This window comes from Notolabrus celidotus, chromosome 10, assembly GCF_009762535.1.
Source record: "Notolabrus celidotus isolate fNotCel1 chromosome 10, fNotCel1.pri, whole genome shotgun sequence".
Classification (NCBI taxonomy): domain Eukaryota; kingdom Metazoa; phylum Chordata; class Actinopteri; order Labriformes; family Labridae; genus Notolabrus; species Notolabrus celidotus.
In genome coordinates, this window is record NC_048281.1 from 22,523,129 (window position 1) to 22,768,950 (window position 245,822).

A 245,822-nucleotide genomic window follows, 5' to 3' on the forward strand; every position below is an offset into this window, starting at 1 on the left:
GGCTGCCATAACCAGAAGAAAAATAATCACAGTTCTGTCATTATGCACAGCCATGGCTGTTAACCAGAGCTGCAAACAACATGCATCACTCCAAGTCGGCCACATACGGCCTCCATCAGACAATATGAAAGTGAACATAAATGGCTGTAACAGGATATGTGTAAACTGAAGTTAAGTTACAATGGAAATTGATAAATACAGAATTAAAAAAAAATGTTTTCAGTTTTTCATTTATACTCTAATAATGGATTATTTAGCTGAAACATATGAGAGGTTCCATTTAACACTGAATTGGATCATAAAAGAATAACCCTGCAATGAACCAGGACGCCAGTTTAAGTTCAAGCAGTATAAAAGTGTTTTTTCTTTCGTACTCTGTACAAGAGGTGGCAAACATGGGATTTATTTGGGTTGAACAGTGTCAAATTGAATTGCAAAGAGATGTGAGAGATGTGCTAGTCAAAATAGAATAAGACTGTTCAAGGATTAAACACATACATTGCAATTGGAGGAGTTATATTTGAAGAAATCTTCATACTTCTTTCTCCACTGATAATACCTAGATATCTTTTATTCAGATAACTTTAACAAACTACACAATTATTAACCCACCATGGGAGGATAGAGGTGTTCGAAAGCTTCAAGATATTATAGGGAATCAAGGCCTCCATGAATTCAGAGATTTACAGAGTTCCTATAACTTACCAGGCACTTCCTTCTTCTTTTACTTACAGCTGCGTGCAGCTATGCGGGCTAATGATTTACCATGGGGCACAGATCTGGAAAATCACCCCCTTAATTTGCTATATAGGCTCCAAAGACAAACAAAATGGTGTTGTCACAGACCCCTACAAATATATAACCAAGGCCTCATATAAACCTCTGCTGCTTGACAACTTGTGGAAGAAGGACATTAATATGTCTTCAGACCTAGATTGGCCGACTATTTAGCTACATATGTCCCTGTCGTCTAGAAATTCAAACCATCAAATGATTTATTATAAATGTATTCACAGATCCTAACTCATTCCTCGAAGACTCCATCAAATGAAATTCAGAAATAATCCTCATTGTGACTTCTGCCCAAAACAATACAACTGGGACTTTCATTCACATGGTTTGGCAGTGCCCGGAGGTTTATAGGTTTTGGGAAACTATTTCTCGTATCTTATCCACTATACTTGAGAGAACAGTCCCTCACTCACAGTGTCTGCTGTTGCTTAATGACACCTCATCCTTGGAGCTAACCATTAATGAAAAATGGCATTTGTTCGCTGGTCTCATAGCTGCTAAAAAAATGGTAGCTTGCTGCTGGAAACAGCCGCATACACTTTCAGTGAGGGAATGGCTTTCCACTTACAGAGATATTACACAGCAATGACATGGCTGAACCATCACTTATGCTATGTTTTGCAATGGTAAAGCCACTGTTAAAAAAACAATAAACAATTGATCACAAAAAAACAAACAAAAAAAAACAAACAAAAATAAACTATACATTTGATTTTCTGGGCTTGGAAATGTTTGTTACTTTTGAAGTGGTTGAATTATATGCATTTTTGTGCCATAGAGAAAATGAAACTGGTGCTTCTCCAACTGGAAAAACAAACTACCATTAGAGCCAATTTAGACCTGAGCCAATTTAGACCTGGTCATTTCATTACTGACTTTCTTGAAGGAAATGTGAAAGCATTTCAGTTTCCCTGTGCTACCTATTTGCATTGCAGAATGGTGCAGGTGGGAAGGGTCTGGAACCATGCTAATGAACAACCTTGTTTTAATTAACTTCAAGTTAAAGTGGCGTGAAATTGAAAATGATTATTGCCAAAGTAAACATGCCTAATTAGGAAATAAGGAGTGTAGGTGAATTATTTGATAACTATTGTATATTTGGGGCTGTGCGTCACATGGTTGGAGTTAGAAATTAATCTCCAGATCCCAAATGGAATGCACAATGGCAGACAATGTTTTTTTTTGTCGGTGATAAAGAAAAGATCAGTAAGACTCTTCAGAAATTAGAAGCTGGTTAACTATTAAACTCCATTTTCTTTCCTTTTTTTTTTGCTCCTTATGGTGTAAGCATGGGGTGTTGTTCGACTCTTTGCTGAAGCACCAGCACCCCTAAAAAGATATCATGCAAGGGTATAAGTATAAATACCCCCCCCCCCCCTTCTCTCTCTACAGTTGGTCTCATCCAAAAGTCACAATTGCACAGACACAGATATGAGATAAACAGGGAGCAGTGGAGCAGAAGTGTTCAGCAGGGCAGTAATGTGAATAAAAATATATCAGAAGTTACACATACTTCTGCACCAACTAAAGTTATTAGCCTTCCCATATCTGGTCTGGTTCAGTCCTCTAGCTCGCTAGCTTACATTAGTTATGACCAAGCAGCAACCTCCGGTCTCAAACTGTGAAACTGCAATTCATCGATAATCCGCTTGAGTCTGTCTGCAGAAACATCGGAAACCACATAGACACTAATTAATAAAAAAGGATCTTTGCAGCATTAATAAACATGTTTACAGCCTGGTTCAAAAAACGACTTGGCTCTACGTAGCTAATTTCTCTATTAAGATTACGAGTCTTTGCCCAAATATGGACATGACTGACTTGACTCCCGGGCAGGAACACATAGCTGTTGGCTAGGAGGCTCAAACTCCGCCCCTTTACGTCACACTCTGCCTGGTTGAGTTCCGCATTTCCAATATGGCTGCTGCCATTGATTGGCTTCAAAACAGCGCTCAGGAACAGATGGGTAACGTCACAGACACTATGTCCATTATTTATACAGTCTGTGCGGTTATGAACTGTGATAATGCAGCCTCCTGTTTAATGTTGACAGATAGAGCTCAGACCTATATGTATCTTGTGAAAGTAAGTGAGAAGGCTGACAATTTTACAACCAAAGTATCAAAGATAACAGGAGCTAAACATTAAAGTCTGAATCACTTGTCATGATGTAGAGGAAAATCTTTTCAAATTCACATATGAAAAAGTAGCATTTTTAATTAGGATCAAATGCAGAATTATTATAATATGGTTAGTTACTGTATTACAATAAATGGCGCACTGTGTTTTTTTAGTCCAGTGTTGATTCTCCCCAACCTCGTCTTATCTGTAAAAATAATAATAAAATGTGATGATAATAATAGTACTTCTGCAAATTCAGTACCAAGAATAACATAATCCTTCTTTCATTTTATATATATATATTTTGTGGTGCAAAAAACAACTTAATTAGTATTACTATTGTTAATAGAAATCACCTATGTAGGAAAATAAATCTTCTTCAGTGAATGTGTGGTTTTGCGGTTCCTGCACCTCCAAGGAATTCTCCATATCACAATCTCTCGAGGGGCTGAGCACCCCTAAAAGTCTGATTCTAAAATCACCCCTGTGTGTAAGTTTCTGAAGACAAGACCCAGAAGACCATGGGCTCTATTTTCTCAAAAAAAAACCTTTATATTTGATGATAAAAGACAATCAAATTGTGTTGTGTACGACATCTGTAATGTTTCCTTCAGTGCTGCCTCTGTCACGATAAATAACAAACATGTTTTAGACTTTCTTAATCAAAGTTTATCCTGAAGTTCCGGACAGTGTTCTCACTTGCTCTTAACACCTGCACGATACTTAACAACACTTTCATATTTTAATCAGTGCAGCCTAGCAGACTCACTTGAGTGGCTTGCACTGACAAAAAGGAATCTGCCATTGGATGATGAATGAGCCTGTCAGATTAGGAAAAATTTGATGACTGCAAGTGTAATTGCACTGATTGCATCATGAGCAGTGACAAATGCTCATATCTTGATAACATGGACTGGCATGTCCTTTCTTTCCTATATCATTTCAATGTTTACCTCCAGCTTGTACTGACAATTCAGCAGGGGTGAAAAGTAACTATGTTTATTTATAGTAATAGTTTATTCCTTTTCAAAGGAAGTCCCCTTCAATAGTAAATGTGTATCACTGATTATTTGAGGGATGATGTGGTGATGATATAGCATCCTCAGTGTTTGAATGTGAATAGCTTAATGTTTAGATGTAGTGTAAAGAGCTTTGAGTGATTTAATTACTTGAGAACTGTCAATTTTTCAAGAAAGCATGTGAGACCTCAGAACAAGTATTTTTACAAACATTTTAGCATTTAAAATTTGAAAAAACGTCTGCTTTTCCCGAAACACCTCAGCTGACTCCTTTTGATTTGACCTCTAAGGTGAGCCCAGCCACCCTTTGGAGGAAACTAATTTCAGCAGCTTGTATCCGCGATCTAATTCTTTTGGTCATGACCCACAGCTCATGACCATAGGTGAGGGTTGGAACATAGACTGACTGGTAAATTGAAAGCTTTGCCTTCCTGCTCAGCTCCCTTTTCACCACAATGGTCCGATACAACGCTTGCATAACTGCTGACGCAGCACCAATCCGCCTGTCGATCTCACGCTCCATTTTACCCCCACTAGTGAACAAGACCCCAAGACACTTACACTCCCTCACCTGGGGCAAAGACTGAGGTGGTTCGGGCATTTGGTAAGGATGCTCCACGACGCCTCCCTTTGGAGGTGTTCTGCCACACGTTGCCAAAAAAGCTACTTTGAGTTAAGTCAAAGATCCATATTCACCTTTCTCCAAAACAGGACAGCTCATTTTGGCAACTATATTTCATATATTGAAGTTTAAGATTGGATGTTGTTCTCCGGGTGGTGTCTGGTATTTTTAATACAACATGCAATGGTCAGTGATTCTGCAAGACTGACCCATGCAAATGTGTTGCTTCTGCATAACAATATTTCACAAGCATTCATAGTTAATCTATATGTGTTGTGGTGGAAATTTACTGAATAAACAGTTGTTCTTCGTGTTTCTCTGTGCTTGTGTAAGAATGATAGGAACTGTTGCAGGTGCAGTTTCTCCAAAGATCGCAGATGGGAGGTTTCATGGAAACTGGTGTTGGTGTGGACCTCTCCAGATACGGGAGGTTTCCTGTATTCCCATCTTAGCTTTCTCACGTTGCTTGCTTACATATCCTGTTATGCACTCTCATGTGTCCTGTTTTCTACTAAGCCAATGATCTCTGTTAGACCAGAGGACTTTACCTTTTTTGGAAGAGCTTCCTGTCATATGCCACACGTGTTTTCACTGGTTCATGTTTTCGTGCACTTTTGGGGAAGGAAGCTTGACTTCGACTGAGAGAAGTTCACTCGTTGTCACTGCTTTCTCCCTCTTTGCAAAGAGTGTTGATAATAAAACTTGACAAAAGACAACCATTTGTTTCTCCATAAGTTAATTTCATCCATCACGCTGACATCATAACCTGAACAAGAAATTGCCATTACAGTGTAAAACTAATTTCATGAAAAGGTATAACCTAAATTATCTACATAAGTGGAAAGTGTACATAGTGTGTATATATTTGTTTTATTTTATATTTTATTTTTACATTTAATATAATTCTATTTTAACATTCCTGTCAATTGTTGTAAGCTGCTGTAACAGAAGAATTCCCCCCAATGGGGGAATCAATAAAAGTATCTTATCTTATCTTATTTGTCAATTAAAATCAACTACATCTAGCCAATTACCAGCTGATTCTGGCAGCAGAAAGCTTTTAGAGGGTGATGATTGTTCATTGTAGGGAACCCATGCATAAGAATAGAGACACCCGTAATATTAAACAAAGACATTGGACATGAACCGCAACTGAAAACAAGAACAATGACAACAATAACAACAACAAACATGTGGCATCATTAGTTAGACACTTGTTAGGAGTGCTCACTCACTGTACTCTTTCCTGTTTTTTATTTACAACTTGCCGTAGCTCACTGTAATTGTCATTCTTTAGGATTCAGGCTTGTTGGATGAACTTCTCAACCACATCACTAAATCAACTGTTGTTAAAAACCACACTGCTATCTGAAGGCTCACTCCTCTACACATGGTGCTAACTCCTATTTCCTGTGTTATAAGCTGTGCTCATCACCTGGTCACATCTATCTAATTGTGCTGCAACACGCATTCATTGTTAGCCTTGCATTTTGCTCATTTTAAATATGTCTCTCTCTTCCTTCAGTTCATTCATTCATTTGATGCGTGCCGTGAGACCCTCCACCTCCCCATCACCGCCAAGTTTCACAGCTTCATCAGCCCTGGACAACTTCATCAATCATCCGCCGATCACTGCCTAGTCTTTGCGGTTTTGATCAGCTCCCTTATGTAATTTGCCTCAGACATCTTCATTGGCAACACCTCCACCACCATTGTCTGAACTCCATGGGAGGGCTAAGTTTTGCTGCCGCTCAGGTCAGACACCCTTCAATCACCAATCTCCCTGTAGAGTTCAAACGCCAAAGAAACTCTGACATATATATCTGCCTTCCTTGTCCTCTTTCTCACATCTTGTTACAAACTTCTCTTTTTTTCTGCTGTGTTCTCGTGGTGGGGGCACTATGGGGGCATGTGGAAGGTAAATGGCAAATTAACTGTGATCATATATATTTCTATTGCCTTCTGACCACTCAAAGTGCTTCACCTTATAAGTCACATTCATTCACAACACATTCATACACTGATGGCAGAGGCTGCTATGTCAGGAGCCCATCAGTATTAACTAATCCCACTCACACACAGATGGCACAGCAATTTGAGAGAAGACTGGTTCTACCATTGAGCCACAGCTGCCCCACAGGTAGTTTCAGTGTTGTCACTACCTGGAGCGTGCACGTACGGAGCCTGAGTCCATTGATCGTGGCAATACTGTATGGGCTGTGTTGTCATATACAAAGCAAAGGCTGGGCAAAGTAAACAAAGCCACACCTGACAGTGCAAAAGCCTGGGTATGATCAGTAGTGGAGGTAAAAAGTTAATAAACTTAGCACACAGTCAGTGCGAGGGGAATCATTTGATTATCTGAGTAGCAGTTATGCATTTTCTTTTCTTTTGTTTAGCTTTCAGTAGTCAGTAAAATGAAACCCTCACCTCTTAAATCTGTTTGTGAAGTCAGTCATACAACAGGTGGGTTTACAGTATATGCAGGGAGTTCAGCATGACAAGTCTTTCTTTGAGTATGCTATGCCTAATAAATGATAAAACTGTGACAAACTTTCCAGGGTCTACCTGAAGTGCTAGTTTAAAAAAGTATAACATTGAAATTATTTTTCCTCTGTGGTTGAAATAGTATTTTGATGAACTGTTTGTCAGAGGGAAGGCCAAATACGTCGCACCTCTGTAGGCACTCAAGCATTTTAGTGTAATTCCCTTGTATCAGAATGTATTAGAATAACCAAAGTACTATGACCATGTGAAAAGCACAAAAATAGGCTTTTATCAGTGAAAAATAAGTGAGCAGTTCAAAAACAGCACTTTGAAGATAACTAGAGGAAAAAATGTTGATAGATTAAAAACTGGGTTGGATGCCTATTTCTATGAAGTACATACTAAATGTATTTGTTATATTTGTGCTCTCTGTTCAAATCTTTGACAATCCTGTTGATGTGTTTTGTCAGAACAATTTTGATTGTCTCCGCGAGTAATCAAAGTTCACAGCAATTGGTGAATTATAAAAGCAGCCGATAACTGAAAATTGGCTACAATTGTCCAATTATCTTAATCAAGGAAACAAGCAGCAAATGGATAAATAATGCAAATTCAACACAAAAATAAAGCGCAGAATAAATGCAATGACAGAAACCTGCAAATGAAATTACAACTGCTCCTTAAGTACATAACGTTTATACATATATTTAGATTTAATCTCATACCTGAGAATAACACAAGTCACTGTTATTTCACAGGTTGCATTATAAATGAAAATTATAAATACATTTTTCATGATAAGGCAACTGGTCCGTGGCAACCATAGGGTCAAAGTGCATGGGATTGTTTGAGTTGCTTGCCAAAAGACTAGTAGCAGTTTCACTAATTAATGAAGCATAATAATAATAATAATAATAATAATAATAATAATAATAATAATAATAATAATAATAATAATAATAATAATAATAAGTGGTAGTAGTAGTAGTAGTTGTAGTGGTATTATAATTATTATTATATTAATTAATATACTTATGATTATCATCTATTATGTTTTGATTCTAGTCAATGTGTTAACTTCCTCTGGATCCACTCCATTGGGCTCTGTCAAAGTGGCAACCTCCAGTCTTAAAATATGAAGCCCATGCAGAAATGCTAAAAACCTGTCATCAAGCGTCTGCTTGAGGCTGCAGAAACACCAGTTCAGTCAGACAACTCACGTTTACTTAATAAGTTTATTGCAGCATACAATTGTGTTTGGCGTGTGGGCTCCGACTTCATTACTCCTCGTAGATTATTTAAGCAGACATTTAGGAGCAATGAGATAGGACTAACCCCCCTCGGAGCCCGCAGGTGGAAGCCGGGGAGGAGGTGGGGACAACTTCACGCAGCACTGAGCAGAACAGCAGAGCACTGCAAGCAGAGGCAGAGACGGGGAGGCTTGACATTTAAATAGACCGCTGAATGAGGATGTTGAGATCAGCTGATGAGAGGTGGTGACGTGTCAGTATGATGAGCGCGGCTCGAGTTGTCTGCCTGAACTAGCTTGCAGGCGGCGCTCCATTTCAGTCAGACAACTCACGTTTACTTAATAAGTTTATTGCAGCATACAATTGTGTTTGGCGTGTGGGCTCCGACTTCATTACTCCTCGTAGATTATTTAAGCAGACATTTAGGAGCAATGAGATAGGACTAACCCCCCAAAACTGCAGTGGAGCCCGACGCCGATTTGGCAGGGATCTAATATGTGTAGACCTGGGTATGCCTCACCTTCAGGCCATTTCCATGGAGCACCGCGGCTCCATGAGAAACATACTACCTAGTGACTATTATGTGTAGACCTGGGTATGCCTCACCTTCAGGCCATTTCCATGGAGCACCGCGGTTCCATGAGAAACATACTACCTAGTGACTATTATGTGTAGACCTGGGTATGCCTCACCTTCAGGCCATTTCCATGGAGCACCGCGGCTCCATGAGAAACACACTACCTAGTGACTATTATGTGTAGACCTGGGTATGCCTCACCTTCAGGCCATTTCCATGGAGCACCGCGGCTCCATGAGAAACATACTACCTAGTGACTATTATGTGTAGACCTGGGTATGCCTCACCTTCAGGCCATTTCCATGGAGCACCGCGGCTCCATGAGAAACATACTACCTAGTGACTATTATGTGTAGACCTGGGTATGCCTCACCTTCAGGCCATTTCCATGGAGCACCGCGGCTCCATGAGAAACACACTACCTAGTGACTATTATGTGTAGACCTGGGTATGCCTCACCTTCAGGCCATTTCCATAGAGCGCCGCGGTTCTATGAGAAACATACTACCTAGTGACTATTATGTGTAAACCTGGGTATGCATCACCTTCAGGCTATTTCCATAGAGCACCTTGGTTCTATGAGAAACATACTACCTAGTGACTATTACGTTTAAACCCGGGTAGCATCACTCCCGGTCATTAACGAACACCGAGGTCCTGCTAGACAACTAATAAGGTTACTGCAGTAACTTGCAGTTATTTTAAACCCCCAGCAACCACCCGATATGCAACGATAACTCAGCAAGGCAATTCGTAGATTTATTTTGATTTAAGGGCTGCTAGAGCTCATAAGCTTTTGTGCTGCCAGAATCTCTCTCTTATGAAGTCTGACGTATCTTTGGTAAGCGGATGATGACCATCGCCCAAGGGATTTCAGGGTTGATGCAGGGAGGAGAAGAGCTGCAGTTGTGGCGGCGCCGATTCTCAGGGAGTGAGGAGAATAGAGATCCTGAAGCAGACCACAGCTCCGGCAAAGATCGCGCAGCTTGGAGGAGAACCAGGATCTTGACATAGGTTTGAAACCCTCGAGGACAAACAATGGGGCTGGCCCAGTAGTTGGGGGCCGACGATGCAGGAATTTCGTCATAGAAGAAAAGGGACAAAACACAGAGTTAGTCTTGGCAATAAAGATCTGAGTACCTTGTCTAGTTCTGTCAGTCTTAGAGTGTTTAAGAAACAAAGAATACATGTGCTCTTCCATGGTTAAATCATCAGTTGTGAGATCCTGCTGAGGATTAAATAACAGGGATCTTGTAGTATATTCACCACACCTTAGAAACCCGTAAAAAGCCATTAGGAGAACTGCTTCCAGCATGGTATCGATGTACGGTGAAAAGAAACCTTGCCTTAACCTAGACACCAACTGATGCACCTTAGTGAGTGTGAGAGGTAACCTTTTATCATTGCCTGATGGACGTGCCTTTTTTAAGCCGTTGAGCAGTAGCTTGACAGCAGGATTCCCAAGAAGGCTTTGGGAAGCTGGATCAGCACAACGCATGTGAAATTGAATTCCTGCCAACATCGCTTTGATGCTCTGCATTTGCAGATGCCGAGATTCAAAAGAGAATACGATGAAGCCACAAACTACGGAGATGTCAACCGGAAGAGGATTGAGGAAAAGGCTGGCGCAGAAAGAAGTGAAGAAAAACCAGGAAGAATCATAGGCTTTAATGGTACTTTTCGCTAGGCCAACTCTCATGTATTTTGAGGCTGAGTGCAAAAGATCTTGCAGGGTCTTAGAAGCGCTCAATCCAGGATCATCTGATTGAACGGCGGGCAGGAAATGCTGTGTGGCCTGGCCTGGGGACACAGGTCTCTGAACTCCTGGAATTTAAAACGAGACAGGGCATCAGCTACGCGGTTCTCGTGACCTGGAATAAAGGCTGCCCGCAGAATAAAATTATTCAGAACACACAGCCAGGTGAGACGACGCATGAGGCTGTTTATTATCGGTATTTTGGAGCGGCCTTTATTGATGATTTCTACCGTCGCAGAATTGTCGCAAAACACCACGATTTGTTTTCTTGTCCAACTGGGGCCCCACAGCTGGCAAGCAACGACGACGGGGTAAAGCTCAAAGAGAGCTGTTGATTTGGACTCCGTGAGAGCCTGAATCTCTAAGGGCCATTTTTCCGCGAACCACTCATTGTTGTAAAACCCCCCAAAACCAACAGAAGGGGCTGCATCAGTGAAAAAACGGAGGGAATCGGAGGACTCAACAAAATCATTATAGAAAAAGGAAATGCCATTCCACTCGTTACACAACACGGACCAAAAGCGAAGATCCGAACGGCAGCCCTCATCCAATACGACCAGATCAGACAAATCCACAACAGAATTAGCCAGAGTCAGCAAGCGAGACACAAAAGACCTACCATGAGGTATAATACGCATAGCAAAATTCAGGTGACCTAGCAGGGACAACAAACCACGTTTCGTAACACCAGCAGCAGAGGAATAGGAGCTAAGAGCCTCTCTAATGCGAGACAACTTGTCAAGAGGCAGGGAAGCCTGCATGAGCACGCTATCAAGAGTGATGCCGAGAAACTCCAAGCGAGTGGAAGGGCCTACGGTCTTTTCCTGAGAGAGGGACACCCAACTCCCGGAAAAGGTCTTTCAACAAAGAGATGCTACGAGCCGGAGGAGAAGAAGGAAAATCCACCACCAGAAAATCATCCAAGAGATGCAACACGAAAGGCAACCTGCAGCCGTTATAGAGAATCCAGCACAACGCCTCCGACAGGGTGTCGAATATATGAGGACTACTACGGCAGCCGAAAGTCAGCTTAACCGAAAAATAGAACCGAGACCGCCATTTGACTCCAAAGAGGTGCCACTGGGACGGGTGAAGTGGCAGCACTTTGAAAGCATCAGTAATGTCTGCCTTGCCCAGCCAAGCGCCCACACCCGCCATCCGAATCATCGTCACTGCATTATCGACGGTAGCGTAGGATAAGGAAAAGGGCTCCGGAGGAATCAAACTGTTTATGCTCGGGACAGACGAATTGCGAGGGGCGGACAGATCTACAATAAGGCGTTTCTTACGAGAATACTTCCTGGTAGCTACGCCGATGGGACTTATCCGGAAGACAGAAAAGGGGGAGTTCGAAAAAGGACCAAGCATGTAGCCCTTCTCGACTTCCCTAGCCAAGAGCGCGTCAACGACCTCCGGCTCTCGGAGAGCCGATTGCAGATTCCTAAACACATGCGTCACTTTTGGGAGCCAGCACAGACCCGCTAGAAAACCCTGGACCAAACCGGTAATCAGGTAGTTTACAAAGCATCTATTAGGATGATTAGACAAGGCTTCGGAGAGAGCAGGCACGTTCACAGGAGTAGAGGGATGCTTCATGTTTATTTCCCTGAGTGAGCAGGTCGAGGTCTCCTGGGGCACACCGAGCGTGGATGGCTGTCCCCGCACCAACTACATGCATGCAAAAACCTACAGTTAGGATAGGTACAAACACTCTCATTGAAGTTCATACAGAGATGGGGCGTAGACCCCCTGAAAGTTTGTACCTGACGTCTCGGACGGAACCCTGAACTCGAGGCCGGAGCGTCGGGACGGGACAAAGGTCGGGAAGTGGACAGACGTTGCAGAGCAGTCCTCGGACAGAGTGAGGTCGTGTGAGAGAAAGACCCACAAACGGTGCATGCCAGGGTTTTATGGCCCGTAAAGTGGCGACTTATCAAGCCTAGATCCACAACAGACCAATCTACCCTCTGGTTGAATTTCTGAATGGACAGCGCAGCTTTAGCAGAGAAGGATTTATGATATTCATAGAAGAGAGAACCCCCATAGGAAAGGGCCAGGTCAGAAATGATCGCCAAATAGGTATCCAATTCCGCCCGACGAAGCGGGTAAACCTCGCACAGAGTGTCCCTAAAAACGCCAAAAGCCACATTAAATTCCGCCAAAGTCAGAGTTTTAGACAGCCTCGGGTCGCTATCCTTCAGGATAACGGAAAACTCCCCACAGTCCACAAATCGCTTATCAGCAGTCTCAGTACTGCACAACAGAATCTTCACCAGATTAATGTCAGGGCCTGCCAAGATCTGATTCCGAAGCGCATCCGGGATTGCAGCAGCAGGAGGCAGAAACGAAGAGCCAGCAGACGGAGCCGGAACAGCAGTTCCCAGGGTCCTCAGGGGCGTGACGTCGTACGGCAGAGGGGCAGGCACCGGAGCAAACACGGAAGAGGATGGCACCGGCATGCTGGGAGGGAGGACGCGGGACATCGCGCTGCCCTCCATGGAATCCAACCTGGCATTCACGGCAGCGAGCGCCGACCTCATCTCGAGAAGAGCGGACGACAAGGAGGAGTCCGCGGAAGGACCGGGACCGGGGGGCCCGGCGCGTTTCGCAGGCGCGCCCGGAGCAACCGGCTGAGAGTGACGCTTCTTCGCCTGGCGCTTACCCCCGGACGGAGCGACACAGGGAACGGACTGAGGGACAACAGAGGAGCTGTTCTGGAACGACAAGTAGTCATACAGTTCCCCATGCGAAAGCCCAGACGGAACAGAGACGCCCCGCGAGTAGAGCTCGCCCAGAATCCGATGCACGGGCCAGTCGGCAAGCAGCTGGACGGACACACGAGCACTACTGCGTGTGCGCCGGCGAGCCGGTCCACGGCCAGAGGCAGCCGCAACAGCCGGAGCCTGGGTTTCAGGAACAAAACCCCCGTCCTCAGCCGAGGACAGAGACCCCAACTCAGAATCGGAGACGGCGAAAGACATGGCGACGTACACGAAAACAAAGTAAGGCGCAATTCGCATCTCAAGAACACACAGACAACTTCACGCAGCACTGAGCAGAACAGCAGAGCACTGCAAGCAGAGGCAGAGACGGGGAGGCTTGACATTTAAATAGACCGCTGAATGAGGATGTTGAGATCAGCTGATGAGAGGTGGTGACGTGTCAGTATGATGAGCGCGGCTCGAGTTGTCTGCCTGAACTAGCTTGCAGGCGGCGCTCCATAAATCACATACGCACATCCCATTCAAAAAAGACGATCTTTGCAGCAATAATAAACATGTTTATAGCCTGGTTCAAAAAACAGTTTAAGTCTGAGTAGCTAATTTGTGTATCAGCACACATTGTACGGGGGTTGAACTTTTTATAACTCGATATTAAACTTAGGATTTTTGCACAAATAAGGACATGGCTGACTTCATTGACAGGCGGGCACCCTGTAGCTGTTAGCGAAAAGGCTAAAGGCCCGCCTCTTTACCTCACACTAACTCAGACGAAGTTTGGTTGTGTTCAGCATTTCCAATATGGCCCCCGGCAACAACTGGCTTCAAAACAGTGCTCCAGAACAGCAGTACATTTATGATACAGTCTATGGTTCCGTCACCATCTCTGACCCGGCAGGTTGGAGTCCTCTGGATCAGATAAGCAAGACTTCTATTTTTTGCCAAATGCTGGTGCAAGATGCATAAATGTCAACAGAGCAGGACGGGAAGTCAGGCACCAAAACATAATAAAAACAGACATTTATTAATATTATACACATTTAAAGATGCAAAAAACAAAACTTTGTGGTTATGCAGCATAGTCGGAAAAGGCCTAACGGAATACTATCAAAATGAGTAGCAATTCAACCACAGAAAGGCACTGTAACCTGTTATTTGTATGTTGTTCTCCATACTAGACCTAGCTGCTCCTGGCTGTTCTCGGCTGTGCAACACTTCAAACATGCTTCCTGTGTAGCAGGGAGAGCACCGTTGGACGGAGCAAACATGTGGCGCTAATGGAACACAGCGCATATGCTCCCTGTATAAATTAGGCATTGCCCTAGTAAAGTTCCATTCAGCAGGATGTACTCTGTCAGGTATAAAACTAACATAAACATGCAGGAAAACATTTAGAAATCATTATATTGGCATAGTTAGCTTTAATTTTACATAAATTATTTAAGAGCTGTTGTTGAAGTTATTGTTTCTTAAGATAACATGTATTGTAACTTCTCTACTTTGCTTCAGACAAAGCAAACTGACACTACCGAACAAGGTATTTATGTTGTTCGACTTTCAAATGAAACAAGCATCCCAAACTGTAAGAAAGCCAAAGATAATTTTGTGATACTGAGTTGCACTGACATTACTACTCCTTTAAGTTATTAGTATTTCCTCTGTGTTTCTATCAAACAGCCCAGAATTACAATACAATCAGAATTTAGACTTTCACTGTTTTGATTGTATCCTGAATTGTGAATGTAAAAACACAGCCTGATGAGTTGCTTTTATGCAATCATTACTGCGCACACTGTCACTCAAATATGTTGTGCTAGAGTTATCCATGATTGCATTAGAAATGCAAAACAAGTATTTTAAGACATAAGTGGCTGTGGAGTTCCCAGCAGTTTGCAAGGTTATGCAAACTAAACCAGAATGGTGTAATTATATATTCCTAAATGTACATCAGTATTATTAAGTAGCACACAACTATCAGTCATTTCTTGCATGCAGTTTCTCCTATAAGGCCACATCAGGAATCTACTAATTATCTTCTAAAGTGTTTTCATTTTACGACAACAGCCAGGATGTGTTTGGGGATATTTATCACAAGCCAACTACCTGATGTCTAGTTTCTAGTGACAGCAGGTGATGGAGTTGACACCATAGAAACTCAGGTGAATCATGCAAGGAGCAGCTGCCCTTCAGCAATTACCGTTATGAAGTCATAAATCAAAACTTAATAAGAGACAGAGCGGAGTGGGACTGAAAGATGTGCTTCCTCTGTGGAATTGTATTCTTCTGTGTTTGCCAGTTACTCCATGTGGACATATATTCAAAACACATTTTCATCTGACCTATGTATGTATCAGAACAGCAACTGTCATAAATGGGTTTTTATATTTGCAACAGCTAAACTGCTCCTTACCGTGTGCTCAAACAAAGAGGGGCCTGCTTGGGAATTTAAAGGCTATGAAGAAAGTTAAACCATACTGAATACAGAATGTTGCAGCAATATCCCATCAAGCATTGCTGATCTTACCTTGGTATAAAATCAAGCTTAAAATTAATCTCTCCTTTCATTCAAAGAGGCCTGTGGGAACCCAGGGAGTACCTAAGATGTAGCGATGACAGCTGTTTATTGAATTAAATAGCTCCAAATCAAATAGTAAGTAGTTCAGTTGCATTCACACAAGCTACATTTTCTCATACATAATGCATTTTAGCACAGGACAGCAGAGCAAAATACACTTAAGCACTGCAAACATTCTGTTGTAGTCTTAAATCAATTGCTAAGAATCAGGACTGAATACTTCTATATGACGATGACACCACTCTCTTGTCCTTTAGTGAATGCCTACAAAGTCTCTGCTGCTGGTGAATGTGCAGGCACATTAGTATGATATCACTTTACAGGGGACAGACATGCCCCCAATAAAGTAAACATAACCAGCCCCATTTATGCCAATTATTAACCAATTGCCAGTACTGTCTGCAAACACCAGCTAGCACCTTATAAACAGCTAACGGGACATTAATGAGAGAGTGGGACAAGTTGAGCCAGTTAGATGACCCAACTCCTGTTTTTTGTCTGTTAATCATATTTACAGGATTCCAAAACATTGTTTTGGCTTTCACATAAACATTTTAGTGTATCAAAATTCAGCAACTTTATGGTATGTTGCAAACTTCTTTTCTCCACTTACTTCCTTGCATAAAACCCAGCCTTAATCGGAAAATTTTGATATAAGATGGAACTTTATTGATTGCCAGCCTCCCAAAAGTACAGTACAAATATTTACAAAAAAAAAGCAAACCACGGCACAAGTCCACAAATGTCAAAAATCACGATAGTAATGCCCTGTGGCTCCTCCCACTGGTCGTCACTAATTACATACATTTTACCAAAAACATTTATTTTTAACATTTAAAGCATATCAACATTTCTAAATGATATCACCTTTAATAACATTATTATTGAATGTTTTAGAAGTTAATTTATTTAAGCCTAAACCCCATTTTTAGGCAATAAATTACCCAAACACAAAAACATTAAATTCTGGAAACCATGTGGCACCTTTCGCCCTCCATAACCACCTATTTATTGTGCGGAAATGAAACGCTTTGTTTCCTCGTTTCAAATAGGAGCGGGCCATGGCGGAGTGCAGAAAGCAGGTCAGTGAACCCTGTATAAATGTGCTTAAGACAATAGTAGAGCTCCCATGTGTGCACACCTGTTAACGCTACAGAACGGAGAGGGACAGCAGAATACTGGAGCTGTTTACCGGCTGGAATGAGTAAGTATAAATCAGCCTTCACTGACGGAGAGGGAAAGATTGGAGTGTGTAAACATGTATGTGTGTGTGCGTGCGTGTGTGTGTGTGCGCGTGCGCGTCGCCATGTGTACAGTCATGGCCAAAAGTTTTGAGAATGACACAACTATTAATTTTCACAAAGTCTGCTGTTTCAGTTTTTATAATGGCAATTTGCATATACTCCAGAATGTTATGAGGAGTGATCAGCTCAACTGCAATTAATTGCAAAGTCCCTCTTTGCCTTGAAAATGAACTTTATCACCAAAAACACATTTCCACTGCATTTCAGCCCTGCCACAAAAGGACCAGCTAACATCATTTCAATGACACACAGGTGTCACACACATTAACACAGGTGTGGGTGTTGATGAGGACAAGGCTGGCGATCAATCTGTCATGATTGAGTGACTGGACACTTTAAAAGGAAGATGGTGCATGACACCATTGTTCCTCATCTGTTAGCCATGGTTACCTGCAAGGAAACACGTGCAGCCATCATTGCATTGCACAAAAAGGGCGTAACAGGGAAGTTTATAGCAGCGAGTAAGATTGCACCTCAGTCAACCGTCTATCCAATTATCAAGAACTTCAAGGAGAGAGGTTCAATTGTTGCCAAACAGGCTCCAGGGCGCCCAAGAAAGTCCAGCAAGCGCCAGGACCGTCTCCTGAAGGTGTTACAGCTGCGGGATCGGGCCGCCACCAGTGCAGAGCTTGCTCAGGAATGGCAGCAGGCAGGTGTGAGTGCATCTGCACGCACAGTGAGGCGAAGACTTTTGGAGGAAGGCCTGGTGTCAAGGAGGGCAGCAAAGAAGCCACTTCTCTCCAGTAAAAACATCAGGGACAGACTGATATTCTGCAGAAGGTACAGGGACTGGACTGCTGAGGACTGGGGTAAAGTCATTTTCTCTGATGAATCCCCTTTCCGATTGTTTGGGGCATCTGGAGGAAGGCTTGTTCGGAGAAGACGAGGTGAGCATCAGTCCTGTCTCTTGCCAACAGTGAAGCATCCTGAGACCATTCATGTGTGGGGTTGCTTTTCGGTCAAGGGAGTGGGCTCTCTCACAATCTTGCCTAAAAACACAGCCATGAATAAAGAATGGTACCAGAACGTCCTCCGAGAGCAACTTCTCCCAACCATCCAAGGGCAGTTTGGTGATGAAGAATGCCTTTTCCAGCATGATGGAGCACCTTGCCATAAAGCAAAAGTCATAACAAAATGGCTCGGGAAACAAAACATTAAGATTTTGGGCCCTTGGCCAGGAAACTCCCCAGATCTTAATCCCATTGAGAACTTGTGGTCAATCCTCAAGAGGCGGGTGGACAATCAAAAACCCACAAATTCTGACAAACTCCAAGCATTGATTATGCAAGAATGGACTGCCATCAGTCAGGATTTGGTCCAGAAGTTGATTGACAGCATGCCAGGGAGAATTGCAGAGGTCTTGAAAAAGAAGGGTCAACACTGCAAATATTGACTTATTGCATGAATTCTGTGTAATTCTCAATAAAAGCTTTTGATACTTATGAAATGCTTCTAATTGTATTTCATTATACCATAGAAACATCTGACAAAAACACCTAAAAACCCTGAAGCAGCAGACTTTGGGAAAATGTAATATTTGTATCATTCTCAAAACTTTTGGCCATGACTGTATATGTTAGTGCTGGGCGATACCAGTTTTATGATTCGATATGATACCGAATACTTTTTTGCCAATTTATTCGATACCTAATACCGATACAGATACTTTCAGTGATTTAAAAAAAGATAAATAAAATGCCACGCTTGAAAGACAACTCCCATGACAAATACTGTTCATTTAGCATTTAACAACTCTAATATGCAAACCCTTTAGTGGCCTTTTTTTTAAACAATGAAATAAATTTAGAAAGAAACATAAATAATTAACACCCTTTACTTAAATTCTCTGAGTGGAAAGCTTAAAACATTCTCTTCGCTACAAAACTTAGGAGTAAGTTACCCTAAAAGAATCAGAACCGACACATGTGCTTTTGTTTTGCATTTATTAATTAGAATTCTATTAGTTATCGATACTGAAATGTGTAGTGTGTGAGAATCGATATATTGATACCACATAATCGATATGCCCACCACTACTATGTGTGCCCCTGTGTGCACTGCCCGCAGTCAGTGACGGTGCAGCTCCGTCACACCTTGCATGAGGCAACCTAATTTTCTGTATTTGGCCAAAAATGTTTTCTCTTTAAAATATGAATTAAAAAAGCCCTAAAATTATAGTAGCTACAGAGCAAACAAATAAACTTACAAACACATGATAGCACTGACTTTGACTTTAACAGTCAGTTATTTTGTGCTGCCGTCTTGGCCAGGTCACTCTTGATACAGAGGTTTTAAATCTCAATGAGTCTCTTACTTGGTGAAATAAATAAAGAATAAGTTAATACGATTTAAAATAAGCTTTGATGTTGCAAGCAATATTTCCTTATTGCTGAACAAGATTAAATTGCTCTTTTTCTCTGGAAGCTACAGCAGCTCAGCTTACTACACTTTACAAGTAGCTTGCTCAACCCCTCTCCAGACACATGTCTGAAACTTAAATGTAGTCAGTGTTTTACTTTACTAAAAGGTTACCCTGTTGTGATTATAAAAGAAAGAAAAAAATGGTTAAATGAAACAGTGGTTCAGACCGTGATCCATAAGGCAACTGGACTGGTAGAAATTCTTAAAGACGTTTCACCTCTCCTCTGAAAGGCTTCTTCAGTTCTGACCAGACTGGGGAAGAGCTCGAAGATATAAGCCACTAACAGTCGTGGGTGTGTCCAGGTAGTCACAAAGGGTCCTAAGTAGGGTCGTTAGTCTAGTTCTTGGCAGTTGTTCTCCTATCACCTGAAAAGTCGTTAGCCTAGTTCCTGACAGTCATTAGGATGATGGGTCAGCTGTGAGTCGTTAGAGTCACATGATGTCTGGTGTGAGCGTGGTCTTACTTGTTTTGACAGAGAATTCAAAACAGCATTGTATGTAGGAGACAAAAGGTGTTTTTGTCCACCACCTCTGTTAAGAGAAGGGTGCTCAAGCTTAACATAGATGGCTTCTTTGACCCCTCTTTCATACCAACACTCTTCTCTGTCTAGAATCTGAACCTTGCTGTTCTCAAAGGAGTGTTCCTTGTCCTTGAGGTGCAGATGTACGGCTGAGTCCTGGCCTTGAGAGGTTGTTTTGTTTCACCAATGTACAGTTCCCTGCAATCTTCGTTAGCTAGCTACTAAATCAAAATATAAAGAAACTTTAAAACTGAACACTCACAAGACGAAGCTTTTGGTTAACTGAGATGATCCACCAGAGCCTGCTCTTTCATTCCAGCAGGGTAGCAAGGGTAGGTCAAGGGCTTTGTTTGTCACTGTTTATTCATTGGCCTTGCAGAGAGAAGTAACAGAAAATTGATCTCAGTGATGATGATGATGATAATGATGATAATGCAGCTTCCAGTGAGCACCATACATATTTATGTTGCACTGCTACCTTGATACCGGCAACAATATCTGTTATTCAACAACCAGCAAAGTCGAATGCTACAAGACAACAACCAATTTCTGCGCGACACTAACCATGGTAAACTACAGAGTGAGCATTTTCTGTCATTTACATAATTGAAAGGTCTCTTAAAAATAAAAAGACGATTTGACATTGTACAAAGTGAGGACAAAAAAAACTGCAATCTTGTTTCAGAAGACTGAAACTATAAATCTCTGGAGTAAGGATGTCAGCACTTCACGTTAATCAGATGGCTTTTTGACCGTCAATTGAATTAATTTGAACTCATCTGCATGACTGATTGATTTGTGACTCTACACATGTATGCATTAGATATTAACACTTCCCCAGGGACAGCTTGGATTTTAAAGGGCAACTCGTACACAGTCATTTGGTTGATTAATATGGAACACTCGCAGATCTGTTGTACTTACTTGTTCATGCCTTCAAAGAACACAGCCCTCCTTTATCATATTACATTTTTTCTGGGTTTAAATCTTCAAATGTATGCTAAGAAACTGGGCTGTATCATACTGAATACAATTGCGTTTACAATCCAGTCTGTGAGACTTGTTTCTTAAGGATACTTATACCAGCACAATTAGGACAGACATATTTATAACATTTTGAGCTGTTTATTTTTATTTAGTACAAAGAATGAATCAATGTTTGTAATGGTTTTAAAAAATGATTACACCATCAGAATATTGTTTTTATTTGGCGTCTAAATTCTGACCACAACATTCTCTTCAGATTTGTTGACCTGCTAAAATCTGAGGGGTGGGGTGATAATATCTTAAACCCTGTCGCTGAATCCTGAAGGTGGATGCAGGAGCTTAAATATGAGTGCAGTACTGCACTTGGTTGCATTAGCTGTGTGTAAATTCAAACATAGCCTAGTTTGACTGTAATTTCTAATTTAGGAGGGTTTACACTCTACTAACATTTTGGGCGCTGCATCAGCTGAGATAGTTCCAACGTAAGCATAAGTTACACCTAGCTCTGAGTTGGTGTAAAGTCCTCTGTAGAAGACCGGTTCTCATGGCGCACTGTTTTCAAAGATGGGATAATTTGAAGGATTAGGAGAAGCAGAGTTCAACCATCTGTGATGTGTGGACAACACGCTCTCCGTGTTAGATTAAATAAATAGTAAACATATGATGACTCTGATCTTTACTGGCACTCTTGTTTCCCACGAGTGGAGATAATTACCGTACATCTGCACAACATTAGAGTGCCGTTATATTAATATACAGTATATTGTTGTTGACGATTTCACCACTCGATGTCACTGTTGTTATTTAACACTAATTCATTATCAACATATCAACATGATTTGTCATATTTTACCCCCATGTTGCTGTTTGTCGATTCACGGGAGTTACGGAAGTTATGATTAGCAGTTAGCTTCTTTAGAGGTAATGAGGCCAACGGGAGTTAGAACTTAAACACCCCATCATGAAAAAAGCACTTTGAGCACTCTAGCTGTTGGCTAGGAGGCTCAAAGCCCGCCTCTTTACACCACAATCGCTCGACAGCAGCAATATGACCTCAAAACAGCGCTTCAGAAACAGATGGGTGACGTCACGGACACTACGTCCATATTTTATACAGTCTATGCTTAGAACACAACTTATGCAAAGCTGGTGCAACAGGCCACTGGTGCATGGCATGGGCGGCAAAAACAGAGCAGGGGAGTTTCGCAGCTGTAATAGCCAACCAAATTGGGAGGAGATGTTTGTCAGGTGATAGCGAAGAACGACGCAGTTGGAGTTGCATGCCTTAGTCTAGAAATCAAAGCCTTAAAACACAATTAAATAATTAGTTGATGCTGCTCTGTATGACTTCATCTATCATCAAAGGCAACTTTCATTAGAAAACAAGGGATATTTGTCATTAAGGATGCAATTTTTCTGGCTTCTACAATGTTAAGTATGTAGTATGAATGCATCAGTAATCCATGTTGCTAAATCATAGGTCCTAAAGGTTTTGAAGCAAACTCAATGTTATTGCCTTGATAGCGTACATACAGCAGGAGATTTGATTTGGGCATTTATATCAAATTGCTTTTATATTTCCAACCCTTTCTTTTCAACCAACAGAAAATGTCTATCCCCTGCAAATAAGTTGCACGGATCCACTGCACGGTACACTATGATTTATGATGACAGGGGTTGAATATTACACTTATACTGTATGGCACTGTAAATCCACTGTCTCATCTCAAGCTCCCGCTGTCAAATGTGTTCTGAAGTTCTATTTCAGCCGTGTCCCCTGGGCACTGAGCTGACTGAATAGAGAAATAATGAGTGTTGTCTATAGACATAGACAATGTCACTATTTTACACCCCCCCACCCCTTCATCTAGATGTTCATTTTCTGGGAAGTTTCTCTTTCACTTTATGTATTACCCATATCTTTTTACCCACAATCTCAGACTGTATTCCCTGAACCACCCTCTCTTAGAGCTTATTGCTTTTCCCTCAACTATTTCGTAAGCGCTGTTAAGATTCTGTCATAAGTAAATACGTGCAAAATGTGCAGAGGTATCTTGAAGGAAGGGTTGTGGTCGGTCCAAGTGGTGCTTTCTTTAGAGAAATTAGGAGGCTTAACTGCAAAGCCAAGGGCATGCTTACAGGTTAGATGCACCATGCCAAGTATTTCTGTGGTAGCCACTCATCTTTGCTGCTCCCATACAGTATGTTGAACATTGGTACTTAAATAAATCACAGTAGCAGTACACTCATATATTGTTTCTGTGCCAGCTCCATGCCCTGACCCACACAGAGAAATAACAAGACCTGCTTCCTAGACTCAATCATCTTTACAATCATTGGCTTTGAGATTTTCTTGCCTTCATACTCAAGTTTTGTGAGTCAAGATGCATATTGTTTTATGAATAATTAAATACTTTGGGCAACCTAATTCCATGTAGTTGAGGACTCAAAAGTGAAAACAAAATTAGAAAGCATAGCCAAAATCAGTCCAGCAGAAGCCAAGATAATTATGTCTGTTTGTCCAATCCCAAAACATTGCACCCTGTAGATGTTTGGGTACACACAACAATGGCACAACAGAAAGTCAGCAGTATATATCTCTATATGTTTTAACTGTTTGACTCAGAATTAGAGCATGGATCAAAAATAGATCTCATGCTTATACTATTGATTTCAATAAGTCATTAAAGTATGATGCTTTGATATTCTCCTGTGTAATTGCTGACAAATAACATGTGCAACATTAGCTATTGATGCAATGACTGTGTGGCATATAGCTAATGTTGACAATGAGTTTTGAAGCCAGCACATGCTCTCAAGGCTTTAACAATAAAATTATTAAATTCAAAATTCCAAAGTCCAAAACATTTTTCCTAGATTTTAAAAGCTAGAGAAATTTTGCAGAGTTGCACCAAAAGTAACACAAATGCAGAACAAAATAAACAGTTCTGCTGCCATGCCTTTCCTAAATTATTTCTGTTTCAATCATAGACTGTATAAACAATGGATGTAGTATCTGTGACGTCACCCATCTGTTCCTGAGCACTGTTTTGAAGCCAATCGACGGCGGCAGCCATATTGGAAATGCTGGACTTAACCAGGCATAGTGTGACGTAAAGGGGCGGAGTTTAAACCTCCCGTTTGGGAGTCAAGTCAGTCATGTCCTTATTTGGGCAAAAACTTGTAATCTTAATATCTTCTGGACCTTCTGAAAATTCACCCCCGATACAGTGTGTGCCGATAAAGAAATTAGCTACGTAGAGCCAAGCCGTTTTTTGAACCAGGCTGTAAACATGTTTATTAATGCTGCAAAGATCGTCTTTTTTGAATTGGTGTCTTTGTGGTTTCCGGTGTTTCTGCAGCCAGCCTCAAGCGGATTCTCGATGAATTGCAGTTTATAACACTTCCGCATGGGCTCCATAATTTTAGACCGGAGGTTGCCGGTTGGTTTCAATATATAATACAAAGTTTTAGGTAATGGATAATGTATAGTGGTTATGTAAAATAATAACAAATAAATCAATAATAACTCAGACTGTATATGTATAATGGTTATGTAAAACAGAATCCAGACAGGGTGAGACCCTAACATCAAGCGTTGTCAAATAAAGAAAGTTGGTCTAAATTTTGTCTCACTATTCACTCCCTTAAAGGTGCAGTGTGTAGAAACGGGTATATCAGCGACATCTAGCAGTCAGATTCTAGAATGAACCCCTCTGTTCCTAACCCTTCACATCACCTAAGTGGCCGTGGCTGTGGAGGACCAGAAGCTCTCCCGAAAATGGCAATTAGTTATCTTATAATGTGTCATGGTACCGTCAGATAAAAGACTAAAAGACGCTATTAAAAGTTATATGTCGTTGATGTAATCGTTTGCTCTGTAAGCAGGCGGCACAAACTGAAACAACATTTCTTTCCAATGAGAATACAATTTCAAACAAATACATACGTCCGTTCTGAGCTGCTGTAGAAATACGATGGCAGTTCATGATGGCAGCCTCCATGAGGAGACCCGCTCCTTATGTAAACATACATACTTATTATTTTTTTTAAACTTAAACTTATATTTTTGGGCTTTTTACCTTTATGACAGGACTGCTAAAGAGAGACAGGAAACATGGGCAGTGGAGAGTGAGGGAAGACATGCAGTGAATGGTCACAGCCTGGAATCGAACTGGCGACCTCTGCGACGAGGGCTATAGCCTCTGTATGTGGGGCGCTTAGACCACTAGGCCACCTGTGCCCCCATACATACTTATTCTAAGTTAAAAAAAATAAACATAGAGTTTTATATAGGTTATTATACAGTAATTTCAACATACTTATAAATATTATATCCCATTTCCACCAAATCTGTTCTGCCAAATGCTGCTAACTTCTACACACTGCATCTATTAACTGAAGCACTGCCCAGCATTAAAGTGACTTTGAGTGATATCATTCACAAGCACTAACAAAGGGGGTTTAGTCCCTGACATATATTGCTTGTTTTGTGTTTAGTGTAACCCAAGGCTATTTAAAATGGATCTATCCAAGTCCCTTAACTTAATCTGCCATTTATTGGCTCAGTGGAGGGGGGTTAGTAAGGACATTAAGCTTTGTGAGTGGACTAAAAGTAACCAAGGAAACATATAACAGCAAGTGCTGTTAATTGGTTTACCCAGCGTAACTTGTTTACCAATAATGGGAGTCGGGGTTGGGGAGGTAAACATGATCAATCAGCTACAGTGTCACAACTCAATTTGTTTAGACACCTATCCTTATTCCTGAGGTTTCTTCATTAAGCATGTGTTTTCTGGATGTTTAAAGTGGACGGCACAAGTTCTGTATGGAAATCTGTAACATAATTAAAGGAAAGCATTTCAAAGGCAGCCTCATGAATAATGCAAATTGTGTGTTAAATGGCTCTGACAGCCAATGCTGGTGCTGCAAAACTTGAACCGCAGGAAGGGCTGAGCTGGTCTATCTGGTCATCAGGTGCCTCACTAGGAGAGCTAAATATTGACAGGATGGTGAGGCAGTGCAGAATTAATGAGATAGCTAAAATGAGAAACAACTCTTATATATACATTTCTAAAGATATTTTCACACCATTTGCTTATTTTTTCTTTACAAACATGGCATTGCTTCATGTCATTGTGTCCTCTTTTTCAGACAATTAGCAATGCAGTTTGCATGACTCACAAACTAAGGATATTAAATTAACATTTCAAGAACAAAAAGGAAATTGCTTTTGAATAGAAGATATGTAAAACAACATATTTATGGTGTTTTTTTTACTCACACATGGCATGATGCATAGTGCAAAAAGGCCACAGAGTACACAGTTGCAGACAAAAGAATGAAAAGCCATGGAAGCAGGCAGGAGGCCATAGAAAATGCATCAGCACAAGGCCCGGCTGTTTTGTTTAGATGGTTAAAAAATAGTAAATCAAAAATGTTCCTTCATTTTTGTGCACAGAATTCTGTCTCTGCATGTACAGCATGTCACAAAGACAGTGACTTCTCCGTAATTAATTTGGACTGAGATGTGGCAGGAGGAAAGCCGTGGTCCAAGCTTCCAGTATATACACAAACAAAACCAACTGTAAACACACTGCTACAGATTAAAAAACACAGTAGTGGGGTATTTTTTGTATTTTAGTATTAGCTTTTTGACTGAGCTATTCCTTTGTTCATATTACTTTCTGTATGCTAATACACAACCACTCAATTGCACTAATACACTCTCATTGCATATTGCTTGAGCCTCCTTTGATTTGGCCAATAGCCTAAGTTAGAAAGGCCTATAAAGTGTGACACTACCCACAGTATGGTTCAGCCGCTTCAAGTGTTGGTTTAGCCCAGAGGTCTGTGACGGATATGGCTGACGTCTCTGCCCCAGATCTCCAGGACTATGTTCCCTTTGATATTCCTTCTCTCCAGGCCCGCACAATCACACAGAGAAGGAAGCCAAGGTCACTCAAACTCCGTCGCTGGAGCCTCATGAATGTTATGAATAATCAGAGTCTTTTGGCTTGCATTAATAATAAAAAGTTGTGTGATGCCAATAAATTCAAGACGAGAGTTTGAGAAAGTGTTCATGTTGTCATCCCCAAATGTAAACCCATCCATTTGAACTCAGATGCCCGCCATACATTCCTGTATGTCAATAATTTGTGTGGCATTGCCCTTTTGGCTTGTAATGACATAGATGCAACAAAGCAAATAGCGAGTTCATGGTTACTTTGGTCTTGGTCTCATCAAAAAGTCAACTGTTGTGTTAAAATGCAACCTTGACATCAAACAAACAATTACACAAACAAACGATAACTCACCTTTTCCTTAAAGGTCATTCTTAAGATTTTTTTCTTGATGTATAATGCTGTGTTTTCTAAATCTTGGAGCTTCTTGGATACATGGACTCACAAAAAAACACACGAACACAAAGACAAATAAAATGTGTGTGTTTTGCACAGTATACCGGAGTTTTAATACTTTTCAATACTACAATACAGTACTACTAGTGCGTTCAGTACTTTGTGTAGATTCAGCATGACTATGATGAAACTGACTGAGAAGCCAGTGTTTTCCGGACTGAGAAGATGAAATATTGTTACCTGCATATCCACAAGGTGGCAGTATCAGCAAGGAAGGCATAGGGAAGTCAGACGGTCAATGCTCATGGAGACAGGTGTCCGCCAGTCATTCACGTTTAGACAGCTTGATCCCCAAAAACGATGCCCTTGCCTCAATATGCCCCTACCAACAACAGTGAGTCATCTTCCAAAAGAATACCTCGACACCCTATGCTGGCGAACAGAACTGACAATAACACTTATAATGACCATCATTAATAAACGGTAAATAGACAGTAAATTAACAGGACATTTATAATAATTAACTTTAGTTGATAATTATTTAACTGTTTTCAAACCAAACAAAATTTGAACTTATAACGCTTAATAAATTTTGCTCTAATTTGTTATATTGTCATTTGTCAATGTACATTTTTTTTTACATTATCGACAATGGACAATAAGGATCCGATCCTGATTATAACATTAAAATATGAAAAGTTTTTGCACACCTTGTAACATATACACTGTGATAAAGTAGTGTATTTGTTAATGATGAACAGTGTTCTGAAAGCTCTAACTTGTACGTTAGTAGCGTGGTCAGCTAATAACTCCATCTTACAAAATGTCAAACTGTCTATATTTTAATTGTGTTAATTGTTTCGGTTGTTACTCTCATTTAGCTCTGTCAGAAAGGAAGGCAATTGAAGGCCAAAGAGTGGAGCCAAGGGCTAATGGGAGGATAACATCACACAGACGTAGCACCAAGTGTAAAACGGTAGAGATAGTTATTGTGTCTGTTTGTGTACACAAAGTTTACCAACGAGTAATAGAGATTAAGAAACACACAAGGTAAATATTTTGTATGTATATTTTTGCACTACTTTGACAAGATGTGTGTAGAGTGTGATTAACAGTGATTGACACGTAAGTGTGCTAGCAGGGTTTAGCGTTTACTAGCAATATATTAGAAGCTAATGTTGTTGTGTGTTGGGATTGACTGTATACAGTCTTTGGTTATTAGAGTGTGCTAATGCTGTAAACTAGTTGAAAGCTCAAATAGACTTGGCATGAGGACTAACACCCTTACAGCATGGGAGTGTCAGATATGGCGTTGCATTGTGTACACAATAATCTGCCGGAGGAGATCAGATCGGCCGAGTCAGTGATCTCTTCTCAAAACGTAGTTTTATCATAGAGCCTTTCCTGATTTTATCAGATTTTTTTTTATTTTAACAGTTTTAACCCCCCTGTTATGTTCGTTTCTCAGGAACAGCAATAATGTTCCTGGGTCAACTTGACCCGGGGCATATTTAATTATACAAAAGTGTCAGAACCCCAAAAAATCCCAATACAATTTTTTAAAATCTCATTATTAACTCCATTACTAACCATTTAAATCACGACTTAGTGCATTGGTGTTCTTTAATATTCACAGATCATGATTCAATGAGGATAACTCACTCGTTTTCATGTGTGTGTTGTGATTGGGGTGAAATATGTCACACAGTTGCAAAGAAACAATAAGTATTTGACACACCTTTTAGCCTCCACTGTCTGTCGGGTCAAGTTGACCCATAAACATTATCTATGTAATATAAACATGTAGGGGGGTTGCAAATATGTTAAATGAACCATTTTTATTTTATATGTTGATATACGCTAATTAAGCCAAGCAGAAGAAGTTTTATACCAAAAAATACTTTAAATTGTATTGTATTCAATTGTAATTTAATGTATTCCTTTGGAGTTATTTTTGGGGAATTGAATGTCTTTTAAAATATGTTTTATTTCCTTATCTGGACTTGTGTGATTTTATGAAATGGGCAGCAACTTGTTTTGCTGCCCATGTAAAGAACTTTGTAACTTGTTTTTTGAAAAGTGCTTTATAAATACAATTATTATGATTATTACTAATATTATTATTATTGTAGCAACAGGTGCTTGCTGTCCAAACTGCATCCTTAAAAACCAAACCACTCTGTTATCCATAGGCAGAGTTGAGAGGGATACATAATAGTATCCGTCACATCAGAAAGAAGTTCCTCCTCTATGAGGTCTACAATGGCCACAGAGAGGTGTTTGTATCTTTTTATTTTTATTTACACCTGCTATATCCAATATGGTCTAGTTGATATAATCCCAGGGGACAGCTCTAATCACAGCGGTTCACTGTAGATCATGCGTCTTCAAATGCATCTTCAGTGATCTCACTCGATCAGGTCTTTCTGTCCTGGTTCATATGTATGGAATCACAATTGTGTCAGAATTATTCAAACAAAACTTTTTCAGGGGTGCATCCTCATTGGCCAATGAGTTAATGAGTGACAGTCCAGTGCTCTGGATGTTGTTCAGTGCAGCAGCCAGGACACCCTGAACAGCAGTGTTGCATTATTTTAATTTGATGATTCTGACAAGATTCATTTAGTGTGTATTGATTATATACACATGTTGTCTGCGCTGTACCAGACGTTTTTCTGCGTCTGAAGTCAGAAGTAAAGCTAAGCTTTCCTTTATAGCAAACTTAGCTTTCACCAAAGCAACATTAACGTCTCTCAACCTTTGGTAGTCGGTCAATGTTCTCTTTCTGTCCGTGTGTGTAAACAAACATGAGTGCAAACTGACCCGTGTGCCTGTATTGATAGCTTGTTAGCATGCATTGATAGCTTTTGCTTTAAATGCATGCTAATTCGCTATGGGAATCAGTGGAGGCCAGTGGAGTCTGTCCTGTTTGTATCTGATACCTAATTGTCTGTGATCCTAACTGTCATCTTTTTCTCTCTGTAGAACCATGGAACATCATGAGAAAGGCAGACCTACGATGCAGTCTGAGGTAGGCTTGTCACATCATAAAGTCTATCTTAACAAATTCAGATTACAAAAAAAAAAGGCCTGCCACTGACACAAACTTGCTTCATATAAATGTCTGGAACTTTCAGCACCTTCACCTGTTTGAGGATTTACGTTAACACTGAAGTTGTGTAGCTTGGACAAATCAACCACATAAAATACAATGGAGAGCAAGTCATACATTAATTTTGCTTGCTTTTTGTCCAGTTGCTAACTAAAATAACGGATGCACACTTAAAGCATTAGTGACATTGTTACATTAGCTGGATCATGATCTGTTATAATAGCTGGAAGTTGGACCTCTGCTTGTATCTCAGCTATTATTGGAAAATTAACCCATCTCATCAGCAAAAGTTGTTCTTCGTGTACATTTTTTACATGTTTCAAAACATAAGAGACTTTTGGAGTGTAATAATTTAACACATTTCAAATTGAAACACAAACTCCATCAGTACATGTGCTGTTGGACCTCTGTGGTTTATAGCCTTTATTGGCAAATCTTTGTGTTGTTTTCACAGTTTTCACAGTTCAAAGACTTTTAGAATTTAATATTCTTAACCACAAGGTTTTTTATCAATTCCAAATAAATTTGGATATTCTAAATTTCAAAAATAAATACTTTCAAACATATTGGTACACATTTAGGGTGCTCATTTGTGTTTCTGTCTGTTTTAATTCATTTTTAACTTCACTAGTTTTGATAATTCAATTTAAAGTAAAGTTGTTGTTCAAGATTCCTTTTTTGCAGGTTTTATTTTACTTTTGCATTGAAAAATAAACAACCAGATGTGACATAAAATCGTGAGACTTAAGTTGAGGAGCAGTGAGACCCAACAGAACTATACAGGCAATGTGGTGAATGACCAGCATTAGTTAACCATATCTAATACTGTTCACATCACGGGTTGAGAGAGTTCATAATACCGCAGTGAAGATACAGATGACTTTTAGAGGAGACGAGCATGGCATATTGTCATTGCTGTGGCTTAGTGGTAGAGTTGGTTGTCTCTCAGTCGAAAGGTTGGCAGTTCGATACCAGCTCCTGCAGTCACATGCTGAAGTGTCCTTCGGCAAGACACTGAACCCCAAATTACTCCAGTTGACATGATCAGGGACGTATGAATGTGTATGAAGGTGATCAGCTAATGGTGGTCCCTTAGCAGACACCATCAGTGTGTGAATGATGTGTGAATGGGTAAATGTGAGGATTAGGGTAAAAGCACTTTGAGTGGTCAAAAAGACTAGAAAAGTACAGGTTCACTTACCATTTACGAAGTCCATCATAATGCTTTCTATCTTACCCAGTAATGGCCTCAATCTCTCCGCATCCAGTCCAATATATGATTTACAACTTGATCCATGTCTCCATATGTTTTAATTCATACAATTGGGAGAAGAGACCCGCAAGCAGTTCACTGTAGTCTATAATAATGAATTTGGGTGAAGATGCAGACATTTTTTCACATAGACATTTTCAAAAAGACTTAAATAGAAGCAAGACGTTGCTCAAACTTTGAGCACTCTCCTGGACTGGAACTCATCTGGCTATTTTCCCTGTATCCTGTGGTGGACAAAGAGGGAACCGTGGCAATCAATGCTTCCTTCGTAATCACCCTTCTTCGCTACCTCAAGAGATCCAGCTAACCAGCTCTCTGGAGACCCAGCTGCCCAGATCCATAGAGACCCAGCTGCCAAGGTCCAGAGGACCCAGCTGCCCAGCACCCCAGCTGCAGAAGCCTAGAGATCCAGCTGCCTCCTGTTCCATCAGAATACTGTTTGCTCCCCGTTCTCTTCCCCTAGTCCACTCTCCTGCTGACTACAGTTCCTGTACCCCAGACAGCAGTTCAACCATCTCCAGGTCCCATTCCTTGGTCGGAGGCCCTGCTGACTCCAGTTCCTGTTCCTCTGTAAGTGATGTTTATAGCTTTTCATTGTAGTGAGTGGGTCACCTGGGAAATTAATCAGGTCCCCAAAACAGTTTTAGTTTTCTGAGAAATTGTATTGTTCAAATAAATATGATTAACATATACAGAATGAGGTATATTAAAAATGTACCTGAAAGTAAAACAAAAAAAAAAAATGATATTCTGTTATAAAAAATAGCACTAAGTTTTATGTTTTTCTTCTGTGGCATTTCTAAAATGTTTCCATTCACTGCTTACTCAGGAACCCACTGGTAATGGAATATGCATAAATGTCAGCTGAGCACAAGTAAAAAGCATGTGCAGGGGTACGTGCCATTTTTAAAGCCATTGTAAAATGAACTTAGATAAAGAGTGTCAAAGCACCTGTACATCAATTTGGGAAAAAATATACAGCTGCCTTTAGAATTAGACCCACTTTGTATTTGATTGTTCTCCAACTGTTCCCAGCATTCTTAAGGGGGGGCCTACATTGAGTTATCTTTATCAATAACCCAAATATTTCTGGGCTTTTACTGAACCACGCTCAGCTGATGGTTCACAATGTATTGTTCTGCATGGGAAAGACGAAGTGCACAACAGGGACACATGGGTTGTAAATTTGTGTTCTTTTAGGTTTTAATGCGTCAGAGATGCAGCAACATCACTGTCCTGTTGCTTGACAGACTCTGGTTCCTGATCTGAGTTTGGTTCCCAGGCTGGCGCCAGCTCCTGATCCATGGTCAACTCCCAGGTCGAGACTAGTTCTTAGTTCCCAGTCCTTGAAAAACCTTGTCAAATTTGAAAATCTGGTGGGGCACATGCTCACGGACATGACTCAGCTGTCTACTAGGCAATTACATTTCTGGAAGAGGTAATGGGTGCCCAACCTTTTTTGAACAAAGATCTACTTTCAAAGTTACCCGTCCAGTTTAAGCATTGCTCATACAAATTTCTGCATGTGCATGCTAGCGAATGGGCAGAATTACAATTTCCAGTTTGTGTAGGTAGCCATGGCCAAATACTGGGAGCCTGCGTCAGTATTAAATTTCAACTCCTCATACAGAGAAATAAACCAGATACTGACTGTTCTTGAAGTTGGAAAAGTGTGAATAAATGTATGTACCTCAGTAGGAGCTACTGGGACAGTAGCACTCCCCAAACACTTCACTTAAGCCTGAAGTCTACTTACGTAGCTTGATGTGCACCTCCTCCAAAATGTAACTAGGCATTGAAACTGCAAGCCCTGTGATTGGTCCACTGGACGGCATTGTATCTCCTGCATTTACAGCACCCGGAATTGCGGCACATCGGTCACACATCATCCGTACATTTAATCTCCTCTGACGTCCCCTCTCTATTCTGCTATGTAGTCTGCAACATGTATCAGTTCTATATTAACATAATATGTTCAGAATCGCTGTGAAAAAAGAAGCAGAAAAAGTAGAAGGGCCGGAAACAGGCAACCAAACTATCAGAGAGACCACACTGCCCTCAAGCATTTTAGCAGAGTATCGCGCAGCAAAGTGGACACATGGACACACCAGTATGTAGTGCTCATGTCCGCTTCCATCACTACTGTGTAGGGTCAACGCAGAAGTATAAACCAGGCTTTAGTCGATGTGCCTGTTGCCTATTAGAGCAGAGATTACTGTTCATTGTTTCATGTTTTTGAAACCTTATTTTTATATATTTGGCAATTTTTAACAGTTTAAATTTGGCTGGTGGTTAATGACACATTATTTCTCCACTTCACACGGCCTCTAAATATATAATATTGTTAATTAATAAAAATGCATTTGTGTTTGTTGGTAATCCACTCATTCTTTCTTTGAATCTTTTCTTAGAAAAGACCTTTACCTCAAAGTTAAGCGTGCCTCAGACCTTTCCCTCGGTGTGAGAAAAGAAAATGGAAAAATAGTGTAGTTTGAAAAAAACCCAACAGCTTTATCACAATTGCTGACCTTTAATTACAAAACCTTTGTATCCAGGGACCTTAGCTTTTACTTAAGTTGACATTTATAAATACCAAAATGTCCCTGTGAATTGCTTTTTGCTGAAGTCAATGTATTGTTGAGCGAGATAATATCGGTCCATTTGTCAAATACTGTAGCTCTTGATGCAGGAAGCTGGCAGCACGTGTGCAGAGGACAATGTGTAACTGGTTTGAACTGTCCATGCATGTAGAGCACAGAACTGAGAGCAAAGGGCCCCACATATCAGTCAGACGATGGAAAGTCGAGATAGAGATGGTACCCTGATACTGTGTTTGTATGCCCAAGACAAGAAATCAATACAGCTGGTTTCAGGGACTGTTTTACAGTCAGGGCAGATCTTAGCTTAAATGTTTGTCTGTTTTATTCAATGACACTTCTCTGCAAACTATTACCCACAGGGAGCGGAGAACAAATGTGAAACAAATAAACTAGCTGACAACCAGTCTCTGCATTGTTTGCGCTTACAGATGGAGACTGGATAGTGTGGAAATTTTCTTTACACAGTGTCAAAGCAAAATCTATCACAGCAAAGATCCAAGCCATTATATTACAGTGTCAGAGGAAATATTACTTCTCTGGCTGGCTGGCTGGCTGGCTTGTTTTATCCCTGATCTTTCTGTCCACCCATCATCACAGGGATATGGAGGCATCTGTGGGGACATGCGCCTTCCATTGCCTCTCCCCTGATGAAAGAGGATTTCCTGTCTGATATGCAGTAAAGGTTATCTGGATTGCAGGCATGTTTCTGAATAACATGCACTGCGAAGCAAAAACAGGAAAACATTCTCCTTTAAAACTCATTTTGGCTTTGCTTTTCATTATTACCAACATGAACATACTGCACTTAGGTGACCATGATTCTCTTTTTCAGTGAGCACAACACAACTCTGATGGCTTTCGGTCTCAAACGAAAACAAAATCTCATGGTCATTTAAAAAAAAAAAAACCATAAGGGTACTTTGAATGCCCCCCTCCTACTTATGGCATTACATTAGCTGCATACAATGCTAGTAATTGGAACATTGCAGAAACCTTCAGATTACTTCTTTCTCACAGCAGAATATCTTTAGAGATTTGCTACAGAGAGAGTGGAACTGGATGTATGAAAATTTGAATAGGATAATGTTTCACCCCATCTTCTACTTAGCTAGACATGGATGTGCTTTTTCATTTATGGAGATTATTTTTAGAAGTTATCCCATGCAATTTCTAAAGCAAAAGCTTTTTCTTTTTCTTTTGACACAAGCATCATTTGAAGTCTCAGAGTAAAATAAATAAAAAAGAGGAGAAAATGGTGCCTGTGGCTGAATACAGCAGACAAGCAACAGCTTCACATCACTCACCTGGATTCTAAAAAGACAGAAATAGCACTAAAAGCACCTACTCTCAGTTTGTTACTGTTTCTTTGTTTCGCTGTCTCTCATAGGCTAGTATCATGGCAGCCTCTAAACCATGTGTCTCATTTGTCAAGGGGCTACTCACAAATACAGTTAGAGAACATGGAAACTGTCAAGTCTCTGTGTGAAATAAAAAAAGAAACTTATCTACAACAAATACATGCTTTAAATATATGTTTATATATTTTATTTTGATGCATTTGATACATTTCTTCTAAAGTAGTCATGTATTGACAGTCAGCACCTCGAGGTGAAAATGTCTATTTTACTCTCTTCCTATTTTTGACGACTGATCTATCTATCTAGAACAATTTAAAAGGAATAATTTGCTGTAATTTTCTTGTTCACCTTTTTTTTTTTACTTTGCATGTATAAGGAGTTGCTTTGTATAAGGAGATGTTATCGCCATTTTTTTTTTTAGAATATGCAGTATGTCATCAAAACATAGTGTCAAACTTTTGAAAAGGAAAACATTTTTTTTTAAACGCAGTAAGTCACACAACAGATTATTTAAATCCCAACCCAACCTCAAAATCTTGTTCAAAAACAGACTTGTTTACTTAATTAAGTTGTATTTACCAAGAAGTGGTTTGTGTGCTGACAACATGATAAAATACAGTCACTTAGAACTAATGAATACATAAATTGTAGTCAAAAATCTGACGTTGGTGTCTTTTTCGAGTACCTCTTTCAGAATCTGCTGAGACCGTTTTTGACTGATAAGTACAATTATGAGCTTCTGAGACCTTGATGTTCTGCTAGTATTGCAGCAAACAGTAATCACTTCTTGTGACAGGAACAAGGAAACTTTAGCCCACCCCAAATGGAGTCTGATAGATTGGGCAGTCAGAAGGAGGATGAACAGTGAAGGACAGCTCGCCTCGTTTACTCTCTTTTTAAGAACTTTGCATTTTACAAAACTTCTTCTTACAGCTGACATTAAAGAGTTGCAAAGAATGAGCTATACACCAGGACTATACCAGGATGGGTGCAAGTTCTGAGTCATAAAGAAAGTATTCCCTCTGGAAACAGCTTTTTTTTCAATATTACTCAGAAACAGTCAAAATGCAAGGCCTTGGACTTTTGCCCCCCCCCCCCCCCCCCCCCCCCCCCCAAACATTCCAAATTGCCTTCTCTGGTGCCCTTTCATTGGAAAATGCATGAAAAAGGCGCCCTCTGGATTCCCCTCAAATGTTTAAAACGTAAAAATAGTGCCCTCTGGATTCCCCCTCTAATGTATAAAACGTAATATTCAGCCCTCTGGATGCACCTCAAATGTACAAAACGTAATATACAGCCCTCTGGATGTACCTCAAATGTATAAAACACAAAAATAGTGCCCTCTGGATGCCCCTCAAATTTGTAAAATGCAAAAATTGTGCCCTCTGGATTCCCATCAAATGTATAAAATCCAAAAATAGTGCCCTCTGGATTACCCTCATATTTATAAAATGCAAAAATGGTGCCCTCTGGATTCCCCTCAAATGTATAAATCAATAACATTGTGTTTTACTTTTTCATAATTCCATTTCCACCACAATTGGTCACAAAAACATGCACCAAGATACAATAATTAAGTTTCAGATGCTCAAAATTTCCTGGGGGAGGACCCCAGAGCCCCTCTTTTTTTACCACAACATCATTTTATTTAAATTCACCCTACATCTTTTCCATCTCATAATAAGTAAGCCCCTTATATCAGGTGTGTTCGTTTTTTAAAATGTCTTTTTATGCTAAAATACCATAGTAGAAGGAGAGTAACTGTGTATCGGGAGAGGAAAAAATCCAAAACCTTATCTAAAATATACATCTGACCATGGATCTGATTACTAATTATGCCCTTAGTTTAAAAGTTATATGGCAAAATAGCATAGGATACAGTTTATCAAACTGCAGGACATTGGTACGAGTTTGTTCTCCAAGCCTTGTCATCAAGAATTAAATACTCAGTACGTTTTCTGATAGGTCTTCAAATTTCTTCCAAAAAATCCTATTCTTTTCTTCTGACATATCAGTATATAGACTCCAAGCAAAGACTGATGTAGGGTTAAATCCCAAGGGCCACACAATTATTTTGCCATCTATACATTCATAAGTGAATTCATCTTCATCTATTTAAGATCTATTTAAATATTTATTGTTTTAAACATTGTTATATTTATAATGGCTGTTGTTGTTCTCTCTATCTCGAGTAATGGATAGTAGGACCAAGAAACATATCTGTGAGCAAATCAGTTTTGCAGATAGTGATCTGTGAGCAAGTCAGACTGTGCACTCTTGCCATTCGACTGTAGCTCCACTGTGACACCACCTGGCAGAAAGATCCTATTAGCCAAATTTCACAATTTCATGGCTGTTTATGTTAATTATGTGTCTATTTCTGTGTTTAGCTTGATGAGTACATACCAGTGAACTATCTGGATGTAGCTCCTGGAAATTCATTTGTAAAAGAAGAGAGTTGATACTTTCAGAGTATTAGAGTTGAGAAGGAGAGAAGTGAAAGAGGAATGTTCAGTGGGGTTGGATGCTGAGGAGAGGTTGTCTGCCTTTTAGTCAGTCTGTATCATCTTCCAGGCATCATATAACTGCCCTAAATGACTTAGCTTCAAGTCTTTTGCCTGGGGGTGATCCCCAAAGCATCACCAAGGTCAGCAGCACAGAAACTGACAGCTCTTGTGATCTCTTAGATATGGCATAGAGACAGCTTTGATTGGACATACTGCCTACCAGGTACTACAATGAAATGTTCAACACATGCATATTAATAGGATGCACCCTCAGTTGCTTTGTATCCGGGTGTAGTGTGCAAGGCAAGAATATTAAGATGCATTAGAGGAATCCACACTTTTCACTACCTGTCTTGACCATGCCGGTATACACTTTTCTTTTAAAGCTTCAATAAGTAATTAACCTTGTTGACATGTTGAGTTAGGGTAACCTGAAATGGCAAACCTGCAACATGTTACTTGTTACCTTGGAATCGTTGTATTAGGCGAAGGGGGGGGGGGGGGTCTGACCATGCTGTGTAAAACTGAATATTTAGAAGTAGCCTCAGCTCAGTGAGGGGCGAGGACAAAGTTAATTGGTTTTAAGATTCCACCACAACAAGCCAACATAAGCTTTTGCAAACACAAGGTATGGAATTAAAAATATTGAAAAAGTTTCATAACCTGAACTCGCGGAATATATGGATTGGCTCATGCAGCGGACAGGAATATGCTGCCTTAGCCCGTGTGGGCTATTTGGAGCGGGAGCTCAAGCTTGACACAATGTGCCTATACAATGGTGGGATCTGAGGTCTTGGGGATATGCGGAGGAAAGCGCAGGCATAACAGAAATCCCCACTACAAAGGAAAGAGGTGAAAAGGCAGTTATTTAACCAGATGCCCCAGTCAGCAGAGAGAGGATTAAAATGAACTCCTGCTTATGTGGCATAAAGACCTTAACTTAAAAACTGCAGGTTCCCTCAAAAACATGGTGTGAAGGTTAGCCATTCATTAGATGTCTTTTGTGGGCTAATGAGAAAGCAGGAATTATAGATCATTCCTATGTCTCTTAAAGCTTAATGTAGAACAGAAAGAATTTCAGGGCTAAGAATAACTATATTTGACATCATGGGGAATAGGGTGGGTTATGATTGCAAAGCAAGATTGTTGGAAGCCTTGGTAACTGTCCTTAGTTTCAGCTAGATTAACAGTTCAAAGTATGCAGCTTGGAGTCTATATACTAAACCCTAAATCAATGTATTACTATAAAACTGAATAATTGAAATCAGAGACTGCAGATTAGTTTTCCCTTTCCCTCCAAAGCAAATATTTGGCGAGCAGGACTCTTGATAAAACTAGAGTTCCCAGTACCATTAACTATTAATAACATTATACGTCTTAATGAAATCATAACTCTAAATAAAATTCATTATTCATTATAACCTAATTTAATTTCTGTTATCTTAATTCCATCCAGTGATGTGCCTTTGCATCTTGCAAAAAAAGGTCATCTCACCTGTTGTGTAATACAAAGACCCTGATGCTGATGACCCACGTCTCTGGGGGGCATCAGCTGTAAGCTTGAATAGTGTGTGGTATTAGCGTCGCACTCCAGTGGAAACTCAGTTCACACAATAGACTTTATAAAATATGGACGTAGTATCCGTGACATCACCTATCTGTTCCTGAACGCTGTTTTGAAGCATATCAACGGCGGCAGCCATATTGGAAATGCGGAACTCAACCAGGCATACTGTGACGTAAAGGGGCGGAGTTTGAGCCTCTTAGCCAACAGCTATGTGTTCCCGTCCGGGAGTCAAGTCAGTCATGTCCTTATTTGGGCAAAAACTCGTAATCTTAATATCTTCTACACCGTCACGTTAGAAAAAAATTCACCCCCCGTACAGTGTGTGCCGATAGAGAGATTAGCTACATAGAGCCAAGCTGTTTTTTGTACCAGGCTGTAAACATGTTTATTAATGCTGCAAAGATCGTCTTTTTTGAATTGGTGTCTATGTGGTTTCTGGTGTTTCTGCAGCCAGCCTCAAGCGGATTCTCGATGAATTGCAGTTTATAACACTTCTGCATGGGCTTCATACTTTTGAGACCAGAGGTTGCCGCTTGGTTCACATTGACAATAAATACTAAAAACTTTGGTCTTGTGGAGAGGAGAGGACCATAAGACAGGGCTTTGAAAATGTACTTTCCATTCAAAAGAGTCACTGCTCAAGGAGGTGAGTTTCTGCTAGTCATCCACAACTGCTAGCAAACTTAGCGGTTAGCCCAAGGATAGCAGATTAGCCTCTGAAAGATACAGAAAACAGCATAGGGAAACCATGACATAATCTGCATCAATTTGTCACCAACTAGAGTCTTCTGTCGGCCATATCAACAGTCAATGGTCAGAGCATAAGATTGGGGAGTCTCATATGAACAACACAAAAAGGAGGATCTACCTTGTGGCGTTATTTGGTGCTACAGTTATATCACCCGTAGACTGTGGGTCATAGTACAAACATAGACTGAATATTAAAGATCATACAACGTGCGTGCGCCAATTTCGGATTTAAAAAAATAGTGCCATTATAGAGAATTTGCATTAACTCGTTATGTAGGCGTTAACTTTGACAACCCAAATATATATTTATAAAAGTGTGTTTAGATGGATGGATGGATGGATGGATGGATAGATAGATGGATGGATAGATAGATAGATAGATAGATAGATAGATAGATAGACTGCATATTGGCATGGCTTACTGTAACATCTGAAAAAGGGGTTTTGGACATTCTGTTAATATGACACAAAGCCTGCGACTGCCTCTTTTTTTTCTTTTATTAAATCATTTGTCATGTAACATTTTTCTGATCGATCTCCCTTGTAATCCTTTTTAATCGAAGAGTACTGCCTAAAATGAGAGTTACAAAGTCTTGTTGTGTGTTTATGAGAACACAGAACATATGGCATTGCAGGCCTTCTGAGGTTGTGGACAAAATTGGCCATTTTGTCTGTCACATTCGGCCCATTCTCCCATTACCTGTACAGACCCATTACAGGCCTCAACTGTAATAACTCCTTATGATCTATGACTGTGATGTGGTTACAAATGACACACATCGACCCTGTGTATGGCTTTGTATTATGCCCATGTGTGTAATCCATATGTGGGCTTCAAAGCTGTATTTTTTTTTTGATGAAAGGTTTTTCTGGCTTGACACCCAAGTGACATATATTCTGATTTTTTTTTGCATGTCCCACTCCCTGGGATTTTAATGACAATGACATATTTAAAACCCAAGAGCTCATTTCTTCTGCTCAACAGTTTCCATCCCTTTTCAAGTCTTTCTGACAGAAGGGGAAGTCATGCAGAAAGGATTTGCCCTATCCAAGTATTGTACCTGCCCTAAATGATGGTTTAGAGAGAGGCAAGAAAACGGCAAAAGTAATAATCTCTTTGACATAAGACATGACAAGTGAATAGACATAAAAGACGGGAAGCACACAGAAAATTGGATTTTCAAGAGTGCCTTGTCTCACAAAAATGACCAGTCATAGTGTGTTAGTGAGGCAGACTGGCTTTCATTAGCCTAGTCATTTGGCATCACTGAACCATGAAGATAGTTAAGTGATATTATGTTAACTTTCTGTTTTACATCTAGAGCTGAGATTAAATGTAATTAGGTAGCTTTTGTACTTCCAATATAGTAGTCTTTTGATGTCTGACTGAGGTCATTACTAATCTCAACCCTGCTGTCTGCCATTTTTACAATGATTGACTACAAAAGACCACAGACCACAGACATCAGCTAGTTTGCTCGGGCTTTCGCTTTTACCGTGGCCGCTTCAAAAAGTAAATCTGTGTGTCCCATTTTGCAAATTATGGTATCTCTGTCCTTGTTTTCTGCCCAAGGTTGGCTGAAAAGATGTTAATTATGTTGGATGTCTTTACATTGGGACAAACCTTCATATACATACAGAGAAACGGGCATTCAAACATAGGACGTCTCTATATAAGTATCTCTGACACTAAAACTACAACAGATGGACCTGATTCAGTTCCTTGTTGCCTTATAAATCTTTGTCAAACATTTGCTGTGGCAGTTAGAATTATTCTTATACTACATTAAATTGTGAAGTAGATCTGCACCTCAGTTTGGTCACAAATGTTAAAATGACTTCACAGAATAAGGAAACAGCTGGACCTTTGTTTATCAGCAGCTACTGGCTAAAATACAGGAAGGCCAAATTGAAAGACTGAAAGTTATTCAGTATTTTAGATGGATTGTCTAAGAAGGTATTCAAAAAGAAACACTGATTTTCAACATAAACTAAACAGCATTACAAGACATATTGTTTCTGTAAATTGATATGGATCCTCAATAGGCCCACTTTTTTCTATTAATGCTACATTGCACATAACATGTATTTTAAGACATGTTTCCTGGCAGTGCTTATTGAAAACTGGTCCACAGGATGCGTGTTTGGAGCATAGCGGAGCTCAGAGCAGGCAGGATCAGCTGAGTCCAGTATGAAGACAACAACATACAAACAACAGGTCACAGAGCCTTTCTGTGGTTGAATTTCTGCTCATTTGGACAATATTCCATTACTTTTGCGCTTTAATCATCACTGAGTATTCTGCATAACTGTAAAGTTTTGTTTTTGCAGGTTTAGATTATTTAAATCAGTTGTTCTCAAAGTGGGGTCCGGGGACCCCTGGGGATCCGCGAACCATGGCGTGGGGGTCCGTGAAATAATTTGAATACATTTCTAATAAATTATAAAATTGTGCTGTGTCATTACAAAACAGCATATACACCATTGTTATGATACCATTTGGTGGCTCGAAGGAATATGTGAGTCTTGCTACTGTTCATTTTCTGAAAGCGTTTAAGATCAATTACTTGAAAAGTATTTCAGTCAGACAACTCACGTTTACTTAATAAGTTTATTGCAGCATACAGTATTGTGTTTGGCGTGTGGGCTCCGAATTTCATTACTCCTCGTAGATTATTTAAATGCAGACATTAGGAGCAATGAGAGAGGACTAACCCCCCCGGAGCCCGCAGGTGGAAGTCGGGGAGGAGGTGGGGACAAACTTCACACAGCACTGAGCAGAACAGCAGGAGCACTGCAAGCAGAGGCAGAGACAGGAGGCTTGCCGTTTAAATAGACCGCCGAATGAGGATGTTGAGATCAGCTGATGGAGAGGTGGTGACGTGTCAGTATGATGAGCGCGGCTCGAGTTGTCTGCCTGAGCTAGCTTGCAGGCGGCGCTCCATAAATCAGTCCCTCCAGGAAGTTGCGATTTCGCGATCGCAACTATCAACGCAAATTCAACCAATCAGCGCGATTTTCTCGCGGCCTTGCAATTGTATACAATCACCGCAACTTTACAGCAAATTTGACCAATTACCTTAATCTCAGCCCCTGTACGTCATCGGTTTTGTCATCAGTTTCACTTCCTTTGAACATAAACATAAGTTAGTATTGCTAAGTCTGTATCGCAGAGCAACATTCAAAATTTAGATTTAACAATAAACATTTAGATTTAACATTGAGACTTATGGGGACACTGGTTGTCTAGCGGTCTAAGCACCCCATGTATAGAGGCTGCTGTCCTTGTTGCAGAGGTCGCTGGTTTGACTCCCCACATTTCCTGTCTCTCTTCAGTTGTCCTATCAAAAAAAAACATTGAGATTTATATCTATCATTTATATTCAACATTTAGAATTAGATTAAGCATTTAGATTTAACAGTGATTCTAACTGAAATATATTTGTCATGACAAAAATAAATGTGAAAAAGATCACAAATGTTGCGCTAAATATGATAAAAAGGTGACTTTTAAAATTCACACTAAGTTTTTATGATGTTTTTGAGCTAAATGTGGAGAAATACTGCAGTTATTTTCAGTTTGCACAACTTTACAAACGGAGCCCCATAGTCGATTATAGTTAACCCATAGTTTCTCCTAAATTATTACTGTATTTGTTGATACAATTCATTTTCATATAACAAAGCCAGTATACATGCAAATGAGCAATGCAGCAAAAGAAAAAAATATGACCAAAGATGTGTTAATCTGTTAGAAGAAGAATGATCAGAGTTCAAATAGTAGATTTCTGAATTTCCTCTTTGACAAGACATTTCTTCTTGTCAAAGAGACAGAGAGACCACTAATGATTTTTTTTATGACAGTAGCAGTGGGGTTGCTATACCAGGAGTCAAATTTTCCAAGGTGTCATTTGGCTCATGTTCAAGTGTGCCTCTGTCCTATTAGTCATGGGAAATTTTAAGCTTGAAATTAACAAAACAGTTGGTATCACACCCTTCTCAGGCATATGTGAGAGATTAGCTGTAGGGAATAACAAGTGAAGTCATATGCGTTGGCGAATAACAATGTTACACTTCTAATCAGACACACAAGCAGAGGGAAAATTACACATTTCAGCCCTGAGTCTTGCGAACAGCAATGTTTGCTAAACCACTAAATTGACCCCCCACCCCAACCCACCCACCCACCTACACTCCCATATCCCAATCTGGTTTTTTAAAAAAGCCACATATGGAGGAAGCTTGTTGAAAGTGACATAGTTGTTGAAAAAACTAAAACCAATGTGATACTGAAAATCAATATAACGTCTTGTATTTTCTAGTGATATTGTGAGGTTGCATTGATGTTTATGTAGTGGAATACAAATGTAGGACAATTTACCCCAAATTTGGTAAAGACATTCTTGCTCCCTCGGGATGAATTGTAGTAACTTTAGTAATCCATTAATTTTACTCCCTGCACCACCAACAGGTAATAATTTTATCTGTTGATATATTTTAGTAGTTCTTAAGCCATATCTTTTTATATGAGAACGTCTCAATTTAGAGTGGATTGGAACTTATGGTTTAATTAGTTTTATCCTATGAATGTTTTTTACAGCTGTTGAGCCAAGTGAGGAGGAAGCGTTGTTTTAATTACATGACGTGTCAAAATGGTTAAAGTCAATGTAGGAAAATACGGCAAACAACATATTTTTTGTACAAATAGGTGGACTTAATAGACAAAGGCTCACGCTGACATTAAACAGAAAGACTCTGTAAATGTCTGTGCATTTACAAAAGGGGTGTTGTAGGACTGCTTGTCAGCTCAGTGTGTGTGTGTGTGTCAGGGAACAGGAGCAGATGAAACAGACAGCACACCAATTAATTGATCACTAGGCAAGGCAATGCAAGTCAAGGCAACTTTATTTGTATAGCGCATTTCATACACAAGGGCAACTCAACATGCTTTACATTAAAACATTAAAAGCATTGGAAACATTCAGACAGGCATAAAGGACACAATTAAAATGACAAATATAATAAAACTTAGAAAAGGAAAGGACAATTAGAAATATATTAAAAGTAAATTTAAAATGTGCATTTAAAGTGAGTAAAAGTATGCTAAGACACTAATCTGTGTCTCCAAATTAAATATATCCAATGCAAATATGGCTTGCCGAATATACTCAGGCAACCACGAGTATACCTGGATGGGATGCCCTGGTGAAGTCTATGTGTGGCAAACATTAGATATTCATTTACCTTCAAGTAATATTTCTCATCTTGCTGACACCATCTTGGTGACCCATCCTTCCATCACTGGCAAACATCAGGCCCAAAGGGCTGCATGTGTTTTGTATATATGAAGGGGCGGCACTGCTACCAATTAAATGTATGCATGCTAATAATAATAATAATAATAACTGATATTTATATAGCACCTTTCAAGAAACCCAAGGTCGCTTCACAGGGTCAGGTAGGGGGTCTGGGGGGTAGGTGGGGATATCTAACAGGGAGGGCCCTTGAGGAAAAAGTGCATTTTGATTGCTGTCTTAAATGTGTCCAGGGTTGGGGCGCTGCAGATGTCCGGAGTGAGAGAGTCCACAGAGTCGGGGCTGCCACACTGAATGCTCTGTCCCCAAAGTTCTGCAGTTTAGTCCGGGGGATGGAGAGGAATCCCAGGTCCGAAGACCTTAGGTTCCAGGATGGAGTGTGTTGGTGGAGGAGGTCAGCCAGGTATTGGGAGGCAAGGGCATGCAGGGATTTATAGGTGAGGAGGAGGAGTTTATAGGTGACGTAGTACTTTCCAGGGAGCCAGTGGAGGTGAATGAGAGTGGGGATGATGTGCTGCCAGGGCTTGATGTGCGTGAGAACCCTGGCAGCTGAGTTCTGCACGTATTGGAGCCTGTCCAGGGCATAAATGCTAAGCAAAGATAGTGAACAATGCAAACATTAAACCAGTTTTGTATCAGCATATAAACATACAAACATACAAACATAGTCATTTTGATCCTGTAAGCATCCACATCTTTTAGTTGGCTAAACACTACAGTGCCCATGCTTGCTGGCTGTAGGATACATAGTATTTTATACCGGTTTAAGTATGCTGTAGAGTTGAATGTGCCCTTGGAGTCTACAGTTTGTAGTACCACAGTATATACAGCATTTTATTAGCTGCTGCTAACCTTTCATTTAACGCATCTACCCAGCTGGATAATGATGATGATGCTGATGATGAGGATCATGAGAATGGCTTTGGAGCTAGAGAAACAGATGGGCCCTAATCCTCCCTCACGCCTGCTGCTGACCTGACTTCAACAACCCTGGAAAGCATGATAACCTTAGTACCTTAGTACCCTGATCGTGGCCAGGCTGGACTGCATAGGCCCACAACCCCTTGCTGTGCAGGTGAATGTCGAAGCAGTAGAGTGGACATGATTGACTCTCTGTGCAAACCCCATCAGAGTGCTGCGTTTCCAACAGAGAAAGAAAAAAGAGACGGAGAGAATAGGAGATGATGAAAAAAAAGAGAGCCTGCCCTGCATTTCCTGGCAAATTAAGAGTTATTATGCTGCACAACAGGAGGTACCTGAGAAATAATTGGCCACAGCGACAGCTAAGTGCTCAAATCTGGAGGTGAAGCCAAAGGCACTGTAAAAGGTCACATGCCATTATGCATTATGCGGATCTTATTAATGCTTCTCTCTGTTAGAAGAACCACATCAATTCATTGGCCTTGATTAAATAAATCCCTGTTCATTTATTTGAAGCTAATATTGTTTAGATGATGAAATTCGATTTTTTAAATGTGTGATTTCTGACCTGTTAGTGAAAGAGACAGTCTCTTCCGATTCTGGCTTTTATAACCACTTACCAGGATTATGCCTCTTTTGTTGTGCTAATGCAAAATTGAAAAATTATATGACAGACATAATATAGAAATTATTGCTGCTGCACAGCAGTGAATTGGGCTTGGCATTTAGAGGAGGAAGAAGAACAAAGAAGAAGTGAGGGAAGACAAGTGAGAAAGATAGGGGGATTAATCAGTAGAGCTGTCCAGACCAAAATGATTGTTAAACCAGAAAAACCGCTGTGTGCAGCCTCTGACTGATCATGAAAACTTATGGGGGACTTATGCTCTTTCTATTATTACATCTGGGGTTATATAAATAAATTCAGCTCTGATGTGCTGAGATAAACTGCACTAAAATATATACATGCATCCTTTCTAGTGATGTTTATGTTGACGATGACAATGTTTATTGTGATTTGGTGCTATACACATAAGGATTGATTTATGTATTGATTAAATCTTTAAGCTTAAAAAACAGACAAAAATCACAGTGACAATAGTTGATTGGACAACACACAAAAAAATTAATTAGGTTAATTACAATTTTATAACTCATAAAATTATGAAAGACAAAGATACTTTGTAATTTCAATAAATTTAGGGACCAGATAAAAAAAACACTTAAACATATATCAATCAATCAATCAATCAATCAATCAATCAATCAATCAATCAATCAATCAATCAATCAATCAATCAATCTTTATTTGTATAGCACTGAATCACAACAATATTAACTATTCATTTGCTCACTAGCTAGAAATAGATGCGGGTTCGTAAGACCACTGGGCAGAGACTGGTTACAATTCAAAAAGTCTTTTTATATTATGACAGGTCTTCTTTAAAATGCACAATATAATAAACAAGAAAACCCCAAATAAAGCAGTTCTAAAGTAACTAAACTTATTCAAATAAATACAAATAAATGAACTCAAGGCAATCAAATAAAGCAATGAAAATAAACACACATGCAAATAAAAATACTGAGCCAAATAAACTGAATGCAAAAATAATCAAATGAAAATAACCACACTTATGCAAATAAGGAAAATAGAATTAACATAATATCAATTACTAAACATATTACTACAAAATACCTGAATTAAAGTAAAAAATAAAAATAGTAACCCAGTGCTGAGATACCCGTGCAAAGATGCTGCTGTGCCAAACATAAGTCTTTGGTAGGTCGGGAAACAGCAGCGCGGACAGTATTCCTTCGTGCAGGAGGTAAAAATCCAAAACCAGGGATTGGAATCCCCTTTGTCGTTTCGCTCTTTCCTGAACCTTTCATCATCAGATTAATAGCCCTGCAGAGCCGAGGCCAAAGGAAGAGCTGAGTGAAAGGCCGCTGCTCCGATTACCTAAAGTGAAAACAAAACTACAGTAAGTTTGCAGCAGGGATCCACAGACACACCCAAAGCCAGGGAAAAGCTACTTACCTCAGGAAATGAGATGCCACACACCAGGAGAGCCAACCTGTCCACTACAGAAGCAACAGCCAGCCCCAGCTGCACTACAACAGGTGGATACAAGGTCACCAATACGCACAGAGCGCACACACAATAAACGGAGGAAAAGAAAAGGTGCGTTACCTGGATGGGAGATTATTAAGTGCTCTGACCCCAATCCTGTAAATCCAAGGATCTCCACGTGCCAAACTACACACCACAAGATGCCGAGCCACCTCAGGAAGTGGACAGGAGCGAAAGGAGAGACTGAGCGATACCCACAACTGTATAGATAGAGGTGCATTGCGCTGCCACAATCAGCGCAGTGGCAAACCTGGCACAGTGCCAACAGTCGCCAAGAGGAAAACAACCTCCAGATACATATGGTTAGTAATTTTCAATGGGACAGGGAGAGTTGAAGTAAGTAATGGGGGTTCCTGGAGAGGAGAGTCTGACTGTTGGTCGAACCTCAGATGCAGGAGGAACAATGCGGTTTTCGTCCTGGCTGTGGAACACTGGACCAGCTCTTTACCCTAGCGTGGGTGCTGGAGGGGGCATGGGAGTTTGCCCAACCAGTTCACATGAGCTTTGTGGACTTGGAGACGGGACTAGGCTTATGACTGTGCCCCCCCAGGTACCCTGTGGGGGGTGCTCTGTGAATATGGAGTGGATGCCTGTTGCTACGGGCCATTCAATCTCTGTATTATCGGAGCCAGAGTTTGGTTCGCATTGCCGGCAGTAAGTCGAATCCGTTCCCAGTTGAGTTTGGACTCCGCCAGGGCTGCCCTTTGTCATGTGTTCTGTTTATAACTTTTATGGACAGAGTATCTAGGCGCAGCCAAGTGGCGGATGGTGTCCGGTTAGGTGACCTTAGGATTCCATCTCTGCTCTTTGCAGATGATGTGGTCCTATTGGCGTCTTCGAGCTGTGACCTCCAGTTTGCGCTTGGACGCTTTGCAGCAGAGTGTGAAGCAGCGGGGGTGAGGATCAGCACCTCCAAGTATGAAGCCATGGTGCTCAGTCGGAAAAGGGTGGTTTGCCCGCTTCAGGTCGGAAGAGAGTCTTTACCCCAGGCGGAGGACTTTCAGTATCTCAGGGTCTTGTTCACGAGTGAGGGGAAGAAGGAGCACGAGATTGACAGACAGATCTGGGAAGCGTCTGCAGTGATGCGGACACTGTACCAGCCTGTCGTGGTGAAGAGAGAGCTGAGCCAGAAGGCAAAGCTCTCAATTTACGTCAATCTACGTTCCAACCCTCACCTGTAGTCACGAGCTGTGGGTTGTAACTGAATGAACAAGATCGCGAATACAAGCGGCTGAAATGAGCTTTCTCCGCAGGGTGGATGGGCTTGGACTTAGAGATAGGGTCAGGAGCTCAGACATCCGGGAGAGGCTCAAAGTAGACCCGCTGCTGCTCCGCGTTGAGAGGAGCCAGATGAGGTAGCTCGGGCATGTCCGTCTGGGAGGAGGCCATGGGGAAGACCCAGGACACGCTGGCGAGATTATATCTCTCAGCTGGCCTTGGAACGCCTGCTGAGGCTGCTGCTCCCGTGACCCGGACCCGGAGAAGTGGAGGAAAATGGATGGATGGATGAAGCCCAACCATGCCCTATCATGGTGCAACCTATGGGAATAGTCTAACTGATAATCTTAATAGCTCCATTCTAGTGAACCTCTCCGAGTGAGCCATTGCAGTGTAAGCAAGCATTCGCAATACCAGGAGACTGAAAATGGAGCAATTTCCATAGTTATACTCCTAGTTTTGACTAACGTAACAATTATATAAATAGCCATCGTGCCACCCAAAAATGTCTTTTGATAAGCAAAATATGATGAGAAATTATTGGTGTGCTTACATTCCTAACAAATATGGATTTGTTAATCTGGTTAAAAGAAACTCATAATAATAAAATGAGATGTATGTCATCACAAAGTAATGTTTTCTCCAAAAGGGACTTAGATATAGGATATAAAATCAACATGATATTCCCTAACGAGGAATTGAGTCCTGTGAGATTGCAGAGAAAGACTCTATTTGTAGTCGTCTAAGATGCATTATTTGGTGACCGTTTTGCACTATTTATGCTTTTCATCTCTCATCTCTCTGCTAAATCCCCCCCTTCCCCCACAACGTCTCTCTGTCAGCCAATCATTCACTTGATGCTAATGACCTGGCGCCAGCTCCAGTGTCTCCCAGATATCATGCCTAAAGACTGATGTATTGATGGGGCAAGATTGATCAGGGCAGGGACGATAAAGCAACATTACATGATTTATTTAGTTTCTAATATTTTGTGTCAGGAGTGCCCTCTGAGACTTGGCTGTCTCAGGCTTCTGTTCTCTCTTCATCCATCCCAGAACCAGACCCTCTATATAGATCACAAGTCCAGTTTTTCTGGAGGCCAGAACTAGTGGGAAATAGCCAGAATGTAATGTTGTGATCTTGGTTATCTTGAAAAAACTGTGAATTTATCATAGTGAGCACCTGCATTTATGATTGCTCTCCCTGAACATTATAGTGTCTTAATATTTGGTCCCAAAAATCTGTACTTTTTAAGTGTTTATAATATATCAGAATCCTAATGAACAAAAAGTATCCTGGTGGCTTACACACAATTTGTTTAAGCTTCAGCAGGACAGTGGTGCAGATTGTTCAACACAGCTGGCAGGGGTGCATGCCCTGTTGTTCTGGGGGGCTTAAGGGCAGGTGAGCTTCTGTCAGAGTAGAGGATGGGTTAGGCCCATGATGCATGTGGCATGTTGTTGGTGCAGCTGATGGGGAGGAGAAGAGGGTCAGTGGTACCTCCCAGGCTTCCCCTCCCATCCCCCAATCCCATCTGTCCTACACTGACAGGCTGTGCACAGAATAACAAGTCAGCATTCAGTGATACGATCCTTTGCTCAGCATCAAGATATCAAACACTAACAGGTATGGTGATAATAGTACAGCCTCATCAGTTCAGTCCAGACAGTCACATACTCCTCTCAGCACTCTAACCATAATTGGTAGATAATTCTGAATTGCATTGCTGTAATACATAATGCTGACAAACATTGCCTTTGCTTAAGAAATGCCACAAATAAAATAACCATTAAAGCTTGAGTTAACCGGTCAAAACTGTTTGCAGCAAACATTACCACTCATGAGATGAGAAAAAAAGAAAACAGAAAGACAATAAACAGAAAAGAAAACTGTGAGTAGTGTGTTGGTTTATCGGACAATATCCAGCAGAGAGTCACTGAAGTGGTAGCTTCAGGTTTTTGAAAGACTTATTTTCTGTTTTTCAGATGTAGGATGAGAAAGATACTATTCTGTGAAGAGTCGATCGACAGAGAGAGAGAGAGTTTGCACAGAATATGAAGCTAGGATACAGCTTAGCCGTTTGCAAAGTTTTGAAGATGGGTTAACCGGCCTGCTAAGCCCCTCACATGTTCAATAAAATCCTTTCCAAAATCTTCTCCAAATCAATAGTAAGACATTTTATCTCACCTTTGAAATGAGTGTCTGCAATTTCACAGTGTGTTGACCAGTATAGTTTGTCTTAAAACAGAACTATCTGCATCAAATCTGACAACAAATCAGAAATTAAACAACACAAGATATGAATCGTCAATCAGGGATCTTCAGTGTTGTGAAATGGCTGTGCTGTTTCCTAATCCCCACACTTTTACTAAGTTAGACTTGGAAGAAATACATTAATGTCATTGTATTAGCAGAACACATTTCATGGATCCCGATCTTTAATTCTAACAAAATCTTGCACTATAGCGAATAAACTGCAACTTAACACTTAACACTACTGAACTTCTTTAATTCTAACATAATCTTGCACTTTTTGAAAAAACAGCTACTTCACAACCAACATTATTTTATAGCCTTCCATATTTGGCTATCAAAGCTTAGGACAACTGTTTGAGGTTGTTGACAGTCAGTCTTTTTTACATTGAGAGTTTGCAACATGGAAAGTTGTTGAAGCTCTAGTGTCACTATGCCTTTGTACTTTTACAGTGTAATATTTATATTTAAGTGAGTAATTTTCAGTGGTAGACAAACTACAAAGCTTCATTACTTAAGTCAAAGTATAGATACTCCAGGTCAAATATTACTCCAATACAAGTGAAAGTTGCTTTGTCAAATTATCACTTGAGTTAAAGTACTGGAGTACTTGCTTTTAAAAATACTGAAGTATTCAAAGTACTTCTTAAAAAATCTCAAAAAAATTTATTTTCAAAATATATAAATACAGTCAAGACTACATAGGAGTACATTCTTTTACATTATGTTTATCTAAAAACCATTACTTTAAATCTCTAAAAACTATACCATGGAATAAAAACAGAAACTAATTTACTCCAAGCACAGAAAACTTAGTTTGAAATGTTCATCTGGAATGAAACAAATGTTACGTAGCTCAACACACTTTCTCAGGTTGGACAGCAAATTTTTTTATGTTTGAGCAGAGTGGTAAACAGGGAGAACATTTCAAACGCTACGTATCATTCTTCATTTCAAAAACCTGTAACACGGGATGAAGATATGGACATGGGTACTCAGGTGGAGAATTATAGCCATCATTACCACCTCTAAATGAACTGCATGATCTGAGTGAAATTTCCTCTGTTTTTGCTCCACGTTCAACCGTGGAGATAAACGATATACAGGTATGATTAAACCACTGAGACAAACAGAACTACACAAACACATTTTACTGTCTTAGGGATCAGATTTCAAGAAAGAGACGGAAATTCATGAGCTGACTTCAAAGCAAAAGTAGTGAGTAACTAGAGCATTGATGGAAATGTAGTGGAGTAAACGTAATAAGTTCTCCAAAAAAATAATACTCAAGTACAGTTCAGATTCTCAAAAAAAAATTGTTTTCTCTCTTACTGTCCACCACTGGTAATTTTACAATGTGTAACAATGTTTTGGAAGCACATCAAACAAAAAGCAAGAGATTTATACACAAACACAGTAAGGGGGTGTGTCCACTGCCGACATTTTTTGCGCTGGCAGAGCCTGCTTTCTATGCAAACTCTATGTGATTCAGCGTTTTCAGCGCTCAGCACCTTCAGCATCAGCTGATTTTAGTCGCAACACTCTCAGTTGAAAACAGTTCAACTTTTGGACCATCGCCATGCTCATCAATGTCACTTCTGGATCACAACCAATCAGAATCAAGAAGGGGCGGAACTACTGCAATCATCTTTGTCAACACAATGGCGGAGGTCTGTGTGGAGGAGAGAAGTTATTACACTCGTTTTTTGGAGATATAATTTCCTGGTTTAGAGCTGTTGCTGATGCTCTTACACGATTTCTATTAATGTTTTTTACAGTTCCATGTTAAACTGCCATTGAATTAAATCATGTATGAAGCATACAGAGCATTTTAAAACAGACCTAACGGAACGTGGAAATGTCTCGGGACGACCTTCGTTACCCAGCAAGAGTAAACGCTGGTGGGAAGCACTCTGAAATTGAAGTTAGGGGCACTCCCAGCGCAAAAAAAATGCAGCAGTGGACACGCCACCTAACAGGGCTGTCCACTCGCTGGGTCAGACGCTTATAATGATTCCGTCTTGCCCCTTTCAAGTCTCTTTCACTACCTCACTACCGCATAGCAGAGGGAGAACTTTGTCCCACCATATGTGACATTTACACTGAAGGGGCAAAAAAGACCTGCCTTGAATCAGCAATGAAACCACCACAGCTGGCTCAAAAGATGACACCATACTCCCTTAAGAGTTTTTTTTCTATAATAAGGTGTTAGGAAGTAAATTCACATGTTATTTACAATAAGCTACATGTTTTCTTGGTGTCTGTGTGCTTGTGACATTTAGGTTATCTTCCATAAATATGAGAAAATTGGATTCTTTTCATACAAGGGTCAATTTAGAGAACTCAAAAATGCTCTCTTTAGAAGGAGGAAGCAAAGGCTTGCCTCAGTTACATGCTTTGCTGCTGTGACCTTCAGCACTAAAGGCACACCCTGCTATTTTGCAAGTCAATTATAGGGTGGCCCTTTGTCCACAGCTGGTATTTTTAGATTCAGAATTCTGATCAATAATTGTACTTTAGCTCCATTGCTTTTGTTTTCAACATGGCACTCGGGTCAGTGAAGGGAAATCATTAAACTTTTGATGACAAAAAAATGAGACAATTTCATGCAAAATTTGGACCTCTTTCTTTTTTTAAACTTCTTTCAAGCCTTTGAAGAAGTTGTACATGTACTGATATGTATGCATACATCTTTTACCCCCAGTGGAAAACAAAATTGTAAGACTCAGTGATTAAATATTTACTATTTGTCAAAATTTATAGTGGCTGTGGATTGGTAATATTTGAAAGCAAAATACTGTGTCTTGACTTGAAGAGAAGTGATCCTCAGGGCTATATATATATATATATATATATATATATATAAATCACCGAACCCTGCTCTTTGCACTCATCTGCAAAGCATGGCAATTCCTCAGTCCACTGCCCAAGCTTCTCTTTCTTTTTCTCTCCCTTTTGAGCATTGTGTCCTTACATATACAGAAAAATGAGTACCCATATGGTCCCTCACAAGATAGCACAACCTTAATAATGAGAGCTCTCATTGGGCAGTGGAACCTCTGACTTTCATGTACTATTATAACACAGTAGCAGAATTTCTGTTCACAAAGGCTGAACTAAACTACTAAACCACACCATGTCCAATCTCAGCTGAAGTGTTACCTGCAAGCCAGACCAATCATTTTAGCATTTCAATAGTGATAAAAGCTACAGTACAACTCAAGAGTTTTGAATTTGCAATGAAGTGGTGAGTGAATACCTCCAATTTCCCTCCACAGTTTCACAATAAAGTCAGGCTAATGTAATATCACTGATCAATAGACATTTGGACCATGTGAGTCCTCATTAGCACAACTGTGGCGCTCTTTCCCCATTCTGTCTTACCATGGGTGTAGTCATGTAACTCCTCTACTAGGCCTTTTCATTTGACATCTTTTGAGATTAGCAATTAGTCTGTTGAGCCAAAATCCAATGTGGAATTTGTAGAAAAATCTTTTATATTTTGTGGAACGTCAAAGTTTACAAGGGTAACAGAATGACAATGAGTGCTTAAAGTTTTCAATTATATTTCTTCTTTTTTATACACAGTATTTTTTAATAAATGATATCAATTGAGATATGTTAATGCTGTCCAACTGGAGCAATCACAATTAAGTCACTTAAAGCCAGGGTTGGTCGTCACGGAAAACTAGCATGGATTTGAATGTAGTATTTCCTCAGGACTCTGTCTTTTTAACAGAAAACCAATTAAATATGCGCAAAAAAAGACAAACTACCTTGTGTCTATAGCCTCCACAAATCCACATCTTTTATATGAAACTCTGAGAAAAACAAGAATAAAACTTTTGCTGTTTTACACAAAAAGGACATTTCCCTTGCCCATAGAGCCACTTTTTTTTGTAGGCCACTGATAAATACCTGGAATGCTGCTGAGGCAGCAGCAACCTCTGTTAGCATTGAGTCTTCACTATTTGTTATCAAAACATTAATACCTGTTCAATTGAAATTACACACAAGCAAGCCCAAAAGTTGAGCTGCTTGTGAACCAAAATCTAGGGGAAATATATATCAAATCAATCTATACCCATGCACCATGTTATCCCTGATTTGCTGCTTCACATTACCAGCCGTAATTTATTTCATTCAGTTTCACAGACAAAAGAATGAAGGAAAGCTTCAGTTTGATTCTAATATACAAACACAAGGGTCATTATTGCAGAGGGACTTAACATTATGATTTAGCCAGGTTAAAAAAGAGCCAACACTTGCAAATCTGACTTCAGACCCAGCTAGTATTTTTCTTGTTCTAAAAACGTTCTGTTAATGTTTCAGAGAATGTAGGTGTTTTCAGCAGGAAGTTTTCTTTGTGTTTAAAGAATGTTCTAGGATAATGTTCTCTAAAAACCTTAATAAAATGTTAAGTGACAACAGTGATTGAATATTATGCCCTAATGTTCTTGAAACTTTCTCAGCGGGAAGTTTTCTTTATGTTCACAAAATGTTCTTAGATAACGTACTCTAAAAACATTCAATAATCTGTGACTCAAAGAATGTTATCAAAACATCATTTGAATGTTAAAGATAAAACATTCTGTCTTTGTTCTGATGAGATGTCACCAGAATATACTTCAATAAAACATTTTGTGATTTGAGGCATCAGAAACATCCTGAAAACATGTTTTAAATGTTGGTTTGAGAATACTGCTTCTTTGTTGTTCAGTAACATTATGGGGAAATTTTATAGAAAACATGAAATAATCTTTTACTTAAAGAATATTATCAAAACATCATGTGAATGTTAAAAAAAAATGTTCTTCTTCAATTAATAGTTAAGAAAAAAAGGAAAATTATTTAAATCGATAAACCTCCTTGAGATGTTCTTTGAATAATACATCTCCATCCTTCTGTTTCTTATTAATACTGACCCAACTACCACACATCCAATCCTCACGTTACACTAAGATTGTTGGACAGAACCCAAAATGAAAAATATCTGTGTTGCCAATTAAGCATGCTAACCCAAACTAACGTTTCTGCCACATTGTTTTTCCAATGTGATGCTAACAGAAACTAACAGTTTCTATGGTGTCAACAAGCAGAACCAAAATGTGCCAGAACTCTTTTCTGCAAATTGATTTGACATGACATGTGTGATTTGGTTGTCTCCACCATGGCTCATGCTAGTCAAAGTTAATAATCGTTGTCAAGGGGTTTTGACCAATCAAAACCAAGTATTTAACCCAGCCACGTGATGAGTAAGAAAGCTCGGTAATAACATAACACATGTCAAATGCTTCATGATAATGGTATCATAACTCTAAATCTGGGAGATTAAATTCCCCCTCAGCCCTTGATAGGTCTGAGGCTTTATTTCTAGGAAGTTTCTCTTCTTGCATAAAATCTATGTGAACTGAGCACTATGGTGGCCGAGGGGAGCAGACAATCGTCATCAGAAGAAATGAGCTGCAAATGCAGAAATGATGCAGCTTTAAAAACACATTCCAAAATCAAAAGCAAACGCAACTGCGGGAACACACACTGCAAATGAGGAAACATGATGCAAAAAACTGAAACAACTGCATTGACACCAAACATGCTCCAAAGCAAAAAACACACTAAATCATAAAAAGCATGCAAAAGAAAAAATCGCATCAAATTGAGGCTTGACTACAGACGTGCTCCAGGCCTGTAGAGGTGCTGGGTGACAAAGCTTTATTGTTGACTTCACAGAAAAGAAGTAGAAGAAGAAGTCACTGCTTCTGTTAATGTCCGTCAAACATAGCCTAATTTTGTGCTAAAAAATACTTACACATACAAATAAAACCTGCACAACTTTAATGGAAAAGCAATATCTGATGAACAGGCAGCTTGATACAGTAACCGCTGTAGTGTAGTTTTTTCAGCTATGAGCTTTAGTTAGCCACAAGAGGTACTATTAGCCACCTGGTGTTGGTGTTAGGAGCTTTACAATGCTGGGACACCAACCCAAAGGCTGTTTGCCTGATGCATTGATTGGGGAAGTGGCTTAGACTAAGAACATGTTGCCTTGTTGCAGTTTCAGTAGCCAAGACTTTTACAACGAGTCCGTTCTGGACACTGACACTAGGGAAGAACAATGCTCTGTTGGGACGGAAGAGGAGTTGGAGGGATTGCAGGCACAATAGTTTCCCTATTTCTGCAGATCTGTGTGGGGAGTTCAGTGAAAACAGCCCGGGATGCAATTCTTACTGGGTGCAAGTTCTTCCGTCAATGGGCTGGAAGTTAGCCGCTCAACTAGCAATGCAATAAGCCCAGTGTTAGACTCTGTAAACTGGTGTATGTGGACTATTAAACTCCAGTTAGCCAGTTATTAGCTGACTCTGCCTTGTGTGAACTCTGGCATGTTTTCTGCAAAGTCCTGTTGGCCATTAGCCTTTGGCATCCCCGGCAGCCACAGATAATTTGCTCAAGTCTCCCGAGATTAGGAAAAAACTATGCCTGTCATCCCTGATGTCAAACTATGCCACTTCCTTATCAGCAATAAATTCAGTGGCTGTTTTCGAAACGGCCTGCTACATACAACCTACTAATGTAATAGGCAGTAGGTACTGCATATAAATACTGCGTTTGAATTTAGTCTGTAGTCTGTCTGTTCTGTTCGATCTGTGTTACAGTATGCTGGACCAGACGTCACTGAATTTCTGGTTTCTGAAAGTGGAAGTAAACAATGGCACTGATAGATAAACTGCTTTTTTAGCATCACTTATGATTTAAAAAGTTAGGAAGTGGTTTATATGGAATTTAAGAATTTTCACAGCACCTAAAACCTGAGCTCCCCCCGTCAAAAAAAGAAAAGAAAAGAAGAAGCGGAATGAGCGCTGTGCATTGTGAGAAACAGTACTCGAGGCAGACTGGTCCGATGCATACTGTGAAATTTTCACGAATCAGTATGACATCTGGGGAGTTTTGGCTTACTGCAGATTTTGCTCTTGTTCACATACTACTTACTACATACTGGATTTTGGCCAAATCAGTACATACTGCTAGTATAGTAGACAGTTTCGAAAACAGCCAGTGTGTGGTCTTCTTCTCTGTCCAGTCAACAATAAAGCTATGTCACCTAGCGCCCCTACAGGCCTGGAGCACTCCCGTTGTCAAGCCTAAATTTGAAGCATGTGATTTTTGATTTTGTGTATATTTCGAGCTCATTTTGTGTCAATGCAGTTTTTTCAGCTTTTTGTAGCATGTTTTCTCATTTGCTGGGTTTTTCCAGTTCCATTTCTTGTGACTTTTGCACGTGTTTTCAAAGATGCATTGTTTCTACATTGTTTCTCCTGATGAAGATTGTGCGAGCTGTTGCAGATTGTCTACCCTTCTCAGCCACCATAGAATACACTTTTAGAAAGAATCCCTTAAGTCCGGTGATTGGTCTGTTTGAAATACCAATAAAAACTTTGGAGGCCACATCATTCTAAATAGATGAATTCTCCTTGTGAAATATGTAGAAATATTGCACTATTTGGTCAAATCAGATTTCATGTAAATGAGTAATGGAATGTTATTGTCTTTATGTTGCTTGTTATTTTTCATAAACCGTACCTCAATTAATATAAGTAAACTTGAATAATGTTCTAATGTAGGTACTATAGGTTTTGTTTTTTTCCCCCTATTTTCAGTGTGAGCCAAAAAAAACAAAAAAAACATTTGTACTGAGAAAATAATATATAAAAGATACATCATTTGTATACAATATTTCTTACATTCATGCTTCCAAGGACATAAACTTGGAGGATTCTTTGCACAGGTTTAATGATCATCATAGCATCAAGAGGCCACTATCAGGCTTTAGAGTTTAGATCATGAAAGGCTGCTGTTCGATTGATAACATTCACTTTCAGAGTAGAAAGTTACTTTTTGAGAAAGAAAATATGGAAACCGGTGAAGAACATATTGTCACGCTTTTCGCAATTTTACATCAAAGTGTAGCCGTAAGCATCATCCCTCAAACACCAATTTCTTAACTGAGACCCGTGTCACTTATTGCCATAGAAACCATACAAGCTGAATTTCTCCTCATTTCAATTAGAATCAAAACTGTCAAATTATGAATTTTTCAAATCGCAATTAATCACAGAAAGTGGATCATGTAAAATTGCACGTTTAAAATTATTTTTTGCAGTTTTCAAGTTCACAATGTAACAATCTAAAGCAACAGTTTCTTGCTTTGGTAATGAAACGGATGCAATGAAATGGACTGCATGATCTTGGCTTTTGAATTTATTATTCAAATAAATGCTGCACTGCCACTGTGTGGCAGTTCTAAAAGGCATCACTGTTCCTTAATAAGAAATATGCTGTCTGAATGTACAAATGTCCAACCAGTTTCAATATTATGGTGGTGCAGTTATTCAGAAAAGGTCTGATTACTCACTGATGTCAAATGATGACTAATTAATGCAACAGCATTTGCACTTTTCAGGGGTTCAAGTTTGGCTACTTTCCTTCCAGTGGGGTTAGTCTCTGCTTCATACTTGTGCTGTATGCATGAAACTATTGCTCCCCGCAGCATTGAGGCCAAGCAGCAACCTCTGGCCGGGAGAATTGAAGCGAATGCTGAAGTGTTAAAAACTGCAGTTTCTCGAGTGTCTGCTGGAGGCTGGCTCTGGAAGTACCGGACACCACATACACACAAATTCAAAAAAGACTATCTCTACAGCAGAAATAAACATGTTAACAGCTTGACACAAAAGACGAGTGTAGTTTGGATAGCTAATTTCTGGATGAGCACACACTGCACGGAGGTTGAATTTTTTCATAATGCAGCAATTTCCAAGATATAAAGATTACGAGCTTTCCATTATTATTGATTGACAGTCGGGCACCCTGCAGCTGTTGGCTAGGAGCTCTCAAAGCCCGCCTCTTTGCCTCACACTATCACGACAGCAGTTAGGTTAAGTTCAGCATTTCCAATATGGCACCAGCCGACGATTGGCCTTAAAACAGCGCTTCAGAAACAGATGTGTGACGTCACGGATACTACGTCCATTATTTATACAGTGTATGGTTGAAGAACATGGCTGGTCTTAATGTGCCAACCTGAGGACATCCCTGAGACTCAAGTCTTCCACATTGTAAAGTGGTCTGCAGTTAATTGCCACCTATTGAAGCAAGAGCTGTGAACTTCTGATGATTTAGTTTTATCAACAAGTTTGTGATAATTTGCACGGTCAAACCAGTGCGCTCTACCACCTCTTTCGATGTAGTTGCCTTCTGACATCTGATTAGCTGTGCCTGTAGGCTAAGCTTGTAGGTGATATAGCTGAAACTTGAAACTCAAACCAAACTCAGTGATATATTATTTATTTATTTGTATAGCGCCAAATCCCAACAAACGTTACCTCAAGACGCTTTTACAAATATAACAGGTCTAGTCTGCACTCTATATTAAATTATTAACAAAGACCAAACACCAAAACAGGATAAGATCCAGTCCCCTCTTACTGACAGGACTCGATCTTATCTCATCTTAATCAAGGAAAAACTTCCTTTTAACGGCAACCTCGAGGAGACAGCCGTCTTCCTCGACTGAGTTGGGGTTGGAAAGAAGGATAGAGGAGAATAGTTTATCCCCACTTTATTCAATGATAATTGTTGCAACAAAAACTGCAATCTGTTGAACATCCTGAACATTTTGAAGAAAATATGCTCTCTACAGATATTTTAACTAATTACAAGAAATTCAGGAATGCATTTTGGCTTATCATATCTTGAAACAAGATATATTTGGACTGGTCAGGTCAATTTGGTTTATATTATGTGATACATTTTGACTTCGTTGGACTTTTTTCCTACTACACTACTTACACAAAGATGAAATGTCTAAGCACTGTGTTTATAATTGGGTTAATTTGATGTCAGAAGTAAATTACCTAGATAACTAAATAATACATATTTCCCTTGGAATTATTGGAAGCATGTTTGCCCAACACATCCTTCTTGTATTTTGGACAATGACATGTATGAATCTAGCAACAATGGACCACCACAACATCCAATAGATGGAGCCTTTAAACAAGAGAAGAAATCTGTCAGCCAGGTTCACTCAGGCAAGACTTCCAGTCCATGGAGTACTTCTACTTTTTTAATAAATAGACCAACATAACAACTTCAAATACAATTTTTCAGGAAATGTTTTCATTCACAGCTTATTTTTTAGATGAAATGTGTGTCATGGCATTTGTCAACAGTATAAAGTTGCTTATCATCTATCTCTGTCTGGTAGAGGTGACCTGTGAAGCATGCAGTAAAATCGTTCTGCAGATTGAGACACATTTAAAAAACAACCCAAAGGTCTGCATCAAATACCTTTAAAGGGCCTCATAGATAGACGGAGAGATACGGGGTTGGGGAGTATAACTGAGTATAAAAGCAACATAATGTCATACACTCCTTGAATGGCTACCTATGCCAGATGTGTGCATGTTTTTAATTCACATTTTGCATTAAGTTATCGCATGGACTGAGCGATTTCATTTCCTCTGTGAGACTGTAAATAAACCTAGCATCCTCCTCTGGGAGTGACTACATGAAACGCACTGTGGTTAGCAGACCTCAGTGGCTGCCAGTGGCATAGCTTAACCATGGATACGTCTATCAAGTGAGAGCAATATCCTAGATATCTCTTTTTATCTAGAGGAAAAACACACCAACAGTAGACAACCCCACGTTAAAAACAGATACAAATAAATAAAAATGTTTTACAGACTGCAGAGACAAAAAAAAAATGATAGAGGGAGATGTGAGGATGGATGATTTTGGTCTCTAGTGTTTTTCCATAAAGGAGACTGTTTTTATAACAAGTTAGCATATCAGATACATTACACAGAACTTGTTTTAATTTAGCCCTGACTATTTTTAACATTAAGTGTTAGTTTATGCAAAAAAAAAAAAAGTCTTCTCCTTTTTCCTGATAACATGACATTTTTTTAACACTAATTTGTTCTGTTGAATTAAGTAATCTCTCCTGTCTAATGCTCTCCTCGACTTGACTTGGCATGTGTGTTGGAAGCGGTTGAATTCACTTTTAAATATGCCTTTTCTCTGGAGATCCCAGCCTCTTGTGATGTGACCCGCATGACTAATTCCATTTAAAGGGGAATAACATGCATTAGGACTCTCACTTTTCTGCCTTGCATTTGCATAATTTTGTTTGGCAACTTGGAAAAGGGCCATTAACAGCCCTGATACACACTGTAAAGGATAGGGACAGAGGCAGATCAATACTTCATTTCAACATCTTTAGCAGCACTGAGGTCCAGATCAGAAGATATTCACTAATTCAAATTTGTGCAGTATAGTCTTGAGACGCTAGCATTAATTCCTGATAAGAACACACTCTTGTGCTGCCTCTCTTGCTCCCTAACAGACACATTTGCTCAATCAATAGTGTTTTACCTTTTCATTGCAAAGACAAGATTGATTGTCAGGAGCTGCTTGTACTTAGTTCCACTTCTCAGACTTCTTGTTGTTGTTTCAATTAAGCATTTGCTCACGACCAGAAAAAGAGGTGACACCCTGTGATTCGCATTAAGCACCCTATGTTTAAAAAGACAACCTTTGACCCCATCTTTATTCAGAAATGAAAGCATCGTCCAAACAAGTGGATTAAGCAGGAGGGGGGGGGCTGTCTGTTGGTAGCGTAGAGATGACCGGGGGTAGTTGCGACTCGCGCCAGTGAGGAGGAAATAATCACAGTGTTACCTTCTCATGAATTATTAAGTACTCTGTGCCTATTTTAGTCCAGCTCGAAATGCTGCATTTCATCAGTGGGTCTGAGTCTGTGTGCAAGGGTGTTTTTCTTTTGACAGCTGTATTACTGCTGATAAGCGAGACTGTGTGAGCTGATCAAGTAGTGAGACAAGCGTTCGGAGCAGTAGCAGCACAGCAGCGCTCTAGTCACCAGGAGCTGTGGCGGCAGAAGCAGCAGCAGCACTATCAGTCATAGAAGAGGCAGCAGCGGCAGCAGCAGCAACAAACTCTGTCCTGTCTTTTTCTCTTCATTCTGGGTGAGTTTCCTGCTTTGAGGGAAAAAGCCAAAGAAGAAGGAAGGAAGTCATTCAGGGCTGATAGCTGCCATCAAAAACAAAAAAACCAAAACGCAGACCTGGCTGCCCCCATGCCTATCGAATTTGTTTGTAAAATCAAATTTGCAGAGGAGGATGAGAAGCAGAAAAGCAAGCAGGATGGGGACAGGGAGAGTCTGATCGAAGAGAGCTGCACACCTAAGGCTAAGGACTTGGCCGGGTTTGCTAACTCCTGCTCCCTTCATGGGATTAACCACATCTTTGTCTCTGGTCGCTTGGGCATCCGGCAGACTCTCTGGGCTCTTGCCTTTTTGACTTCACTGGCGCTGTTTCTGTACCAAGCGGCTAAATGTGCCATTTCTTACCTGGAGCACCCTCATGTCACAGCTCTGAATGAAGAGGCAACCCCAGAAATGGTTTTCCCTGCTGTGACCATCTGCAACATCAACCGTTTTCGCTTTTCCGCGCTCACTGATGCTGATATCTACCACCTGGCTAACTTGACAGGTCTGCCACCGAAAAACAAGGATGGGCATAAACCTACTGATTTAATGTATCCTGCCCCTGACATGCAGGACATCTTCAACAGGACAGGACATCAGTTAGATGAGATGCTCATGAGCTGCAATTTCAGTGGACAGAACTGTTCTGCTGAAGACTTCTCTGTGGTAAGTGGAAAAGTTTCTCAAAGTTTTGTATATGCCTGACTCAAAAGAAAACATTACGCTACTGTTACATCTTTATCTCTTATTGGCTTTATCATAACTTTTTGTCCAAAATGGTTATGTCGAAGTACAACTTTCATATTTTGAAATTTCTCAGATTTTAAATCTTAAATATTCCAAGGAATCACACACACTTTGTGAGAAGTATTTGGTCACACAAAACTACTGAAAGTCATAAAAGCAAAATGAACACTTAGAGGAAAGTGGAACTGAATTGTTTTTGTGCGTGTACCCGTCTCCAGGGGCCATGTGGTTCCCATGATACATCCCCTGCATGCAAGATCCATGGCTTTGGCTCAGTCACTGAGCTGTGTCTCTTCTCACTACATTCTAAGAAGCATCAGTGTCTCTCCCTTGCTGGGTGTTTCAGCCTATACCAAAATCTATTATATCGAAGAACAAAGGCTTCAGCTGAAGAAGAAAAACAGAGAGCTGTCATATGTGGTTGCATACTTTCCAAGGCAAACTGTGTTTTCATGCTGCCTCCAACTCCGAGCTGAAAGTGCATGGCAACAAAATTGTCATCGAAAATAGCAGTCTCTTCTTTCTCCCTTTACCATCGCTCCCTGTCGCTCTAAATCTCTCTTTCTGACATTGCAGAGCAGCTGCCTCTCTCTCTCTCTCTCTCTGAGCTCTTGTACTTTTCAGGAGGGTTGAAGTAATGCTTCTTCAACGGTGTATTTCAATCTTGCTGCTGTTAAGATTAAATATTTAAGGACAGACATACATGATTTTTGCATTAGCCAGATTGACTAAAAGGAATGAAACAATTTCCATGACACAGGGAAAGTGTGCGTGCGTGTGTGTGTGTGTGTGTGTGTGTGCGTGTGTGAGAGAGAGATAGAGAGAGAGAATAAAGAGAGGGAGAAAGAGGGATCAGGTGAAAGAGGGAGAGTTTGTGCCTGTGTTCTGTGCACTATTTATTAAAGGCACTGTCCTTGCAGGAGATGGATTTCCCCATCTCTCCTGCAGGAATAGGAATATGCAATTGCTTTAGTGATGATAAAGTATGGGTGTCAAGTCTTAATAGGGTATGTTGAACATTGATATGCTCACCTTCCTGGGACCTAGAGGTTCTGTCTTATCACAGGGATGACACTACACTACCTATGATTTGCCAAATTACATCTAAGAAATAATGACATTTCACTGGTACTCATGTGGTTTCCATCACAGTGTTATGAAGTATTTATTTTTCTTTGGTTTCTTCCTCAAATAGAAACTCAAACATTACCAGAGAGATTGCAATGAGTGTCTCCTAGAGGGAATTTTCTCAGTTCCTCAGGCAAGCCATGCTCCTTGAGGAAGCTCAAAAGTTTGACACAATTTAGAATGAAGAAGCAACGTGACTGTGAAAGTGTATCATTATTATCTGCATCTTATATGTTTGATGGCAATATCCTTTGACACGATTATCAGACTATTTTGACAACAAGGAAATGTCCATCCTGTCAATATAACATCTTAGAGCTCTTTTTGGATAAATCACCACAGATTAAGATCCAGTTGAAAGTTCTCCAAGATGCTGTTTCCTCTCTGTTGGCTATGTGATCTGCATTTTCAGGGGCTGTCAGTTGGATTTGTAACAGGCTACTTGCTGCTGCTACGCATGACAAATCACTTACTCGCAGTCCTGGTGGGGCACACAACTGGAACTGCATAGGGAGTGAGGATGAAAGGATGAAAGGACAGGGCGTTGTGGGACCAAGTGTGAGAGATGAATGTAGAAACTAGAGTGTAAAAAACGAATGTACACTCATGCAGTCCTCGGAGGTGTTCACACCGTGATGTAGTTTGTAAGTACAAATCACACATTCTTTCTAAGAGCAAGGAAGTTATCATTACAGATGATGTGCTATAAATCATTCACACACACAGACACACACACACACACACACACACACACACACACACACACACACACACACACACATTCAAACCTCCGGTGCACAAAGATCATAATTGTGTCTCTCATGGGGCCCTCATTCAGGATTGGCTTCTTCTTATGTTTTTCTTTGGACTGATCATTCATGGGGATCCAGATGTTCTATGTTGTTAACAGCTACATGGATGTGGGTCTCTGAGGAAGACTGTATTATAATATTGGACATTTTCCATAACAATACATCTTTTGTCTCAACAGGCTATTTTCTGTGCAAAAAAAAAAAAACAATTAACATTTAGTTCTATCCCTCAGGTAAGGTTAAATTAATTTGACAATTCAGTTCAACACTATGAGCTTAGTCAAAAACCAACTCTATGAAATATGTGCAATAAAAAAGGAGTCACCAGAAGAACAGGTTGTGTACATGGTTTTCTTTCAATATAAAGGTCATTACAGAAAATTTTTGATTTGGCTTCACTGCATTTACTGCTGAAGTGAGCTGAATAAATAATAGGCTGGCTGCTCTAATGTATGGAAAACACACAATCATAGCAAAGACATGTGTTTACCTCTTTCCTGCATTGTTGATTGGCACAATTATTCAGCATAGTTGATAAGGCCATTCTTCACAATTAAAGATTACATTATTGACTCGGATAATTAACGGGTGATAAAGCTGATTCAACACGCCATAAATAAACAGATTATTTTTCTTCCAGTCTAACTCTAAATAATTGTTCATCTATTGTGTGGTGCTGTCAAAGAGATGAGCAGCAAGCCCTTTGGCTTTTTTTAAACAGAGCTTGGAATTGGTTTGCTGTGACTCTTAGCTGTGTTTGCTGCTGCATTATCAGATTTTGCTCTCAGCAAGGACAGATCCCTTCTGCATATATTCACAGAGATAACTAAATAGCTATAGGATGGCATGCGAGGTGATCTATAAAAACATTGGGTTAACAGGGACAACACTGAAAAGCTCTCCACCTGCAATCTGCCATTACATCCACAAGAGCCCTTATTGTGTTGTTATGGATAAAAATGATTAATGATATGAACTACATGCTATTCTTTCGCCTCCTTCATCTTGTCTTTCCTATGAGATTAAATCTTAAACAATTTAAATACGAATCTAAACAGTAAATAAATGGTACAAAAAAATACATCAGCAGGAATTGATCCAAATAAGTGTACAACCCTTGTGTGGATCACCACAACAAAGATAAGAGTAAGGTATGAATTAATAACCTAAACAGAAATAGCATTGTGAGGTTTTGATGATAAACAAACTGAAGGTGAAGTGCATAACCCAGACAACCTTGCGCTAAGAGGAAATAGCACTTAGCATGAAAATGACAGGGTGAGGTTTGCAACCACAATGTATAATAGGCGACATTAAGGCTCTGTCTATAGGTTGGGTCACTGTTGTGGGCATGTGCTTTACTTCATAGTGTGAAACTGCTTTTATTTTCTTGCTGGAGTAAATCCATGATGGTTCAAGGTCACACCACTTATCAGTCTTGTTGGTCAGATGTGTATTTGAAGCTGATGCATCCGTAAAAAAATAGATAAATACCTGAGTTAAATGAAAACTGTCACAACAAAAAATACATGCTAGTTGTCATACACAAACTCCCATGTACAGACTTTAATTCTGGGTCTTATGTGTGTGTTTCGTGTGTTTGACTCTGTGTATGTAAGAGTAACAGCTACTCCCCTTTCGCGTCCAAAATCCACACATCCCTTTATCCATCTCCATCCCCACATGCTTGCCGAGTCAACCACCTTCCCCTGCGGTGGAGAGCAAAGAGTGTGTGAGCGTGAAAGTGACTGGCTGACAGGACTGGCTTCGTCTCCAACAGTCTGTCAATTAGCTGTCTACAGTTCCACTGTTGTGGGTGTCCCTGCAAGCTTAGCATGCTGTCTGATATCTGATCCACACACCCGGCCCTGGTGGCCAACACTGAGGATTTTTACATCCCCCACAATCCATAAACAAATAAAGAACCACAGGGTCCTCTTCTGATTTAGATTTTTCTTACCTGCCAAATGCAAAAAAATAAAACAAAAAATGTATTGTAACTGAACACCAATCCTAAATCTGTAAGGCTAAAGAGGGACTGCTGCTTTTCCATCTCAGTTCAGCCCTGCAGTTCTCATTCCCCACCTTCTCCTCCTCCTCCTCCTTCAGTATATCGGAGAAAGATGAATTACAGTGTTATTGGTCGGCTGCTTCTCCTGATATGCATCAGCACTGTCTAATCAGATGAAAACCACCTGTGACCATCCCCTGGATAACACCAATAAACAAACAGTTTATATTCAAGAGGTTTCGTCTTTTTCATCACTCCCTGTGCTGGTTTAAGACCTCTCACTGCGTTATGGTTTGAGCGCTGAGTTTGATGAGGATAGTCGGTGGCTCAAGAAAGGTTTTAGATGTGGTGGTACTGCTAAGCCCCTTCCTCAAACCCTCGGGAGTCTTTTAGTGACACAGACATTTGTCTCTCCCAGACAACTCAAACACCAAGCTGTTGGTACTATACTAATGTGGCTGCGCACACACAAGTGTATTTAGAGGGTGTACTGCATAGATGGAATACTTCTCCATACAAGCACACACAGGTTCACTCACAGACTAAGAGAGTTGGCCTGCAAGATTGATCATGACTCCTGACTGGATGCCCCTCCCTCTCGAGAAGATCAATACATCCTTCAGTCAGATTGCTTCCCTGCCCTTCCTACTCCAACCCTGGTGTGACTAATTATCCTGTGCCTGTGTTTTGGGCCAAGTCTCAGCTGCATTTGTTAATGCCGTAAGACTTGAGGAAGAATTTGATCTGGAGAACAAGACATCTGTTTGTTTTAGCGTATAGCCAACCAAAAAATCAATATACGCTGTCTATCTTTTTCCTGAAGGGCGCTGGATTTATGGGGCAATATGATGCAAGTCACAGCTTGAGATGTTTGTGGATATACTGTGTAGGGACGAGCATTTTGAAAAGGTGAATTTTTTTTTCTTCCAAAATCCAAATAAGAGGTTTTCCAAATGTTTGTCATTCAACAGTTCCATCTGGATAGTGATTCACCTGATAAAGAGCATGATAGAATATAATTTTGAAAGTTATTTCACATTTGAAAAAAAAGTTAAAGCAATTATTAGAGATAGCTTAATTTGAATTAGTTTTGAAGTTTGTTTGTAGGCCTGTTAGATTTACAGAGCCCTGAAGTCCCAAAAAATAAATATTTTTTATATTGTGAGCACAGGATATTATCTTCTGCACACAAGCTAATTATCTTGTGGGAACAAGATGATTATAACCCCTCCAACTAGTTCAAATGTCTATCGTCAACATAAAACCAAATAGAGGAAACTAATTTAATCAAGTTTTACTTTCTCGGGATGTCCAACAGAGAGATATTTGAGCTGCTCTTGTAAGTAGACATGGTACTGTTATCAGCAGAAGTCTTTTCGCTGACAGACACGCCCCATTTATCGAACATCACTCACTGATTGGACACATTAGCAGCTCGGACTTCTCTGAAACTTCTCAGCACCTGAGTTAAATAACCGCGAAAAGACAGCCCATGAAACAGTCACTAAGATCATAAATTAACATCAGTTTCTAAACAGTCGGTATGTGACAAGCTCAGATTAAAAAGTGTTTGATGTGAGTTTTAAACACAAAATACTGAACATAAAAGCAAAATCATAAAATCAATATAACAGAGGATTACTCCTGAGTTGTATAGGCCTATCAGTTTGTTTATTTCAGATTCACCATATAAAGAAATTGATTCATAAACAGTGGCGGATCAAGGGGGCTGAAAACTGATTGGCCACCCTGAAATTCTTAAACTTGATTGGCTATTTGCCATGTTAGAGGCATTACTTATATTCAAATCAGCTATTGCGTTTCAGCAAGCTGCAGAGACAGTAGTTTCTGTGGATTTGATTATTGTTTTTGTTGATGCTTTGACTTTGGACAATCATCTTCATTTTGAGTCCTTAAAGAGTTCAGTTCAGCAGCTTTAAATGTTGACAATCTGTCGAGTTACATTTTTAATGTTAACATTAGAAATCTGCAAAAATGTAACATTTGTTAATTTATTTTATAAAATAAGTTAAAGTAGATGAGATTATTGGAAGTAACCCTCCTAGGTTTGGGGTAAGCCCCTAATGTTTTCCATGCCTGGCCAACAGTTAGTGCCCCAGTTTGGCCACCCAAATCAAACCTGTGTGGCTCTGCCACTGGTCATAAAGCCCAATATCACAGATAGGATAGAAATATTCAAGCATTATAATTATCTTGTGCGCACAAGCTGAAAAATATTTATTTTTGGGACTTCAGGGTCTCAATCTTCAGGGGAGATTACTTCATTGTGCAGTCAAGGTGTCAGTCTATGTTTCAAAGTTGTTGGGAAACTGTTCGAACGTTTCTCTTGATGTCCATATTTAGCTGTTTTACACATGAATGCTGCTAATACATTGTTTTGTTAATTTGAAGGTTGGGTCCCTTTACCGGGGCCAACATGCCTCAGTAACCCATAAATAGCCTACGTCTTAAACCAGAGCTGCCAACTACTCAGCAGACAGTGTATTTAAGAAAAGCGTTCTTAAAAGATATTTGTTCAATATTATTAATAACAGATTTTAGTTGTGAATATGCATTTTCCTTGAACAAAAAAAAAACCTTGTTGACTTAAAATCCTTTTTGGTTAATGAAGCATTCATGCACTGCTGCACATCTGCCAGATTTTTTTTTGCACAGGATAAAGTGATAATGAAAAGCACTCACTGTGCAGATTATTATGATTATCAAAGTATTTGGCCAAGCACTCTTTAAATGCTCACTTTTCTTCATAGCTGCCAGTGTGGGCTTTTTATTTTGTCATGTCTCCCAGTCTCTGAATACATTAGTGGAAATTCCTCTGAAAAATTAACTTGCTTTTAGGCCACCGTCACATAATGGGTTTGTACTTCTTCATTTCCCTCACACTTACAGTTTAATTACTTTGTGAGAGATAGCACATGCAGTAGGTGGACAAAAAAAACTTACAAAGTAATTTGTTTTAATGCAATAGTGTTATTTTCATTTAGTAAAAACCAAGCTTCCTTAGAATATCTTAGCTGTAAACTGTGAATAATTTTAGTGATGAACAAGTTACTATACTGAGATTTACTGATAAATGAAATAACTTTCTTTCTCCTAAATCCAAATTTCCAATTTGCTGTATTCATGTAACAGTTGCTTGGGCATGTATTACTCTCAAAGGGAGTTTACATTTTAGATCACGGACTTCATACACCAGAGGTTGAAATGAGGGCACTGTGTGGGACCATTTGGAGAACACTCAAAGAGTATCAAGCAGAAGTTGTTTGTGTCTCCTGGCAGCCTTTTGAAAATATTGGCTAAAGCAGAGGAAAAAAAAAACTCTCAAAAGAAACCCACCTCTGTTGAGAAAAGATTTAAAGGAAATATTTCTAAACAAACTAATGATTCCCATCCTAAGCTTTTTTCATATTTCTAAAGCACAGGTTTTCAAAATAAAAGATCTTTAAATGTCACCAGGGAAATCTGCAAATCTGTGAGGTCATCTCTGTGGATATTTCTATTACTATTGTTGCATTGCAAGAACATCATGAACATCTTACAGAATACTTGTCAGTGTTCCAACTCACTGTGTTCACCTTCCATGGATTTGATATTTTAAAAAGGTTTGAAATGTAGAAATCATTGCCAGTGTTGCTTGGATGAAAATGTCAGTCGGCTACAATTCAGCCGATGGAAATAGCATAGAGCACAAATGTCACAGTGAATATTTACCCCTGGCATAGTCTGAATTCGAGGGCCTTGCCTGTCCGCTTGGCTGGACACTTGGCCCTTATTTGGAATTATGTCTAATGTCACACACTTGCCTGTGCCCCTTGCAGCTTTTTGAGTTTGTTACCACACACATAGCACACAGCCTTGTCTCAAAAACATGCTCTTTAACATCCCATTTCTGTGTCTCTTTCCCCGTTGGATTCAGTTATGCAAACAAGGTAAGAATTATAGTACAGAAACACTAAGGTGTCATGACAGGTGTGATATTTTGTCTGAATCGGTATGACTTTTTGGTGTAATCCACCTGAATATGCCTATCTGTGTGATGGTATTTGACATACCTTGTAGCTTTCTCTCAGGGAATGAATGTGATGATTTCTCAAATGGCATTGAGGTTGGGTCAGCGGCAAATGCACCAAAAGCATTTTCCCCTGCTATGTAATGTTCATACCAACTGAAAATCCCTGACATTCTTAATAATGGAAAAAAGGTTTATGAAACAATAAGTTACGCTAGAAAAAGCTGAATTATTCAAGCTACTGCATCTAGAAAGTCAGTAGTTCCTAGTGGCCATCATTGCATTGATGTTAAGGGACCCAGTATTATGTTTTTATACTGCTTTGTGAAACAGAAAGACGTTAATGGCAGATACAACGTTTCATAAAACCATTTTTTTTGCCATTTTTGCTATAGCTGTTTGAGAATAACTGCACAGCACAGATGAAGACAGTCAGTGCCACTTTAATCACAATAACTCTCAAACTTCAAAGGTTTTTTTCTGCCTGAGGAGTATTGGATGTTCAGTGTGCTCGAGTGCTTGCCAGGGCTGAAAATATCAGAAAAAATTTAATAGTGACCAGTAGTGCAATGGTATTGAAATAACAATTACTTTATATTAACGTAAGGACAAATCTCTGTTTGTGATGTATGCAGTTCTAAACATGATTCATTTCCCATTTGTTCCCATGGCCACATGCAACTTATCTTAAACAGTGTTCTAAAAACAAAAAAATGATCATTTTATATAAAAATACTGATTTTATTTCATCATGAAAATCTGACCATGTTTTATGAAGGCTAACCATCTACAGCTCTTATCAGTAACCTCCAAAGTTTAAGTTAGATTCACAAACTGAGCTGCTTCTTTATAATGTCCTTGTTAAAAACTGTTCAGATGATCACTCACAAACAATTTTGGAATATTTACAGTTTGACAGAGAGATTCATATGTCTGTATTTCTTCACTAGCCGTCTATAACACTTTATAAGGTGAACTAGCTACCGGGTATTGTTGAAGACTGACATGAGTCCCTCAATAAACTTAGGTGTAGTTATTTATGTTTGATCACCTAGTATATGAAGCTTATCTGAAGTCAGTGAAAGAGTGTGTTTTTACTGTTGAGAGTAGTTATAAGGTGTTACTGTTACAATCCCAGTTTTTTGCTAAGTTAAAGCATAAATATGAATTGCCTTGAGTGCATTTCCTGTTTACAGCTATCATTAAATATGAGTAAGCAACCTCTAGCTTTGCCTTAATTTTTGCTATGACATTAAATTTTATGTTTCAAGTCACATAGACAATTTATGATTTAACACGGCACATGACATTATGAATTCCTCTCTACTGTCTTCATATCTAAACAATAATAAATGCGTTAAAGCTTTATTTATTCACGGATTACAAAAGGACAATGGCTTGAAATACATGAAATATAACTATATATATCTAGTTATCTTACATATAACAATCAAAATGTTAAATAACTATATCTATATTTATTTTATTTATTATTTAAAAGGACCATGCATATTTATTAAAACTTGTGTTAACATGCCAGAATTAGCGAAAAGGCTAGTTTACATCCGTAGTCCCTTGCCAGATGTTAAAAAGGCTCCCTAAAAAGATCAAGATTAAACAAAGTATCAAAATAAGAAGGTAGAGGAGAAACCAAAACACAAGCAAACAAACAAACAAACAAAAAAGAGAAGACAAGGAAAGTACAAATAGCACCATACAATTAAAAATGACTAAACTATAATAATATATATGTATATATTTATATATATTTATCTATACATAGCTATTTTACATATATAATACAAATATAAAATAACTATATATGTATATACACACATCAATATTCTATCACTTTATGTATACATTTGAACAGTGCTGCTTACTTTTCCCCCTGAAACCCTATAAGCTTCAAATCATCTCATCCCCTTAGACACATCATGTCCACATCTTGTTTGAGCTACACATAAACTGTAAATCTTGTTGTTGGCAGCTTTATCATCAGGCTCTGTCCATGTTGACAAAACACTTGACCTTCGGGTGCAGCAAAATGTCATCTGATATAGCACACCGAGTTTGGATTGCCACCACTCATTTTGTCATCCATGCACTGTATTTTTTCATTTAGGAAATGTCGAGCAAATGCATTAACGTAAAAGGAGCTTGCATGAAGCGGAAAAAACCATCCATTATAAATCATAAAGTCATTATGTACATCGCTGAATCAACCTATTGGTGAAGATGAAATCAGATAAATACCTATAACATAGATAACACACGAAACACTTAGTACCGACTTGCTGGTGAAACAATTGTGAAGCATATGTTTGTGGAATGTGAATCTGACTGTAAAAATCTAAATGTAGAAATGTTAAATGGGAAGATGTAAACGTACATGTACTCTTTTTGTACTAACAGAGATACACGCTCCATGAAATTTATGAAATACAAATCTGTGAAGCGGCATTCATGCTGAAAACCTTGATTTTATCCAAAGTGACAGTGAGCAAAGCTGTGATGCACTGAGGTCTTGAAACATTTAAGATATCGTGCATTGCTTTATCATTATACATGTATTATGCAATGTTTCAGTTATATTTTCAAAAAACACATTGTTGTCTCTTCTTAAGTACTTTTTTTTTGACACATTGAGTAGTAGCTTTTAGTGCAGTGTAAATTTATAAAGCTCTATTTACCTGCATTTCTCATGTCCCTTCCAAACAGGATTCTGAGCCATTGTTAGTCGTGTCTGTTTAAACAAGCGTGTAACTGTAGTCGTGTTCCCCAATGGTGTTGTCAAGATTAATTCCTTGTTTTTCTAATGCATGCTAATGAGAAAGTTGCGTGCATTTGACGGTCAATAACGTGAAATACGGCCCTGCTCCCTAAATGCCGTCTGCGTTCAATAACCTATTAAAGTTGAATCACAGATAACTTGGCACGGATCAGGAAAGCAATCTGAATTTGTGCTGACATTGATCCAGCAGGAAGGAGACCTATTGCTCCGATTAACACTGTTGCCCCAGGGGAGGAGTCCCTTGGCCATTAATAGCCCAGTGTCCTAGATTTTACTTAGATCACATAAAATGATTTTATTTATGAGACACATCAGGAAAAAAACATGATAGTAAGCATAGAATTTTACCAAGGTATAATATATAAATATATATATGTATATAATATATGTTTATGTACTGTGTAATCTGTCCTAATAGTAGCAATGTTTTTGTGAAGCTGACATTTAAAGTCATAAAAGCTAAGGGGGTTTTTGTAATGAGTTATTGGAAAGATAAATGGCGTGTTCCTGACACAAACCAAGTCTTCAGGTTGTGCTCTAACCATCCACCCCAAACATCTCTAATTCGCTGTGCTTCCTACATTCCACACTGACAAAACCAAGACAGCTTAAATTTATGACAAAAAATGTTTCGCAAAACAAATATGTGGGGTATATATACATTTCTGGCAGAATTATGAGGTAATTACTCACTGCTTTTGTTCTACTCTTGGTACCATTTCAATAACATATTGTTTCACATTTAACAAACACACTCTTATTTGATATACATTCCATTTCTTGTTGTTATTCTTAAGCTAAATAACAAGATCTTGAAGATGTGGCATTTCAAGTGCCCTTGACAGCAGACTGAGCAATTGAAGTCAGGAGGTTTGAATTCCTATCTACTGTTTCTTGCACTTAGGATGCCATCTCAGAGCCATTTAATGGGTGTTTTGACACATTTTAAAGGTGCACAAGAACATCTGTAAAATGCCATGGACCCTTCCTAAGTGTGCCAATTATTTTAATACCAGATGTCTGCATGCCGCTGTAGTTTAATGCAACCCATGGGAGACCGCTATAATTAGACCCACTCTAGATGTGATTGTCTGATCCTACAACCAAATGAAAAGCATATAACATGTATCGTGGTTTGAAAAGATAAATAGCTCATCCAGTTAACAACCCCCCAGAAACTAAAAGGGAGAAAATGACAGCTTTTTTCAAAAGTGCAGGCTCATCCATGTGATTATAAACACTGTGATAAGGGCATCTCCTTAAAATAAATATGACCAGTAATGAGGTATGGCATCGCTATTTACGCGTGTCCTTGACATTCACTTTGAGGAAAAGCAGAAGGGGTAGCAGCATCCTTCTAAACAGAACTTGAAAGTCCACGGGAAGGGATAAATGTCAGTGGGTTTCACTCACAAATTACTGTGCTTTTTTCTTCTTCTTTGACCTTCACCATGTCTACTACGAGGAGAATTAGCTGGCTATTAATAAATAATTGGTATGTATACTATGATAAAAGTGATCCCCAGAGACAGATTAAATATGTCTTCCATAAAATCATGCCCTTAAACTTACAATTAATTAGTGTGCATAGGTAATGATAAATAATTAATTAGCATGACATTGAGTGACTTCTGGGACAGTGTTACCACTGGATAAATTACCAAGCTCTCACTGTAAGCAAAATAAGTCTGAGGCTGTAGCACACGCCAAATATAGATCTACTGTGTACTTGGAGATGGGTGTAATCTAATTGGTGTCATCATATCTCTTTTGGCAAGAGTTTTGCCTAAGGATACTATTTGGCTGCTTCAGTGGGAGTGTATTGTGAACCGATCAATAGATGTAACGGGTATGATTATGTTATGATTATACACAAGAGAGGGCCTTGTAAAGCCTGGAGATAGGTGATTTGAAGAGAGGGGCCACACCTCTTGGCACAGCTCCCTTGGCTGAAAAAGCTCAGCGGGAAACACGGCCGGTAAGATATGCTCCAGTCCTGCTTTGAGGACCAGCTGGCTAGGGAGCAGAATTAGAGTCTCCCCCTTGTTTCCTCTAGCCGTATGCTGCTCAAGTGTTCCAAATCATGCTATTATGTTTTTCATTTCCTTGGTGGCTGACTCAGCTTGCAAGAAAGTCATCTGTTTACTTTGTGTCATGACATCTCCATATAAAATAATATTTGAGAAGGGTGCACTGTATCGTATGAAATCATTCACACACAAATAACTAATATGAGAGTGACTTGACAATCAGAGAAAAGGTTAATATTTCTCTTCAAATATGACTACAAGAAAGCTTGTTTTTATTCACACACATCTTACCAAGGATGGAAAATAATCAGGGCCTAAAGCTCCTCATGTTACTCAGAAGAGGTCACCTTTAACCGTGTCTCTTTCTAATGCAGGTTATGGAGGGCTTTGGCCTGATCTCAACAGACATCACCTGTATACAGAGTGGATGCTACTGAATAAATAAAACCCTCGGCCCTCCAAACACCAGCGTAAGATGTTGGGATTAGCATCTCATTAGGCAGTATTTGGTCTTGGGAATTTTAGACAAGAGGAGTGAGAAACGGAGCAATGGGAGGATTGTTTGAGGTCCTGTCCAGAAGAGATTTACATTTGTAGAAATGTAGAAAAAGCAGCCTTACTTACCTTGGAATACACTGTTGTCTTGAGTGTGTGGATTTTTAGCAAGGATATTGCAAGTTTAATATGCCATGAACACAAAGGTTCCCTCTATCTGTATCATACAGTATATAAACATCCCTGTCAACATGTTTAAGATAAGATAAGATAAGGTATGACTTTATTGATCCCCGGCGGGGGGAAATTCAGTTGTTACAGCAACCCAAACATAAGTACAATCAAGAAGAAGTTTCAATAAATAAAATAAAATAAGATAAATAAAATAAGTAAAAAATAGAAATAGATAAATAAAAATAGAATACAATTTAGATATATACAATGTTACAAATGGAATTTAGATTAAATAACAGTAATTACAGGCATGTTATAGAGCTGGTAAGAAAAACAGTGATCCTTCCTGATAGAAACTTCAATTATCAACAAAGAGAGATTATTCAAATTTAAAGAAAACAATAATAATATAATTTTAATAATGATAAAAGGAATAATGATAACAATAACACAAATAATAATAATAATAATAATAATATAATAATAATAGCACAATATATTATTATTATTATTATTATTATTATTATTGTTATTTTTATTATTATTTGTTGTTTTTATTATTATCGTTATTGTAAAAATAATAGTAATTATTATTAATATTATTAGTAGTTGTAGTAGTAGTGGTAGTACTCTAGTAGTTGCAGTAGTAGTAGTAGTAGTAGTATATAACTATAATAATAATAATAATAATAACAATAATAATAATAATAATAATAATAATGATAATAAAAAAATAACAATAATACATTGTACTATTAGTATTATTATTATTTGTGTCATTGTTATTATTATTCCTTTTATCATTATTATATTTATATTATTATTATTTTCATCAAATTTGAATAAATCTCTCTTTGTGGATTATTGAAGTTTCTATCAGGAAGGATAGCTGGTTTTCTTACCAGCTCTATACCAAACATGTTGACAGGGATGTTTGTATATGATACAGATAGCGGCAACCTTTGTATTCATGGCATATTAAACTTGCAATATCCTTGCAAAAAATCCACTCACTCAAGACAACAGTGTATTCTAAGAATACTTTCACTGAAAATCTTGGTGTCAGTTTTCTTCTGCAATCAACAACCCAGGCCAAAGAGTCCTCGGCTGCTGCCCTATCTGTGTTATCTATGCCATGAACATGCAATTTCATGGTGCTCCCCCGAGGACACTTCAACACATTCTGCAGAGCAGTAAACTAGAAAACACAAGAACCCAAAAGACAGAAGTAATAATCTGCCTATAAAGAAAACTTCTTAATCTAACTCACAGAAATTCTGAAGATTTTGGTATTCAGGTTGTCAGGAGTACGTGTGTGCTCTTGTTGGGAGATATCCATCATTTAGATATAACCAGGATGTCAGTTTGCTCCTCCTGGATGGCTCCAAAACACAGAGCTAAAAAAAGACTGTATATGCATTGATTTCCTAAAAGACTCCGGGAGATATACTATAACTGACAGAGATTAATAAATACAAAAATGTCTACATGGCCATGACAGCATGGGTTATGATACTACACCTCATTTTACACACACACTGTACTTTGCAGCCTTGCATGACTAGGTAAATGCTACAGGCTTGCATCGGACAATGTTTAAAGATAAGGAGCAAATGTGGCATTTTCAGGTGTGCTGCATGGCAAGATAAACTAGACAGTTTTATTCCCATATGAATTTTCAAACATATATTTCCTTATTTTAGGTGAAATCATTTCCCTTTAATACTCTGCTCTAAATGCCGACTGGAGTCTGGATGTTGACTGAAATGTCATTGGTGTGTTTACTCCTGCCTTTTGACAGAACCATAATATCTTTCCAACTCTGAGGACTGTTCCATATTTGTATGAAATACTATCATAAAAATCTTCATGTCACTTCAGCCGAGCAGTAAATAACACTATGGATTTTACTGAAAGTTAGCTGCCTTGCTTTGCCTTGTCATCGTGACACTTATGCAGTGTCTGAATCTTATTTTTCCCCTCATAGTGGCAAAACCTAGGGGGGAATGTTACAAATAATACCCCTTATGAACAAAAGGCATACTTTCTATATCTCTGAAATATGTCTCAACATAATTTCAGACCCTTTTTGATTGGTGCCTGAAAAGCACTTCTCAGTGGTTTTCTGAACAGTTAGCCTTTGAATGTTTTGCTCTGCGAGAAATGTTTTATAGATTGATTGCATGGCAAGAGATATTGAACCTGCTTTCCAGCTGAAAGGTTAGGAGGGGTTTACTCCAGGCTGATAAACAGAAATGTTTTTAAACCAAACAAAAGCATAGACTTATTAGACACATGAGGATAAAGCTTAAAACGTAGCACCAATAAAAAGCATATCTATACTTCATGTATGTTTGTCACAGTGAAGTGATATGGTGAATGGAATGCATTTCCAGGAGAAGGTAAAGATGAAAAACAAATTAATCTTTGACATGCCTAACCCTGATTTAGTCACTTTTTTGACAGGAAAACTAAGGAACTTCAGCACTGTCTAGTACAGAATGAACACTCTCTATATATTATAGAAAGCTCCAGCTGGAACATGCAGTGTTACCAAGCGGCAACCTTCGGTCTCAAACTATGAAGCCCATGCGGAAGTGATATAAACTGCAATTCATCGAAAATCTGCTTGAGGCTGGCTGCAGAAACACCGGAAACCACATACACAGTACACCAATTCAAAAAAGATGATCTTTGCAGCATTAATAAACATGTTTACAGCCTGGTTCAAAAAACGGCTTGGCCCTTCATAGCTAATTTCTCTATCAGCACACACTGTACGGTGGGTGAATTTTTTTCTAATGCGATGGTTCAGAAGATATTAAAATTACGAGTTTTTGCCCAAATAAGGACATGACTGACTTGACTCCTAGACGGGAACACATAGCTGTTGGCTAGGAGGCTCAAACCCCGCCCCTTTACGTCACACTCCGCCTGGTAGAGTTCTGCATTTCCAATATGGCTGCCGCCGTCGATTGGCTTCAAAACAACGTTCAGGAACAGATGGGTGACGTTACGGATACTACGTCCATTATTTATACAGTCTATGATTGTTACACGTTTGTCCAGTCGAGAACAAACTGAAAAAAACAATGTAGTGTTCTCCTTGAGTTCTTGTCAATTTCAGGGCCACAGTGACTCATAAGAAGAAGTGAGGTAAACAGGATATCAAATGGACAGACAGATAACTCAATTATTAGCTTATTTTGATTTTCATTCAGAACCATCAGCACCACATTGACCAGCTTGGAAGAAATTCAAATATGGATCATTTTGGTGACAGATTGAAAGTTATCCTGCGCTTCACTGTGCCAGTGCTCCATGCCGTTATTCATCTTAACTGATGTAAAAGTAAATCTCACTATGACATAGTTGGTGAGAGTCCCTGTTGAAAGCAAACTAAACTTTGGGAATACAGACGGACTAAATCACAAGCGTGTATGTATCTTCATTTAAGGGGGAATTGTTTTCTGTCTGAACCCAAGATAGATTCCACCCTCTTGTCTATTGGTGTATGGACTAGAACTATGTCTTTCTGACCAGTCAAAGCACTTTTACACTACTCATTACACTCGCCCATTCACACTACATTCATACACTGCTGGCAGGGGCTGATGGGAGTGGGCCATCAGTATTAACTCTATTCATATGCATTCACACACTGCTGACTATGTCACTGGGGCTATTTGGGGTTAGGTCTCTTGCCCAACGACACTTCAGCACATGAACTGTGGAAGCTGGGATCGAACCGCCACCCATCCAAATGAAAGATGACTGACTAGTACTTTGCCGCAGTAACTCCAAAGCACAAAAATATACAATCGCATCACGGTCTTTTGAGCAACTTCAAACCAGAAAAAAAAGAGAAAATTCTCTAACAGTTATTTAAAATGGCATGTTCAGGGACAGGGGAGGAGGAGAGGCAACCCACAGCTCTGTACATCAGAGGCTGGGTAGAGGGATGTAGGGTAAAAGGCTATGGCAATTTATAATTATCTATCTTTTTATTCAGAGAGGTAATCTTTTGTACAGTATTATACTTGATCTTATTTCATGATAACAGTCTGCTTTTAACAACCAACCTCACTCTTACAAAGAAACAAGTTATTTGCTATTGCCTTTCACAAATCAGACGGTAATGTAATTAGAATAACTTGTCAATATCTCAGGCTCATTAAAGTAAGTTTATAATAATGACTATCAGGTACATAACATCAGGAAATAATGTTGCTATAGCACCACACATTTTGAGCTAGGTTAGAGCGGATGTTGTAAAAGCGCAAATGTTGTGACTTTGACACTGCTTCCTGTGTACTACACTCAGTAATATTCAACCGGTACAACAATCCGTCTTTAACCCTAACCAAACAGCGTTTGTGCCTAAACTTAACCGAACCATAAGACGCTGTGACCACCAGCAGCATAATTTTCTCCTCTGAAAACATCCAGCTCCAAGTGCTTGAGAACACTTTAGAACCCCAGAGCTTTATCAGCTGAGTAGCTTTGGCTGCGTCTGGTTGCTGAGATATGAAATATTTGCGGCAGTAAAAATGTCAGCACAAGGTAGAGTACTTGCTATGGCTCTGGCTTTTAATGAATGGAAGGCTTAAGGACACAGGAAGATGTGTTTGTATGTGTGTGTATGTGGGTGAGGGGGCAGTTTCATGTCATGTCATGTAACAAGCGACAACCTATGGGGCTACATGCCAAAACAGCTACCTTGGATGTTAAGGTGTTTTTCTTCAAATTAATAAAAGATTACAAATTATTTTTGGGCCTAGTTATTGTGTTATTAGTGTTTACTATGACCCGCTGTTTACAAACACAGAGTTAAATTTTAAGTTGAGCTTTTTCTTCCACGAACCCAACTTAGCGGTGCAGAAAAGATGCCCACCCAGCTACCAGGGAATGTTCTCACCTCATTGGCTAACATTCCCTATAAGTTCTGATGATGTTTCAAGACAAGGTTTTGAGTGTAATAATCAAAGAACATCTTAAGGATGTTTATTGATTTTAAAAATGTTCCTTTTTTGTTGATGATTTGATATTAGTCTTTAGGTAACAGACAAGGTTTTGAGTGTAATATTCAAAGAACATCTTAAGGATGTTTATCAATTTAAATAATGTTCCTTTATTGTTAACTATGAATGAAATAAGAACATTTTGTCTTCAACATTCAGATGCTATTTTGACAATATTCTTTAGGTAAAAGATTATTGAATGTTTAATATGAAATGTTCCCATTCAGCAGCATTCTCAAAGCAACATGTAAAAAATGTTTTCAGGATGTTTCTGACGCCTCAAATCACAAAATGTGTAATTTAAGAATATTCCGGTGATACATTAGAACAAAGACAGAATGTTTTATCTTTAACATTCAATGGGTGTTTTGATAACATCCTTTGGGTCACAGATTATTGAATGTTTTTAGAGTACGTTATCTGAGAACATTTTGTGAACATAAAGAAAACTTCCCGCTGAGAACGTCTTAAGAACATTAGGGCATAATATTCAATCACTGTTGTCACTTAACATTTTATTAAGGTTTTTACCAAACATTTTATTCATGTTTTTAGAAAAAAATATCCTAGAATATTCTTTGAACACAAAGAAAACCTTCTGCTGAAAATATTACAGTAACATTCTTTGTATCATTAACAGAATGTTTTTAGAATAAAAAATTGCGAGCTGGGCAGCCTCTAAAGCTTGGCTTGTATTTGCAGAATGTGGACAATTCCCTGAACTGCCAAAACAAATAGTTAGAAAAAAATGCTGGACTCATGAGCAAAAAGCTTTAGTGGACACAGGTCCTTACAATCATTTTGGAACATTAGAATAGGACCACATGAGTCATTAATGTCGCGGTCCTTTCAGTAGTAGTACTGAGAGAAGAGACCCCAAAGCCCCCCCAAGAAAAAAATCACTGGGGATTTTCGCATTTTTTTTTGACAAATAACTGGGTAATGCATGACAAAACCATTCCCATGTAATGTCAGGGGGAATTTTATAGTAATTAATTTATAGTGATGGTTGGATGGATAAAATCATGATCAGTCTGATCTGGCTTTAACAAAATGTTGCACAGAATATGAAAACTGTTGTTTTCTTGAGTTTTTTAAGCAAGAAAAAAGAAGACCTATTTGTTTTGTTTCTCAAGAGAGAACAGATCCATCATCTATAACTGTATTTATTTCAATCTCAGGTAAAAATATGAATTTACCAACATCCTATTCAAACTGTGTTGAAGCGATTATTAATATATACATAAATGAGCTGATATTTTTCTCATTTGGGATGTAGAGATGCTGATACAATTCTTTGCTTATATATGCTGTTAGCATTAGAAAGGTTAGCAGGGTATTATTGTCATAATTTAAAAGGGAAGAGAAAGGGCATGATCATTTAATGGAAGCGAGGTGGGAGGCACTCTCTTCCTCTCCCAAGGCCAGCCATGTAATTTCTTTTTTAGATTCACAGGCACAGAGAAAAATGATCAAACAGAGCAAAACTGAAACCAAAAAGCTGCAGTTGCCCACCACCGCCAGACAGTTCAAAACAGAAGTCCAAGTGCTTTGTGTAGAAGAATAATGAAACTATAGCTAAAGCAATTTTTCTGCTTTAAAGCAAGAAGAGACAGTGGGAACTCCTAAGAATTCAAATATTACCATCAGTATTCATCTTTACTAAATTGTTCCAGAATAACATACATCGTGGCTGTAATTGCTATGTGATATAGTTGCTAAAATCCATCTGTAAATGACAATTAGCACTTTATGGTTGCCTGTCTATTTCAGAAGACAGTGCAACAGCATAGTTGAAAATGTAATGTCAACAGAAATGTAACAGTGCGTTCCTACTGTGGTTGCCTTGTCTAGATAATTATTAAATATGCCCTGCATTCTGACAAATTGTTGCTAATTTGTTGTTAGGTTAGTACAAATTGTTTCAGAACATGTTCAAAAATCCAAAACCAAAGCCAAATTTTCTGTTCATCATTCAGATAATTTATATAAGGGTGTTAAAAAGTGTATGTGTCACTGTGTATGTGCGTATCAGGTTGTTGAAGGCATTGTACGAGGTGATACGAGATCTTAAAGCTGGGTACTCCTCCTGTGAAGTATTGAAAAGTGTGCCTGGGAACTACTACTCTACTATTCTCCCTGTGTTGGAAAGTTAAGATCATTTGATCACCCACCTCAGAGAAAGCTGCAGTGGTGATTTACTCCCTGTATTTTATTTTATATTTTATCCAGCTGATCATCTATCTTTTGTGGGCGCACCAAGCCTGGATTTGCCCTATGTATTCTGTCTTCCAGAATACAACAGGTTCAGCCGCCTGTCCAACACTCACCACTCAACTGAAGCCTTTTGTGGGGCCCGTGGGACGTGGCTCAATGCCGATGATCCTGAGATGTTGCTGGAAGTTTAATCCCCACACTGTGAGAAATGAGGTTCTCCTGTTCTCCTTCTTGCTCTTGCAACTTTGATCAAGCCTTAATGTGATTAGGCAGTGACCCTGACATGGCTGGTCCAGGAACTTGTAAAAGAAGCCCTGGGAGGAGGGGGGAGGGTCTGATCTGACCAGTAAACTCGGAGAAGAAAGGAATTATTCTGATGGTGTCTTTCCTCTGTTGCTTCTCTGCCTTGTGGGTAATAAAGGTTTCATGTATTCGTTTTACCCTGGCAAAAAATTGCAATCTATAATGACCTGACATTTCTTTTTTAAAACTAGCCAAGAGGCTCATGATTTGAATGTTAACCAGGGCCGCACTTGATGTAAGGTGCAGTCTACAGGGAAGAAGCTTCTTTTGAATTCTGCAGTATCTAGGCTCCTCTCACTCTTCATGGTAAATTTATGTACATCTTCCTCTGGCTGTAGTAGAGCAAAATGGTTGTGTACAGATCCTGTCAATGCAGTGCATCTACGATTATAACACTGTACAATATATTTCCGTGCTTTGGGTAAGACTGTGGCTGTACTATACTCCTCACTGAGCTTCTTTACTGTTTTTCGTATTGGAATCTTCCCATTCGTCCTGTACATTATTCTTGCCTGCAACTGACTGATGATGTGTAGGGTTGAAACCCGGAGCTTTAACTTCAGAGGCCAAATGTGTCATGTCTCAATATATATTAACTTCCTTCTAATGTACCTTATCAGCCTTTGTGCAGAAAGTCATGAAGATTAGAGCAAGGGGGAGCGGATGTTTGATTATTTTTCTGTTCTGTTTGGTTCTCTGCAGCTGCATGAGTACACTGAGAATGCCCTTCAGAATATTGAATGTTCCATTGTACATCATTTTCAGGTAACTGCATTTCCCCTACTGATATCAAGGTTGGTCACAACCTGTAATCCGCACATGCAATAAGTTAGCAGTAATTCAAGGCAATTTTTTTTCTGTATTGTGTCCCCAGATTTCAGAATGCTATATTGACAATGTTCCATCAGTGCCAAATTGTATGACATTTAGATAAAATAAATAAAATATTTCACTCAGGGCTTTAAGATCCATCCAACATATTGTGTATTCCATGCTTGCTTTGGCAACCCCAAAAGGGACGTCGTCAAAAAAGAGACAGAATGTGAAAGATGCCCTGTGCAATTGGCAGTGAGATGGGAAAATATGCTGCACCACAAGGGATCCTTTGCCATTACTCTAGAAAGGGGCAGCTTGTGTAGAATGAAAATAGGCTGATTTACTGATATAATAGAGCTTGGGATGAAGAAAAATGTGACAAATCACACAAATTCGTAATTTCCTTGAATTTCACTTTCAACCAAATCTGTAAGCAAGCAAATGCATATTTTAACTGTTGTGGACAAAATATCTGACAGCACTGTACCATTCCACTTTAGTGACCTTGGAGTTACTACATTTTTCAGCACATTTTGACTTATTCTCTCATTATCAGTCGTCGGGTTGATTGGAATCCAGCATGGGGTAGGAATTACTATATTGTCACATAACAAAAAACACTTTAAAACCACTTTAAATGTCAGAACATCTATTAGTTTAGCAAAGAAGTTTAAAAAAAAACTTTGCCTGAGCTAAAAGAAGTGTGAGAATGAAGTGCTGTTTGTTAGGTACATTGAAGAAACCACCACAGCACTCTCTTTTAATCAATTTTAGTTAAAAGGCCTTTATTGTCAGGGCACAGTCATGAAAAGGTCAAACAAACTCGGAAATCTTTCCCCAGAAGGTCAAAGCAAAAAAAAATCTCTAATGAGGGATTGATGATACAGTTTGTTTTAAGGCCTACATATACAATGTTTAACATTATAGAGATTTAATGGAGAGTGCCAGGAATTTTTCTTCTACTTCGGTGTCCATTCACTCATCTTTATTTTTGCTCTTCATTCGTGGGTGCTCCAAAAAACGTGTGTGCATATGTTTTGATGTCTTGTCACTGCATTTCTTTGGGGAGTTTCGATGTAATATGGAAAAAGGAGTCATTTTGTAACAAACTCCTTGTTGACATATTATCTTTAACAACTCTCACAATTGCTACATTTCCTTACAGGATTAAAAATGTGAAATGTAAATAGCATTGTTCAAAAACAGTGTCAAATTAATCCCCAAAGAGCAGTTTATCTTTTAGTCAAAAGATTGCAAATAGCCCTTCGATCTAATTAGTCTCACTATGCTACAACAGTGCACCAGGATTCTGTATGCTCTAATGTAGCAGCCTAAGGATACTGCCTGCCTTGCTATAACAATAGCATCATGTAAAGCCATGTGGAGTGAGAAAGGGGCATAAAATATATTACATACAGATAGGAGGTATTTAAGTGATGTCTGTTAAGGTTTGCTGATGGATGCTTACAAAAACTAAAATTTGTGATAATGAATGTGTCATCAGAACGTTTGAGCGGTTGGTCAAAAAGGATTGAATTACATACCGGAGTCGATAGTGTAGTAACAACGCAAAAAAAGGCATGAGCCTCCAATGAAGAGCTAAATCAAGACATAATCCCAAAATGTGAAAACGTCAACAGAGCCAAATTCCAGTTAGTTTTTGTGTTTTTGGTCGAAGCAGATAGATGTCTAACATGAGTCTGGTCCTGCTCGAGGTTTCTGCCTGTTAAAAGGACGTTTTTCCTTGCTGCTGTTACTAGCTAAATACTATGAGGTGCAATCCTCATGGTGGATTAAGAAGAGATAAGAGTTAGTCATGTCTGTAAGAGGGGACTGGATCTTATCCTGCCTTGATGTTGGGTCTTTGTTAATAATTAAACATAGAGTTTGATCTAGACCTGCTCTGTTTGCAAAAGCGTCTTGAGATAACATTTGTTGTGATTTGGCGTTATACAAATAAAGACTGATTAATTTATTGATTGGTTAGGGGCCTTAGACTCAAATCAATCTGAGTGAAAACAAAAGGATTTTTCAAGTTATAATAAATGTATCTGGTTCAATCAAGCTATCAGGAGAGCCAAGAGTTCAAAATGTGTTTGCATTTTTAAATGCATTTGTCAGAGCCCCCTAGTCAACTGTTTAAGGTCAGTACTGTGTGCAGAGGTCATTTTTGAAAGCATATTCTATATTGCTTACTGCTGGCTGTTAGACCCTTGATGACAGATAATGTATTACCCTCCTGTAAATGGGATGTCAAGGAGGAAATGATCATTCCAAGCTTACTTGAAGAGTAAATACTACCACTGCTCAAGCACACACCCTGAGTTTCACATCTGCCATTAAGATATGGTGACTGTAACTTGATATATTGGGTATGTGTATTTCTTAACTACATTTAATTTACTAAAATATGTAATGTTTGGACCTTGAGGGTAACAGCAATTTTAACAAGGTGTGTTAAGAAGTTTTGATAACACAGAAAAGTCACAGAAAAGTTAACCTTGGGCTGAACGCATAGACTGTATAAATAATGGACGTAGTATCTGTGGCTTCACCCATCAGTTTCTGAAGCGCTGTTCTGAAGCCAATCGTCGGTGGGAGCCATATTGGAAATGCTGAACTCAACCTAACATCTGTCAAGCTAGTGTGGTAAAGTGGTAAAGAGGCGGGCTTTGAGCCTCCTCGCCAACAACTACAATATTCCCGCCTGACAATCAAGTCAGTCATGTCCTTAAATGGGCAAAACTCTGACTCTTAATATCTTCTGAACTGTCAGGCTATAAAAAAATTCACCCCCCGTACAGTGTTGGCGATAGAGAAATTAGCTATCCAGACCGAAGCTGATTTTTTAACCAGGCTGTTAACATGTTTATTTCTGCTGTAAAGAGCTTCTGTTTTTGAATAGGTGTGTACGTGGTGTCTGCTGTTTCTGCAGCCAGCCTCAAGTGGACACTCAATGAACTGCAGTTTATATTACTTCCGCATTGGCTTCATATTTTGAGACCAAAGGTTGCTGCTTGGCTGAATGCATATCAGAATTGATTATTATATTCCTGGCCTGTGAGTTAGACTGATTAATCATAACTCAGATAGATGAAAACTAGGGCTTTTCATTTGAAGTATCTGTGGCAGTTTGTCAGCCAGATCAGATTTTCAAATGGACTTTAGTTCAAGTGCTTTGCTGCATTAAAGGAAGTCATACACTGAGTATTTAAAATTATCTATATTAAAATGGTGCAAGAAATAGCAACAACAAAAACAACAAAAAGTCAATCAGCCAGCTCCAGGATTTGAAATCAAATACAACAAAATTTGACAACAAAAAGATTTTTGGATGTTTTTCTAGGTTACAAGAGTTATGACTCCAAGAAGCACAAACACATCTGAATCTACAACTGATGCTCATATCAACTAAGCAAGCAAAGTCACGGTAACCAAACTGAGGAAACCAACGTCCTTCCTGCATTTTGTTTTTTTCGTCAACAGTCCTTTTCACCTTATGAAGTACCACAGACCTACGTCTCTCCTATAGCATTGAAGAATTAGAGACAGTAATAAGACAGCTCTGGGAAAAAATAGATACCATGGGGAAATGCTTGGTAATTTAACTGGCGATATCTTAAAATTGTATTGCATGACATTATAGGCTTGGCTCATATATTAGCCTTCTCTTCTTCACACCTCAAACTCTGTTTTAAACAATATTTTCACTTGTCGCACTCTGGAGAAATGAAACACAAAGCACCTTTTCACTCCATCTAAAATAGAAAACATATAAGTAGTACACATCCCACACAAGAGTAGGCCAGACATCCCACCTCTCCTGTGCTGGCCTTATGCTACGCATGTTCCTTAACCTACACATATACACAAACACAAACACAAACACACACACACACACACACACACACACACACACACACACACACACACACAAACACACAAACACACAAACACAGACTGACAAACACACAAACACGCACACACGCACACCTGCTGTCCTCTCAGCTGCATTGTGGACTAGTTCATCACCAGAGACAACAGATAGACCTAAGGCAGTATCCTCCCTAAGGGAAGACAATCAAAGCTTCCCAGCGGTGAGCCATTCTTCCAGGTGTAGCTGATCATTTTCTCTCTGATATCACCGTCCCAGCAGCTCAGAGCCTGATCAATGTTGTTTAAAACAGATACTGTCCATTCTGTCTGGGAGCGAATAGGAGAAGGGAAAAACATGCTGAATTGATGACTTTGTAAAGGCGAGTGGGGGCAGACTGTGTGACACCCACGATTTCCACCCTCAAAGTACTTTCCTTCTCTCCGCATCACAAACGAATTAGCAATTCAGAGCATGGCCCTGGGGTTGCTGAGTGTTTATTTAGATGCCCAGTGTGATGAAGGCTCACATTTGTTTCCTGTCACTGACCTGTCACTCACTTGGCCATTAGAGCCAAAGGCAACACTGGTTTTAACCTCAAATAGTTGCAAAGACATTAGCTTGGATAAATAAATAAATAACTATATGGGGGTTGGGGGCAGAGGAAAAGATAAGGAGACATCCTCCCTCGAATCATCTAAATCTGCTCACGCACACATAAATACATACATGTATCAAAGTGGACATTACATTATCAAATCTTCAAAGCAGAATGTTCTTCATTAAATTGTGAGTCTTACTGATCACGAGAGATGTGATTAGTATACCTAATTAGGACTCATGTAAGAGCCTGAGGATTTTTCAGATTTCCAGATTATATGTACTGATACTTGGAGGACTAAGATGTATATGTAATCTTCTTGTACAAGGGGAGTAATTCCCTCCCCTGATGAAGAATTTTCTGCAGTCCTTGGACATGGAAGTATGACACAGTCTTATTAAAGGCAAATAACAGTTAATATATACTGAGTTTCAGCTTAAAGATGCAGCTTAGCCCCACAGCACACACCTCTCATTGTGTCATGTAGATTAGTGGCAAAGCCCATTACATTTAAATGGCATTTAATGCTGCACATCATGCTGATCCAAAATACCAACAGCAGGTGTTAAATGAGATTCACTGCAAGGAATGCTAGTGGGCTGATGAAGGTAGAAATCACACTCTGTCTTGTGCAGTTGGTTATTTTATATTCAGTGCTTATAGATACTGTATGTCTTCTTTATACAATATCTACTGCAGTAAATCTACGTTGATCAGAAGCGTAGCGTGTGAATCTAAAGAAAAGGAGATTAGCTTAAATGGCAGTCCAATGTTATGTCTAAATTTTCAATTCCTTTTACTGCAACAATTAGTAGGTCCTCTGATTAAGATACATTGTTGAGGTTTAAATAAGGAAAAGATGCTATGTTTAAATGCAAAAAACAGTGTATCATCCTTGAAGCCTCAAAATAAACATATAATCTGCATACATTTAACAATCATAGAAAAATACTAAACTCATATTATTTATGTCAATATTTACATGCTGATAATCTTCCACAGTCTTCCTTTAAAGCCTTGCTATCTTACATTTATTTTCATGCAACCATTCCTGCCTGTCTTAAAGGTGGGATTTGTCATCTGATTTAGATACAATTGTTCTTCTACTGGTTAAAACTATCTTTATGTCCCGATGGCATTCAATACATGATGTGTTTTTTTAAAAAGAGCTAAAAAATCTGCTACCTTCAGTCGGAAAAAAACTGAGTAAAACAACAACCAATCACTGCCATGAGGTCCTAATAGAAGGAACCAATCAAATGCCGGTCTGCCATTCTGCCCGCCTCCTGTGTGTACATTTCCCGGTCATGCACTTGTCCTGATTCAATGCGCGTAACAGAAACCAGAGGAATTCAAGCGTACAAGAAACTAACGATACCCCGAGTACTCGTAACCGCTTCTCCCGCTAAAAAGGGCAAAGAAAATAAAAATGGAGGAAGAGAAGGCTGGACTTATTGTTTGGCCTTTCTCCTGATATCATGTCACTGGCACAACTGGATAATGCTAGCATGACAGTTGTGAATACTAACAATAGCCATTTTTATTTGTGGTTTTTGACTTTCACTATGATAATGTTTAGTTGTTTTCTTACTACTGAGAGAGACATGAGGTGGTGAAGTGCAAAACACAAACAATATGCTGAGGATAGTATATGCCGGTCTGGATCAGTCACAATCATCAGGTTGCTAAGCAACAAGCATTGGCGTCGTTTCGGAGGAGCGCCGATTTTCTGAGGAAATGCTACTTTCAAATTCATGGTAGTTTTCCGGGTTTACCATCCCTAACTTTAACTACATTCTACATTTTGTTTAGTTCCATTTTTTTTTCTTTAAATAATTGCTAACTACTCTTTTGGACACCTAGCGAAACTATTTACTTACAGTTTTGTTTTTCAGTGACAGCCAGATGATTAATAACTTCTAAATAGAGAACATTTGTTATGCTCCTTTTAGCTGCTTTTAGCATTGGAATGTAAATGTCATTTAACAGTTGGATTGAAATACAAATATAATTGCCTGCTGCATCAAACAGACCAATCAACATGTTATTTCCTGCTTAATTTCTATCCACCAGTTCCCAATACAATGGCAATGCATTGTAGCCGCACAGTTTTAGAAGAATTCATGTCAGCTCAGGTTTTTTATATGCAGTGTTTGTTCAATGCTCACCCTAATTATTTAAATGTATCATTAATCCTTATAATCTGGGGGATTGTGATGCTGAATTGAGGTCAGCTAGAGGTTAATGATGGTCAGAATTATCTGGATTCTCAACAGTCTTTCCTGAAACAAGTTTAAATGACTGCTATGTAATATTGTAAACTCTCTGTTTCCCACCTTGTGAATATCATGATGTTTTGTAAGTATGAAACCGTTTTCTTACCTCATTCTGTTGAAATGTTTTTGTTAGAGGGGCTTTATATTTGTGAAAAGCTACACATTGGCCATAGTGCAGATCTAAGTGGGTTGAGTGTCGAGGTTTGATTGCTTTTGATTTCTTTCAAAACATTGTGAGTGTATGAGTCTGCGTGCTATACTCCCTAATCAATATGAACTTGGGTGGCCACTTACATGTTCTGCATGAGAGCAAAAACTCTGCAGCTGTTCTTCCCAAACAAAGCATTACGTTAACCAAGGAAAAATGAAGAGCGAAAATTCAATATTACTTGAAAGCTTTTGTTAAGATTTTGATTCCACAGTCCACAGTTAATCTTTGCACTATAAATCAACAACTCCACATGCTAGTGGAAGGTAAGTAGTTTTGAAAAGTGCTTCTTTGATATAATTCTAAAGAGCAGACCTTAAAGGAATGCCTCAAGAGAATTTTGTAAAAGCAAAGTATTTGGTTGCCTCTTCCTCTTAAACATGTAAACCTTTATAGTGGTGATATTTGCCTGTGTGTAAGACATGTCAAAAGACAATATGGTGATGATACTGGAGGGGGGGATCCACACTGGAGTGAATTTATCTAACAAAAATAAGTCAAATATATCAATTCAATGCTATTACTTTATCAAATGAATATTCTTAATTGTGACATTAAAACCTCCAACATAATCTAATTCAAGACCACTGAAAGTCAACCTTTACAAAGCTTGAATGCTATCAACTGATGCTTGATAATGCCTTTAAAGTAGATGAGTAAGTCAGCAGCATCACATGTGTTCTAATAAGGAGATCAGGCAGCCTGACAAGAGGGCTTCAGCTTAATGAACTCTCTATGGTTATCATGTCATGATTTGGGTGTCATATCCATGTACGATAAGATACCCTCCAGCTCTTGTCAGATCTGACATGACTGCGCTGGTCGCCCGTGACTTGGCATAAGCAGTATCTAAGAGGAGTACATGAAGCCCCGGGGTGCACTTGATTTGGTCATCAACATAACGAGATAATTATAAACAGATTGCCACTGAGACGGTTAAAAGGCACATCAACAGTATGCCAGTCTGACCTTTACTAACAAAGCATAAACTGCCATGCCCGGGCTTGATCTTAATGTGCTCAGGGTCATATTGCATTAAGCCTCTTTGAGAAGGGATGACGTTTTTAAACGGATGCTATTTCATTGATCCCTTTTTTATCTTAAAGATATCTTTTTATTGATTCATACATTTGTTAATTAGAGCGAACTAATATGAATTGAAAATAAAACTCCTATTATTTGTACATTTCTGAATTAACTTTATTTCATAAGAAAATCACATCAAAATTCCTATAAGATATTTTTTTACAATCCAGAGGTCAAAGCCTGCAATCTTTTTGACGCAATAAACTGTTGAAAACCACAAAGATACCTTGCTAATGCACCAATGTTTAGTCTTTTCATTGTAGTCTCAAATCAAACTAATCAGATACTTCTTAAACTAATAATTTTGGTACTAACGCGCCCCAAACAAATTCCCACTGCTGCCTAGTGGAAGTACCAAGTTAAAGCAATACAGATGTCCCAACCATTGTCTGTCAGTATCAAGGGGCAACCTCCAATCTGAAAAATATGAAGCCAATGTGGAAGTGTTTGAAACTGCAATTCACCTAGCATCCGCTTGAGGCTGGCTGCAGAAACACTGGAAACCATATAGACACCTATTCAAAAAAGATGATCTTTGCAGCATTAATAAACATGTTTACAGCCTGGTTCAAAAAACGGCTTGGGTTTACGTAGTGTACTTATTTCTCTATCGGCACACACTGTATGGGGGGTGAATTTTTTTTTTAACACAACAGTTCAGAAGATATTAAGATTTCCAGTTTTTGCCCAAATAAGGACATGACTGACTCCACTGACAGGCGGGAACACATAGCTGTTGGCTAGGAGGCTCAAACGCCGCCTCTTTACTTCACACTATGCCTGGTTGAGTTCCACATTTCCAATATGGCTGCCTTTGACGATTGGCTTCAAAACAGCGCTCAGGAACAGATGGGTGACGTCACAGATACTACATCCATTATTTATACAGTCTATGGTCAGTACTGACTCCTATGGGTTATAGCCAGACTGCCTGCTGTGAAAATGTTGGAAAGGCACTTTTTGGAGGCCATTTAGAGATTTCACATCGCTCAGAGACAGTACTCTAAGTCTGTATTGCTTTATGAAACTTTTATTTGGTATTTCTGCTTGGCTACAGTGTGAATTTGCATATTAGCTTAATATTTAGGATCACAGAGCAACATTTAACATTTGGATTTAACAATCAAGATTCATATTTAACATTTAAAAAAATGTTTTAATATTTAACATTAATAGTGAACATATATATTTATATGTATATTGAACATTTAGATTCATATCTAACATTTAGATTTAAAATTTAGATTTCACATTGGATTTAACTTTTTGGATTGTATGCAATTCAAAAAAGGAGCGGTGGGATAACCAGTTTACTGACTTTGGATTAAACATTGACCTCTGTCAGTTTTGTACTCATGCCCTTGTGTGAGTCATGCATTTTTGGGTCCATCATTCCGATCTCCCTCTTGGGTGCGTCAGTATCGATTTGATATGACAAGTTTTCCGCATTCAGCCTGATGTTTTTTCCTTTAATTTTACTTCCAGCATATAATAACCTGCTGTCTTTTAGTTATCTATTATAAGTTACAATAATAATGATTTAAAAAAGCAATGTGTTTCTCAGAAGCATGTTTCCTCCTCCTGTCAGTCGTTGACAGTACAACAGATAACATCAAGGAGAGAGGCACAGCAGATTGAAAATGTCAATTTCAGACGTCACACTCTGCTCCATGATACACAGCCTGGGGTTGGAAATGCACACAGGAATCTGAACAAGGACTCTCCAATTGAATGTCACAGAGAAAACACCTGCTAGAGCTCCATTTATGTCCGTAGCACGAGCATACTTTGATGCACATACAGACAGACAGACAAACACACGCACACACACAGGATGTGACTGCCTTGCTTTTCCGTGACATGATTACACACTCTAATCTCTGCAAGGGTTCACCTGGTGGGCTACGTGCTTCAGTCTGAATAATGTTCTCCCTTCCTCTCCCTCCTAAGCCATGCTGGCCTTTGACTTGTTTACACAGATTAGAGATGTGATTTTGAAACATGTTGTGGATCAAACCGTGCCTCTACTGAGGTGCAACAAATGTCAGCATGATGAAGGTGAGGACTCTAATGCTGTATTATCTCCGCTACATTGTTTAGCGAATACGAGATGGGAAGCAGGTGTGATGAATGTCCAACAGCGGAAGACACACATTTCTTCCTGTCTCCACCTGTGGGTAAAGGGGGGGCAAACTATTAAGCCGGGGGGCGTTGGTGGTTGAGTCAGGCAATCTAATTCAAAGATGTTTGCTGGTTGACGGGGTGGAAATGGTGAAGAGACATAGCACAGTTTGGCCCTGGGAGATTTGTGTCTGACAATGCCAGGGAGGGTACACTGAAACAGGCTGAAGACAGAATTGGAAGGTCAACACTGGATAGACAAGTGTCATCTGATGCATTGGGGGATAACAGTCTACCAATGAGGTAGCAGTCAGCTAAGCTCGCAGAGAAACAAGGCAAAATCCCTACCTCTGTGTCGCATACCTCTGATGTTCAACAGTTTTCAGACATGTTTATTTTGCCGGTGTATGTTCAATAAAGATAATGCTATGACAAAGGTAAATAATGGAAAGTCTCATCATATGGTAGTTTATTAAAAGAAATACAAAATATCTGATAATAACCATGTTTGCTTCAAAACTTAAGATCCATAAAATAAGTTCTATAACCTAAATAAACCCAAGCTGGATGTAAGATAAAGGCTTATGTTTCCTGAAATTGGCTTGCAGAGTAAATAGCCTAATTTTTAAGAACAAATGCTTGCCATCCTGTACATCGTCCCCCAAACTATAGAGTTTGAAGAATCTTTTGAATCATAAAATATGGGAAAGAAAGGGTTGGTTGTCAAACTTTTTACTATAGTCATTCCTACATTAAATTGAAGCTTAAGGTGTTGGCTTGAAATGTGTATCCCTCTTATTTTCCAACTCATTGTAACAAAGAGGCAATTAACTATCAAAGACACTCTGACACATTGTGACAACCAACCCCATCACGGGATGGTTGTCACACACTATGGGGTTGGTTGTCACACACTATGGGGTTGGTTGTCACACACTATGGGGTTGGTTGTCACACACTATGGGGTTGGTTGTCACACACTATGGGGTTGGTTGTCACAATGGTATTTTAATGGGAAAAATCTTTCGAAAAAGGCAAGAAGGCAGAACTAAATTTGAAAGTTTAATTGCACTGACAAGTGATAGGCCTACATAACTTAAGGCATTTTAACATAAAATGAACAAGGAACATGAACAGGAAACACATCTTTAGGCCAGCCTATATAACAACATACAGAACAAAACAAACAGGCCTAACAATAACGGTCTACTCAACTAGGCTACATGCAGTCACTGTCTGAGTTACAGTGATGGCAAATGTAGGGTCTGTACACTCCAATTAATTTCACCATGCATGATTTTGCCAACATAGGTGTTGGTTGTCACATGTAACAACCAACCCCAAAGAGAATGTGATGATCAACCCCAACTGGAATTTTTTGCTAGCATCAACGCTAACAACCATCTAACAACTATTTAGCTAGCTAATAAAAATCTAAACTAAAGCTTTCCCCTCACACTTTGTAAGGGTAACACTTGTGTTGTTATAAACCCATCGTTTAAAAGACTAGAAGAAAAATACTGAGGAGCTGAATATTTACAATTTGACATGGAAAACACAAAAAGTCCTCTCACCTCAAGTTCAGCTGTCTTATTCCAGAGAAGACTATGTAGGTGAGCTCTGATCCTAACTATGGAAATGTCCAGACCCCAATTTGAGAGAAAATGCCCTCTGGTGGCGAGATATAACGAGTGTGCCAACCAACCCGTGTGACAACCAACCCCGTTCTTCCCTACATAGGTTTATGGATTTCACTTCCTATGGCGGTTGCCACCAAGGGAAAGGCAGCAGCCTCATCTCCCTTTGCTTTTAGACCTTGACCAAGTTTTTTATCATGATAAAAACCCTGACTCTAACCCACTGGGTAAACATTAGAAGAGGTATTTATTCACCTTGTTGCCTGTCAATCTATTAACTAGCAAATGACCGCTCCAAAGGAACCCCCTTGTTGTTTAATCAACATTGATAAAACACTGCCTCTGCAGCCACTGTTGGCTGCAGAGGCTCCCCTTTTTTATAAACAGACAAACTAGAAAAAGGATAATTCAGTTGTGCCAGTGTCAGATTTCTGAGAGAAACACAAGCTCTTGTTGAAACATGTAAAATAATTAAAATATAGCACATTGACCTTTTTCTCTGACCCTTTTTTAAATGCTGCTCCGCTGACAGGCTCTAATTAACATTAGCCTCCAGCAGCTGACTGGTGTCTTCTGGGAAGCAGAGAACAATCCTGGCCAGGCTGTAGTGCTGTAAAACATAGCTAAAGGCCATCGGTTCATCTGTTCACCCTACCCCCCCCATTTGTCTCATGTACCGCCCTCCTCCTCTCACTACCCGTATCCTTCTCTTACCACTCCAGTGAAAAGTAAAGCTAAAACATGTAAAGAAATGCTTCTATTAGAGCTGTTTTCCCTCTTTTTTAACTTTGAATATTAATACTCAAATTTACAGTCAAGCATGATTATTTCTACATATAACAGGCAGCGTTTGTTGCCTTTGTGTCCCTGCTGTTAGCATAGTACAAAACTAAATTGAAGTTTCAAAAGCTAGCAGTTATTTAAGAAAGATTCATTTGTGCCTTTGTTGATGGTGATGATAAGAATAACTTCTCATAAAGGCTTTGCCAAAAAGCAGCATGTACAAAGGTCTCTGTTAACCCTTATGCAGATGAGCTACTACTGTATAGATTAGGTGAATATTTGTGAGGCCGAATCTGCCAGCTGATGCCGTTTGAGTTTGCTGAATCTTTAAGCTTAAATCTATACAATCTGTGATTGATCATGCCAGTGTGATTTTAAAATGTGCAGTGTTAACCTCTGAAGAAATAAACCCAGGGTGAGTTCAATAATGTATGACTTGTTCAGTTTTTACAGTCAAGGTCAAAACACTTTTCCCTCAGCTCCAAAACTAAAAGCATAACGTAAGATTAATTCAGATGGTGCTTGAATACGCTGTGCAAACAATTCCCCATACTTTTTTTAGTGGTATGTGTAGTGCAGAAAAAAAGCACCTTTAATTTTTCAGGGTAAAAAAATCAATCAGCATCATCAGGGGGCTCATTTTCATTATCACTCCATTGACTTTCTCCCCAGCCAATGTTCAGGTGATATATAGCTTAGGTGTCTGTTTTCATATTAGTTTTTTTATTTTAGCAAAGTGACATTTAGTGAAGGTGTTGTGTAAGGCTTGCCTTTCACAGTTGACCTTACATAAGAAAATCAAAAGAGTCATAGTTTTCCATGTTTTTAATAGTGGGATACTCTTCATAAACACATTAAAATCCATTCACAAGCTGCACTTGGTCTATTGCACCACCAAATCATTGTTGTCTTGAGTTTGCTGCTATAGGTCAATAAAACTATGGTAGCATCACATCACATCACAGGGGCAGTTCTTTAGTCCTGTTGGGGTTGGTGTGGTGCTCTTAACATAAAATAGCCAAAGAGAAGTGATTTTTCAAAAATATTTTAATTTATCATGTTGAAATAAGTATATTGGTAACATGTTAGCATTTAACCACAAGGTCACATGTGATGCCCCAAACCTCATGGTGTGTTACTTCATTATATGGGGCAACAAGTTTTACTTGTCCTACCCAAGCGGCAGAGAATTGAATCCAATGCAGAAGTGTCCACTTCAGTCCGGAAGTACCGATAACCACATACACACAAATAAAAAAAAAAGGTGATCTTTACAGCAGAAATAAACATGTTTACAGCCTGGTACCTGGTAACGAGTGCAGTCTGGATAGCTCATTTCTCAATTGGAACACACTGTACGGGGGGGTATTTTCATAACGTGGCAATTTCGAAGATATTAAGATTGCAAGTTTTCCATTATGAGAGTCTGACCTGATTGACAGGCGGGAACACTGTAGTCCGCCTCTTTTTTTTTTTTTTTACATGACAGTTCAGAAGATATCAAGAGTCAGAGTTTTGCCCATTTAAGGACATGACTGACTTGATTGTCAGGCGGGAATATTGTAGCTGTTGGCGAGGAGGCTGAAACATCTAGAACCCAATATATCAAGTTACAGTCACCATATCTCTTTACCACTTTACCACACTCGCTCGACAGCAGTTAGATTGAGTTCAGCATTTCCAATATGGCTCTTTCCAACAATTGGCTTCAAAACAGTGCTTCAGAAACAGATGGGTGACGACACGGACATTACGTCCATTATTTATACAGTCTATGGTCCTACCTCTAGTATTATAACCATAATTGGAAATGCTAATTTAAGGCCTGGTGACTTTAACTGTCATTAAAATTAAGATCAGTCCTTTATCAAGCCCAACACAGTCTCAGCAGATGGCAGTTCAATGTGTTTTTTTGACTGCAGAGGGTATGTTATGGAGTCTAGTTAATCTACTTCTTTTACCAGCTATACTGTATATCACTGCTTTAAACAGTGTCTACATTCATGACTACTCCTGAAAAAAACTCTACTACGTTTATAACATAAGAGCAGCTAACTTGAAGCACACTCACAAAAATAAAACATGATATTAGTCCTCATTAGTTATTATGAAGGAATCACTTTTAACCTCGGCACATTAAGTGATGCTATGAAGCAAAGTTTCAAGAGCAGGACCACAACTCAACCACGCCTCTTCTAGCTCCCTTGTAAGTTCAAGCCTATCCCTCTCCTCCCCTTAGTTCTCAGATTCCACTTCCAATTTTTTTCTCTCTACGTAGGGCTTCATCGTGCCCGGGAGCTATGGTGGATCCCCTAATTAGCTTCCCCAAACCAGCAAGAAGTTCAACATCAAATTCCGAATCACTGTTCCAATTAAATCAATGAATCATTGTCAAATTAAATCCTGTTGATGGTGTGGTCCGTGCTAGTGAATTGGCAGAGGAAGTTATATGTGCCAGTTGACTACTTTCAGAGACAGCAGCTATCTTTGTCATTTAATACTGCACAGTGACTGATAATGGTCCCCACTTATGTTCAAGAGGCAACAATTAAACCGCACAAATGAACCACGACATTTGGAAAATGTTCACTAACTCACAGGACTGCACATTGGGTCTGCTTGTACATCAAAATCCATCCATCGATCTCTCTCTGTAAACACATCAGTGATGGCGTGAAGCTTGTCCTTACAGTTTACTTTTGTTTTCAGCAACACCCAACTCTCTGTGTGGGAAAATCATTTTTCATATGTAGCCAAAGCTGTGGACAGGTTGTGGGTATCGCAGTTGCCAGATTTTACTCCTGGTGTCAATAGTTAGTAATAGTAATAATAAAGATAATAGCAATAATAATAATAGTTATAATAGTAATAATAATAACAATACAAATAATAGTTATAATAGTAATAATAGTAATAATAATAATAATAATAATAATAATAAAATTAATAGTAATAATAATAACGATAATAATAATAGTAATAATAACACAAATGATAATAATGATAAAAGTGATGATAATAATAATAATAATAATAATATAATTGCATAAAAGTTATATTATTAAAAGATAATGATAATAATGATAATAGTAATAATAACACAAATGATAAGAATGATAAATGTGATAATAATAATATTAATAATAATATGATTTTACAATAGTTATAATAATAAAATATAATAATAATAAAATACATTATTAATAATAATAATAATAACAATAATAACAATAATAACAATAGTAATAGTAATAACAACTACAATCATAATGTTGATAAAAGTAATAATAACACAAGTGATAATAATGATAAAAGTGATAATAATAAATTAATAATTATAACAATAATAATAATACACGTAAGTATAGCCATTCTTTTTTCTGCTAAAAGTTTGCCTGAAAACAATTCACATTGTTACGTCCTTTTCATTTATGAAGACTGGTTAAGTCTGAGATTGACTCCCCTCTTGCTATAACCACCCTCCTCTTTTGAAAATCTAATTTTGCTTGATAAATAAGTTATGAGATAACTGCAGCGGTCACCATGGCACTGGTATTGACTTGTTTTACATCAGCTACAAGGCAACAGTCTCTCAAAGGTTAATGTAATGCAACTCCAAATGCAAAAAAGAAAAAAAAATAGGAATGTGATGCTTTCATGAGATGTATATATTGCTGCTTGTCAACGTTAAGTTGTAGAATACATGACTTTTTTTTTCATCCCCAACTTCTTACACAATTAATGTGCAATAAAAGCCTTGCCCGATTATTTTGAACTTGTAACTGCTTCATTTGTCCCCATAAAGTCTAACATATTAATGTTATGGCATTAAAGTTTTACAGTTTGTGATCTACAAGGGAGCCTAAGTAGGCACTGCCTGCCTTGACAGCTTGTCACTGGTAAGAGTGGGTAGAGTAATTACTGTTTTTAAAATACTATGAACCCCATCCATTCACTAGTTAAACAAAGACTTTAAACTATCTTCACTTGGAAGGCAGCTGTGCTTACCTAATAACTATACCAGCTTGACTCAGCTTTGTCCTTGTAGCCATTGAGGTCTTCTACCCCTTTCTGACCTTATTCCCAGCATGTGTGATATGATCCAACATGACATTTAAGTCTCCTGGACCACCGAATAGCTCTTGGTACTTCATGCCTTCAGAAGAGTACAGCTCTCTGGTTTTGTATCGTATCCTAGAGGGAATGAACCAATCATCTCTTGTTTTTAAAATGGGCCTTTGCTCTGAGGTGGCAAAAACACCACTACAGAGCTACCCCTAAGGTAGTCAGTCAGGTGAAAGAGAGTGAATGAGTGCCACTGAGGAGAAGCAGTACATGTTATGGACTGCAATGTTTTAAATTAAATCTGTATCGGTTGCTAATATAACTTAAAGAAGTAAAAAACTAAAGTGATGCATGGGACCGTGTAATCGCAGTGATGTCTAAAAGGCACTGAAGTATGTTAAACAATCTTAAAGTTCAAATCTCCTGACCAGTGTAACTGTGGCCTTACCCAAAGGGATGTGAACTGTGGTAACAGAAATCAATGACTCACTTGTATATCAAATCTGCCTTGATGAGATTTGCATAGAGTAAGAGAAAGGGAATAAATTGGTGCTAAGAATAAAACGATGCCAGCTGAAATGTTGGATTCCTCCTGCTGGAACTGTATTTTCTTTTATTGGAGGTCAGCCAAACATGAGCAGAGTGTCACGTAGCTTACTGTTATCCAACCACCATTATGTCTAAAAGCAAAAAGCAGAATACTAAATATTGTAGAAGGGGGGTTTTGCCATGATGTCAGAGAGGACTGATGCCTCCGGGGTAATCACTGGTACCTAACAGCAGTGGGAACAAAAGATGAAGCATCAGGGCAGCGGGCTGTAAAACGTTACACTGTGATGTTACTAGCTGAAGTACAGATCTTAAATCGAAGTAATGTGGGTGTTGTATGTGTTTTAAAAAACCCCGTGAGAATCCTGGTGAGAAATATTCTTTGCCAAAGGAAACTGAGTGAGAGAGAGAAAATACGTTTATACCTATTCTCTCTAAAATACTGTACAAAGGTAAACAACCTGCCTCCTCATCCCACCTTCCATTATTATAGAACAAATAGCATTCCTGCCGCGCCAAAGCACAAAAGACAACATTCTATTACTCACTTAGATCATGTTTTTCCAGTGTAAAACCTGTATGTACATGTAAACAGTATGTTTTATAAAGACATCCTTGTTTTTGTAATTTAATTTTCCAACTGTAATTACAAGGACGCATAGTAGGATGGCTGGAGGCATGCTGCTGTGCTTTAATCTGGTTGATCTTTTGATATTGAAATGTAAATACAAACATACATTTAATTTATTATTATTTTTCTTTTATTATTTTAATGTTCCTAATTCATCATTTGCACTTTATCTAATTTTCTCGATGTGATGTCATCCTTGTACTCTGAAAACCTCTTTTATTGCCATTTTAATGCTTTTATTTACTTATCCAATTTTTATTTATTAATTTATTTTTATCTATTTACCCTGAAAAACCTCTCAACAATGATTTACTGGTCCATTGTCACACCACTCCATACTGTTTAATTGATGTGTATTCCTTTTAACCTCTTGCATTGCATTTTGTATTGCATTGTTAAATTGTTCTCCTCTCTGTCTGTCAAATTGTTTACTTTGCTATTTGAACCATGCTTTGTTTGTCAAAGCACTTTGTAAACATTTGTTTTTAAAGGTGCTATATAAATAAAAGTTATTATTATTATTCTCATTATTCTCATTATTATGAGTGATCATATTAATAGTCACTTCTTATAGTTAACAAAGTTGTTATGAGCCACTGAATCAAATAACCTTTGATGATGAAACTTTACCCAAATACATGTTACTAACACGATTTATTTCCATACGCTTCACAGTTAAACTTGAGTTTTCCAAATAACATGTCATTATAGTATGGTCTCATAATAAAATTACCAGTTTGGTTTTAAAATCTTTACTGCATGTGTTACATAAAACTACACAGGATAACATGATCACTCAAATACTGTGTGAATGTATTATATTGTGAACTAAATCAGAAAATACAAGTGATTTATTCATTTTATTCAAATCATTAAAATAAAAAGATCCTTCTGAACAAGCATGCTTTGTAGAGTTAAATGTCTGTTTGTCATATGGATGGAAAGAACTAAGTTAAGAGAAACTGAAATGGCTGTGAGCAAAAACCTGCCGATTTTACAGACAGCTGCTGAAGCAGCTCCCAGCAGCTTTCTGCAGACTGTCTTTGACAGCTAGGGATAAGTGGCTATTATAATCCCATGATCACTTAATACACCTGTCATTAGCTTTCTTTATTGTAAGAAGGCGGTTGCCATAGAGTAAAGCACAGTATTGCCTCAAGTAAAACAAAAAAAAAAAAGAAGAAAAAGAAGAAAATAAAAGAAGTGCAGGTAGACGTCCACATTTTTTTCTAATTATTTTTTCAAAACAGTGGAAATCTACCACTCAAACTCCACATCTAGTCAGGTGAACATGTAATCTCTGGCGGTAATTGATTTTGGCAGCAAAACAGTTCAACAACACACAATAATTCATAAACATACTCCAGTGTATCGTAATATCAATAAGATTTACATAATCATGACTTGTTTGTTGGCTGATAAAACACAATCTGCATGTTAGTTCAATGCAGAGAAACAGTCTTAATTGGAAACAGTTGTCTGGCTTTTCAGTTGTTTCTAATCTCCTCTTCCACTATTTTACATTTCTTGGCCAGAGAAATATAACCAGTGTTATTGTCTGTGTTACAAAAGGTACATTTAGTCTCTTATTGCTTTCTGAGTGTTATTGGTTATTGTTATAGATAGATAGATAGATAGATAGATAGATAGATAGATAGATAGATAGATAGATAGATAGATAGATAGATAGATAGATAGATAGATAGATAGATAGATAGATAGATAGGTAGGTAGGTAGGTAGGTAGGTAGGTAGGTAGGTAGGTAGGTAGGTAGGTAGATAGATAGATAGATAGATAGATAGATAGATAGATAGATAGATAGATAGATAGATAGGTAGGTAGGTAGGTAGGTAGGTAGGTAGGTAGGTAGGTAGGTAGGTAGGTAGGTAGGTAGGTAGGTAGATAGATAGATAGATAGATAGATAGATAGATAGATAGATAGATAGATAGATAGATAGATAGATAGATAGATAGATAGATAGATAGATAGATTCAATTCAAATTCAAAACCTTTATTTATTCTCGAAAAGACATCGAGGTTTCCCTCATTTCCAATGTTGTCGAGATCACAGGCACATTAGAAACAGCAAACAAAGACACACAATCATTCACAAAATAATATATTAATTAAAACAGATACAATTTGAGGCACAGTGGTCTGAGATCAAAGTCTTAATTTCTGCACAAGAGGGAATGGATGTCAGCTTTAAAGTCTGTTGGAGGGTATTCCATGATTTAGGGGCATCAAAGGAAAATGCTGATCGATTAGATAGATAGATAGATAGATAGATAGATAGATAGATAGATAGATAGATAGATAGATAGATAGATAGATAGATAGATAGATAGATAGATAGATAGATAGATAGATAGATAGATAGATAGATAGATAGATAGATAGATAGATAGATAGATAGATAGATATAGATAGATAGATAGATGCATGGGATGGACAAAAGTGTCTGGATATTGGCCAGTCAATGGAATGTTATTATCAACAGACTCGTTAGAGGACAGGAAACAGTCCATGTATGAATGGATTTTCTGTAAATTGTTTTTGTGGCCTGAGGCTTGAGATGCAGATTTGTTTTGTTGGTCTGTTTATTTCTTTTGCTATCATAGCTAAAGGGATGACCATTTTCTGAATGCCAGGTTATTTTAATTAGGCCCAAAAGTCAGAAAAAAGAAATCCCTCTCGCCAAACGTTATCTCTTTTCTTCTTCGGTTATTGATATGCAAATAAAAAATAAAGTGTTTTAAAGCAGAATTAAGTGTCAGTAGAAACAGGATTTGAATACTTGGGTTTGACTGTGAACTGCTTAACTTTTGCTTAAATGTTGTTGTGAAAAATAAGTTACAATCACTGTTATACCCAAATGCTAAATATGAATATAAATGTTAAATATAAATATAAATGTTAAATATAAATGTTGAATATAAATCTTGATTGTTAAATTTAAAAGTTAAATGTTAGACAAAATGTTAATTATTACATTTTAATGTTTAATGTTGAATCTAAATGTTAAATGTTGATCTGTGATCCTAAATAATTAGCTAATATGCAAATTCACATTGCAGTCAAGCTTCATAAAGCAATACAGACTTAGCAATAGCAACTTAGCTTGTCCAAACCTTAGACCGGGTCAGTATAGTCTCTGAGTGTTGTGAAATCTCTTGGTGGCCTCCAAAGGTGCCTTTTGAATATTTTTTCGGCAGGCAGTCTGACTATAACCCGTAAGAGTCAGTACTGACAGACTATAGTTGGAGTATCTGTATCGCTTTGTGAAGCTTTTATTTTGGTACTTCCGCTAGGCGGCAGTGTGAATATGTATGGGGCGCTGTTAGTACCTTTTCAATAAACCTCTGTCAGAGGAATAACTTTAATTATATTCATGTGTCACATATCACACTCAAATTTGGGACAGAATGTGTTAGAGGATAGGTTTTAAGGGTCCTTTTTTATGTCACACATCCAAATTGACGAGGCATGTATAAGGACCCCAGATTTAGAATCATTCAACAAGGGGAGAGGTTTGGACTTCTGGCTTAGCTTCTTATGATCAATCTATGACAAGAGGAAATGTATTTACTGCCCTGGAAATAAAGCAATGTAATGTCTGGATAACAAAATTAATATTTCATCACGAGATAATCTGACCCAAAGGAGGCATTTTAATGGAAGAAAAAAAAGGACCAAGGTTGACCACAGGGGTAAACCATGCAAATAGCATTTTATGATTACTCCTGCTTTCGATGGGTGAATCCAGCAATAACTCTGACCAGCTCCAGTTGTTACTGGAAACACTGCATCCAAACCTGAGACATAAATGCAAGCTGTGAGGTTAAGTTGTCAATATTAACATATTTGGATATCTGGGGTCTTTCACTCCTCCTGGAGGGGATTCAGTTGTTTTGTGCTTTTAGCAGTTGGGTTTACTGCAGGCCTTCTGCAAAATATTAGCAATCCTTATGCATGTAACACTCATCTTGTAATCAAAGCTTTGAGCTAAGTTTCAATAAGGTTTGATGGATATATTTTGCCATGTTTCAGTTTTTTCAATTAGGCATGCTTGCTTAAATTTGTGCCCGCGTGGGGTTTTGCTGTTTCTTTTCCCACTGCCTGCGGGTTGTTGACAGCTTTTAGGTTTGCCAAGAGTCTTGTCAGATAGTAGGCCAATGAATTTTAGCGCTGCTCCTTTACTCATAGCAGTTTCAACGAAACAAATATGGAAATGGAGGTTGTCAGCAACCAGTTCAACAGACTATTGAACAGAACCATCTGCACCTCACTCTGTGGTTGTTGCAAAGATACACAACACATCAAGTACTCTGTGTGTTCCTGGGGTTGAACTTGCACTAAATGTTAGCCTGCCTTCCCTCTTCCCCTTCACCCCAGCCAACCCACACCTCAACACCTCCACCACCATCCAGCACTGAGTGATGTCAGACAGTTGGGGATGCTGGATAGTGAAGGAGACCGCAACGGCAGCAGGCAGCAGAGATAAGGCCCCCCCATACCTCCACAGATTAAACAGCAGGATTAACCTCTCTACTCCACCACTGCAACCATGGTTTCTCTCACCTCCTTATCAACCACCACCTCCCCCTTTTCTCCTCTTACATTTGCCACCATATATTTGTACAGTTGTCACGATGTGGGAAATTGCTTTTTAACCCTATGTGGCTTTGCTCTGTCCTTGGCAATGGAAACATAAGAAAATAGCGCAGGCACTGACAGAAAAAGACAGACCTGTTCCACAAAAGGTTTCTGGTCTTGTCCTAATCCAGACTTGCCAGAACTTCTGCATGTCTGCAGAAATAAGGGGAAAAAAGAAACCTTATTAAATATGCAACAGATTCTAGCAGCTTTGGTCAGTTAGTCTGTTTTCTCCTCCTTTCTTTGTGTTTGCCAGATTGGATGAGTTGAACATTCAGTTGCAACATTTGAGTTATTCATGTTCAAAGGAAGAAAGGGAACCAGAGGCACCAATAAATAGTCCAACAGATAATGTCTTCAGCTGTACTGCCCTGAAGCCACACGACGGAAATGATTTGCAGATATTTATTTATTTCTTGCTCCAGTGTTCAAGGCTCAAGCCACAATTAAAAAGATACAAGTCCAGTTCTCTGGTTCTGTGGGTATTGGAGCGCAATCTGAAAATACGTATGTTTAAATTGTCTGCTAAAATGCAAATGCAGCTGTATACATTTATATTAACTGCATGGCAAAGCTTTTCCTCTATTGGTAACCCTTCACATTTTAATGAATCTCAACTGTCTTTGCTTAAGGCTTTTCCCCCAGTTGTATAAAAGCTAAATTTTAATCACCAGAGGTTATTTTTATTATTTCACTTGAACACACAGTTATCTATGTTTTTGTGTGTTGCCAACTGATGTTTTTTGAACCCTCTAGAAAAAAAATGTATGCAAATACACCTCATTGTGTTAACAACACATGTAAACAACTCATCTCATGATAAGATTTTGTGGCATGAGAAGACATTTTGCTTTTGCTTAGCAGATCAAATAAAGTCAACAAATGTAATGTGTTTTTTTATGGCAGCACATCAGGCCAAGATGCAAGAAATGAAAAAAAAAAACCCTGCTCTCCAAACCAGGCAATTAGCATAGCATTCCTCTGTGTTTGGTACCACGATAAGAGGGCTAGTGACCATGTGAGCTATGACATTCCATTGATCCAGAAAATTGCTGCAGAGCCAGCCTTGAAATTAGTTTAAATTGCTGAATCAAAAAATGTTATCCAGGATTCTGGCAAGGCCAGCGTAAACCTTATGCCTCTAATCCCCAGACTGATGTGAAAAGTTGTCAGGGATAGGGTCGCCCACCGCCACGATTGATGGGGGAGTATGAATTCTGTGTGACAGAGAGATACATGCAAGCAACTGGGATTTGACTTGGATGGCACTCATGGCTACAAGGGTCGTGACTTGGTTTCAAATCTGCAGGCTTGGGGAATTTCCAGTGCGATCTACCACTGCCTTGTGCTTTTCAATTCAATTACACGCCAACTCCTTACTCTGTGACAATGTTGGATATCAACCCTCTTAGATGTAAGTTGAGTCATACATCTAAGCTTTGACACACAGTTCAAGGCTTGGACGGAATAATTTACCATCATTCATGTGCCTCATTTTATCCTCTTTGGATACTCTCAAAATAGGATGGAGCAGGCAAGAATATGTTAACTTTTAACACCCTTAATGTGGAACAAGCTCTGGTAAGAGGATCACTGTAGCAAATACAGGAGAAGGTATTAGTTTATTATGTCTGTTAAAGTATTATAATAACAGTCTATCAAAAAGCATTGTATGTCCAAGAATTTGTTGATCATTTTTTGCTATTTTGATAAAAGATGACCACTGGTTGTTCAGGATGACACAAACAACATGTCAATGTCAGAGGGAAGTTGTTATGTAAGGGATAATGTATGGTAAGCGGTTAAGGGAAATAGAATCGGATGTTTCGCGTCAGGGTTTTGTCCACCCTGAAGGAGCAGAAGCAAAATGTGCGGAACTCTTTTCACCGGATTGATTTGACATGATGTGTGATCAGTTTGCCTCTCGCGTCGCTCATATTGGTGAAAGTTAATAACCGTCGTGAAAGAGTTGTCGAGGGGTTTTGACCAATCAGAATCAAGAATCTTACACAGAAGACCCGTAAAAAAACTGGGTCATATTTGGCCGTAAGAATTCAACGACATGTCATTTGGACCATTATAGATAACTTTAAGTAATTCATAACTTAAAAGACTACTCTAATGCTAAGAGTGCTGAGGAATTAGCTTCAGTATTCTTCTTCTTTTTTTTTTTTTAAAACAAGTTTTATTGTTTTTTGTTTTTCCACAAACAGAAGAGAATTAAATCAGATCATTCATCTTGCCTTCAAACCACATTACACATTTAAAATGAAATATTAAGAGTGGATTATATAAAGACATTTACATTAGAAAGAGAAGAGAAGGAAGAGAAAAATAAAAAAGAATAAAATAAAATACATTAATGAATAAAACAAAATAACATACTGCCACCATATCATACCTTACAGGGAAAACCCAGCCGCCAGACCACTCCCCCCCACAGGTCAATTTCATGCCTATTAGCTTCAGTATGGTAATAATCAAGTGTGTACTCACTAAGGAACACTGTACACAGGATTTTTATAACATTTCTGCTACTCTCAGATCTTAAGCTGTTGCTTTAAGCTGTTAAAATTCTGTGTTAATTGAATCTGTTAATACACAAAGATGACCAACTACGTTACATTCTCATTTTTCTACTTTGGCACAATTCGACTGGATCTAGTTTCACATTAAAATCTTTTCTTCCATCTTCGCCACTGAGTTTGTTGTGTTGTGTACTTCAAAAGTTTAAGAACAAAATGGTATACAAAATGTTTACTTTATCATATACATTTGGCCAGGGGTTCCCAAACTTTTCAGCCTGGGACCCCCAAAATATAGGTGCCAAAGACTTGCGACCCCCACTGTCCTTCAAAGTGATTTAATGTGGCTTCATTTAGCTGGTCTGCAGAAAATTTGCCTACCTATATGAACATGTGGCTTTGTTTCCTGTGCTGTTATGAATTAACCTACTGCTACTGATGCTTTTGATAATCAACTGTTCACTAACCCTAAACATAGGAGTCAACTGGCAAAAAGAAAACCAGAAAACTCATTACATTTTCTATTTTCAAGGTTTTATTTTTGACTATTTTTGTCTATATTTTTTTACTATAATGGGTCAAATTTACTATTTCAAGATAACTTTAAGAAAAAAACATTCTGGAAGACATCTCACGACCCCCCACTTGTGTCTTGCGACCCCCCAGGGGGTCCCGACCCACACTTTGGGAACCCTGCATTAGGCTATATAACATCAACCCATTTAATGACTTGAGTCATAAGCCTGAACGGTGGTAAATGTTGTGTTTTGTGTAGCTCATCTGGCATCTTGCTTTTGCAATGCTAGCTCACCTGTGTCATCTCCACCTGGTGTGTTTATAACAGGCCACAAGTTTGTTTTAATAGAAGACGTATTCACTTTGGTGCTTTTGGCCGCGTCTGCTCTTTGTGTTAGACCCATCCATCACATCGACGCTTGACTTTTTTGGGGCAGAGGGATCAATTGATGTCAAGGAACAAACGTAATTACGGCACCAATGTTAAGCTTGTGTTTCCAGCCTTACCTCCTTAACCAAGCCTCCTGTTTGGCTGTCTGAAGACATTACTGTGTAAAGTGAAATGCTAAAACGTAAACCAGCCTTTGCTGTCCTACAAGCAGCCAAGAATTTTTTCAGGTTCACTACCTGGTCCAAAGAGACCCAACCATAGACTGTATACAATATGGACGTAGTATCCGTGACGTCACTCATCTGTTCCTGAGAGCTGTTTTGAAGCAAATCGACGGCAGCAGCCATATTGGTAATGCGGAACTCAACCAGGCAGAGTGTGACGTAGTGTGAGCCTCCTAGCCAATAGCTATGTGTTCCCGACCGAGAGTCACGTCAGTCGTCCTTATTTGGGCAAAACTCGTAATCTTAATATCTTCTGAACCGTCACGTTAAAAAAAAATTCACCCCCGTACAGTGTGTGCCATTGGAGAGATTAGCTTCGTAGGGCCAAGCCTTTTTTTGAACTAGGCTGTAAACATGTTTATTAATGCTGCAAAGATCGTCTTTTTCCCATTCATATCTATGTGGTTTCTGGTGTTTCTGCAGCCAGCCTCAAGCGGATTTTCGATGTATTGCAGTTTATAGCACTTCCGCATTGGCTTCATCGTTTGAGACCGGAGGTTGCCGCTTGGACCCAACCTATCTCTTGGGCAGTGATCTCACCAAAACAGGAAAACTCCCATTTCTCATCAGGTCCATGATTACTTCTGTCTGCTCCATGATTACTTCTGTCTGCTCCCCACTAAAGTTTGTTATCCCAGGATCTCAAACCTTATAGATTTGCATGCCAAAAGTACAAACACATGATTTGATCGAACACCAACAGTTACAATAAGTTCTCAAAGTCACGCAGCTTTTACATACTCTAACACTCTAACAGTGCAAAAAACATGATTAACACAATATGTTTATAAAAGTTTATAAAAACAGAAGACATTTTATCTGCCAGTTTGATGGTACAATTTTTGTGCAACCCCTGTTCTCAAGGTTTGTTTTTCTCGTCCCACAATGTCAGCAAATGTAAAATGTGTCTTTTTAGTTTCTCTTTTCCCCCCTGTGGAAAAAAGTTAAACTCTAACTGTGAGAAGCTTTAAGTATCATACATAATCCCTCTTGCTTCTGACAGGAATAAGAAACTTGCCCTGAAGACCACTGAACAGATTTTTAAGTAAGTGTGTGAAAATCCAGCAGGATAAGAGAATGCCCCGCTGGATACACCAGGATTAGTATATCTATTGATTTGTGTCATCATGAGGAACACGCAGTATATTACAAGCACATTAGAAGACAGTAACTCTCCACATTAAAATGTGAGGGAGTGGGCAAGGGCACTTCAAAAGACTCCTATGCAGCTTAGTCCTACTGGTTTGCTGAGTGTGTTTTTTCCCAACAGGTATGTAGTAATATGTTCTCATTAGAGCTCAAACATCAAAGCTGCAAACAGATAACTCCATATCCACTAGCTAGGGCTGAGACCTCAGTAAAGCTCAAGATTACTAATTTTGATTTAACTTAAAAAACTGCATGTTTGACTAAAAACTGGCATTGCAGTGGTGCTTGGATTCCCACTGCGAAGCTGAGACTGTAAACTTTGCAGGGTGTTGACATCCATCTGTATGTCACACTAGCACAAACGCAGAATGAGAACAAAGTAGCGACCATGGCACTGTCAGTGTCCTGCAGAAATAAATATTTTCTATCCTTTCCCCAACATTTTCTGCAGCTTGAAAGCCTTTTTTGGACACTTTCACAGCATACACCAGTGATTTGTTGCACTAACAGAGCTGACAGTGAGTACACATCTTGCAAACTGTGTAGCAAACACCTCGTAAACTTCGCTTTAGGCTCATACAGGTATAACTGATACAGCAATACCACTCAAATGGATTAGACTGCATCAACAAATGTAAGGAACACATGAACAAACCTTTACCTCCATTGTTAGACCTTGTCAAAAACAGTTCAGTTAAATAATTGGCATCATTCCACCCTGTGAATCACCGACTGAGTCAATGTCCTAGTCGAGATAGGGATTGACCTCACCTGTTTCCTCTGGGGCCTTTTTAACCTTATACTGAGTCATTTTCTGACTCTACACCTGACATATTCAAAGAGAAGCAACTAAACTCATCCCTACAAGGTAAAGAAAAAATAACATACAAGGTTAACAGTTTAATGAGCAAGGTTGGAGTGTGGAAGAGAAAGAGTTTTGATGGAAATCAGAGATATTTCTTATTGCTTGATCTCGGAGGACCCAGGTGGATGGAGCACCTGCAGTGAAAAATCCCATCAGCGTGAGAAAAGACAGAACTCCCATAGTGGCAATGAAGAAATTGTGTGTTTTACTGGAGTAGTTTAGGAACCTTTTCAGTAGGACTGAAAGCAGCAGGCTCCCTTGACTGCAGGATCAGCAGATGGATGTGTCCTCAAACGGTGGGGTACAGATTAAGCATACGGACAGGACACTTTCCAGACTTGGAGAAATGTGTCTTTAATGAACCCCTATCCTTTAGATCTTACATTGTGTGTGAAGTGACTTCCTAAAATGTGAACCAATCAAAACATTGTGCAGGAACACTCAGGGCATAGCACAGCTTGATTATAACTACGGTGTCAAAGAATTTAAGAACAAGCCATTTGTAGAGCCTCGTTAAAGACGGATGAAGCGCTTTTCACACTCTGTTTGTTTTGTTTTGTCTTGCTTTAGTAGTAAGCAATTTAACCTTAACCAAGGAGGTCATGTTTTCGTGGCTGATTGCTTGTGTATTTGCTAGCAGGATGACAGAAACACTGCAGGTTACATTCTTTAAAAGGCATAGTACTGGAAAGGGAAGAACCCATTACACTATTACAAAGATCAAATCTACAAGCAAGTAATTGAACTGGATCAATTTTAAGAAAACTGCAGGTACACATACACCAAAGCATGATTGAAATCACTGTAAAAACAAATGCCAAGATCTTAGTGGGGACTGTAATTCTCCGGGGGTGTGGTGCCCCTAACGGATGCTTATTCCTCCCTGCAGTGATCATGGTCCAGCTCCAACCCAATGTTTTTGCAGTATTTTGGCCAAAGCAAATGTTAAAACAAACTCAGAAGATGAGCAAGAGAGCACCATGCAAATGGGCAGAATACTTCATTTAAGGGCTGCTCTCGTCATGACACAAAGAAAAAGCATACCTTTTAGTTTCATTCAGCAAAGCTGCTCCGTCGTTAAATAGTTGCTGTGCGAGGACCTCCTGGGAAATTAAAAACATATTGTGCCACAATTTCCCTGTGACTCAGAGTATCCCTGGGGAGAGCACTTTTAAAATTTCTAATAAAGGAGACTTGAAATTACAGTGAGGGGACCTGGCATTAATTAAACTGGGGATTTCAGTGGGGTCAACTTCTCATATTTATCTGTTTATACCCATGGTTTGGTTTTCTGTAAAGACTGTTTGGTGTATTGAGGTCACAGCTCGTGGGTAAGACAAACATGTGAATGTTCTAAAGTATGATACAGGGATGATTTATGTGATACAATAAACTGAAATCACAAGGCAATAAAGAATATGACACAGTGCAGGTTGGGAAGATCTGCCAAAGTTTACTTATCTATTCTTTTCTTTGTAATGTCATCAAGGTTCTTCTACTGTGGAAAATGTGCTGTTTGGTTTTTAATTATCAGATCTGAATGTCAGCACCTCATTTGTAAGATTAACCTTTTAAGAGGGTCTAGAGCTGGAATCTGTTTAACAAGGATTTTCTTGCAATAAAAAATGACTTGCAGGTAGCATTAGTCTGCTATTATTACTGCTGTAGTAGTGTATTTGGTGAAAGTAAAAGAGTGATGTTAAAAGCATTAAGAATTGACAATACCAGCTCAGCAGTTTGCTGAGATATATTTTGTTATGAAATACTAACACTCCCCACAATGATGTTTGCAGCCTTCACTCGTGTCAAACTGCACATAATATACATATATTATTAAGGAGTTTTTTTTAATCTATTTTTGTCTGTAGTGTAACCAGGCAAGAATTTAGTGAGGTAAGACTACAAAGATAGAACCTGTTTCAAGGCATACACCTCAATCAATCAATCAATCAATCAATCAATCAATCAATCAATCAATCAATCAATCAATCAATCAATCAATCAATCAATCAATCAATCAATCAATCAATCAATCAATCAATCTTTATTTTTACAGTGCCAAATTACAACAAACATTATCTCAAGTTGCTTTTACAAACATAGCAGGTCTAGACCATACTCTATGTTAAATTATTAACAAAGACCCAACATCAAGACAGGATCCAGTCCCATCTTACTGACTGGATTCGATCCTATAGCACCTCCAAGTATTTAGCTAGTTGCAGCGGCAAGGAAGAACTTCCTTTTATCAGGCAGAAACCTCGAGCAGAACCAGACTCATGTTAGACAACCATCTGTTCGGGGTTGGAAAGTCAACACCATAGACTGTATAAAATATGGACGTAGTATTCGTGACGTCACCCATCTGTTTCTGAAGAGTTGTTTTGAGGCCAATCAGCGGCGGCAGCCATATTGCTGCTGTCGAGCGATTGTGACATAAAGAGGCGGGCTTTGAGCCTCCTAGCCAACAGCTACAGTTTTCCCGCCTGTCAATCAAGTCAGCTGTGCCTCTCATTGGAAGACTCGTAATCTCAATATCTTCGAAATTGTGTGTGCCGATCGAGAAATGAGCTATCAAGACTACACTCGTCTTTTGTACCAGGCTGTAAACATGTTTATTTTTGGTGTAAAGATCGGCTTTTTTGAATTGGTGTGTATGTGGTTTCCGGTACTTCCGGAGCCAGCCTCAAGTGGATCCTTGATGAACTGCAGTTTTTAGCACTTCCGCATTTGACTCATATTTTTAGACCAGAGGTTGCTGCTTGGTCAACACCTACATTTTTTTGGATTCAGATTTTTGTTTGAAAATAAACAACATCAATGTCGGTTTTTGTCAGTGTCAGCTTTTCTGCTGGCCCATAGTGATCAAGAACAACAACAAAAAAATAGGACGGTAAATGTCAAGGTTTTATCCGATACATTGTTTATCCTGGAAACTACACCATGTTGAAAGTTAAGTAAGGGATAATGTATGGTTTGCAGGTAGTTATGGGGAATAGAATCCAGACAGGGTGAGACAAGACCCCAACGCGACCACCCTGCTAATCCTACATTATCCTGCTTATTACCCGGCTTCCAACTAAAGATACAGACACATTGGCAAAAACCATTGATTTGAAGATTATTTTATTGATTTAGAATGATTTATGCACCCAGTTTTATTTTTAAAGTCCCACTGATTCCACAGCAGTTGGATGCTGTTGGCGATGGATTCTTATCTCCCTGTTGCATTCGTTTTAACATGAAGCTGTCTTCATTCAGCTCTCCTTCTCTTCTGAGCCCTGCAGTTGACACACCTTTAAAAAAGAAACGAAGCAAATGTCACAACTTCCAATCCATTTAATATCATCACCACTGGTAACCTTAAGTTTCACTCACCTGTTCCGCTCGTTGCTAGGATTGCTGGACAGGATCCAACACGAAAATGTCCGTAGCCTGCCGATTTAGCATGCTAACCAGAACTAAGGATTTAGCCACATTATTTCGATGTAAACAGACACTAACTGTTTTACCTCACCTTATGGTCCATGGTGTCAACAAGCAGAGACAAAATCTGCCGGAACTCTTTTTCGCAGATTGATTTCACCTGATGTGTGATCAGTTCGCCTCTGGTGTTGCTCATATTAGTGAAAGTTAACAACCGCTGTCAAGGGGTTGTCAAGGGGTTCTGACCAATCATAATCAAGCATCTTACACAATCAGAAGATCAGTAAGAGAGCGGGTTAATAAGGACAGATAACACTTCACTGCTTTGTGCGAGTGTGTGTTGTGATGTATGTCAATTTATCTGAGTTGAACACATTAGCTGTCAGTGTTTACAAGAGAAGGATTCAATCTTGCTTGTGTTTTACATAAATGAAAAAGGTGATCCCAATCAGTAATATCCTGTGTTCCTTGAAATGTGTTTAAATTGTCTGATCTATAGATAACGGCTTTGGCAATCTAAATCTGCTTGACCCTTTATTTTTTTAACAAGCTGAAGGTACAGTGTGTAGAAAGGGGAATATATGAAAAAGAAGCTCCTGTGATGCATGATAAGTATGATCCTTCCTTTATCAAGTAATCTCTAAAGGGGTCCCCCTCTTTAAGATAAGATATGACTTTAATGATCCCCCTAGGGGGAAATTCAATTGTTACAGCAACCCAGACATAAGTACAATCAAGAAGAAGTTTCAATAAGTAAAATAAAATAAGTAAAAATAAAAATAGATAAATAAAGATAGAATACAATTTAGATATATACAATGTTACAAATGGAGTTTAGATTAAATAGCAGTAATTACAGGCAGTATTAAAAATGTTTCAGCAGTGACAGGTTGACATGGTGTGATTATGGTGCGGTTATGATAGATTAAGCAATAAATAAATAAATATGGATATGTAATATGACCGGGAGTTGTAGTAAACAATAATAATATAATATAACATAATATAATATGGCAAAGATAATTATATAATATAATGCAATATGCTTTAAAAGGTCATCAGCAGTCAGTAGGGGATGAGATGATGAAGTGTGACAGACAATGCAGGGATGGTATGAATCTATTTATTGAAACGTACTTATTAATATTATATTCCATTTCTGTCTGTTCTCCAAAACACTGCTTAATTCTACGCACTGTACCTTTAATAGGCTACTGATCAAGTTACTCAGAATAGAGCTATAACTGCTGGTTAACATGTATTTAGAGGTTTGATGATAATTCCTCTGACATGCTGAGATTAAATAGATATAAATAGGTATATCCAGATGTAAAAGCCTGCCAATTTAAATAATGAATGTCTACAGTAGCAGAGAAAAAAAACAGATTTGAATGTAAGTGTAGTCGACAGACTGACCTGAGAGAAAGGCTGTGGGTACGTGTCAGTCACTGTACAGAGTATGGTTACACAACTCTAATTACAGTACATTGACAGTTTGGCAGATCAGTGGCACACAATGTCATCTCCACTGGTTTGTGTGACACCCTTCAAACCTTAAAAAAACACTCACATAAAAACAGGAGATATTTTCTGTAAATAAAGTACTCGTCTTATCATGTTAGTCTTTATTAAAGATAAGTTGTGTGTTATTTTTTAATTTGTACATTTTAATTATTGGTAAATCAAGTAGCATACGGCAGCGTAACACTGTGTTGATCCACATCTACCCTTTGCATGCTACAACTGTAGAATAATTGTTAATACAAGAGATATGAATGCAAATGTGCTTTCACAGCCATAAAGTCATTCAGTTAACATTACATCACTATAATTGATGCAGCTGTTGACTGTTATATTACCTTCATCATTGCTGAATAATATTGTTGCAATTTTCCATCAGTCAGCTTGACAGCACAGACTGTCTGTGTCCTATGCAAGCTTCTTTGATCATTTTGTTTAGAATACTGACTTGCCTTAACAATATTTGATCAAGCTTAATTGAAGACTAGGCGTTATCTCAAGCTCAACAACAAATAGCATAGAAGAACAAAGTAGGAGTGATGGATTGCCCCTCCTAGCTTCTCTGGTTGTTTGTTTCACCCTTCGCTGTGTTTAAAAATGACCCTTCAAAATGGTACCAAGGGTGGAAACTAGTGTTCTCTGCTGCGCTGAAGGAGGACATGCATGCTTGGGTAATCCTTTACCATGGCTTTTACAAGGGCCTTTCTTGGACCAAAGCAACACTTGAAACATCAATATCGGGTGTGTTCTATCCCCTTTGGGTAGGTTCAGTTGATGGCTTTCCATCTTTGTATGAAGGCTTGCTGGCAGAGATGGAGGAGGCATGGGAATGCACTGACATTGATTTCTTTATCCCAGTGCACATTCTGATGTATTGACTGCCATGCCAATCAGTTAGCAACATTCTGTTTGCCACTGTTTGTTGGACCTGAAGGACAGTAAACAGAATTTTATTAGATCAAGGGATGGAGGCCAAGGCCAGGCTTATTTTGTTTCACTGTGAGACCATATTGTTTTTCTGTTTCTTCTATAAAAAAAATACTTTGACGGTTTTTGTGTGTGAAATGTTGCCAAAGTTGCGTTTGAAAATGCTGTCTTGACTTACTGTTCAAGCAATGATGACAGCCTATGTGATACTCTTGCTGGGGGGTTTCTGTGTGCTCTTCTTTGTTGAATGTGCTATCATTCACTCGAGGCCGCTCTATGATTAAAATGAATGGAATATTTGAAGGGTATAGAAATACAATAAGCTTTGCAGTTGTTGGGCCAATCCTCTTACACCTCATCAAGGGTTTGATAATTATAACTTAACCATCATTTGCTAATGATAATTCACTCACAGCACAGAATTTCAGAGTGCTGGATGTTGAGGCAACTGGTGTCTTTGGAGGTATATTTGAAGCTTGTTTTTACAGCGGGGCTAGAATAAACAAGCTCTTTTTCTGACATCTGTCACAGTGAATTATAGATCTCGGCAAGAGTTGCAAAACTCTGTTCTTTTTTCTTTACGACTTTGTTGTGTGTAATAATAAGTCATACATTGAAAAAAACACAATGAAACACAGTACAGCTGCTTCCTACCTTCAGGTTATGGTGTTTGTGTGTGTGTGTGGGTGTGTTTGTGTGTGTGTATGTGTGTGTGTGTCAGTCAGTTTCTCTGTCTGTCTGTCTTTGTGGACTGTGTGGTGGAAGACTGCAACTAACCTTAAAATAGAGCAGGGGAAATTACATTCTTGATCAAATAACAACATGTACAAGATGAACGATCTGTCTTCACTTAAATTTCTGAATACACTTTTAATCGTCAATCATTTGAAAATGACTTTAAGCATCAAAAATGTGCTTGATGGGAATAATGGAATGCAGTTACAATCTGAACAGTGAGGGTCAAGGTCAAAGTCTACACCAACCCCTCTGAAATTGATTTGACACCGAATCATCTGCATGGAGCAAATGTGTGTTAAAAAATGCATGATGCTTGATATTTTCATTTTAGAAATGTTCCTGTTCTGTTCACATATTCACCAGTGACACCACACAGAGGGTGTGTGTTTATGTGTGTGCACAAATATCCCAGCAATCCCTGTTTATGTCAGTGCCACCCCAGACAAAAGAGTCTGGACATACCCCTGGATAAAAAAACTATATAATAAATGTAAATATCTGTGTTTTTTTTAAATATTACCTTATACCATAAAAAGGCAACATTAGAAAATCTGCCTTGTTTATGTATAGTTTATATAACAAACCTAAAATAAGACACAGAAGATTATAACACACAATTTAAAACTGAAATAAAATAAATCACACATAATTTCACATATTCTGATCTATCATCTCAAACTCCACAGAAGTGTAGCTGAGCGTACAATGGTACAGACTTATTCTGAGGCTTTGGTTGTAAACAAACAACTTCAGTGCGAGTAAACTCTGAGTAGATCAAATGCACATTGACAGGCAGGGCTGTAGCCACAGGAAGCCTTCCAAATTTTTGAGGCCCTATCACAAGCAAGTTCTTTAACTGACAGTCAGAGTCCAGGCACCAGGCCTAGGATTGTCACGAATGTGGGATATACAGAGCCCAACATCAACTCTTTCTAATCCATGCTGAGCTCTCTGGTATCTGATGTAGGATATCAAAAGTTCCCGTTATTGTCATAGAAAATTTGAATTTAAAAGTAAGGCAGCTGTGTCATCAACTCCTGCAGGTTTCAGGAGCCAAAGCAGTAACCTTTAAAAATGTTTTGCAAGCTCTCGATACTGACATTGTGCAACACACACTGTGCAATTCAGATATCAAAGGGTTGATTTGAATATTGCAGAAAATATGCGGTTTAAAAAATGTATTTTTGTTGTTTAAGTTTGAGGTCTCAGATGCATCCTGGAAGGCATTCTGTGGTCTCATGATTCCCATTTGGCAGAACTGGAGTCCACATGCCAAACATCTGGGCAGGTGGCATCCAGCCACTCGGCTAATAGCGGGCCAGATTTCAGGCCCATCTTTGATGTGCAGACAGGGATTACAGTGGTCCTCTGCTCTCACTCTTAATAACCTGGTACTGAAGGAGCATCATATCATCTATAATCTTTATCGACCTGCATGAGGAAAAAATGTAGGAGTTGCAACAACATTAATGGATGGATTCTGTTTGTAAGACTATGCGGTTGACTGAAATATGATGAGACTCACTCATTTGTACAGCAGTTTCTGCATGGATGCACCTTTGTAGGACAGGGGTTGTATGGGCATGTTAACTTGTGTTTCAAATTAAAATAAACACCTGCCCAGGGTTTATAATGCTAGAAATGTCATTACCTGAATTGTAATCACTAAAATGAATCATCAACTTTATCAGTCTCCTCCAGATACACCATGACGAAATATGATAATTCTGCTCCGAACAAAAAATTCCTATTACGACTTTGGACAGAGTCAGCCAAGGACAGGATCAGTGGTCTAAGGTTTTCAATTCGATTTGCAGGTCCTTTGTTCCATTGCTGCAATATCTCATTCTTTAACTCAGCCATTTGAGAGGAATGTGATTGGAGCCCAAATTAAACTGGGTGTGTAAAGGTGTGCAGTTTAAACCTCTGTGTCTGCCAGTCTTCCTCAGGCTTTGGCTTTAGCCCCAGCATAGTCTAATGAACTGTGAGATTTGCTTTTGACTCAAACCAAGCTCTTTCGCATGGGCACTAATCATACTTGTTTACCAGGATGATTTATGTAGCATGAGAAGCATGAATCCCAATGCTCATAAGTTGAGATGAAAATATTGTTTCACTGTTGTGCCCACCAAAAGGGGAACGTTTAGATAAGTCACCCAGTCAGTAGGTAAGTATCTGCATGTATTGCACCGTCTTCTGAATAAAGGAAGTGTTGCATGTCATTAGTACAGTGGGTGGGAATTGCAATGGAAATTTACAAAGGATGAAACACTTTTATAAGTGGTGAGACAATTTTACAAGTGATCGAACATTTTTACCAGTCCCGAAATAAATGTACAAGTGGCAGATTCTGACGGAAAAGGAATGTACCACTGATTTTCAAAATAAATAGTGTCTGTAATATGAAAATGTGCAACTGCAAGGGGATTAATATATATTTGACATTAACAACCCTGTTTCAAGCAGCGTGTCCAGAACTTTTTGACCAGGGTGGCTCAATTGAGGCTCTCACATAGGCAGGGGTGGCCAGTGCATGTATAAATAAATAACATTTACCCTTTCTGTCTTCACAACCTACTTTCAATAAAGTATTAAACAGTTGTTATATTCCTTTTGACCTAAAAAAAACCCATGACAAAGTGGCATAAATCTTCTAAGCTTAATTCCTTAAGGACTAACAAAAGATGTCTGAATCAAAATATTTTAGTGGGAACCGGGTTGTTTATGTCAAATTAATTCCTTGGCTGTTGCACACCTTTATACTAGAGACATCTTTTATTTTGAAAATTGTTGGTATTTTCTTTCTCCATTAGAATCTGTCTCATCTCTTGCAAAAGTGTTTCTGATTTTGTAAGTTAGTTTTCTTAAATATAAATTTGTTTTGACCTTGGTAAAAGTGTTTAGCTAATGTAATTCGGTTTTATGAAATGTAAAAATGTTTTCCAAAATGTTAATTTGTCTCCAACTTTGTAAAAGTGTTTCATCCTTCTTAAATTTGCATTGCCCTTCCCAGCCACCGCACATTAGGAGTCCTTGGACTTGAGACATGTTACACTGGGGGAAAGGAGAAAAACAAACGCTTGTTGTTTTATCTTGTGAACCAGCTGCATTCTATAAAATATTTGCAATCGCAAACATTTCTATAAGTTGATACATGCGCCAAGTTATGAAAACCTTGTCACAAAATGACAAGAGCTAGCAGCTGATATTTACTTGCATCGATATCTCTTTCATATCCCAGAAGGGACATCATATTTTATATTGATGATTCATGTCAAAAGATAGCAGATCCTGTCTTTCCTCTCTGGTAGTTTCATCAACCTTAACTGTGGCTCCTATCCAGCAGATATCATTTCCCCTGAGCTCCATGGAAAAGAAAAACAACCAAGATGGTGTCTTGGTTATGATGAATACTAAATAAAAGTTTGGCCAGGGAACTGTGACAGTGTTTCTTCAGCAGCAGTCGGTGAGTGTTTGTGTTTTTTGGAGCGCGTGGAAGAGGCTGAGAGGAGCAGAGAGTAGTGGAAGATCGAGAGCCTTGGAAAGCAAATCCTATGTTAATAACAGCAGTGTCTTAATTAAACATGAAAATCTAAATGATTCCAAAAAAATAACAGAATCGGATAAATATGCCTTAGGCATAACTGTTTGCTGCTGAGGGGCTCTGGGCAGATTTCTCCTTAGCTGTATCAGTAGTGAATGACTGATCAGAACTGTGGGTCGAAAGAGGTGTAGAAAGGTAAAGCACATTTTGCTCATGTACAGCAAGCAGTATACTGTGTGCTATCTTGAGAGACCCATTAGCTCATACACACAGCATGACTGTACTCCTCTTCTGAGCAATGGCCTCAAGCTCTGGAGGGGTATAAATAGCCTGAAATTCTTCCTAAACCACCACAGGTCAAAAAAGAACCATAGCCTTACTGGAGTAGCTGTTGGGGCTTGATGAGGAGGGTCCTAAATGACTTAGAAGAGCCATACTTAGATAGGTAGAACCCTGTTAAAATGCAGAGGATTATATTATTTATGTTGTCAGGTCAGTTTTTTAGCTATTATCAAGGTACTCAACGTTTGTAGAGAGTAAAAGATTCATCATCATGAAAAATCACAGAAACGGTGTACTAATAAAAATGATTGTTCCATATGGAGCACAATTAATAGGCCCTGCTCTGTATGGCTTTTAAGGTCGAGAATTACTACCATTTGGGTAGGACCTCGGCACACGCTCCAGTTGCAGGAAATGATTTATCTCAATCACACTTAAAGGCTGATTAGGGACCTGTCTCACTCTGGTGATTCAAATAAATTATCCCCATTATGACAGTAGTTTCTAATCACACTTATAAAACAGCACCTTTATGGGCCCTTGGCTACGATGTTAGTGCAGACTGTACTGATAAAAAGCTTTTGCTTCTTTGAGGATGCCGAATGTAGTGGACTGTTCTATTTGTGAGTTCCTGTATTGTGCTAGAGCCTGTCCATTTTCAACCTCTTTTCCAAGAGCATCTCTCACAGCTCCATTAGCTGAGTATGCTTGGATATGCAGGGAGTAGCAGGGGGTCTGTGGGGTGGAAGATGGGGAGGGAGAGGGGGAGGGGGGTGCAGAAAAAAAGGAATACTAACATTTGAAGAGAGAGAGGTTTGCTGAGTGCACTTTTCTGACTTTGGTGCTCCACTTATCTGTGATGCTCTGTCAGAGGAAACCAGAGAGAGGGCAGCAAAGGCAGAGAAGAGATGAGTCAGAACTCCTACACTAATGACTGAAACAAGCCCTGCAGGTTTATATCAGAGTTCATCATTTTAATGTACATTTCTTAGTCTTGGGGACAAAATAAAAAAGACATAGTGCTTAACATATTGATGTAAGTTAACCACCTTGTAGTGTCTAGCTAACCCATTATTTGAGAACGCACACAGACGAGTGTGACATTCAATCAGAGGTTGTTTTTCTCTTCTTTGTATTAATCACAAAGTCTTGGAGCACTTGTTTTACCCAGCCATCACTTACTTTCCTTAGGAAAATTTCAGTATCACATTTATTAAACATGTTATTCTGCCCAACCACAGACTAACCGTGATGACAGCCCACTTATTACACGGTATTTACCTCACTTGCATTGCTCTATTAAACAAGCATAGAAATCTCTGCATTCAGTTGTGTAATGGAGGTTTGAATTGATTCATAATAACTATAATGTTCTGAGAGGCAATCCAAAGATGCATCCCGCTGCCGTGCTCAGAGGCCGACATTGAGATGGAGGTTAATGGTGCAAAACTTGTGTGCCTCACATTCCAGTCAGCAGTGTTTAGGCTTCATGTCTGAGTTCCTCCTCCCTTTAACCAAACTGTTATGCTTTGAAGACATCTGAGGGCAGGTGGGGGGAGAGAAATACCAACATACAGTATATACATAGAAGTGTCAAAGTGCTGACAGGGTTAAAGAAATCTGCCTGACATTTGACTGAGGACTTTTTATGAATTATGCATTTTGCTGAGTTAACACATTGCAATATTTTTTTTTCTAATGTTGACAAAAATGTGTTAAGAATCTCTGCAGCCTTATTATATTAAAATACTATGTAATGGCCTTGGGTCTAATTGCAATGGAGGTATCTGTTCAATGACCTCTTTTCCTTCACTGGATATTGGGCAAAAATTATAACACAGTCTTTGAGACACACAAGAGTCATTGTGATGGCAATGAGTCATTTTGTTTTTGCAAGAAGAGACACTAAAACATTAAAACAGAGTCTAAAAACTGATTAAAAAATGTAACCTTTTTCATCCTAACCCCCTTGTTATGTTTGTTCTCTGGAACAGCAATAATGTTCCTGGGTCAATTTGACCCTGGGGCATATTCAATTATCCAAAAGTGTCAGAACCAAAAATAATCCCAACACAAATTTATTTTAATCAAATGTTTAACTCCATTACTAACAATTGAAATCAAGATTTAGTCCATTGGTGTTCTTTAATCCACACAGATCATGGTTCAATGAGGATAACTCACTTGTTTTTCATTAAAATTCATGTTGAAACTTTTTTTCACCCTTAATATAAATACAATAGTTTGACATGACTTAGATTTTTGTTTATTTTATTTTACATTTCGATTTTTTAGATTTTTTGTTACATGCTGCCCAGGTTTTTATGCTGCATTTAGCTTGTTTGGAAGGCATGTATTGCCTAAAATAGACTAAAATAGACCCTAAAAAGGGTCAATTTGACCCGCAACATGAGGGTTAAACATATATAAAAATATATTCAATCATACATCTCCATGATGCAAATTGATTGTGTAGAAAGCAAACTTCAATCATTGTCCTTCCCTACTATATATACTTAGTAATTTTGTTATATATTATTCTTTTCTAATTATAATTACTTTTTATTTTTGAAATGGATTTTTTTTCTCTTACCATATTACAAACCAATTATTTTGTTCTATATTTTTTTTTGTTTTGTTTTTGCAGAACAGAACATAGACTGCCCTCCTGCATATACCCCCCCAAGTTCTGAGAGAAAATATAGTAATATCATGAACATTACCAGTGTATTGTAAATGAGACTTCTGTCTCTTTGCTAGGAGGTTGTAATGTACCCATTAAATGAAGAAATGCTCTTTCTCAGCATTAAACCTGCATGAGCTGCCCCTAATGGTTTTCAACTGCCAATCAGTACTCTGGCATATTCCACCACCTTCTGTAAATTAATTCAAATCCTCCGTCCTCACACTCAAAGAGATACTCGATGACATGCAGCCTGACTGAAAATGGATGTCCTCCGGAGAAGCACTGAAGTGATTTCTGCAGGTTATTTAAAAGGAAAAGCAGCATGCTTCTGTCAGATCATGGTCATAAAGAGGGTGTTTGAAGGTTTACCCCAGGGATTATGAATGGCATGGTAAGGAGTTTGTCTCTAAATGCATGGCATGAAGAGACACTGTGAAAGAAGAAACACTGGCAAAGGACATATGGATATTTTGGACAGTGATGCCATGATAGGTTAGAGATGGTATAGACATTTCTCTTAAATTGGAATTAAAGCTGAAGGCTAAAATCATTAAAATTTTTCCTGTTTGGTCTTCTCATGTTGAGTCAACTTTATTTATTGTTACCTTTATTAACTCATCTCAAAAAGTTAGATTGTACAAACATAAAACACCCGCTATCCTCTTGCTTTATAAAAAGAAAATGTTCACCCAAAAAAAACTTTAAGAAAAACCTTAGGCAGCATTAGGAATACCTGATCAAAAAGAAAGGAGCTCTGCGTAAAGATACCCATACCCAATCCGTCTATGCCATTTCCCCTCTTTCTTCCTTTTTATGTATGTATTCTGTTAACTCACAATCAGGAGCAGTGCACGCGGCAGGCTTCACATGGTGCCTTTATTATATTTTGCCTGGAGACTGAGACGCCACACTCTTGTTCTTTGATACTGTTCATCTCCAGGGTTGCTTTGTAAATCTGTTTGTGGTAATTGGATTTTAATGCAAATTTAAGCCGCAACTGTACTTTTTTAAATTGTGTTTTTTAAACTTAATGAACACAACAAATTTTTTTGTGTTTCAGAATGACCAAATTCGAACACACACACTCACACACACACACACACACACACACATACAAAGTCCAAACACACGTAACAATAGTCATATTCTGCGTCTGAAAATAATAAGCTGCAGGAGGCAAAACAACTATTGCCAAACACGCTGCATATAAACACTGCAAGCCAGAAACACAGCCTCAGAAAACAAATGCAGTTGGAAAAAGGTGGGACTACTATTGCAAAAACACAGCCCTAATAACTCGTACCAAAAGACCCACACAATTAGTCTGGGATTTTGGTGAAACTGAACAACATTTTATGTTGCAATGGTTTCTGGTGGAGGGATGGCTTAGCTTTCATTAGTATGTACAGCAAATAATAGCTCACTCAGCCCTCTAACATTTAGACAACTCTGCTTTGGCACCAAACATTGTTCTGATGAAGATAACATGAAATCATGAAGATAAGCCTGACACTATTACTGAAAAGAACTGCTGTACCAAGTAAAACAAAACCACAGGGTGTACCTTCTCTCTCTCCTGTCTTCCTTTGCAAAAGTTATTTCTCTGCATATTCTCTTCATAAACCTTGTCTCATTTTGCATTTCAACATTTCCATTATACACTTCTCTCCGTCCACCTGCTCATAGTCTTGACAAGCTCCTACAGGATGGGGTTTTGGGATTGTTGCCAGCTGCAACTGAAAAGAGCTCCATGTTTGAGGTGATACTGAAGCAAATAAGTAATGCTGCAGGCAGTGAACCAAAAAAAACGCTCCTAAATGTCAGTGTAAAAAATACATAAATAGAGTATTACCACTAATGTAACAGTATTATCTTTTTTGTATGTGTTGTATCGCAGTGGTGCAAACACAATTACAGCAAACATTCAAGCTAAATGTAATTCACAGACTTTTGCATTCTCAGAGTCATATTATGTGAGTACAGAACATACACAATGAAATTATTATGAAGAAAAGCACACTAATAATTGTTTCAGATTTGTAAGATGTTCAGAACAAACACAACCCATAATAAAGATCTCAAACAGTCTCTCAAAGGTCTGTATGATGGATTGATTTTGTTTAGACCTCTGAATGACAGCTGACAGAATGCATTAAGTGCCACAATCATTAGCTGTTGTTAACAGCTTGAAGTGCTCAGAGAAGAAACAAACCTCTTTCATGTGGTTTTGTAGGTGCCATGCTGCTGCTCTGTTTCAGCTTGTCAACAACAGAGCCAAGTCCCCACTTGGGAATTGCCCAAGTCAGCCCTGTTACCTTTGCTAAATTTGGTGCGAGATGTAACAAGAGAAAAATGCTCCATCAATCATGTTCAGATGCAGAAAGGGAGGAGTGGGGGGGTTTGGAGTCAGAGAAATGAACCAGTGAAAGCTCTGCCAACAACCATTTCCTGCATGAGATGATGGGAAAACTTTGCTGAACTCTCTGGGGACATAATTTGTTAACACACCAGCGTCCTCCAGAGCCCAGAGTTTTAGAGCGGAACCCAAGCACTTGGTTGGGGTGTTTTGAGCATTTCTACAGTGAAATCCTCCTTTGCCTCTGTTACCTGCTCCATCAGATAAAGTCTGCCTGCCAAGGCTTAAGTGTGTCAATGAACAGGGATGGGGTTGGTAGTGGGGGATCAGTGATAAGTGCAGCTTACCTCTTCAACCGCTCTACACAAGCCAAATAGGGATAAACCCATTTCAACCCCTAATAGCACATGTCAGTCAAAAATCTCTTGAATACTTGAATCCCCTCTATTAAGGCCCCCATACTCACTTGGCCACCTCCCATTTTTAATCGTACTCACCGAGTGGATACTGCAATTAACAGAAACATGCAGAGTATTGGAGTAGTAATGTGCCAAAGCCTGAAATAAGATCTGAAGTCCATGATTACTTTGAATTCCTTACTATATTTCATTCTGGAGTATTCAAATTCTAATACATTTATAAGAACACCCACGCACAGAGCATATACATGCATGAACAATCTCACAGATCATAAGCCCACAGGTCTGCTGTGGCATAAAATTCTTCTATCTTTCAATGCAGCAAGCTTTTGAAAACACGTTTCATTTCTCGCTTTCATCACTGTTGTGGGTTTTGCTAAATTGCCCACTGTTCCAGGGAATAACATGACCAAACCCCACAACCGTGGCTTTGATTAGTTGTTCAGCTATCCTAGATGTCAATACACCCTGTGGTCTGTAAATGAGAGTGTGTGATGTTCCTCTGGCATCTCTTATTTAGATATCACAGAGGAATTTAACCGGTTTAGAATCAGGACAAACACATCAATGTTATGGGAAATGCTGGAACTGCCATGGTTTTGCTTTTATGATACATGAGGAGTATCAAGCTTAATTACACTTGTTATTTATCCATTAAAGATGTTGATCTAGTGCCAAAGCACTGTCTTAATTTAATTTCCTCCATCTTTTCTTTTTCTTGAGTTTTAAATCATTTTTCCTATTCTATCAATCGGAAGGTTGGTGGATCGATTCCAGCTCCGGCAGTCACATGCAGAAGTGTCCTTGAGCAAGACATTGAACCCCGAATTTCTCCCTCTGTTGTTCAGAGGTGTATGAATGTGAATGAATGAGATTAGCTAACCCTGATGGTCGCTCACTACATAGCAGCCTCTACCATCAGTGAGTGAATGGGTATGAATGGGTAAATGTGACGAGTAGTGTAAAAAAGCGCTTTGAGTGGTCAGAAAGACTAGAAAAGCGCTATATAAGTACAAGTCCATTTACCATTTTAACATTCTATTTTATTTGGATTTTGGAAATATGTAGGTGTATTATGATGGAATGAATATGTGTGTTATTTGGAAAACTACGGTGGCTGGGAAGTGCAATGCACATTTAACCCTCCTGTTATGTTCGTTTCTCTGGAACAGCAAGAATGTTCCTGGGTCAACTTGACCCGGGGCATATTTAATTTTCCAAAAGTGACAGAACCCAAAAAATCCCAATACATTTTTTTTAGATATCATTATTAACTCCATTACTAACCATTTAAATCAATATTTAGTGCAATGGTGTTCTTTAATTTTCACAGATCATGATTCAATCAGGATAACTCACTCGTTTTTCATGTGTGTGTTCCTGTTTGGGGTGAAATATGTCACACAGTTGCAAAGAAACATTTAGTATTTGACACTTCTGACCCCTTTTAGCCTCCGCTTTAACTGTCGGGTCAAATTGAACCACAAACAGTATATATGTAATCTAAACATGTAGGGGGGGTTGCAAATATGTTAAATGAACCATTTTTATTTTATATGTTGACAAAAAAAACAGTTTTAACATTTTTATTTTTTTTAACTTTGAATTGGATCAATCTGACCCGGAACATAACAGGAGGTTTAAGAAGGATGAAACACTTTTTCCAAGGCCAAAACTAATTTACATTTCAGAAACACTTTTGTGGTGTAGGGAGACCATTTTACAAGTGACTGAACATTTTCACAAGTCCAGAAAGAAATTTACAAACGTCAGATTCTGATGGAAAAGGAATGTACCAACAATTTTCAAAATAAAAGACGTCTGCAAATATGAAAATGTGCAACAGCCATGGAATTAATACATATTTGACATTAACAACCCTGTTTCCACCAAAATGTTTTTTATTCAGACTGAGAGAACACCTCTGAATGTGTTCCTGCCAATCACAGCTATATCTTCAAAATAAATGCTTAATTTCCAATGTTTATTATTTTGAAATTCCAAATCAGATGTAGCTGTGATTGGCAGGAACACATTCTGAGGTGTCTCTCATCAGTCTGAATCAAAATATTTAAGTGGAAACAGGGTTGGTAATGTCAAATACATAATAATTCCCTGGCTGTTGCACATCTTTTATATTACAGACGTCTTTTATTTTGAAGATCATTGGTACATTCCTTTTCTGGCAGAATCGGTTGTTTGTAATTGTGTTTCGGGACTGGTAAAAATGTTAAATCACTTGTAAAATTGACTCACCTCTTGTAAAAGTGTTTCTGATTTTGTAAATTTCTTTTCTTAAATTTAAATTTCTTTTGGCCTTGGTGAAAGAGTTTTGCTAATTTTATTCTATTTTATAAGATGTAAAAATGTTTTACAAAATTAAAAATTGTAAATTTGTCACTTTGCACTTCCCAGACACTGTAGAAAACTAATTACCGATAGCTATGACACAGATATAGTGTACATCATTACAGTTTCCTTTTCAAAAGCCTGTTTTTCTATAAAAAAAAGGGCTTGTTGAAGCATTTTCCCAAAACACTTGAAAACAAATCGTGAAAATGTTTCCAACAGGGGAAATTACCACTTGCATTTTTTTTTTCAAAATTAAAGCAAACAAGGCTACGCAGTTTTATTTGTAAATACAGTCACAATTAAAATTAATCTAAACTAGAATTGGCAGGAAAAGTCAGGAAACATTTATAAATTATAAGAATAACAGATCCCGACTATAAAAATGTTGTCAAACCAAACCAATTGTTAAAAATGTGCAGATTACATTGCAGTAATGAGTTGTAAATCACCCCATATTCAACCAAGCAATTACAAGAACGGTGGTGCAAATAGCAGAACAGAGCTTTGCACTGAGTGTGACCAGGATCAGGGTCCATTTGAAATCATCAGTGGTTACTAGTTCTGTTGGTTTGTTGCACAGAAGCAAAGAACATTTTAACCCCTCTTTTGTCTTGGATCAATGAACGACCAGCTGAAAGCTTCCTGGAGATCTAAGGGACCTAATGGGTTTATATTTTTCAAAGAGATCAGAGATGCGTTATGGTCTGAGATTATCGAGTTATTTATAATCCAGAAGCAGCACTCTGAAATATTTTCCTGAAGAAATTGGAAGCCATTAGATTCTAAAAAACAGTAATGAGCTCAGTTCTCTTGATGCAGAGTCCTGAATGACCATTACCTTCACCATCTTTAGTATATGATACATGTAGATGGGATATGCTGTAAGTAAGAAAAAATGCATTCATCCTGTTCTCAAGTGTTGAGCTTTGTTGTCCAAGATCGTGTTTATACTAACAGAAAAAGTAAGATATAACTATGTGCAAGACTGTTTTGCCTGTTCTGTCAAAAGCTACAATGTCTCTGGTAATGTCAACTGAGATTGCTAATGTGCAAAACCAAGCATGACTGTCCTGCGTCAGGCTGTTCAGTTCATTGAGTTGTGTTTCAGCACCTCCTTGTGGTGGTTTTGTTAGTACAGGAAGTACCTTGTTATACAGGAAGTGGTTACCATAGCAGCCATGTTCTGTTTCATGCAAACCGAGGAGCAGACGTGTCTCATCTGCTGCCGTCCTTTCTTTTAAGCTTGTGAGATCAAAGTGCAAGTGATACATTATTATAATTTCATACAAATTCATAAGAGTGATTTTTGTGTTGGTTTGAAACTCATGTAAGATGCAGTAAGCTGTAGCTACGTTGTCATATCAATAGTGAATTCATCAATCAATCAATCAATCTTTATTTGTATAGCCCCAAATCACAGCAAAAGTTATCTCAATTGTTTTCGTATGTAATGTTTCTCTACAGTTTCACTCTCGTTTAATGAATGCAACTACAACAGCATCTAATAAAAGCATAACTGAGATGATTCCTGACGCTTCTGCATTTGTTGGTAGTTGGCTAACTGTTCTGTTTTTTTTCCCCCTTTCTTTTCATTGATTTTTAGGCATAGATAAAACAAAAAAAACATTCATACAAGTAACAAACAAACAAACAAAAAACGTAAGCATCAGCGTGTTACAATGTGAGTTGGTGGCAGCTCTAAAAAACGATTAGTGTCATCTGAGACGCTGTTAGGAGGGTTCAAGCACAATGCGAGATGGCTTGAGAGGGAGGTATGTTGGTAGAGGTTTCATTTGTCCAAAAGAGGCTTCCATATTTTAATGAAAGTGTTTTCTCTGTTAGCCAATTTGTATTGCAATCTCTCCATATGCAAAATATTCCCCAAATCCTTGAGCCATAGCTGAAATGAAGGACTTGCTTCTTACTTCCACATTTGTAAAATAAGGCGTTTCGCCAACAATGTACATGAGGAGATAGATCGCTCTAAATATTTTATCCATGGAAGGGCTTGTGTCTACTGAACCAAAGATAGCAAGAAGTGGGTCTGGAGTAATAGTTGTATTAAAAGCTTTTGATATATAATCAAACACAAGGTTCCAGAAGGAGACTAATTTAGGGCAAGACCAAAAATGATGGGCAAGTGTTCCAGTTGGCTGACTGTTAAACGTGTTGCCACATGATGAGAACAGTGAGCCTCCAAATTCAGCCTTAAAGTTGAATCTGTTAAATGCACAATACATTAAAGATAACCATTTTCTCATTGGCTTTGGAAATAATACACTCAGCGCTTGCTAGCTACTGAATGAGAAGATGGCTGTCCATACATTCTATGCACATACAGTATGCTTTGCTTAGGCAGAAATGTATGGAGCCCCTTGAAGTCCCAAAAAGAAATGCTTTTTAGATTGAGCTCACAGGATGTTATCTTGTGCGTACAAGATAATTATCTTGTGGGATCAAGTTATTATCTTGTGGGATCAAGTTATTATCTTGTGTGCACAAGATATTATCTTGTGGGAACAAATTATTATCTTGTGGGATCAAGTTATTATCTTGTGCACACAAGATAATTATCTTGTGGGATCAAGATAATTATCTTGTGGGATCAAGATAATTATCTCAAGATAATTACCTTGATCTTGGGAAAAAGTTGTCTTCCAAATTGTGGTTACTCATCTAATCAAGTTTCACTTTCTCAGAATGTCCCAAGCAGATATTTTAGCTGCTCTTGTAAGTAGACATGATACTGTAATCAGCAGAAATCATCTGTTTCGCTCACTGAAAGCCAACAGGCTCAGCCAAGAGAATATAATTATCTTGTGCGCACAAGATGATTATATTGTGGGAACAAGTCATTATTGGTGCCCACAATATAAAAAATCTACTTTTTGGGACCTCAGGGGCTCTGTAGAAATGCTTTCTTAAGTGTTAAGTAATGATTAGACTGTCACAGCCTGGATGGGTTTAGTGTCAGGTCAATTGAGTAGCGGTAAACATGCTTTTTTCAGTTTGATGCTGTAAGATTCTCTATGTATTCAAATATTTGGCAGTTGATGTGAGGATGATGGCATGTATCCTTCACATCTTCAGAGCTTTGTGTCAAAACCCTTTCGTTTTAATTTAGATCCAGATTGTGCTTTTAAACCTCACAGCAGGAGATTACAGACTTAGAAGTTGAATATTTACTGCAGTGCAGCAGCTCGGATGCCGTGGGACGGCGTTTCCCCGGCAGGGACAGCTCTTCTGATAGGTGGTGACATGATAGCTCTTTTAAAGCTAGCTCTTTCTTATTGTTTGTTTTCGTTTGAAGGAAGTTAAAACATCTTTTGTCATTTGAAATATCCATGGGATGGTTGTACTGTTGTGCAGCACTGTGTGGAGATGGTTCTGAGTGTCGGGAATTCATACAGCTTATTTAAGTCCATAAGGGACTGAGCCAGCAGACTGCATCCAGAGATATGCAGCTAATATGCAGTAGCTCAGACTCAGCTTGTTTATTTGCTTCATATCTCTTCCTTATTTCAATGCACAGCTAGTGGGTTCTTGTCATAGTCGGAATATGTATTGCTATGTTTATAATGATGTTGATGATAGGCATCTACTCTCTTCCAGGTGTACACCAGATACGGGAAATGTTACACGTTTAATGGTAACAAGACCACGTCCAGGAAAACCAAGCAGGGTGGAATGGGGAACGGTTTGGAGATAATGTTGGATATCCAGCAGGATGAGTATTTGCCCATCTGGAGAGAGACAAGTAAGCTTCAAAACTATCTGTCTGATGTAATTTCCTCCTATGTAATAGTATGTGATATCTCTACACTGCCTTAAATTAACAAAAAATAACAAAATCCCTTCCCCCACGTATGTGACTCACAGAATGTAAATAATGTATTTCTTTTATTCATATCTGCATTCTGTAAAATGTGATTTATAAAAGGAAATTCATGAACAAAAGAACATCCAGATATGTGCCTGCATTGTAGTGGATTTTAATCCCCACTGGTTTATTATCTGAAACACAATTGAAATATGGTTTGTAGTGTCAAGCTGAGTCCAAGCTGTGAAATGAGGCAGCCATTTGAAATTCTCTTGTCCTCCCCTTTTGCAACGCTCTTTGCTCGTGCTGTTTCATCTTGAAGATGAGACTTCCCTGGAGGCAGGTATCCGAGTTCAGATACACAGTCAGGACGAGCCTCCCTACATCCACCAGCTGGGCTTTGGTGTCTCTCCGGGCTTCCAGACCTTTGTTTCATGTCAGGAGCAGAGGGTAGGTCTTCTTTATCACAGCACACTTTCCCTGCCCCCCAAACCCAACCTCCATCCCCTCCCTCAACAGATAACTGTTCTCCCAGCTACCATTCATCCCTGGTGGATCACACTGGGGTCTAATAAATCTCTGTGTGCTTAGCTGACCTACCTGCCCCAGCCCTGGGGGAACTGCCGCTCCACCAGCAAAGAAAAGTTCCCAGGATACGACACATACAGCATCAGTGCCTGTCGTTTGCTGTGTGAAACCAACGAGGTGCTGCGAGTGTGCAGCTGCAGGATGGTGCACATGCCTGGTAAGATTCCGTGTTAAACAAAGCACAACAGGTGTCACAAAATGATTTGTTAAGATGCACAGACACATATAATTAATGCATGGTCTTTGATTTGTGTCATTGTGTATTTACAGCAGGATATGAGAAAAAAAAAACACATCTGAGATATGATTAAAATGAATATGCAGATCTGTATTACAGAAATGCAAACACAAACATTTGTATGTTTCTTGGTGACTTCAATGTCATAAAGAGATGTATGTATGAATATATATATATAAAGCATCAAAAGTCACATCTTTAGTTATTTGGAAGAATAAATCGGTTGTAGCTTATGTAGGTATTTCCCTTTGATTTTTAAAAAGACTTTGATTTAGCCTTGGTGAAAAATACAGTCACACAGCCTAATATTTGCATGGAATTAAATGACCCGCTATGCAAAACAACTCATCATATTTTTGCCCACTTGAATAATTCCAGCACAGATATAATTTGGGCTGCCCCATGCCTGACCTTGATGCTTGATATCTGGAGTGGAATGCTCTTCAGTGCTGCTGGCAGCTCTTTGGCCAGGGACTCTGGGGACTACATAAAAGTCTCAACAAGCTTTATATCCATTTGTTTACTCATCTCATTATTTGTCCTGCTTATTCTTACTTTAGTCTCTACTGGTGGTTTCTTGGCACCGTTTATGATTCTTGCCTTTACATAATTTAGAATTGAAAAAGGGGGGTTATGTTATTTGATTTGATTAATGGTTGAAGGGGAAAAAAACTCAAATGACTATTAAACATTCAACACAACAAGATCACCGATGGTGTGAATTCACGCTAAAATTACACAATTACCTAAGCGACACTGTTTTTGTGTGATTCAACTTCAATTTGGAAAGCAACAAAAAAAACATGGTGGAGCTCAGAGGAATGATTATCATGCAGGCTGCTAAAAGGGACGATGTTCAAGATGGTCACATCTAAATAAATGCAAACTCCTAATGCATACAGATGTCACTGTAATATTTAAGCAGATCAGCTGTAATAGCAGCCTGATTTGGCTCAATTGAAATTCTGAAAATATTGATTAATGTCAGCTAGTGGTGTAGTACCCAAGTCCAAAACTCAAACTTGAGTCCGGATTTTTAGGACTTGACTTGGACTCGAGCTCTGATGATTTGGACTTGTACTCAGACTCAAGCATTGACTGCATAAGGACTCATATAATTGAGAAGAGGACTGACTTATTTATTGATAAAGACCAGTGGTGGACTCACGAGGGGGCCCTCACATCTGAAAGGTGCCCTCACATCTGAAAGAAAAAGCACTCAAGTGCCCTCTCAGATTAGATAAAACATTTCAAATTGCCTTCTCTGGTGCCCTTTCATTGGATAATGCATGGAAAAGTGCCCTCTGAATGCCCCTCAAATGTATAAAATGTAAAAAATAGTGCCTTCTTGATGCCTCTCAAAGTGTAAAATGCAAAAAAGTGCTCTCTGGATACATTTGAGGGGCACCAATACATCACCCTAAATTGTGAGTACCAGGGGTCTGAAAGGAGGTGCCTTTTTTTGTGTTCGCCCCTGCCCATCGAACAGCCTAAGTACGCCACTGAAAAAAGGCTGTTTTCTTACCCCACCACTCTTTATTTTTGCTGGTGCAGTCAGGAGGTGAAATGCAATTGCTGTGTTTCACAGTTTACATATTTAAATATCAGTCACACATTCTAAACTTTACAGGCTGTAAAAAGCAGACTAACGTGGAGGTCTAGAGATAAATTCTGGTTTCTTACTTGATCGGTTCATCCTGTGAAGCCCACACGTTTCTAATCAGTTTTGTGCTCTGCAGGTGAAGGTGCCTCCCTCAAGACTAGACTGGGATTGAATAACTTTTAAGCTCATGCATACTAACAAACTAACTAACTTACTGGTCACTGCATGGAACCATTTTACTGCTCTCACTTTAGACAAGCCTGTACTTATTTTCTCAAACACATGCAAAGCAATCTTGATTTTTACACCAAGGGTATAAGATAGAAACATCAAAAAGCCCTTTGTCTCACCCATTAGATGTTTAAAAGCACATCTTTTTAGAATTAATCTTAAGAACCTTTTAAAATTTTGAAAAATAAAAAAAGGGATCTGTTTTGAGTACAATCTCCTATACAACGAATGGTGAGGGGGAAACAGAAACACTGTCTGTGATTTCATGTCACATTTGATATTTGTATTATATCAGATACGTTCAAAAGTTTTTTGTCAGACCATTTGTCCTGCCTGTCGAAAAGGTCTTCTGTCAACAAACATGTAGCTCACATTAGCTCACTTCACTTATCAGTAGCGCTTACTTTGTTGAAATTGCTTTGCATGGTTCCACAGAACTATTAGTTCACAACTTGGCCTCTTGCGCTCTTGGTGAGCCTTTGAGCTCACCGTGAGAGCAAGTTGTGAATTGGAATTATTTTTACCTTGCAGCTAAAGCCTTATGTAACAACATCCTGTCAATAATGTAAAGGTCCTCTTTCTCTTACAGAAATTACAGTAACAGTTTTTTTCTTTTACAGCATCCTGTGCAGCCAAAGCAGCAGCGTTACAGTTTGCTACAATACTTCCATACTCTAATACTTGCTTTTGGAAGAACAGCATTGTTGTTTGTAATCTTACTTACTTTTGTAATCCAAAAAAACTGTTTAAATCCCTCTTAGCATGCAAGAAAAGGACTTATGCCTGAACACATTTGTTGACATATTTTTAGCATTTTAGCTTTTGAACTGTACATTTGTGTTTTGTACCCTTTTAAATCACTTAACCCTCCTGTTGTGTTCGTTTCTTAGGGACAGCAATAATGTTCCTAGGTCAATTTGACCCGGGGCATATTTAATGATCCAAAAGTGTATGATCCCAAAAAAATCCCAATACACATTTTTTAAAATCTCATTATTAACTCCACTACTAACCATTTAAATCAATATTTAGTGCATTGGTGTTCTTTAATTCTCATCATGGTTCAATAAGGATAACTCACTCATTTTTTATGAAAATTCATGTTAAACCTTTTTTGAATGTACATTGAAAAGCCATAAATATAAATACAATAGTTTTACATGACATAGATTTGTGTTTATTTTATTTTATTTTACATTTAGATTTTTTTTTTATGTAGTGCAAATGTACATATTGCAAATGTGTGAAATGAGCCATTTTCATTGCATATGTTTTTTACACTAACTTTAAAATGGGTCAATTTGACCCGCAACATAACAAGGGGGTTAAGTAGTGTATTGTTTATGTTAGCTTTAGTGGTTGGTTTTCAGGATGTCTAACAAAGTAATAACAGATTTCTAAAATTATTTATACAGGATTTGATATTTCTTATACACAATAAGCTGCTTTGGTCATGCCATCAAATATTTCTAATGTGTATTGTCCTATCAACACGTTTCATCATGTTTAATGTTTTCTAAAGAAACAGTTTATACACAGAACACATTCTTCACATCTATTGTTTCACAAGAAAGACATTTGTACTATATTTGTTCACTAGCAGCTGACTCATTCCTCAGTTCATTAGACAATACTTCACTCTGTATTAACATTTCCTCATGACAACATTAAAACCCTTAAACATTTCACGGACGGAGAAATAAAAACATTTCTCCTAATTAACTGTGCTGCTATTGAAGACCTGCCATTAACAGCCTAGGCAATATGTTGCTGTTCTAGGATGTCACTCGTTGATTGTTTGTTAAAGACTCTCTAAATATGCCTCACTGGGGAAGGCGGCATGCCCCATTTCTCAGCACAATCAAGGACGGACGTCCGAGATGGCCCAGGCTCCATGGATGGAAGTCATCCTCTGTGTGTTTACCTTTCTTTGGAGATGAATAATATGATGTGAAGTGTTGTTCACAGCTATGGCTCCTCATTGCAGCAGACACAGGTCACTGATCATTTTGTTTCTGATTGATCAGACTCATTTTCTATTCTCCTCTCCAGGAACAGCAGATATCTGCCCTCCCAGTAAAATCACTTGCGTTGACAAAGCACTCGGTAAGAAACAATCCCCCTTCATTTCTTTTCTCATTACAATAGATTCCCCCAAAGGGAAATGGAAACACAATCAGTAAATATGATAAGGATCTCTCTTTTTTTGGGTTATACAAATCCCTGGGGGTACACTTTATATTTTGAAATGACTTTCTCTCATTGTGATTTAGTCACTTTAGAGCTTGATGGCTGTGCTGCCTCCATTGTTAAAATGTTAATATCAACCTGACATTCCATTCCTGTATCTCCGTCCCCATCCCCCTCTACCCATAGCTGACTCTGAACTCACTCTCCTACAGCAGACATCGTGACTGAACAAAGGTGCCATGGTTTCAAAGGCATTATGGTTGCACTAAAAAAGACTTTTCTATGGTCAATGCAGACACATAATTATCATTTCTCAGCCAAATAAGCCAGAAATTTAATTATGTCTCTCTCAGCTGAATTTAAACCCTACTTGAAAAAGGATTGAATGAAATCTTAGATATATCTTACAAAATGGCCCATATTCATGTGGGTCATATTCCTGAATCAAATAGTGTGAATACATTCAGCCTCAATGAAAGGTAATAAATTAGAGTAGGATTTATATATTCATATTGTAAAGGTTTTTTGTTCCAAAATCAGAATAACCCAGATCAAGGGAGCATGCCATAGCCGTTCTGCATACAAATAATGTAATTGTGAAGACTATAGAACATGAATGAAAAAATAATGACTTCTTTCACCCCCCTGTTTTTGAATGTTAAAATTTCAAGGGGAGATGATTGGGAAAATGTTTTCACAAATATGTACCTCGGTTTGTTATATAGGAATGTGATTATTGATTTGGACATGTATGAAAAGTTCATTTTTGCATGTTTATTTGATTACCTCCAGGGGCTTTTCCATTACCCTTAATAGTAATTGCAGTTCTGTAACAAAATAACTGTTAACATATTACTACAGTTATTTCCTTTCACTATTATGATGTTGTTTGAGCACAGTTATATTCTGAAAGAAAGTCATTGCTTTGTCTGTATTGCGTCTTCTGTCTCTAATGAGGCATAGACCATTAGAAACTGGACATGACCTGGCATTTAATATTTTATAGGATTTTATCAGCTGCTGATTATTTATTCAAAGTCTTAAAGAAATCAGTTCTACCAAGATTCAAGTGCTTGTAATAGCCTGGGCATGAAAGATATATTCAGTGATGCTGAGCATTGGCATCAAATGTATCTTCTTCCTCTCCCAAAAACATAATTGAAAAACCCTTCAAAATACTGTCTATTGTAAGAGCTGATTACTTGTAGTCAAGAATATAATGTGCTCAGATTTTGAATGGTTGAGCTGTTGACTGGATCTGTATCCAGAATATTCAGCAAACAGATCCAACTCATGTATCCTGCTCTCTGTAGCCCTATAGCATGAAGTGTATTAACAGACAGACTTTGCCTGTCACCACATGTTCTCTAAAATATTTCAATGAAACTAAGTAATTCATTTCACAAACCTAGACCTGGGAATTAACCATTTTGAAGGAAGTTCTTTTATAAACTATTTAAGATCACATTCCAGGCATGTTAGAACCCTTTGTAGGTTGCACCAACAGTGTCCAGAGAGGACGCATATGTGGTGCCATCTACGGGGCGCCGTTTGTAAAGTTGTGCACATTGAAAATAACAGCAACATTTCCCCACATTTAGCTCCAAAACATCATAAAAACTAATGTGAATTTTTAAAACTCACTTCTTTTTTTTAATCACATTTAATATTTAGATTTAACAACCAACACTTAGATTTAACATTTAACATTTAGATTTAACAATCAACACTTACATTTAACAATAAACATTTAAATTTAACAATCAACATTTAGGTTTCACAATCAGCATTTAGATTTAACATTCAAATTTAAAAATCAACACTTACATTTAACATTTAGATTTAATAATCAACATTTAGATATAATAGTCAACATTTAGATTTAACATTTAACATTTAGATATAACAGTCAACATTTACATTAAACGATCAACATTTAGGTTTAACAGTCATCATTTAGATTTAAAATTAACATTTAAATTTTAAAATCAACACTGACATTTAACATTTAGATTTAACAATCAACATTTACATTAAACGATCAACATTAAGGTTTAACAGTCAACATTTAGATTTAACATTTAACATTCAAATTTAAAAATCAACACTTACATTTAACATTTAGATTTAATAATCAACACTTATATTTAACGTTTAGATTTAACAATCAACATTTACATTGAACAAGCAATATTTTAGATTTAACATTTAACATTTAGATATAATAGTCAACATTTACATTAAACGATCAACATTTAGGTTTAACAGTCATCATTTAGATTTAAATTTAACATTTAAATTTAAAAATCAACACTGACATTTAACATTTAGATTTAATAACCAACACTTACATTTAACATGTAGATATAACAATCAACATTTACATTAAATAATCACTATTTAGAGTCAACATTTAACATTAAGATTTAACATTTAATATTTAGATTTAACAATCAACATTTAGATTTACAATCAACATTTAGATTTAACAATCAATATTTAGATTTAACATTTAACATTTAGATGTATATCTAACATTTAAATTTAAAATTTAAATTTAGATTTAGCATTTAGGTTTATGAGTGATTTTTTATTAAATGTATTTGTTACGACAAAAATAAATATAAAAAAGATCTTAAATATTACTCTTAATGTCCTGAAAAAGTAACTATGAAAAATTCACACTACGTTTTATGACGTTCGGAGCTAAATGTTGAGAAATGTTGCTGGTTTTTTTTCAGTGTGAACAATTTTACAAACAGCACCCCATAGCCATCCAGCCATGTGTCGAATTGAATTCATTCTTATATAAACAGATGACTAGAAAGCCTGACCAATTAATATTTCATTTTCAAACAGTATATCATAAGGTTATGTGTAATATGAAAGTGGTTGCTCTTGGTGACAGAGCCTCATTATAGTGGCTACAGAGACCCTGCTCTTCAGTTCACACACAGTGTCTCTCGGCTCTACATAGCATTTCAGCATGGTGTGGTTGTCATTAACCTTGTTTCCAGCTGCAGCAGGCATCTGTCCTGCCCAGCATCAAACCGCACAGAAAGATTGGGATCAGTTCTAGACACATTATAGCATTAAGCAGCTGAACAGTAAGATAGTGTTCTCAAATACGAGCTAAGTGGTGAGTTTGTATTAAACAAATATTCACCTTCTGGCCATTAACATCACCTTTAATGAATAATGTGTTATACGTACGAGATCTTGAAATGTGCAATGGTTTGTTAAGAACTTAACGAAACCAACCACATTCTGTGAAAATGTTTTGATTGCAACTTGTTCTGTTGCCCACAAGTTGTACAGAAAATCCTCATAGCCTTGTAGGACACATTCCTACACAGTCCTTCCCTTTGTTGCAGATGTAAGTTGTTTTTGCCTCTAGATTCAGCGCTGTATCTTGTACAATTCTCTAATAAACACTGAAACTGACCCAGTTTATCTGTTAAACTACTGTTTCCACTGTGTTGCAGCACAGCTACAAAAGAACAGTGGGGATACCTGCCCATGCGAGACACCATGTAATCTCACCCGCTACGGTAAAGAGCTCTCCATGGTCAAAATCCCGAGCAAGGGCTCTGCTCGCTATCTCTCTAGGAAGTACGACAAGTCGGAGGACTATATCAGGTACAACAGGGACCTTCAACAGGAGTGCACATATGAGCAGTGAGGTGGTTATAGAATTAAAAGGGCCATAAACTTTGACCTCCACTTTGTGATCATAACCTACACCTACAAATATAAACAAAATCAATTATAGTTTTATACAGGCATCAATTTATATGTTGTGTAATGTCTTAAAAGCAAGTCATTGATCATCTGGCATTTTATATGACAACAAGTATACTTTCAGGCCAAGTGAGGACAAATATACATACCAAATATCTAATATGTGTTTCATTTTTAACTTAAAGCTACTATGAGTAATTTTTCGCTGTTTAAAAAACAGGCTGAAATTCAAACTAATGTCTTTATTTGAGCTACAAGAAAAACCAGACCTTCCACACAAAGACTAACTACTTCTTTACAGTTGTTTTTAATGTCTGAAACCACTTAGGTGGTAGGTTACATAGGAGTGATTCACTGCAAGCTGCCGTAACATCCTGTATTTATATCATCCTGGCAAAGAATGTAAAGCAGAATGAGATTTTCTGTGTAAATCACAATTTACACATGATCAGGACAGAGTCAGTCAAGAAATAAGAGGGACCACTTTGTCCACAGAGGGCGCCAGAATCAACATAAACAGAAAGATCCTCACAGGAGCTCTAAGCAAACTGTTAACTTATCTTAAGGGTGTCAAACACACAACAGAAAACGCAAACACAAATTTTACTTTCACAGAGTGTAAAGAATAGCCTCTGATGTGATTATTCGATCAGGTTTGATGAACTGCATAGGACTAGCATTTGGCCAAAATTTTAATTTCACAAATACTTGATGACAAGATCCCTTATTGAATCAATACTAAATTAGCATATTGTCACAAAATCATAAAGGTTTTTTCACTTTTGTATAATGTCTCATATCCAACCTCTGGAAAAGAAAACACATCTTGGAACACATCTAAGAAAAATACATCATTTTAAATGGTAATCGTATCTGTGCCATATCATCTTAACCCCTTTTGATTTTGCTTAGAAATGTGCCATTATAAACATAACTGCTTTAACAACTCTAGAAAGAAGGAGGATTAAATACGTCGCACTTTGTTCCCATTGTGTATTAGATTTTACAGGAAACAGTTTTCCTTTTATATGTAGGTTTGGCTTTTCTTAGGGTTTTCCAATCGACCGCTGCTGCTTGTTCACTTTGTACATCATCCGCTTAGTATACTATACATATATATGGCCACAAATTCAAACCAAAGGTCTGTTATTAAAAGTTTTAATGAACATGTGAACAATGACACTTGTAGCAGCCACTATCAGAGCTAATCTACAATGTAATACAAATGCATATGGATAATGTGCATTTAAAGGTTTTCAAATTAAAACAACTCAATGCACTTAAAATATGCTTACAGTGTAGCTCCTCTCATACCCTAATTGTCAGGGCTGTGGGAAATGTAAGCACACCCATTCCAGAAAGCTCATGATGCCTCACAACACTTAATTTTATCAGACTTTCTAAATCCAAAGAGATCAGAGACGTGGCACTGACTGAGCATGCTGTCAGTGCTCGTTCTGCTCAGCTCAGTTAAACCCTGAAACACCTCATTATCTCACAATCACTGCTTAGATCTGTGTAAAGCCCTTTAGGCCTGACATTCCCATCATGACATTTTACAGTGAGCACATAATGACTTGCTATAATATTTTTTTCAAACTGTTAGATTTGTAAAGAATTTGAAAAAAGCACCAGTGTTTTGCACTGTTTAACATGCACACTCTGTTTGCATTTTTTTTCCAGGGACAACTTCCTCGTCTTAGATATTTTCTTTGAAGCTCTGAACTATGAAACAATTGAGCAAAAGAAAGCCTACGATGTTGCAGGTTTATTAGGTAAGATTGCTGTCACTTTTCCCTCTCTACCTGGATATCTAAATAGACCGGTTTGTGCAGAGTGAAATGTGTTATTACAGAAACTGCACTTTCTATCATTATATTTGTATTATTAGTTATAGTAGTTAACAGGTAGGGATTTGTTGTTGAGCCATTGTGCCTCTTCTTTCTTTTAGGTGACATTGGTGGACAGATGGGCTTATTCATTGGAGCAAGTATCCTGACAATTTTAGAAATAATGGATTATATCTATGAGGTACAGTGTGTTTGCATGTCTTCACACTTCTGACAATCATAATGGGTTCAGAACTAGCTGTGAAATAATCAGTTATAATGAACAGTTATTGCAGTGTGTATTTCAGTAAGAACTGTGTTGCAGAATCTATTTAAAATACAGCTAGGTGCCTCTATTGTTTATCTAAATATCCCCCAGCATTGAAATGTCTGTTTATCAAATTCTATGATTAGGACGGTACAAATGTTATCACTTATTATGCATGTTATGAGTTTAATTTGATTTCCAGGCTGGGGTAATTAATTTCCGCTCAGGTCTGTGCTGAGGACTGTGATCATAAAAAGAGCCCCTGTCTCAGCTGTATCTCCTTTAAGATTTCCAGCAAGCATAATGCTTACTGTGAAACATGTTTGAACAACCTAAAATCATGGAAAAATGTAATGCAGACATCTCTGTGAATGCAGTTTTTACTCTACCGTGTCCCTCAGCTTGCTTGCTCGCTCACCTTGCTTTTTTACCTCCCTGCTGCTGCTGTGCAACGGGTGAAATCAGATGATCAAGCACCGTCTTCAACGCCTGCTGAGGCCCCAAAAAGAGGAAAAAAAGAACAAGCAGCACACCAGCACTGTAGCAACTGTGGGTCTAGAGGAAATGAAAGTAAAGGTACTGCACATCACGTATTTGAGAGTACAACTCTCCCGTGCATCACCGCATACAGAAACTATGAGAGAATAATCTGGGGTGTAGTAAAGTTTGGGAATTCAATGGAAGAATTATTGTCTGAGTACTAATCGGTTTCACAATTATCATGATTAATATAAATGCAGTCATTTCAAAACAATACTAATGTATACAATCAAATGACCATTCTTTAGAAATGTTAGTGATGTTTATCGCTACAGTAACAAAGAAATAAGTAAGAAATGTAGAGCATCTCTCAATCCGTGTTATTAGTAACTGAATTGCAATTAATTAAATCCCATGGTGTGGTTCTGAGTACAAGTTACTGTGGTGGCCCTGAAGTGCAAATCACTACGGCAAATCAGAAAACACTACGGCAATTCAGAAAACACTACGACGTTAACCAGACCGGAAGAAGTAGGTACCCTTGGTGGATTTGCCGTATTGTTTTCTGAATTGACGTTGTGATTTGCACTTCAGGGCCACCATGAGTTACTGATGTTATCTTATTGTTTTACAACAGGCAATTTAACCTACAATAGCTAGCATTTACTCCAAACAGATGGGCGGAAGTAACATTAAGTGGTCACTATCCAGCCATTTTCTTTTCCCCAGACTTCATGCCGCTGAGCTCCTGTGTTGCATTTGTTTACTTTGTTCTTGAATAGAGAAAGTCCTGTTCTTGGCACTTGGCAAGAGTAGTGTGTGCTATTTTCTTTTGACCCTTCAGCCACAACTTTTCTGCGACAGGTTTCGCAGACGGGTTGTTCGTCATCTTGAATAGCTCCTTGGACATTCTTGGTGTACCCAAAATGCTCCCACACTGCCAACTTCACTCGTTTCTTTGCTGCTCGGTTAAGCTAATGTAGCATAGCCTCCATGTCTCTTCATAAGAACAGCACATTAAACTGGTGCACCACAGGTGTCATTTTGATTTGATTACCAAACACAAAGTACTGGCCCCCTTTTGGGAAACACTGTGTAGCAGAGCCTTTATAATTGAATAAGCATGGCGTTTAAAAGCATGGTTAAAAGTGAAACCGGTTAATCGCTGCTTCCCTCCTGGGGAGTATCAAACTGTAATATCTCCACTTCTAAGATAATGAATAATGTGTTGTTCATAATTAGTCCTAATGACTATGGGGCGCCGTTTGTAAAGTTGTGCACACTGAAACCAACAGCAACAATTCTGCATATTTAGTTACAAAACGTACTAACAGTGCCTCATACAAATCCACTCTGCCGCCCAGCGGAAGTACCAAAATAAAAGCTTCATAAACTGATACAGATATCCTAACCATAGTCTGTCACTGACTCCTACGGGTTATAGCCGAACTGCCCCTAAAAATGTTGGAAAGGCAGTTTTGGAAGCCATGAAGAGTAGTGATGGGAAGTTCGGCTCTTTTCAGAGAGCTGGCTCTTTTGACTCCCAAACGGCTCTTAATTTATGATCTTTTATAGCCGTATATTTTACCTTATCTTCGCATAAACTAATGGTTTGTGTTGAAAACCCTTTTACGTATAGTGTTATTATAAGAAGCCTTATTATTGCCTAATTTTGTGCATTTATTTAAAAAAATGTTTTACTTTTGTTTAGTATTAAACAAACTTTTTTATTGCACAAATTAACAAAAAACTACAAACATATCCACAGAACCAGAACCAGAACAAACTCAAGCAAACAGAACAAGAACCAAGTCAAGCAAACAGAACCAGAAGCAAACTCAAGCAAACAGAACCAGAAGCAAACTCAAGCAAACAGAACCAGAACCAACTCAAGCAAACAAAAACAGAACCAACTCAAGCAAACAGAAACAGAACCAACTCAAGCAAACAGAACCAGAACCAAACTCAAGCAAACAGAACAAGAACCAACTCAAGCAAACAGAACCAGAACCAACTCAAGCAAACAGAACCAGAACCAAACTCAAGCAAACAGAACAAGAACCAACTCAAGCAAACAGAACCAGAACCAACTCAAGCAAACAGAACCAGAACCAAACTCAAGCAAACAGAACCAGAACCAACTCAAGCAAACAGAACCAGAACCAAACTCAAGCAAACAGAACCAGAACCAAACTCAAGCAAACAAAACCAGAACCAAACTGGAGCAAACATTATTAATGTCCTTAGTGCAGGTTGGCATTGAGAAAAATCAGATGCCTCAGCTTGGATGGGCTGATCTGATGTCTCCTCTCAGAATTTGCCCTGTCTTTAAGAAGAACCCGAACCCAAACCCTCTCAGAAGGAACAGATGAAGCCACGATACACAGCCTCCCTTCCATCAACTGTATCCTATATCATCACATGTGATTGGCCGCATGGCCGCCCTTCTGACAAATCAAAACAAAGTTCTGCTGTGAGCAGAGCTGGGGCTGAACACTGTGAGAGCTAAGCAGCAAAAGGAAAAAACTGGGAGCCAGCTCTTTCTCGATGCGTGCCGGCTCTTCTGATTCACTATAAAGCATTGACGCTCAGAGCCGCAGCTTTTTATCATGACACATCACTAATAAAGAGATTTCACAACACTCAGAGACAGTACTGACCCAATTCATGGTACGGACAAGCTAAGTTGCTACTGGTAAGTCTGTATCGCTTTATGAAGCTTCTATTTTGGTATTTCCACCAGGCACCAGTGTGACTTTGTCTATTAGCTAAATATTTAGGATGGCAGTGCAACATTTAACATTAAGATTTAACATTTAAAATGTATATTTAACATTTACATTTATATTTAACATTTATATTTAACATTTAGAATCAACCTTCAACATTTAGATTTGCATTTAACATTTAGATTTAGATTTAGTATTTTGATTTAACAGTTATTGTAACGTAAATATATTTTTCACAACACAATTAAATGTGAAGAAGATCACAAATATTGCTCTAAATGTGATTAAAAAAAGTTACTTCTAAAAATAAACACCAGGTTTTTGTGACGCTTTGGAGCTAAACGTGGAGAATTGTTGGTGTTATTTTCAGTGTGCACAACTTTACAAACGGCGCCCCATAAATGACTGTAGGAAGCAAACTCACCCTTTGGAGCTTTGATTTGTTGCACAACCAAACTTTGAAGTTGCTTGGATCTGAACACTAGACTTTTTGCAGTCTCAGTTCAGTTATTTTCTCACACACTAACTTGTCACATTTGACTTATCTGCATTATCTTTGATGCATGGTCTTGGAGTTGACTTGTCTGTTGTATCTTCAACAGGATTCCAAAGACATAACAAGGAGTCAGACAGAGGGGGCTTACGCCAACACAATTCTCCCGAACCACCACCACCCTCACCCTCGCTCTAACCAACACCACGCCGGGCACCATGGGGTGTTTGAGGACTTCGCTTGTTAGAGTCAACCATTGTGTCTGGTCCTGGTGACAACAAAAGATAGGAGCTGTCTGTGTTGAGATCAATGACAGACCTTTCACATTTTTGTCTGTCATTTGCTGTCACCAGTGAAAAGCTACAGCCAAAGTTGAACACCAAACTTGTGCTGCTAACAAAGCACTTGTCATACAGTATGTAGGCACAAATTGGACACTGCTTTTACCTTCTTTTTTTGTTCCTCTTTTGATGGGACTCCTCTCAACTGTATCCAGCTACAGGTGACAGGCCATGTGATTTCAGGACAAGATTTTGGTACATGACCATAAAAAAAGGAAACAAGATGAGGAATGCATGTCACCTTGATCCAGTTTAAATTCCAAAAAGGGAAAGTAAACCTTATTTATTTATCTAGAATCCCTGATTTGATTTATCTATCTCCACTCATTTATCTCTCCTGGGACTGTTTTTTCTTCTTAATGGAAAACACAGTGTACCGTATCAAGCCATTGCACAATATAAATTATGTATAATTTCATGAGATACTATTATCTATATGTTCTATATTGTATTCAAGATGAGAATTCCTTAGTGAGCAAATACTAGTCGTGTTACATCCATCCAAAATGTGGGGGACTTTATTTAGGCTGAACTGTTTGACCTTAGAAGATTTAGCAGCATCTTTCCACATGATACACTTTGTCTGGTTTGTGGTCAAGGTGTTAGAGCGTAGCATTTTATTGTACATTAAGTCAAATTTTAAAATGAAAAAGTTTAAAAATTTTGTTTCAATGGTTGTTGCTTATATTAAGTTAATATATAAATAATGGAAAATTAATTTTAGTCATTTTTATTTTTTAGAAAATACTTTTATAGGACAATAACTATCACAATTGTAGCAATTATTGTACATTTACAATCTGCAGACTTGTTAGACTGCCAAGCATCAATATACATATGTACAGTTAACAGAAATGGACTGTGGTGTCAGATTTTCCCATGCAGATGGAAATATCCTGTATAGGGTTGTGCCATGGATGATCTTTTCCTTCAGTCATTTGATTTCCATTCACGATCCACTCTTTACTTTGGTTGGCTTCATGACTTTAAGCTGACATAAGCAATAAGAAACAGAATTTTATTTTTTGCGAAGTCATCTTCTCCAGCTTGTGGACCAGTACTATAAAAGTGTAGCGGTTATTTACAGTATAGACACCTCTGGGTAAGTGTGTGTGTGTGCGTGTGTGTGTGTGTGTGTGTGTGTGTGGTGTGGGGGGTTATGTGTTTGCTTGTGAGTTTGCTTGCATGTGCACTTTAACATCTTGTACACACAACTAAGCACATTAGCCTGACGCTACTCTGCTGAGCTGAGAAATGGGGGAGAAAGAAAAAAAGAAGGTTTAAAAATCAGAGTAGTTGACAACCAGAAGTTTATTGCAGTAGTAAGGTATCTATTAGTAAAATGGGCGGGGGAAATAGCTCTATTTTCAGTCCCAAACTTGTCCAAAGGAGTAAACATTTTAAATGACTCCCTGAGGTTCAAGTATATAATTCTGAAGGCAAAAACAACTAAAAAGAGCACAACATGGAAAAGCTGAAATCAAGTAAAAAAAGAAGACATCAATTCATTCTTTATTGTGTCGTTTTCATGGAAGGTCAGCTTGCTCACTTGCCCTTTTGCACTGTAAGAAATTAACTATCTTTAACCTTTGGCTTCACATGACCTGATCTTTAATGGACTTGTGAGGCTGTGGTATACAGTTTCATCCCTCACAAATTGAGACATTTTAGATTTACACTGTTGAATATGACATATAACTTTACTGTGGTTTTTGTGTTTAGAGCAGGAAGGTTAAGGGGGACTGACAACGATCAAGAAAGAAGTGCAGAAATTGATTTTCATTATTCCTCCAGGGCAGTACAAGAGCAGAAGCAAGTCAGTCTGTGTTAAGTTATTATATCATAATTTATTTTTTTTATCGCCCAATCAAGTTAAATTTGGCACATGCAATCATGTTACATACAATCAAAGTACGGTTAACCCCATCATTTCCCCTTAAGCACTAAGATAAGTTAAAATTAGAAAGAAATCTGATATGTCTTTGAAGCAGAATCTTTCAGTTGTTTCATTTCTATTTATTCCCTACACTGACTGTGTGTCAATGCAGAATAACAGCTACCTGAACTACCTGTTTGTTCAAAGGTTCACCCACCCAGACATTTGTATAAACCATCCATTTTTTCATTGTTCTGCTCTGTTTAAAATACATTTATTGCTCAGTATATGAGCAGGAGTAAAATGACACTTGCCAGTGCTGTGTTTGTTGTGATCTTTTGTTTTAATATGAGCCATGATGATGGTACACTAAGTTACTTCCATAGAATACACACATTTTCAATCAATTTCTAGTTATAGAGCATCAAATCCAAACAAAGTAACCAATGACAGTTTATAATGAACACAGTTTTCGTTTTGTAGTATTATTTGCAGAGGCCTAATTAAATTCCGTTAGCTGGCACAGAGCTTTAGAGGCTCCGAAAAACTTTCTCTTAAGATGCAGTAACCTTGGGCAGAGCAGCATTCAAGTGAAGGAATAGGCAGATATACTGATGGAGAGATAAACAAAAAAAAAAGTCTGACAGATGGCGAAACAGCTATCAATAAGTGTGGTAATAACAGAGGTACACCTAACTGTAGCTAATACTCATTATATTTAAAGAATAGTGAAAAAAGTTAGCAATTAAAAGTACATCAATAGTAAAACAATAACTGGTAATAGGCTTTTAAGTTCCTACTTTGAAAAAATTACAAGCTTAACCAATGCTGACCAAAGAACTGGATAATCTAAAGAGCTGGAAAATCTGGCAAATAGAGCTTTTGTCATGCACAGTTCTTGGTTCCACAGAAAAAAGTATTTTTTTCTTTTTAATATATTACCTTAAAACTCTGTCATGGTCTTCAATTTAATGTCACTTTTTTTTACGGGTAGCCTTGCATAATCTTTTGCAGATGTTTCTTCTTGTTTTGTGTTCATTGTCTTTAAAAACCACACAGAGATGTGCACAAATAATACAATGCCACAGAAAGTAGTCAATACAGACCTGGCAACATTTTCCAAGTTACTCTGTCATAGGCTTACTATTGTTCTATCATCTATTAATATATTTCACGGAGCCAGGGTACACATTCAGATTTAGTTAAAGCTGTTACACAGGTATTATACAGCTATTACATAGAGGTATATGAGCTACTACACAAAGGTATTACACAGCTATTACACAGAGGTATATGAACTATTACACAGAGCTATTACACAGCTATTACACTGAGGTATATTAGCTATTACACAGAGGTATTAAACAGAGGTATATGAGCTATTACACAGAACTATTACACAGAGGTATATGAACTATTACACAGAACTATTACACAGAGGTATATGAACTATTACACAGAACTATTACACAGAGGTATATGAACTATTACACAGAGCTATTACACAGAGGTATATGAGCTATTACACCAAGGTTTTACACAACTATTACACAGAGGTATTACACAGCTATTACACTGAGGTATATTAGCTATTACACAGAGGTATTAAACAGAGGTATATGAGCTATTACACAGAACTATTACACAGAGGTATATGAACTATTACACCGAGCTTTTACACAACTATTACACAGAGGTATTATACAGCTATTACACATAGGTATATGAGCTATTACACCAAGGTTTTATACAGCTATTACACAGAGGTATTACGCAGCTATTACACAGATGTATATGAGCTATTACACAGGTATTATGCAGCTATTACACAGAGGTATATGAGCTATTACACAGCTATTACACAGGTATATGAGATATATCCAAATAATTACAATTTCTTTTTGGTGGATATGTCTGTCATCATTCCCTGGATCAATGTGATGCAGCCGTTACGCTTTAAAAGTGTGAGACCATATTCTAATGTGTTGCTCATTGAAACCCTTACCACTAGATTAGTCTCTTTAGAACCCCCCGACAGTCCCCTAATTTCTAAAGATTGTCTGGTAAATTTGAGAAATGCTTTGCATTACAAATTATCATGTTTACAAACTACTACATCGTTTTTTGTTAATTTGATGGATGTACTCTGTTGCCACAACATCCTCACATCACCGTAGCTCACGATGTGATTCCTCGGTCCCTCATCTGTCAAATCCCCTCCTCCTGTCAAATAATCATGGGCTATACATGGCTGTTTAATATTCATAATCATGTGTCACTTTGACATTTTCAAAAGGTTCCCAATCACAGTCTCTGATGGCATTCTGTACAGGCTATGCATAACAATCTTCTCCTCTGTCATCAATAATTGTAGCTATCCTCAGCCAAGTCACACAGGGGCTGGTGTGTTGACATGAATACAGGCTGCTTTCTCAATGAGGAGCTTGGTCTAGACATTAGAACTATGAGTTGATCTTGATGAGGATCTTCTTTTATTTGTGCGATGCTGTGTTAAGCTCCACTCTTAAACATAACCTGAGTACAAAAGCTATTTAAATCACACAAAGGTTAATTACAAAGAGACGATTTTACAACAGCATGATTATGTCTGCGTTAGGTGCCACAGGGCTGTGCAGTTGGCGACACATCTGTAATGTCATACAAGGGTTAACTTCCCAGCTTGACAACATGTAGCACACATGCCTGACATTCCTCAAGCCTCTGACCTCCCTGGTCCTCCCTTTTTACAGCACCATGAAATACAGCGTGTTTGTGCTTATCATTAAAATTACTGTCCATTCAAAAAAATACTGGATTGGATCAGCAACTGATGAGACATTTTTAATACCTGCTGTAATGTTGTTCTTTTTGATCTGCATATTTGTTAGCAGGTATTAAAGGTCATCTGAGAACAGAAAAAAAAGTACAGGCTGGTACACATATGACAGAAAATCACATGTATTTGACAAAAAGGTAAGGGATCAAAGCACCTTTAAATTTCCTATAGAATTGTGGTATTGAGTATTTCCTTTGGAACACACTTTATACCCATTAAGCCTGGTAAAAGCATTTCAATAATAATAATAATAATAATCTCTATTTATAGAGCACTTTTCAAAAACTATGTTACAAAGTGCTTAACAATGCCTCAAGGACATGTGCAAAATAAAGAACAATTTAAAAAGCCATACAGACAGTGCAAGTTAACATCACTATTAAAAGAACATGAAATTATAAAAACCTAAAAACAAGTTCAAGTTTGGATTGGTAAAATTAGTGCCTCCTAAATCCAGAGCCAAGATGACTTTATAACTCCATGTGTCTATTTTTCTCTTTTAAACAGATTCTAAATAATAAGCATTTTAATCACTGACAGAATTTAATCAGTAATACATAACAAACAAGTCTACAAGAGGGCCGAAGACATCTTCAAGGTAGGTTTTGTGCAATACAAAAATGAAACTCCACCACAAGTCTCCAGATGACTTGTTACAACTCCATCCCTGTGTGGGAGAAGAAAGTCCTGGAATATAATGTAAAACGAAGCACAGAATAATGACTTACAATTAACTCCAAGCTGCTCTGTTATTATGTGGTTTTACAGCGTGCCTCAGGGCAGTGCATATGGAACCTTGAAATAACTAAAGCTGTAATTAAGGTTGTAAAGTTTTCCCTGTTTTTACACAACCCATACATGAGGAGTACCGACCTGAAATGGAAAGGAATGTCAGCTTGCGGTGCTACTGATCACTTTGCTAGGGAACAAGAATGAAATAAACATACAAGATTCTATTAAAAATGGGATTCAGTAACGCTGCTCACCTCGTACTGATCTGGGGCCCATGCTGCAATGGTAGCCATGCTTCTGTACTGACATCTAAAGGACAAGCTGGATATTTAGCTGCCATACAAAAATGACAACTGAAGAAAAATGAAGACAGCAAAAGAGGAAATGCTTGTTTAAGAAAAAAGTCTTTATTTAAAATTACAATAATTCACAGTTCATTAGGAATTACACCACACAATTATTTGTGATGAGTATTTATTAAAATATATTGCTTTGGTTTCACTCGTACCCATATGCAAAAATGCTGAAAACTGATAGATCAGAGCATCGATTTACATGATTGTATTTTTCTGTATTTTGAAATGAATTCCTTGTAAGAAAAAGCATTTTAAGTTGCATTGTGGTCGAAAAACATGATTCAAAACACAAAGTAAGATACAGTAGATTTTTGTCATCAAAAATAATAACATAAAATGTTGTCTAGACAACACTAAAAAAGGGCTAAAAACAGTCTATCAAATATTTAAACACAGACTGAGAATGTCATGAGAGCCTTTGTTCTGCATAATTTATGGAGAAATGACAGATAAATAAATAATGGACAAAATCCTTTAGACTTGCTCAGCAATGTCGGTTGTGTTAATAACACAAGGTGATTAATCTACAACATTTGCATTATTTTTTCAGCTTCATGTTGTCTACACAGGGGAAAGTGGATGCAGATGATCACAATAACTTCATTCTGCGATCTCAGTCTCCTGTGTTTCACAGCGTGCTATGGAAAAAATTAATTTCTCAATTCTGCACATTATTAATCAAAGAATCAAGAACATTCTTACGACGTCAGCTGAGTACTGTCATGGTGAAGACTTCTCTCGTCAACTTAAGAGATACACTATGGAATTATTGCAAAAGGTAGCACTAGCTAGGTGACCTCCATGATCAGCCCTCACATGGCAGGTAATACTGCAAACATTTGTGTGGACCACCACTGTGAATGTAATGTTTCCAACGTCTACTTACTCGACTGAAGTCAAATAAAGGACTCGCCCTTATTTTAATCTGTCAAAGTTAATTTAATGATGAAAGTGTCTCGTGTCAGCAAATTATATTAAAAGGACTTGTAAAAAGAAACAACAGTGTATAAACTTTACATTGAACAGAAAGCACCACTCGTTTTATGTAACCAGAATATCAACATGAACTCTGCTATTCCTCTCTCCTACTTTGGACATCTCTCCAGGTGTGTTATCTGTAATATTGCACATAACAGTTTACTTGTAACTTTCTGGTCCTACCTCCACCAATGCTCATTAAATATAGAATATCTTTAGCAATACAATGCAATAAACTTTGGAACACTTAAATACCATCTTATATAAAATTGTCTGCTATACTTGGTAACATAGACATATGTTTCATACAAATTTCAGTTATTTCAATACTATTTAAGTTCTATTGCAAAGTACTTCAGCAAGAACTTGGAAAAAGGAATGACACACCTGGGATACCTATTTAACATTTCTGTGGTAAACGCTTAAAATTCCGTTTTTTTTTCTTCCTCATGAATAATTCTGGAACATCAAAAAGTTTCATGGGGAAAACACACCGCTCACCTACTGGAATGCACACTTTTGTCTGTAATCTCTGATGACAAACAGAAGAGACTAAAAGAATCATTATATATAACTTAAGGCACTTTTCCACCTGTGGATGGTCGCAATCAAGCAAAGTCTTTATGTTAAATCACTACCTATTCCACTCTCTCCAGCTGTGTCGCAGGCTTTGTCTGCATTTCACACTTGCTCAACTTGTTCATGTTGTAACAATACTATAATTATATATAATTTCAGTCAGCATATGCTGTTTCAGTGTAAAGGCACACACAAATATCTGCTTTTGTAAATACTTAATCAGTAACTATAAAAAAGTCCAAAGCTTCAATGACCTTGCATAAATTACACACTACCTGCTGTGCAATATGTTGATTTATACTCATTAGAACTATACATTTTAAACATCAATTAACAAGATCGCATTAAATGGCATGACAGTTTACACACTGTATGTGCTACTCGGGCTTAGATTCAACTTTGACATTTTACCAAGTTGCTGTCAAACTAATTCAAGCAGTTGCAGCAATGCCATTTTTAAACATTCGTCCATTATACGCCTCCTCTATAACACAAAATATTTAAAGGTAAGAAATGTCTGAATTACATTGGACTCATGGAAAAGAAGACTACACAGATGATTGTCCATGTTGTTCTGTGTGCACTGGATGTGTACTGCATGATACTGAGCACAAAGTCGGGGCTCTACTAGTGTGCGTGCCTGCCACCTAGTGGTTAAGAAATTGCTTTACACAGCTTTTAGAAGCACAAGTGTTGGAAAATAATTTGGTTCTAGCGATTCATCTGTATGAACAAGTGTTGTAAACATTTAAGGAAAAGGTTAGATTTGAAATGTACTGCATTCACAAAAAAAAAAAAACTAACACAAGTAAAATAACTCATGTTGTGTACCAACTGGTAGAGAATATCAGGCACAGTCATTTATGTAATCACAACCCCAGATGTGGGCTGTTTTTAGGGTAAAATTATGGGTGGTACAACTTGTTCAGTCTAAATTCTACATTGCATCAAGACCGGTTTCAACCATAGATTCGAACACAAGTACAAGGTTCACGGCTGGTTTCAAGTGCTGTTTCCTTGCTCTTGTTCAAACAGAAGCATAGCGAGCTGGGAGCGGGAACCAACACCTTCCATATTGCTCTGAACACACCTATGATAGATGTCTTCACTAAGGTGTGGATTGCATTCTTGGTACTTGTACTGCTGGTGCAATGCCGGCTCCACTGCCCTAAAGACGTGGAGACCTGAATACTTCACGAATATGTCGTAGATGTCCAGTGTTTCTAGAATCTCTTCATTCTCTTGGACGTCCGCCACCATGCGTGTGCGTGTTGCCATGTAGTCTGAGTTGTAAAAGCACGCTTCTTCAAATGACCTGCGGTCGAAATGGCCCGCTTCCTTGATCAGATCGACCGTCACAGGATGCTGCTGGTTGTGAAAGGCCACATCAGGGTTGAAGTCCTGGAAATGGATGGGGAAAAACACCTGCCAGTTGTTGATGGAATTCATGCGGCAGCGGTTCAGAAACTCAGGACTAATGTTTGTGTTGGCACTGGCTAAGAAGAACAGAGTGTCAACGGGGTGCTTCTTGGAGATGATATCCATATACTTAATCTGGGATGGTGTTTCCGTCTTGACACTTATCCACGGGATTTTTACTGTGGGGTATTTATGTTCATAAGCATTTATCTGAGTTTTCACACTGGCAAATATATCATTCTGATTCACCTGCTGTGCTTCCACTGGGTCATAAATAAACAAGAAAGTAAGGATGGCGTTTTCACTCGTCTCAAAAGCATTCGAGGCAAAAACCTCCAGGAAGTGGCTGACATAAGTCCGGTCTTGAAGAGTGAGAGGTATAATGATGTGAACCCTTGTAGCCTCGGTTACATACGGCATGGGGATGATCTCAATCCGACTCAAAGGTCGCACCAAATGAACCCGCTTAGTGATTGAACGACTATAACCTTTTTGGTTAACCACCTCAAGCTGGAGGTCCAAGGTATATTCCATGCCTCTGACAGGGTCAAAGCGCCTGTATCCATTAATCAGCTGCTGCTTCTTCAGGTGTAAGACAGGCTTGTACTTCTTATTTAGCTCTCCCATGGCTGTGGCAATAACATCAGCGACATCCATGCGATCAATGCCCTGTAGTTCACATTTTGGAGAGCCATCGATGCATGAGTAAATCTCCTCTTCTGTAAAATGTTCCCACTTCAAAACTTCAAAGCGAGATTTGGGCTCAAATGGTGGACTGATCCCCACAGGCCACTGGGCGCTTCGGTTTCCCTCGAAAGCAACTACACTCACATTTATTATTTCTGCCTGTGGAAACAAAAGAAATGTTTTAAACTTAGACAACGGCCAACTCAAAATGTACAGGACTTCAATTGTGAGTAGCAAAGTAGCAAGCAAAGAAAAGTCAGGTTTCAGCTTCATCCGCAGTTCACACTTGAAAATCAGCTTACCTGGAGCTTAGCGATCTCATCGTAAGTCTTCTGGAGTTCAATCTCACTGAAGTATCTGTGCAGCCGGTACATCTGCTCAGGGTCAGACACTGGATGGACAACCAGAGCCTTCTTGAAGTGTTCGTTCTGCTCTTTACTGGGATCAGAGTTTTTCCCCAACTGATAATGGTGATACTCTAGCCCCTGAGAAGAAAGAGAAGTCCTTTCATGACACATTTAATGTCTAGATGTAAAAAAAAAAAAAGATGCCCAAATTAATTTCTATATGCAGCTACTTCCATTTAAACAAACATTGCATGGTATCTTAGTCCCACCTATACTTCAAAAATATGGTTCCAACCATTATTGGACTGTTGACCCCGAGATTGACTTTTAGAAAAAGCATAATATTTCTCTACAGCTCAAGTTAATTTTCCCTCGCAGCCTTAGTCATTATCAGGAAATAAATTTCTTCTGGGAATATACGAGGTTTATTCTAATTTATTTAATCTCTTTCTATATTATACATTATGATCGCTGCATGATTAGGTTCAGAAAGTAACCAGTGAATAATTCAAAGTTGACTCCTTTATAATATAAATGGCTGACACATGTACCTTGTATCTCACGGACAGATACAGCTATTTAAAGTGAAAACAGAGCAGGCACCTAAGGAGCTTGAGTGATTAAAAAAAGTGAATCCAATCTGATGAGGCTATTAAAAGAATAAAGAATGGCTGCTTAAGGGCATAGCAAATGTTTGCTAACAGCTTACCCAAAGTGAAGGTCTGTCCAAGCCAAACTATCATTAATTTTCTTCCTTAATAGAAAAAAAATATGTCTGGCTCTGCTTTTGATCTGAATTCTTCACCAATACCAGATTCCCCCCCTCTTCCCTTCTTTATCAAGGTGACTCTGCTAGAGCTCCTCAGGCTAAGGCCCTGGTTAGCCATGCGACTCACTCTCTACAATGTAACAAAACGGTTTCTAGGACATTGCAAAAGAAGGAGGCAAAATACAGTGAAATAACTTGATAACAAAATGTATAAAAAGTAGCAACGTGACAAAATAAAAACTCTAACATGGTAAAAACAAACAGGGCTGACTGCAACAAACAATCACCTGAAAGGGCAGTGGGACAGATCAGAGCTCAACAGAGCTTGTTTGACCTTAAACGCTAATGACATTACAGGGGCAGAGCATGTTGACCCACAGCGGATTTTCACACCACTGAACCCAAGCAAGGCTGAACTCAGCTGTCCTTAGCCTGCCTGTTTATATATTCTAAGTTGCGCTCCAGCCATGAGAAAAACTTCTATTCTAAAAGGGATTTAGAAATCTGCTCTGTGATACAAAATACCGCTTCAGTGTTAACTTTGTAATTACACTTCTACACAGCCAGTTAGTTTTAAGTGCCGTCTCAGTCATGACAGATTTGTGTTTGTGACCAGTGTCACACAACCAGTCTGATGGCAGGTTTCCTCATTTCTCTTTCCTTGTAGCTCTTGCTCATTTTAAGAATGAATAGGATTACTGTGTTCCCTTCAAACCCTTCACTTAAGAATGTTCAAAAATAAATGTCAAATAAAGAACACTATGTATTATTGAAAAGAGAAATGTATGACTTTGAATAACAGTATTAAGTGCCCACTCATGGGTACGCTTCACTCACCTCGTATTCTGCAACACAGTTTGTGCTCGTATAATCAATGATGCATCTTCCAAGCCACTCGTCAGGCCTTGCACTCAAGATGTCATTCCTACAGTTTTCCAGGAAGGGCTGAAGTCGGAGGAGCAAGGTACGTGACAAGAGGTACCCAAAACCTCCGTAGCAATACTTTCCCTCCATCTTCCCCCCGATGAACTCCTCAGGACTGCCAATATAAAGCTCTCGGTCCATACTAAGGTGATCTACTAGGGTTTTAATCCTGTCAGCTTCAGTGTAGGCATCATCTTGCACAAAGTAAAACCAGTCATATTCGTTGATGTAATGATCTAAAATGTATTTGATGTTCTGAAACATGTTCCATATCAGCCTCTCGTCTCCGTGAGACACAACGAACATGCCATGAGGAACTTTGCGGCTGCGCATACCAGTGAAGAAGACCACGGTGTCCAGGTGGTGGCTAATGGTGCGATTGACGGCGACACCCAGGGTGTTAATTGTGTTTTTGGATGTCAGGACCCCAACAAACAGACGCTCTCGCATTCCCAGCTCTGTGCTGATGTATTTCGCTCTGAAACAGACAACAACACACTGATGAGTTAATACTGCTGTTAAATATCAACACACACACACGGGGAGACAAACTTTGAACAACTGTGCATTTCACAATTTAAAATATATTTACACATTTTAATGCCTATAACGTAATGGTATATTTTATTGATGAACACTGACATTCATGGGAATAACAATGACCCAAAATGGTAGTTTAAAATAAGGCAAATAAATAATGGATCTAGGCTACTTATATGGTGCTCTCCACCAAAAGTTCACAGATATGGATATTCATATCTATGTAAGTATAATAATTGTATTACTTTAATGTTTTATATTAATTTAAATGTTGTTTTATTAATTTTAACTCTGTTTTTTTTATTTATCTACTCAATTCTATTTATATTTTTAGCCTTTATTTTGTATTAAACTCTTATCCTTATCCTTTTTATTTATTTATTTATTTAAACTATTTATATTCTTAATGTTAATTTGATGCTTTACCATATTTTGATTACACATATTTTATTGTAGTTGGTGTGCATTAGTCTCTCTTTTACAATCAATTTTTGCTTTTTTTAGTATGGCTCGACATTACTTTCTATCCGTATTTAATAATAAATAAACAAAATTTAAATTTTGGGCTTCTAGTCAAACATCTGAATGCACCAATTTCGTTTTTTTATGTCTAATTTCCTGATATTTGTGTTACCTTATTTAAACACATTCAACAGGTGGAAGAAATAGACTTTTCAAAAATAAATCAAGCTAATAGCTGCTAATAAGGCTAGATAACAGCCCATCAACTTTTAATGTCTCAACCCTCACAATTACATTATTAACCTCAGCAGGACTCCACAGGTAAAAATGTATTTTTAAAAACTGCACCACAATGCTGCCGCTTCAAATGTGAGGTCTTACATGCAAAAACAATTATTTTATTAAAAATGTCGAAAATGTTTGCATTTTTAAAATGAAAATAGAGCTGCCAGATTGGCTCGTAACTGTTCTTTTCATACTAATGTGCTTGAGATGCATACAAGATTATATTGGCTAATTGTGGAGGCTAAATTAAAATCACATCTCCTGTCATTTATGCAAACTGTTATATGGAATAACACACCACAGTTCTTTTGTGATAGACTCAAATATTCTAGTTTTGATCACAGGTATACAACATGTGAGCACTGGTTATCTGCTAACAACAAGTCCTAGAACTAACTGTATGATGGGATATGTTCTTTTTAGAGGTTCCTCTGCCTGGAATCAACTCCCCACCAACATGAGATCAAAAACAGATTTTCTTTTAAAAAGTCACTTAAACAGATGCTGATGAATTTGTCATAGACGTTATTTCGTAATCACTGTTTTGAAAGTCTTTGTTTTATCTCTGTTTAAGTCTTTTGATCTGAATCGCATTGTTCTTCATACTGTGTATGTTTTTTTTTAAATCACCTGGTGCAATAATAACTTAACTTATCTATTTATCAGATAGAAGTGTACATAGTGTGTATACATCTGTAATAGTTGCCAATATTTCCCCCAATGGGGGACCAATAAAGTATATCTTAGAAAGAGAGAAAGAAAGAAAGAAAGAAAGAAAGAAAGAAAGAAAGAAAGAAAGAAAGAAAGAAACTTACTTTATTCATCCCCAGCGGGGAAATTCAATTTTTCCATTAGTTATTTTATTTTTTAAGCTGCTGTAACAGAAGAATTTCCCCCAATGGGGGACCAATAAAGTATATCTTATCCTATCTTATCTTTATTAATGTTTGGTGCCATGTGTTTGTGACAATATTGTTTATGTTTCCATTATTTTGTTGTTTAATGCTACTCATCGTTTATTTGCTTAGATACTTAGTTTATTTTTCATTTTGATTCTTGATTTTTGTAATTGGCTGCTGTTGCATCTTTGTTTTATGGATAATGTGTGATTTTAAATAATTGTTTTGCTTGTTTTTGTTTTGTTGTGTGGACCCCAGGAAGACTAGGAACCACAATGTGGAAGCTAATGAGGATATAAAGAAAGAAAGAAGGAAAGAAAGAAAGAAGTAGCAAGGGAATAAGAGCATTTTATGCCTCTCTGTGTGTTATATTAAGCACAATACGTTAGGGAGGGAAAAAATAAATAATTAATTTGACATGTTGTTTAGTTATATTTTCTTGACGCAAGTCGTCGTTTCATAGCAAAGCCTCAAACCCACATGACAACAAGTGACACATGTATCCTCCACCTTGCATTGTGCTGGATGAACATCAGAACTATAAGGATGGGCTGCACTGCGGCCCGGTCAGCCTCACTGTATCATGATGTTGTGACATATTTTAACAACAAGTAGCCTTTTGGCAACACACTGTCAGGCAACCAGAAGCGCAAATGACCACACAACAAGCATACCTGAAAACTTTCTTGGGGGTACCCTGCTGAACTTGTTTGTATGGCACTATTCTTGGTTCGAAGTCTCCATCGGATTCCACATCGTTGGCAGTCGATATAGAGTTGGGCTTCCGAGCTCCCTTAAGCTGTCCATCTCGACCCAAAGTCACATCCTCACCATCTTTCACATCCGAGAAACACGCTTCTTCCGTCCAGTTCACACTGAGTAAACTCAATGTAAACCCCAAAGAAATACCGATGACCACCGGGCCGACCGATCGGAGGACAGAAATAAAGGCTGAAAATCTCATATTGTGATCTGCTGTCGGAACCGCGACACCCTGAGACAATCCACTCGGGTCTCTGTCCACGAACAGGTCCACGATACAAGCCTCCCAAGAGGAAGTCGTATCGATGTTAAACTTTGGAAAAGATATAGATTGTCCCTTAAAACAGGAGTCTTACGTGTCAGTATAGCTGCTACCTGGCTCCTCCCCGGCCAACCCAAGCGTCGGAGGCGGGTCTAGTTCCAGACTGTGTCGATGAATGAAGGTTGCGCAGGGCAAAAGCAGATACTGACGACAAGACCCAGTGGACAGGATTAGGAAATGTGAACTGGAATACAACCAAAGCATGCAAGCGATTTTTATCAACAATATCAGGTTAATACTGATAATATAAGGTAAAACAGGCTGGAAATTATGGCTTGCATTTTTTTATTTATTCATGTGAGAACTACGGTGGCCCTGAGGGAAATCAAATTTACAAAAGATAAAACACTTTTATAAAGTTGGAGACAAATTTGCATTTTGGAAAACATTTTTACATTTTATAAAACAAAATTGCATCAGAAAGCGGTTTTAACAAGGCCATAACTAATTTACATTTAATATATATATATATTTTTTTTTACAAAAGATAAAACACTTTTACAAAGTTGGAGACAAATTTGCATTTTGGAAAACATTTTTACATTTTATAAAACAAAATTACATCAGAAAACGGTTTTAACAAGGCCATAACTAATTTACATTTAATATATATATATATTTTTTTACAAAAGATAAAACACTTTTACAAAGTTGGAGACAAATTTGCATTTTGGAAAACATTTTTACATTTTATAAAACAAAATTACATCAGAAAACGGTTTTAACAAGGCCATAACTAATTTACATTTAATATATATATATATTTTTTTACAAAAGATTAACCACTTTTACAAAGTTGAAGACAAATTTCGATTTTGGAAATCATTTTTACATTTTATAAAACAAAAATACATCAGCAAAATGGTTTTAACAAGGCCATAACTAATTTACATTTGTTTATTTCTTTTTCTTTTACAAAAGATGAAACACTTTTATAAAGCTGGAGATAAATTTACATTTTGGAAAACATTTTTACATTTTATAAAACAAAATTACATCAGCCAAAACAAATTTACATTTAAGTAAACAAATTTACAAAAGATGAAACACTCTTACAAAGTTGGAGACAAGTTGTATTCTCCCATAAAATTAGGTTCACATTTAGATAGGGCTCTTTCCCTTTTAAAATTTAAATGTTTGTCTCTCTTTTTTTTCTCATACTTTACATTATATCCATCATTATACATCTGTTCAGGTATTCTCTGAAGGACAAAATAAATTTACAAAAGATGAAACACTCTTACAAATTTGAGTCAAATTTACATGTTGGAAAAAAATCTATATTTCTTTAAAACAAAATTACATCAGCAAAACACTTTTACTATGGCCAAAACAAATTTACATTTACGATTTTCTTTTTCATTACAAAAAATGAAACTCAACTCAACTTTATTTATAGATCACCTTTCATACATAAAAACATGCAACCCAAAGTGCTTCACAGAATAACAGAGATAGAAAACAACAGAAATGGTAAAATTACAAAAGGCAGGATTATATATAAAATACTTAAAAATAAAATAAAATCAATACAGTAAAATTAATAAAATGAACAATAGTGGAAAGAAAGGTTGAAAATAATGTAGCGTTATACGTATAACCTTGATTATTTTAATTCATTTTGATAAAACGTTATTCAAACTGCTCAAATATGATCAAAAGTAAGGGGTAAGTGGTAAGAGAATAGATTCTCAAACTTAAAAGTGCACAGTCGATGTGCAGTCATGATGAATCTATAGGCTAAGCACATTTATTTATTTTTCTTTCTTTCAATTTTAACCAATGTCTGTATCTCATTCAAAAACACATTCTAAGTTTATTTGAGGCTATGACAAGGCAACGTATCTTGTTAATATACTCCAAAGTTTACAATTTTTTTGTGGGCTCTGGAATATTTGAGAAGTGGGCTCTGTCCCAGTCACTTAGCTTTAATTAAATTCAATTAGGGACAATTGTCTTCCTTAGGCTAAGTATGGGCTTGATGGATGCTTATAACAAGCAATTATTTACCAGTTTAATATACATGCTTCGGACAGACATCAACCATTGTGTAATAGCCCCAAACTGGCAAGTGGTTTATTATTATTATTATTATTATTATTATTATTATTATTATTATTATTTATTTTACATGTAAATAACAAACAATGGGTACGTTCAGAAGGAGCATCATACATAAACAATCATTAAGGACACAGAAACAATACAGCTTCAGTTGGTAATTTAAGGTAAATGAGTAAATTATACATCCATAGAAAATAAATAATAAAAAAAGTTGAATAAGGAGAGGGAATCATTTTACAATTCAGTGATGAATTATTTTAGGTAATCGCATATTTTAAGTGCTCTTGGTCCTTTCATTATTTTCAATGATTTTATGTATATTTGGAATTCATTTAGAAAAACAACAAATTTAGGGGAAGATTTCATAGTCCTGTTTTTATGAATAAAGAATTTTGAGAGGCACAGGATTATGTTACAGCAGACTTCATCACTTTTATTTTTTAATATCAAACCAAAAGTTATGTCATTTATTGAAAAGGAAATTGGAATGGATTTAATTTTTACTTTTAACCATTCATGGAAATCAATCCAGAAGGTTTTCTCAGTTTGACATGAGAAGAAAACATGGTTCATCGACTCAACTTCATTTTCACAAAGGGGGCATACATTATCTTCAAATTTACAGCGTGCACAGAGTAATTCTTTAACTGGCAAGTGGTTTAACAAGTTCATGTTTTTCTTGGGACCGGAACTGCTCTCTCCCACGTTCTTCTTAAGACTTTGAACGCACCAGCTTAGCTGTCCATCTGTTTGCCTGCAGGAAATGTGCAAATGTCACAAGCCAGCAGCAGCGGCAGCAGTGCGGCTTCTGCTATTTAATGCTGGAGTTGTTCCTCACATGCTAACTTCTAGCGTGTCAGAAGCAGTTAGAATATTTGATGCAGCATTAAGAGTTAAAACGTCTGTTCGGTGTTTTCAAACGCAGTGAGTGTAATCAAGGTAATGGAGTGTCGCGTGCTGTCCATCCAGAGTCATGTTGTCAGGGGATACGTTGGGAACAAGTCTGCAACATTCCCTTTACAGGTAAGAATTGAATTGTAAAATTACTCGTAGAAGGTGGTTAGTCAGGCGAAATATGCTTAATAAGAGAATGAGAGAGATATACAAAATGTGGTTACTATTGAGCTTGACTTGCTAATTTTGACTTGCATTAACTGGGGCATGAGGAACCTGATGTAACTTGCTGTTTTCATTGTAACCCTCCATGTCCTGCTGAAAGCCTTAAGATTTCTCTCCTTTTCTATGAATTTACCCATCTAAGTTTTTGTAAAGTCTGTCACTTTGTATCCAAGTGATGTAAGACTGCCAGGTGCTAGTTATTTCCTGTATAAAAAAAATAAACAAACAAAAGTAGACCCCAGTGTATATCCCAACTATTATATGGTTGTGTGATGGCATGTGTATCTGTTTTCTTTTTAATTCCTATTTCTCATTATAACTAGCTTCACTTGTACACAGTGGTGAACAGTAACGAAGTACATTTACTTAAGAACATTTTTTGAGTATCTGTACTTTACTTGAGTATTATTTTTCGGAGGAACTTATTACTTTTACTCCACTACATTCAGAAGACAATTATTGTGCTTTTTACTCCACTACATTTCTATCAATGCTCTAGTTACTCACTACTTCTGCTTTGAAGTCAGCTCATGAATTTGTGGAGCAAACACAGAGCAGATTTCACTCAGATCAGTCAGTTCATGTAGAGGTGGTAATGATGGCTATAATTCTCCACCTGAGCACCCATGGCCATATCTTCAGCCCGTGTTAGAGGTTTATGAAATGAAGAATGATACCTATCATTTCAAATGTTCTCCGTTTCCCACTCTGCTCAAACAAACAAACATTCACTGTCCAACCTGAGAAAGCGTGTTGAGCTACGTAACGTTTGTTTCGTTCCAGAAGAACATTTCAAATTAAGTTGTCTGTGCTTGGAGTAACTTAGTTGCTGTTTTTATTCCATATATAGTTTTAGAGATTGGTTTCTAGATAAACATAATGTAACATAATGTACTCCTATGTATTCTTGAATGCATTTATGTATTTTGAAAATACAATGTTTTGAAAATTTTTAAGAAGTACTTTGAATACTTAAATATTTCTAAAAGCAAGTACTTCAGTACTTTAACTCAAGTAATAATTTAACAGAGAAACTTTCCCTTGTATTGGAGTAATATTTGACCTGGAGTATCTATGCTTTGACTTCAGTAATGAAGGTATGTACGTTGTCCACCACTGCTTGTACATGTGTCATTGCTCTTTATTAAACAGATGCTCTTTTCTTAAGGTACTGGGTTTTGAAGTGGACTCAATCAACTCTGTGCAGTTCTCCAATCACACAGGTGAGTCTGAGTCTAGTAGGAGAAAACAGTGATTTCAAATCAGTTATTAGTAAGTAAGTAAGTAAACTTTATTTAGTATGGCACCTTTCACAGACATAGTCACAAAGTGCTTTACAGAGAATCAATGTCGACAAGACAATACAATGAGCAATAGATAAGATGATTAAGAAAGCAGACAAAATGACATCAAATCACAACGGAAGGTCGAAAGCCATAACAAACAAATGTGTCTTAAGTCTCAGTCGAATCAGCACAGCGCATTTGGGGCGGAAGACTGTTCCAGAGAGATGGAGCCAAATGCTAAAAGGCATGGTCACCCTTAGTTTTAAACCTGACACAAGGCTACTTATTATAAAGTTGATCAAGTCATGTTACACTTTCTCAAAACCTTAATATTGTTATGTATTCAATCAAGCATGATCGTTTGATCATTGCTTTTCTCCTGTTACTGTTTTGTCAACATGGACTGTGGAGTCTTTTCTCATGATAAGGAGCTGATGAGTGATCCATACTGGTAGTAGATAAGTAACAGTTCTTACTTATGTAGACTTTGACCACTAGAAGATCACGTGTTTACATATTACGCTCTACAATGAAACACACATGTACACTTAAAAAAAAAAAAAAACAACATGTAGCCAGTTCAGACGAAGCAGGTTTCAAGTCATTTGAATGTAACCTTCAAAAAGAACCATTTCTCTTTGGTTAGTTTATCATCCATTCAAGGTTTCTCTAAAACTAGATTGTGCATCTCTAGGAGTTATGTTGCCTAATATGAAGACTGCTTTTTTTTAAATATGCTAAGTGAAGGTGTAGAGTTAGCCACTGGTTGTCCCAAGCGGAAACCTCTAGTCTTAAAATATGAAGCCCATGCAGAAGTGCTAAAAACTGCAGTTCATTGAGCATCCGCTTGAGGCTGGCTGCAGAAACACCGGAAACCACAAACACAGCAATTCAAAAAAGACAATCTTTACAGCAACAATAAACATGTTTAAAGCCTGGTTAAAAAAACTGTTGAGTAGCTAAATTCTTGGCAGAGAGATGTTAAAAGTACTAGATTTGAGCAAATAAGGACGACTGACTTGAAGGCTAAAGGTGAACAAAGTTTGATTGTGTTCAGCATTTCCAATATGGCACCCGCTGATTATTGGCTTCAAAACAGCGCTTCAGGAACGAATGGGTGAAGTCACGAAAACTACGTCAATTTATTATACAGTCAATAAGTTGTCCACCCTAAGGGATTCTATTTCACATAACAACTGACTAACTATACATTATCCCGCTTGTTTTACCCAGTGACAAACTAAATATATTAAAAAGTTGACACTAAGTATTGATCTAAAGACGATTTCATCAATTCAAATTTGATTCATTTACAGAGCTAAAGGAATAGTCCGACAGTTTTAATGGTTGGCAGCACTTCCTTAGCAACAGTATTCTCATCACTCTACTTACAGATCAAATCAAGATTCAACTTAACATTTGAATCCATGGTAAAGTCTAAACATTATCCGGCTTTACTGTTTGTGACGACCCCTACTTAGTTGCTTGTGTGCTATAGTGGCCATAGTGTGCAGTAACACAAAAGACTGACTAATGGAAGTTGGTATGGCATGGGGCGAGTGAGAGAGAGCGAGGTAATTCTATGGCCTTTTTTTAAAATGTGTAATGAGCATTCATTTCACAAGTCTATGAAAGCCAGACAACCTCTCCTCAGGCCTGCTTATTATCTTTTCACTCAATTTGATCAACAACCTAACTCATCTTTAGCACAGTCGTACTGTGGAATCGAGTAAAAGATATTCCTTTGCTTAGAAAACAACCATTTCTTAAATTGCAGCTTGTTGGCTGTAGACCTGCAGAGAGGGTAGGATTAAATGTGAGGGTTCTTGAGCCAAAGCATGCAAAGAATTTGCTTCCACCACAGGGGTAGGAGACACAGAGATTGGTCTAAACAGTAATGTTTGCTCCACTTTCAGCGGATAGTGTCAGGAGAAGTCTGATGGACTGTACAATGCAACTATCTATCTATGAATACACATGTCCTCTTTTATTAGATGCATACATATTTCCATTTTCTTTCACCACAGCATTACTGCTTCTTTTCTTCAAGTATGTATTTCTGTATTAAATCCCTTCTCTAGCTAAGGGTCAGGTTTGGGTTCTGTTAAACTCTGTGCCGTGCTGTAAAGAATATTAAAGAGCGTGTTTAAGTGTTTGTGCTTTCATTTGCAGTCTGAACAGTTGAAGGAGCTTGTTCTAGGTCAGTGGTAAATAGGGACAAAACAAATGAGAAGCTGGCAGCCAGGATACAGGCATCCCATTCAGACACAGATTAGGCCCTGTTTGGCCCAACTCAGACACAGAGGAGAGGAACCTCAGTGAAAGAGGTTGAAGGGTGGGGGTGACCAAATTGGAGGAGAAAAACTAAATATGATAGTAACTTCTGTTCCCTGGAAGGAGATGGATAAAGTACTGTGGTACTGCTATATCCTATGATGGGAAGCCAGTGAGCACCATAGTGGCATGCCATCAAAGCTAACACAAGGGGCAGATTAAGACACTGAGGCTGTTTTCGAAACCGCCTACTATACTAGCAGTATACGTACTGATTTGGCCAAAATTCAGTATGCAGTATGTGAACAAGAGCAAACTGTTCCCACAATGCACCGCAAAAACATTACGCTTTTTATTTTTTCTTCTTTTTTGATGGGGGGCACTTTGTTTTTTGGTGCTGTGAAATGTATTAAATTATTAATTATTTATTTAATTTATTAAATTCCATATAAACCACTTCTTAACCTTTTAAATCATTAGTGGATACTATAAAGGAGTTGCGCTTTCAGCTTGGCCGTTGTTTACTTTGGCTTTGCAAAACAGGAAATCCAGCAACGCCTGGCCCAACATACTGTTGAACAGTCATACTACAAACTACCTTCAAACACAGTAAGCAGTATGCAGTATGTACTGCGTACTACATTCGTAGGTAGTATGTAGCAGGCGGTTTTGAAAACAGCCAAAGTTGTCCTTCATAACCAGCAGCAGAGACTTCAACCAACAGCTTCTAGCCATCAAATTCAGACGGCTTGGCCTTTCAGCTCTGGAATGAACCTGCTGTGCAGCTTTATCTAATTAGCCCAAATAAGTAGAGTTGTTATTAGCAAAGTGTAGAGCATAAGAGGCAACCAAGGATGTGTGATATCCCTTACCCAATGCCATGGGCATGGTTTTAGAATCAACTCAAACAGAACTATTCCATGTCTTCTTCTTTTGATATTATTACACAACATATCTTATACAAGCGGCAACCTCCGGTCTAAAAATATGAGTCAAATGCGGAAATGCTAAAAACTGCTGTTCATCGGAATCTGCTTGAGGCTGGCTCCGGAAGTACCGGAAACCACGTACACATGAATAGGGAAAAAGCTGATCTTTACAGCAGAAATAAACATGTTTACAGTCTGGTACAAAAGACGAGTGTAGTCTGGATAGCTCATTTCTCGATCAGCTTACACTGTGAGGGGGGTGAATTTTTCTTCTATTGCGGCAATTTCGAAGATATCGAGATTATGAGTCTTCCAATGAGAGGCACAGCTGACTGCGGGAACACTGTAGCTGTTGGCTAGGAGGCTCAAAGCCCGCCTCTTTACGTCACAATGGCTCGACAGCAGCAATATGGCTGCCGCTGACGATTTGCCTCAAAACAGCGCTTCGGAAACAGATGGGTGACGTCACCGATCCTACGGCCATATTTTATACAGTCTATGATCTTATACAAAAGATGGTTGTTTTTTAAAATCTGATCTGATTAAAACAGTTAATGTTTTGTAATTTAGAATCTCTATTCTCCCTCTTGATTCCTAGGTTATGCCCATTGGAAAGGGCAAGTATTGACCGCAGAGGAGCTCAATGTGCTGTATGAGGGCATAAAGCTAAACAAGGTGAACCACTATGATTACATCCTTACAGGTGAGTCTGAGCAGTGGAAGAGTTAAGACGAAAAGCCCAAATAAGGTTTCATGTATCTTGAGTGGCTCAGCACTATGAAAAAAGGATTTTTTTTTCTCCAAATAACAATGATGTATTAACTTAAAAATATTTAACTGCATGTCATACGTTTGACCATTTAGTCTTATGGGCTGCCATATTGACCAACTTTGCTCAGTGCTGATGAGTGCTAAAAGAGTTCACTTTTTCCTTATTCCTTTTTAATGCTTTCATTCCCAAGGCTACAGCAGGGATACGTCATTCCTGGAGATGGTCGTTGACATTATTCAGGAGCTGAAGAAGGCCAATCCCAGTCTGGTATATGGTCAGTGTATATTTTTCACACTCCAAAGCAGAATAAATATTGGCAAGGGGGATAGATTCCAACTTGTTTTTTATCTTTGGGTTTTTATTGTCATGCTCTATACCTAGCAGTTAGTTGATGAGTATATCAGCAGATTGAATAATGAAAAGAAACAGATATATCATTCATTTCAATCGGTTCTCTCAGTGTAAGCTGTATTTTGATTTCATTTCCTACAGTTTGTGATCCTGTAATGGGAGACCAGGGCGCCATGGTAAGTATTTTATAGCAAATTCCAAGTATTCTCCTCACAAATACAACAAGTGAGGAGTTTTAACTATATCATCATCATCATCATCATTCTGAAGACGTCAGTGCCATTTGTTAAGAGGTTAAACATGTAAACCAGGTTGTAACAAAAGGATTTAATTTTTTGTTGTCTGTTTCAGTATGTTCCAGAAATTCTCTTGCCAGTATACAGAGACAAAGTAGTGCCTTTAGCCGACACCCTTACCCCTAACCAGTTTGAAGCAGAGTAAGTGGACTGTGAACATAGCAAAAATTGCACGATACATAAAAGTTTGAAAAAGACTCATAAAGTCATGGTAATGACTTGTTGGAACAAAGATCTGTGCATTTTATGGATGTGATAAAGACTTTGTGTAATCTTTTTATCTTGGGTGACTACACAGGTTATTAACTGGCAGGAAAATCATCACAGAGAGAGATGCTTTTGAGGTGAGTATCCCATCAATTTCTCTCTGACACCAGCAGGTAAACCAGATCAGTAAATGGTGACATTCCTGCTCTCCAGGTGATGGACTTGCTGCATAAAATGGGACCAGAGACCGTGGTCCTAACTAGTACAGACCTGCCGTCAAAACACGGGGACCAGTTTCTGGTGGCCCTTGGGAGCCAAAAAATAGGTAAACCTTGCAATGGCACACGAAGCAAACCTACACTATGACTGGTCTTGTTGGAGATTCTCTGACAGTTTTCAACAGCAGTGGCTGGCTGTTGATATCACAACTAGGGTTGCAAAGGGGTGGAACATTTCTGGTAAATTTCCAGAAAGTTCCCAGTAAATTTGCAGACAGTTTCCGGTAAATTTCCATGGGAAGTTAAGCTGGGGAATTTTGGAAATATTCCAAATTGGAATTTAATGGAAAGGTATCATACCCAAGCGTAAATATTTGTTTTGTTATAAGCAGACATCAATCCAAAATAATACAATTAAAACAGATTTATTTGTAAGTAAAACTTTATCAAGTGTTAAATATTTTATTGAACAATCAATTCTTTCAGTAAGCAGTGTGGAATGTGCATGTGATTGAGGAAAAGCATAGATATTCAACTGTACTTGCATGAAATCTGGTTGTTTTAGTCAGGATTATGCTAAAATATATTTACCCCAACTATATTTAAGTTCCCTATTAAGAGCCAACCTTCAATTTAGTAAATTCCTGGTTTATTCACATTTACTCCCATAAATTCCTGTTAATTCCCATGGAAAGTTTCCAACTTTGAAAATTCCTAGAATTTTGCAACCCTAATCACAGCCCTATGTTTCCTCACTGTAGTGAATGAAGATGGGACCAACGCCAGTCAAAAAATCTGCATGGACATCCCAAAGGTGGATGCTGTATTTGTGGGAACAGGAGACTTGTTTGCTGCCCTGTTGCTGGCCTGGACTCACCGTCACCCTAAAGACCTAAAGGTCAGTAACAAGAATATCTCCTCAGTCAAAACAGCTAATGGGCGAAATAACTATTAATCCTAACACTCATTTTGTTTTTTAACAGACTGCCTGTGAAAAAACTGTGTCAGTCATGCACCATGTCATCAAGAGGACCATTACTTACGCCAATGGTAAGGCTTGTGTGTATTTATTGAACTCCTGTTGTGTGGTCTCTTTTATTAATCTTGGAGTTGTTTACCTGACATAAAGGAACCTTGTTTGCTCTCCTCTGCTCTTCCTATAATATTTACACTATCTATGTTTGAATGTTAGCAGTTGAGGTTTGCGATCTCACAGATTTGGCTTTGCTGTTGTTACCTAATGAGTAATAGTCAAGGCTGCTGAGGCCGACAAGATTCCTCCTGTCATTAGAAGACGAACATCCTTAGTATTCATTGAGCCACGAATAACCCTGTGAATGTTAAGTTGCCCAGCAAGCCTAGGGTCCTACATTTGGCATTAACATCCAATCTGAATATTTTGGATCACAAATGACCAGCTTTAAGTAGGAGTGTTCGCACTCCTCATCAACCACAGATCAGATCTCACTTTCCCATTTTAGATGGAAATGCACATACTGAACACCCAGGCTCCATTCATTCTTAGACTTTTAAAAACACACATGCTGCATGAGCAACAGAGTGCAGCGGTTGATCTCGGACTGCAGCACTGACTTGATATATAAGTTTTGTTTGATTACATGAAGCGTGGTGTTCCTGGTGTTACAGTTCTGTGGTTTATCTATAATGACTGCACACTTGTGTGGAGTTTCTGATCACAGTGAGAAAAAACAGCCAAAAGGTCGACATCATTAACACGCAGATCCACATTATGTCTCAGAAGTGAGCTGCATTAATAAACTATGATAACTGCTCATTGTTCAGCTCTCCTCCCATAATTCACAGCATGTGGAGGCATTGATCATGCATTATTATCAGGACAGATAACACTGTTTATGCAGCAAGAGACAGAGCATGAAAACCAGGCAGACAGGTCAAAGGTGTACTCGTCTCCTCTCATTAACATGAAACACTATAACAGACTACTCACTGATCACATGTGACTCATATCTCCTACTCTCTCCTTTATGCAGTATTGTCCTTTATTAGGATTGAAATGAAGTCTTCTTCATTGGATACACATGGACATTATGTATCTTTTATTTTTTTGTACAGCCAGCACTAATGCATAAACTATGTTTTTCCATGTTAGAATGACATAAACGATACTTCATGTTTTGTTTAAGTGGGCTGTTTGTGGAAATACAGGGCAGATTGTGGCCTTTGTTAGACTTATTTTATTTTTTGATTTCAACTCCTCTCCTCTCTTTCAGGCGTTGCTGGTCCAGGAAATAGGCCCAGCCCTGCACAGCTAGAGTTGAGGATGGTTCAGAGCAAAGCTGACATTGAGAATCCTGCCATTGTAGTGGAAGCTAAGGTTTTACAGAAGTCTTTGCACTGAACTCAACGACACATTTTCGTAAACCTTTCACGTTGTGCTGGGACAAATCAGCTTCAAATGTAGGTGGTTCACCAGTCATGTATAGGATTTTTCAATCTTTCACCTCCCTCTGAAGGAATAGAACTGACTTCTCATGAGGATTGGTTTTATGTACATTCTGCCTACAAACACACCAGAATCACTGCCATATGTGTTTGCACTGTGGCCTGTGTAGACACCAGTTAGAAAAAAAGGACATTATCCAGCTATTCGTAGGTTAAAATATACTGCAAGTGAATCCTTTACAGGGGGAACACATTTATTGCTATAAATTGACTAATCTCAACCTAAATTTAAGAAACACAGAACCAGTGATGCACACATTATCATTCCTCTGCCTTCTTTTTAGCTGTATTTTTTTTTAGCTCTAACTGTAACAAATTACTCCTCTTAAGGTGTTACTCACAAGGTACTACAAGCACACTATTGAAGTGACTGCGATATAATCAAAACAATGCATTAGACCTGAAGCATCAAATATTGGAAAATGAAAATTTCTCACAGCTTTTACGAAGAACAATCTTTTTTTTTTTAGTTGTAAGAGTCACAAACATCGTATAGCTTAGTGAGCCTTCTAAATGAAATATATATATATAATAATAAAATTAATACCTAGAGTGCTCATGATGTACTTTAGTCTCCATTAATTTAAGTTGATTGTTATTCAGATTGTGTGTATTTTAAGTGCAGGAATGTGTTTTGTAACTTGCACAAAGTATCAAACAGATTATGCAATTTATATGTAGTCCTTATAGTTTCATTACCACCGTTTGTTTCACTTTGTATTGCTTCTAACGCATTTTAACTTTCACATGAATCATGAGAACAGCTTCTGTCTTCAGCTGTTTGTTTTAAAATCCATTTTCTTGAAATGATTTTCACTTGAAGGTGTGTAACATGTTAAGCTATATGTCTTAAACATCTCAAATTGGGGTATTCGCACAGATAATCATTAATATATTTGCTAGAGATCATTTTTTCATTTTGTGACGGTTGTCATATCTCAGAAAAGAGTTCCAGTGAGAGACCCCACTGTATAATAGCCTTAACAGGGTTGCAAAGAAATTGATCTGTGAATGTTTTTGTGTACCAATGTCGTATTTTATCCTCACACTTAATGGTAGAAAGACAAGTGCCAAACCTCCTGCTGCTGCCCTGATACAGGGCAACATGGAAACAGAAGTAATAAATGACTAATCTTTTACTAAAACTTTTCATATTTTTCATTTGTGTTACCTTTTAACAGAGTTGTCAGGTGAGTCTTTAAGAATGTGACGTTTCCTCATTGACTTTCTTTCTAGAGCTATGAAATCAGAGGTACAAAGTACCATCATTGTCAAGGTGTTTGTGAGGGAACCAAATGCCATTTAACATTTTCATTTAACATTTTCTCCAGACAATTAAGTCCTTCATCCTCTTTTTTTTTTTTTAATTCAACACAGGCACAGGCTTGCTTGTCACATGGAGGGAAAGACTGAAAGAGGAACCAAGTGCAGATTTTAAAATACAATTTTTTATTTTTATTTTTATTTTTTGAATTTCTCTGTTTATTGAGATATCTTCTCATTATAACACATTTCAACACATCTTAAAAACATGACATTTTCTTTTTTTTCTAATTAAACAAAATACGTATGAAGTAAAAACAAAAACAAACAAAGGCAAAAAAACAACCTGATAATAGGATGTCATTAACACATGTAGTGAGACTTTACTTTTATGAAAAGTCACTTTTCTTTTTTCAGTCGTATAAGTCAACTGGCCCTTCTTTAAAATTGCACTTTAGGGATCAGCCATATAAGCCAAGAGACAGGAACAGAAGAAAAGTAAATAAATAATATAAGTAGAGTAAATAAAATAAATAAAGTAAAATTAAATACAACAAGATTAATATAATAAAATATGAATTGTGATAATAATGACGGGGATGATAACATTCACAATACAAAATAAAAAGGTTTTAATAAAAAAAATAACAAAAGGTGCATACAAAACTACTGAAATGTCTCAAAAACTAAATCAAAAAACTCCAAAATAACGCCAGGAACACAAGGAAGACTGACACACAGAGAACACAGAGGAAAGACATACAAAGATCCAACACGGGACAGGGGAAACGGAGCAACTAATTACACAGAGTAATTAACACAGGTGTGAACACAGGACACAGGTGAAACTAATCAGGTTAATCAAAAAAAGAGGGAAACGCACAAGGGCAGGAATTGGAATTAAACTGCAAACACATGGATCAGAAACTACAAAATAAAACAGGAAACAAGACTTAACTAAGAAACACAAAAAATACACAAAGGACTACTACAAAAGACATGGATCGTTAAACACAAGGAAGACATAAACTAACTTATAACAACAAACACGGGACGAACCAAGGCATGAAACACAATGAAAAATCAAAACTAAAGATCAACTCATGACACTTGTTATCCCCAATCCAGGCTGAGGTATGTACAGTATGTATGGCTTATGAACAAACATACCAAAGTGATAAAGCTCTTATGATAAATACTATAGAAACAGAAAATTGCATTTGGTTCACCATTAGAGTCACATAAAGCACCTATTGTTACACTTAATGAAGAAATCAAGTTTATAAATACTAGGGAGTAAATATCCACCATCGATTTTGGAGGGATGTCAAATGTACAGGTGCAGCTAAAAAGAATGATTTGAATAGTTTGAATATTGTGAAAAACATCAATATTATTCCTCAGTTAATTAAGAAATTGAATATGTGATAGGTTCTGGGCTCATTACATGCAAAAAATAAAATGTTTCAAGTGATTTTCAGTTTTATTTTGATTATTTTAGCCTAGAACTCAAAAACCTAAAAATAAAACCATATCTCCCTGATAATTCCTAGCCCCGGTCTGTTCAGAATTGAAGAAGCCTTTCAGAGGAGAGGTGAAACATCTTCAAGAATTTCTACCAGTCCAGTTGCCTTACAGATCAAGCTTTGAATTTCCATGACCTGGATGACTGAGAACCTTCACAGACATATCTTACAAAATTACAATATTTAATTTTGATTCTGAGTGAATTCATATTCAAACATAATCAACACAGTGTATCTCTTCAGAATATACAACCACAATCATGGAGATGACTGCCGACTTGATATTTGTCCAGAGGATGATCATGGACACCCTCCATAAGGAGGATAAGCCACAGAATTGCACAAGCAACAGGGATGACCTCATCCTGGAGAGGATTGTGAAGACAATTTGATTCAAGAACTTGGGAGAGCTTCACAAAGGAGGACTGAGGCTGGTGTCAGTCCAACAAGAGCTACCAAGCAAAGAGGCCTTCAGGAAAGAGGCTATAAATACTGCCAGTGGTGGAGCCAGACCTTTTGGACTGGGAGGGCCAAATGGGGCTACTGACTTTTGCAGGGCCAGGCTTAGTAAATATTAGGGGTTTACCCAAGCAGCAACTTCCAGTCTCAAAATATGATGCCCATACGGAAGTGTTTTAAACTGCAGTTCATTGAGCATCTGCTTGAGGCTGTTTGCAGAAACACTGGAAAACCACATCCACTCCTATTCAAAAGAGACGATCTTTGCAGCATTACTAACATGTTTACAGCCTGGTTAAAAAAAACTGTTTAAGTCTGAGTAGCTAATTTCTCTATCAGCAACACTGTACGGGGAGTGATTTTTTTTATAACCCAACAGTTCAGAAGATATATATAACCTGTGATTTTTTATCTTTGATATCTGCGTGCTGTTTTTTTCTGTCCTTTGGTGTTACCTTCCCAAAGGATTAATAAAGTTTCTATCTATCTATCTATCTATCTATCTATCTATCTATCTATCTATCTATCTATCTATCTATCTATCTATCTATCTATCTATCTATCTGATATAAAGATTACGAGTTTTGCCCATTTAAGGCCATGACTGACTTGACTGATAGGTGGGAACACTGTAGCCGTTGGCGAGGAGGCTCAAAGCCTGCCTCCTTTACGTCACACTAGCTCGACAGAAGTTAGGTTGAGTTAGGAAACATTTTGGAGCTTCTAAAACCTAATTCCCTGCATCGTGGTGAATGTTTTTGTGACCAATCGTGTTGGCAATTGAATTATGAAATAGGAAAACAAGTTCAGGCACTATTTTTACTTTTCTTACATTTGAAGGGAATCCGGAGGGCACTTCTGTGAGTTTTTTTCATTTGAGGGGTATCCAGAGGGTACTATTTTATTTCTTTAGATTGTACACATTTGAAGGGCATCCAGAGGACACCTTTTTTTAGTTTTTTACATTTGAGGGGCATCCAGAGGGCACTTTTTTAAAGTCTTATACGTTTAAGGGGATTACAGAGGGTACTTTTCACATTTAAGGGGCATCCAGAGGGAACTTTTATTTACATTTTATACATTTGTGGAGCATACAGTGGGCACTTTTTTTTACCATTTTATGCATTTGAGGGGAATCCAGGCACTTTTCCATACATTTTCCATGAAAGGGCACTGCAGAAGGCACTTTGTAATGTTTTATCTAATTTGCGAGGGCACTACTGCAAAGAACCATGGGGTTTACGTGTACCTAAGTCTGATACATCACTGCAACTTTATCAATTGTAACTCATGCTGCAGCTATCCTGCAACACCAGCAGAGGGCTCAAGAGGTTTGAGGTTGTTCAAACATGAGCATCTATTGATGATATCAAATTACATCACACGGTCATCAAGTGGAAAAAGGTTGAGATTAAGGACAAGTGTCCGGTTAAAAACTTTTTCTTAATTTATTCTATTTGACGTTGTTTTTATGTACAGCACTTCGTTTTACAATGCCATTGTATGATAAGCAAAATAAAGTCTGATTGATTGATTGATATTTACGATCTGAAAGGTAACCTGGCTTCAGGGATTAGTTATACAAAACAGAAAACAAATATACCAAAGAGGATAAGGGCCAACAGAGAATTAAAAAAAAATTAAGGTCAAATTTTTTCTTTATTATTATTCTGAGAAAAAAGTCAGAACTTTGAGATTAAAGTAAGAATTCTGAGATTAAAGTCAAAATTCTAAGGAAAAAAAAGTCGCAATTCGTAGAAAAAAGTCCGAATTCTGACTTATTCTCAGAATAATGATCATAATAAAAAAAACTTTTGATCTTAATTTTTTTTTCAGAAAAAAAGTCAGAATTCTGAGATTAATTCCAGAATTCTGACTTTAATCTCAGAATTCTGACTTTTTTTTTCTCATAATTTTGACTAATGTCAGAATTCTGACTTTTTTTCTCAGAATGATAATTTAATAAAATTGTTTGACCTTGTTTTTTTTTTTCCAGTGGTCCTAATCCTCTTCCGTTCAAGTATGACATAAACTATGAAGTGATAAATAATACACCTTCTTATAATAAACCGGTATTACTAACACTACACTTTAGAGTAACCGGATTTTCCAGTGTGAGTCTGCAGAGTCCCGTTAATTCAGAAAAATGAGGGGGGCCGAAACCGGATGTAAGGCATGCTACCTTCAGATGGGCTTTAAGGAAATGTGGGTCTTCTGCTGACAAACAATAGCTCTCTTGCAAATCGCATTAGCGCAAATCATTTTTATTGCGTTTCAGGAGGCGGTCGAAGTAAGCAGGGTTTGTTAACAAAGTCATTTAACCCCACTGAAGGCCAGACAGCTGCGAAGAAATACATCTGTCTACTGCCAGGCTCCCGGGTGAATCATTTTCAGGTAAGCCTACAGAGCCGTTAACTGACTGGGACTGCTAGCGTTAGCTGACTGGCTAGCATAGCGTGGCAACCGACACAGGTCGTATACACGTGTGATATATGTGGGGAAAATGTGCCCTGTTGGCAAAATAACAACCACAACAGACGAATCAGTACCTTCTCAGTACATAAAGTGCAATACAATAACGAGCTCTGCCGGTTCAGTAAACTTAGCATGCTAGCTCGTACCGTTAGCAGCTCACCCTGCCCTTGTGCTGCTTGGTTGAGTTTCCTCAGGTTTGTGCTCCCTTTATCTAAATGTAACTTATGTATTGTGTACATAACATTTGGAAGATATGCTGGTGAATATTGATTTAATTTAGCCGGGGAATGGAGTGTGCGCAACTTGTGTTCAGTTTTTATTAATGAAGTAAAGTCAAATATTCGAAGTCTGTGTGTGTGTGTCATTAAGCCCAGTCACTGGTTGGATGCAAGGTGCATTCTGGCTAGTTTGTTACATAGCTCTCTTTAAGGCTAGCTATGCAGCACTACAACTCAAATGCACGTTCTGCAACCCGGTTACAAATGTCTCTTGAAGTATAGTATGCAATGGTAGGTGGCACAGCATGTTTTGATTCACCTTTAAAAAGGAAGACAAAAAACGCCTTTGCACCGCAAGCTGACAGTTCCTAGCTTTACGTCATATAAGCCCTCTGGCTTCAAGTTGACCTGCTTTAAAACGTGGTATCAGTGCAAGGTTACTGGAGTTCATTCAAGTCTAGGCTCTTTACCGCTGGGTCATTGTAAGGGTTGAACCTCAGTATTACCTAAGGAGGCGGCTGATACATGAGAGGCAGGTGATATTTGAGTGAACACTACTCCTGAATGTAATGTTATTAATATCTGCAGATATAATTACTATGTAAGTGTCTGTCTATCTAGAGAACTAAATCTAGGCACACACTAACAAATGGTGTGGTTTCTTCAACTTTAACTCAGGAGCAAAAATCTGCCTTTTAATTTAAATGAAATAATGATTTGATTTTTATCGTGATGATTATCGTTACCGACTGGTATGATACAAATTATAGTGGTAACATCTTTTTTTTTAATATCTCCCAGCTCTATCTAAAGGCATGTTTTGAACATCCAGGGTACATGCAATGCAGTGGAAACTCGGGTTCAGTTAACCTTTAACCTACAGAGGACTTGTTCATTAAAGATTGTTGTCACCATGTGGTTATTGAGTCCTTAGTGCACAGCAGTTACAGTATGATGAAATATTCTTTGGTATTCTTTCATTACAGTGGGACACTCAAATGTAAAACCTTAGCGCCTCACTGTGTGATTACAAAGTTTGACCTGCTGTTAGAGAAGTTACTTTGCTGGAAGTATTAAAGATTAATGCACTTTGATAATGGATTAAGAAATAATTTAGAAACTCCTGGCAGCCCCAAATGCCATTTATTGAGGGAGAGAGAGGCAGGCAAGCGGAAGCCTGATGAAAAGTCACCAGTTATATTAGTTGTGTAATTAGAATTCCTTGGGGAGGAGTTGGGGAGACGGTCAACTTTCCTGTTTCTCTCATTTGATTGTAATCCTTTCACGGTTCACTGTACCTTTTTAAAAGGGCTGCAGTCATACAACATGTAATATAAATGCACCAGTTTTAGTAAGCTGCTTGTTCAAAGTCCAGGGACATGAATGTTTGCAAGTACACTAGAATCCTCTATCAGCCTCTCCAGTTGAGGCATTGTCCTAAAGGACTTTGAGATGTCTGTGCGAGTTATCTGCTTTTATCTGAGTAGTGCAGTGTGGGACTACTCCCTTTTTAGTGTTATCACTTTATATCACTTTATGAAACAGATTTACAGATACACTTTTTACAACATTACTACATCACTTTGTCTAGAAATAGCTGCAGAGAATGTTAATAATTGGGTTTTTTTTTATATTTTTGAAATCACATAGTGGCTACAAAGCATGACATTGACAGTTGCACAGTAGGGATGAGCAATGGTTTTCGAATATTCGTTCACTTAGTAAAAATCGAAGAGTTGCTCCGAATATTTTCTCATGTTAAAAGTAAAAGTTTTCATTGTTTCCCCAGGTGCCTGGTTGTAATACGGTATTCCTACCAGACAGTGGCTATGGAGCTGTTAGCTGTTTGCTAACCTTATTACGTAACAGGAAAATAAGAATGCTAACTGCATTAAATAGAAAAAGAAGAAGAAAACATTAGCGACAGTCCCAGCGATTTTCTCCATTTCTGAATTTCACACTAGTACACACTTGATTCCACAGCACAGCACTGAGCATGGCTGTAATATGTAAACATAAAACACAATTTTGAGCATCAAACCCTCAATACTTATTTTGATGCACCATGTGAAATTTCATAAACATATAGTTATTCTTGCTTTAATTAAGGTGAAGAGGCAAACTTCTTTGTCTCTTTCACCATGGGACCATCAGGCATTATAATGTACCTGAAGTATGTGTTCCTTTAAGAAAATAAATAAAATTTTCTGACAAACTGGTGAGTGAATAGACACCAAATACAAGTAATTAAGTGTTTGACGCACAAAGTTTCCTGGGGGAGGATACTCACAACCGCATCCCAGAAAAAATGTTAAAAAGAAAATGCTTTCAACTCTGCAAATTAACATTTTGTATTGTATTGAATCCTTTCCGTAGTTAGGGTTGCAAAGGGGTGGAAAATGTCCGATAAATTTCTGGAAAGTTTCCAGCAAATTTCCATGGGAAGTTAAGCTGGGGAATTTTAGAAATATTCCAAATTGGAAATTATGGACTCACCACCCGCAGGGGGACTCACAGGGGTCCGGTGCATTGTGGATTGGGCGGCGGCCAAAGGCGGGGGCCTTGGCGGTCCGATCCTCGGTTACGGAAACTGGCTTTTGGGACATGGAACGTCCCCTCTCTGGTGGGGAAGGAGCCTGAGTTGGTGCGGGAGGCTAAGAGATACCGGCTAGATATAGTTGGGCTCACCTCTACGCACCGCTCGGGTTCTGGAACCAACCTTCTCGAGAGGGGTTGGACTCTCTTCTTTGCTGGAGTTGCTCCGGGTGAGAGGCGGAGGGCTGGTGTGGGCTTGCTCATAGCTCCCCAGATCTCTGTCTGTGTGTTGGAGTTTTCCCTGGTGGACGAAAGGGTTGTTTCCCTGCGGAATGGGTCCTGACTGTTGTCTGTGCTTATGCACCGAACAGCAGTTCTGAGTACCCTTTTTGGAGTCTTTGGGACAGGTGCTGGAAGGCGCCCCGACTGGACTCCATTGTCCTACTGGGGGACTTCAATGCTCACGTGGGCAATGACAGCATGACCTGGAGGGGCGTGATTGGGAGGAACGGACTGCCTGATCTGAACTCGAGCGGTGTTCAGTTGCTGGACTTCTGTGCTAGTCACAGTTTGTCCATAACGAACACGAGTTGGATCAGGTGGCGGGGGAGGATGCCGGACAGACCTGGCAGACCTAAACGGATAGTGAGGGTCTGCTGGGAACGTCTAGTGGAGGACTCTGTCAGGCTGGTTTTCAACTCCCACCTCCGGCACAGCTTTGACCGCGTCCCGGGGGTGGCGGGGGACATGGAGTCGGAATGGGCCTGGTTCAACGCTGCCATTGCCGAGGCGGCTGTCCGGAGCTGCGGTCGCAAGGCTGCTGGTGCTAGTCATGGTGGTAATCCCCGAACCTGCTGGTGGACACCAGAGGTGAAGGGTGCCGTCAAGCTGAAGAAGGAGTCCTACAGGTCATCAAGCTGAAGAAGGAGTCCTACAGGTCGTGGCTGGCTTGTGGGACTCTGGAGGCAGCTGACAGGTACCGGCAGACCAAGCGATCTGCGGCCCAGTTGGTCGCCAAGGCGAAAACTCGTGCGTGGGAGAGGTTTGGTGAGGCCATGGAGGAAGACTTTCAGTCGGCCTCGAAGAGGTTCTGGCAAACTGTCCAATGGCTTAGGAAGGGGAAGCGGCCCTTTGTTCGCACTGTTTACAGTGTGGATGGGGAGCTGCTGACCTTGACGGAGAGTATAGTCGGGCGGTGGAAGGAATACTTCGAGGATCTCCTCAATTCGACCAGCATGCATTCTGAGGAGGAACCAGAACCGGTGGATTTGGTGGTGGGCTCGCTCATCACTGGGGCCGCCCTGTGCTGGCGAGACTATGTCTCTCAGCTGGCCTGGGAGCACCTCGGTATCCTCCCAGAAGAGCTGGTGGAAGTGGCCGGGAGAGGAGTGTCTGGGCTTCCCTGCTGAGGCTGCTGCCCCCGCGACCCGGACCCAGATAAGCGGAAGAAGATGAATGGATGGATGGGAATTTATGGGAGTTAACTGGGAATTGAGGTTAATTTAATGGAAAGGTATCATATTCAGTCATAAATATTTGTTTTGTTATAAGCAGACACCAATCCAAAATAATTCAATTAAAACAGATTTTTTTGTAAGTAAAACTTTATCAAGTGTTAAATATTTTATTGAACAATCAGTTATTTCATTGAAGAACAAAAACTGTTAACTCCCATAAATTCCCGTTAATTCCCATGCAAAGTTTCCAACTTTGAAAACTCCTGGAATTTTGCAACCTTACCCGCAGTACACCGTTATTAACTGAAATATGTTGCCTATAAATATGTTTGGTTGAACAAGTATGCTAGTGTGTGCACATGGTTTGTTAGCCTCATTCTGAGCCAGGAAAAACCCTCTCCTCTGTTTGTTCTTGCTTTCTGGCCTGTGTGTGCACTTGTTTATGATCATCGTAGAATGGGAATCAAATGGTTCTGTGGCTGCTCACGTCTTCTTTGGGAACCAGCTACAAGTGTTGTGTATAATCTCACACACATGCTTAGCTAATATCTGTATTAGAAAAGCTGCTAGTAAGTGGTGCCATGAGAAAGATAGAGAGACTGTAATGCTTTGGAACATAAATGACCTTCCAGTGCAGCTATTACAAAGTCATTTTATTTCTATGTTTGGTTTTGTCACCTCATGGCAAGGCCTCAGGACTGTACTCTTACCTTTGACCTATTTGCTTCAGTAAACCCTTGTGTTTATTTATACACCCTCTGCTGGCTTGTCTAAACAGAATTTGACATGAGCTATGCATAGGAACCCACAGGCGTTTGTTGGTGTGCCCACTTGTCCAGTTCTGCCTCAACTGTCATCCTGAGAAATATTGTTCTCTTCTAAATCATTTTCAGTACCATAGTTACTCTCAGAAAGATAGTGAGAACAAGGATGGATAATGCTATCCACTGCTTTTCTTGTTTAGGGATAATTCACCTCTAACTACCCTTGTTCAAAGACACAGAGAGCACAGCTTGGCAACACACATTGAAAGGGTTGCTTAAGGAAACTATCAACTCACTTTAAGGTCATCACTTCTGCTTAATGCTTAGTGTAGCCAATGGCAAGGTAATGCAAGAATTTCTACGTTTTGGTTGGTTCCTTTTGCGCAACAGATGCTGGTCTGTTAAACCTGGATGGGGTGGGCCCAGCCTTCTTTTTTGTTAACGTTAATTTAATGTGACATATCCAGGGTGCCCATAGCCTGCTAATCAGCGCTAATCTGATCCACTGGATTAGGGAATGGGAATGCAAGTAAGACGCTGCTTACAGTACATGTGTGCATCCCTGCTTCCAGAAGTGAGCCCTCTTTCGGACTTCCTAGCCCTCACTGGTTGACTCTAGCAAGAATCCACAAGGGGCTTTTGGACTTTTTTTTGTAGGAAATCCTAGATCTTGATTTAACCCTTGCTCTGATTAGGAAATTCTTCCAACTGAATCTGGGATTTAGTTCTGTTCTTGCTGTCATCACCATAATCCTCCTCGTCCTCACTGCAGGATTAGCATGGCTATGAAGCAAAAGGCCCTGTGATTGTCCGCTGCTATCTGCAGACCTTTTTTCCATTTTTATTCTGGATTAATTTTTTGGTGAACCACCAGGAGCCAAAATGCTGAACCAAAGCGCTGTGATGATCTTCACAGGGATATGTGGGGCATTGGTGGTCATGGCAATGGCCTACTATGTCTACTGGTAAGTTAAATGGAGGGAATGGTGGCATGGGTATCACGGGCTTGTGAAGACACAAAAATGGAATGGCACTTTAGGACCTTTGATCATTCAGTTGTAAGTGATTTGAGCCAAATGAGGTTGTCATTATCGAAATAACTTGACAAAGGAATGCAAAGATACTGAGCTGTGTGAGTATTAAGCTTTTGTCTCTTTTTGAGTACTTCCTGTGTCAGAGACTTCAGGAAATAAATGAACATTTGTTAGCGGATATGCCAGTTGTGTTTGGATAATGAAGAACTATTTCTTAAATGTTCAGATTGTCTAGGTAAGGAAGAGGAATCCCGTACAGGTAGCTCAAGTAATGAAGAGCAGAGACATCAGTCTGGTTTTAAGCAGCTTTAACCCAGTCAGCTTCACTAATCTGTTGTGTGCCAGGTGGTCCCTGCACCCACATGGAGTTCTCACCTCCACAGGATGTTTGCATAAACGTGCCCAATGTTGTCTCTCTGAATTTTTTTTTTTTTTTAATATGAGGATTTAACAGAAGAACCCATGAGGTCTTGTTAAACCACCACACTGCTGGGGAAATGTCTAGTTTGCGCAGTTGAATAATGTGATGAAATTATTATATCTGAAGTAGGGATGGGCATTTCAAGCCAAAATACTATTCAATATATGGCTGGGCGATAATTTGATAATCATTGGCATCTATTCGGCAATTATTCGAAATAATCCCCCCCGTGCACACACACACCTGTCCTGTTAAAGAACCATAGACTGTATAAAATATGGACGTAGTGTCCGTGACGTTGCCCATCAGATCCTGAGCGCTGTTTATAAGCCAATCGGCGGCGGCGGCCGTACTGGAAATGCGGAACTAAACCAGGCATAGTGTGACCTAAAGGGGAGGAGTTTGAGCCTCCTAGCCAACAGCTATGTGTTCCCGTCCGGGAGTCAAGTCAGTGATGTCCTCATTTGGGCAAAAACTCGTAATCTCAATATCTTCTGAACTGTCGTGTTACAAAAAATTTCCCCTCCGTACAGTGTGTGCCGATAAAGAACTTGGCTATAGGGCCAAGCCGTTTTTTGAACCAGGCTGTAAACATGTTTATTAATGCTGCAAAGATCATCTTTTTTGAATTGGGGTCTATGTGGTTTCCAGTGTTTCTGCAGCCACCCTCCAAGTGGATTCTCGATAAATTGCAGTTTATAACACTTCCGCATGGGCTTCATAGTTTGAGACCGGAGGTTGCTGCTTGGTGTTTACATGTTAAAGCCATGCTCAGTCTCTGGAAATACACGTGTAGTGGTGTGAGATTCAGAAACAGAGCAAATTGCAGCGACTGTCGCTAATGTTTTCTTCTTTTGCTATATAATGCAGTTAGCATTCCTCTTGTCCTGTTACTTAATATGGCTAGCTTTAAGACACTCTATAGCCACCATCTGGCAGGAATACCGTATCACAACAAGGCAATGGTGAAAACGGTGACAATCTTTACTTTTAAAATGAGATAATATTCACATTAACCCTTGAACGAATATTGAAAGATCATGTCCCATCTCTAATCTTTGGTGCTTTGTGTTGGGGTCCACAACGACAAGAATGACTGGTTGTAGGGACAAGTCATGATTTTCAAATCCTTAAATAGCTCCTGCATACACAATTATCTCATCTTAAGAATGTATTCCTCCGTTATTTTTTCCCTTGCTGTAACACGGTACAATCACCACAGCAGCTGTAGCCCCACTAAAAAGTGTTTGATAACTGCCCGCTAACAAAAGAAAGAGCAAGCATTATTGTCAGGTGTGATGAGAGAAATGTGACAAAACTGCAGGCACTTTGTCAACCTTCAAAAACTTCTGTGAGGAACTTCTTCTTAAAAAAAATAATTGTGTTCAAGTTTAGACTGTAATATTAGCAAAACATAAGTCTACAACAATTATGCACAGAGAGAAACGCACCTAGCAAACGAATAATCATTAAAATAGTTTTCAGCAGGGCCCCCGATCAGCTTTTTTGGCCCTCGATCCTGATCCGATTTTTAAATATTGAATATTTGCAATGCCCAGATCGGCTCCAATTCCAATAGTTGAGATCAGGAATCAGGACATCCCTAGTTTTAATTGTGACCTGCCAAGCTAACTCTGGTACAATGCATCAAGTGGCAACATTTATGTTCAATATTGTACACGGCCCCTTGATAAATAAAATGTAGTAATATTAAAGATGGCAGTGTTCATTTTGTTATTGAAAAATGATGATAGATATTCTCCAACAACCTTTTTGTGTGAGTGTGAGTGTGAGAGAGAGAGAGAGAGAGAATTCTGAAAAATGCTTAGTTTTCACTGAGCCTATAGTCATATCGTATCGATATCGAGATATCTGGCATGAATATATCGATTTGAAATTTTTCCATATCGTTCAGCCCTAATATCAACTTATGTAGTGCATTTCACATACCTAAACACTTGTGACTAAACAATGGCAAAGAGGTGTCCCCCCCCCCTACACCAAATCTTGCTGCTGCACTGTGGCGCTCCTCCATTTTTATTTTGTTCCTCTGGCCCTTCATGGTAACAGGGAGCAGAGTTTTGTATCCGTGTGGGATGAAATGTTACTACAGATGCAGTGAGGATGTTTTTATGACCGCAGCACATCAAAGACAAATTTCCCTCAAGCTCACGCCATGTTGACGTACATATCGTAACGGACATGTTCCCTCCCTTCCTGTGTCAATAACACTTTTAGTGCAGCTTAGCCAAGCTTTAGATCGCTTGATTCAGTCCGCCCTGATCCTCGTTTCAAGACTTTGTTGACGTGCTGCGTCAAAAGTGATGAAATGTAACGCCCACACAGCATGTCCTGGTAGATAAGAAAACCTTCTGTGAACTCTAAAATTCACACTGAGGTTTAACTCTGAAGATTCAGGAACTGAAAAGGGGAGCTGAGATGCATGTGCCTTATCAAATCAACAAATCTCAAAAACGGTTCAAAGTTGGAACTGGTTCTTGATACCCAAGCCTACTGTGCGTCTGATCTGTCAAATCCATACCAGTGACAGGCTGAGTTGGTTGAAAGGTGAAGTGAAAACTAGGTCACTTGTTTGCAACAAGTGTGCTGCTGGTACAAATTCTCAAGTGCCTCCATACATCTTTTTCATTTTCATTTTCATTTTCAGTGATGATTTTCTTCCCCGGGTCTGTAACAAATCCACAACCAGCTGCTGGGTAATGCTAGTTTAATAAATCACCTTGATCTATCCTAGTTTGGTTATACATTGGACAGCAAATTTTGTAAGATGTTTATTAGTTTGTAGTTTTGATCAACTCTTGACCGGGGTATTAATGCCATGATGTCCTGTATGAACATGTGTTCATCGCACTTAAAATATGCCCCCACTTAAGGCTACACAATTAATCAAATTTTAATCGTGATCACGATTTTGGCCGCCATAATTAAATTAGCATTATCGTCTGCGATATTTATATTTTATGTCAAAACGGGAGAGCTTGTAAAAACATATTCACCAGCAGATAATAGTATTTCACACATGCCTTTTCTGTATAAGCTGTAATTGTTTCAATTGAGTGATTTCACTCTGTAATAGCATATTTATTCACTTATACCCTCACATAGACAATACTTGGACAGGCTGACCAAGTGGTATTTTCTGCCATCCAAGTATGACACTGAGCATTTTATTATTTACTTTCCTATAAGATTGCTGCCTACAAGCAATGATCTAGACAATCACTTGTCACTCTGTGTGTTTGTGTATTTGTGTATTTTGGGAAATACAATTTGTAAAACCAAACTGCCCCAGTAGCTGTGCCACCAATGTGTAATGTCCAATGTGGCATAGCAGCCTCTGTCATCACTATATGAATGTGGTGTGAACTGTTTAAAGTGACATGTAATGTAAAAGTGCATTGAGGGGTCAGAAGACTAGAGAAGGCTTTATATATATCCAGTCCATTTACCAGTTTGAAGATAATATTATTATGAGTTTTGCATACTTAGGAGCAGGGTCAACTCGACCAACAGTAAGGTTGAGTCAGCATTTTCAATATGTCAACTGCTATTGATGGGCTGAGACTACTGACTGAGACTACATCCACATTTTATACAGTTTTTTGAATCAGTGCACAGAATATCATCAAAACTAATGTTTGGTGTTAAAAGTTTCCTGGCTGTGATGGTGCCAAATATTAAACAACAAGTATTTAGAGATTTTCTAACATTATCCAAAAGGTTGTTGCTGGAGACCAAGAAATATCTTAAGTGAACTTTTGTGTTACAAACCAGTTTTGGGCAGTTTTATGGAGTTTTTTTCTTGAAATCTTTAAGTTAAACCCCTCCCCTCATTGCCTCCACATCACCGCCACAAGTACACTGCTGTTCTGTGAAAAACACTGCACTAACTTTTTTAAATAAACTTCCTATTGATGGTCCGTTTCCCTTGTATTTATTATTAATACTCTTCTTACCCTTCCCTCTTTGATTAAAACGTTTTTAAGCCTGCAAACATCCCAAAATATGTAACGGGAGGAGCCTCAAGTAAAATGTGGAACAGTGTAGCTTCCTAGTCACCCACTCCCAGTAGAGACAAAGGTCGATTTTGTGGCATATAGTAAAGACAACTGGATGTTTGAACTTTTAATCAGAGAATAGATTACACACAAGCAGCACGTGGCAGTATTTCAACACGCGTGTGTCTTCACTCCAGAGGTTGGGAAACATTTTTATGTTCTCTCAAGAGGCTGACCTGAAGTTCTCTGGATATACATGTAAGATTCTGTTACCTTTGCATCAAGGCTGATTTATTTTGTGTTTAAATGTCGAGAAGATATTGCAATGGATCATATTTGCCTGTTTAGTACTGTATGTTTGTGGTCAACTAAAAAAATAATATTAAGACATTTATATCGGAAGAACAAACAATGAGTGAATATGAATGTGTGGGCCGTTGTGTTGGTGTGACACAGTCACTGTGCTTTTGTCTGTCCTCTGTTGTTTAACATCAAACCAATAAGTTGATTTTTTCGCTGGTTTGCTGACACAGTCTAAGCACTGAATAAGAAATATTGTGTGTGCAACAATTCTCAATTCTCTAACTATTTGTTTCAACTTGAAGTGATCCCATACTCTGGATGTTTCTGCTGAGGTGTCAGCTCTTTTTGTTGCTTGCTATTTTCTTCTTCCGTATTAGAGCATCAGCGGAAGCATGCGCATTGGGCCACAGAAATAACCATGGATTACACCGCATGCTTTATACTTTTCTGTATTGAAACAAAGTGTGAAGGCAAATCATTTTCCTCATATTTTTAGTTCTCGAGTTATTCAAGGAAATGTTTCCGCTCTAGTTATGATCAAGGGATATATTCCTCATGTATGTTCAGACTTTATCTGAAGCTGAAAGATTGAAACTCTCTGTTAGATGCATTCACAATATATTTGATGCGTCCTTTGGCCAAATACTCTCATGGTGACAATGCCGTTATAAGAAAATGTAATGAATGAAAAGGATGTTAAACAATGTCAGTGGAGATCTAGTATACAATGGCTTCCATGTCCACAGATTGACACTCAGATTTGTAAGAGAAATATTACATTTGGAACATTTATTGGAATTCAGAATAGCTTTAAGCTGGCTTGACCTACATTTTGTGGGCTTTGGGGCAGATGTGTGTACCAGCATTTAATGCTAAGCAATCAGTGCTACTTCTGATGGGCACCCATTCATTGTAATTGTCACTTAATAAGTATTTGAATCATTCTGGTACCAGTGGTACAGTGACAATGAACAAACAGACAGAGGGTATCAGCCAGTAAATTGTGTAATGAGATCTTATGTTTGTAAAAGGAAATCAGTTTGGTGCATAGCTTGATTCAAAGGGCATGGACTGTGCATTTAAGTCTGCCACCTATTTGAGACAGAGTTCCTCCATCTGCAATATTGTTAATAACTTTAAAATCCCTATCATTACCCAGCCTGCAGCCTCCAAGCTAGCAACCTACATGCTTTAAACTACACTTTTTGCCAAAGATACGGATCAGGCTGGAAGGCAGGTCTGCTTTGATTTCTTTTAAGCATTTCAATTCCACAAGGTTAACCTCCCAACTTGCTAAATTAACTCCAAAATAGTGCCCCCTTGACGCAGTTATGTAAGACAACCATTTAGGGCTGCGCGATAATTCGATAATGGTAATTATTTGTAATATAATTTTTCTCAATACAAATATAACAAATGTTCAATGAAAATTTGATACATTTAAACCTGTAATTACACCCCCTGTCAAAGCACCATCAAAAATGAGGGATTCAAGAAGTTTATCAGAGAACTAAATCCAGACACAAGCTAACCAACCGTCTTCATCTTACATTTAGGACCAAAAAAAATGCCTTTAAATTTAAATGGAATAACGATTTCATATTTATCGTGATAATTATCGACTGATAAGAAAAATGTTATCGTGATAACATATTTTTCAATATCGCCCAGCTCTACAACCATTGTTATATCATGGTTTTAGAACTGTCCCGGAGATTGTTTAAAGATGTACAAACAACCCGCAGCGTTGTAATTATCTTTGGGTGCAACTCTAAAGGGTATAATGAGAATAAGGTTCACATTGAGGATGAAAAAACACAGAAGAATCAAGTCCTTGTGTCAACAGAAGAAAGTCATAAACTTACAAGAATAAGTAATTTTACAAATATGAAGTTTTAATTTCATGAGAAAGATCATAATTACAAGTTTTGATTGATATACAAGCAAAATAACTTATAGGAGAAGGCAGCCAGAGTGCTCAAGATGAAAAATTTGGACCATATGCAGTTATACTCAACAGCTCAGGACAAACAGGAGCTGTAAAGGTACACACAGGCTGCTCATTAGCCTGCCCTTCTTCATAAAATGCTCAGTTTCTTTGATCTATTTCAAATCACATTACATATGACAAGGTTCAGTATTAAGTTATCCATGAAACAGGGATGTGAGTCATCTGAATTTATTCAGAATTCCAGATTTTCCGACCTGAAGAGGTGACACGTGAAACATGCGTTGTATGGATATATGTAATAAAATATTTGGAGTGGAGAAGGTTAACAAGCTGCAGAGTGAAATGAGAATAAACACCTACAAGCTATGGTGAAATGACACTTTTCATTTTAAAGTATTTATGCTAGCAGTAATACGTTTCACAAAAGCTGGGATAGTAGTAACACAAGACTGGAAAATACCTGATGGAATATCTCACAATTAATTAGATTAACAGGCAACAGGTTGGTAACATTTTTGGGTATAAAAAGAGTACACCTGAGAGGCTAAGTCTTTGGGAAGTGAAGTATCTCATGTTTACTCAATTTTGTCCAACAGAATGTGTTACGGCACAGTGGCTCCGGGTGTCTCTGGGGAGGGCTTAAAAAAGATCACCTTTGACCTAGGCAAATATATGGTTGACAATGACAGCTGACTTCTCTGTCAAATACTCAGAACAAGGCGCTCATAAAAGCAGCTAATGTTAAACTTGTGTTGAAGAGTCCATATTTGGGTGTGTTAGGAAAACACCCTCATTCTAATTTGAGTACACCTCCATAGTATTTAAGCCAGCACGTGAAGACAGAAGGCAGGCGACTTCATCTGGCCCGGTCGTCCTCCAAGCAGTCGCGATGCTTGTTACTGATGCTGATGCTGTTTGATTGTAATAAATCTGATTACTATCCAAGATGGCCAGTGTCACGAAGTTCATTCTACATCTACACATCACGGGCTGTTAAGATACGACAGAAGTAAAGGGGAAAAAAGAAAAACTGCACTGGTATAAAGGGCAACAACTCTGGAGTTATAGCACTGAGGGCCCCACATTTGAGATCTAAACATTACATATATGGCCATGCAGTTATAACAGCATTGCATTACAGGAACTTATGCAATCAGAAAGTGATGAAACCCTACCCTAGTCTCCCATTTTCCTATTTGCTTCAAGTAAAAAACATTGAAAGTTTCAGCAGATCATTGGTACGGTGAGAGATTAATGATGACACAGCATTTAAGGATGATCCAATGCTGGATGGCATTTTTAGGGCCCGAGCACCGACACGTAGTGGCGACGAGGCCCTATTGAAACCCTAAAGATGATATATTATTATTATTGTCTTGGCATCCTCAATAAACCCCGAATTTACATGCAAAAACTCACCAAACTTCACACACTCATCAGGCCTGGAGAAAATGTTGATATTTTCTTGGTCCTGTGGAAAAATCCCCCAAAACAGTACAGTAACAGCTGGTGCACAGGCAGATCCTGCTGCACATCAGGCAAGAGCGACAGGTGTGTGATGGCACATGGTCTTTAATAATGCCTGGTCCTTAAATCTTGCAAAATCTGTTGTATTCTGCTGGTTTTGCAGCAAAAGCGCAGATAATAAAGTTGGTTAATCTGTAAGTATTCATTACACAAATTCAATTAAAATAATATTTCTAATCTTTCTGTTTAGATGAATAAAAACGTTTTTTCTATGTATTTTTCTTTAAGTGAAAGAACCGGACCTAAATGTTTCATTGCACAAGTTTCAGAGCCCTACTGTGCGGAGTTGACACATCAGAAATAAATTGGAGACACTGCCAAAGGTTTTTTCACCCTTGGTCGTAAAGTTACTGTAGTGGGAGAAAATGTTAAAAACAGAATCCCTTTAGGAGGCACAAGTCCTAACATTTTCAAAAAAGTTGGAACACAGTGTAAAATGTTGATATTGACAGATCTGTATCATTTGCAAATAATTTCAACCCTGTATTTAATTGAAGATGGATGTTGAAACAGAAAAATGTCATAATTCCATTAAAAAATATGTTTTTTTTTAATATTTTACGCCATGTTTAAGAAAAATTGGGACTGGAACAACACTGAAAGTTTTGTAATCAAAATAAAAAACCATCATAAAAAAGATGCACACGTGTTTTGTCAACGGAAGCATTTATTCAGACACATTGGCCATAAAGACTGAATTAAAGCTTTTATAACATCAAATCATCGGGTTGTTTGCTAGGCAGGTTTCAGCATCAATACTCCACTGCAGACTCAAGTTCTACAGAATTCTGACAGGATCATGGCCATTTCCGAACAAACCAGTGTCTTGGTGTTAAGAGTGACAATGCTAACTGGCGACTTCGAGTCAGACATGTCAGTGACTGAAACATCAAGAGAGTCCTCGGGAATGCATGTGTGTATTTTTTATCATAATACAAAATGAACTAATCAGACATGACTTTTAATGGGAATCTAACTGCATGTGAGAGGCACATTTCGCTGACAGCCACTTGTTAACAGGGTAACACTTTATACTGAAACACTGGCGACTTTTGTGGCTGTAAATGTGTTTTCTGTATCCATCCTCAGTTGAATCAACTTTGACTAAAATACATAATTTTAACTGCTGAAATTCAGAACCCAGTTTACACTGTGTGTAGTTAAGAATAGTTTGTTACACGCCTTGCTTATGATTAAATCACAGTGATAGAGATTCAATATGAAGAGGTGAATATTGGTGACATTTGAAATTACTGTTAACTGAAGCAAATTTCATGTTCACATTAAAACTACAGTATACAATCAAACAAATAACTATGCTAACTAGCAATCCAGAAACACAGAATCATGTTTATCCTGATATGTATAAATGGAGTCTCAATCAATCAATCAATCAAACTTTATTTATATAGCACCTTTCATACAAATCAAATGCAACCCAAAGTGTTTCACAGCGATTGAAAAACAAGAAAGAAGCAGAAATAAAACAATGGCAAGACTTATAAGGGGAAGATAAAAATAATAATATGTTGTTTATGATGGTCTTATGACAAAACTGTTGAGCTGTTGAAATCCTAAATCAGGCGAGTATGGGACACATAACTTTAAAAAGTGTTGTTCGAGGATTAGGTGATTTAACACAATGGTAACATACCTAGCCTCCACTTTTGGGATACATGCAATGAATGTAGGATGTAAATGATTTGAAAACTATGTAAATCTGCTTTATCAACATGTTACAGTGTGTTACATTTCCTGGAATTAGGGTTGTACGTGTTTATCAAATTTGGCTTTAAAAAAGAAAAATGCTTAAAAAAAAGGGATTGCAGATTTCCTTTGGGGCAAGTATTCCTCACGCATGTTGTTTTGTGTTGGTTTTAATGTCAAACAAAAGAAGTCAAAGGTGGATAGCACACTGCTGTTAAAAAAGGGTGTCATTTTTCATCTTATCTATTTGAGTAGCCCCCTACATGTGCCTATTAAATGTTCAGGTACTGTTACATCCCTAATGGTTGCATTAAACTCTACAGTGAAGGCACCACACTCTAGGCTGATGTTTTAAATGATCTCCAAGTGGAACTCAACCCCCTCTGCTTTCCTCCTCAGGTCTGTAGTATTGGCTGAAGGACCTTGTAAACGCGGCTTGTGAAAGGATCCGGCGTGGTAAGAAAACTCTGCAATTTTTTGAATTTCTAAAAGCACGTTTGCCGGACGAGTTAAACCTGCTGACATGCATCTTGTTATTTCCACCCTGCCCCCCTCTCAGGTTGGTCTTACTGTATAGCGAGGAGCTTTCTCAGCTCTCCAGGCTCCTCAGCCATGGCTGCGCTTGCCTATCTGAAGAGCCTGTTCATTCTGCAGTTGCTAATGGGCTTTGTGTTTGTGGTGAGTGGTCTCATCATAAACTTTATTCAGCTCTGCACCTGCGTCCTCTGGCCAATCAACAAGCAGCTCTATCGCAGAATCAACTGCAGACTCTCCTACTCCCTCTGGAGTCGTGAGTAGAATATTTTGTTTCTTAAAGTTAAATTTATTCCTTAAGGAATTGCCATGTTTATATTTCAGATAGTGTATTTTAAAGGGATAGTTTATGATGTTTTTCTGTTTTTAAAGTGGAGTTGTATGTAGTACTTATAGTAAGTGTATAACCCACAGAAGATGCTGGTCATCTCGGTAAGTTGAGAAACCAGCCAAAGAATAGGTTTAAGTGTCCTCCCTCTTTAGAAATTTCAGCACTTTTCTTTTCTGTCAGAAAGCCATTCATTTCCAAGCTATTACCGGGCATTATATTTGCGTTCTTCCCCCTGCAGCACACTGATCAGCAGTTTAAAAAAGACAAAATATGACCAAACTCAAAACCAAAAAGAACAATGCTGACAGTGACAGGAGCCTTTTTGTACCAGAGTTTACGGAGAAGAACAAGACTTCACAGACCCAAAGAGAGAAAGGAGTGAAACTTCTGTGCTGACTGGGCAGCAGGAATGATCCAGAGTTACATGGCGGTGCAGGTGTACTGTGAGCCCACAAAGACAGGAATACCAGCTCTTTAGAGCTCCCTGCTTTATTGACTTACTGTTTTGGACTGTCTTTGATTATCAGAAGTAAAATCAGAAAACCTGTAAAATTACAAGAATCCTGCACACTATCCAACTATGCTTAAAAAAATGGCAACAAGGAATGTCAAGTATACTCCATGATCGATCTTTGGAAATGTTAACTATAAAATATATTGAGTAATATTTTTTCCATGTCAAAAACAATGCCAAATGCATTTTTTGCCCTAAATCAAATTTTCCTAATCAACACAATGTATATAATTTACAGTATTGAATCGCTACGGATCATATTGAGGTGTACAAAATGTTAAACCTGCTGAATATCAAAGTGCTCATAAACTCTGCTGATGCATAGTCATATAAAGTGAAGGCTCAGGCTACAACATGTGGATTTACTGCAACAAGAGAACTGAACAGAAATATATTTTAATCTCAGTGTCCAGTTTTCGGTCTACTCATTGTGTCTGAGAAAAATAAGCATGTGAACATGGTCAGGTGTCAATCGGGAGCGTAATCGGGTCATAATAAGTCTGGCAGCAGAGAAAAAAAATGCTAGTTGAGACCTGGCAAGGAAACGCATCACCCAGCTGAACGTCTCCGCTCTGTGAAACACCTTCAGGCAGCTGATTCGAAAACATGCTTTGAGCGTAAAACACCTCCCTGATAGCTATGGATACTCCATTAATTGGTAAAATTCCTAATGTCAATGTTTCAGTCCTAAAACTTCATCAGGCAAAAGGTTTGCAGAGACAAGCAGAACTACCTTAAAAGGGTGTGGCTACTAGTATTCACCTAATCAGTGTCATAGCATCAGGTGAGGGCAAATAAGCGAGATAGAAACTGCAAAAGGCAACCCTTTAACTTATTACAGGATTAATAACTAAGAAAGACAAGCAATCAAGCAATACATTGTAAATTAATTAATTTAAATAAACAAAAACAGAAGTTTGACAATCAAAAGTATAAAGCAGGAAGGTCTGAAAATCAGAAAAGCAGAATGCAAGTAACTCTTTAAAGCACGTATTTGGCTTTCATAGGGGTGGGTGATATTGACAAAAATGGAATCTCAGTATTTTGGGGGATTTTGTCTGTAATGATTATTGTCAACATTTTGCATCCTTCCAAAAATATAACAAAAAAAACAAAAATGCGCTTTGTGCCAGCTTTCTTCAATCCATAATATATACTATTAATGATATTGATAATGACTTATGTTATTAAAATCTTATTTATTAACTTCAAACCTAGTCATTCAAGTAAATGCAGTACAAAACACTATGATAATATCAACAGAGCAAGGATTGAGATTAACTGTGAAAGTATGAGTAAATAATTTCATAGTAGCCCACATGATTTACTTCCATATCTCACAAAGACCAACAAAACTATTACAAAAACATTTAAAACTGGTCAAATTTGCTAAATTCTATATTTGAGTTGGTCCCATTTGTGGCCTTTGATAGCCTCCACTCCTGTTGACTGGCTTATACTCAAATACAGTATACAACCCCACTTTAAAAAGAAAAAAATGAATTACCTGAAGTGCACAATTTAATATTCAGTACTATATATTGAATATCATATACCATTCACATTGTCCTTGCAATGCATGATGTGTTGTTGTCTCTGTGCAGAGCTGGTGATGCTGCTAGAATGGTGGTCAGGCACAGACTGCACCCTCTACACCGACCAGGCTACTGTGGACAAGTTTGGCAAAGAGCATGTCATTGTCATCCTCAACCATAATTTCGAGATTGACTTCCTGTGTGGCTGGACCATGTGTGAAAGATTTGGTATTCTAGGGGTCAGTAATATTGTGAAATATGTCTCATAAAAGATACTCAATCCCCTTGCACATAATGTAACTGGTTGATGTTCTGCTCTCAGTGACAAGTTGGACTTCTATCTTGATTGTAAAAACTCCAATTTTATAATCACACATGTGCTTCTTCTTTAGAGTTCAAAAGTGCTAGCCAAGCATGAGCTTCTGAAAGTTCCTCTGATTGGCTGGACCTGGTACTTCTTAGAGATAGTGTTCTGCAAAAGAAAGTGGGAGGAGGACCGGAAGACTGTCTTCAAAGGACTAACCCGGCTCAAAGATTATCCTGAATGTATGTGGGTAGGTACATGTCAGACATATTGTCCTTGTCTGTCTCATGGCATGAGTAATGAGTGTACAATGAGCTGTTTCAAAGGTTTGGCAGTTTGCTTGGTTAATTCTTACTATTTTGAGCATCATAAAAATATCATACATGTGTTGTTGTTTCTACATTCTGTCAACTTTGGCTTAATTGTTCATTCATGATTTCTCAGTAGTGTTGTAGTACTCGAGATCACTTATTTAAGGTTTCAGTCTCGTCTCGGAATCAAACACATTTTTACTCTATCTTGTCTCGGTCTCCGACTGGGCTGACTCCGTATATTCAATCAAGACCAGTCAAGACCACCACTGATACACTCTGTGTCCCTGTCATTACTGTGATAAGAGAGAACCCCCCTTTCTCAATTCATTAATTTTTTCCCACCTGTTACTACTGTGAGTGACACGCCCCTCTGCACTCAAGCGTTCATGAATGGAGACAGACGACAGCAGGAGAGATTGTGTATGTCCGTGACCAGAGATGTCTGCTAAGTCGTTTTAATTAGGCAATAAATAGACATTCAACAACATACTAAATAATTAAAGATAAAGCAAAACCTTAACTCACAAAAAAAATCATACTTTAATTAAAGGCAACAGAGAACATCGTTTCACTAGCCATGACAAAAACAAAACTTAAAGTGTCAAAAAGGCTCTCAGTGGATCAAAAGAAAGGCATCAAAGACGATGCATTTTTTGTTTGCTGCTGTTTATTGTGTTTTAAAGCTAACTTAAATACAAATAAACAAGTCTTTTAATTAGTTAACTCTCATGATTATTTTTCATTTTTATATATAGTCTTGGTCTTGTCTTGGTCTCGCCCTGCCTTGGTCTTGACTCGGTCTCGAGCCCTGAATGTCTTGGTCTCGGTGCACTCTGGTCTTGTTCATGTCTTTGTCGTGGCTAATGTAGTCTGGACTACAACACTATTGCTCAGTACATTCAGAATTGACTTGCTACAGACTAAAAGGTACATCATTAAAACGAAGGTGTGGTTGGTTCCATTAAGGGTTACAAATAATAAGCTTTGGTTGATTGGAAAATTGTGGTATGATACAATTTGTTAGAAGTTTTGGTTCCATAATTTGAGCAACCAATGAATCAATCAATCTTAATATGTATAGCGCCAAATCACAAAAAATGTTATCTCAAGACGCTTTTACAAACAGAGCAGGTCTAGACCGTACTCCATGTTAAATCATTTACAAAGACCCAACACCAAGATGGGAAACAATCTGGTCCCCTCTTACTGATCGGACTCAGTCTTATCTCATCTTAACCCACCATGAGCATTGCACCTCGCAGTATTTAGCAAGGACAAACAGGCAGAAACCTTGAGCAGAACTAGACTCATGAGTGATATGATCCATTCATCTACTAAGTAGAGTGCAAAGATCTCAGACCACAGAAACATTTAAACAGAAGTTCTTAGAGATACAAAGGCAGGGAGACATCAAAGTAAATTATTCAGTAGTTAAAACAAGTTGGTGCAACTGTAGGATGAGTAATTGTTCGAGGTAACGGTGTAAACACAAGTAAAGTCAGAATGACGCTGTGTGTAGTTTCCAATATTCTGACTCATTTGGAAGTTGGACTCAGAAGTATGCAGGGTTTTTAATGGATTGTGTTCCCAGGTAACAGTGATTAATTAGCTAAATAGAATGGTGACACTACCAATGGAAACAATATGTACTACAAACATAACATCCAAGTTAGTATAAACTCAAACCAATCTCAAATCAATTATTATGAGCTCCTTAGGTTTCACAGAGAAAAATAGTTCTGAAATCCAGATTCTCCCCTTTGACCCAGTTTCCCCATCTTAGGTTGATCTTGGCAGTGACATGCGCAAGTTCTTTGAGCCAGCCAGCTGTTTTAACACATGTCAACAGGAGGGTTCTTGTTTTTTGTTTCCTTTGTAACTTCATGAGCTGGACGTCTGCTGTGCATATTTGAGCAGGCTTTGAATCATGCTTTGAGAAGCAGAACACGTCCTTTTGTGTTTAAACATGCATGCATATTCATGGCACCATGACTTGTGGCAACAGGTCCAGCTATTTGTTGACCACCTTTACTGAGGGTTTAAAGTACTTTGTGTTAGAGATTTCCTCTGTGACACAACCAGTTCACCTGTTGGGATTAGGCAGATCAGTTTAGGCGGTTGATCTAATTACTCCTAAGTAGAGCAGCAAGCCATTGCTAATGACAGAGATTTGATGAGTTTGGAAAACCAGACCGGACAATCTTTGTTGAAGTCATCATCCACCTCCCTGTTGACATAAGAGAGTGACTTTATTCAAACTTGTGTTGGAATGTAAAATGGATCTGTAATTGACCGAACAAGAGAAAGATCACCCTCAAGTCTGTGGTTGTGTGTGAGTGTTTATGTGTGTGTGTTAAATCAACTCCTCTTTCTACACAGTTTCTGTTGTATTGTGAGGGGACCCGCTTTACAGAGACCAAGCACCAAATCAGCATGCAGGTTGCAGAGAGCAAAGGCCTGCCCAAGCTTAAATACCACCTGCTCCCCCGAACCAAAGGATTCACCACCACTCTTGCGTGTCTTAAGGGCACAGGTATGTGGACAAACACACACTAACTTCATTCTAAAAATGCATAAGACTCTTAAACCTGGAAATGTTTATTTGTGCATCCCATCCACAGTTGCTGCTGTGTATGATGTGACTCTCAACTTCAAAGACAACCAAACTCCTACTCTCCTGGGCATAGTCAATGGCAAGCAATACAAAGCGGACATGAGTGTAAGGTGAGTGCCAGTGATACCCTCCATCTATATGATATTATACACCAACTGCATGTATTTTCAATTACAGATAAAGAGACACTTTTTTCCTGTGGTAACATGAGTAGACTGAAGTCACATAAAAATATCAGAGCAGAGGGTGTGAAGCCTGAATTCACTGCTCACAAAGATAGTATCCAGGGTGCATCAAGTTTATGGTAAGGGAGCACCCTGCTGGTAAGAAAGTGTAATGACACACAATGTTTTATATTGTCATAGCACCTCTTCTGTTGTGGTATTCCAAGTCCATGGCTCCAATTAACTTGTAATTCCTTCTCAACCAGGCGGTTCCCTGTGGAAGATATACCAGATGATGAGCAAGAGTGTGCACACTGGCTGCATAAGCTGTACCAGGAGAAGGTAATTTGTTAGCTCATATTAGCTGACATGATTCATAGTTTATATGTAAGCAGCACCCATCTCATACTAAAAAAAATCTTGTTTTTACACAAGCTTAAACTATGATCAGAGGATTGATGGTTCAATCTCTGTATGACACACTTATAACGTCAGAGTTAGAGCTGGGCGATATACAAAAAAGATGTCGTCATGATAATTTTTTTCAAATCAGCCGATATCAGTAATTGTCACGATAAAAATCAAATCATTATTTCATTTAAATTAAAGGCAGATTTTTGCTCCTGAGTGAAAGTTGAAGAAACCAGACGGTTTGTTAGTGAAGTCAAGCTTTATTTATAAATCACATTTAACAACAGCCTCAGTTGACCAAAGTGCTGTACAGTTATTAATCATACACAAATATAGTAATAAATAAAAACAATAAAAGAATAGTAAGAGCTCAATTTAGGAAATAAAAAGAGTAAAAAAAAGTAAAAAGCCAAGGATTCTTGCTTAGCTGGGACTGAACTCCAAGGAGAAAAGATGGGTTTTCAGTAGTGTTTTAAAGTGCTCAACAGACTGTGCAGCTCTAGTATCTAGATTTAGTTCTCTGATAAGCTTCTTGAATCCCTCATTTTTGTCGGTGCCAACAGGAAGCAGGTATTTTGTGTAAGGTGATATTTTTGTGAAGTTTTAGTTTGTAGATTCTTTTTTTTCTCAGGTTGAGATAATTTGCATAATGAGATTTATTTACCCACATCCTGAAAATATGTTTAATTAAGTATATTAAGTCAATAGTTAACGCCGAGTCAGCACAGTGTTAGACTAACCTCTGCTTTGAGCAGGTAGGGTTTCGCGTTTTAATCAGTGTCGCTGTCGCTCGTTTCAGCTGTGTTTACATTCCTCCCCAAACGTCTTTAAGCATGCCTACCTCTCACCATGCGACATGATTGTCTGTTCAATGTCGTCTTCTTCAGTCTAATGTTGGGGGTCATCTAGTGTTTAAGACACATTAGCCCTCCCCTTCCTTTCCAGTGGGGGAGTGTAATTACAGGTTTAAATATATCACATTTTTATCCAACATTTGTTATTTTTATATTAAGAAAAATTATATGACAATAATTATCGTTATCGAAATATCTCCAAGCCCTAGCCAGAGTGTAAAATTACTAGAAAACCCTTGCCGTCCATATTAACCTTGTTTTAAATTATGGAAGCTTCTCCATTAAACTCAACAGTGCCTGAAGTATCCTTCAACCCATTAGTTTTGTACTGAGGACTTCTTTCTGTTGAGCCTTTTTATACCATTACACTGTTGAAAGCTTTTCGTTATAGTTTTCGATTTAATTATTTCTTAAAGATCCAAAATGCATTAGAGGCCTTGGATGTTTGGGTTGAGAGGTTGATATTTTTGATATTCAATGCATCACTTTACCATTAATCAAAGTATTTTTAATACATCACAAATTCTCTCAGCTCTAGACTTTTTCTGTATGTTTACGTCTGGTGTCTGGATTTCTATATTTCAAAAATGTAACACGCACCTTAAGATGCATCTCGTCTAAACAAGGCAGGTTGAGAACAAGCCGCAACCTCCAGCTGCGAGAATTGAAGGCAATGCTGGTGTGTTAAAAACGACAGTTTATCGAGTGTCCGCTTCAGGCTGGCTTCGGAAGTATCGGAAACCACATACATGCAAATTCAAAAAAGCCAATCTTTACAGCAGAAATAAACATGTTTACAGCCTGGTACATAACGTAGTCTGGATAGCTCATTTCTCGATCGGCACACACTGTACAGGGGGTGAATTTTTTCATAATGTGTCAATTTCGTAGATGTTAAGATTACAGGTTTTCCATTATGAGAGGCACAGCTGACTTGATTGACAGGCGGGAACACTGTAGCTGTTGGCGAGGAGGCTCAAAGCCCGCCTCTTTACCTCACACTAGTTCAACAGCAGTGAGGTTGAGTTCAGCGTTTCCAATATTGGCTTCAAAACAGCCCTTCAGAAATAGATGGGTGACGTCATTGATACTACATCCATTATTTATACAGTCTATGGTTGAGAATGATTCCTCAGTAATGGTTTGGGTTAACTGATTCTGATATGTGTCAGAATCAAGTGACCCAGAGGAGAGAATAATGAGGAGTACATCTCTCATCATTCAATCAATTCATACACTGCTAAACAACGTTTCTTGTCCTCTTCAGGATGCTTTGCAGGAAACGTACAACAAGGAAGGCAAGTTCCCCGGGCCCACGATTATCCCCCACCGCAGACTTTGGACGCTGCTGAATTTCTTATTTTGGGCCACCCTTCTCCTTTCACCCCTCATCAACTTTGCATGTGGAGTCATAGTTAGCGGCTCCCCTCTCCTGATCATCGGCTTTATCATCTTTCTCTTCATTGGTAAGTGAAAATTGTTTTGAAAAGTCTTTGTTGTACATTTGAATTGTCATGCCTCTCCAATCTGCCCTTTCTTCTCTCCTCTGTTTTGGTCTGCAGCCTCTATAGCTATCCGCCGACTCATAGGAGTCACAGAGGTGAAGAAGACAGGTTCCAGTTACGGCAACCCGGAGGCCAAGAAACAAAACTAATGTGCTTCATCCCCCCAATTATGTACGATCATCCTGCCCAACTCTGTTGTCCTCTCACTGTTGAGTCAATTGGCAGGCTACTGAAGACATCCAGCTGTGAAAACAAAAAAAAAGACCAGAATTAGAGAACATAATTGCACTAGAATGAAAGAGAGCATGGAAGGTCTTGGGGTCAAGCTTTCTGGTGCAACACAGAACAGGGGAGACTGCAATACTGTTTTTCCCCTGGACCTTTCTTAATCTTGCTAGTGGCTCACTGTCCCCATTCAAGTCCCGTTAAATCCTGGAAAGACCTATGGTTAGGCCTGAGGTCACATGGACAGCCAGGCAGTCCATTATCTGCTCTGCGCTACCTACCTCCACTTTCTGTCACAGTCATAAGCCATTCAGAGACTTGTGACATGCACATTCATTTTGCCTGCAGGACACAAGCCAATTCATATTTATCTTTCAAACCATAACCTCCATCCAGGGGCAGTGCTTTCTGTAACCACAACCTGTTACATGCAGGACACCTAGCTTCCTTTTGTTCCTCTATTGGGACTTGTATATGGGATATGGTGTCATCCTTGAATCCTTAAAATTACAGGGTAAGGTCACCCAAATCACACAACAGTTACCATTCAATGCCTTGGCAACTAGCCCGGCAGTTTGCAGTCCCGGGATCTAAAAGGCACCACTGACACTCCAATAAAAAGTAGGGCGATGAAATGTTTAGCATGGTACTCAAGTCATTGTAGCAACACATTTGAAAAATGAACAGCAGTTTGTCTTTTAGGAAACTGTCTCAAGATAATTTCAGTTTTCATTGGTTACTATATGGCGATTTGAAAAAACATTTGGAGCTAACCACACTGGTTTAATTTAGTTACTCAAGTTTGAAGCACGTCATGAGTGGAAGGAGAAGTATCATTTCAGCACTACTTGTTTACTTCAATTGTAACGTTTCAGAAGCAGAGGTCTAAAGCCAGAGATCTCAGGACAATTTCTAAAGCAGATATTGCAAAGGTGAAGTAGACTATTTTTAATTTATCAGATCTTGCAATCTTGGTAAGTACAACTAAACCCCTTTTACTTTACATGTTGGAGAGTCAGGAGTCTGTTAAACTAGTGTCAGTGCTTAGACTGGGATGACTGCCCTTATCAAGGATACCTACCATCTTGTTACAGCAGCACAAGCACCCACAGACTTACATCAACACATTTCAATTTTATTTATCATTTCGCTTCTAATTTCACACGCCGTATCCCAAATCTAAATTTCATACGTGCATTTTTTGACCCCTTGACATGATGTTAATTTAACACATAAGTCCAATTCATACACTGAAGCAGTTCAACCTACCACTCACCCTCTGATACAAGTTATAATGCAGCAGACATGACTCATCATGTTACTGTCCTGCATCCATAGTTTAAAGGAGGTTGGCCAGACACACACACACACACACACACACACACACACACACACACACACACACACACACACACACACACACACACACACACACACACACACACTGTTTTTATGTAGCCTTCCAAAAAGTTAGCATATCCTTTGCTGTCCAGATTTTGACTGTAGAATTGATGTTTAACCTTCGCCTTAAATCAAGCTTGCTCAGGCAAGGGATTATTTGCCACCCCTTTAAGAACAGCACCTACTTCTTACCTCTTAGTTCTGAATCTCTGTTCTCTCCACATAGCGCAGAATGGAAAATAATGCATTCGATGGGTCGATACACTTTAAAAACAATTTGTTGAGCCTGTTTTCAATCTTTAAGGTGGCCCGGTATCTTTTGTTGATGTTGTTGTTGTCATAAGGGTTGTTCTAACACACTGATCTAAGAATCTGTCATCCCAGAGTTGCTTTCTTGAAACCCTGACAAAAAAAAACTCTGACTCCTGATGTCCATGAGTACATGATTTCCACATCTCCTGGTCCCTAATGCAAACAATAGTAGCAAGACATGGAGGGGATATTCTGTCCTGCTCTCTTTTCTTTTCTTCCATGCCATATATTGTATTAATCATACATTTGTTGCAATAGTTTAATCTTTTTTGGGGGATCATCACCCTCTGCAGCAATATTTTGTGTACGTCCTCCTAGAGTTTTCTCTGGATAGACAGATTTCATGCAAGCCTTAATAGACAGTGCTGCTTAATTTTTGTGTGAAAATGTAGAAGCCCACTGAGCCCATGTGGTAGTGAAGGAATGAACATGTCCTCTGCTTTAGCAAGCAAGTTGCTGGGATTAGTCGCCAAGTATCTTCTTTTAAAGTTTTAATATTAAGAACTGAATAAAATACAATAAAAGATTTAGTCTGCTCTAATGTACAGAGAGCTCTATTTGTAATTAATTTCAATTTTATACAAAAAGATGCTTGGAGTTGCTTTACCTCAAAAGATGTGCTAAGATGTAGTACCTGTTCAATGTTTGGGTTTTTTTTCTTCTTTTTTTTGACCCCACCATTCAGCATCAGATATGAATGCAGTCCAACCCATTCTGGCATTCAGGATAAAAAACACGTCAAAATCAGAGAGTGCAGAGGAAATCAGACAAATATTTGACAACTTTTTACACTGGTTGAAATATGTGCTAACTTGTTTGTTTTTCAAATCAAATGACATCAAAATTTACTCCTTTTATAAAATCTCAAAGATTATTAAGTGAATGGCACCTCTTGAGTCAGCTTTGTTTTGTTTTCTAAGGCTATTTTTATGTTTTCTTCAACTAAACACTTGAGATTATTAAAGGATTTAATCACAAATCTTTACTCTTTTGACTTATTTGGTTTTGTGTGAGTTTCTCTGTTTGCACAGCAGATGAGATCAAAATGAATAGAACTCCTGGAGCTGGGGAAACTGAACCCATGTAAACAAATGTTTCCTATTCACAGTTTTCCTCCATCAAAGGAACTGTTTTCACATAGGCCCATATACATTACTCATCCATCATTCATCATGACATATCCACACTTTTCCACTAAGACACGGTACTGAGAGGAGTGATTGTTTAAACCATGTAACCTGAGAACAGGCACATAAGGTATATAATCAATGTCATACTCACTTTTCAAAGTTTAGAGATGTTCCTTTGTTTGCATAAGACATTTTGAATGACACATTTCCGAAGTGTCAATCAAATGTCCTGAGGACATTTTGAATATGTAGTCACATGACGTGACAGGATGTTGACTGTATAAATATGTACATAATGTAAATGATGAATACTATGTCCAGTTCTAGAAATGGCTACGGTGCTCTTCTGTTATTTTGCATTAGCTCTCTCAATGACAGGCCATTCATTCAGACTACACCCAAATGTACCGCAAACGAAAAGCTACAGCTGAATACATTTTAACATGATCTAGCCTCCATGGTGTAGTTACAAAAATTGTGTGCAAAGACTAAAGATTCTCACCTTTCAGGTTTCGAGCCGTTATTACTTACCCAATGCCTCTCTTCTAATTAAAGCCACAGATGGAAGGCTGTAGCCACAGAAGAAGATGCTTATGAAGCCTTTTCCAACGTTCTTAATAATCGTGGTTTCTTACTGTAGTCGATTACTTTTTGCATGATGTGCACTATTGCACAGTCAGTGAAACTAGTTTATTCTGACTCAGGGACTCTTTTACAGAATGCAACAGCTGTGGCATTAACTCTGGATTTGAACCTGAATAAAAGGCTTTCTGTGGAAGCTGAAGATGATTGTGTGTTTCTTGCTTTTCTCTTTGTTGCAGTGTCTAAATATTGTGACTCGTTGTCTTTCTTAAAGCTTTCTTACAGTATTCTCTAGATCAAGGGTTCTCAAACTTTTCAGCCTGGGACCCCCAAAATATAGGTGCCAAAGACTTGCAACCCCCACTGTCCCTCGAAGTGATTGAATATGGCTTCATTTAGCTGGTCTGCTGAAAATGATGCCTACCTATAATATGAGCATGTGTCTGTGTTTCCTGTGCTGTTATGAATTAACCTACTGCTACTGATGCTTTTGATAATTAACTGTTCACTAACTCTAAACTTAGGAGTCATCTGGCAAAAAGAAAGACAGAAAACTCATTACATTTTCTGTTTTCAAGGTTTTATTTAGCTACTTTTTGTGTCTATACTTTTTACCCTAATGGGTAAAATGTACTGTTTTTAAATTTCTTCAAAGAAAAACAGTCAGGGAGGCATCTCACTACCCCCCATTTGTGTCTGGCGACACCACAGGGGGTCCCAACTATAGGCGTTTCTACCCCATTTTTGGGGATGCTGAAGCACCTCTAAATTGAATCCCAGCACTCCTAAAATTTGATAGATTTTTTTTTTTTTTTTTTTTTTTACTGCATGTCCTTTTTAACACGCTATAAAGTTTCAAAACCATACAGTACTTGGTTAAAACGTAATATTTGAACAACAAAAATACAGCAACTCCGCTGCGTTTTACATGCTGTGCATTGCATTTCAAATGAAAGTCCAAAAAGTAACTAATGTCAATTTTTGGTATTTTTAGTGCTCACTATAGGGGGCTGGTTTACTCCAGAAACATAGGCTACATACTGTTTATGTATATGTTGAGGAGCTGCTGTATCAAAATTAGTTGTCTTCCCCAGAAATTAGGGTTACCATATGTTTCTTTTATGATTCCAATCCATTCCTCTTTGCTGTGGCTCAGCATTTAAATAACCTTTGTCAGATTTGATGGTTTAGTCACAGACTTTCCTTAAAAGTGTTATACTTTTCTTTCACAAATGTGGGAATGAAATTGCATTCAAATGTACAAAACAGTGAAATTTATCTTGCCCGGCTTAGCACCCCTAAACACCCGATCCTAGAATCGCCCCTGATCTCGACCCACACTTTAGGAACGCCTGCTTTAGACAGGTTGCTTATAAAGTTAGTAAGAAAGAAAGTTGAGTTTGGAGGAGGAAAAATCCTGCTTAATTATTATTTATAGAGTCTAATCTTCATCAGGACCTTGTAGCTGTGTTTTATTCATAAATGAGTGACAAGTTGACAAAAAATAACTATCAACCTTTGGTTCAGCTGTTTTTCAGAAACAATTGAGACATCTGTTGAATTGCACTAACCATACAAATAATACAAACTTCTATAACTTGGAGAATTATCTAATTTTTGTCATCTACACCAAGAAACTGATTCATCAACAAACATGCCCGCCATGACCTCTGGCCTTCCTTGTGGTCATAACAGCCTCACCAATGCAGGCAGGGGACGGTAGAGAGAGAGCAATTGAAATGCATTGTAGAAATACTCCATAGTGTTCATCGCATGAGAATTTTTTTTTAAATTACTTCATTGCATGGAAAACAATTTCAACTATCCAGATCAATGTACTTTCAAGTACATTGCATTTTTTTTAGTTCATATTGTTTCATACATTAAATGAAAAATTACAGAACAATAATTTAAAAAAAAACTCAAAACAACCAAAAAAAAAAGGGAACAAAAAAATAATAAAAATAAAATAAATAATAATAATAAAAAGGGGTGGTGGTGGTCTAGGGTTTTATATTCTTGATGTAAGTTTATGAAATTGTACATTCTGCCAAGTCTGATTTTAGGGTAAATTCTATGGATTTTTCCACTTCATCTCTAATATTATAAATTGTTCTTTCATCTTCTAATGCATGTTCAATCGTTTTTAACCATAAATCAATTTTAGGTGGACTTTGTCTCCATGTCCTTGTCACCTGCTTCAAAGCAGTCACAGGTAATACATTGAAAAGATGCCTTCAGGTTTACTTATTGCTTCTAATAAGTTTATGCCTAAGACATTTTCAAAACTTAAATGTCCCTTTAATTCAAAAATATCAATAAATGCGTTCTCCACCTCTTTCTGGCATGACACTAAAACTGGACATGTGTGTGGTTTTCTTTTGATTCTGTGCACCCTCTCCAGCAATCAGAGCCTTCAAGGGGGGAGTACTCACTTTTTTCACATAGTGTAGTAAAATACCTCATACTTACTTTCCAGGCAAACTCCCTCCAAAATCTGGATTGTGATGTTCACATGAGCAACTTGAAAGGGTCGTCCGTTGGAGTAACTGAAGATAAACCAGACTATCATCTGTCATGAAGTGCATAACTCTCTGCAATGTTTTCTGTCTATCTTTGAGAGACAGAATTTACTGAAGGTTTTAAAACAAACAAGTATGCTTATCCAGATTCCAAGTTCACAAACATTGTGAACTAATCTAAACAACAGAGCTCAAAGGCTGCAACTCATTGGCTAGCCTGATAAGTGGGCTATTATAATACAAATTGTGTTGTGGCACATTTAAGAGGCTAAACTGTAAATCCTTAACCAAATATAGGTTTTGCTAAATGAAACGAAAGGATCTTAATAGGTTTGGTTATTTATGTAAAAAGCTTAACTCAACAATACCTTGTTATGAATTTTAGTGTGTATTGATGTCTGATAAAGAGCTATATGACCGCTTGTGTCTGAGGCCAGAAGACTGGGAAATTGAACTCCATTATCAGCAAGTGAAGCAGTTTAGAGGTTGGTGTTTTGATGTGTAAATCATAAAAACTACAACAAATTATTTAATTGAGATGAAGGATACTTTATTATTTATAGTGAAATACATACATGTAATAAAAGGTAGAATTTTTGTAACAGAATAACAAACAAGATGAAAAAAAGAAGGAACAACACAACTAAAATGAGTGGATGGAAAAATCAGGACATGTATCCAGGATGTACAGAACACAAAAAAGTATTATTGTTTTATTCAAAGTAAGAACTAAAAGAGACAAAGCTTACATTTGATACAAACAGTCATGACAGAAAGGTAAACCCAGGGCATAAATATATCCTTTAGGTCATTTGTGAAAGATGGGAGAAATCAGCAATAACAGAAGATTACATCACAAACTCTGCAGAAGGCATCTAGTTCATATACAGTTATATGATAGAATTATAAATTGTGGGTTGGAGCTTGCTGTAATCCACAGTAATGGTTACATTTAGGAAAGAAAGCACACAGTAATGTCAAAGAAGGCAAGCACAGTAAGTTTGTTGTCTGACCAATACCTTGGTTAACATTGTGATGAGTGAAATGCCTCCTTCTCCAACCACCCTTGCATAAGGTACGTTGGTTGAATGTAAGCTAATCTTACAAAGCAGCACAGTTATCAGCCTTACATGAAATGGGGGCTGATGATTCAGATGACCAGCAGGAGGCTGGTACAGGAGAGTACAGTTACTCACTCAAATAATAACTTGAACCTTTATTTTCTTTTGTTTGACAATAAATCTTTGTTTTCATTATTTCTCACTGAGTCTTTCCACTCCCGCATCAAGCCTTACATAGATACAATTACAGTACATGCTTTCATCTGTTTGACTTCACAGTACATCTGTATGCTTATGTTAGTCTTCAAGAGGCAACATCTTCGTGACTGATTTACATAGCTTTTCAATATAGACATTTTACATTATTTCAGATTTTGTTTTAACACACTGTTCTACATGGCAATAAAGCTGATATTGAGCCTAATAAATATTCATTTAACGAAGAAAAAACATTGTGAAAAAGATATGAACATGAATCGCTTCACAGATTATGTTCATACAATAACATTTGACAATGAAAGACCTTAATGAGGCTTCTAGCAACCTGTGAAAGTGTATTTGTTACACAGCAACATATAGTCTTGGTCATCTCAGCAGTATTCTTTGCACACTTTGCAAAAAAATAACAACCTTTACCTAAGTTCTGAGATGTTTACCACACAAAAAGCCTTTAACCCTGTTCCTTATTTGAGTCAGTTTCAAACCATATATGAGTGGATTGAGGACTGGAGGAACAATGATAAATTCTGTTGACATAAAATTCTGAGCACTTTGCGATAACTTTTTTGAGCCAAATCTCATGTATAGCAAATCAAAAAGTAAAGATCCGACAACAACTAATAAACATAATAAATGTGGCAGACATGTTTGCACAAACTTACTTCTGTTTTCTTGGGATTTTAGGCATGTTTTGATCAGATAGCTATAAGACCAAACAACAAAAAGTACATGGCAAAAATAAAAAGTATAGTTAAATGCTGGAAGAATAATCATTACAATGGAGAAAGAACAAGCTAGTCTACCAACCAAAAAATTAACACAGTAGATCTTTGGTATGTGTGAGCCACACAATCTTAATGATGATGTTGTTACTGTGCTCATGAACATAAGATAAAATGGAATAAGCCAGGCAATAAACACTAACACCCCAACTCTTTGTTTAGTCATCACAGAGCTGTAAACAAGAGGTCGACAGATAGCCACATATCGATCATAGGCCATCAGAGCTAAAAGAGAGAAATCAGCACATGCTGAAGAGTGCAGAACAAAACCCTGCAGAAGGCATCCAGTGTAAGATATGATGTTAGCGGTAGACATAAGATCCTTGAGCAATTTGGGGTAAAAGCCTGCTGTCCCATAAAGTCCATTGACACACAAATTACAGAGGAAGATATACATGGGCTGATGAAGGCTTTTATCAACAATGATTGTCACAATTATGGTCATATTAACCAGCCAAATCACGCAGTAAAAAAAAAAAGTAAGAACAAAGAGAGTGAGTCTGTAGCTTCTTGCCCCACTTACCCCTGAGAGAGTAAACATGGTGATTACTGAGAAATTGTCCTGCATGTTGAAATTCTAAAAAACAAACAAATAATGTTGTTTTAAATCTGAAATAAGTCTTTGAATGCACCACGAAGAAGATGATGCACAGGATACCCTACCCCCTTTGGTGCAGAAAGCAGGACATGTAGTTCTGCGTGTGTCTGTCTACGGCATCAGCTTATATTGTTTCACGGTAACAGATAATGAGCTTATCGTCATGGGAATTCTGAAAATGTGTTCAGTAAAGCAGGAATAGGGGGACAAATATTGTCCACATGACAACACTTAACAACAATTGGTTCACTTAAAAGCAGAAACAAAATCTCTGACAAGTATGAGCAGCCATTTGTAGAAACATGATACACAATTTATGTTTATGAAATGTTAAAATACAGGAAATAACAAACTGAAACCGCAAATTTTCCAAGTAGACCACAATTATTAATATCTTAACCCTCCTGTTATGTTCGTTTCTCTGGAACAGCAATAATGTTCCTGGGTCAATTTGACCCGGGGCATATTCAATTATCCAATAGAGTGATAACCCCAAAAAACCCCAAGAAACATTTTTTTAATCTCATTATTAACTCCATTACTAACAATTTAAATCAAGATTTGGTCTATTGGTGTTCTTTAATTCTCAAAGATCATGGTTCAATGAGGATAACTCACTCATTTTTCATTTAAATTAATGTTAACTTATTTTAGTGTACATTTGAAAGCCCTAAATATAATATACAACAGTTTAACATGACAGAGATTTTTGCTTAGTTTATTTTAAATTGTGATTGTTTTTATTTTTTATGAAGTGATGTTGTTAAATTAAGACAACACTTCTTCTGTCACATGCTGCCCAGATTTTTATGCTGCATTTAGCTGGTTTGGAAGGCATATATTGCCTAAAATAGATTTTAAAAAGGGTCAGTGTGACCCGCAACATAAAACTAGGGATAAACAGAAAATCCACGGCCAGATGTGGGTGCCTCCGAGTCAAAACCACCCAGTGAGACCAGTTCATTTAGCTTTAGCTCTCTTGGTCACTAGTTCCAATATATGGGAACAAGAACCATAACTTGATAGATAGAGATTGGATTATAAAATCTAAAAAAATAAAATAAAACAGTGCTGTAAATGTCAGAAAAAATGGTCTGGCTCCTGGTCAATGAGAATATAATTTTGGCTACATTCACACTACAAGGCTTAATGCTAAATTCCATTTTTTTTGCTCAGATCCGATTTTTTGTTCACCTGTTCACATTACCATCTATAATGTGACCTGTATCCAATTCCAGTGTGAACTGTTTACGGCTCTGAACTGCCCCGCATGCGCAAAAGAACAGTAACAATGACATCACATGCAGCTGTTTCACAAACGTAAACATGGAGGAAGTCAGCATTTTCGCCTTTGTTACAACTTTTTTGTGCAGTGGGAGCAGGAGAATGAATAACCAGGTGTGGAGGAGGTCAAGTATAAAGAAAAAGAGAGCCAAATTGCTTGTTTCGGCTTTTTGCGGAGCTGTTGCCACAAATATGATTGAAAGGTCTATGTGGATGCGAACACGGAGTCAGGAGTGGTGAGTCTGCAACGTTAATATTTTCACACAGACAGAGTTTTTTCTAAACTTCAGGATGTCGAGGGCAACTTTCAATTACATCTGTCAGCGGCTCTCCCCAAGACTCCTTCGGCAGGACACTCAATTGAGGCGCTCCATCGTTGCTATCTTCCATTTTTGCAAGGCTACCGCCGCGCGGAATTGTGACGTGTGTCGCTATAAAGTGACGTGAAAATATTAAATGCACATCAAATCCACCTTTGCCATTCACACTGAGGTCGCATTGAAAAAATTTAGAAAAATCAGATCCGTATCTGATTCAGGACCACATATGGAAGTGGTCTAAATCTGATTTGAAAAAATCTGATTTGGGCCAGATTTGGGTGTTCACACTGCCTCTAAAAAATCTGACCCGGTCACTTGACCCCCCAAAAAATCGGATTTGGGCCACTTTTGCCTGCAGTGTGAACATAGCCTTTGTGAATGTCACCATGGTTGAATGTAGAGCAAATGTCAGTCACCTCAGGCAGTTTGTTTATTGTTGGTAATAATAGCTCTCAACCTCAGTACCAAAAGCCACATCCTAAGCCCATGTTAGAGGTTTTTGAAATGAAGAATGATTTGTATTGTTTTACATATTCACTCTATTTACCATGTACAAACTTCATCATGGCCCACAAAAAATTTGCTGTCCAACCGTGGAGAGCATGTTAAGGTACAGTGGGGCAAAAAAGTATTTAGTCAGCCATTGATTTTGCAAGTTCTCCCACTTAGAAAGATGAGAGAGGTCTGTAATTTTCATCAGAGGTACACTTCAACTATGAGAGACAAAATGAGAAAAAAATCCAGGAAATCACATTGTAGGATTTTTAAAGAATTTATTTGTAAATTATGGTGGAAAATAGGTATTTGGTCACCCACAAACAAGCAAGATTTCTGGCTCTCACAGACCTGTAACTTATTCTTTAAGAAGCTCTTCTGTCCTCCACTCGTTACCTGTATTGATGGCACCTGTTTGAACTCGTTATCTGTATAAAAGACACCTGTCCACAACCTCAAACAGTCAGACTCCAAACTCAACCATGGCCAAGACCAAAGAGCTGTCGAAGGACACCAGGAGGAAAATTGTGGACCTGCACCAGGCTGGGAAGAGTGAATCTACAATAGGCAAGCATGTTGGTGTGAATAAATCAACTGTGGGAGCAATTGTAAGACAATGGAAGACATACAAGACCATTGATAATCTCCCTCGATCTGGGGCCCCACGCAAGATCTCATCCCGTGGGGTCAAAATGATCATGAGAATGGTGAGCAAAAATCCCAGAACTACACGGAGGGACCTGATGAATGACCTGCAGAGAGCTGGGACCAAAGTAACAAAGGCTACCTAAATGTTGTGGAGGGTGAGACTATTCAACAGAGACCCATTATAATACATTTTGATCAACATGACATAAGCACTTGATAATGTAGGAAACAGCAGATAATTGTACATAATCATTTGCATGGATGTACCAAAGCATTTGCAACTTGTTCAAAGACATGGGAAACTGCTTTTTTTTAATGTGCACAAGTGACGCAATGATGTGAAGATTGAACAAGTAGTTTTGAGAATTTAAATTCTGATCTGAGAAATGTACCAAAAAACTGTAACACAGAGCACTCAAACGGTCACTATAGACTCTGGTAATGTTCTACAGGAATTCTTTTTGATTTGAGTTTTACACAACAGTATTTTAAAAACATGTCTTCTAATTTCTGGTAATTTCAGGCCATACACAAGAGGATTTAGAACTGGGGGAATGATAATAAATTCTATAGACAGAATTATAGCCACAAATGGATTTATCTTGTCAAGATTTTGTCGACTCAAGGCTGTATCACTGAAAGATGTAATGGAATAAATCGCAAATGAAATAACATGTGGTAAACAACTCTGCATTACTTTTCCTCTGACCTCCACTGAGTTTTTCCAACAAGCAATAACAATCCTCAAATAAGTATACAGGATAAAAGCAAAGGGAATGAAAGCTATCACGATGGCCCCCAATAGTGCAAGAACATTGTTAACAGCAGCGGGCATACAAGACAATTTTACAATATTCCAGCTGGCACAGTAAACCTTCTGTATAATGTTTCCACACAGGGGAAGCCTGACTACCATATTAATGGTTATTGAGAGGTTACAGGCTGGACTGACCCATGCCAAAATTGCCAACATACAGACTTTTTTAGAGTTCATCTTTCTGTGATAGTGTAAAGGATGACAAACAGCAACATATCTATCATATGACATAATGCTCAGAATGGTCAGTTCATAAGAAGCGTAAGTGTAAATGATATAAATCTGTGTGAAACAAGCAGGACGAGAGATCAAATGATTATCAGACAATATATCCATGAGGAACCTGGGGAAAAAACCAGTGGAGCCATACAGAGAGTTGAAAGATAAAAACGCAATGTAAATATACATTGGCTGATGCAGTGTTCTTTCCCTTACTATGATCAAGATCAAGGCAAGATTTGCAGAGACAATAAAGCTGTAAAGCAAAAGGCAGAAAACAAAGGCTGGATAACGGTAGTATCCAATGTTCATGAACATAGTGAAGTTAAAGTAAAAAGAGAGCGTGCTGTTTTCCATTCTGTAAAGACTAGTTCAAGGTTCCTTCTTACCACTGTTTTAGATCAGCAAGCTCCGTACAATGAAAAAAGCTGTGTGTTTAAACTGTAACCTATCCTTGGCATATTGATTTCAGGAAGATCAAAACACAGACAGGCCACAACTGAGGGTTCTAGGAGGTGCCCAACATGTTTTATAAATACCAACTTGGAAAACGTCACCACATGAATTCACCTCTGGAGAATTTAGAGAAAGTTTTTGAAGAGGTGTTTGATTCATTACTGCTGTTATTGGATGCTTCATTAAAAACAAAAAATGCTATTATTATTATTATTATTATTATTTTTTGTTTGTTTTGTGCATCATATCTTCTTTCTGATTCGTGAGTCCTTCCTGCTTTCTTATTTTTAAGATAACATTTCAAAACACATTGGATTGGACTCTATTGGTTGTCCTTGTATGATGTGTTCCTGTTTGTCTGTAAAAATATAAAACTGGGTAACATGCACTTTTTGATTGATGTATACAGCAGAAAAACCTAATAATAATAAAAAAAATATATATATATATATATATATATATACATATACTAAATGTTAGAGCCTAAATACAAAATTTTGGCCAAATCAGTAAATACTGCTAGTACAGTAGGCGGTTTCAAAAAACAGCCATAGTGTCCCTTAGCTGCAACAGGACAGCTGGAAACAGAGAGAAAAAGAACCACAAAATAAAACAGGAAACACAAAATAATTGACTAATTAACACAAAAAAAATTACAACAAGAGAAAAAAAAGCTTTGTTTGGCTTTGCTTCAAAGCACTTTATATTAACTTGTATGAAAAGTGCCACAGCAGATTTATTCATTGATTTCTATTTAATGAATCCATATCTGTTATTGTTTTTTTGTTTATCTTTTTTGTCAACGGTAATATACAACACATGCTTTTGCAACAAGTGACAAAGACTGTATATAGTATAAATAGAGGTGTCAGAGTCAAATAATGGGCTTTACATTGTATTCACAAATACAACTGCAATTCATCTGTAAAACACATGCAAAATAAACATGTTTACAGACTGGTTCAAAAATGGTTTTGGTTTGAATAGCTAATTTTTCTATCAGATCACATTATACAGGGGTGAATTGTTTTATAACATAGTAGTTAAGAAGATATTAAGATTACACGTTTTGCATAATTAGAGGCCTAGCTGACTTGACTGACAGGCGAGCGCACTTAAGCTGTCGGCAAGGAGGCTCAAATTCAACCTCAACTCCACGTCTTACTGAAGGTAGGTTGAGTCAACATTTCCAACATGGCCACTACGATAGGCTTCAAAACTCAGCTTCAGAAATAAATGGGTGACATCACAGAGACTACATCCATGTATTATGCAGTCTATGGTTAATACACACTGCAGCTTGACACCCTCTTTATGTTTCTCTGCACTGGGTTGCACCAGCTGTGCGTAAGTTCAAACATAGCCTAGTTTGAATGTAACTTCTAATTTAGGATTGAGTTTACACTCTACTAACGTTTTGGGCGTTGCATCAGCTGAGATAGTTCCAACGTAAGCATAAGTTACATCTTAAATTTTACACCTAGCTCTGAGTTGGTGTAAAGTCCTCCGTAAAATACCAGTTGTCATGGCGCACTGTTTTCAAAGATGGGATTAGTTGAAGGATTAGGAGAAGCAGAGTTCAACCAGCTGTGATGTGTGGACAACACTCTCTCCATGTTAGATTACATAAATAATAAACATATGATGACTCTGATCTTAACTGGCACTTTTGTTTTCCACGAGCAGAGATAATTACCGTACATCTGAACAACATTAGAGTACTATTATATTACTGTACAGTATGTTGTAGTTGACGATTTTACTACTTGATGTCACCGTTGTTATTTTACACTATAGATTAATTATCAACATGCATTGTCATATTTAACTTACCTTTATGTTGCTGTTTGTCGATTAACAGGAGTTACGGGAGTTACTGCAGTTATGATTAGCTGGTAGCTTGTTTAGACTGTATAAGATATGGACGTAATATCCGTGACGTCACCCATCTGTTTCTGAAGCGCTGTTATGAGGTTTTGTCGGCGGCAGTGTCTATTCCTAGTGTCAAGCAATTGTTACGTAAAGAGGCGGGCTTTGAGCCTCCTAGCTAACCAGCTACAGTGTTCCCGCAGTCAGCTGTGCCTCTCATTGGAGGACTCGTAATCTCAATACCTTCGAAATTGTCGCGTTAGAAAAAAATTCAGCCCCCGTACAGTGTGTGCCGATCGAGAAATGATCTTTCCAGACTACACTCGTCTTTTGTACCAAACTGTAAAAATATTTATTTCTGCTGTAAAGATCGTTTTTTTTTAAAATTGGTGTGTATGTGGTTTCCAGTACTTCCGGAGCCAGCCTCAAGTGGATCTTCGATGAACTGCAGTTTTTAGCACTTCTGTATTGGACTCATATTTTCAGACCAGAGGTTGCCACTTGGGTGCAACCAAACAATGACACAACTTAAGTTACAAATTTACTAGTTTCAATGTATGCTTTGGGGTGGACTTTAGACCCTAACTTATGACACAACTTATGCAAAGCTGGTGCAACAAGCCACTGATATATGTATGTGGGATCTGTTGGCTTCATCAGCTATATATTTTTTAGAGTTGTCCCAAATGCAGTGGTTAATGACGGTACAGCAATAATGAACCAAAGTGGTAACAACTGAAATCAACTCAAAATAAATCCTGACCTTCTATGATGCCATGATGTACAGTGACTTTGTATGGGGTTAGTAGTTATGTGTTACTGTTGTCAAGATGAGGACACAACAAAGTCATTCTCATTGACTATGCATTCTAACTAGAGGCCAAATGCGGTTGCAAAATGGTACCCAAAAGTCATATATTTAACTTTCCTGGGACCGCTCATGCAATACCTTCGAGGCCCACCAGGAGGACGTGGCCCACACTCTGGAAATAATACGTTTGTTTATATAGTACCTTAAAAACAAGTGTTTACACCATACTTTCATGGATCAGCAGAAACATACACAGGAATAAAGCATGGGAACTCAAGAGCAAAAGATCCCAATCAGGCCCATCCCATCACAAAAATAACCCAAACAACATAATTTCACCAAACATCATAAGCAACCATAAGAACCCAACATTTCCCAGGCAACAACATGAACTGAGACCAAAGGACAAATGAAGTAAGATAATTAAAGAAATTGTAAGAGACAGAAACCAATATAAATATATAAAAACAATAAAATAAACGATATGCAATAAAGGCAGTAAAAAGAAAATGTAGTAATATGATTAAGGAAGAAAATAAAGCAGTTAGAAGGAATAGGATTGGATTAGAAGACGCATAAATGCAAGTCTAAGCAGGTCTTAAAAAAGGTGTAAAAACTGCAGAGCTCTTGTGATAGATGGAAGTCATAACAAACAGCTACACTACGGTTAATTAAATATGACTAATGATTTAATGTACTTCAATCGTTATCAAATACAGTTACATGTGATGTTGGCAATGTGTATAAGAGGTATTTAATATGCTCTTTAAAGACTATTCAGCACTAGTTCTTTATTAATGAGTGGTAGGGTTGCAAAGAAATAAGAAATATATTAAGAATGAAATTCCACTTCAGAGCATCCAGGTGAGAGAGAATTTAATTTATTCTCATGTAATATTCTTTTTTTCACATGGTGAGTGAGATTGATGTGTGCTGGCTAGAGGAATAGTTTTTTTGAATTAGTCCTTGTGCTCTCAGAAGCCTTTGGAGTTTACATTGTCCACTTCTACAACAATAGTTACACATACTTAATATAATCTTTAAAAACAACTACTACCATATCAGGTGTCACTAAAAGGAAGCCTTTTAACTGATACATGTTGATTATAAAACCGCAAGGCTGTAAAATGTAACATTCTAAATAATCTAGATTATATTTTCACTAATAGTACATATCGACCCAATATTTGTTAATCCGACCATTCCATTAGGCCACCATACAATGACCACTGGGTCATAATTAGAAGAAGCAAGCGCTGCTCCCTGAAGTCTGTTGTTTTCCACTGAGGTACTCTAGGGAGGTCTCATGTGTCGCCTCTCATGGGCAGTGAAGATATGTGTGTCATTGTGGGGATGGTTAATTGTACCACTCGGATTACATCACAATGAAGTTCATTTTGTATTAATCTGATATCTATCTGTGCACAAGACACACAAACAAACCTAGATTTGCTGAATGTAAGCTTGGGCCTTGAGTCACTCTTAAGACAAACATTCTTTAGACTGATCTAATCTTGTGTAACAAATATCACCTTGGAATTGCAGTTGGATTTTACTCCCAACTATCTATCCTCCATGGAACAACTAACCAATGCACGGGATTAACACAATAATTGGAAAACATGAATAATGATTTGTTCATTGCAAAAGCTCTGATATCAGCAACCCTAATTTGTATGGTAATTCTTAAGACCTGAATGAATAGTAATAAAAGGCATTAAACAGTAGAGTGTTTTGGCTGTTGTATTATCCCAATTTTGCAAGAAGAACAAATCACCAATCTTGAATATAACAAAATACCTTTTCTTAAAAGTCCCTCAATACATCAATTAAAATTCCACTTTTAGCAAAGAAGGGGTAGAATGGGGGAAAAGTAGCTTTGGTAGCTTTTGAGTAGTAATTTTGGTCAACAGCAGTTGTTTTTAAATGTGCCATATAAATAAACTTTGACTTGATTAGCTTGAAAGGTGAGAATGGATGCAGTGTAGTACAATATCATTGTGGGAAATCTGGCATTGCTATTTCTTTCTTTTCTGTGATCCCACTACCCTGTCCCATTGCTTCTTTAGCATCCACTTACGATTTAAAAAGTTAAAAAGTGGTTTATATGGAATTTAATAATTTTCACATCACCTGATAACTGAGTGCCTCCCTATCATTTATGGAAAAAAAAGAAGAAGCGGAACATTAGGGCTGTGCATGGTGGGAAACTACGCAAGGGAGACTGGTCTGATGCATACTGAGAAATTTTCCTGAATCAGTACGTCATCCAGGTAGTATTGGAATACTGCAGATTTCACTTTTGTCCACATACTGCATACTAAATGTTAGAGCCTAAATACAAAATTTTGGCCAAATCAGTAAATACTGCTAGTACAGTGGGCGGTTTCAAAAAACAGCCATAGTGTCCCTTAGCTGCAACAGGACAGCTGGAAACAGAGAGAAAAAGAACCACAAAATAAAACAGGAAACACAAAATAATTGACTAATTAACACAAAAAAAATTACAACAAGAGACATGGATCACTAAACACACAAGGGAGACAAAGGATTACTAAAACAGAATAAACACGTGAAGGAACCAAGGCATGAAACGCAAGGAAAAAACTAAACATCAACTCATGAAAACCTTTGAACAAGTCTGCATCATTTTGGTCTCAAAATGTCTTTGATATGTGGATCTTGATGTGTGCAAAAATCTCTTAGTTTTTGTCAGGTAGTGTGGGGTCAGTATGGTGCAGCGAATTCAGTTTCACCATAAAATTTCAAACTGTTCTGGCTCAGCCATACATTAACAGCACAGAAAATACTGGTTCTTATGAAGGGGCCCCAGCTTTAACACATCCACCTTGAACATTTTATTAAAATCCACAGTGGCACCAACTGGCAACAGGAAGTTAATGCTTCCTCAAAAATACTGTCTTCTTTTTTTATAGGGCCTAAAATACTTGTAGCCACCAAATGTGGTACACAAAATCCCAGTGGAGAAATAACAACACATATGGAATAAATAATCTTAGCCCTTGTACCAAACTCAAGGACGAACGCATGGTTTCAGCAGCTTCAGGGTCGAAGTTTGAGATCTGAAAGACAGGGAATTTTTTCAGTTGTTTTTTGGTCAAATAATTGAAATCATTTCTCTAACAGGGAGGATCCACTTAACATTTTTGTTAAGAACAAGGACACAAGAAATGTTCAATTGCTTGATCAGCCTTATATAAAAGTCAATAACATGACACTAAAATAATACCCAGTGCCTCATTTATTGTGTCTCAGAGCACAAAAATAAGAATAAGAATGAGAAAGTCCTTCATTCGTCCCACAACGGGGAAATCCAAGTGTCACAGTAGCAAGAAATGACAGTGCAAAAAATATATATAAAGCAAACAAGAGCCTATAAAGTAACAATTATTAAAAAGTTATTAGCAATTAAAATTAAAATTAAAGAGGTAAAACATAAGCATATCTACAATATATATATATATATATTATTTGTTATAGAGTCTGACTGCTGCAGGAAGAAAAGACCTGTGGTATTTCTCCATGGGACACCGCGGGTGAAGAAGAAGATAGCTTTGCTATCATCATCCTGTCAGCCACCACCTCCACAGGGTCCAGTGGGCAGCCCAGGACAGAGCTGGCCTTCTTCACCAGTCTGTTCAGCTTCTTCCTGTCAGCAGCTGAGATGCTGCTTCCCCAGCAGACCACTCCAAGAGAAGATGGCTGATGCCACCACAGAGTCAAAGAAGGACTTCAGAAGAGCCCTCCTGGTTCCTCTCCTGAGCAGAAAGAGTCTGCTTTGTCCCTTCTTGTACAGCGCATTTGAGTTGTCTGACCAGCCCAGTTTACTGTTCAGGTGAACACCCAGGTACTTGCAAGATTTCACAATCTCAATGTCCGCTCCCTGGATGTTCACTGGTGTGGGAGGAGGGGGCTTGCGTCTTCTGAAATCCACCACCAGCTCTTTGGTCTTTCCTGCGTTGAGCTGGAGGTGGTTTCTCTGGCACCAGACTGCAAAATGACACCAAAGTAACAGATACATAAAAACTCTTAAATCATAACTCATGAATGAAGAGTTTGCAAAGCGGAGGGATCACGAGGAATGGGTGCAGAGGGAGGCATGGCTGGTAAAGGCACAGGAGACGGCTGTGCTACACAAGACATGACTAGCTGTCTTTGGCAAATGCTCCAATTTGCTAGCTGGACATGCACAGTTCGCTCAGCCAGGTCAAAGTTGGAACCATGAATACCCAAAGAACCAGAGGAAGGAGTCTTCCTACAGTGACCTCTGAAAAAACTTTACCTCAAAGGCTGAAAAATGTGAACTTGCACTATTTTCAAATATGCATATTGACGTGTGCATTTGTGTGTTTGCCCCGTTTTTCAAAACCTAACTAATGTATATTATATCCTGGGATTTTTTTATTTGCAAATTTTCTTTGGCATTTAGTTTCTTAATTGAAACCAACTTTCAAAAACAGTTTTGTCTGAGAAGTTGCTGGGTGAAGCATCCCTGCAAAATCCAATGGAGCATTTAATGACACAAGGCTCTTCACTGCCTTACAAGGTAGTTGGACACTGCCTGTCCAACTAATGCATAAAAAACTCTGTCAGGCTTTTGATCGGAAGCCAGCAGCAACATTTGTTCCACTCATCCAAAAAGTGTTCCCTCTTCCTTTCACATACCTTGTGCAGGATGCAGGGAGCAGCAACAATGATAGGCATTATGGAAATGTCCAAGTCATTTTGCTTGACGAAGCATCTCCAGCACCCTTTCAAATATCCAGAAGCATTTTTATCCACCATCCACACAGGACTTAAAAACAGTTGAAGGTATTTGGTTCTGAATTGTAAAATTTACTCTGGTCTACAGTGAAATTACATGCAATAACTTATGACCAGAACACAACCTTAAGTCTGCATTTTGGGAAATGATTCCATTAAAATTGTATTACACATAACAACAAAAGAAAAAAAACGCACAGATTATTTTTATAGAGTACATTACATCTTGTGTGTTGTATTGACTTGCTGTCATGAAAATGTTCTCAATTCTCAATGTTCTGAGAGCTAATTACAAAGTTAGAAGTGTGAACTAAGGTCCCAGCTAGCAGGGAATGTTCTCACCACATTGCCTAACATTCCCTATAAGTACTGATTATGTTTCAAGAAAAGGTTTTGAGCATTCAAAGAACATCTTGAGGATGTTTATCAGTTTAAATAATGTTAATTTTTTGTTAACTATCAATGAAAGAAGAACTTTTTGTCTCTATCACTCAAATCATGTTTTGATAGTATTCTTTAGGTAACAGATTATTAAATGTTTTCTAGAATATGTTCCCATAATGTTACTTAATAATAAAGAAGCAACATTCTGCTGTTTTTTTCAGGATGTTTCTGATGCCTCAAATCACAAAATGTTTAATTTAAGAATATTCTGGTGATATTTAATTAGAACAAAGACAGAATGTTTTATCTTTAAATTCAAAGGATGTTTTGATAACATTCTTTGGGTCACAGATTATTGAATGTTTTTAGAGTACTTTATCTGAGAACAAATTGTGAACATAAAGAAAACTTCCCACTGGGAAGGGCATAATATTCGAGCACTTTTGTCACTTAACATTTTATTAATGTTTTTAGATAATGTTACTAGAGAACATTATTTGAACAAACAAAGCTGAAAACATTACAGTAACATTCTCTGTAACATTAACAGAATGTTTTTAGAACAGAACATTGCTGGGGTGTTCCAATGGGCTTTGTCTGTTGTTATGTAGAAATGATCACTTTTAAGAGAATCTTTTATGCAATGATAACATTTGTAAAATGTGCCTCCTGATTTCTGGTAATTTAAGACCATATATGAGGGGATTCAAAACTGGAGGAATGACAACAAACTCAAGCGAAAGAACAACAGCCGCAAACGGATTTAAGTTTTCTATATCAAAACGACTCAATGCAATATCACAAAATCCAGTGATGGAATAAATCACAAATGAGACCATGTGTGGCAGACAACTTTGTAGTACTTTACCTTTGAACTCAGCAGAGCTCTTCGAGCAGACAACTACAATTTGCACATAGGTAAATAGGACAAAACAAAGGGGAAGGAAAACTGTTGTTATGGTCAACAGAAAACCAACAATATTGTTAACATCAGTGTTAACACATGACAGTTTTACAATATTCCAGTTGGCACAAAACACTTTCTGTATCTTGTTACCACATAAAGGCAGCCTAGATGACAAAGATATACATACTAATAGACCAAAAGCTGGATAAATCCAAGCCAATAGTGCTAACTTCACAACAGTCTCAGAGGTCATCTTTCTGTGATAATGTAGAGGTTTACATACAGCAACATACCTATCATAGGCCATAATGCCAAGAGTAGTCATTTCATTGCAGCCATATGTGTAAATGATATAGATCTGAGTGAAACAAGCAGTACGAGGGATTAAATGACCAACAGACAGAAGATCCACAAGGAATCTGGGAAAGAAACCAGTGGAGCCATACAAAGAATTCACAGATAATAAAGCAACAAACATAAACATAGGCTCATGAAGTGTTCTTTCACGATATATCACAATTAGTATAACAGAATTAGCATAGACAATAAAGCTGTAAAGCAGAAAGCAAAAAATGAAGGCTGGGTAGCGATAGTGTCCAATGTCGGCAAACATGGTGAGGTTAAAGTAAGAAGAACCAGTGGTGTTCTCCATTCCAACCCTTAAAAAGTCAATGCCAAGAAAATCTAGTTTTTGGTCTTTTTGTCAGGCAAACTTTCATTCCGGTCTTAGAAAGTCCACAATCTGATACAACTCGGTTTGCAATGTCTTTGCGGAGGAAGAGGACAAGGTAGTTTACGATACTCACCAAACTTGATTGGAATGATCCTAAGGTCTGTTCCTCTTTGTTAAACACACCACTGGTGGTGGGAGGAGTTATAGCCGTGTGACCGCTGACTCATCACAGTTATTATTCTCTGGAGATTTATGACACTGACATCATTATTTGAATGGGACTATTCAGACTAAACAGGTAATTTATTATTATTAAACCTTTATTTAACCAGATAAAACTCATTGAGATCAGGATCTCTTTCACAAGGGTGACCTGGCCAAGACGTCAGCAGCACATGTCATAAAAAACAGTTACAAGAAAATGACAGTACAAGTTAAAACATAAAACTGGTGTACAGTGTTACAAACTGGAAATCCTCAAAAATGTAAATATTATTATTGGATAAGCATCAAATGTTGTACAAATTCATGACCAGCAGATGAATGAGGTCGATTAACTGTGTTTCTGTTTCCTTTTGTTGCTTCCTGCAAGACAAAACTTGTCTATTGAAATGTCCCAAAGTAATGTTGATGCATGTGGACTGGCACCAGCAATCAGTGGTAACCAGTGAACTGACCTGAGCTTTCTCCTGACACCACAATGGGGTTTACATTATGGTTTTCCTGCAAAATGAATCATAATGATGTCTATTCAAATACATTTTAGAGTTTGCCATTACTTTATTAATGACATAATTGCAAAGCAAATTACATTTCTCAGAGTCTCTGCTGAGCTTTTTGTTTCATCATGAAGCAAAAAGGAAAGGTAGTGATTAACAGCAACCTCTGCTCTTAAAATATGAAGCTTAAGGTGGAAGTGTGGAAAAACTGCAGTTCATGGAGCATCCGCTTGATGCTGGCTCCAGAAACAACATAAACCACACACACCCATTCAAAAAGCTGATCTTTACAAGAAAAACATGTCATTGCGTCATACTAGATCGACCTAAGGTAGGTTGAGTAAGAATTTAAATTCCAGCGTAAAGCGCTGAATCAAAGTCAAGCACCGATGACAGGCTTCAAACCTGTGCTGACGGAGACAACGTCCGTTTCTTATACAGTCTATTCTGATGATATCAGTGAAACAGTTCTTCAACCTGATGTGCGCCCTTTCTTAATGTTTTGTAATTTTAATTATTATTTTCATACTCTATAATATAGATTTGATGAAAGTTGTGCTCAAGATTGGGTTCTTATTACTCAAACAAAACACTTTTAATTCAAACTCACCACATATTGCCTGTGTAGAAACTATTATAACTTTGGTCACATTTTATTTTTTTATTTAACGGCTGCAGATGTGCTTAATGTGTGGGCATAATACATGAGGGCATTCAGCTCTGCTGCTGTTCCAAACCCCAACTTTCGCGACAGGGTGTGGAGCATCACACCCCGAACATGCATGAAGGACAGTTACTGTATGTCTGTTGCACAGGCAAATCCTGCTGCACAGAAGGTGGCCGAAACAGCCCCGACGTGGGCCCGTTCATCGTTGTTTGCGGCTCTAATTATTTATTTTTTTAAATAAAGCCCAAATGTATCAGTTCCAAGACTAAGGAAGGAGAGAACAAACTGGAGAATTGATTTATATATGGAGGTGGATTTTTTGCGCAGCTGTCAAATGAATGGCTTTAAGTATGATTTGCTTCAAGTCTTTAGTAACAAGAGCAGAGAGAAAAATGTAAACTGACAACTACAAAGGTTAATAAGGATTCTGCCTGGGTAATGTTTATTGCTAGACCAGGCCACCACATTGAGTTCTGAAAAAAAAAGGCTTTAAAATCTGTATAAATAAGGTAAATATTGTTTTTTATTGGAGGGTGACGTTTCTGACCGAGAACACAGTCATAAAAAATCACTTTAAATATATATGTATATACAGTTTATTCTGACTTTTTCTCCAAATATTTCAGGTTTCAGGTTGTATACACAATTGTGGTTTCATCTATCTATCTATCTATCTATCTATCTATCTATCTATCTATCTATCTATCTATCTATCTATCTGTCTGTCTGTCTGTCTGTCTGTCTGTCTGTCTGTCTGTCTGTCTGTCTATCTGCCTGCCTGCCTGCCTGCCTGCCTGCCTGCCTGCCTGCCTGCCTGCCTACCTGTCTGTCTGTCTGTCTGTCTGCCTGCCTGCCAGCCTGCCTGCCTGCCTGCCTGCCTGCCTGCCTGCCTACCTACCTGTCTGTCTGTCTGTCTGTCTGTCTGTCTGTCTGTCTGTCTATCTATCTATCTATCTATCTATCTATCTATCTATCTATCTATCTATCTATCTATCTATCTATCTATCAATATACCAGGGTGATATGGTTGAACTTCTTAACCTGTGAAAACACTGAAAATAATATCAAGAATATAAATTCTGCTTAAATGTATTCAATTAGAGAGAATCAAATTTGTATTCAAGTAGTTATTTTCTTTGTTTCTACATGGGGCATTGAGACTCGGGTGTACTGTTTTGTGTGGTATGGGGCTGCTGTGGCTCAGTGGTACAGTTGGTCCTCTCTCAATCAGAGGGTTGGGGGTTCGATTGCAGGTTTAACATAGCAGCCCCTGCCATCAGTGTGTGAATGTTGTTTGAATGGGTGAATGTGACTTGTAATGTATGAAGCGCTTCAAGTGGCCTGAAGGCTAGAGAAAGTGCGACATAAACACAGTCCATTTACCATTTTAGAGGAGCTGTTTGTTTGAATAAGTCCTCATTCAGAGTCCTGTTTAAAGGCTCTCAGAGGCCTCTGGAGTCAATGACTTGTTTACCACTTCAGTAATCGCATATACTCTATGTAATCTTTAGGAAAATAACTACCATATCCCCTCTGAGTCACTACACCATGACATATGACACATTACATTGTACTTCTTCTCATATTACGCATTGTCCAAGCATTTGTTCAGCCAACCACTCGGTCATAATTAGCTGGCTGAAGCCAGCCTTGCTCCCTGGAGTCTGTTATTGTCCACCATTAACAAGAGGCTAGTAATCACTCATGTAAGCCTGCATCAAGCGCCTTTGGTAAAAAAATTAATCAAATTATCTGTGAGCAAAGAAAAGCACAGTGTTGTAGGCACTGACAGCCTTATTTCACCTTTATTATCTTCTTTTTTTGTACATAGGAAAGGGCCTTGAAATTGAAAGCAAACACCCTAAAATGCTGAAATTAAAGTTTTAAAACTGCTATATTTGACAGCAACAGGAAATTCACACTTTGTTTTCATAAAACATTTTCAAGCAGTATAGATTTAAGCTTTAACCAATGGAGCCATCTTGGACCATTTTGATTTAATCTAAAATCTTTTTGGGGGGCAGAAATCAGCACAGATGAAACTTTTTTTTGTCGTGTGAGTCTCAATATTTTTCATATCCCCCAGCATTGAACTTAATAAATCCATTATACACACAACTATTATTGCTCTTACAAAAGATGAGGTTCATGTTTTGCTAAATGCATTTTGATGTACAATTTCCGTGATCATTGTAAACCTGCTTGTTTAAAAACCATGAGATTGATAATATAAACTGCTTTCATACTTGTATTATTGAACATATGCAAATATAATGTTTCTTGTCCAGACAATGCACCAATTCAATCACACATTAAGCCTCAATTTAAAACTCTTACCTGCCGTCGTACACAAAGTTGCCATTCTGTATCTGATTTTTGTAAGGATCAGTCCATAAATAAGGGGGTTGAGAACCGGGGGCATCATTAGAAATTGTATAGCCATGAAGTTCTTCAGACTTTGAGACACAGATGCTGATCCATACCTAGAGTACATTATGTCAAAAAGTAAAGCAGCTGTGACATTGAACAAACACAATAAATGTGGCACACATGTTTGTGTAAACTTTTTCCTGCTCTCTTTTGACTTTATAGCCGATTTTACCACCTGCGCATATGTACACACAATGAACAAAACATGACCACAATAAAAGCTAACAACAATTAACCCCGCTATGTTGTTTGCTATTGTTGAAGTGCAAGCAAGTTTAACAATTGACCAGTTCTCACAATAGAGCTTCTGAATGCGAGAGCCACATAATTTCAGCCTGGAAGTTAAGCTAAGAATCAAGACCTCACAGAGAATCGGAATAATCCAGGCCACACTCACAAGCAAAGTAGTTCTTCGTGCAGACATTATCAAGTGATACTCCAGTGGTCGACATATAGCCACATACCTGTCATAGGCCATTAGAGCTAAAATAGAAAAATCTATCGTTGCATAGGTGTATATTACAAAGACTTGCAAAAAACATCCAACATATGATATCACATGTTTATCAGACAGAAGATCAAAACAAAATTTAGGATAAAAGGCAACAGTACCATATAGTCCATTGATGCACAGGTTACACACTAAAATGTACATGGGCTCATGTAAGCCTTGATCCAAAATGATGGTTAAAGAAAGAGACACATTTACCACCAGAATCGCACAATAACACAGTAAAGTGAGGGAAAAAAGTGTGCCTCTGTAGTTAGTGGTGGCACTGAAGCCGGAAAGTGTAAACAGATCAATATTGGATGCATTAGTCATTTTTTCGCTAAACTTTCCAAACTAAAGTATGAAAGTCCAAACAGTGCTGAGAGACAGGGTGCAATGCTGTGAAAAGGTAAAATGCTCATCCTAAATCAGAAATACGTCCAATATATGTTGTCCACTGTGTTTACAATGCACTTCACCCAGTTGGGGATTCAGAGCTGAGAGAGACTCCCTCTCCACAAGAGTTGCATCACATGGAGGCAGACCACAGAAAAAGAAATGTCCTGGTGTATTATCAATGACCTTCTATATTATAATAGTATTAATATTAATAATAATAATAATAATAATAATAATAATAATAATAATAATAATAATAATAATAATAATAATATAAAACATTGTATATTGTTTATGACAAACAAATGCATTTTTTACATTCTTTCTCTGATGAAATCCAGATGCAACTTCACACTTTTTATTACAGTTTTTCTCAGTCTCTTTGGTACATTTCTCAGATCAGAATTTAAATTCTCAAAACTACTTGTTCAATCCTCACATCATTGCGTCACTTGCGTACATCAAAAAAGCAGTTTCTCATTTCTTTGAACAAGTTGCAAATGCTTTGGTACATCCATGCAAATGATTATGTACAATTATCTGCTGTTTCCTACATTATGAAGTGCTTACGTCATGTTGATCAAAATGTATTATAATGGGTCTCTGTTGAATAGTCTCAACCTCCACAACATTTAGGCATTATTTTATCCCATAAGTCTTCACATGCAGAATGGTTGAACATGTTGTCAGAGTATGTCAGTCATATTTCTGTACATTTCCATCAGACTTTCTTTCTAAATCTGTCCTGAATTGGTAAATTGCTCCCAGGTGAATCTTGACTTTCTCTAACAAAGGCCAAACAGACAGGAACATCAGGAGGTGTAGGAAGACTGCACTGCACTGTAATTCCTACAGCACTGCATGTACAGTTTCCCCTATGTTCACATTTCTACTTTTGTTTTTTTGTTTTTTCTTTGTGCTATGCAGTGCTATCTTCTTCTTTTTGTATTGCAATGACATGGTCTGTCAACAAATTAAAGTACAAACAGTAAAAGCGTAAATGTGAATCTTGTCCAGTCTCTTGCAATCAATCTCCCACAATACACTAAGGTGTAACTTACTATTTACAATAACTGTCTTTAAAACTGTAGCCATAGTTTACATCAGAGCGTCCCTCCAGAGTACACTGTTATATTGACAACATGACTCAGCAATTTGACTGTCTTACCTGTACACAGTGACTTGTCACTCTGATGGCACTGACATGTTCATTGACACAGATATTTACTTTTGAGAGATGAACTTAGGATTTTGAGTAAGATGCTAGCTTTTGCAGGTAATCCATGGTGTTTTCTATTTGTATGAATGTTTTTGAGAAATGCACTTACTGTTTTGCAAATGTCGAGGATGATTCGAGAAATGTACCAAAGCGACTGAGAAAAACTGTAAAAGCAAATGCAGTCATTTTCAGTGGCCAGATGACCTGAACAAGGTTTTACATCCTGAGGCTTGTTTTTAACCTTTGTATCATCCATGCCTGATAAAGCTGGTACAAGTATCCTCCACTAAACACACATCTTTTCTACAATTCTCACTCCTCCACATTTGAAAATGAATAACACCAACTGCTTGAAGCCAATATGCCTTTTCAGCTCAGGGTGAGACATGAAATTTCTGAAGCTAACTGCAGTACAGATGACTCACTCATTTTTACCAAGGGTTTATGTAGTAGAGGAGTGTATGAAGTATATTAAGTTGGGGCATAAGGGGTGCAAATTGATGGAAAAGTGCCGGCTCCTATGATAAATAGTGAATGAAACAGAATGCGGTGTCTTTTTCTGAGGCCCACCATGCAGAAAGCGCCCTTTGAACTTGTGGTTTCTATTTTGGTTGAAGAGAGTTTAAGAGATCATGACTCACATACTTTTAAGAAAATGATGCCTGCTTGCTTCTCTTCTAAGGTCCTCCTTGGAAACTAACAAGTTAAATTTATAGAAAAATGGGCCAAACAAGGAGCAGGTTCAGGAAATAAAGGTGTCATGTATTAAATTATGACCAAAAATATGAGAAGCATGTGAAAATGGTGAACTGGACTGCAAAAGTAAATTTGCACACCTTTAGGCTTATTAGAGACTGTCAATCATTTCATGCTACAAATTCTTTGATGCACTCTTTTTCATAAAGAATTCAGCCTACAATGATGAAGTACAAAACAGCAATTGAAATCATAGACAGGGAGCCGATAAGGTCACATAATTGCAATGTTAAAAAAATTTTAATGTTAAATTTGGATAATTTCAATACATTTACAAATTTTAAACTGACTTTTAAAATTGTATTTACATCCTTTTGCACGACAGTACCTGCATGTATGCATTTAAAAATATGCAGCAAACAGCTGAATATGGGCAAATAAAGCTAGCTGTTAGCCTTCCAAGATGTCTGCTCAATTTGAAAAAGAAAGATTGACACCAAACATAGAGATTTTATCAGTACATGGACTCCTAAGAATGTATTTCGGAAAGTTAAAGTTAAAGCTGTGTGATAAGTTTGTGGAGGACAGATCTCTGTGCTCAAGGTTTACAATTTGAATCGCCAGACTAAACATCCAGAGAAATAAAAGAACTTGTCAGATGCAGATTCACATGCTCGTCCAAAACTTTGCTGGCTAAGGCCATCCACACAGGTTTACGGCACATTTTTGCCACTCCCAATGATCAGGGGGGCATAAACCTGAACTCGAGCTTGTTGTAACCAATTATTTATACAGATAATCCTTAAGTTTGTGGTGTCAATATGATTATTTTACTGCTTCTGACTGCGTCGGACGCTCTCTGACCCGGGATCGTAGTATCGAACATTTTTACTATTACGATTCTAGGTCAGACCGCCTCCAACGGAATACCTGTGATAACCGATGAGAGCAGCAGTGTGACCAAGTAAATGGTAAATGGACTTGTACTTCCAGTATATAACACTTTTCTAGTCTGTCTGACTACTCAAAGTGCTTTTAAACACTACTCGTCGCATTCACCCATTCATACCCATTCACTCACTGATGGAAAAGGCTGCTATTTAGTAAGGGACCATTAGTATTAGCTAATCCCATTCGTACACACATACACACAGCTGAACAACAGCGGGAGCAATTTGGGGTTCATGTGACCGCAGGAGGTGGGATCGGACCGCCAACCTTGCGATTGATAGACAACCGACTCTTCCCACTGAGCCACAGCCGCCCCAAGTGTAACCAACTAGTTGCTGCATATTTTTTATAGATAACAAGCATGGCAGCAAGCCAAGTGAAATATCGAAAAAGAACATTAGCTTATTTTTTATCCATATTCTCTTCCTCATTTTTTGTTCTTTTGCTCTAAAATAGAACACATGCCAGGACATCCAGCAGATGCCGGTCACACTTGTCCACGCAATTTTCTGTGCAATCTTAAGTCTATGGAATCGTTACCAAATACATCACATCAAGTGTGTGGTCAAGTGGTCTTCAGGAAGCGTCTAAGTGTATTTGTTCAACGTATTGCAATGTTAAAATCGGTTGGAACTGACCTTGTGTGTAGTCTTCCATGGTTGTCCGTGGCCAGCCTAAGCTTCATAGGACTTTTTACTAAGCTTCAATCATCCAGGGATGAAGCAGTGGAGCCCAGCTTTGCAATAATCTACAAGATCACTAAAAATGGATGCAAATGTTGGACTTTTGAAGTGAATGTGAGACGTCATGCTGTTCCCGACGTACCAAATCACAACACAAGTACAGCGTGTCACAAGGGTCCAAATACCCTGACAGTCAGCAGAAATGGGCGAAAGTATGAAAACAAAACTTTGCACTGGCGGGTATGTGTTTTCGTTTTACATGCCAAACAAATTTTTTACCCGCCATTGGCACTTGGCGGGTGTTAATTTTACGCCATGCATGCAGTAAAGGGTTGTGGCCAGGAGACGAACCAGTGATCATTGCAACAAGGACTATAGCATTAACTGAAACCACTATAGGCCAACTGGCACCCCAAGTTGTGGAAGTCAAGAATGACTTCCATTATCTATTTCTAATGTTTAGTTGTATTTAAGGGGCTGGCAAAATAAGATTTTCTTCTCTCTGCTCATTTCCAGACATGGAATGTGCTTAAATTGTTAATTGTTTTTTTCTTTTTTATTGTAAACTTTTTACATTTCCATGAATGGAACAAATAAATAAAAGTTGAATTAAAGAAAGCCTAACTGGGCTAGACACAAATCATGAGGGACACAGTGCAGCAAACATGACAGAGAAATCCCAAATAGATTATTTAATTCTCTCAGGGGATTTTTTTTTTCTTGACCTCTTCTTGTACTTTAGCTGCTCCTTCTTAATGAAGAGGGAGTTGTTTGCTAGTCCCAGAGCATTACACCAACAAATGATTGATGTCCTGGGGATACAGGCGTAAACTGGACTTAGGACCCAGAGGCCTAATCATCCTGTTTACTTTGTATTTTTGTATCTTAGTGACCTTGCATCATAGAGATAGTTACATCAGTGAATTTGAACTGTTTCATCAATAACACGTTGACCTCCTTTGTGTCAACTGAATACATCAGATTGCCTCATATTAAAACATGTTTTTTCCCCTTAGTCAGCAGATATTTTACTGATTTGTTTGTGTTGCACATTAATATTTTCATTGATGTACAAAAAAAATTAACCCTCATTGAGCCAAGTGCCATACCCTCAATCTGTATGCATGCTATTTTTTCTCTAATATGTTATCTCTTGGAAACTTTTACAAATCTAATAAATAAACTTTGGGAGTTAAGTCTGGGCTATTAATATGCATTAATATAATCAATATGCAGTAACTCCTTAACCAAATCCTAACACTGCATCTGCTGCTTTGGTTTTGAACATATTTTAACCGTCTCTCAGGACAACAAAGTAAATGGCTTGCATTTGATACACCATATTTCCAAGCATAAATCATTGTGCCAAATCATAAAGACAGTGGTTGAAGTCAGAGATCAGTGTAGGCCAATGGGATATATACTTATAGTGGTGGCCAAAATTATGAGAACACCTGATATATCTGAATATATTGACCTTTTTTTTAATTTCATGTCCTAATGTTCATGAAACATGCAGATGGTTGCTCTGAGCATGGCATATATCAGATGAAGTGAGTCCTACTGTTTTTGTCCAATTTTAACTGTAATATTTGGAATGTCCACCTTTTGCAGCAAATACAGCAGCACATCTCTCTGACATAGTATTAATATATTTCTTGAGAACTTCAACACGTATGCTATCCCATGTCATCTACAACTCAAGCCAAAGGCTTTCCTTTAAATGTAAAATAGATCTGAATTTATACCAATTGGTGGTGTGGCCTCAGTGACAAAACCCTGATGCTACCAATCACTTAATGAGCAGGATAGGCCTTGTACATTCAAAAGAATCACACAACTGTGTCTAGGAGATGGAGTTTCCATTCCCCCTTGAAGAGTTGGTGATGTCTGTCCTCACCAGCATGTGATGCCCCTGCAGGCATCATAAGCAATGCTAACGGTAAGGTGAATGGCTCTCTTCTCAGCGCACTAATGTTCAGGCCCTTCCAGGAACAATACCAGCCCCTGCTGGTGCTCCTGCCTTTTGGCACTGCACCCATTTATGTCACCGAAACTACCTTGCATCGCTTGAAGTTGCCTCCTGTGTCATTCCCAAATTGGAATTTAGAAGAAAGCAACCCAGACATCAATGATTACGAGCCCATCACTTACGATGATAGCTTGTCATACCTTTGCAGGGTTCCCACTCTTTTCCAGAGATCATTTTCCAGGACATTTCCAGGACATTTTCATTGATGATCAAGCTGGTATGACCGTCTAAATTTAGTTCCTAATTTAGTTCCTAAATAGTCTAATATGTTCCTCTCAGTGGAAGTCTACATTGAAAGACATGTAGTCTATGGCTATCCATGAAATCATCTCTTACATACTAAAAATGATGGCAAATTGATAATAGAATAGCCAGGGACCCCTTACAGGTGAGAAAATTGTCCATGGCCCCCTCATAATTGTAACACAGATTAAGCACAGTAGTGATGTGTCATGATCAAAAGCTGCGGCTCTTGGTTCTGGTTCGGTTTACCTGAGTTGGTTCTGGTTCTGTTTGCTTGAGTTTGGTTCTGGTTAGGTTCTGGTTCTGTTCTGGTAAGGTTCTGGTAAGGTTCTGTTCTGGTTCGATTCTGGTTCACGTCTGGTTCGGTTCTGGTACGGTTCTGGTTCGGTTCTGATTCGGTTGTGGTTCGGTTCTTGTTCGGTTCTGCTTCAGTTCTGGTTCGGTTCGGTTCCAATTCGGTTCCGGTTCGGTTCTGGTTCGGTTCTGGTTAAAGTCTGGTTCGGTTCTGGTATGGTTCTGGTACGGTTCTGGTTCGGTTCGGTTCGGTTCCGGTTCTGGTTCAGTTCTGGTTCGGTTCTGGTTCGGTTCTGGTTCGGTTCTGGTAAGGTTCTGGTAAGGTTCTGTTCGGTTCTGGTTCGGTTCTGGTATGGTTCTGGTACGGTTCTGGTTCGGTTCCGGTTCGGTTCTGGTTCAGTTCTGGTTCGGTTCTGGTTCGGGTCTGGTAAGGTTCTGGTAAGGTTCTGTTCGGTTCTGGTTCAGTTCTGGTACGTTTCTGGTTCGTTTCTGGTTCGGTTCTGGTTCGGGTCTGGTTCGGTTCTGGGTCGGTTCTGGTTCAGTTCTATTAGGGTTCTGGTTTGGTTCTGGTTTGGTTCTGGTTTGGTTCTGGTTGAGTCTGTTTCTGGTTCTGTTTGCATGAGTTTGGTTCTAGTTCTGTATGCTTAAGTTTAGATCTGGTTCTAAACCTAACCCTAACCCTAATCCCAACCCTAACCCTAATCCTAACCCTAACCCTAACCCTAACCCTAACCCTAACCATAACCCTAATCCTAACCCTAACCCTAACCCTAACCCTAATCCCAACCCTAACCCTAACCCTAATCCTAACCCTAATCCTAACCCTAACCCTAATCCTAACCCTAATCCTAACCCTAACCCTAATCCTAACCCTAACCCTAATCCTAACCCTAATCCTAACCCTAACCCTAATCCTAACCCTAATCCTAACCCTAACCCTAACCCTAATCCTAACCCTAACCCTAATCCTAACCCTAACCCTAACCCTAATCCCAACCCTAACCCTAACCCTAATCCTAACCCTAATCCTAACCCTAACCCTAACCCTAATCCTAATCATAATCCTAACCCTTATCCTAACCCTAACCCTAATCCTAACCCTAACACTAACCCTAATCCTAATCCCTAACCCTAACCCTAACCCTAATCCTAACACTAACCCTAATCCTAACCCTAACCCTAACCCTAATTCCAACCCTAATCCTAATCCTAACCCTAACCCTAACCCTAACCCTAATCCTAACCCTAATCCTAACCCTAACCCTAACCCTAATCCTAACCCTAACCCTAATCCTAACCCTAACCCTAATCCCAACCCTAACCCTAATCCTAACCCTAACCCTAACCCTAACCCTAACCCTAATCCCAACCCTAACCCTAATCCTAACCCTAACCCTAACCCTAACCCTAATCCCAACCCTAATCCTAACCCTAACCCTAATCCTAACCCTAACCCTAATCCTAACCCTAACCCTAACCCTTATCCTAACCCTAACCCTAATCCTAACCGTAACCCTAACCCTAATCCTAACCCTTATCCTAACCCTAACCCTAACCCTAATCCCAACCCTAACCCTAATCCTAACCCTAACCCTAATCATAACCCTAACCCTAACCCTAACCCTAACCATAACCCTAATCCTAATCCTAACCCTAACCCTAACCCTAATCCCAACCCTAACCCTAACCCTAATCCCAACCCTAACCCTAATCCTTACCCTAATCATAACCCTAACCCTAATCAAAATCCTAACCCTAACCCTAATCCTAACCCTAATCCTAACCCTAACCCTAATCCTAATCCTAACCCTAATCATAACCCTAACCCTAACCCTAATCCTAACCCTAACCCTAACCCTAACCCTAATCCTAACCCTAACCCTAATCCTAACCCTAATCCTAACCCTAACCCTAATCATAACCCTAACCCTAATCCTAACCCTAACCCTAATCATAATCCTAACCCTAATCCTAATCATAACCCTAACCCTAACCCTAATCCCAACCCTAACCCTAATCCTAACCCTAACCCTAATCATAACCCTAACCCTAACCCTAATCCCAACCCTAACCCTAATCATAACCCTAACCCTAACCCTAATCCTAACCCTAATCCTAACCCTAATCATAACCCTAACCCTAACCCTAATCCTAACCCTAATCCTAACCCTAATCAAAACCCTAATCCTAATCCTAACCCTAACCCTAATCATAACCCTAGGATTAGGGTGAGAATGATTTTGTAACAGAAGAAATGCACACAATTGGGCATTATAAGGCTTCTCATAAAAACACTGTACGTAAAAGGGTTTTCAACACAAACTATTATTTTTTGCAAAATTAAGGTAAAATATATGGCTACAAAAGATCCTACATTAAGAGCCGTTTGAGAGTCGAAAGAGCCGTCTCTCTGAAAAGAGCCCAACTTCCCATCACCAAAGCACATGCTTACTACCATTTGCACTCTTAGTTGCCCTTGGAACTATTTGTATTGTAAAACGTATCAATGTAAATACTTCAGACCTGTACCATAGTGATAAACAGATAACACTTCAATTTGAATCAAGTAAATACAACTTGTATACTGTAAAACAGAGGGTCATTTCATTCCTTGTGGACTCAACATGACAACATTTATACTTTTCAAGTAATTGATCTTAAACGCTTTCAGAAAATTAACAGTAACAAGACTCACATATCCCTTCGAGCCACCAAATGGTATCATAACAATGGTGTATATGCTGTTTTTAATGACACAGCACAATTTTATAATTTATTAGAAATGTATTCAAATTATTTCACAGACCCCCACGCTATGATTCACAGACCCCCAGGGGTTCCAGGACCCCACTTTGAGAACAACTGAGCT

At 38.3% G+C, this 245,822-nt stretch overlaps 9 protein-coding genes and 2 long non-coding RNA genes across 11 annotated transcripts; 3 read left to right on the plus strand and 8 right to left on the minus strand.

Annotated features, from left to right (window-relative positions):
- Positions 1–10,587: 10,587 nt before the first annotated feature.
- Positions 10,588–12,900, minus strand: LOC117819811. The gene is given in 2 exon segments (XM_034693285.1): positions 10,588–11,452; positions 11,454–12,900. Coding segments are annotated over 2 exon segments (1,605 nt in total). The 5' UTR covers positions 12,221–12,900; the 3' UTR covers positions 10,588–10,614.
- A 51,284-nt stretch (positions 12,901–64,184) lies between these two features.
- Positions 64,185–154,314, plus strand: asic4a (acid-sensing (proton-gated) ion channel family member 4a). The gene is made up of 10 exons (XM_034694109.1): positions 64,185–65,246; positions 137,180–137,324; positions 137,710–137,837; positions 137,979–138,132; positions 142,100–142,153; positions 145,723–145,876; positions 147,662–147,753; positions 147,930–148,009; positions 148,541–148,651; positions 151,887–154,314. The coding sequence occupies exons 1-10, from the start codon at positions 64,671–64,673 to the stop codon at positions 152,022–152,024; spliced, it is 1,632 nt and encodes a 543-aa protein (XP_034550000.1). The 5' UTR covers positions 64,185–64,670; the 3' UTR covers positions 152,025–154,314.
- On the minus strand, positions 118,426–118,946 carry LOC117820372. Its single transcript, XR_004632731.1, has 2 exons — positions 118,695–118,946; positions 118,426–118,612 (listed from the first exon to the last, which is right to left on the minus strand). It is a non-coding gene; the product is annotated as an uncharacterized LOC117820372 (long non-coding RNA).
- LOC117820373 lies at positions 137,563–148,749 on the minus strand. The gene is made up of 3 exons (XR_004632732.1): positions 148,494–148,749; positions 137,988–138,129; positions 137,563–137,812 (listed from the first exon to the last, which is right to left on the minus strand). It is a non-coding gene; the product is annotated as an uncharacterized LOC117820373 (long non-coding RNA).
- A 3,641-nt stretch (positions 154,315–157,955) lies between the features above and the next one.
- On the minus strand, positions 157,956–166,998 carry chpfa (chondroitin polymerizing factor a). The gene is made up of 4 exons (XM_034694683.1): positions 166,482–166,998; positions 163,535–164,099; positions 161,884–162,066; positions 157,956–161,740 (listed from the first exon to the last, which is right to left on the minus strand). The coding sequence occupies exons 1-4, from the start codon at positions 166,769–166,771 to the stop codon at positions 160,478–160,480; spliced, it is 2,301 nt and encodes a 766-aa protein (XP_034550574.1). The 5' UTR covers positions 166,772–166,998; the 3' UTR covers positions 157,956–160,477.
- A 2,694-nt stretch (positions 166,999–169,692) lies between these two features.
- On the plus strand, positions 169,693–180,036 carry LOC117820624 (pyridoxal kinase-like). The gene is made up of 11 exons (XM_034694461.1): positions 169,693–169,978; positions 171,243–171,297; positions 175,162–175,266; positions 175,526–175,609; positions 175,828–175,862; positions 176,038–176,123; positions 176,281–176,326; positions 176,403–176,514; positions 177,169–177,305; positions 177,391–177,457; positions 178,660–180,036. Exons 1-11 carry the CDS (start codon positions 169,898–169,900, stop codon positions 178,785–178,787), a joined length of 936 nt encoding a protein of 311 aa, XP_034550352.1. The 5' UTR covers positions 169,693–169,897; the 3' UTR covers positions 178,788–180,036.
- A 4,259-nt stretch (positions 180,037–184,295) lies between these two features.
- Positions 184,296–212,547, plus strand: agpat3 (1-acylglycerol-3-phosphate O-acyltransferase 3). Its single transcript, XM_034693300.1, has 10 exons — positions 184,296–184,533; positions 200,950–201,006; positions 201,110–201,340; positions 203,534–203,703; positions 203,857–204,018; positions 206,462–206,615; positions 206,704–206,806; positions 207,127–207,202; positions 209,393–209,591; positions 209,688–212,547. The coding sequence occupies exons 3-10, from the start codon at positions 201,163–201,165 to the stop codon at positions 209,777–209,779; spliced, it is 1,134 nt and encodes a 377-aa protein (XP_034549191.1). The 5' UTR covers positions 184,296–184,533; positions 200,950–201,006; positions 201,110–201,162; the 3' UTR covers positions 209,780–212,547.
- A 4,952-nt stretch (positions 212,548–217,499) lies between these two features.
- LOC117820305 (olfactory receptor 4Q2-like) lies at positions 217,500–218,432 on the minus strand. Its single transcript, XM_034694032.1, has one exon. The coding sequence runs from the start codon at positions 218,430–218,432 to the stop codon at positions 217,500–217,502; it is 933 nt and encodes a 310-aa protein (XP_034549923.1).
- A 3,190-nt stretch (positions 218,433–221,622) lies between these two features.
- Positions 221,623–222,602, minus strand: LOC117820536 (olfactory receptor 2K2-like). Its single transcript, XM_034694353.1, has one exon. It carries the CDS (start codon positions 222,600–222,602, stop codon positions 221,625–221,627), a length of 978 nt encoding a protein of 325 aa, XP_034550244.1. The 3' UTR covers positions 221,623–221,624.
- An 8,571-nt stretch (positions 222,603–231,173) lies between these two features.
- LOC117820306 (olfactory receptor 6N1-like) lies at positions 231,174–232,109 on the minus strand. Its single transcript, XM_034694033.1, has one exon. The coding sequence runs from the start codon at positions 232,107–232,109 to the stop codon at positions 231,174–231,176; it is 936 nt and encodes a 311-aa protein (XP_034549924.1).
- A 675-nt stretch (positions 232,110–232,784) lies between these two features.
- LOC117820307 (olfactory receptor 6N2-like) lies at positions 232,785–237,648 on the minus strand. Its single transcript, XM_034694034.1, has 3 exons — positions 237,637–237,648; positions 235,854–236,781; positions 232,785–232,819 (listed from the first exon to the last, which is right to left on the minus strand). Exons 1-3 carry the CDS (start codon positions 237,646–237,648, stop codon positions 232,785–232,787), a joined length of 975 nt encoding a protein of 324 aa, XP_034549925.1.
- Positions 237,649–245,822: the final 8,174 nt, after the last annotated feature.

Bases quoted from the DNA above. Each gene is read 5' to 3' on its own strand.
- LOC117820305 (XM_034694032.1), bottom strand. From the start codon at position 218,432: ATGCAGGACAATTTCTCAGTAATCACCATGTTTACTCTCTCAGGGGTA.
- LOC117820306 (XM_034694033.1), bottom strand. From the start codon at position 232,109: ATGGAGAACACCACTGGTTCTTCTTACTTTAACCTCACCATGTTTGCC.
- agpat3 (XM_034693300.1), top strand. From the start codon at position 201,163: ATGGCTGCGCTTGCCTATCTGAAGAGCCTGTTCATTCTGCAGTTGCTA. The intron at 203,704-203,856 runs GTCAGTAATATT...CTTCTTCTTTAG, and splicing joins AAAGATTTGGTATTCTAGGG to AGTTCAAAAGTGCTAGCCAA. The intron at 209,592-209,687 runs GTAAGTGAAAAT...TTTGGTCTGCAG, and splicing joins TATCATCTTTCTCTTCATTG to CCTCTATAGCTATCCGCCGA.
- LOC117820624 (XM_034694461.1), top strand. From the start codon at position 169,898: ATGGAGTGTCGCGTGCTGTCCATCCAGAGTCATGTTGTCAGGGGATAC. The intron at 176,124-176,280 runs GTAAGTGGACTG...GTGACTACACAG, and splicing joins CCTAACCAGTTTGAAGCAGA to GTTATTAACTGGCAGGAAAA. The intron at 176,327-176,402 runs GTGAGTATCCCA...CCTGCTCTCCAG, and splicing joins CAGAGAGAGATGCTTTTGAG to GTGATGGACTTGCTGCATAA.
- LOC117820536 (XM_034694353.1), bottom strand. From the start codon at position 222,602: ATGGAAAACAGCACGCTCTCTTTTTACTTTAACTTCACTATGTTCATG.
- chpfa (XM_034694683.1), bottom strand. From the start codon at position 166,771: ATGAGATTTTCAGCCTTTATTTCTGTCCTCCGATCGGTCGGCCCGGTG. The intron at 164,100-166,481 runs GTATGCTTGTTG...TGTCTGTTTCAG, and splicing joins ACCCCCAAGAAAGTTTTCAG to AGCGAAATACATCAGCACAG. The intron at 161,741-161,883 runs GTAAGCTGATTT...TTGTTTCCACAG, and splicing joins ATGAGATCGCTAAGCTCCAG to GCAGAAATAATAAATGTGAG.
- LOC117820307 (XM_034694034.1), bottom strand. The intron at 232,820-235,853 runs GTAAGAGTTTTA...TTGTGGTGTCAG, and splicing joins AACTTTGTGTACGACGGCAG to GAGAAAGCTCAGGTCAGTTC.
- asic4a (XM_034694109.1), top strand. From the start codon at position 64,671: ATGCCTATCGAATTTGTTTGTAAAATCAAATTTGCAGAGGAGGATGAG. The intron at 137,325-137,709 runs GTAAGCTTCAAA...TTCATCTTGAAG, and splicing joins GCCCATCTGGAGAGAGACAA to ATGAGACTTCCCTGGAGGCA. The intron at 137,838-137,978 runs GTAGGTCTTCTT...CTGTGTGCTTAG, and splicing joins TTTCATGTCAGGAGCAGAGG to CTGACCTACCTGCCCCAGCC.